The sequence below is a fragment of the Bos javanicus genome, chromosome 7 (genome assembly GCF_032452875.1).
Source record: "Bos javanicus breed banteng chromosome 7, ARS-OSU_banteng_1.0, whole genome shotgun sequence".
Taxonomy (NCBI): domain Eukaryota; kingdom Metazoa; phylum Chordata; class Mammalia; order Artiodactyla; family Bovidae; genus Bos; species Bos javanicus.
The window spans coordinates 108,606,051-108,883,017 of record NC_083874.1 but is presented as its reverse complement, the minus strand read 5'-3'; the positions used below and the strand labels follow the sequence as shown (position 1 = coordinate 108,883,017).

At 45.1% G+C, this 276,967-nt stretch overlaps 1 long non-coding RNA gene across 5 annotated transcripts; it reads right to left on the bottom strand.

The window, feature by feature from the left end:
- Nucleotides 1-34,529: 34,529 nt before the first annotated feature.
- On the bottom strand, nucleotides 34,530-176,635 carry LOC133251748 (uncharacterized). 5 transcript variants are annotated; one of them, XR_009737775.1, is made up of 9 exons: nucleotides 176,531-176,619; nucleotides 129,679-129,769; nucleotides 94,207-94,266; nucleotides 88,707-88,779; nucleotides 41,058-41,219; nucleotides 39,510-39,676; nucleotides 37,877-37,949; nucleotides 35,555-36,052; nucleotides 34,530-34,834 (listed from the first exon to the last, which is right to left on the bottom strand). It is a non-coding gene; the product is annotated as an uncharacterized LOC133251748 (long non-coding RNA). The 5 variants fall into 5 exon arrangements; XR_009737772.1 differs by lacking the exon at nucleotides 34,530-34,834 and having other exon boundaries at nucleotides 35,507-36,052; nucleotides 176,531-176,635; XR_009737773.1 differs by lacking the exons at nucleotides 34,530-34,834; nucleotides 176,531-176,619 and adding an exon at nucleotides 173,796-174,091 and having other exon boundaries at nucleotides 35,507-36,052.
- Nucleotides 176,636-276,967: the final 100,332 nt, after the last annotated feature.

Here is a 276,967-nt window from a genome sequence, read left to right as displayed (position 1 = left end):
CAGATCCCACGACATCCACCACGGGAGCACTGCCCTGCCCCTCTCCTCGGTGCCTGCAGAGGAGTCCTCGTGGCCAGTTTAGAAAGGGGCTGGGCTGGGGAGTCCAGGTAAGACTGATTGATTGATTCATGGATAGGCTGGCTGCACGTGTTGGCACAAGCCAGAAATGAATTGTGGCTGCACGATTACTCTAGTGTGATAAGCTGCTAAAAGACAGCAGTGAGAGGAGACCCTCCCGAGGGGCAGGGCGTTAAACAGTGGCCTTGCCATCTGCCTTACATATAGGTGGGGAAGTAGACTGACGTAGTGACAGTGAAAGTGAGAAGCGCTCAGGCGTGTCCGACTCTTTGTGACCCCATGGACTGTCCACGGGATTCTGCAGGCCAGAATGCTGGAGTGGGTAGCCTTTCCCTTCTCCAGCGGATCTTCCCAACCCAGGGATCAGACCCAGGTCTCCCACACTGCAGGCAGATTCTTTATCAGCTGAGCCACCAGGGAAGCCCAAGAATCCTGGAATAGGTAGCCTATCCCTTCTCCAGCGGATCTTCCTGACCCAGGAATCGAACCAGGGTCTCCTACATTGCAGGCAGATTCTTTACCGACCAAGCTATCAGGGAAGCCAGCCTGACATAATAATACATATTAATTTACAGACAGAGAGGTGAATGGCTTTATTAATTTGGGGGTGGGATGGAAAAGATGACTGTAACAAGGAAAGTGGAAAAGAGGCACCCTATGGAAACGGGCACGAAGGTGGAAGCCTTGCTGTCATGTGTGAATGTCCGCCTCACCTTATCCACTGGGGGAGAGACTGAACGACTTCGCCAGTGGATTTTCACCTGTATTCATTACCAGCTTCTTCACTACCTGTAACAGATTTTGTTAACACAGTCACGTTGGTGACAGGAATGTAGGCTAGGCATGTAACTCCCACTCTCGAAGGCCAATCTAGTTTCTATCACTGCCGAATGTCCAACCTGACAGAAACGGAGACTGCTGCCGTCTCCCTGATGCGGCTCTGCACCCGTGCTGCATCCCTGTCTCTCAAGGAGCCAGTCACCAGTGGCAAGTTCACTGCATCAAACCTCTTTCATTCTGATGGAACCACTTGAAGAGTCAGCATTTCATCTTGATGAAAATTGACACATATTCTGGGTATAGGGCTGCTGTTTATGTTCTCTGTATCTCAGCTAGCTGCCTTATCTGAGGATTTGCAGATTTTTGATTCACTGAAGCAGGATCTTGTTTAACATGGCATCTGTCTAAGGATCCTGCTTTACAGCAGAAGAAGTTTGTCAGTGGGCATATAACTCTGATAGCCACTAATTCTAACAGGTATTATATATCAGCCCTCAGAAACCATCAGGATGATGGAGAAATCAAATGGTCTTTTGAAGACACAACTGAAGTGCCACATTGGTTATGATACTGCAATTCCCATCCATCCGAACAGAATCTATGCCTTCAATCAACCACCATTATAAAGCACTGTGATTATAAAGTTATCAAGTTCACTCAATATGTCAAAGGCATAGGTCCTGGAACCAAAAGATACAAATAATGGAACTGCTTGGCATCATTCCAGTGACCTACCTGGAAATGTCTGGTATTTTTCCCCACTCGTCTAAGCTTTGTGTCGTGGGTCTTAGTTCCCAAGAGGAAATACATTTACAAGGAAACACAGAAAGTGTGAAGTTAAACTTTGAGCCATGTCTGCCACCCAGTATGTCAGGTTCCTCGTGCTGAGAGACAAGCAAGCAAGGAGGAGCTAACAGCCCGTCAGGAAAAACCAGCCCCCGTCGTCAGGATGATGCAGGTGAGCTGCTTCCAGCTGGGGGAGGGAGAACACCTGGGCATCCAGGTCATACACTGGAGCATCTCTTTCTTACTCTCTGCCCAGTTTGGTCAGGAAATGGACAGCCACAGCAAACGTGTCCTGAAAAAGGCAAGGCTGACTAGGGGCTCGACCCTTTCAGTGATGAGGATTTGAGTCATTTTACCAAATAAACAGCATATTAAAAAGCAGAGACATTACTTTGCCAACAAAGGTCCATCTAGTCAAAGCTATGGTTTTTCCAGTGGTCATGGATGGATGTGAGAGTTGGACCATAAAGAAAGCTGAGCACCAAAGAATTGATGCTTTTGAACTGTGGTGTTGGAGAAGACTCTTGAGAGTCCCTTGGACTGCAAGGAGATCAAACTAGTCCAATCTAAAGGAAATCGGTCCTGAATACTCATTGGAAGGACTGATGTTGAAGCTGAAACTCCAATACTTTGGCCACCTGATGGGGAGGGCTGACTCATTTGAAAAGACCCCAATGCTGGGAAAGATTGAGGGCAGGAGGCGAAGGGGACAATAGAGGATGAGATGGTTGGATGGCATCACCGACTCGATGGACATGGGTCTGGGTGAACTCTGGGAGTTGGTGATGGACAGGGAGGCCTGGCATGCTGCGGTCCATCGGGTCTCAGAGAATCAGACACAACTGAGCGACTGAACTGAACTGAACCAAATAAACACTCTAGACCAGCTGAGATGCTAGCTGAAGGTGAGGAGGATCTACATTGAGCAATATGGGACAAAAATCAGTGCGAATTGCATCCTGAAATGAGTATCAGCCACAGGAGGCTGCAGTTCATGCCACTCAATTTCCTCTCTTCAGTTCCGCAGAAGTGAAACCAACCGGAAGCCTGGAACCGCTGTTCGCTGGCGGAGTGGAGCGTTTCTATGGAACAAGTAGGTCTGAGGAGCACAGGAAGCGGACACTAAGAGCTCTCGTTGGTTGCCAGCTCTGACCCCTCGAGACACCCCTTCCCCAGCGGCCCGAGGCCCATAGATGAGTCCCTCCCTGGAAACCGGCCTCGGCTGATGGTCTGGCATTTGCCTCCTCCCCAGGAGCCGGCTACACCCAGTGATTAGTGGATGACATGGTATAAAAGTGCCTTCTCTTGGCTCAGTTCGGGTCCCCTCTACACGGTCACCAGGGTTCCAGAGCTTGTTGGGGAGCAGGTGCAGGCGCCCGCTGCACCCACGCTGCGAAACCGCATATCCTCTGCCTAGCCGCTTCCCCCGGGACCCGGCCCCTGCTGTTTCTGGGCGCACCCACAATTAAACACCTTACAAGCGAAACTCTTAAGTCATGGTCTGTTTCCCAGGGCCCCTAACTTTAAACTTTATCACATTCTTAGTTAGCTGCTCCATACCCAAATTAGAGAGGTGATGAAAGCCTAGGATCCGAACTCATAAGACCACAGCTTGGACAATGTTCTGGGTCTCCAGTTTTAAGAGTGTCTGACAAATCCAAGCACCTGAGTTGGTGAAATATCTGGAAAAGTATCAGATAAGGGCAGTCCAGGAGTCTGAGTTTGTAAACAGAGTACATTAGATCTAGTTAGATGAAGCTGTCATTCTTAAGGTAATTGAAACACTAACATATGATGGAAGACTTGGGGATTTTTCTTTTTTTTTTTTTTTATGGCACTGCATGGACCCGAGATCAAAGAATAGAAATCACAGAGTGGATTTCAACCCTCTATGAAAAAGATCATAATGTGTAATAATTAAAAGCTTTTCTAGCAGATGAATGAGCTGCTTTGAAAGAGAACGACCCCCTTGAACTGAAGGTGAGTAAGGAGAAGCTGGGTGATCACCTTCATGGAGATTATCAGTGTAGTTTTTACATCATAAACCAAATGCACTTTGAGGCATATATTAGTTTTCTGCTACTCTATAATAAGTTACCACAAAACTAGCAGCTTAAAACAATACAAATTTATCATTGAACAGTTTTCACAGGTCAGGAGCCTGGGTATGAGTTAGGTAGGTCTCACCAGGTTAAAAGAAGGGCATCAGCTGTCCTGGGGTCTTGTCTGATGCCTGGGGGCTCTCTTCCGAATGCACTCAGGCTGTTCAGCTCCTGGCAGCTCTTGGACCAGGCGCCCGTTTTCTTGCTGGTTACGGGCCAGGAGCCACTCTAGGTTATTAGAGGCTCTCCTTCCCTTGCCCTGTGGCCACGGTAGCCCCTCACACTCTCCCGCTTCAAATCCCCTGTCAGGCAGGGCCGAGGGCCTTTGAAGGCTAATTTGATTAGGTCAGCCCCGTCTAGATAATTTCATTTTTGATCATCTCAAAGTCAGCCGGCTCATAACCTCATCTTGGGAATGATGTGCCACGATGTCCACGGTTTCTGTGGACGCCCTGGGGAGAGAATTACGCAAGGCACGTAGCCCAGGGGGCGGAGTTTGGGGGCCGGCTCAGCCAGCTGCCCACTGCGGTGTGCTTTCCAACCGAAGGCCCAGGACTCAGGTCCCAGGACCACGCATGGATTCTCACTAGATTAAATGTCTCCTGGGTTAACAGCGGGTACCTCCTTGGGCTGCTTTTACAGTCCGGCGTTAGCCTCAGCACAGGCTGGGACAACCTGGCCATCTGGATCCCATTGGCGGGGCTTCAGAGGTTCCTGCAGAGGCTGGAGCAGGCTCTGAACAGGTAAAGCAGCTCCCATCGCCCTGCAAACTTACACAAATGCCTCAGAAACGTCTCTGATCTGGAGATACCTGAGAATGGCCGATATTTCTGAGCACCAACATGAACAATTACTGAGCACCCAGAAGTATCTGGCGCTACTAGACATACATTTCTGGGAACAGACCAGGAATTTTCAGGGGTGAGACACGAAAATGTCCAAATCTCCTTATTTGTTTCTTTCTCTCAGTTCTCAGCTTTTCATCTGGGCACGAAGCAGGTTCGGATTTTGTGCAGAATCATGCAAGAAGCTCAACTGAGACGCTGCTGAAGACAGGAAGGCTGGAGTCCAGGACAAGTCTGGAGACAGAAGGCCACGCTCACCAGGAATCTGGCTGAAAGCGCCGCCAGGCCCTGAAGGAGCCGTGAGGGGCACATGGCCATCCCGAAGGAGGGCCAGCCCCAACTGCTCGCTCTGTGTGGCTGCCACCCCCATGACCGCGCCCTCCAGATCAAACGGGAAAAACCTCATTTGGCCTCAGCACGGTGAGGAACCGGAAGAGCGGCTGGCCCTCCTGACGCTTTGGCCTCCAGTGGGGGTCCCGCTGGCCCAGGCGCCCTGAGCTGAGCAGGGAGTCTTTCTCTTTGCTCAGTGAGCTGCTCTTTCCACCCTCAAGCACGAACCAAGCAGCCTTTGTAAAGACGGGTGTGCTGTTGCGCAGACCCAAAACAATGAGCTTTGCTTTGTATAGAAATAAACGCTCTGTACAGAATTACGGCCAGATGAACACAGATCTACACTGATATTCAAGTGGAATCACAGTGTTATTTTCTCAGATAAGCAGTGAACATATTTGAGCTATGCTTTTTGATCTTGTCTTGAAACTTACACCCACAGAATTTGAAATATACTTCACCCTTCTTTTTTATGCCTTGGGCACGTATGTTTGTGTGTAGAAGTTCACATACATGTGATTATTCTGATTAAAAAAAAAAGATCATTATAGAAAACACAGAAGAGTTTCAAGAAAAACCAATAAAAGTTACCCACGCTTTCTCCATTTACAGATGAGCATTCTTAATGTTTTGTTATATCCATCATACCACTTATATATATATTTTTTCATACAGATCATGCACGCTGCTTGGTAGACTGAATTTTTTTAATGTAAAAATATATCGTGCATGAGATTGAGAGACAGCAGGGACCACAACCTCCCCAAACCTCAAAGCAGATACTCTCATTATTACTATCAGGCCTTGGCTTTATGCTTCTTTGTAGAACCCCATCTCTGGGGAATTTGACCATATCTGATAGGTGACAAGGGGCTATGTCAGGCTCTCTGGTTTAGGATTAGACTAGGAGATTTGTTTTTCTCTTTCTCCTGGACCGCTATACTCACCATGTACTTTTAAGAGAGAGAATCTAGAGAGAAAAAAGTTCCAAGAGCAAGTGTGAAAATCCAGGGAAGCCTTTGATTACTGCCTTTTTCTTCAGCCATACCCAAGACTTCACCCTCCAGCAGAATGGCCAGGGGACTGACCATCCTTCTGTGTGAAAACTCTTTTCCACAAGAGTAGAGAGGAATCTTTGAACACATACCTCCCTTCACCTGAGGAGTCAACGTACATCATTTGGGGTGAACATTTTCTCAATTAATGAATCTTTGAAGGCTGTTTTTTTTCATGGAACAGCATCCCATTGTTTGAATGTACCACAATTTAATCTACTGTGTTGGAATATTCATGTTTACCATTTTTTTCTTTATAGATAAGGCTATGATAAATGTCTTTGTACACGAATCTTTAAAAATGTTTCCCCCATCATTTCAGAGGACGAGCAAACAATTTTGTTGCATTCTGACAACTGAAAACCATTTTTTTTCTTATATAAACTGTTAAAAATAGAATATATCATTCTAAATGACCTAAACAGAATTATTTCTGGTCTTAAGAGTTTAGAAAATTCAAAATGAGTATAGTACATAGAGAACCAATGTTTGGGAACCTCTTGGTGGCAATTCTATACAAGTCTTTTACAGAGAGGATATGAACTACTGATTATTCAAAGTTGTTGGAAAAAAAGAAGCATTACATTCAGACCAGTAAATTATCAGTGACAATGAATACAATGATGGATACCAAATGAGAACAGATCAGTGACATTAGTATGTCAGTAAGATAGACTCTGTGATCTATTCAAACTTTTCATAATCATAAAACAACTTGAAACACCTAGTGGCTTTAACTGCCTAAAAAGTACCAGCAATTAGAGAAATCTGTACTTGCCATTTTTTTGTGATCTTCCTTTGCTCCTTTTCAGAGTTCAGCAGCATTCTTTGATGCAAAGAAGGAGTTTAGAAACTCAAAGTCTTCATCCCTTCTCAAGTGAAATAGATACAGATTACACTTGGGGGAAAGAGGAAGGAGGCGAAGCACCAGTGATGGGGAAGGAATGAGAAAAGGCGTATGTGGCTTTAGGGAGGAGGTTCCAACCAGTCAAAGGCAAGAGTGACGGACTTAAGGATGCAGCAGGAACCCAAGTTTCCTATCTATCCACGGCTTATCTGCTTATCTAGCCGACTACTCACCTACCTATCCAAGCATATAGCCCAAACAATTTACAGTGGTTCGTTTGCCAGATGTTAAGAAAAGTGTCTGGTGAGAATTCATGAATACCAATCTTTCTACTAGAGCATTGACCCTCACCAATATTTTTGAATTAAGTTTGAGAATAACAACAATATTTTCATGTAGTCCTTCTGTTTTTTAAATAATTTATTTTTTAAAAAGGTCTTTCTAGTAGTCATGTACAGATGTGAGAGTTGGACCATGAAGAAGGCTGAGCACTGAAGAATTGATGCTTCTGAACTGTGGTGTTGGAGAAGACTCTTGAGAGGCCCCTTGGACTGCAAGGAGATCAAACAAGTCCATCTTAAAGGAAATCAACCCTGAATATTCATTGGAAGCACTGATGCTGAAGCTGAAATTCCAATACTTTGCCTACCTGATGTGGAGAGCTGACTCACTGGAAAAGATCCTGATGCTGGGAAATATTGAGAGCAGGAGGAGAAGGGGACAACAGAGGATGAAATGGTTGGATGGCATCACCAATGCAATGGATGTGAATTTGAGCAAGCTCCAGAAGATAGCAGAGGTCAGAGGAGACTGGTGTGCTGCATTCCGTGGTGTTGCAAAGAATTAGACATGACTTAGCAACTGAACAATGACAACATTTTTTAAAATACTATTTGAAGAGAAGAGGGTAAAAAGATAGTGGAGAACACCTACTACATCCTCTAACACTATAAACAATTATCTTTGACTTCTGTATCTCAGATGTTCTCTTTTTCCAGCAGACAAGATGCCAAACATTTTGCTCCTCTCTAGTTCATCTTAAGGACCATGCATTTAAGAAGTATCAGGAGGGCAGGGTCTGGTGTAAAGCACTGAATCTTTGGCATTGCTGCTTAAGGTATTTGAGTCTTCAGACACATCCTTCATTTCTTGTGCCCGATTTCCCCATCTTTAGAGTGAGATGACTATGTCTCATCTTCCCTTAGGACGTACCCATCCTGAGTCACTTGCTAGTATCAGTAAATTGCCCCTCAATAAATGGCTGTTTAGAAGAGTTATCCTAATTTTTAAAGGCCAAATGTATAAAGAATTGGCTGAAACTATATAAAGAATTGGCTGAACTAAGAGAAGACTTTTTTTGGTATCAGGAATAGCAAACGAGCAACATAGAGGTTTGGGAGGAAGCTAGAAGGTAGAGACAGTAGAACCTTGGAGAAGAAAAGTTCTGGCTCGGAGACTTCTCCAAGGCAGCTTTCCCCTGAGCTCTTCTCCTCATCACCGCAAGGCAGGCTGCCCCAAGCTCCTCCTCTAATCTCGTTCCAAGGGCCTCATTTCTATGGGAAACCAGTCAAAACACTGTCAAGCCACAGTGTGAATGTCACCCTAGGGAAAAACTTTGGAATTAGACTTGCCTGCTTCTTAAACAGGTGAGGCAAATATACTCCCAAGAGCATGGTGTCAATGTCAAACAACCTCTCAGGGCTTTTGAGAGTGGGAGAGCAGACAAGGAGAAAGTTTCATATGTAGATATTGCTACAGCCAAATGCTGGAAATAGAAAGTACATATCCAAGTGTTTATTAGTACAGTTAAACCTCATCATAACAGACTCCACAGACATGAAGTTTTCTTAAAATAAGCATTACTTGCTAGCTCTTCTCTTCCTGCAGCTTTTCAATATTACACCCACAGTGCTATAGGGTCCTGTCTAAAAATACTGCAACATATGTTTATGTAAAAATACTGCACCATGAGGATAATAAGGGAGGACTCCCTTGAAAGGCACCACAGGATGGTGGAAAGAGAGCTGGGCTCAAAACCAAGAGATTCTGGCTTCTACTTTTGATTCTACCTGTGACTGAGCCTGAAGATGTGACCGCATCAAATGACCTTTCTAAACCTTGCCTTTTTTATTCGTAAATAAGAATTTTTTGAACAACATTGAATCTAAAGCTCTTCTAGTTCTGCTGCCATAAAATAGCAAAGGTTACAGGAAGTGCTGTAACCGGTACTGCTGCATGAAGTTTTGTTTATATTTTTTATTTTTTTAATTTCTTTCTTAAAATTATTAAATTCAAAAGTCACTTATTGGGGTCACCAAAAATAGCACTGGCATTAAAATGCTTAAAAAATAAGCAAACACATCCATTTTTATAGTTCTTGAAACTATAAATTTAAATTTTAAATTCAAGAAGCCTTTTTTTTTTTTTTTCATTTAAATGGAAGACAAATCTAGGTCATGAAGATACCTTCCACTATGAAAGGGCAGAGACAAGAACACTATGGGGACAAAGTTGCCTTAGAGAAACTTTTTCTAATTACCAATTTCTTAAAAGCTGGTAGTTCTCAACTGGGGGCAATTTTACCCTGGGGGACATCAGGCAATGTCTGGAGACAGTTTTTGGTTCTCAAAACTGGTAAGAACTATTGGCATCTAGTGAGAAGAGGTCAGGGATGCTGCTAATCATCCTACAAGGCACAGAAGAGCCTCTGTAACATAAAATTAGCCAGCCTAAAATGTCAATACTGCCAAGGTTGAAAAACCCAGATATGATGCTCTCAAGACTACTAACCGTATTATGTTAAGCTTGAAATACCCAAGTTGACATTGAGAGCAGTTGCCTCACCACAGAATGGTTATTTTAGTTTTGCCTAGAGAGAAACCATCCTCTCAGACGAAATTCTCTAAAGGAGTTAGGCAAAATTATTACTTTTGTGAATACAGGCATTTATTCTTATACTCTGAGTTAAGATCCAGCAAACTCAGCTTTTTTGTGTTTCCTATATTGCTATTTCATATCTTGATTTCTAAATATTCTTTTTCAATCTCAAGCAAAAAAAGACAGCTAATATTAGTTAAAGTCATATTGAAAAATATGACAATCCAGGAAGCTAGTCAGATTTTCAGGCGTTCCTGAGGACTATCAAATCAGAAAACATTAATGCAGAGCCATGCTGTAGTTTCAAGTACCCCCACATTCAAACTACTTGTGTTCTCTGTGTCTCATAGGCTTTTATGTTGGACGTCAGTCTTCTCTCTCTCTCAAGTAAACACTGGTAGCTGACATTCGGGCTTCCCATGTGGTGAGAGCGGTGAAGGGCCCATCAGCCAAGGCAGGAGACATAAAAGACACGGGTTCAACCCCTGGGTCAGGAAGGTCCCCTGGAGGAGGGCATGGCAGCCCACTCCATTATTCTTGCCTGGAGAATCCCCTGGGCAGAGGAGCCTGGAGGGCTATGGTTCATGGGGTCACAAAGAGTCGGACACAACTAAAGCAAATTAGCATGCAGCTGACATTTACAAAGGAGAAAATGATTAGTCAGTGATTGAAAAAGAGTTTCAAAAATCTCCTGAAATGAAGACAGGAGACTCTACTGACCAGAAACCAAAGGTCTAATGCTACTCAGTCCTAGTTTCAAACCTACCGTCCTATATTAATCACAGTGTGAGGGCTTGTATGCAAAGATGGACACAATCAATTTGTTCCTTCCCTATACATGCAAGTCCCTAATGATGAGAAATATTGAGAGCAGAAGAAGAGGGCATCAGAAGATGAGATGGCTGGATGGCATCATTGATGCATGGACATGAGCTTGACCAGGGCATCAGAAGATGAGATGGCTGGATGGCATCACTGATGCATGGACATGAGCTTGACCAAACTTCAGGAGACGGTGAGGGACAGGGAGACCTGGCATTCTGCAGCCCAAAGGGTCACAAAGTGTCGGACACGACTGGGTGACGGAGCAACAACAATTCACGTATGCCAGTTTCTTGTCAAATGCAGTCTATTCCTTCACCCTCTTGAATTTTAGCTGGCCTGGGATTTCTTTGACTGTTAAAATACAGTAGAAATGATGTTATGCCAGGTTGAGGCCAAATAGTTAGGAAGACTGATGTTTTCTGCTTTCTCCCTCTTAGAACCAGCCCCCATGCTCTGAGATGCCCAAGCAACTGCACAGACAAGTCCATGTGAACAAGAATCAAGGATTTCAGACCACAGGCTTAGTTGACCTGCCAGCTGATAGCAATAAACAATTTGCTCCTCCTGTGGGTAAGCCAGCTTATAAATGAATCTATCAGCCTCATTTGGGCCAACTGATACCACACAGAACAGAAGCAAACTGACCACACATGATCCAGGCCAATTACAAAGTCATAGGATAATAATTGTTGTTTTTTATTTTTACTTTTTTGAACTTTATTGAAGTATAATTTTCAAAACTTGCATATATTTATGGATGTTTTAATATATGTATACATTGTGAAATGATTACCATAAACAAGATAATTAACACATCATCACCTTATATGGTTATGTGTTTTCCCTCTTCCCCTTTGTGAGAACAATAAAGATCTACTCTGCTGGAGAAAAACAAAAAAATCCATTTAAAATGATGCCCCTCCCCCCCCCCCCCAAAAATCCTAGGAATAAACTTAAGCAAGGAGGTCAAAGACCTATATGCTGAAAAAAAGAAAACACTGATAAAGGAAGGTTAAGATGATGTGAAGAGGTGGGAAGCTACTCTATACTCTTGGACAGGAAGAATTAATATTGTTAAAATGGTCACGCTACCCAAAGCAACCTACAAATGTAATGTTATCCCTATCAAAATGTCCATGGCATCTTTCATAGAACTAGGACAAATAATCCTAAAATTTATCTGCAACCACAGAAGATCTAGAATTGCCAAAGCAATCCTGAGGAAAAGGAACAAAGTTGGAGGAATAACCCTTCTAGATGTCAGAGTATACTACAAAGCTACAGTAGTCAGAACAGTGCAGTACTGGCACAAAAAGAGACATACAGATCAGTGGAACAGGGTGGAGAAACCAGATATAAACCTACATACCCACAGTCAGTTAATCTATGACAAAGGGGGCAAGAATAGTGGTAGAGAAATCACAGTCTCTTTAGGAAGTGGTGCTGGGAAAGCTGGGCAGTAAATCAGTGAAATCAGAATACTCACTCAAACCACATGTGAAAACAAACTCAAAATGGCTTAAAGACATATATAAGACATTACACCATAAAACTTCTAGAAGAGTACATAGGCAAGCATTCTCAGATGTAAACTATAGCAATATTTTTAGATAAGTCTCCCAAAGCAAAAGAAATAAAAGCAAAAAATAAACAAATGGGACCTAATCACACTTAAAAGCTTTTACACAGCAAAGGAAACCAACAAAATGAACAAAAAACCTATAGAATGGGAAAAAATATTTCCAGATGATGCAACCAACAAGGAGTTAATATCCAAAATATACAAACAGTTCAAACAACTCAAAGAAAAAGCAACCTAATAAAACAAATGGGCAGAAGACCTACATTGACATTTCTCCAAAGAAGACATCCAGGTGGCCAATGGGAACACGAAAAATGCTCAACACCACCAATTAGAGAAATGCAAATCCAAACCACAGTGAGGTATCTCCTCATACCTGTGAAAATGACCATGATCATAAAGTCTGCACATAATAAATGCAGGAGAGGGTGTGGAGGAAATGGAAGCTTCCTACACGGTTGGCAGGAATGTGCACTGGTGCAGCCACTAGACAAAACAGTATGGCGGGTCCTCAAAAGACCAGAAGTAGAGCTACCGTATGACACAGCAATGCCACTCAGTCTTTTCACCTGCTTGACCTAGGTGAAAAGCCAAGTGAAAACACTACAGTTTGTAGACGAAAACACTACTTCAAATAGATACATGCATCCCAATGATAAGAGCAGCACTATGTACAATAGCAAGACACAGGAACGCCCAAATGCTCATCAAAAGACGACTGGCTTAAGAAGAAGTGCATATACAATGGAATAGTATTCAGCCATAAAAAAGAATGGAATGTTGGCATTTGCAGCAACATGAATGCTCACAGAGAATATTTGTTTTCTTGCTGTTGTTACTTGAGTACCTTATGTATTTTGTATATTAACCACCTATCGGCTACACAGTTTGTAAATATTTTCTATTTTGCTTTTAAATGGCTGTTTTGGAATAGGTTTTATACAGTAATCCAGTACCAAAACATACATAGAAGTTTGATTTTTTTAAAAAAAATTCAAATTAATGGCCCTTGCTAACATCATATAAAGTATGATTTTATTTCTATGAATAGCAGATGTCCTATAATTTACTGTCTTTCTTAGAAACTGGACTCTCCAGGAGCTTTGAGATATTCAAATATACAAACAAAACCAACCTTATTTTCTATCGATGAGATAAGGACATGATTCTACTATGAAGCACGTACGTGTAGTTTTTGGTAGTGTTCTAGGACCAAGATGGTCCACACTAGGTCCTTTTTGTGCTGGAACAGGCAAAACAAGGCCATGGCACTGTGTGACAGAAAGGAATCCTCTACCTTTACCACGACCCTCACTTTACTTAGACAGGAATAAAGCTGAATCCACATCCTGTCAAAATGCACAGCTAGAAAAAAGTTGGTGTTGGATGTAACATAAAACCACTTGAATTTCTCTTGGTAATAGGTATTCATCATTGCTATTATCTCTTGTCTTTTAACTTCATGCTTACCATCCCTAAGCTAGTAAGCATTTAATCAAATGTCTTCAAATATCAGTCAATGCCTTATATGTTAAGTACAACTTAAGGACCTTATGTTAGGGTGAAAGCACCAAGAAATTTTGGAAGATATTTCTTTTTCTTGCTTTGTAAGAACATTCAGAACATTAATAATTTTTACAAAGTCTACCTGGCTGTCCTGAAGTCCTTTAAAATAGGATTTAAACTGATAAAGGCTAACTTTATCAGGAACTACAATCAACCCTGACTGCTACAGATCTGACGACTCTAATTTCTATCAAATGCAATAATAGCAAGTGTAGAGACAGGAGGTCGCAGACTAGAGCTCTATTTATCTGTATCTGAAACTCATACACTTCAGAGAAGATAAAATATTCAATGAGAATATCTGGAGCAGACTTTTAATATAAACATGGAAATTACATTTATTTTTTGAATCACAGCTTCTTGAATATGGAAAGGCACAGGGAAATTTAAAAAGTAGCTGGCTTATGTCAGGAAAAGGCATTCTATTCACTTTCTAATGGCAATGGCTGAAACCACCAAAGTGCTGAGCAGCAAGTATTTCTGTTGATTCCTTTGCGGCCTCTGTGTGACTAGGAAGTTATTTGAACAAATGAAAACCGAAGAACTTCAATTCCACCTAGCTGAAGGAAGGTATCCACTAGGCTTCTATTTCAGGGACAAGAACTTAATGTTACATAAAGCTTTGTGAAGTATGGTTGCCACAAGAAATGAAATGGTTTGAAGGAGAATGTAGGGCAATTTAGAGAGAAGTTATCAGAATGCATCATTGGCATGGTTTGGACGAATGAAAATCTCTGCTAAACCAGCCAACTTGGATGGGGGCCTGAAATGAAATGGGGCTTTTGAACGCACCTCCCTCCACATGAACTAACCTCACTCCATGTGCCTTCCATAGATTTGCTGTGTGCACGTCACTGGAACGTCTTTAATCCATGAATAAGATGACCACTCAATGTCAGGTTGGAAATCAAAATAATGCACATTATAAGTAATTAGAATAAATATTGTATCTATTCAGTACTCAACAGAGCAGGTAATCTATGACAATATGCATATGTACATTTATATATCTCTGCACATTTTGTGAGAAAACCAATTTCTCACTGTTTTTTGCTTTTTATTGTAGTAAGAGCATTTATGGAGAAGGCGATGGCACCCCACTCCAGTACTCTTGCCTGGAAAATCCCATGGATGGAGGAGCCTGGTGGGCTTCAGTCCATGGGGTCACCAAGAGTCGGACATGACTGAGCGACTTCATTTTCACTTTTCACTTTCATGCATTGGAGAAGGAAATGGCAGCCTACTCCAGTGTTCTTGCCTGGAGAATCCCAGGGACAGGGGAGCCTGGCGGGCTGCTGTCTATGGGGTCGCACAGAGTCGGACACGACTGAAAGCGACATAGCAGCAGCAGCAGCAACAGCATTTAACATGAGATCTACTCTTTCACCATAACAGTACAGTATTTTTAACTATAAGTTGATTGTATTTCTAATCAGTTTTTGCACATCATTGTAACCAGTGGAATATATAAAAGTTCCATAAAATCAGGAAAACCACCTCTTCTCTGGTTAAATTTGGCATTTTACCCTCTGGGATGAGGAGCATGTTTTTTTTATGACCTAGCTAAGAAAGAAAAAAGGAAAACTTGCTAGGCTGGTGTACAACCGGTACTAGGCCGACCTTGGAGGATTGCGACCTTGGGGCAGAAAGAGTTCCGTGCTTCCCGGGGAGTGAGTGATGGTAGACCACTCGGCATCCGCCCAGCAGGCAGCGGAGTGAGCACTCTCGGACCTGAGCGAGGACTCTGCCCGATTCTTAGGCCCCGCCCTGCCCCCTGAAGGGCTGTGCTCTGAGCCCTTCTCTGAGCCACTGTCTCCGAGTCTATCAAACAGACTTAAAAGAAGCGCTTCACTCCGCATGAAAAACGTCTCATTTTATGTGCCTTCCACAGATTCGTTATGTGTACATCACGGGAACGTATTTAACCAACCGATAGGATTGCTTTGATGATTAAATGAGAAGACGTACACGTGAAAAATATTAACATATAAATATTTACAGTCTCACCCACTCCGTTACCCATCAAAGACAGTGTACGAGTCAAGACAGCTTAGGTTTGGGGTGATTAAAAAAAAAAAAAAAAACAACCCTCCAACTCTCACGCAGCCCCTTCATGAAGATCTCTGCAGACAAGTTTCTGAGGAGCAGTCCCCCAGGTGTCAGCTGAGCGCATCAGCTCCTTTGATTTTATACCTTTCTGTCAACACTTGCTTCCACAACCCCCAGCAGGAGAACAGAAGGCCAGAGTGTCAGGTAACAGTGGAGGTGGGAAGATGGAGGTGGGGTTGGAGGGACATGTGTGCCACCCAAGAAATGCTAAAGATTGCCCTGAGTGACCGGAAGCTGAAGTAGGAAGGAAGGACACCCTGTAAAGCCTTCAGCAGGAACACAGCTCTGCTGACAGACTCATCTCAGGCTGGTGCCCTTTGGAACTGCGAGAGAGTAAATGCTGTTGTTGCAAGTCGCCCAGTTCGTGGTGACTGTGTTCCAGCAACTTTAAGAAACTCATAGATTTGAAAGCCAGTGTCTCTGGCAACCTCTCAGTCTTTCCCTCTTTCTGTCAAGATGGCTGTCCCACCTCCAAGCATCACGTCTATGTCCCAGAAAAACTAACAGAGAAAGAATGTTGCAGATGCCATTTGTCCCTTTGATTGAGAAAGTTTAGGCTCTCCACGAAGTGAACCTCTCTAGCAGGCTTTCCTTATTTCTTCCGTAGCTGGGTCCCTAAAAATGAGGTGTTCCTAGTTCAACCAAACCCAGAGAAAGTGAAGGACGCACTCCCTATGACTGGCTTAGCTCCAGCAAGTCTCGCTGCTTGGTAACAGCATAATGCTTCCCAAACAACATCTGTGTGCTATGAAGCAGGAAAGCAGAGGATAATGGATATTGAGTAGGAATAAAGTGTCATCCAAATCAGTGTTAGCTGTTCAGTTCAGTTCAGTTCAGTCACTCAGTCATGTCTGACTCTTTGCGACCCCATGAATCACAGCACACCAGGCCTCCCTGTCCATCACCAACTCCCGGAGTTCACTCAGACTCACGTCCATTGAGTCAGTGATGCCATCCAGCCATCCCATCCTCTGTCGTCCCCTTCTCCTCCTGCCCCCAGTCCCTCCCAGCATCAGAGTCTTTTCCAATGAGTCAACTCTTTGCATGAGGTGGCCAAAGTACCGGAGTTTCAGCTTTAGCATCATTCCTTCCAAAGAAATCCCAGGACTGACCTCCTTTAGGATGGACTGGTTGGATCTCCTTGCAGTCCAAGGGACTCTCAAGAGTCTTCTCCAACACCACAGTTCAAAAGCATCAGTTCTTCGGCTGTTACACTGTCTCAAAATGGTGGCTCTTAAGTAAGATATTAGAAGAAGAGTTTGGGGTTCAGGACTTCCCAAGTAGCAAACCAGAGTTAGTGAGTGTGCCACACACGGGCTGTAGGCTGTCATCGCGCTCCCCGAGACCAGAGCTGATTACCTCTGTCATCCAACAGTTCATCTCATTACCCTGGCGGTACGTTTAAGCATGACCACATTTTGTGTGTGGAGTTACGTAGGAAGGGTTGGGATCATTTCTAATTGCCAGAGGGTGGTGGCAGGAACTTCATCTAAACTCCGGGCAAAAGCAAAATGCCGTCCAGAGAACAAACGATGAGGAAAAGCAGAATGGAAGATTCAGGACACAGAAGGAGTACAGCCGCCTGAGCCACCTCGCCTCCCGAGGCGCGTTCACACTCCTGACCCCCAGTGAGTCCTGCCTCCGGCTATCCTAAGCCCTGCGCTTCCTCCTTCCACCTTGACCCTGGGCCCGACCTTGTGATTTGCTTTGGTCCTTGGGACATCGAAAACAAGATGCAAGCAGAGGCTGGTGAGGCTGTTGGGAACTGAGACTCATATTCTGGGAATGTTGTCACCATCTTGTCAAGAAACTTTAGTGGGCAGCACGTAACTCAGCCGGGAGCCAGCACTGATCTTCAGATACGTGAGTGAGACCACTTCAGACCAGCAGACACAGGGAGCAGAACGACTCACCTGAACCAGCCCGGACTGAAGAATTGTGACCAAACATTTGGCTACTGTTTCAGGAGACAAGGTGCGTATAAGAGACAGCATTAGAGAATGGACACAGCTCTCCGTGCCGATCTGCCATTTTCTCTTCCGTCTTGCCATCTTGGCCTGAGGTCTTCTTTCTCTTCCTTGAATAGGACAGGCTTATTTCTGTCTCAGGCCCTTTGACGGGGTGCTGGCTCCACCTGGGAAGCTTCGGTTGCTTCCTGCCTCACATGCTCATTGCCTTCAAGACTAGGATCAACCACAACTCCTCGAGGAGGCCTCTGTTCACCACCACGTCTAACAGACCAGTCCCATCCCTGTGCGTTCCGTCGCCATTTCTTTTTTCTACTTTTTCTTGAGATCTTTTTTTTGAAAATATAGGATGCATTTCTTGGATTATGAGGTTATTTTCCGTCTCCTCCATAAGAATGCAAACTCCAGGAGGACAGAAACCATGTCTACTTGTTAATAGCTCTATCAGCTGCAGCTAGAATAGTGTGGCATATGGTAGACACCTCAGGAATGTCTTTTGAATGAACTGAAAAATAAAATGAAATTTATAAAGTGTGGACTTGGGTAGGACTAGAGGGAAGCAGAGGGATCCCCAGGTGGCTCAGTGGTAAAGAACCCACCTACCAGTGTTCCAGGGCAGGAGACACGGGTTCCGTCCTTGGGTCTGGAAGATCCCCTGGAGGAGGAAATGGCAACCCGCTCCAGTACTCTTGCCTGGAAAATCCCATGGATGGAGGAGCCTGGTAGGGGTCTCCATGGGGTCGCAAAGAGTTAGACACAACTGAGTAACTCAGCACACCACAAGATGGAATAAGATGATATTCAGAGCAAGGACTCAAAGACTCCTTAATTAGAAATACACTCCTAATAATTTTCATATAAACGCAATTTTTTACCCTTTGATTTTTTAAGTTGACATGTCAAATTTTAAACCCTTGTTTAGGGCAGAGCTCTTACAGTGTATGTATAATACTTTAATTCTAATTATATATTTAGTCACGTTTCCTATAATTTATAAATAAAATTCTTAATAAAGGCTACCATTTTAAATGTACCATTTCTTCATGGGATTATATATATTCTTCCTAATGAAAGACCATATTACCATTATTTTACAACTTCTTGAACATAAAGTTTCCAAGCAATTATGAAATTATACTTTACTTGTTTTGAAAAGCTTCATAATTCTTCACACTCCTTAGTCCTGTTCAACAAACATTTTTAATAATAATATATAATAAAATTCACTATTTTTATATATGAGTGACATACTTTAAAATCCTTACTCTCTTGGAATAACATAGAATCCACTATATGTATCAAACCATCTGTGGATTAAATCCTACGCAATCCACAATCTCATTCACAATTTTTGTATCTTTAATGTGAATAGTAGTCTGATAATTTTCTTATCTAGATCTCTAATCCCTAGCAGACTATAAGCAGAAAGCTGTACGGAAAGGGAATTTGAGGGTCTTCTGGAAAAGGCAAATCGGCACACACCCTGATCCATCCTCAGCTCAGATCAGATCAGTCGCTCAGTCGTGTCCGACGCTTTGCAACCCCAGGAATCGCAGCACGCCAGGCCTCCCTGTCCATCACCAACTCCCGGAGTTCACTCAGACTCGCGTCCATCGAGTCAGTGATGCCATCCAGCCATCTCATGCTCTGTCATCCCCTTCTCCTCCTGCCCCCAATCCCTCCCAGCATCAGAGTCTTTTCCAATGAGTCAACTCTTCGCATGAGGTGGCCAAAGTACTGGAGTTTCAGCTTCAGCATCATTCCTTCCAAAGAAATCCCAGGACTGATCTCCTTTAGGATGGACTGGTTGGATCTCCTTGCAGTCCAAGAGACTCTCAAGAGTCTTCTCCAACACCACAGTTCAAAAGCATCAGTTCTTCGGCTGTTACACTATCTCAAAATGGTGGCTCTTAAGTAAGATATTAGAAGAAGAGTTTGGGGTTCAGGACTTCCCAAGTAGCAAACCAGAGTTAGTGAGTGTGCCACACACGGGCTGTAGGCTGTCATCGCGCTCCCCGAGACCAGAGCTGATTACCTCTGTCATCCAACAGTTCATCTCATTACCCTGGCGGTACGTTTAAGCATGACCACATTTTGTGTGTGGAGTTACGTAGGAAGGGTTGGGATCATTTCTAATTGCCAGAGGGTGGTGGCAGGAACTTCATCTAAACTCCGGGCAAAAGCAAAATGCCGTCCAGAGAACAAACGATGAGGAAAAGCAGAATGGAAGATTCAGGACACAGAAGGAGTACAGCCGCCTGAGCCACCTCGCCTCCCGAGGCGCGTTCACACTCCTGACCCCAGTGAGTCCTGCCTCCGGCTATCCTAAGCCCTGCGCTTCCTCCTTCCACCTTGACCCTGGGCCCGACCTTGTGATTTGCTTTGGTCCTTGGGACATCGAAAACAAGATGCAAGCAGAGGCTGGTGAGGCTGTTGGGAACTGAGACTCATATTCTGGGAATGTTGTCACCATCTTGTCAAGAAACTTTAGTGGGCAGCACGTAACTCAGCCGGGAGCCAGCACTGATCTTCAGATACGTGAGTGAGACCACTTCAGACCAGCAGAGACAGGGAGCAGAACGACTCACCTGAACCAGCCCGGACTGAAGAATTGTGACCAAACATTTGGCTACTGTTTCAGGAGACAAGGTGCGTATAAGAGACAGCATTAGAGAATGGACACAGCTCTCCGTGCAGATCTGCCATTTTCTCTTCCGTCTTGCCATCTTGGCCTGAGGTCTTCTTTCTCTTCCTTGAATAGGACAGGCTTATTTCTGTCTCAGGCCCTTTGACGGGGTGCTGGCTCCACCTGGGAAGCTTCGGTTGCTTCCTGCCTCACATGCTCATTGCCTTCAAGACTAGGATCAACCACAACTCCTCGAGGAGGCCTCTGTTCACCACCACGTCTAACAGACCAGTCCCATCCCTGTGCGTTCCGTCGCCATTTCTTTTTTCTACTTTTTCTTGAGATCTTTTTTTTGAAAATATAGGATGCATTTCTTGGATTATGAGGTTATTTTCCGTCTCCTCCATAAGAATGCAAACTCCAGGAGGACAGAAACCATGTCTACTTGTTAATAGCTCTATCAGCTGCAGCTAGAATAGTGTGGCATATGGTAGACACCTCAGGAATGTCTTTTGAATGAACTGAAAAATAAAATGAAATTTATAAAGTGTGGACTTGGGTAGGACTAGAGGGAAGCAGAGGGATCCCCAGGTGGCTCAGTGGTAAAGAACCCACCTACCAGTGTTCCAGGGCAGGAGACACGGGTTCCGTCCTTGGGTCTGGAAGATCCCCTGGAGGAGGAAATGGCAACCCGCTCCAGTACTCTTGCCTGGAAAATCCCATGGATGGAGGAGCCTGGTAGGGGTCTCCATGGGGTCGCAAAGAGTTAGACACAACTGAGTAACTCAGCACACCACAAGATGGAATAAGATGATATTCAGAGCAAGGACTCAAAGACTCCTTAATTAGAAATACACTCCTAATAATTTTCATATAAATGCAATTTTTTACCCTTTGATTTTTTAAGTTGACATGTCAAATTTTAAACCCTTGTTTAGGGCAGAGCTCTTACAGTGTATGTATAATACTTTAATTCTAATTATATATTTAGTCACGTTTCCTATAATTTATAAATAAAATTCTTAATAAAGGCTACCATTTTAAATGTACCATTTCTTCATGGGATTATATATATTCTTCCTAATGAAAGACCATATTACCATTATTTTACAACTTCTTGAACATAAAGTTTCCAAGCAATTATGAAATTATACTTTACTTGTTTTGAAAAGCTTCATAATTCTTCACACTCCTAACTCAGTCCTGTTCAACAAACATTTTTAATAATAATATATAATAAAATTCACTATTTTTATATATGAGTGACATACTTTAAAATCCTTACTCTCTTGGAATAACATAGAATCCACTATATGTATCAAACCATCTGTGGATTAAATCCTACGCAATCCACAATCTCATTCACAATTTTTGTATCTTTAATGTGAATAGTAGTCTGATAATTTTCTTATCTAGATCTCTAATCCCTAGCAGACTGCTATAAGCAGAAAGCTGTACGGAAAGGGAATTTGAGGGTCTTCTGGAAAAGGCAAATCGGCACACACCCTGATCCATCCTCAGCTCAGATCAGATCAGTCGCTCAGTCGTGTCCGACGCTTTGCAACCCCAGGAATCGCAGCACGCCAGGCCTCCCTGTCCATCACCAACTCCCGGAGTTCCCTCAGACTCACGTCCATCGAGTCAGTGATGCCATCCAGCCATCTCATCCTCTGTCGTCCCCTTCTCCTTCTGCCCCCAATCCCTCCCAGCATCAGAGTCTTTTCCAATGAGTCAACTCTTCGCATGAGGTGGCCAAAGTACTGGAGTTTCAGCTTTAACATCATTCCTTCCAAAGAAATCCCAAGGCTGATCTCCTTCAGAATGGACTGGTTGGATCTCCTTGCAGTCCAAGGGACTCAGGTCCTCTGAATTGCTTGTGTCCATGAACATAAAGTTATCCTTTGTACAAATGTCCAGTCAGAGTCATCAAGAGTCACTCACATTTAACCAGGAGGCCTTCAGTTCACTGAGGCCTCTCCGTCCTCACACCCGTCTCTATCACCCTGCTACCTCTAACAACCTATGACTTGACCGTTCCATCTGCCTCTCTCTGTGTGTCTTTCTCTCAATCACACACACACACACACACACACACACACACACACACACACACACAATTTTGGCGCTTCCTTTTGGCACTAGGACTTCAGATTAGAAGAAGCCCCATCTTTGGTTTTGGTCTTCCCTGGTGGCTCAGTGATAAAGAAACTGCCCTCAACGCAGGAAGCAGGTGTTTGATCTCTGGGTCGGGAAGATCCCCTGGAAAAGGGAATGGCTACCCACTCCCATATTCTGGCCTGTAGAATCCCATGAACAGAGGAGCCCGGTGGACCACAGTCCATGGGATCACAATGAATCGGAGGTGACTCGGCGACTAAGCAACAGCAATAACCTTTGTGGCTTGAGCGTCTTAGGACTCACAGCAGTCAGCACAGTTTTTTCCTTCCCTTTCCAGTGGGGGACAGCCAATTAATACAGAGAGAAGGGGTTGACGGGCAAATAGGGAGAAGGGAGACCATGAACACTTAAAAACAGCAGAAAAGCGTGAAGAAAATGTGTGATACACACACACATATTTTGATTCTACCAAGTGTATGTGCATATACATACATAGATCCATATGTACTACATAAATCAACCTGAGTTGTGCTTTATTTTACAGTTTTTTGTGTCTGTTCCTCACCACTGACCTTATGTTCATAGCTCACAGCCACCTGGGCCCACTCAGTGTAGGAACAAAGAAATCTGCATAGCGTTCATGTTGACCAGCGCTAATGGTGTGCATGTGTCTGCTGGAGGAAGCACGGTGACTTAACAAGACAGAGCAACTGCTGCAGATCCACTCAAGTTAGTCTCACCCTTACTGACTTGTTGGTCGAAGACAACACGCGCTGTATGGTTTGGTTCATATGAGGCCTCCTCTGAAGACAAGAGATGCTGTTGTCAAACATACCAGCCTGCTCTGCAAGGGCAGAGACTAATTTATACCTGGCATCCAGCATAACACACACATAGTAGAAAACACACCAGGGAAAAGATCACGTGTCATGAGCTCAGCCCAGTTGCCGGTGCGTGAACCTGTTTGCAGATCGCGGCCTGTCATTCCACAAAAGTGAGATGATTCCAAGCATCAGCTTGAGCAGATGAGAGTTTTATGCCTTCACAGTATGATTTAAGGATGTGACAGAATTGTTACAAGATCCACGTCTAAGGACATGGACTCTTAAATTCAACGGGAAGAAAAGGGAGCAGTTTCAGAAAGAGATAAGCAGAAATGTTTGACATGTTATCAAGGTTGGAAGCAACATTTCTCTAGCAAAGTATAAGTCAAAGAAAAGAATGAAAGAGGGTGATGAAATATGTAATCTCCTTTAGAAAGGATTCCAACATAGACAGTTATATTTGAAAAAAAAATTTTTTTGATGTTCAGAAATTCAGTTATCTTAAGCTGAGTAAATTAAACATCACTGTGACTTGTCATAGATTTTTAAATGGACAAAGGACAAAATGAAGCACACTCTAGACCCTTTGCTATAAGATGACAGATTTTTCTAAAAACCAGCCCAGGTGGCTTCACACACTCACTCACTCACTCTCCCTATATGACCGCCTTCTCCCCGCCCTTCCCAATGCCCACTCTGCTCTCTTTTGTCTTCCTGTGTCCCTTTTATTCCCTTCTTTCGCCATCCCACAAGCCTCTACACTTTGCAAGGTCACTTTTCTTCTTCTGAATTTCACCTTCTTTTGTTGTTAAACAGTGGTAATAACTCTCATGTACTAAACACTTGCTAGTTGCTCAGAATTTTGCATTCAGTGGCCCATTTGATGTTCATTAACAACAGCTATGGAGAAGGCGATGGCACCCCACTCCAGTATTCTTGCCTGGAAAATCCCATGGATGGAGGAGCCTGTTGGGCTGCAGTCCATGGGGTCGCTAAGAGTCTGACACGACTGAGAGACTTCACTTTCACTTTTCACTTTCATGCATTGGAGAAGGAAATGGCAACCCACTCCAGTGTTCTTGCCTGGAGAATCCCAGGGACGGGGGAGCCTGGTGGGCTGCTGTCTATGGGGTCGCACAGAGTTGGACACGACTGAAGCGACTTAGCAGCAGCAGCAGCAGCAACAATAGCATAAGGTGGACACTTTATTACAGACAGGTCACATACGAGAATTATAAGGCTAGGAAGAATGCACTGATTCACTTAAAATAAAACAGCTACTAAACAGAAGAACCAAAAATTTGAACCTGACTATGAAATTTCCAATCTCCTGGTCCTCACCACGCTGTTTTAATGGCAAACCTCTTGCCATATTATGGCAATGATTTAAGTCAAACCAAGGCACAGTCACGACGCATATAAGTGTGAGACATCCCTCTAGACATCAGGGGCCAAAGCAGGGAAGCAAGAGCAATTCCCATGGTGCTGGAGAGGATTCTGTCAGGAGACAGAAACCGCACCCGTTACTTTATCAGAGAGAGTGTCATGTAAAGAATGTATAGAATAGCATCTAGCTCTTAAAGAACCGAAAGATCATGATGAAATAAATGTTCAACTCTCACAAATGTAGTAGGACACATATTCGGCCCCTAGAACTGAAGGATCAGAGGAAAAAGTTTAGAACTTCTGAAACTTAGACTTTGAAGGTGGGGACCCACAGATTCACCCCTCAGACCTCTGAGGAGGAGTCAGCCAGTAGGGGTGGGGGTCTCACTCAGAAAGGCTTGGTGAAGCTGGGGGGCAGACGCCACAGAGGGAAGCCGAGCTGGCGGGAGCCAGGTCTCAGGGGACACAGCGTCCCTGGCCCTGGGAAACTGAAGGTGCAAAATCAAGTGCTCCTTCTAGAACGGCCTGCCACGAAGATGTGAGTGGTGCTCCTGGGGGACACGACAAGGACGTGAAGCCAGCAGGAGGCAGGTGCGCCTTCCTCCTCCGCCAGCTTCTTGCCTCCAGTTTCCCTCCTGGCAGAGCCAGCAGAGAGCTGCTGGGCGCAGCAGGCACACGACTGGCGAGTTTCAGCAAAAAGTAGACCTTGGAGGGAGACGTTTGAAGCGGAGACAGAGGCTCACTCATTCTATACCCTTGCAGCTACAGTCTAGCAGACAGACTTGTGCAAACTATTATGCAGGGGCCACAGGGGCTGGGGCACACACAGATGAGGCGGCGTGAAGCTACAGTCTAACAGAACAACTTGTACAAACTATTATGCAGGGGCCACAGGGGCTGGGGCACACACAGATGAGGCGGCGTGAAGCTCAGCCCATAAACCCTGTGCACAGGCAATGGTCAGAAGGCATGTTTCAAATATATATATATTTCAAAGTACATATTTAATATGTATTTCCAAATATATTCTATAGTATATATTATAATATAAATATACTTTAATATATCCAATATGACATATATTTAATTCAAAGTATGTATTTAATATGTATTTCCAAATATATTCTATCATATATATTATAAATATAATTTAATATATCCAATATGACATATATTTAATTCAAAGTACGCATTTAATATATATTTCAAAATATGTATTTAATATTTTTTAAAATATATTCTACAGTATATATTATAATATAATATAATATATCCAATATAACATATATTTAACGCAAAGTGTGTATTTAAACCGCTCTGAGCCCTGCCACAGGCAGGACTCTCCCCTCCCCTTGGGTTTTGCTGTGGGCGCTGCGGCACGTTTGCACTGGTTTCTCCTGAGAAGCCCATGTTCTCCTTCTTCCCTCTGAGATACAACCATCATTCCTTCAAAGAACTTACAGCATTGCAAAAGGGGCAGAAACAGCCTCTGACTTCTGCTCTGGGGTCTTCAAAGACATCCTAAAGTGGGAAAATCCTAAGAGGCTGTCTATCTGATGGGAAACAACTTTGGAAAAATCAAACAAGATTATTTAGCAAACTGTCCTGTTACACACATACAATGCCTACGGGTCTAGAACAACAACAATATTCGAAGAGACAAAACTGGAAACTGGCAGATGTGCCTGCTTTAAAGCATGCGAGCTACTTTTTCCTACTGAGTTGTCCTGAGTTTATCAGCCTTGAGGGACAGGGGCCGAATCTAGAATGTTCCTCCTGCTGTGCTATGTAAAAAGAGCATGTGATCAAACGCTGTTCAGGATCTAAGTTCCATTAATATGATTTACCTGCCCAACTGTGAATTTTCTGAAAAGGGAATAACAGTTTGGTTGTAATCCTCGTTACTATTTTCAACATGTGTACAGCACTAGTTTCCCTGGGGGAACGTTCCTTTATGACAGTATTACCGGTGTCCACAAAACATTTCCAATTCCCTGCTGTTTTCCTCAAAGCAGAACAGAGGTGGCCTGAAACTCAACTTAATTTCCAGTGCTAATTTCCAGGACCTTGGAGATAACGAACATGTTATTTGATTTATAAATTAAATGTAACCTGCCAACGTGACTCATGCTCTGGAGATGCTGGTTGCATTCCAGAGCATGCCAGAGTTAGAGTGTTGCCTCAAGAGCCTCTCCTTAGGAGGGGCCTTGTGAGAGCAAGCTGCTGATCTGCAAGCCAGCGCCAGGGACGCCTGTTACGGGCAGGTGTGAGGGCTTCAGCGCACCGTGAACGCTGAGAAATCACTTTCCAGGAACTTCCCGCGGCTTCAGATGTCTGACACTACCGTCTCAAGTGTAGAACGAGAAGAGATGTTAAAGTGTCTGCTTCGGGTTTGCTTCCTGCCAGAGACGACTGATGTTGCACCCCAAAGATACCCAGGAGTAATAATATGAATAAGAAGGTACCACCCACAGCGCTGGGGATTGCGAGCCGACAGCACTGTCAGAAATGAAACCACAGTCCAGATGCCTCGGGCCCTTTTTTTAGCACGTTGCAAACAAGGGTGAGGGCAGAGTCCTAAGAGGTGGTACTTTGCTACACAATTTTCAAATGTTAAAACTTCTCCCCTTGGAGTCGTGACGAGCTCCAAAACAGAAAGGAGCGTACGTGATCCGCCTCCGCCCATTTCCTCCCTCACACTCACGACATCAAGAGACGCTTCCCCAAAATGGGTTCTCATGAAACAATAAACCCATGAAAATGATTTTCTTTGGTTTATCCTGATATAACAAGACACATAACCATTCAAAACAGCAGCCCACTGCTTCAGTGTGTACGTGCAGTTCAAAAGGAAGTGGATGACGCTCTAAGACTTCTCAGACAATTACGCTCAAGGACTCTACAACAGTTAGTCCCCTTGATCACAAGCAAGTGCGTGCTGATAGCCAGCCCCGAGGCCTCCCTCACATCCTTTCTTTCTTCCAATAGAAGAACAGCGCTCCTTGTAATAAGGCTTCCTCTTCCTACTGCCCCTCAGTGGCACCAGGAAAAATAGTAAATTAAAGTCTGTGCCCATGAATCACTACGATTCTTCAGCCTTGCCGAGGCACAGTGATTTATGCGACGGGAGCAATCGCCTTCTGCAGCCTGTCTCACCCTGTGCACTCTCCGCTCAGTAAGATGTGTCTGTCTCTCATCCTCCACGTTAGCTGGCCGCTAAAGGTCACAAAAGCTAAACCTACACATAATGACATCAGCGACACTTCTATTACCAGGAGACTCCTAGCTGACTTTAACGTGATGCCTTCGTTAATGCAGAGTAGCACGTCTCTGAGCATTTATGATATGCCTGTGCATAGACCCAAATCGTTTATGTTTGCTCTGAAGAATAAAGCTATTCTGAACTGAAAGGAAAATGAAGGTGTTAATGACCATCACCACCAGGCTGATTTGGATTTTGCTGCTGTTTCCATTTCGGCAAGAAATTTCAGAAGAAATTACCCAACTGATGACTTAAACCAAGAGCTAAATCCTATGTGTAGATAAAAACTGTGCCTTCCCATGGAAGTGGATATTACCTTACATAAAATTCTAAACTGAATTCTCAACAGAGGTATTAGTCTAGGTGTTCATTAACCTGTTGGAGCTCAGCAGTCCCGAGAACTGGAAATCTGTTTCAGTCATCCCACTGGCACTAGGAATAACTTAAGAACGATGTTGGAGTTCTCACCCAAAGCACTCAGAAAAAAGGGAGGGCTTGTCTTCCTGCTGTTGTGACTCTCCCCTCATCTGAACCCAGTGATTTCTCTTGCTCTCTCCACAGATGCAATCCAACATCTTTAGAGAGACCGAGCCCTGGTGGCTGAGTTCTCAAAAGACTCAATGAGCTGTAATCACCGTTGTGCAGTATGTTATTTGCAATCCCATAATAGTGTAATGTAAGTGGAGAACCTTCTTCTCTCCTTCACAGGACCACAGCTCCAGTAAACATGAAAAACCACGCATTTCCTTTCCCAAAGAGGGCCCTTAATAGTAAAATGAAAAGGCTCCATCCCTCCTCTGCTGCGGTGGTTCCCACGCCTACCTAATTGAACAACACTGTAAAGCTCTGGTCGTTGCACCCTGCAGAAGCCACGTTAAAGTGTGGCTCTGGGTGAGAAATAACTAGACATCAAAGTCTCTCGAGAAACACGCATTCATTAGGCAGGAAAACAACACGAGAGGCAAGCTCAAGCTTGCCCTTGAAAGAAACACAAAGAGTCAAGATTCTGAGGTCAGCGTGGATCCTAGAAAGCCAAGGAAAACCTGTGTTTGATAATGTTGCTTTGGTGTGAAGAGGCTATTTATGGCATTGTATCACATTAAACCTGAATCGGAGGGTGTGGTCCCCACAGAGTGTGTGCATGCTCAGTCACGTCTGCCGCTTTGCAACCCCATGGACTGTAGCCTTCTGTTCATGGAATTTTCCAGGCGAAAATACTGGAGTGGGTTGCCATTTTCCTCCTCCTGGGGATCTTCCCCACCCAGGGATCAAGCAGCTGTCTCCTGCATCTCCTACATCAGCAGGCAGACTCTTCACCACTGAGTCACCTGGGGAGCTGCATGGTCTCCACTGAACACTCATACTTAAGGTCCAACTCAATCACGGCCCCCGAGGAGAAATGAAAATGATGCTATCGGCAACTCTGAGTCCTGCCCGGAAGGAAATAGGTGATGCAACAAGCCTTCCTCTGAGGAGAAAAAGGAGCCATTTAAAGAATTCTGAACCTCTCAGTGGTCTATGAAATAAGGCATAGTGAGATGAATGAATTTTCTGTTTCCTCAACTTGGTTTAGAGGAGGGAGGTAGACTCAGAGCCAAGGATCCTAGCTGTCATTTCCATTTATACTTCTGGCTCATTAAAACCTCGAACTCGTTTTCCTTGTCTTGGCTTCCATTTATTAAATTCTAAAATGTGTCTTGCTGAAGATGTTCCCAAGTTACTTAGACCTTCTGAAAGGCCTATATAGCCCTATATAGCCCATTATTAAGCCCCTAAATAGTAAGGATTAAACTCAAATAGAAAGCTGGTATTTGGGCATCTAATTACAACATATGAGATATAAAATTTTAAATATATTTGTGTAGGACCTAAGATTAGTATAAATTAATATAAATAGAAATCTATTATATTTAAATGATTAAAGACATCATTCAAGATGCTCCTATTCTTATTTTTTCTGCACTTGATGAAATATTCTCAGAGAAATGTCAGTATGTCTCACTATGAGTATATATTTTTTCTTTTCCCTTATACTTCTGACTTTTGCTTTATGTATCTTCGTTTCTTTATTGTTGTGTGTCTAATGATTTATGATGTTTATCTTCTTTGTCAATTGTACCTTTTATCATTAAAAATATTCCTCTTCGTTTCATTTAAAAAAGAATAAAACTGGCGTTTTCCCTAAGTTGGAACTACGTCCCCAGGTCTCCCTTTGTCTCGTGGCTCACATAGGCATTGCCACAGAAGAATCTGCATGAGACGCAGCAGTGGGGCATCATGGCGCCATCCAGCTCAGGAGGAGTCTCTCAGACTCCCGTCCTGTCCTCTGCCACTGGCTTGCCGGCTCACCTCCCGCATTGGGCAGCAGCAGGCACTGTGGCCCTTCAACCGTCACCACGTCTTTCATTTTTCCCAGGTACATGTGCAACTGCAGCAAAGGGCCCCTGGTTTGCACATCTCCTCCATCATCTAGGTCGGTCATAACTGTTCTTCCAAGGAGCAAGCATCTTTTAACTCCATAGCTGCAGTCACCATCTGCAGTGATTTGGGGGCCCAAGAAAATGAAGTCTGTCACTGTTTCCACTGTTTCCCCATCTATTTGCCATGAAGTGATGGGACCGGATGCCACGATCTTAGCTTTCTGAATGTTGAGTTTTAATCTAGCTTCTTCACTCTTGTCTTTGACTTTCATCAAGAGTCTCCTTAGCTCTTCTTAGCTTTCTGCCATAAGGGTGGTGTCATCTGCATATCTGAGGTTATTGATATTTCTCCCAACAATCTTGATTCCAGTTTGTGCTTCTTCCAGCCCAGCGTTTCTCATGATGTACTCTGCATAGAAGTTAAATAAGCAGGGTGACAATATACAGCCTGGACGTACTCCTTTCCTGATTTGGAACCAGTCTGTTGTTCCATGTCCAGTTCTAACTGTTGCTTCCTGACTTGCATACAGATTTCTCAGGAAGCAGGTCAGGTGGTCTGGTATTCCCATCTCTTTAAGAATTTTCCACAGTTTGCTGTGATCCACACAGTCAAAGGCTTTGCTTAGTCAATAAAGCAGAAATAGATGTTTTTCTAGAACTCTCTTGCTTTTTTGATGATCCAACAGATGTTGGCAATTTGATCTCTGGTTCCTCTGCCTTTTCTAAATCCAGCTTGAACATCTGGAATTACATGGTTCACGTACTGTTGAAGCCTGGCTTGGAGAATTTTGAGCATTACTTTGTTAGTGTGTTCCCATCGCATCTCTAATTTTCTCAAAGAGATCTCTAGTCTTTCCCATTCTGTTGTTTTCCTCTATTTCTTTGCATTGATCACTGAGGAAGGCTTTCTTATCTCTCCTTGCTATTCTTTGGAACTTTGCATTCAGATGCTTATATCATTCCTTTTCTCCTTTGCTTTTCACTTCTCTTCTTTTCACAGCTTATTTGTAAGGCCCCCTCAGATAGCCATTTTGCTTTTTTGCATTTCTTTTCCATGGGGATGGTCTTGATCCCTGTCTCTGTACAATGTCACGAACCTCCATCCATAGTTCATCAGGCACTATATCTATCAGATCTAGGCCCTTAAATCTATTTCTCACTTCCACTGTATAATCATAAGGGATTTGATTTAGGTCATACCTGAATGGTCTAGTGGTTTTCCCTACTTTCTTGCAAAGATGGGCTTGATAAAGGACAGAAATGGTATGGACCTAACAGAAGCAGAAGATATTAAGAGGAGGAGGCAAGAATACACAGAAGAACTCTACAAAAAAGATCTTCATGACCCAGATAATCACGATGGTGTGATCATTCACCTAGAGCCAGACATTCTGGAACGTGAAGTCAAGTGGCCCTTAGAAAGCATCACTATGAACAAAGCTAGTGGAGGTGATGGAATTCCAGTTGAGCTATTTAAAAAACTAAAAGATGCTGCTGCGAAAGTGCTGCACTCAATATGTCAGCAAATTTGAAAAACTCAGCAGTGGCCACAAGACTGGAAAAGGTCAGTTTTCATTCCAATCTCAAAGAAAGGCAATGCCAAAGAATGCTCAAACTACCACACAATTGCACTCATCTCACATGCTAGTAAAGTAATGCTCAAAATTCTCCAAGCCAGGCTTCAGCAGTATGTAAACCATGAACTTCCAGATGTTCAAGCTGGTTTTAGAAAAGGCAGAGGAACCAGAGATCAAATTGCCAACATCTGCTGGATCATTGAAAAAGCAAGAGAGTTCCAGAAAAACATCTATTTCTGCTTTATTGACTATGCCAAAGCCTTTGACTGCATGGATGACAATAAACTGTGGAAAACTTTGAAAGAGATGGGAATAGCAGACCACCTGACCTGCCTCTTGAGAAATCTGTATGCAGGTCAGGAAGCAACTGTTAGAACTGGACATGGGACAACAGACTGGTTCCAAATAGGAAAAAGAGTACGTCAAAGCTGTATATTGTCACCTTGCTTATTTAACTTATATACAGAGTACATCATGAGAAATGCTGGGCTGGAAGAAGCACAAACTGGAATCAAGATTGCCGGGAGAAATATCAATAACCTCGGATATGTAGATGACACCACCCTTATTGCAGAAAGTGAAGAGGAACTAAAAAGTCTCTTGATGAAAGTGAAAGAGGAGAGTGAAAAAGTTGGCTTAAAGCTCAACATTCAGAAAACTAAGATTATGGTATCTGGTCCCATCATTTCATGGGAAATAGACGGGGAAACAGTGGAAACAGTGTCAGACTTTATTTTTGGGGGCTCCAAAATCACTGCTGATGGTGACTGCACCCATGAAATTAAAAGATGCTTACTCCTCAGAAGGAAAGTTATGACCAACCTAGATAGCAGAGACATTACTTTGCCAACAAAGGTCCGTCTAGTCAAGGCTATGGTTTTTCCAGTGGTCATGTATGGATGTGAGAGTTGGACTATAAAGAAAGCTGAGTGCCGAAGAACTGAAGCTTTTGAACTGTGGTGTTGGAGAAGACTCTTGAGAGTCCCTTGGACTGCAAGGAGATCCAACCAGTCCATCCTAAAGGAGATCAGTCCTGGATGTTCATTGAAAGGACTGATGCTGAAGCTGAAACTCCAATATTTTGGCCACCTGATGAGAATAGTTGATTCACTGGAAAAGACCCTAATGCCGGGAAGGACTGGGGGCAGGAGGAGAAGGGGACGACAGAGGATGAGATGGTTGGATGGCATCACTGATTCAATGGACTTAAGTTTGGGTAAACTCCAATTGTTGGTGACAGACAGGGAGGCCTGGCGTGCTGTGCTTCATGGCATTGCAAAGAGTTGGACACAACTGAGCGACTGAGGTGAACTTGCTAGCGTATGAGATGAGTGCAATTGTGCGGTAGTTTGAGCATTCTCTGGCATTGCCTTTCTTTGGGATCGGAATGAAAACTGACCTTTTCCAGTCCTGTGGCCACTGCTGAGTTTTCCAAATTTGCTGACATATTGAGTGCAGCACTTTCACAGCATCATCTTTCAGGATTTGAAATAGCTCAACTGGAATTCCATCACCTCCACTAGCTTTGTTCATAGTGATGCTTCCTCAGGCCCACTTGACTTCACATTCCAGGATGTCTGGCTCTAGGTGAGTGATCACACCATTGTGATTATCTGGGTCGTGAAGATCTTTTTTGTACAGTTCTTCTATGTATTCTTGCCACCTCTTCTTAATATCTTCTGCTTCTGTTAGGTCCATACCATTTCTGTCCTTTATTGAGCCCATCTTTGCGTGAAATGTTCCCTTGGTATCTCTAATTTTCTTCAAGCCATCTCTAGTCTTTCTCATTCTATTGTTTTCCTCTATCTCTTTGCGTTGATCACTGAGGAAGGCTTTCTTATCTCTCCTTGCTATTCTTTGGAACTCTGCATTCAGATGGGTGTATCTTTCCTTTTCTCCTTTGTCTTTCGCTTCTCTTCTTTTCACAGCTATTTGTATGGCCTCCTCAGACGACCACTTTGCCTCTTTGCATTTCTTTTGCTTGGTGATGGCCTTGATCACTGCCTTCTGTACAATGTCATGAACCTCTGTCCATAGTTCTTCAGGCGCTCTGTCTATCAGATTTAATCCCTTGAATCTCTTTGTCACTTCCACTGTATAACCATAAGGGATTTGATTTAGGTCATACCTGAATGGTCTAGTGGTTTTCCCTACTTTCTTCAATTTCAGTCTGAATTTGGCAATAAGGAGTTCATGGTCTGAGCCACAGTCAGCTCCTGGTCTTGTTTTTGCTGACTGTATAGAGCTTCTCCATCTTTGGCTGCAAAGAATATAATCAATCTGATTTTGGTGTTGACCATCTGGTGATGTCCATGTGTAGAATCTTCTCTTGTGTTGTTGGAAGAGGGTGTTTGCTATGCCCATGCGTTCTCTTGGCAAAACTCTATTAGCCTTTGCCCTGCTTCATTCCGTATTCCAAGGCCAAATTTCCCTGTTACTGCAGGTATTTCTTGACTTCCTACTTTTGCATTCCAGTCCCGTATAATGAAAAGAGATTACTAACCTCAAGAATATAGTTCAGAAAAAAAACTGGTAATACCATAATTTTAAAACTGGTGAGTTGTCAGTATTTATTTTTAAAGTAGTAATTAACATTTAAATAGCAGGTTTAAACATTTTAAAATACTAGGCTGGTATAATTTAGTTTTTAATAATGGCTGTGTTTAAGAACCAGTTTTCAAAATTCCTGAAAATTTGGCAATTGTCTCTTCTGATATGGAACTAGTCCTCCCCGCACAGCTGCTGGAGGATGGTCTGAGTGGTGGGAAGTGGCCTAGAGCAGCCATGCCGCACGGCAGCTCGCTGGGGCCCCTCCTGGGAACGGGGGTCCTGCAGTGCTCTCGCCTCCGGACGTGGTCGTGTGCACCGAGTCCTGCTAGCAGAGGACGAGTGGGAGGGATGTGATCACTTTCAGGCGTAACTGGTGGCCCTCCCCACCCGTCTCCTCCATGACACATCAGCTCTCTTCCCATCTGCCAGCTTAATGGAGAGGACTCAGCGGTCCCAAAACACAGAGGCACAAGAAGCAGGAACCTGGCTCCTAAATAATACGTCCTGAAGAGCAGAATCTCCCCTCGCTTGACTCAGACTTACCTGTCACAGCGACTAGTTTTTTTTTAAGCTCGACAAACACAAAATCAATGCAGTTTCCTTTTGTTTGCTCTGTTTTGTTTCTGCATCAGAATCTCAGCTGTGTTTCCTGTCTCTATTCATTGCTTTTCTAGCACATCTTAAGCAGAGGCTTCAGGCTGGAGACTCTGTTGAAGATCAGGGGCCAGGGAAATGGATCTTTCCAAACAGGCCCCACAGAGTGAGAATTATATTGGAAAACAAATTATATTGTCAAACCCACCTGAGGTTTGACAGCCTTTTTTTTCTTTTTTTAGGAGAAACAGCTTCTAAGCCTAGGGTTATGAAATTCTTTATGAATGAGGGAGTGGGAAATCTTAGATACCCCAAGAAGGAAAGCATGTCCTTCAACAACAGCATGTACATTTCTTATACTTGAATAATGACACTAAAAGAAGTACCAAATCAGGCCAGATTAAAGAAATTAATTTTAGAAAATCAGGCTTCCACAAAAAACACTGACCAGTCCTCCAGAGGACAGCTGTCCCTACAGGACAGCCTGTAGACACCGACTCAAACTCAGATGATTTCTCCTCCTTCCTCTCTCGCCGCTCCAAGCGGATGTAGCTCAGCCACCTGAGCTTTGAGTGATGTGTGCAATATTACTGCTCTCTCCTGGGGTTTCCTTACTGCTTGTTTCTTTTCCCCTTTGACTGGAATGCTTCCACATGCCTTGAACAATACTGTTTCACAGTGCGGGGTCTCCTTCTTTATCTTTTAGTAGGATCCTTTAAAATGCTTCCCGGCTTGAGTTCTTTCTCTGTGCTTGCTGACCCTCTGCTGCAGGGAAAGACAGACACACCTCTCCCAGTCTCACCTTGTTAGTGATCCCCAAACACACACACACTTCTTTTTCTTCACCTGCGGTGTCAGGCCCTCCAGCATCAAAACATCTCCTGTGTCTGCCAAGCTCACTCTTGTTTTTTTATCAAGAATAAGAGGTAGGTTCTTTGAAAGTAATCTGAAATTGAAATGAGTTCAAAGATTGTTTTATGATATATTCAGATCAAAATTAATGGAAAAATATGAAATATTTAAAGTCCTGCTTTCAAAATATAACCCTCCTTTCATAGGTGCATAAAATGCTAAATAAATGTCCTGTTCTATAATACATTGCTCGGCAAAATTTACAATAATAATGCCATCTAATCACATCCTGAAGGGTGTCTTCTTAAAACTTGCTATCAGGGTTCCTACTTGCAACATTTTTCTACCATCAATGCTCTGAGTCTGTGCTTTTTCATGTGTAGTATTTAAATACAATAAAAATCAGAAGCCCATCACTCAGTATCATAGGAGAATCATATAAAGAATTCCTAATACGTAAGGCCCAGATGCTGTCATTTGGATGCAAACTTCTATGGAATTTAAGAAAGAGAGACCATGAAGACGGTCAGCTGTTCGCAGCATCTATCATCTGCTCATCACTGTTGGTAACTGTGCCTCAGCTCCCCTCTGAGCTGCCTCTCCCCATCAGCTCCCACGCTCTGGGGAAGTTCTGGCTGCTGACTGGAGCGTTAGTATGTGCTCCCAGTCACATGCAATCAGAGGATTTCCCTGAGTGATTGCTGCAGAGAAAGGCAAGGAACCCCATCAGAGATGGTGAGAGTCGAGGAGGCTGCTCCTGGGCCTGGGACTGGTTTCTGGACGGCTGTTTCTTTCACTCTGGCCTCTCCCTCGGGCTCCTTGGCTCCCCCTCACATGGCAATCACCTTCCATCACTACGTGGGCCTTCTAGCCCTAGTCCCTCCTTTGGGGGGCACAGGGGCCCCGGAGGGCCAGCTAACGCGGCTACCACAGTCCATCTTCTTCAGCACAGCCACATTCAGCTTTCTAAGGCTGATTCACGTCGCTTCCTCCCTGGCTACACTCGCTCCTGCGGCTTTAGTTCACAGCCCCTTTCTGGGGTGCTCTGCAGGGATGCTCTGCAGGGATCAGCAGCACATGCCCCGCCGCCTCTCCCCTAACTCTTCCAGCCCCTCGTCTGCAGTCCCAGCCCCTCCAGCCTTCCGTGTGCCCCGAGAATATGCCAAGCTCCCCTGTCTCAGGACATTTGCAAGTGCTCTTGATTTTGCTTCAAACAATCGTTCTCGGGATGTTTTCAGGTCTGTTTTCTCATTCAAGCCAGACTTCAAAAAACAGCTTCCGGAAGTCCTTACCCCACCGTCCTGGCTAAAGAACGCACCCTGGCACCCATGCTCCCTCACACTTCTACGCTTAGTGATGCTTGTAAAAATCTAAATTTGTTTCACTGAGATTCTGTTTCCCCCTGGACTGCAGGCTGAGAATAGAGTGCAAACCGATGTAGGATATTATGGAAGTGGAGAGAGAACCTGGAGAGCGGTGCCAGGAGGAGGGTAGCCCAGTGAGGCAGAGGAGAAGCCAGCCTGGGGAGGCTCATGGCTGAGATGACACACAGAGCCACCCGACTTCTGCTCGTCTAGTGAAATTATATAGTAAATCTCTTAGTAGGTTTCAACTGGGTTTTCTGTCACTTGAGTTTACAGATAGCAAGAACTCTAAGGAAAAATCAGTGGGGATATTATTTAAAGACCAAAAATAAACAAAAAAACCCAGGGTACTCCTTAGAGAAACTGTCTTAAATATCTCAAGGAAATGTCTTAAACATCAAAGGAAATAAGAATCATACTAGAGCAAAGAGTTGCAGAGCTAATCAGACTTGAAGATACTTGTCAAACGAAAATTTTATTTGGTACTTTGACAGAAGTTACAAAGGCTGAGGTGCACTGCCCTCCCCTGGAGATGCTGTTAAAGAGTGTCTCACCTGCTTGAGGTGACTGAGTTGGCATCAGTCTCATGATAGGGAGAATCTGAATGATATCAGACTTCTTTTGACCCTGGATACAAGCAAACCAAAGAAAATGAAAGTTGTCAATAAAAAAGCAGGCATTTGTAGGACAACACACAGTAACCAGACTAAGCAAGGACACATGCTTACAGCATGAAGGAAAAAAAAAATAAGCAATAAGGATAACCAAGATAAGATGCACAAACTGCAAATTATAAAACAGAATGAAGAATATAACAGCCAGTAAATTTACCAGGGCTTCCCTGGTGGCTCAGATGGTAAAGCATCTGCCTGCAATGCAGGAGACCTGGGTTCGATTCCTGGGTCGGGAAGATCCCCTGGAGAAGGAAATGGCAATCCACTCCAGCACTCTTGCCTGGAAAAATCCCATGGATGGAGGAACCTGATAGGCTACAGTCCATGGGGTTGCAAAGAGTTGAACACGACTGAGCAACTTCACTTCACTAAATTTGCCAAATTTAGATCTGACTATATTTTGGACCTCAGCTACTGAAAGCATGTTCTTGAAGTTTAATACTGTGAGCAAACCAGATAAAATCTGAAACTCTGGTTTTCCATAGTGCTAGAACGTGGTAATTTACATTCAGCAAGAGGCAAAAACTCTGGATGTCAGAGAGGGGGCTGATGACGCTGGGCTACTTGAGGAGACAAACAGGAAGGAACGCAATAAGGCTAGACTGTGACCGACCGAGGAAGTGGCAACGTGCCAGTGAGGGGGTGAGAACAGGGAAGTCCAGAGAGCTTAGTGCGTGCAAAGGCTTTTTGTTTTTTGTTTTTGGCCCTGCAAAATGAGTCGATTTGAAAAGCTTCGGGGAAAATAAAATTTCTGTGTTGAGATGAAGTTTTAGATGAATGAAGAGCTTAAAATACTTTCAACTTGACATGGCTTGGCTTCATTATGGAGTATAGACTATGCTACTGAAAGGACATCTCTTATCATGAACCAAGAGAGACCCAAAATGGTGAAGAACAAGGTTTGATTGCCAACATGCATGCTGTGCTTGCTAGCCTCATGTATTTTAAAGGGAAAACGCTTTTCCTCTAAAACTTTTTATATTCCTTCACATACATGACATCTTTCCTAACAATGGCATAATCCTTCAGGGACAACTCTGTACTCAAGGGCCAAATTATGGGTGAGAACTTGGAGCAGAAGATCCCAAGGAACAGAACAGGATCTCCCAGGGTGCACACCAATGAGACTCTGGCTGGAAGGATAATTCATGGAAGCTCCTTTCATCCACTTCTTTCAGCTTTTAGCAAGTATATGCCCCAGTGCACAACAGGAGGTAGTGGGAAATAAGGTTTGACTTAAAAAGAAAAAAACTAATTTCTAGGAGACATTTTCAAAATAAAACAGTGAATCTTTCTGGGTGGCTGGGGTGCATCAGTGTTCTGAAAACAATGGGGGTGAGGGCTTTTGCGATGTTGCTTTGCTTTCCTCTCTTACTAGATTCAAAACAGTGACAATTTCTGGAATATCTCTGCGCTGAGTCATTCTCTTACAGGCGTAAGGCTCTGGGAAAACAGGTTGGGTTCTTTCAGACAGGTAAGGGTGTAGAGGTCTGCAGAAAGTAAGGGATCTTACAAAAGCCTCAGTAGGTAGGACAGTCTGAAGCAGAGGCTGTTGGAATCTTGAATTCCCTAGCTCTCAGCTTGCGGCCTCAGGAACATAAGATCCACCCCTTTCACTGGGGCTGTTTGAATCCTCTCTTCTTATATTTTCAGTTTATTGTGATGAACAGCAATAACCACCTATGAAATACCAAAGCACAGTGAACCCATTTGAAATGCCGTGATGTGATTCCAGTCTGTCTGCCTCCTCTCCTTGCCGGCTGCTGCTCACACACCTGGCGAGACTCAGAAGGTACAGCTGGAGTCCTGCTTTTTAGTCTTTTTTTAAACATCAATTGGAAGCTGAAACTCAAAGCAATGTGACCCCTGCACAACCTGAAGCCTAGAAGTTTCCCAAGGCTCTTCTGTGAATTAAATGGCCAGGTTTCAAAAACACGCACACAGCATTTGAATGAGGTTCAGGCCAGCCGGCCAGAAAAAGGAATTGAACAAAAGAAGGGCAAACTTAAGCTCACTAAAAGAGCAGGCAGACCAACAACAAAAGCAGGCAGACAATGGCGGCGAGGCCAGGCAGAGATTCCCGGCCTCCAGCAGAGGGAGGGCTCCTGAGAGTTGGGCAACAGTGTAACTAATTAGGGAGCCCAGGACACTGGGAGTCCAAGCCCTGTTTGGCCTCCCAGATGTGACCTGGACAGCTTCATAGCTGTCATCTTTTCCGGGGACCCCTAGAAGCTTTCTGGGTCAACCTCCTTCAGCAATTCAATGGTGCTGCTAGGGGTGGCTAGCATGACCCTTTTCTTGAAATGTGCCCTGAGATTAGAACAGAAATTCTTCCCCATCTACCATTCCTTTCAATTAATAAAAAGAGCAGCCTAGATCAACATCTGTAGTGTTCCATAATGTTCAAGGGGCTTCCCTAGTGGCTCAGACAGTAAAGAATCTGCCTTCAGTGCAGGAGACCTGGGTTTGATCCCTGGGTGGGGGAGATCCCCTGGAGAAGGGCCCAGCAACCCACTCCAGCAAACTCTGGGAGATAGTGAAGGACAGAGAAGCCTGGTGTGTTGCAGTCCATGGGTCTCAAAGAGCTGGCCACGACTGAGTGACCAAACAACACTCAAACTGCCACTTTTCCCGTGAGGGTCTACTTTGTATCCAGAACTGTGCAAATAGCAGTCAAAAATCTAGTCTTCAAAGTATTCCTGTAATTTACAATTGCTTTTTGGACACAAGATTTATAAACCTGAACCAGTGTGGTAACAATACAATACTGTGCTGAAAACCAACTTAGCCTTAATCAGTATACTGTGTGTTCAATGGAGTTGCTGTCACAGCTCCTCTCAGAATGTGAAATCTCAGAGTGCAAGTCCTTGTCGTCTGTATCCCCTAGAGCTTTGGCACTGAAGCTGAGCGCGGCAGGTCTGCAATGAATAATCCACTGGGAGCCTAAAATGCCTGTGTCTTCATGGGGTAGGTCCCACGGTAGCACAAGAGATGGAGGCGGCTGGAAAATGGCAGTAGCTGAATCAAAGAACTTCACTCCGGGCTGCAGAAGAGAGTTTACCTTATTTTTGCCTTCCTGTTTTAAAGTCTGAGGGTGGCCTCCCCTCAGGCCTGGGTGGTGTCTGGTGAGGAAGTGTTCCAGTAGGGAGCTTCCTGGCAATGTCCCTGGCCCACCGAGACCAGCATCTGGCTCACGTCACAGGCATTCTCCTACTGGATCGATCTGTCAGGAGGGCAGATACAAAAACACCTTCTAGCATGGAGAGCATGTTAGCTGTCTCCACACGTGTGTGTGTGTGCACGTGTGCACACATACTATCGACACATAGAAAGTACAAGACAGTTGTTGAAAGCAGAGCAACTAGCTCAAAACGAGATTGCGGTTCTTCCTCCGGCAGAATGGGGAGAGCAGGAGCGGGGGGAAGCCACAGCCCCCTCCCAGGACTCTGGAGGAAGCAGGTTGGCCACACCCCCAGCACGCGCTTTCCTCAGCTGCAGGAGAGAGGCTCCCATTCCTGAACTTTGTTGCAAAGGGAGCTGTGTGTCAAAACCACCTGCAGCTTTTGTCATCTAGTTGCATTTTACAGACTGTTTTTGCCAGTGCTGTCCAAAGAAAACGATGGCACTCGATCGTTCACCCATCTAACCAACATTTATCAACCACCTCCTGTATGCCAGGCACAGACTCCAGCACTGAGGATATACTGTTGAACAAAAGACCCCTGTTCTCAGGAGACTATAACTAGTTGCTCATTAGCTACATCATTATATACCACTAGTCATATCATTATAACCAGTGGTGTAACCAGTATATATCATTATAGCTAGTGATGTACCATTGCAACTAGTGATTATCACTAGTGATTTCATAGAATAAAAATGCTTTCTTTGAAGGAAATTAAACATGATGTGCTGGTATCAGAGGGAAACATCTAAGGTGGCTGCCCAGAGCAATCCTGGATGAGGAGGTAACACTTGGACTGAGAGCTGAACGCTAAGAAGAGGACGTTCCTGGCAGAGAGAAGAGCAAACACAAAGGCCATCGCGTTTCTTGATTTACTTGTGAGTACAATCAGCCTGACCCCCGGCCCAGACAGTCGTCCGTGGCGGTGAAAGCCGTATGTTAGTGTGGCCTCCAGTCACAGGGTCATTCTTTCAGCTGGCCCAAAGGCGTGAGAGCTGAGGACAGGGGCCCAGCAGAGTGCCTGCTGCTCACTGTCCCAGGAAAGGAGAAAACATCAGAAGAGGCAGGGCCTATCTCCCTCCCCTCCTGCAGTAATGGTCCCTGAAGCCCTGAGGTATGGGAGTCGCCTGAAAGCATCCAGAGGGCAGAGGCTGGTCAGGGACGGAGCGCCCGGAGCCTTTACTGGTGATGGAGCACAGCCTGCCACGCGGACCACAGACCTGGCCAAGGTTGACTCAGAGATGGCCTCTCATCTCTGCTCTCACTTGAAATTAACGTGTCTTCCAGTTTCCTCTCTGCAACATTTTAACCTCCCATATTGGTATGATGTGAGGAAGAAGGTGGAGAGGCAGCCTGCCCCTGGAGCGCTAAGTCTCCCATCTGACAAGGTTCTGATCCTTCCATGTGTGATCTGGAATCATTTTATAAACTTCCGTGTCGTGGTTAAAAGCAGAGCTCTGGAGTCACGCTGCTTGGACCAAACCCTGGCCACACTTCTGGTGGAGGGACCTAGAAAAGGTTCCTTCACGTCTCCAAGCTTCAGTTTCCTCATCTGTAAAGCAGTGGTTACGTTATCTCACGGAGTGGCTGAGAGGATTAAGAGCTCACTCGTGTAATGCGAGAAGGCCTGCAGCCCCTAGCACACAGAACTTGATTAAACCGGCAGCCAGAGCAGAAGTAGACGAGGAAGAAGGAGAAGCCAGCGCCGCAGAGACACTCCTAGGCTCAGCACCTGGTGCCCATGCGTGGCATCAGTAACACTTGGCTTCAGACACGGACGCAACCCCAGCACCCACTGATGAAAAGAAAGAACGTGTGGGGCACACATACAATGGACACTGCTTGTCCACAAGGAGAATGAAACGAGCCCGTTCGCAGCAACATGGATGAACCGAGAGAGCATCACGTGAGTGAGGTCAGACAGAGACAAATATGACGCCACCCATGTGAGTCCACAGCAGCAATACCAATGCACCTGTGCAGAAAACGGAAACAAACTCGTGGGCCTAGGAGACAAACCTGTGATCACCAAAGGGAGAAGGGGCAAGGGGGAGCAATGCATCAGGAGTGCGGGAGAACAGACACACAGCGCTGTGCACAAAACAGATGAACAAGGACCTACTGTGCAGCGCAGGAAGTGTATTCAATGTCTTATGTAATGTATATAGTATATAATACACTATGTATCACATACAATGGGAAAGAATCTGAAAAATATACATGTATAACAGGGACTTTGCTGTACATGCCTGGAACTAACACAATATTATAAATAACCTACACTTCAATAAAAAAAACAGAATGCTTGGCTTTACTGGACATGTTAGCCCTTAAAAAAAAAGTCTCAAAAGCCTTAAATTAGAGAAAGTGGAAGAACTAATTCCCCCTGTTCTACTCTCACTCGTGTTTTCAGAACCCTCTAACGGGACTCAAGGGCTGAAAGCACCTTTGTTTGAAGTAAATATTAAAACAACTGCAAAGAGAAAAGGAAAGCTGTTTTGCAGCTGTCTGGCTATCCATAGTCATCTTTCCCTGGTGCCTCAAAAGGCAAAGAATCTGCCTGCAATGTGGGACACCCAGGCTCGATCCCTGGGTCGGGAAGATTCCCTGGCGGAGGGCACGGCAACCCCCTCCAGTATTCTTCCTTGGAGAATTCCACGGACAGAGGAGCCTGGTGGGCTACAGTCCAAGGGGTCACAGAGAACCAGACACAGCTGAGTGACTAACACTTGCACTTTTCTCTTGGATTGCACCCAGCCAGTGAAGGGAAGAGAAAGTCCAATCTGAAAGTTGCTGGGCTCCTTATGAGGTCACTGCTGATTCTATTGTAACAGTGGACTTCCAGAAGCTTATTAATTTTTCAACAAGAAGCCTGAAAGGAAAAGAAGCACAAATCTAGCTCTGCCTGGATGCTTGTGAGCGTTAATCATTTTATGCCTTTCTGTCCTCCTTTCCTACTAGGCTGAATTTTTTCCCAAAGCCAGAGACCAGGCCCACTCTTTTCATATGCCAAGAGCAAGGCTGACTTGTATTGTAATCACCTGAAGTCACTCACTGCACTTCTTTAGAAGGGGGTGGACTAGTGAATGTCTCACACCCATGACATGTTACTAATACATCACTAATCTTTGTTTTCTAGTTGCCTGGCATAGTTCCTGGAACACTGGTTTCCACTGAAGTTTATCTGAGGGAAAATTTGAAATAGGAGAAGGTGTATAAAGATGTTAGCAGCTACCATAGAAATTTAGCACAGAATAACAAGAAGAGAAAAGTACACCCAGCATGTTAGCACAGACTGACATACTATAGTTAGTATAAGATTGAAGATTATATTACAACTGGACTTGAAAGGGCTGGCAAATATTTACTTCTCGTACATAAGCCAAAAAGCATGGACGTCATTAAGCCTGGGCTAGAATGACAATTCCTTGGTCACCACAGACTCAGACTCTTTTTGTGATTACTACGATGTGGCCCTCATCATCAGGGTCCCAAAAGGATGCTGGAGCTCCAGCCGTCACAGCCATAATTTGAATCAGTATAAGAGTAGAAGGGAAGAAAGAGACTTCCCAGAATTTCTACACATGTGGTTACTTTTCACTGGCAAGACTTAATCATCTGGATCAAACACAAAGAAGGCTACTGCCCAGTTTCTGGCCTCAGAACGGTAGTGGCCAATAGGCTTGGCAACGGAGTCATAAGGGTAATAACTCCAAGTAGAAAAATACTTAGCGTCTTGCAGAGGATTTCACGTGTGCCTGTGCTATGACACAGGAGGAAGGAGGGCAGAAGGGAGAACTGGCTCTTGGAAACATAGCTAAAAGTAGCAGGAAGAGCGTCTCACCTGGGGCCTGTCCTGACGAAAATAGATGCAGTTACAGACAGGGTCAGGGAGGATGCACGGAACGTAAACAGACCGCCTTCAGCGGACGCCCTTGGTGCTGTCCAATCCAGCTTATCACAGAGACGCGGGAAGAGATTCGGGCAGAAAGCTCAGGTCCGGATGAAGACTCAGTTCTCAGCCTGTGTTCTGAATCTCTCAGAACTTGAGTATCACCTTGGGGGTGAAAAGACAAAGACCCTAACTGACCCTGAGAGACCCCGAGAAGGGCGGGGGCCCACTGATCCCGAGAGATCTCAAGAAGGGCGGGGGGCCCAGTGCTGTCCCTCACCCCTGCCCACGTGTGGGGTCTGCCAGGCATTGTCTTGGCCTCTCATTCTAGAGTCCTTTGCCAAACCTTCTTTGGCTCCAAATATTGTTATACTGTGATTTTTGCAAGGATAATTATCAGCCAATACTAGCGTTGAATGAGCATTCAACCCATCACGGTAAATACACCACCACCTGCCCTGACACACTCCACCACCACACTCTCATACACTTCTTATCTCAGAGCAAGCAGGCTTCTGGGAATTAATCTATCAAATAATTTGAAGGAAGACCCCACAGTCTGGAAACAACACTTATGTTTCCCCAATGAATAATCATTCCATCATTAGCTGTAACTGGGAGAAGAGCATCACCTTGACCCTCCTGATTCCTGGCAGAGACAGGAGCGGGGTCCAAGACAACTTACAGCCATGGGAGATTCTGCCACGCTGAGGCTGCCCCAGAAAGGTTTGTCCTGGGGGAAACCTCCCTGAGGCAGAGGTATCATAGGCGACTGGAAGGTAAAAGTAGGAAGTCAAGAGATATCTGGAGTAACAGGCAAGTTTGGCCCTGGAGAAGAAAATGAAGCACAGCAAAGGCTAACAGAGTTCTGTAAAGACAACACACTGGTCATAGCAAACACCCTCTTCCAACAACACAAGAGAAGATTCTACACGTGGACATCACCAGATGGTCAACACCGAAATCAGATTGATTATATTCTTTGCAGCCAAAGATGGAGAAGCTCTATACAGTCAGCAAAAACAAGACTGGGAGCTGACTGTGGCTCAGACCATGAACTCCTTATTGCCAAATTCAGACTGAAATTGAAGAAAGGAGGGAAAACCACTAGACCATCCAGGTATGACCTAAATGAAATCCTTTATAGTTATACAGTAGAAGTGACAAAGAGATTCAAGGGATTAAATCTGATAGACAGAGTGCCTGAAGAACTCTGTGGAGGTTGGTAACATTATAGAGGAGGCGGTGATCAAAAACATTCCCAAGAAAAAGAAATGCAAAAAGGCAAAGTGGTTGTCTGAGGAGGCCTTACAAATAGCTGAGAAAAGAAGAGAAGTAAAAGGCAAAGAGAAAGGGAAAAGTGAAAGTGAAAGCCATTCAGTCGTGTCTGACTCTACAACCCCATGGACTATACAGTCCATGGAATTCTCCAGGCCAGAATACTGGAGTAGGTAGCCTTTCCCTTCTCCAGGGGATCTTCCCAACCCAGGGATCGAACCCACATCTCCCACACTGCAGGAGGATTCTTTACCAACTGAGCTATCTGAATGCAGAGTTTCAAAGAATAGTAAAGAGAGACAAGAAAACCTTCCTAAGTGAACATTGCAAAGAAATAGAGGAAAAGAGTAGAATGGGAAACACTAGAAATACCTTCAAGAAAATCAGAGATACAGGGGAACATTTCATGCAAAGATGAGTATGGACCTAAGAGAATCAGAAGATATTAAGAGAGGTGGCAAGAATACACAGAAGAACTACGCAAAAAGATCTTCATGACCCAGATAACCACCATGGTGTGATCACTCATCTAGAGCCAGACATCCTGGAGTGCAAAGTCAAGTGGACCTTAGGAAGCATCACTACAAACAAAGCTAGTGGAGTTGATGGAATTCTTGCTGAGCTATTTCAGATTCTAAAACATGAAGCTGTTAAAATGTCGCACTCAATATGTCAGCAAATTTGGAAAACTCAGCAGTGGCCACAGGACTGGAAAAGGTCAGTTTTCATTCCAATCCCAAAGAAGGGCAATGTCAAAGAATGCTCAAACTACTGCACAATTGTACTCATTTCACATGCTAGCAAGGTCATGCTCAAAATCCTTCGAGCTAGGCTTCAACAGTACATGAACTGAGAACTTCCAGATGTACAAGCTAGATTTAGAAAAGGCAGAGGAACCAGAGATCAAATTGCCAACATCCGTTGGATCATAGAAAAAGCAAGAGAATTCCAGAAAAACATCTAGTTCTGCTTCATTAACTACACTAAAGCCTTAGACTCTGTGGAGTACAACAAACTGGAAAATTCTTAAAGAGATGGGAATAGCAGACCACCTGACCTGCCTCCAGGCTTCCCTGGTGGCTCAGCTGGTAAAGACTCCGCCTGCACTGTGGGAGACCTGGGTTTGTTCCCTGGGTTGTGAAGATCCCCTGGAGAAGGGCAAGGCTGCCCACTCCAGTATTCTGGCCTGGAGAATTCCATGGACTGTATGGTCCTTAGGGTGGCATAGAGTCAGACATGACTGAGCAACTTTCACTTTACCTCCTTCCTGAGAGACCTGTATATGGGTTAAGAAGCAATAGTTAGAACTGGACATGAAACAACAGACTGGTTCCAGATTGGTAAAGGAGCATGTCAAAGCCGTATATTGTCACACTGTGTATTTAACTTATATGCAGAGTACATCATGAGAAATGCTGGGCTGGATGAAGCACAAGCTGGAGTCAAGATTGCTGGGAGAAATCTCAATAACCTCAGATATGGAGGTGATGGAAAGTGAAGAGGAACTAAAGAACCTCTTGATGAAAGTGAAAGAGGAAAGTGAAAAACTGGCTTAAAACTCAGCATTCAAAAAACTAAGATTGTGGCAACTATTCCCAAGACTTCACACCAAATAGATGGGGAAACAATGGAAACAGTGAGAGACTTTACTTTGTTGGGCTCCAAAATCACTGCAGATGATGACTATAGCTGTGAAATTAAAAGATACTTGCTCTTCGGAAGAAAAGATATGACCAACCTAGACAGCGTATTAAAGAGCAGAAACATTACTTTGCCAAGCAAGTTCTGTATAGTCAAAGCTATGTTTTTCCAGTAGTCACATACAGGTGTGAATGTTGGACTGTAAAGAAGACTGAGCACCAAAGAATGGATACTTTCAAACTGTGGTGTTAGAGAAGACTCTTGAGAGTCCCTTGGACTGCAAGGAGATCAAACCAGTCTATCCTAAAGGTATTCATTGGAAGGACTGATGCCGAAGCTGAAGCTCCAAGCCTTTGGCCACTAGATGCGAAGAGCTGACTCACTGGATCTTGATGATGGGAAAGATTGAAGGTGGGAGGAGAAGGGGACAACAGAGGATGAGATGGTTGGATGTCGTCACCGACTCAATGGACATGGGTTTGGGTGGACTCCTGGAGCTGGTGATGGACAGGGAGGCATGGTGTGCTGCAGTCCGTGGGGTCGCAGAGAGTCACACACGACTGAGCGACTGAGCAACGACGAGAGAGCAGCAGTGCTGTTGTGAGGTCAGTCCTGCTGGACCCTGGGCCCTGCTCCAGACCCAAGTAAGAGTAGATAAAAATCGAGATTGCTGAGCTGGGGACTTTGTGCTTTGTTTATTTAGTTTGGTTTTGGTAGCTCAGATGGTAAAGCGTCTGCCTACAATGTGGGAGACCCAGGTTTGATCCCTGGGTCGGAAAGATCCCCTGGAGAAGGAAATGGCAACCCACTCCAGTATTCTTGCCCAGAAAATCCCATGGACCAAGGAGCCTGGTAGGCTACAGTCCATGGGGTCGTGAAGAGTCGGACACGACTAAGCGACTTCACTTTTCACCTTGGTATGACAGAAGACAGAAGTGAAGGAAAGCATTAGTTATGACTGTGAATTTGATCTCCAATCTCCTCTTTTCTGCTCTATGGACTGGGAATTATGCAAGGCATCAAGGGATATGAACCAATAACCTTAAAGGAATTCTATAAAATTGATCTACTCTCAGAAATTAAAAATGAAACAAAACGCCCAGAGACCTGTGTCCCCCCTACCCTTCAGCAGGTTTCTGAGGCCTCTGCCCCTAGCAGGCATTCTGGCTTGGGAAGTGGGTAATCTTGGTGTATTTTACTTTACTGTCCACCTCAAGATTTACAATATACTGCCTGAGTTTTGGTTAGCTCAAAGTTTTGAATAAGACCTATCCCTTCCCTCACCACCAACTTTTCCTATTGGCGAAAATCAAGAATTCTCTGAACGTTTTCTGTTCTGACTTTGTATTCCTGGGAGGATCATAATGATCACAGGAGGAATTCATGGCACAGTAGTATTTTCACAATTTTTTCAGAACTCAATCTGAGCTTATCTCCAATGACTTAAAGGGAGAGAGAGTTTTTAAGAGGTGGGATGGTGGGAAATCATGGGTTATATGGATTCTGTAAGGACCTGGGTGAGAGCGAAGTTGGGCCAAGGGGCAGAAAGCAGGCTTTCTAAACTCCAGCCAAGCCAAGAGAAACCTGAAGGTCATCCTGGTCACTCCTTGCCATAACACCATGGAGTCATGAGTTAATATGCTCATTTTAGGGCAGATTAAGCGTTTCTAAATACACATTGTGAATAGCCATTTCTCCAAATACTATATGCAGATGGCCAACGTGAACATGGAATGATACTTGACATTTCTAATTATTAGAAAAATGCAAACCAAAACTACAACGAGGTATCATCTCACACTGGTCAGGATGGTCTCATCAAAAAGCCTACAAATAATTAATGCTGGAGAGGGTGTAGAGAAAGAGGAATCCTGTTACAGTGTTGGTGGGAATGTAAATTGGTGCAGTCACTATATAAAACAGTATGGAGGTTCCCAAAAAACACTAAAAATTGAGCTACCACATGATCCAGCAACGCCACTTCTAGAGAAGACAAAAACTAATTTGAAAAGATGCATGCACCCTAATGTTCATAAAAGCACTATTTACAATAGACAAGACGTGGAACAACCCAGGTAGCCACTGACAGACAACTGGCTTAAAATAGAGTAGTCTATATGTATACAGTGGAATGTTACTCAGCCATAAACAGCATGAGACCTTTACAGCAGCTTGGATGGACCCAAAGACAATCACACTAAGTGGAGTCAGACAGAGAAGGATAAATGTTATACCATATCACTTACACATGGATTCAAGATGAGTACAAATGAATCTGTATACAAAACAGAAAAAGACTGACATAGAAATGAAGCTTATTGTTACCAGAGGAGACAGGGAGGCGGGTAGGGATAAAGTAGGAGTATGGGATTAACAGATAAGAACTCCTATATATAAAACTCCTATATATAAAAAAACAAGGACTCACTATAACTATAATTCAATGTCTTATAATAAATAATGGAAACTAATCTGAAAGTGTGTACATATGTGTAACTGAAAGACTTGCTGCTTACCTGAAACTAACACAATATTGTAAACCAACCATATTTCAATGTAAAAAATGAATCTTTTACAATGCTGATTTCACAGATTAGGAAACTGAGCTACAGAAAGGCCAGGACCTGCTCCGTCTCAGGACGCCTCACGCTTTCTGAGCCGTTCTCCAGCGTACACCCCCCCACAGCACTCGATTTCCACCTAGTGAACCACGTTTTTCTCCATGTGCTTTGGAGCCAGGAGCTGCCTTGGACAGCACCTTCAGAGACCGGGCCAGAGACAGTCTGGGGAGACGGGGAGGGGAGAGGGTGGACGAGGTGTGGGTGAGGGGGAGGACAGTCAGCCTCATCCCCTCAGCCTCAGCCGGCACGCAGACGCAGTCTCCAGCAGCAGCTTCAGAGCTGGCGTGGCGGGAGCCTAGGAGTAATATCCCGGATGAACTCAGTGGGAACAGGAATACGACGGATGCGCAAATTTCGGGGACACATCAGAAGAGAGGCAGGAGCGCAAAACAGAGAGGCTGGACGGAACTCTGTCCAGTACGCCATTAGTCCTGAAAAGCCAGGACTGAAATGGCTTGGGAGAGGGAACAAAACTTTCGGGGAAAGATATGAATAAAGAATTATAGCATGTTGTCTTTAAGGTAGACTGACACGCCTATTACTTTGGAAATATTAGACCTATACTATACTATAAGATCAATGCTGTGGACTTCTGTTTTCAAAGTGTTCATCTTCACAGCAATGTTACAGATACAAAAATAAATGACCTCAGTCAAAGAGGAACTTCCAAAGCGATACAAGCGAAGGGTAAGATCGGGAATCTTAAAGAACTATCATCTTCGAGGATCAGTCAAGGAGAGGCAAGAGAGAAAAAAAACAAGAGAAATATAAGAGTCCAGAAAGGATCACATCACAGAAATTAAGGCAATGAGAAGTTTATGAAACATATTCCAAAGAGGCAAATGGTGCAGTGAAGGAGGACTGCATTTTATAAGACACAGGACTATACTGGTGACTTTCAAGAAAGAAGTCTCAATATAGTTATGAGGGTGAAAACCAGACTCCAGCGGTTAAAGGAAGTGGTAAAGGATAAGAACCAGAAGCACGGGGTCACAGCTAAACACTAAAAGGAAGGAAGCTTGGATGCTAGTTGGAAAAACAAAGATCTTTTTCAATAGTAAGGGAAAATGCATTAAGAACCTGAAGCATTAACCCTAGATCCAATGTGTTCATCGGGGCTCCTGTACAGACTGCTGTTGTGTTCACAAAAAGCGTATGGCTCCATAAAAATGGCCTGTTTCTCTACCATATGGTGGCCCCGTCTCGGACAAGCAGCGTTCATAATGGGGGCGCTCTAGCCCAGGGACCTCCAGCCTCTGACGAGTGGAGAAGGCCGTTGCTCTCACCCTGGTTGCCAGTCCAAGGCCCTGTGGCTTGTAACCATTTGGAGAGACTCTACTCTGGGCCTAGAGATCCCTACAGAGGACTCGCTCATCTTGGTGTCAATCACTATAGGCTCTTAAAACAAGATATCACAACTGCGTGGCCTCAACAGCAATGCATTTCTCACGGTTGTGGAGGCTGGGGTGTCGGAGATCAAGGTGCCCAGTGAGAGCCTGCTTCCTGACCGGAGGGAGCCAGCTTCTCACTGTACCCCTGCTTGGCAGAGAGAGCAGAAAGGAAGCAGGCCAGCTTTCCTGGGCCTCTTCTTACAGAAGCCCTACTCCCGTTGATGAGAACCTACCCCCGATGTAATTCCCGCCCAAAGGCCCCACCTCCTAATACTACCATACCGGAAGGAAAGACTTCCGCATGTCAGCTTTGGGAGGTCCACGGCGCCTGGTGAGATGAGCCAGCGTTTCTGGGGATGCAGGGAAGGGTGCTGGTGCTCTTAAAACGGCTCAGGACACGGCAGCAGTGGTCACACTCACAGGCGACGCAGAGAATTACGAGAGCTGTCGCTCTGTCTGATGTGTCCCTACCGTAGGGAGCTGTTTCCAAATGGTGATCGTTTGCTCGCTCTCGACAATCCCCAGCTATTTGCTCTGAGGCTACCGGGCATATATCTTCGTCTTAGCAACTTTTGTTGAGTGTACATATATCTTTTTTCCAGCTATGGCCAGCAAACGCACTTGGAATAAGGTAACGTATCTTTCCTTCCCTGCCTTTCCACAGCCCTTAAAGCTCTCTGCTTCTGTAGAGCCCGTCCCCACCTGATCGATAGCTCAGGAGATTTATTCCAGGTCCTGCCTCTGATCGTTTCCTGCCCTTAACTTCCGTGTCCGTTTCTCCCCTGTGGGTCTCCCGAGAGCAGGCCTCTTCACGCCTTCCCCTCTCTCACCTGGCAGATTCAGCTCTGTGTTGCTCCATTTTATGCTTCCCCTTCATCTCTCCCAGTAGCCGTCCTAAATCTGCTCGCCCTGGAAACACTCTCAATGATATCTCTGTCCTCCAGAGCCCGGACAGAATAGACTGAGGGGCAAGGAGCAATTAAAAGCAGAAACCAAGTGCTTTCAATTACATGCTCGCTTTCGGCGATAATGGAGACAGCCAGCATATCAGTTCGGCACGTGCACACGGGGAATTTTTTCACCAAATGAGCCACAACACGAGTTACACTCCAAATGCTATAAACTGGCTTTGAAAATAAGTGACAATAATTAAGTACAAAGTGTATGCCTGATTCAGACTTGAATAAACCCTGTGATTTCTTCAAACGTGCTATCTTTAGGAAAGAAGGCGTTGCCCCATCAGGGAGCAGGTCGAGGAAGCTGTGACGTGAGTAGCACAGATGTTTCTAAATGTCCAGATGGTATTTGAAAAGTTCAAAGCTTTCCAGTATCTGTTAAAGTCATGGGTCAGAACCGAGTATGCTGTTTGAGGCCATGCTCAGACACTGCTCAGGATATTAAATGTCTACCCAAATTATCCATGCCATGTAATTAATACAGGGCACCAGTTTATCCTGGAAGGGCGATGGGAAGTGGAGGGGGTACTGCACAGGCCACTGCTGCCCTGACCACACGGCATCAGGGAAAGGCTGGTCCCTCGGCCCAGCCAAAGAGCGAAATGCAGGTTCATAGTTCTTTTTGTTCACACATACGCATTCTCGAAAGTTCCATTGCTAGCACATGTGTCTACTCCCCTTTTGAAAAGCCACAGAATGAAAAAAGGTTTATCCGTTTTAAAATGCCGTCTTTGCACAAACCGGAACCTGTGGGCACCCTCTGGCTTATAACCTTGCTGTCTCTCTGAACCTCGTAAAGCCTACGTGAGCCAGGTCGCTTGCCGTTTGCCCTCAGACGCTCAGGCCCTGGCTGGTAGGGGAGCCAATGCGTGCGGTTGGTTAGCTTTTCCTCGGCCTAATGAAGCTGAAGAATAGCAGTTTCCCATGTGAATTTTCTTCTCCTCTGCAGCACTGAGGAGGTGTTTGCAGGTTCTGGCGGGTCCAGGGGACTGTTGTGTGCGCCTGCCGAGTTCCTCCAGCTGCAGGAGCGACCTGCAGGAGGCGATTGTGCTGAGAGCCTGGCACCCCTTAGACCGCTGTGTGAGGTCTGTGCTCCTTCCCAGGGCCTTCAGAATCACCCAGCTAGAGTGACTGCCTCCACAGCTGAACTCAGCACATCATGGGTGACTCCCAGGGAGCTGATGCCCACTGAGAGAGAGAGACAAAGAGAAAGTGTTGGTCTGAGAAGCGGGGACTCAAAGGGAATGAACCAGGGAGCAAGACAGAGACATCACTAGGGGCTGCTCTCCCCGGGCCTTCAGAGGGAGGTTCATAGCTAAGACTGAAGGTTCAGGGGGCTGTGCTTGTGCAGAATGTGTGCAGACCAGCTAGTGCAAAAGCAGAGACGAGAGCTGGACCGGGGAGTAGCCCCCACGGCTGCCACCAAAACACTCGCAGGCCAACGTCAGCTGCACCCAAGCATAATGGAAAGGGTGGAGCTGATGGTGTCCCCATTTCCATTAACATACATGAATACTAGGCTTTAAGATAGGGTAGGGACACCAAGTCGGAGAAGGCAATGGCAACCCACTCCAGTACTCTTGCCTGGAAAGTCCCATGGATGGAGGAGCCTGGTGGGCTGCAGTCCATGAGGTCTCGAAGAGTCAGACATGACTGAGCGACTTCACTTTCACTTTTCACATTTATGCATTGGAGAAGGAAATGGCAATCCACTCCAGTGGTCTTGCCTGGAGAATCCCAGGGGTGGGGGAGCCTGGTGGGCTGCTGTCTATGGGGTCGCACAGAGTCGGACACAACTGAAGTGACTTAGCAGCAGCAGCAGCAGCAGGGGTACCAAGTATGAATCATCTCGTGTCTCTAACGTGACGGCTTGTGGCATGGCTGTGTGCGTGCGTGTGTGTTTTCTTGGGTGCAGCAACTAACAGTTACTGCATTCTTCAGGGAAGCATTAATAAATTAAACAGTTTGGAGCAGAAAAATATTACCAGTGGGCAGAGAGTCCAGAAAAAGTATTAAAATGATGAAGGAGCTGGTGGCCGCAGGGAACCATGCTGGAGCTATAAATACAGAGAGCACAGGCAATGAGTGAGGACTGGGTGCTCAAGCCACCCCTAAACACATGTCCCCAAGCAGGCAGCCCGAGCCCCCCACACTGCTCCCAGCGGGCCAGCACGTGGCCTCCGTCTCCAGGGCTGCGGACGCTCTCACAGGGTCGATTGCTCAGACAGAGATGCTGAAATTGGAGTATGCAAAGGATCACACAGGACTTACACAAACTTGCACAGCCTGAGTCCCACCCACCTCTCTCCCTACGCCCAAGAGAGAACTGACTTGATGCCTGTGTGATGGGACTCAGAAACGTGAAGTCTTCAAGCTCCTCAAATCTTCAAGAGACACTCTTCTCACCAATGCAAAGACGGACCCTGGATGAAACTCCAAGACGGAGCTGCCTTCAGAGACCTCACTGTTTTCTCTCTCGGGCGCTGTACTTACCGTCAGCTCTCATGGACCATCCACAGATAAACAAGTGTTTCAGGAAATTAGCAGCTGGTAGACATTTATGCCTTAGGTTAAATTTGAGTCCATGTATTTCCTACCTTTGGATCATTGCTGGGCACATAAATCCCAAAAAGTGTTCGTGGATAAAATGAAACTGTTTAAAGAAAATAACATACATCAAGGAGTCCATTAAAGATGCTCAGTTTCCTCTACATGCAATTGTTGGTACATCTGCCTCCTTGTTGGGCTGGGACTTCTTGGCAAATGGAGAAACCAGACTCCATAAAAGCCTACCACAAGGACGGTCCACCTACCCAGCTCTGGGCCACATGGGAAGACTGTGTTTTTCCAGAAGAGCATATTTTTATGCCTGAAGCCACCAAAGGAAAGCAATAAATATTAATTTCCATTCTGTGCTTATTTGTTAGAAATCTAACTGAATTTAAGAAGACGGGGAGCCTTGCTACTGTGGTCATTCTCACTGTGCGTTAGAACACCCTGCTGGTCAGACCAGATAAGGAGGCTAGCAAGATGAAGTGACCTTCCATTTATTTTACCCAAGTGTAAAAAAGAAAATACTTGTTGAGAAAATAGTGGTTACTGGCTCAAATAAAGATGTCCTCAGTAACACTGAGATGGTGAGAATTATGCTTCTTTTGTTGTTTATAAGAAAGTAAATGGGAATCGGATTATCATATAAGTTAATGTTTATTGAGCACATAATATGTATGCACGGGTCACTGTATTAATAGTTGTACATGAATTTTCTTTTAATTTTCCTAAATATTCAATGAGTACATTACTTTTAGCATTCTCATTTCACAGATGAGAAAAATAATTGGTGGATATTTGTTTGGTGGAGGAGAGGGTCATTCCACTGATTTGTAAGAAGTTGTATGTAGTAGTGATAGAGCTCACCAGGGCCCAAATTCCCCTTATAAAATAAGCAAGGCAAAACAAGATTTGAGAAGAGATAAGTTAGATTATAACTAATGCAAAGCAGAGCAAAGATTCAAACATTGCTATGGTGATGCCAAAGCTCATGTTCGTAACAACTGCCCTGTACTCTTTCCTATTGCTTCACTGCTTGGGTAAATCAACAGCCGGGAATGCTACAGTCCGGATGTTAAGTACATACATAGATCATCATTTGAAAGGTCTCAGTGTGTATATCTAGGACAACTACCATCAAATAAATAGGTAATTGCTATACTTCTTTGAAGTAGAAATTTTCTTAAAGTCGGGCGTATGAGGGGGTCAATAAACTGTAATTTGCTTTGCTACTAAAATTGCGCACTGTGGGCTCAGGGAATTAGAAGCCACAGTAGCCACCTTCTTGTAGGACCCTGGATCCAACCAGGAATTCCACTCACAACATCCCCAGTGGAAAATCCTAGTAGCTCAGGCAACAGGCACTTGAGTCTGTTTTTACTAATGCTTCCAGATCCGAATTAAAGGATAGTTCCTATATGAGGATCTCCCTGATGGATGAGTCGGAATTTCTTTTAATGTTTTTAATCATAGTGTAGGTTTCATGAGACGATCATATATTTTTTTCTCTCTCTCATTTTCTTTCCAGCTTTAGTGAGCTATAACTGACATATATATGCTTAAGTATAAAATACTGCTCCTTCAGGGATCACAGCCTTGTCATGGCAAAGGGGCTTGCATAACTCAGTCACGCTAGGAGCCATGACGTGCAGGGAATGCCAGAGAAACTTGTATGCAGGTCAAGAAGGAACAGTTAGAACCGGACATAGGATAAAAGACTGGTTCAAAATTGGGAAACGAGCACGTCAAGACTATACTGTCACCCTGCTTATTTAACTTATATGCAGAGTCCATCATGCAAAACGCTGGGCTGGATGAAGCACAAGCTGCAATCAAGATTGCTGGGAGAAATGTCAACAACCTCAAATATGCAGACGACAGCACTCTAATGGCAGAAAGTGAAGAGGAACTAAAGAGCCTCTTGATGAAAGCAAAAGAGGAGAGTGAAAAAGCTGCCTTAAAGCTCCACATTCAACAAACTACGATCACAGCATCTGGTCCCATCACTGCATGGCTGTAGCCATGAAATTAAAAGACACCTGCTCCTTGAAAGAGAAGCTATGACAAACCTAGTAAGGTTTTTAAAAAGCAGGGACGTCTATAGGCCAACAAAGGTCCATACGCACAGTGAAAGCTATGCTTTCCCAGTAGTCATGTATGAAGTGAGAACTGGGCCATAAAGAAGGCAGAGAACCAAGGAACTGATGCTTTTGAACTGTGGTGCTGGAGATTTCCAGTAGTCACGTATGAACGTGAGAACTGGGCCATAAAGAAGGCAGAGAACCAAGAACTGATGCTTTTGAACTGTGGTGCTGGAGAAACTTGAGAGTCCCTTGGACTGCAGGGAGATCCAGCCAGTCCATCCTAAAGGAAGTCAACCCTGAATATTTATTGCAAGGACTGATGCTGAAGGTGAAGCTCCAATACTTTGGCCACCTGATGGGAAGAGCTGATTCATTGGAAAAGTCTCTGATGCTGGAAAAGATTGAAGGCAGGAGGAGAAGGGAACGACAGAGGATGAGATGATTGGATGCATCACTGCCTCAATGGACGTGAGTTTGAGTAAACTGTAGGAGTTAGTGAAGGACAAGGAAGACTGGTGTCCTACAGTCTATGAGGTCGCAGAGTCGGACATGACTGAGCAACTTTCCAACAAGTAGTTAGTTGCAATTTCTTGTAATAGTTGGGTTCATATCTAACATCCTGTGATTCATTTTCCATTTTCTCCATTTGTTCATTGTTCCTCTATTCTTGACTTCTTTTAGGTCATACTCAACATTTTCTATTAACTTTCATCATGCATTCTTATACTCTTCTGTTAAGAGTAGCCATCAGTTCAGTTCAGTTCAGTTCAGTCACTCAGTCGTGTCCAACTCTTTGCAACCCCATGAATCGCAGCACGCCAGGCCTCCCTGTCCATCACCAACTCCCAGAGTTCACTCAGACTCACGTCCATAGACTCACTGATGCCATCCAGCCATCTCATCCTCTGTCGTCCCCTTCTCCTCCTGCCCCCAATCCCTCCCAGCATCAGAGTCTTTTCCAATGAGTCAACTCCTCGCATGAGGTGGCCAAAGTACTGGAGTTTCAGCTTTAGCATCATTCCTTCCAAAGAAATCCCAGGACTGATCTCCTTCAGAATGGACTGGTTGGATCTCCTTGCAGTCCAAGGGACTCTCAAGAGTCTTCTCCAACATCACAGTTCAAAAGTAGCCATGCTGCTGCTGCTAAGTCGCTTCAGTCATGTCCGACTCTGTGCGACTCCATAGATGGCAGCCTGCTAGGCTGCCCCGTCCCTGGGATTCTCCAGGCAAGAACACTGGAGTGGGCTGCCATTTCCTTCTCCAATGCATGAAAGTGAAAAGTGAGAGTGAAATTGCTCAGTCGTGTCCGACTCTTAGCAACCCCATGGACTGCAGCCTACCAGGCTCCTCCGTCCATGGGATTTTCCAGGCAAGAGTACTGGAGTGGGGTGCCATTGCCTTCTCCGAAAAGTAGCCATAGATACTACAAAAAATACTCTTGAATTATATAGTTCAATTCCATTTCTTACACTTACCACTCTGTAGCACTGTTGTTACTTCAAGACCTTTAAACTCCTTTTATTGTTGTGATACATTTTAGTTCTACATGTAAATGAAACTCCATAATGTCCATGTATGATGAACATGCATATATTCATGTATCTATCAATATGTTTACCTTTTATTCTTTCTGCCTTTTTATTCCTTCCTACACTTCTGTTTTTGATAATCTTTCTGCTTGATAAATTCTAAGTTTTTTGCTTTTTATTTTTACTAAAAGCTGATTGAAGAAAATTTCTCTCAGTCTTTGTCTGAAAACATTCATGCTATTCTAAAGGATATTCTTCCAGAATACATAATTCTTGTGTGGCAGTTATTTTCATTTAGCACTTTAAAGATATCATTCTACTGTTTCTGACTTCTGTTGTGTTTGCAAAGAAGTCATTTAATGATCTAACTTTATTTCCCTTGAAAGCAATGTGGCTTTCTTCTCTGAATGCTTGTAAGATTATTTTCCTTTTTAGTTTAGTTTTTTTTTTTTTTTAACAGATTAATTGTATATGCTTATAACTATTTTTTTTTCTACTTTGGACTTGCTAAATTCTTGAATCTTTGGATTGGGTTCATATCTAACATCTTGTTATTAAAAATTATTATTTTTTTAATTTTGAAAGTTTTAAATCATTATCTTATTAAATACTGCTGCTGTGCTATTATGCATTCTCCCTTTAGGATTCCTTTTATGCGTATGGTACATACTATATATTGGTGTTTTAAAGTGTGTTTCGTACGTCTTTTGCACTCTGTTCTGTTCTTTCTGTGTCTTTTCATCTGTGTCTCAGTGTGCATCTTCTCTTCTGACCTGCTTTAACTAAATCTGTGTTCCATTGTATCCAGACAAATTTCAGGTTTGATTTTGTTGCTATTGTCTAGTTCTAGGATGGTTATTTTATTTTTTGAGATAGGCTTTATGTATTTGGCCCTTTCCTCTAATTTCTTTGATATATTGCTTGTAGTTATTCTAAACACCTTGTACACTAACTCTGTCACCTTGATCATCAGAGGATTGCATATATGTTATGTCTCTTCATCACTGGCCCTATTACCTTGTCTCTTCATGGTGCTATTAATGTTTAATTGTATCCCAGATATAATGAATAGAATGATCATAGATTGTTCAAGATACACAAATCAATGTTATATACCACATTAATAATGAAAAGATGAAACCATAGGATCATCTCAATAAATGTAAAAAAGCATTTGATAAAATTCAACATTCATTCATGATAAAAACTCTAACCAATGTAGGTACAGAGGGAACATATCTCTACATAATAAAAGTCATTTATGACAAACTCACAGCCAACATAATACTCAGTGCTAAAAGCTGAAAGCCTTCCTGCTAAATTCAGGAAGAAGACAAGGATGCTCACGCTCACCCCTTCTGCTCAACACAGTGTTGGAAGTTCCAGCCACAGCAATGAAATGGGAGGTAAAAGGTACCCAAACAGGAAGAGAAGAGGTAAAATCACCATTAACTGCAGATGACATGATACTCCATATAGAGAACTCTGAAGACTCCACACAAAATCTATTATAACTAATTAAGAAACTCAGCAAGGCAGCAGAATACAAGATTCATATACAGAATATGTTGCATTTCTTTACACAAGCAATGAAATATTAGAAATATAAAGTTAAAAAACAATACTCCCTTTAAAATCATGTCAAAAAAATGACCTAGGAATAAACTTAACCAAGGCAGTAAAGTCCTATATGAAATCTATAAAACATTGATAACATAAACTGAAGATGAGTCAGAGAAATGGAAAGATATTCCATGCTCTTGGATTGGAAGAATTAATACCATTAAAATGGGCATACTACTTCCCAAGCTATCTGTAGATTTAATGTGATCTCTATCAAAACAGGCAGACATTTTTTTCCACAGAACTAGAAGATATAACCCTAAAGTTTGTACAGAACCACAAAGACCCAGCATTGCCAAAGCAATCCTGAGAGAAAAGAACAAAGCTAGAGGCATAACCCTTCCGGATTTCAGACACTATTACAAAGCTACAGTAATCAAAACAGCATGGTATTGGCACAAACAGCATATAGATAAGTGGTACAGAATAGAGAACCCAGAATAAACCCACACACCTATGGTCAATTAACCCATGAGGTTAACTGAGGAGGCATGAATGGAGAAAAGACAATCTCCTCAACAAATAGTGTTGGGAAAGCTGGACAGCTACTTGTAAAATGATGAAGTTAGAACACTCCCTCACATCATATGCAAAAATAAGCTCAAAATGGTTCAAAGACATAAATATAAAACATGACACCATAAAACCCCTAGAAAAGAACACAGGCGAAACATTCTTGGACATAAATAATAGCTATATTTTCTTAGATCAGACTTTAAAGGCAAAAGAAATAAAAGCAAAAATAAATAAGTGGGACAGAACCATACTTCAAAGCTTTTACACAGCAAAGGGAACCATCAGCAAAATGAACAAATGACCTATGGAATAAGAGAAAATATTTGCAAATGCTGTGACTGACAAGTGGTTAATATCCAAAATACACAAACATCTCATACAACTCAATACCAAAAAAACATATAATCCAATTTTGGGCAGAAGACCTTAATAGACATTTCTCCAAAGAAGATATTCAGATGGCTAGTAGGCACATGAAAGGATGCTGAACTCAAGAGTACTGGAGTGGGGTGCCATTACCTTCTCCGAGCTAATTATTAGAGAAATGCAAATCAAAACCACAATGAGGTATCACCTCATACTGGTCAGAAAGACCATCATCAAAAAGTCCACAAACAGTAAATGTTGGAGAGGGTGTGGAGAGAAAGCACTATGCTGTTGGTGGGGATGTAAAGTGGAACAACCAACATGGAAAAGAGCGTGGAAGTTCCTTTTTTAACTAAAAACACAACGACCATAAGAACAAGCAATTCCACTCCTGGATATACATATATAGGAAAGACAAAAACTCTAATCCAAAAAGATACATTCACTCCAATGTTCATAGCACTATTTAAAACAGCAAAGACACAGGGACACTCCAAGTGTCCGTTGACACATGGTTGGTTTAAGAAATGATATGTGTGTATGTATGTGTGTATATATATATTATACATATAATATAATATATTACATATATACATTTTATATATAATATATATTATACATATAATATAATACATATATACATTTTATATATTATATATATATAATATATTACATATATACACACATACATACACGCATATCATTTGTTAAACCGTCCCATTATATATATATAATTGTATGTACACAATGGAATACCACTGGGCCATAAAAAAGAATGAAACATTACCTTTTGCAGCAACACAGACGGACTTAGAGGATATCATGTGAAGTGAAGTGAAGTCAGAGAAAGACAAATATTATACGAGATCACTTACATGGGGAATCTAAATAAAATACAAATGAATCTATATACAAAGCATAACTAGACTCACAGGCATAGAAACCAAATCTGTGGATAACTAAGGGAAGTATGGAGAGGGGGCAAATTAGGACTAAGGAATTAGCAGATACCAACCTCTATACATAAAATAGATAAGCAACAAGGGTTTATGCTACAGCACAGGGAACTATATTCAATATCTTATAATAACTTATAATGGAAAATAATATGAGTATATATAACTGAATGACTTTGCTGTATACCTGAAACTAACACAATATTGTAAATCAACTATATTTCAATTAAAAAAAATCATAGAAGGTCCAGATCATTTTCTTTTTCACCATAGGGTGCTCTCTCCCCAATTAAGCAAATGCAGTGAAATATCATCTTAAGCCATCTAGAAATTCATTATGGACAGAACTAGATTGCAATACTTATAGTATTCAGACCATTTCTAATTTTTACTGCTTGAAGGGCATAAATCTCCCAGATTTTTTTTAATAGAACCCTGATAGGATTCTGTCTACTGAACCCCAGAGCAGTAAATGGTTTCCATCTCTCCTCTTTACAAGTTTCAGGCAATATATCCATCCCCTGGAGCAAATGCCTTGAATTCCTGACACATATTGTTGAAGAATGCTCTCTCACTGGCAGATCTTAGTTCCTAACCATCAGGAAACTCTAGATACTTTACTCTGCATTTTAAAATGAAGCTTTTAGCTTAGCTCGCCCGCAGCTCCAGAACTTGTGTGGAAAAAACATGAGTTTGAGTTCCTTCAAGTTTCTGAATTGCCACATCGGTCACATTAAGCTGCTGAAAGCTTAGGTGGTTACTCTCACCCCAGCAGAGTCCTGCTGAGTCAGCAAGACTAGCGCTCGGGTCGTGCCCCGAGCCAGGAGATGACTCAGGTTGAAACCTGACTGCAAGGGGCCAGCGTACTTCTCCCCTCTCAAGCGTGAATCTCACCTCTGCTACCTCCATAGCTCTCTCGTGCATTCAGAAATATGAACTTCACAGCTTATCTTTTTACGTCAAGTTGTTGCCTTGGGAGCATCCACTGCATTCTACCTAGAAGCACAAGTCTACCATACTCTATCTAGAAGTAGAAAAGGCCAAGTTAGGAATCTTTTGGTTGCAAGCAGCGAGCCACCAGACGCAAACTGGCTTAGGAAACATGAATCTGTTTCACCCAACTGAATAGTTCACGTGTCAGGCTGGCTTCAGCTACAGGCAATCCACAATTTCTTTCTCTCTAAGTTTCATTGACTATAGTCAGTTACGTGGCCATTCCTGTCTTAGTCATCACCCAAACTAAATGGCCTTAGAGAAGGGGGAATGCATGATTCCTGGGAGCAAAATCTGCATTGTGTTATTAGAAAAAAATAAGCAGATTGCGGGCAGTCAGAGCAACTGTGCACTATACCCAACCCGTCTAGCTGTCGTTCACCTACTTGTCTTCTCAAACGCCATCGTTTCTACAAGCCACTTAAGCCCCGAAATGAATTCCTTTCACTTGTGTATTGCACAGATTAAGCTGAAACCTTGTTCTCAGTACTTGTTTTGATATCCAAAGCACAAAACCCACGCTGGACCGGCTGCTAGATGCTTAATACCCTGTGTCTTGGTTGGTTCTGGGAAAGTTGTGTGTTTGTGTCTGCGGTCACTACAGTTGTGTCTGGCTCTTTGCGACGCTATGGAATGTAACTCTCTGTCCATGGGATTCTCCAGTCGAGAGTACTGGAGTGGGTTGCCATTTCCTTCTCCAGGGGATATTCCCGACCCAGGGATTGAACCCTGGTCTCTGGCATCTCCCGAATTGGCAGGCGGGGATTTTACCACCAGCGCCACCCGGGAGGCCTCCTCGGTAGGTCACCTGATTGCATTTTATGCTGCAGGTCAGCGAGTGAAGAAGGATTCGCTTCTCTGTTTTCAACTCTAATCATGTGCTAATAAGCTGTCAGAAGAAAGCACTTTAAAATAAGCTGTGGGCTACTGTTGTACATTTTATACAGTGCTCTATTAAGAAAAGCCAAACAGCACAGCGGCTGCCTCGCTAACCCCTGAGCCTCTTCCCTGGCGTGGAGGCTGACCTCGGAGGCCCACTCTGGGTGTGATGCGGCCCATCCCATTTCCCGCCCTCCAGGCGGCAATTACGGGGGCACGGCGGTGCTGCTCTGCAAGCGAGGAGACTGTGGGCTGCACGGAACTGTGTCAGAGAGGCAGCCCGTTTCCTCCCACCTGCTTGATGTGTCTCTCCCAACAAAGGAAATGGTTGGGCATCCTTTCTTTCACCTGCCTGCCGCCAGAAATTGCATAAAAGAGTCTCCACTTTGAGCCTGAGCTTGAAACGAGGAACTGACTTCAGTCAGTGGAGGGCTGGGATTACCCGATCACTCTCGTTTCAGTAGGTGTGCAGCTCCCACAGTGGCTGTGTAAACTAAAGGCATCTGAGAGAGACCCAGAGGAAGTAACCAGTGAGAACAGAGGCGTGGTGTGACAACGTGGAGCAGAGTCTCTGGGGTCAGAACCCTGGCTCTGCCACTGGGTGGCCCTGGGCCTCCGTGCCTAGATACAGCCCTTGTGACTAATCGGGCTAACGCGAGTGAAGGGCTTAGCATGGTGTCAGGCGTAACTGATAAAAATAGTCATTATTGATATTTTTATTGAATTACACAGGGAACTTTAGGGATAGCTATTTATCACCATGGTAATGAGCTAGCGTGGCAACAGCCACAGATGAGTGCTGTAGATAAGCAGAAAAGGCTTAAGGATTAGGCTTTTTGAAGTGTGTCCATATATATTTTTTCTGCACATTAAAATGCCCAAAGTATTTTGAATGCCTGCAGACCCAAGAGCAGAGGTTATCATTAAAAGTTAACAGCATTAATTAAAGCAGGAAAAACTAGAGGTACTTTCCTCAGGACTAATACGGATGCCAAAATCTCCTTAGACTGCAACATACAAACTCGTATGTTAAATGCATTTTTTTCCCCAAGAAACAAATTAGGAAGAAGCTAGGTGGAATGACTGGTATTTTATTTACTTCTTATATACCCTGCATCTACGGTTATCCAGAACCACCCTGGATTGAAAGCAATTAGTATCCAAGCTTGATCCATTTTCTCTGTTCGAAGTTTTGACTTCTTTCTTCTTCCCTGTTGTGAATCTCATCCATAAGAACATTCTGCTCACCTAGTCATCACAGATACTTATTGATTTGTAATTGATTTGAAAAACACGAATAGTGTATGCCAGGCCTTGTGCTATTGACATGCTTTCCTGATGGCCTGGCAGAAAGAATCTACCTGCAAATGCAGGAGACATGAGTTTGATCCCTGGGTTGGAAGATCCCCTGGAAGAGGAAATGGCAACCCACTCCAGTATTCCTGCCTGGAGAATCCCATGGACAGAGGAACCGGGCAGGCCACAGTCCCTCGGGCTGCAAAGAGCTGGACCTGACTTAGCAGTGAACGACAGCAGCAGCGGCACAGACGTTAAGAGTGGAGGTCCTGCTCCCAGCGCCTTGGAGGTGAAGGCAAGGAAACAGTGTTCTAGCACAATGAGAGAGACGTGCACACTGTGAGAAGCCAGGAGGCTCTGACTCTTAAATGATGATGGGAGTCAGGCGGACAAGCCCAGAAGTGAGGATCTTGGCACGAACAAATGTATAGAGGCGAGAAACAGCTCAGCATGGGAAGAAACTAAAAATCATTGGATGTTGCTCTCATAGGAGTTTCAAAGTAGTCAGTGGCAAAGGAATTCTGGAGAAGTGGACAGAAGCAAAGTAGCGAGGTGCCTCTTTCGCTTGAAGAACTTTGAGTTCTTTTCTGTACATAGTGAGGAGCCACTGAAAACCCAGAAGCAAGAAGTGACCAGGTCAGATTTGACCAATGAGACAGATTACAGAGCCGAGGAGGTCATCCAAGGCTCTAGCTGGAGGCAGCAAGCCCCGCAGTGAACCTGCTGCAGTTCTCCAGGCCAGAAACCCGAGGGCCGGGATGCAGGCCAGGGCTGTCGACACCACCGCTGAGAGAAGACTAGGAAAACATCTGTCTAGGGAAGATGAAATGAAGCTTTCCCAGAAGAATCTTTAAAAGAAAACACAAGGAAAACACTTAGAAGCAAAGAAAGATAAAGTATAAAAATACAGTGACCAGTGAATCTACACAACACGCATCCAAGGTACTTAAGTCACACTGACCTCATATACTACCAAATGCTTAAGCCCCGTAAGTTTCCCCGGCCTCCGTCCGGCCTCATCCTGGGGCCGACTGTGATGGCACTGCAGCCAGCAGGGGAGGCGCCCTCAGCGGCCTCCGTGTTTCTCCTTCTGAGAACCGTGGAGCAGGTCTTCAGGCCTTAGATCACGAGGCCGTTGCTGTGTGTCTCCCATTTCCTACAGCTGACAGTCCTGGTCCCAGGCTCTGAGGCCTCAAAGGGGAAAGCTGCCTCTCTCCCTGCTTCCCAACACTTTTCTCATGGACTTTAGGCCTCTCTTCTTCTTTTTTATACTGACTTCCAGCACCTGGCCTGATACCTTTCTTCAGAGCAGAACTTCTGGGAATTCTAATCAGAGAAGCTCTTCTGTGAACCCTGACCAGTATCTTTTTATTCGGCAGTCTTTAAGAGAGTCACAGTCAATGGCAGGGAGACAAGCTATGCTCTTCAGTAGCAAACGTTTTGTTCATTTATGGTCCTAAGCGGAGGTCCCAAACCTATGGCCCTCAGGTCAAATCTGGCCCACTGTTTGTTTTAATAAAGTTTTATTGGAACACGGCCACTCATTCACTCAAGCATTTCCTCAGTTGCATGTGCTCTACTGGGGCAGAGTTGCCCCCACAAGTTGAGGACATGTGTTCCAGAACATTAAAATATTTACCACCTGGCCCTCCACAGAGGATGTGGGCTGACACTTTCTCTAAACCATTCACAAGACTGACTTTTCTCAGTAGTGATATTTATGCAGCAGTAAATGCCCATACGCTTAGCATCTTTGGAACACTCCCCAGCTCCCCACTGCAACTACTATGTCCCAACCTCAGTGCCGGATTCTCACGTGGGGACAAGCTTCAGCTTCACCAACTCCTCCCCACCCCATAATCCACCCTAGTGACCATCAGAATTCCATGAGTAAATTCTACAAATTATCTGCACAAAATTGCTTTTTTACACATGGTATCAGCTTTTGAAATTTTCCAGGCGACAGGAAATGGAAGAGTACTCCGTGGTTAGTGAAAGTCGCTCAGTCGTGTCTGACTCTTTGTGACCCCATGGACTCTACAGTCCATGGGATTCTCCAGGCCAGAATACTGAGGTGGGGAGCCTCTCCCTTCTCCAGGGGATCTTCCCCACCCAGGGATGGAACCCAGAGCTCCAACACTGCAGGCGGTTTCTTTGCCTGCTAAGCCACCAGGAAAGCCCAAGAATATTGGAGTGGGCAGCCTCTCCCTTCTCCAGGGGATCTTCCTGACCCGGGGATGGAGCCTAGGGCTCCCACACTGCGGGTGGCTTCTTTGCCTGCTGAGCCACGGGGATGCCCAAGAATACTGGAGTGGGCAGCCTCTCCCTTCTCCAGGGGATCTTCCTGACCCGGGGATGGAGCCCAGGGCTCCCACACTTCGGGCAGCTTCTTTGCCTGCTGAGCCACGGGGATGCCCACTGTGTGGCTGAGCCTCTATGAAATCGTGCAGTTAGTTTTCCTCCTTTGTTCTCTTTCTTACAAGACACATCAGCAGAGCAAAAGACCGAGGAAGCAAAGTGGAAATCTTTCAGCAATACATATTCCAGAAAATCAACTCATAACCAGAATTTAGCTGAACCACATATAAAGTGTCCTTGATTTTCCTGTAATACAGTAAGATAATTTACATCTGCTTTTACTTAAAGAAGTGTTTTGTTAAGAGACTATGTAATTTAATATTGCCTTGGCCAAAAATTTCAGTTGGGTTTTTCCGTAAGATGATATCAGTTCAGTTCAGGTCAGTCGCTCAGTTGTGTCTGACTCTTTGTAACCCCATGGACTGCAGCACGCCAGGCCTCCCTGTCCATCACCAACTCCCGGAGTTCACCCAAACTCATGTCCATCAAGTTGGTGATGCCATCCAACCATCTCATCCTCTGCTGTCCCCTTCTTCTCCTGCCTTCAATCTTTCCCAGCATCAGGGTCTTTTCAAATGAGTCAGTTCTTTTCATCAGGTGGCAAAAGTATTGGAGTTTCAGCTTCAGCATCAGTCCTTCCAATGAATATTCAGGACTGATTTACTTTAGGATGGACTGGCTGGATCTCCTTGCAGTCCAAGGGACTCTGAAGAGTCTTCTCCAACACCACACTTCAAAAGCATCAATTCTTCAGTGCTCAACTTTCTTTACAGTCCGATTCTCACATCCATACATGACTACTGGAAAAACCATAGCTTTGACTAGACTGACCTTAGTTGGCAAAGCAATGCCTTTGCTTTTTAGCATGCTGTCTAGGTTGGTCATAGCTTTTTTTTCTTTAATTTCATGGCTGCAGTCACCATCTGCAGTGATTTGGGAGTGCAAGAAAATAAAGTCTGTCACTGTTTCCATTGTTTCCCCATCTATTTGCCATGAAGTGATGGGACTGGATGCCATGATGTTAGTTTTCTAAATGCTGATTTTTAAGCCAGCTTTTTCACTTTCATCAAGATGCTTTTTAATTCTTCACTTTCTGCCATAAGGGTGGTGTCATCTGCATATCTGAGGTTATTTCTCCTGGCAATCGTAATTCCAGCTTGTGTTTCATCCAGCCCAGCATTTAGCATGATGTACTCTGCATAGAAGTTAAATAAGCAGGGTGACAATATACCGCCTTGACGTACTCCTTTCCCTATTTGGAACCAGTCTGTTGTTTCATGTCCAATTCTAATTGTTGCTTCTTGACCTGCATACAGATTTCTCAGGAGGCAGGTCAGGTGGTTTGGTATTCCTGTCTCTTGAAGAATTTTCCACAGTTTGTTGTGTTCCACACAGTCAAAGGGTTGGTGTAGTCAATAAAGCAAATATATATGTATTTCTGGAACTCTCTTGCTTTTTCAATGACCCAACGGATGTTGGCAATTTGATCTCGTTCCTCTGCCTTTTCTAAAACCAGCTTGAACATCTGGAAGTTCACGGTTCACGTATTGCTGAAGCCTGGCTTGGAGAATTTTTAGCATTACTTTGCTAGTATGTGTGGTCTCCCCATCGTGTCCAACTCTATTGTGACCCCCTGGACTGTACCCCACCAGGCTCCTCTGTCCATGGGATTCTCCAGGAAAGAACACTGGAGTGGGTTGCCATTTCCTTCTCCAATGCATGAAAGTGAAAAGTGAAAGTGAAGTCGCTCAGTCGTGTCCGACTCTTAGTGACCACATGGACTGCAGCCTACCAGGCTCCTCGGTCCATGGGACTTTCCAAGCAAGAGTACTGGAGTGGCTTGCCATTGCCTTCAAGATATATATATATATACACACACACACACATATGTATATACATGTATAGTAATTATATCTATACAAAGTTTCTTTATATATAAAGTAATTATATATATAAAATATTTATTGTAAGGACTGATGCTGAAGCTCCAATAATTTGGCCACCCAATATAAAGAGCCAACTCATTGGAAAGGACCCAGATAGGGGGATGGATTGAGGGCAGGAGGAGAAGGGGGCGACAGAGAACGAGATGGTTAGATAGCATCATCGACTCAATGGACTTGAGTTTGAGCAAACTTCAGGAGATAGTGGGGGACAGCCCATGGGGCCACAAAGAGTTGAACACAACGGAGCAACTGAACCACAAACCAAAGTAATTAGATGAGAATCACAATATTACCTCACGTAGTAGAGTTGGTCACTCAGTTGGGGTCTTTTGGACCCCACGGATTGTAGTCCACCAGGCTCGTCTGTCCATGGAACTTTCCAGGCAAGAATACTGAAGTGGATTGCCATACCCCTTCTCCAAGGGATCTTCCCAACCCAGGGATCAAACCTGGGTCTCCTGCATTGCAGGCAGTTCTTTGCCATCTGAGCTACAGGGAAGACTGATATTATCTGTAAGTAAATAACCATGATTTGTCCCTAATTTGTATGATAATGTTTCCACTCTTCCAGTGTTTGGTAATCTATTTATGCTGCTAACCATTTATTTGCTATTATTAACTCAGCATAAGCCTATAAAGTACATATTTGAATCCCACATTCTTCCTCAGGTGGAGGCTCTTTTGAAAAATGAGTAGCACATTGTTCTCGCTCCTGTTCTGAAGGAATGCCACTTAAAATTAAAAATGACAAATAATACAACATGTTAGGTGTTAATCACAGCAACGAAGAAAGGCTATTGGAGAACGGAGGAGAGAAAAATTATTCTCTTCTACAAAGGAGACATCCAGGGCCACTTTGGAAATTGGAGATATTTCAGAGGAACTTTGAAGTTGAAACTTGCCAAGCAGTGAAGGAATGAAGGAATACGTCAGATAGACGTGGATATGGTAAGACAAAACAAATTTTGAAAATGGCACAGCATCTGAGTGCCTAGAATAGAGAGGATGCATTGGGGAGCAACAGGGGTTGAGACAGAAGATGCTTGAAGCCAGACTGGTAAAGCCGACACGTGCCCTGGAAGTCATCAGCGAGGTTTTTAAGGAAAAGGTGGTTGTGCCTCATCCCAGAAACTTCCACTTTGTGACTTGGGAAGATTCCTTGAGTTCTACCTATGAGCTAGTTTCCTCACCTTCAGGATATCCTGATCGAGGCTCTCTTTGGGGTTGTTGTGAGAACTAATGAGTTAATATATGCAAAGTACTTAAAACAGTGCCAGACTCAGGCTAATTCACATGTCAAAAGATTTCCTATTATTGTCTTCGAGAGTGAACTTCTCATCCCTGAGCCGTTGCTCAGGCACTTTGGAAGATCTACCACGTCTCTCCTCCTCGGTCCCCCAGAATGGTCCATCAACGGAATATATGCCCGTCTCGGGTACTATCCCGCCAAGGCCCAGGGCCACGGTGAGGTCTGTGTTGGCTGCACATACATCAGCGTGCCAAAAGCCCAGCGTGCGGATGACAAATTATGGGCTGAACCGGCTATTAATCACTCATGCCAAAGAAAAGGGAAGGATGTCCACAAGTTTCTGCAAGGTGAACCCTAACTTTGTTACCTGGACCAACATTATTTTTTGCTGTGTTTTGCTTCCTTCAAGATTTCCTTCTGGAATACTTTTTCAAAGAAATCTTGCTTATCAGATTAGTTGTAACTTTTAAGAAGCTTCCCCCTCTGGTGCTTTTCATCACACAGCTCCCTCTGAACGTGCTGAGTGCTGAAGTTCTAGGGATTGTCAGCAGAACAAATTGCTTTCCTTTATTATATGAAACTTGACCTTTATTTCCCCCTATATTATATTGGTATTTGATGTGGTTTTCCATTTTTAAAAGCACCAATATGGTAAAAAGAAACTATCAGTGTCTGATATGCTCAATGCCAATGCTAGGAATTGGCTGCCCAGGGGCTAACTTGGAAACAGCTCTGTTTACCCACTGCAGCTCCTTCAGCTGAGAAATGAGCTCATCATATATTGCTCATCCAGGTTGTAGTCCAGAGAGCAGACTCCTAAGATGACTAAGCTTCACAACGGTTCTATTTAGCGCAGAACATCTGCCTTGGCCCATTGACACACCGTGGGGCCGCCCTCCTGCTCTTCCTGCAGGCACTCTGCTCCTCCCAGGAAGACCACCGACCTGGTGGTCGGGGGCCCTCGGTATCACCCCTTGTCTGGACTCACTGAGCTTAAAGGGCTTTGTTCCTAAATTAAAATGAGTGGTGAAGTGATGGCCTTGGGTGGACTCTGTACTTGATAGTGATAATATGTACTGGACTTTGATCAACCTTTTATGCAAGAGAAGCTTCAAAATCAATAGTAGGTTCAGGATAGAGTAAGACTAACTGTGACGATATAAGTGACACGTGCTGGTAGCGAGCACTTTTCTAAGCCCAGCATCTGCTTTATTTATGCGCCATGTGAGAAGTGGATTTACAACAGGCCTGCTTTGCTCATTCATTAGCCCACTTGTTTATTATTTACAAAATCAATATTGGAGGAAAGTCACACTCTACCGATGACTTCTTTGCATTCTCCTCTGAATTCTAGTAGCTCTCTGCACATCACTTATAACGGTATTCATGTTTAATAGATAACCCCTAAATATCTTTAATCCTAAAGAAATAATATGCTGATATTTCTTTGTGAAGATTTTTGGGCTATTATTTTTGTTGCAGCATTATTTATAGTAAAAAGTTCTAGAAACAACCTAGACATTCAGGAATAGAGGAACTGTTCAGTGACGCCACATGTGTACAATAAAGTGCTACAAAGCCATCTCACCGTGTATGTGAAATTTTTAACAACAGCAAAATGTTTCATAATGTTCCTAGAAAAAAATGATACACAACACTTTATTCCTAAATGCTCATAAATAAAATGATTCTTATTAACTGGTATGTTACTAGTGATTCTTTCTGAATTAGAAATTTAAGAACAGCATCTGCTGTTTAGTCAACAGCATCTGATGACCGCGTGCAAAGCCACTCCTCCGCTTGGAACCTGACCGGGTCCCCGGGCCCGGAGGAACCACGCCGGGCAGGCAGGAGGCCAGGGTCTGGGACCTCAGAGCCGACCCGCTGGGGTCAGCCCCAGACCGGATCTGCAGCACCAGGAAGGGAACTCTTGAGCAGTAACTGGGTGGAGTGGAGTGAGGGCCGGATCCTCTAGTGATGCCCACCCCCCGCGACAGGCGCGGTCCCCTCCGCGGGCCTGGGGCTGGCGTCCGGCGCACGCCTGCTAAGTGCCTGTTTGCAGACTCCTCCTTCCTCCGCTTTTCCCCTGGGCTTGGGGGCCAGCTCGGGGGTCAGGGAGCTGTGGGTGCTGCGACACCGCGCCACCCGCAGACCAGGCCAGGCAGCCGGCGGGGAAGGCCCCGGAAGCCCCGGCCAGAGAACACTCTGCCCCTGCCACCCACAGCAAGTGTCTGGTGGAGGCGGCCCCAGAGCCAGGCTGGGGAGAGCTCAGGGGAAACTGCTGCCCAGGAGGCCGCGGGCCGCAGCCCATGGGGAAAGTGCCGCGTAGGGGCCCACGGTCCGGAGCCCAGAGCCCCGGGGAGGGGCCGCCCAGGAGGCCGCAGGCCACAGCCCCCAGGCCATTATAGAATGGCCTGGACAGAGTCGGGCACTCAGGCCCAGAGGTTAAGAATGTGCAGAACCAATAACGCTTCACAGTTTCTCTACACACCAATAGCAGGTGAGAAGTAAATGAAAAAGAGATCACTACCCCCAGCTCTGTAAAGCACAAAGTCTAGAGTTAGAGAAGGAATAAAGTAGCTGCTGCCTCTTTCTTTCTTAATCTTGTATAAGTGTTTCTACTTGGCAAAAGGTCAATCTATCTAGAACACAGGAGTCAAAGTGCTCTAGAAAATGTAGTTGCAAGGCTTGTAGCCTCCGACACAAAGGATGAAGCAGAAAGGCGTAAAAATGAGTGCTGAGTACCTGACTGCTTCCCCAGACATTTACCACAGACAGTCCCGTATACCCTTGAAAGCCAGGGTGAGAGCTTAGCCGTAAACACCAGAAGGTTTTTTTTTAAGCAGATAGGAAAAAAAGAAAAAAAAACAGACCATGTTGGAAAAGTAAATTGGTTAAGAAAAACTATCTCACTGCGGTAAATGTATTTCAAGTTGCTTCATTAACACAGAGTTCCAGGAACAACACAAACGAGCTCACAGAACTAAAGGGAAATCAAAAGGGCAGTAAAAATTACGTGGGGTCAAGTTAAGGGCCGTGTGCCCAAACCTCACTACGGGTCTGGAGTTGTTTTACATGAACCACTCAACCACCTTGACCCTTTTACAAGTCTACTTACTGAAACGATAAATTCGGTGGGAAAAGTATTAAATCCAACTGGGTTTTAAACTGTTGTTCTGGTTGTACCATGTAAACCCAACTTAATAGCTTCTACAGTCAACTCTGGTCAAGTGAGAAATGTCAGACTCATGCATACGAATCCTCTACTGGGATCTTTTATTCACATACTATTTTCATGTCATCCAATGCCTGGTTTTCAGTTTCTCCCAATGTGATTTAAGAGCATGATATTTTAGATTTCTAATGCATTATGAATAGAATGAATTTAATATAAACTCCCACTTGCTGAAAGATAATTTCTGTTTAGAAACAAAGGAATTTCAAATAGACAAAAAGAAATGAAACTCTTAAACTCTCCTCTCTTTTGGGTATTCCTGCAATGGCACCCCACTCCAGTACTCTTGCCTGGAAAATCCCATGGACAGAGGAGCCTGGTGGGCTGCAGTCCATGGGGTCACTAGGAGTCGGACACAACTGAGCAACGTCACTTTCACTTTTTACTTTCATGCACTGGGGAAGGAACTGGCAACCTACTCCAGTGTTCTTGCCTGGAGAATCCCAGGGACGGGGAGCCTGGTGGGCTGCCGTCTTGGGGTCACACAGAGTCGGACACGACTGAAGTGACTTAGCAGCAGCAGCAGCAGCAGTGAGATAACTATAAGGGAGAAAGTCATGGAGGGTTTTTAACAATTTACCCTACTCTCCCACTTTTCCGTCTTTACAACCTTGTCGTTCAGTCACTAAGTTGTGTCTGATTCTTTGTGAGCCCATGGACAGCAGCATGCCAGGCCTCCCTGTCCATCACCAACTCCTTCCTGGAGTCTACCCAAACCCATGTCCATTGAGGCAGTGATGCCACCCAACCATTTATCCTCTTTTGCCCCCTCCTCCTCTTGCCCTCAATCTTTGCCAGCATCAGGATCTTTTCCAATGAGATGACTTTTCACATCAGGTGGAGCTTCAGCTATAGCATCAGTCCTTCCAATGAATGTTAAGGATTGATTTCCCTTAGGACTGACTGGTTTGATTGCCTTCCAATCCAAAGGACTCTCAAGAGTCTTCTCCAGCACCACAATTTGGAAGCATCATTTCTTCAGCACTTAACCCTCTTTATGGTCCAGCTCTCACATCCATCCATGACTACTGGAAAAACCTTTGTCGGCAAAGTGATATCTACTTTTTATTATGCTATCTAGGTTGGTCATAGCTTTCCTTCCAAGGAGCAAGTGTCTTTTAATTTCACGGCTGTAGTCACCATCTGCAGTGATTTTGGAGCCCCCCAAAATAAAGTCTGCCACTGTTTCCACTTTTTCCCCCATCTATTTGCCATGAAGGGAAAGGACCATATGCCATGATCTTAGGTTTTTGAATGCTGAGTTTTAAGCCAGCTTTATCACTCTCCTCTTTCACCCTCATCAAGAGGCTCTTTAATTCCTCTGCACTTTCTGCCATTAGAGTGGTATCATCTGCATATCTAGGTTGTTTATATTTCTCCCAGCAATCTTGATTCCAGCTTGTCATTCATCAGCCTGGCTTTTCACAAGATGTACTCCTCATATAAGTTAAATAAGCAAGGTGACAATACATAGCCTTAATATACTCCATTCCTACTTTTGAACCAGGATGTTGTTCCTTGTCCAGTTGTAACTGTTGCTTCTCAATCTGCATACAGCCTCAGATCAGATCAGATCAGTCGCTCAGTCGTGTCTGACTCTTTGCAACCCCATGAATAGCAGCACGCCAGGCCTCCCTGTCCATCACCAACTCCTGGAGTTCACTCAGACTCACGTCCATTGAGTCAGTGATGCCATACAGCCATCCCATCCTCTGTCGTCCCCTTCTCCTCCTGCCCCCAGTCCCTCCCAGCATCAGAGTCTTTTCCAATGAGTCAACTCTTCGCATGAGGTGGCCAAAGTACCGGAGTTTCAGCTTTAGCATCATTCCTTCCAAAGAAATCCCAGGACTGACCTCCTTTAGGATGGACTGGTTGGATCTCCTTGCAGTCCAAGGGACTCTCAAGAGTCTTCTCCAACACCACAGTTCAAAAGCATCAATTCTTCGGCACTCAGCCTTCTTCACAGTCCAACTCTCACATCCATACATGACCACAGGAAAAACCATAGCCTTGACTAGACGAACCTTTGTTGGCAAAGTAATGTCTCTGCTTTTCAATATGCTATCTAGGTTGGTCTTAACTTTCCTTCCAAGGAGTAAGCGTCTTTTAATTTCATGGCTGCAGTCACCATCTGCAGTGATTTTGGAGCCCAGAAAAATAAAGCCTGACACTGTTTCCACTGTTTCCCCATCTATTTCCCATGAAGTGATGGGACCGGATGCCATGATCTTCGTTTTCTGAATGTTGAGCTTTAAGCCAACTTTTTCACTCTCCACTTTCACTTTCATCAGGAGGCTTTTTAGTTCCTCTTAACTTTCTGCAATAAGGGTGGTGTCATCTGCATATCTGAGATTATTGATATTTCTCCCGGCAATCTTGATTCCAGCTTGTGTTTCTTCCAGTCCAGCGTTTCTCATGATGTACTCTGTGTATAAGTTAAATAAACAGGGTGACAATATACAGCCTTGATGTACTCGTTTTCCTATTTGGAACCAGTCTGTTGTTCCATGTCCAGTTCTAACTGTTGCTTCCTGACCTGCATACAAATTTCTCAAGAGGCAGATCAGGTAGTCTGGTATTCCCATCTCTTTCAGAATTTTCCACAGTTTATTGTGATCCACACAGTCTACTGGTCTGTAAATTCTTTGGATACAGATGGTGTGCTTTATATTTCCCAACACAGCTGACCTCAGACACTTGCCTACAAGCTTGTTTGATGAATAAATCTATTCTAATAGCCTCCATATCACTGATGCTATATCACAGTCCACAGTGACACTTAAAAAGATGGAAATTTCTTAGTCTGGAATTTTCTTATGTTAGAAGGTCCTCAGTAGCAGCATTAAATGCAGTGGATGGAGAAGAGGAGTAGGAAGAGATCAAAGAAAGAATGAAGGATGATGAAAGGAAAGGAAGCACGATGCAAAACTTTTCCAAGAGCTGGAACAGTATGTGACCCAAAGGAATTATAGGAAGAGCTGAGATGAAACAGGGATCGGGCAAAATGAAGTTACTTAGAGTCCTGACCAGACTCAATTGAAAAAGATCTGTGTTTCACCTGCCCATGTGTGGAAAGCAAGGCTGAGACTATGGAAAACTTATAGATCGTCTCCTAAAGTATGTTTTTGAAGACAGTTTGAATGATGATAATTCTCTCCAGTGGAGGTAAACAGAAAATTCTATGCAAAAAAATCATGATAAATGGAGAGTGTTCTCTGTGATCTATAATTCCTAAATTGATTTTTTAATAAAAGTGTTCATATTATTGTCATTAATATATGTCTTATGATCTTATCTACTCAGCTCATCTACCAGAAACTACAATTAATGTGAGCACTTCTGTTCCTTTTGAAGACATTCTTTCAAGTCAATTTTCCTTGGATCCACCTTCAACATAAATTTTGACCCTTGTAGTGAAATTCAGTACAATGTATGCAGACCCATAAAGCAGGAAAGCCTACCTTCATCAAGGAAGTGGGGCACATTTATGTACAACGCCCCACATAAATCAGGAAACAACACAACTAAAGGCATTAACAGCTCCAGGTCTTTCTACAGAATACTGTGGTTGGTGCATTTTTATGTGAAACAAAGTTAAAGCTGAGTCTCAAATTCTTCTGTGTTGCTGCAGCGCTTTTGCCTTAATAAAGATCTGGGGCCAGAAAGAATTGCCATCCATTCTCAACACATTTTTCTTTCCAAAATTACATTTCTCTTATAAATATCCCTGGGAAACAACGTTAAGGGTCCAATCAAGCCTGAGTCCTGTTCCAGTGGCCTTATTTCTGGCTGAATGTTCTCGTCAGGAACCTGGAGGCAAGGCTGAAATCTGTGAGCTCTGGTGAGCCATGCAGACGGGACCTGCGATTTAGAATCGAAGGTCTGGGGAGCCTTCTAAACAGACACCAGAGCTCTTGTGTCCCAGATCCTCTACAATGTCTCCCTGAGTGGTCTTGTCCCTCCGTTCCTTTTGGTCACATGCACTTGAAAGGGTTTTGTGGCAATACTGTAATTAAACATCAGGTTTAGGTTTAAATATACCCGTAGGGATTTTTCTCCCGTTTCTCTGACCCTCCTCTCCTCAATTTTTCACCGCACTGGCGGTAGCTTTGCAAGGCACGCCTTTATTCTCCACTGGGTTTGTATTTTTATCTGGTTGGGAATGACATACCTGCAGAGGCTTTGCTTTCTTCCCTCTCCTATATTTCAAAGCTTGTTTCTCCCTCAGTCCTGACATCAGCAATGCTTTGTGGCTTTTCTTGGCCCTCAAAGGCTTAATGGTGCAGCACAGAAGCTGAATCTTTGGAAACAGGTCCCAACCACCTCTAACGGCAGCTTCAGATAAGTTCAGAGAGCAGCCACTCAGAAAAGCGAAAGTGGTGCCCATGGTTAAAAGTTCCAGGGAGATTTTTGTCTTCAAAATCAAGCGAATATATTCAAAGATGGCTTTAAAGCCTGCAGCACTCACCCAGATAGCACAGAGAGGTTTCTACATTCACTGTGGGTAAGAAGATGAAACCAAGCTTAAAGCTAATTAGTTAGCTCTCTTCTGAATGTTGGGCAGCCCCTTCCCTGGGGAAGGGGGAAGAACGAGCACAATTGGGGAGGGGGACTCGCATGAAACCAGTTATTTGGAAGTCGGGTAATATTAAAAGCCTAGTTACCTTACAGGGCCGCAGACGTAACTGCAATCAACGCAGCTAAACAGGTATGATGAAAGCAGGCCATCTAGTATTCTCATTAAGGCCCTCATTTGATACATTTTAAGACTTCAAAATTAAGCTACATTTAACATCCTTGGAGGTTAATATTTTGCTCATTTCTTTGTCATGGATTATCTCTTAGGGAAGGCCTGACATGGGAAGGGCGTGGTGAGAAAGAGAGAGAACTAACATCCATGTGTTATCTGTGTGCCAAAAGCTGCCTTACCACTTGACAAATGTTGACTTGTTTACTCCTCAGCAGCGCTATGCAGAAAACTATTCTTCCTCCCATTTAAGTATAATTTGTTTTGCTTCCACGTAAGGAAATTCGGGTACAGAAAGACAATTAACTTGCCCAGGACTGCATAGGTGGTCGGTGGCCGGTGGTGTTCCAGCCCAGGAAACCTGACCTCAGAGTCTGGGCCCTGCAGCAGCTAGACTCCTGAGAGCAACCTGAGGCTGTGTTTTCAAGGCCTGATGAAGTCACACTCACACTCACACACACACACACACATGCCCCCGTGCCCCTCCCGACTCTAAGGTAACAGACATCACTCTCTCAGTCCCCCTGCATCCTGCACAGGCTGGGAGGGAAGCCCTGTCCTGGGACTCGGGCTCAGGCAGAGCCAGGCTTCATCTCTGCTCCCACGAAAACCACCCCGGTGGGAAGGTGGCCAGTGACACCATGGCCCTTAAAGTCACACGTATCACCCCCGCTCACACTGCGTGTGTCAGCGTAAGTCCTCAGGCTGTATCCGGCTCTGATGGCCCCAGCGCGCCTCTTCAGGACCCCCCAGGCCTCTGGCCTCAACAGTTCCCCTCCAGACCTTCCTTCCCTTTCACTGGGGATTTGCCTTTAAATCTTCAGGAGGGGACCCACTTTCCTTAAACTTCTGGCTCCCTAGTGCACATTTACTGAGAATACTTTTGTCCACGCTGCCTTAAAGCCCGAGGATTTTTGAACCCAGGATTCAGAAAGAGACTTAACATTGATGGGCCTTCTGCTCTACATTCTTCCCGGTGGCAATGTGTCCAGGTTACTATCTGCCTGAAAGGGAGGAGGAATGCATGGTAACATTTTGAAAATATGGCTCTATCACACTGCTACTAGATGGTACTGAAACCTCAGAGCTTCGAGCTTCGTGCAAAACTTTTACTTTTCAGTCAGATTTCTTCTCCGCCATTAAATTCAATCTCAGCTGGAAATTTATGAATCGCTGCTCCTTCCTAGTCTTGCTCCCTCTTCAGAAGTTATATGCACTTGCTGCTCCCCACCCTCCACTGGCATCACTGCCAGGATCCGAGCTTTAACATCCAGTTCTCAGGGGCACGGGCGGACCCTGCAGACCCTAGGCAAAACTGATGGAGCCTTTAGCAACTTCAAAGCGAAATTTTCTATGGCAGAAAATCAGCATTTCTCATGGTGATGCTTTTCTTCAGAATGTCCTTACGTTGTTATATTGGGTTAGCCAAAAAGTTCATTCGGTTAGTGAATACGTTGTTCAATAAATTTCTTTGTAAAATGAAAAGCATGTACTTTATTTGTACTTAAAACCAAACGAACTTTTTGGCCAACCCAACCCAAGCAGGATTTGTATCCCTTCCCTCCATGTGGCCGAGAGACTCCCTGCCAGGAGGACTGAGGTAACAGTAAGCCTGCAGCCCACAGCTGTGGGAAAGGACTGTGGGACCCATGGCTGTGGGAAAGGACTTGGCGTGTCCCGGTTACATGATCAATCGTCCGCCACATGCACCCTCTCATCTGTTTAACACTGGCACCTTCCTGACCCATAAATTAAGTAACTGAGACATGGGCAATGTTTCTAATTCTAATATCTCTGTGGTATTATCTAGCTCAGTAGTTTTAAATTTGCCTAGGTCAACAGTTTTAAAATATAAGGATTCCTTTCAAGACAACAACATAGTTACAAAAAGATGGGAAGCAAGCCTATAAAAGATGTTCTGTGTCACATGTCATCAGGGAAATGCAAATTAAAATGAGATATAATCATATGCCTACTAGAAGAGTCAAAATCCAGAACACTGCTGCTGCTGCTGCTGCCGCTAAGTCGCTTCAGTCGTGTCCGACTCTGTGCGACCCCATGGACTGCAGCCTACCAGGCTTCTCTGTCCACTGGGCAACCCCAAATTCCGATGAGGATGTGGAACAACAGAGCTCTCGTTCACTGCTGATGAGAATGGAAAATGGTACAGCATACTCTTACAAAGCAAAACACACCCTTACCATAAGATCCTGCAACTACATTTTTTGGCCTTTATCCAGAGAAATTGAAAATTCATGCCCAGAAAAACCTGCACACAGATGTTTATAGCAGCTTATTCATAATTGCAAAAACTTGGAAGCAACCAAGATGTCCTTCTGTAGGTGGACAGATAAATAAACTGTGCTGCACCCAGACAACGGAATATTATTATTCCATGCTAAAAAGAAACGAGCCATCAAGCCATAAAAAGGGATGGGAGGAACATAAATGCACATTACTAAAGTGAAAGAAGGCGATATGGAAAAGGTCTCATGATTTACATCATGTCCGGATGCAGACCTTTGGATGCAACTATTCTTAATCTAGAGATCTGTGAACTAAGAAACACACGCTAGCTGACACCTACACATCTCAACACAGAGCTAATACCATCTTTATACGGCGTCAATAATGCTCCGACTCCCAGAGTCCACTTCATTTGAAGCTGAGCATCCTTCGTGCAATAGTATGAAAATAAAATAAGCAAGCAAAGCTCCATGACACTCTCCCAGCTTCTTTCATTCTGCTCTGCCTACATCTGAACTTGCCCCGGTTGTACTGTTCATTGCTACGTGACCTGACAGAACTACATGTATTTGATAATGCCTGACGCCGAGCCAGAAGGGGCCTGGGTCATACGTGAGAGTGGCTACATTCCGGCTACCGCTTGCCCTGAGGCCCCCAAACAGACTTTCTTGGAGAGTAATAAAGGTCATGAGAGCAGCTGCAGGGGTGGCTTTTGGTACTAAGCTAGGGAAGAAAAACTAAAACCTCAAACACGGACATGGATTCTAAATTTCTGGAGAGTAGTTGTGTTTGTAAGGACTCTGTTGGACTTCTCAAACTCTGTTTTAACATGAATTTCTTTTAAGAGGAAAGAAAGTATATAGCACAACAGCACCATGGCATGGTTGTTATGTTTAATAGAGGTGCTGTTGTTTGATGTTAGGTGTGGGTTTATTGATCCTTCTCAGTTACTGGTGGTAGCTCTCTGTAAGAATTTTAGAGTTATTTCCCAATGAAGCTTTGTTCATCCTTTTTTTTTTTTTTTTTTTACTGCTTCTCAATACAATATACTTTCTAGCAACAAGAATGGGAAATTCTCTTGGAAAAAGAAGACAAAAGCAAGCAGAACTAATTTATCTTCAATAATTATTGGCAAGCAATTGGGTAACAGAGTCAATACTTCTGCTGAAATTTCTGGTCTTAACCTGGAATTATTTTCTTGCAAACCTGAAATTCACAAGAATGTTCTTGAACCCCAGCTCCACAGTAGTGCACAGGAGAGAAAACCAGTCCTTCTTCTGCAACAGTCATTCATTCTCTGATGCATATCTTAGACTTAAATAATCTCTATGAATCTCTTTTGTTCCAGAATCACAAGGACCTCTGCTAATAAGAATGAAATATTCTAATTACAGGGAGAGTTGATGACACTCTCAGTGAAAATTAAAATAATGCCCACCCCCCCCACACACACACACAAAAAAAAACCTCACCAATCTCTGGACTTTAAAATAATCTAGGCTAATCAACAAAAACATATCTCAAAATCACATTGAACAAAAAATGAATTACAGGAAGTTCCCTGGAAGTCCAATGGTTAGGACTCCATGCTTCCACTGTGGAGGGCCCACGTTCCACCCCTGACCGGGAACTAAGATCTCCCAAGCTGCATAGTGGAGCCAAAAAAAAAAAAAAAATTAGAAAAATATATACCATATATGTATTTGTTAAAACACGTGAAGCTACACACCATTTGTGAACACATGTGTCTGGAGATCACATACACCACTTCTGGCCCGGTAGCTATCTCTGAGCAGAGCGCACAGCAGTTCTGAGAAGCATTAAGAAATGGCTTCAACAGAATTGGTGGGTATAATGGATGTTTGCAATATCATTCTCGATGTGCCTCATATATTTCATAAGTTTAAAAACTTATAAAGATTCAGAATCTTTCCAAATAACCTGTCAGTCCTGGTATGAAGGTCTGGCATTGGATATAAACTAGCTCAGACCCCAACGGAAGAGTCCACAGAAAGCAATGAGAGAAGAACGACGGGGCGAAAATGGGCAAGAATGGAGAGAGCGACTCCTCTCAGCCTGGCCCTCTCAGCCTCACCAATCTCTAGGAGTCTTTGCGCATGCTCACCCAAAAGCCAGAGCGCAAAGCAAGCGCTTAAGTGCCGTCGTTTTACTTCGCTCTTTCACTACTCGTTCCGGATTGTCTTGCCCTTAAGCAGCCCTCGATTGGATCAGCAGTTGCTCTAATTTGCTTGCCTGGCAAGGTGACCCAGACCGTCAATCCCGAGGCTTCAGAGTCCTCAAGTGCTTTTCCCTGGTGTTACGATTGCTATGATTTTCAACGTGTGATTATCACTGGGTTTGAAGGCATCAAAAGATGACTTGGTGAGTTTCTTGCATTTTAGACCTACTTCTTTATATCCCTATTGGGGTAGTGATAATTCCAGATCCTCACTGGGACATAATGATAAAGCTCACCGAAATTAGGATGAATTTCCCCCACCAGTTGGGCATTTCCTTTCTTTACTGGTGCAACACCACGAGGATTCCAAAGTGTCCAAGCAGGAGTCACAGCTTCAAGTCTACTGGGCCCACTGCTGCAGCCCTTTACAAAGCGTTACTTCATCAGCCCTGGAAACGAGGGCCTTCAACCCAGCAGATCGTAAGACTGCAGAGGTGAGAAGCAGTGATGGTTCAGGCTTGTCGAGCGGTTCCATACTGAACTCTGTTGGCTGAGGAAGGAAACCACACTGAAACCATGACTGCTTCTTGACACAGGTGACAGGGAAATTCGAACAACCTGTTCACGCAACTAACATGTCCTGACTCTGCTTGAACATTTCCATCACTAAACAGGGATTCTTGTTCATGGGTACATTGGGCCATGCTCTTAGGAAAAGGGGCGTGATGGTGAAAGATGCATTTAGCTCTTAACTCCACTGCGTCAGACCTTATTTGGAAATAAGGTCTCTGCAAATGTAGTCGAGATGAGACTATTAAACTCTCACGCACTATGACCCATGTCCTTATAAAATAGGGAAATTAGGCACAGAGAGAATGGCATGTGAAGATTAAGGCAGAGATCAGGTGATTCATGTACAAACCAAAACCTACCAAAGAATGCAGCAAGCCAACAGAAGCTAGGAGAGAGACAAGGAATGGATTCTTAACAACCTTTAGAAGGAACCAACGCTTCTAACCACCTTATCTCAGGTTCCTACCACCAGAACCACAAGACAATACATTCTATTGTTTAAGCCACCCAGCTTGTAGTGCTTTGCTATGAAAATCCTAGCAAATTCACAGGGAGCCTGAGGGAAATGGAGGGTGTGGTACAAACATTCCTTAATTAGTATGCGGACCCATTGAGTTAAAAACTCATTGAACTCCATACTTAAAACGGTTTCATTTTGTTGAGTATATTATTCTTCAATAAAGTTGATTTTAGCAGGTAACATTAATGGATGAATCAATATTGCAAACATGATTACCATTAGTCATTTTTTGCTTTCCATGCCTGTATAGGACTTCATGCCAATCACTACTCTGATTACTAATTGCAAATGAACTCTATCACCGATGATGACAGACCACACAGTGAGGGCAGGGAGGAGTTTGTCTGGAACTCAAGTGATTCTGAGTGCCTGTTGGTGTTTCCATGTAAAGTGGCAATTCTAGCAAAACAGATACAAGCAAAACAGATCCACTCCCCATCAGCTCTTCATAGAAAAATATTTCAGATACACAGAATTCTGGGTAACTACATTTAATTTTTTTTTTAATTTCCAGGAGCCAGATTGTTGTTCCTAAGGTCTAGGATGAGGTTTGAAGGAGGTGATATGGAAAGGTTAGGACAAAGGAGGAATTAGAAATGCTATTTCTTAACTAAAGGCTGGGGATTTATATCTATTCGAAGTCAGGAGTCATAGGGTTTCTTTGAATACAGTAGGAAATCAGGTCTAGTCTCTTATTAAACCAGGAAGAGGGATAACATTGTCTTGCCCCTGAACTTAAAATGTATCTTTCTACCCCTCAGATGTGAGGCAATTACTAAATCACTCTTTATAAATCTTGGTTCTTTTGAATTTCTAAAGAAATACTGGTAGAATAGTGAGTGTAAATCCTAGCTGGCAGGATTAACAAGCTTCATTTGGGATACACTGAGTCCAATGAGTGTTTGGGACACCTAACTGCCCCAAATGTCCAGCAGGCTTACCTCAGTTCAGTTCAGTTCCGTTCAGTCGCTCAGTCGTGACCCACTCTGCAACCCCATGAATCGCAGCACGCCAGGCCTCCCCGTCCATCACCAGCTCCCGGAGTTCACTCAAACTCACATCCATCGAGTTGGTAATGCCATCCAGCCATCTCATCCTCTGTCGTCCCCTTCTCCTCCTGCCCCCAATCCCTCCCAGCATCAGAGTCTTTTCCAATGAGTCAACTCTTCACATGAGGTGGCCAAAGTATTGGAGTTTCAGCTTTAGCATCAGTCCTTCCAATGAACACCGAGGACTCATCTCCTTCAGAATGCACTGGTTGGATCTCCTTGCAGTCCAAGGGACTCTCAAGAGTCTTCTTCAACACCACAGTTTAAAAGCATCAATTCTTTGGCACTCAGCTTTCTTCACAGTCCAACTCTCACATCCATACATGACCACAGGAAAAACCATAGCCTTGACTAGACGGAGCTTTGTTAGCCAAGTAATGTCTCTGCTTTGGAATATGCTATTTAGGTTGCTCATATCTTTCCTTCCAAGGAGTAAGCATCTTTTAATTTCATGGCTGCAGTCACCATCTGCAGTGATTTTGGAGCCCCAAAAAATAAAGTCTGACACTGTTTCCACTGTTTCCCCATCTATTTCCCATGAAATGATGGGACCAGATGCCATGATTTTCATTTTCTGAATGTTGAGCTTTAAGCCAACTTTTTCGCTCTCCTCTTTCACCTTCATCGAGAGGCCCTCTACCTCGTGTGTGACTATTTGACACGTTGCTGTTGTTGTTGTTCAGTCCCTCAGTCGTGTCCAACTCTCTGTGACCCTGTGGACTGTAGCACGCCAGGCCTCCCTGTCCATCACCAACTCGGAGCTTGCTCAAACTCATGTCCATTGAGTTGGTGATGCCATCCAACCATCTCATCCTCTGTCGTCCCCTTCTACTCCTGCCCTCAATCTTTCCCAGCATCAGGAGCTTTTCCAATGAGTCAGCTCTTTGGATCAGGTGGCCAAAGTATTGGATCATCTCAATAAATCAGACAGTTTACTGACCTGATTATGATGTTGAGCCCATCAATTTTACTATTAAGCCCTTTACACAGATGGATTGTATATGATGGGGAAAGTGTTAACAGCTAATGTAAAATCAATGCTTGGACAGGTTAAATACTCGGTCTTTCAGCAAAACTCCCATTCCTGCTGTGATGAGGGTCTGTAACAATCAACAGTTTAGGTGGGGGTTTGGGGAGACTCTCATCACCTAATAAGGATGGTACCCAGCTGGTCAAGTCACACACTGAGTCCCAGCCTGTACGTCTGGGGTTTTCTAGAGTACAGCCTCATATCACTTTCTGTACCTCCACACGCCCAGCAGCAGAAGTTACTCTGGACACCATTTCACACAACTCACTGTGGTGAAGGAACCAGGTCTGAAGCCAGTCTCCTGGCGGAGAGTAAAGGCCCCAGCTGCCCACAGAGGGCAGTGAGTCTGCAGCCTGGCGCCCGACCAGAGGCGGCAGAGTGACCGGCCTTCTCAGAAACCGCCCCCGCATGGGCTGGACCCGGCCTCCCCGGCGCACCCCGCGGGCCAGCCTCGGCGCCTGTGGCCTGGTGATATCCCCACGAAGGCCAGCTCGAGAGGACTCAGCAATATGCAGGAGTCAGATTCCGAGCTCTGAAACGTCCAGGGGTTAGCGAAGGCTCCTTTTTCCCTGCTCTGGAGCATTTCTGATCATGGTTTTCTCACCTACATGCTGAAGGAGGTGAACCCAACGGAAACTCTAAAAGTAGTATCCTTGGGCCTACTTCTGTCTTGTGGGGTTCCCGAAGGAGAGTTACTGAGTGATTTGCTCACCGCAACCAGATTCTCCACACATGGGGAACTGAAAAAAAAACAATCCTGGAAGATGCAGATGGACAATGTCTGTGGCTGGGGTCTTTGGAGGTGGGCTGCAATGGCAGCGAGTCATTCGGCCTCTGCCTTGCACAGAGCATTGGAGAAGCGTTTTCTCAATTTAAGCTGAGAAGGGTAGTGTTCACATTTGTGATCTGGCCCCCTTCCTGGGGGCCAAACGGACTCACCAGCTGAGACAGTTAGGGCGGAGCCAACATCTCTGCCCCCTGGAGAGCAAACCCTCGGAAGGTTTAGCCAAAACTGAGAAGCTAGTCATCAGTTCTACGGTGCTTCCTCTATGTCACCATTCGTAAAACGGAACCATTTTACTCTTCCTGGCCTATAATTTATGGGCTATTTATTTCAGAAATAACTTATGGGGGCATTAAAGGAGAGGAGAAGAATCTTGTTTCCTTCCCTGTCCTAACAGATTAGCTCTTGGCTTTCCCAGTCCTAAAACAAATGAGCATGAGAAATACTTACATCACATTCACTGTTCTTTCTTTCCACTGCTCACAGGAACCAGCAAACTGTTAATTGCATAGCAGTCAGAAGGGCATGAACAGAATTTCTAGAGAGTGAGGTGATGTCCTAGCAGCTTCTGGGGAGGTGGCTAATTACTTTTTAGAGATGGTTTTAAGAATAACCCTGCTATTAACATTAAGACTGGGTGGGAAATCAACTTCAACAAGGAGAAAACAGTACTTGTGAAACTTTTAATTAAGAAATCTCCTTATATCAAGAAAGTTAAAAAACGAATATTCTCCGACTGATAGGAATGCAACTTCTCAGAGCATGTGAATGCTTCCTGTAGAACCAGCTTAGGGAGGCTGTCGCTCTACATGCAACTGGCTGTGCTGAGCTGTCTTCAGGCACCATGGATACGGCACCATGGATACCTCCTCCTCCTCACCCCACTAGTTCAGAAACAAAAAAAATGAAATAAACAATGCTTCCCTCATCCACCCTACTATCCACTACATTTCCCTTCATAGGATATCAACATTTCATTTTCCCAATTAAAAGGATACCCGATCCAATACCTTTGCAAGGTAGACATCAGGACCTTACCTGAGATCTGGTTTCAAAAGGGCAGAGGACCAGATGACATAAGGATGACTGTTTGGGAAGCACAGATGCCAGACTGGGGGGAAAATGAGAAATAAACAGGAAGTTAAAGAATATATAAGACAGAGTTTGAGTATCCCTTAAAGTAACCCAAGGCCAGATTTCATGAAAGGGTAGCTTGTTAGAGAAGTTCTTGGAGCTAGGCATTTTAGGACTTCAAGGAGATCAAAACAATCAATCCTAAAGGAAATAAACCCTGAATATTCATTGGAAGGACTGATGCTGAAGCTGAAGCTCCAGTACTTTGGCCACCTGATGCGAAGAACTGACTCATTTGAAAAGACCCTGATGCTGGGAAAGACTGAAGGTGGGAAGAGAAGGGGACGACAGAGGATGAGATGGTTGGATGGTGTCACTGACTTGATGGATGTAAGTTTGAGTGAACTCTGTGAAATTTGTGAAAGACAGGGAAGCCTGGCATGCTGCAGTCCATGAGGTCAGAGTTGGACATGACTTAGTGACTGAAGAATAGCAAGACATTTGTAGTCAGACACATTTTGGTCTAAATGTCATCTTTGTTGTACAGATCTCTAAAACTTGAAGCAATTCATCTAATGTCTCTAATTTTCCTCTTCCAGAATGCTGTATCAGCTACCTGGCCTTCCTGGGCATTTGAGTAAATGCTACTCACTACAGATACATCACTGTGTCAGAGATGCACAGTAGGGACCTAGAGAAACATTCAGGTGACATTGACTATTCATTCCTAGAAACACAGCTTTTTCCCTAAAATTCCTAAAATTTTTTGGAATAGTTATTAAAATACCAAACTGTTTAAAGTATCCTTCTCTCTGATAGTCGTTATGTTAGGAAGATGCCTAGCTCAGGCAGCCATGCGCAGAGGTGGCTACCAGGGTGCTTTGCTTCTGGACAGCTTGATCGAGGTGGTCTTAACCACCCCCTTAGCCTGACTAAACTTCAGTCGTCTTCCTCCCTCTAGGCGTCTGACTTTTCTTAGAGCGTTTATTTTCCAAAACTTGCCATTGTAAGTCCTTTCTCGTCCACTTTGAATTGTATGTAAATCTTTTTCCAGCCTCTTGCCAGTTTTACAACCCAGGAAATGCTTTTTTCAAGGACTTATGAAGCATTTTGGAAAAGTCAACATTGAAGGATAAAGAGACCTACTCTCACAGTTTCTATGAAGGGTAGCAGTCAACTTTCAATACCTGTGGGTGCCAGTTGGCAAACACAGGTGGCCTCGTCACAGAAAAAACCTTGCAGACTCAGGAGTAACTAAGTGTGCTCCGGTACTTTTCCATGAGCTCAGCCCAGGATTAAAAACCCTCTGCCGTTTGTGTCCGTGAGTCTGTGTCCAGACTTGCTCCGGGCACTCTGCCCTGCTCCTGGCAATAGTATCAGAATGAAATCAACTTCTGTCTGCTCATCTCATCCTGTGCCCATTTTTTTCTTATTAAGCTCCACTCTTGCTTTGGAGCCCCACTCTTGGCTATGAGTTCCTCTGTCAACATCTGGTCTTGGTATAGTTTCTAAAGGTTCAAAGAGTGAGGAATTGCAGAATGAAGAGACTTGCAGTGGAGGTGAGCTTCAAGGAAATCCATCCACATTGGGCGCCCTTTAAGGTACAAGAGGCAATGTACCGCTGTAATGCTCAAAGCCCTTCAAGAGAGGCTTCAGCAATACGTGAACCGAGAACTTCCAGATGTTCAAGCTGAATTTAGAAAAGGCAGAGGAATTAGGGATCAAATTGCCAACATCTGTTGGATCATAGAGAAAGCAAAGGGGTTCCAGAAAAACATCGACTTCTGCTTCATTGACTACGGTGAAGACTTTGACTGTGTGGATCACAATAAATTGTGGAAAATTCTGAAAGAGATGGGGATACCAGCCCACCTGACCTGACACCTGAGAAATCTGTGTGCAGGTCAAGAAGCAGCAGTTAGAACCAGACTTGGAACAATGGACTGGCTCCAAATTGGGGAAGAGTACATCAAGGCTGTATATTGTCATCTGCTTATTTAACTTATATGCAGAGTACTTTATGAGAAATGCCGGGCTGGACGAAGTACAAGCTGGAATCAAGATTTCCGGGAGAAATATCAATAACCTCAGATATGCAAATGACACCACCCTTATGGCAGAAAGTGAAGAGGAACTAAAGAGGCTCTTTATGTAAGTGAAAGAAGAGAGTGAAAAAGCTGTCTAATACTCAACATTCAACAAACTAAGATCATGGCATCTGGTCCCATCACTTCATGGGAAATAGATGGGCAAAAGTAGAAACAGTGGCAGATTTTATTTTTCTGGACTCCAAAATCACTGGAGATGGTGACTGCAGCCATGAAATTAAAGGATGCTTGCTCTTTGAAAGGAAAGCTATGACCAACCTAGACAGCATATTCAAAAGCAGAGACATTACTTTGCCAACAAATGTCCATCTAGTCAAAGTTGTGGTTTTTCCAGTAGTCATGTATGGATGTGAGAGTTTGTGAGAGTTGGATCGTAAAGAAGTCTGAGCACTGAAGAACTGATGCTTTCAAATTGTGGCACTGGAAAAGACCCTTGAGAGTCCCTTGGACTGCAAGGAGATCAAACCAGTCAATGCTAAAGGATATCAACCCTGAATATTCATTGGAAGGACTGATGCTGTAGCTGAAGCTCCAATACTTTGGCCACCTGATGTGAAAAGTCATCTCATTGGAAAAGATCTGGAGCTGGCAAAGATTGAGGGCAAGAGGAGAAGGGGGCAGAAGAGGATAAAATGGTTGGATGGCATCATCGACACGAGGGACATGAGTGTGGGAAACTCCAGGAGATCGTGAGAGGCAGGGAAAGCTGGTGTGCTGCAGTCTGTGGGGTCGCAATGAGCTGGACACGACTTCGTGATGGAATAACAGCAACAACAAGGAACAAGAACGTCGCTCCCCTGACAGCGTCCTCTGTGAGACGCCCTCCTGCTGACCTCTGGGTTAACTGGTAAAGCGGAGTACAGTGGGCCCATCCTCCTTCCCTGTGCACACGGCCATTTGCAATGTGACTGCCGTCTCTTCTGCCAAGCGGTGCCATCTTTTTCTCCAACTCTGGAATCTGAATATGGTCTTTTGCCTTGCTTCAGTTAATGGGACACCAGCCAATGAGCTGGGAGGAGAATCTTGATAAGTGTGCATTCAGGATTGCCCTTTCTTGCACGCTATGGGACCCAAAACTGCCTCCAAAACATGAGAAGCCACAGGGAGAGACCCCAGCCCTCTCAGCTCCCCAGCAGAGTTCCCAAGCATCTGAATGAGGCCAGTTTAGCCCCAGAAGATCAATTATACGCCAGAATGTGTAGCCAGCCTACAGAATCATGATACATACTTACGGTTTTAAGCATCTGAGTCACACTTAAAAAATATATATATATAGCAAAAGTTGATAACAGTAGAATGTTACATTTACCAAGAAAGCATGAATGAGTTCCCAACCAAGAGAAATGATGAGAAATTAGTGGGAATGGAGGGGTATCCAAGGAAACATTCCTTCATATGGTGAGTTGCAAACTTGAAATGTTAGCTGGAGTTTAAAAGAAGTTGTTTTTTTTTTTTTTTAAGTCAATTCAGGATCTCATAGAAAATCAATCTCTCTGTTGGACTAAAAATATCTCCAGCTTTGAACACTTTTCCTTCATTCTTATTAGACTTGAAAGCATGCCCATTGATCTAGCTAGAGCAATTTGCTGATAATTAGACTGGCAAGGCAGGTTCAGGATTGTTACCAACAGGATGCGTGAGGGGCCCCTTCAGTCCACAAAAGTCATGGTCCTGATGAGAGAAAGGACGAAGCAGCCGTAGCCACCACAAATGCCTGCTTCCCAAAATTCAGGTGAGATTAAACTCTAATGCAGGAAAAAGTCAGCTCCTCACCAGCAGTGCTGTCTGCAGAGGAGAGCCAGTCGGGCTCCCCTCCCAGGGGTCCCCCAGCTCTCGCGCACGCCGTTCACCGCCTCCCCTCTCCTCCCCTCCCTCGCCCTCATCTGCCTTCTCCTCTTCCTCCTTCCTCTCTGCTCCTCTGAGGATAGACAGTGCCCGGGTCCAGATCCCCCATGGACCTCAAGTTCACTGAGGGCAGGGTCTGTGCTCAATGCATGTTTTCGTCTTCCACAGCACAAGGTACACAGAAGGCGCTCATCACATGCACTACAGAAGTGAACGGAAGAGGCCAAGCTCTGTGGAACACAGGGAGTCGTGACTGGATAACCCTGTTCCATCCCAAAGCCTGCACAGGGAGCTTGGCAAAGACTGGCCACCTTCTTCACATGAAATAAGCTCATATTACAGAAAGCAGCATGAGGGCTTCCCTGGAGGCTCAGGGGGTAAAGGGTCTGCCTGCAATGCAGGAGACCCGGATTTGATCCCTGGGTAGGGAAGATCCCCTGGAGAAGGCAGTGGCACCCCACTCCAGTACTCTTGCCTCGAGAATCCCATGGACGGAGGAGCCTGGTGAGCTGCAGTCCACAGGGTTGCAAAGAGTTGGATGTGACTGAGCAACCTCACTTTCACTTTCACAGAAAGCTGCATAATGCATGAAATGTGTCATTTTTCTCCAGAGAAGGGCACCTGGTTTCCACAAGAAATCATGACACGGTACATCTGTGATTTGTCCACTTGAACGAATCCCTTTGAGTGCATTCCAGACCCTCTGCGTTGCTTGGCCCTCCTCTTGGGGAGGCCTGAGCAGGGGACAGACTTTGCGGTGTGCAGGGCAAAACCTCCTGAGACAGCACCTCCAAACAGGTTACATCCTGAGCTAAATATTTTTTGGAAGCTCAGACTAAAAACAGCATTGTTTGCTTTCAACTGGTTAATAGGGTGAGATTATTTTTACCGCTTCAGTTTGCTTATACCCCCAAAAAGAGAAAAAATCTATCCCTTCCCTTATAAAATATTTATTGTTTTATATTTTAAAAGAAAGAGCCAAATCAATTCTATTTTGAAAGGCACATTAAAAATGTAAGCACAAAGCACAGGGCACATTTCACAGAAGATTGGAACTGCTAACAGTTTTTTTTTTTTTTTTCATTTACAAGAAGAAATCAAATGAAGCTAGCTTGCCTCTGGGGTTTTAAACATCATTACGATTCATCTTAATAATGAAGTTAAAATTAACTGAAAAAAGACAAAATGGAAAAAAAAAACTCTCATATCACTTATATGAGCTTATTCATGGGAAAATGAATAAAAGGAATATCCTTTGGGTACAGTTAAGAAAACAACCAAAATTACCAGTACATAGGTGACCCATGATTGAAACACACCTCATTTTGTATTTATGGAAACATAAACTAATTCATAACACACACACTTTATACCCACATAAAACCATATGTTCAGAAACACACATACACACCCAACAAAACCAACAGCTCTTTAAATTATATTCAAAAATGTTATACTCATTATAATCTACTGACCATGGAATTCTGTTTCTGATATCACATATAACTAACCTGGAAACTCAAGTCAACTCTGCTTTGTGTAATCTTCCCAGCTGCCTTAGTGGAATCTTTCTGTTGAAGAACAAAAGAGGGGTAGAAAGGTCAGAGGGGACACCTCCACTCCATCAGTTCAGTCAGTTCAGTCGCTCAGTCATGTCCGACTCTTTGTGACCCCATGGACTGCAGCATGCCAGGTTTCCTGTCTATCACCAACCCCCAGAGCTTGCTCAAACTCATGTCCATTGAGTCATGGGGTCCATTGAGTCACCGATGCCATCCAACCATCTCATCCTCTATTGTCCCCTTCTCCTCCCGCCTTCAATCTTTCCCAGCATCAGGTTCTTTTCAAATAAGTCCGCTCTTCGCATCAGGTGGCCAAAGTATTAGTCTCAGCTTCAGCATCAGTCCTTCCAATGAACACCAAGGACTCATCTTCTTTAGGATGGACTGGATGGATCTCCTTGCAGTCCAAGGGGCTCTCAAGAGTCTTCTCCAACACCACAGTTCAAAAGCATCAACTCTTTGGCGCTCAGCTTTCTTTATAGTCCAACTCTCACATCCATACATGACCACTGGAAAAACCATAGCTTTGACTAGACCAACCTTTGCTGGCAAAGTAATGTCTCTGCTTTTTAATATGCTATGTAGGTTGGTCATAACTTTCCTTGCAAGGAGCAAGAGTCTTTAATTTCATGGCTGCAGTCACCATCCACAGTGATTTCGGAGCCCCCAAAAATAAAGTCTGACACTGTTTCCCCTGTTTCCCCATCTACTTGCCATGAAGTGATGGGACCAGATGCCATGATCTTCATTTTCTGAATGTTGAGTTTTAAGCCAACTTTTTCACTCTCTTCTTTCACCTTCATCAAGAGACTCTTTAGTTCTTCGCTTTCTGCCATTAGGGTGGTATCATCTGCATATCTGAGGTTATTGATACTTCTCCCAGCAATCTTGATTCCAGTTTGTGCTTCAAACAGCCCAGCATTTCTCATGATGTACTCTGCATATAAGTTAAATAAGCAGGGTGACAATTTACAGCCTTGACATATTCCTTTTCCTATCTGGAACCAGTCTGTTGTTCCATGTCCAGTTCTAACTGCTGCTTCCTGACCTGCATACAGATTTCTCAGGAGGCAGTTCAGGTGGTGTGGTATTCCCATCTCTTTCAGAATTTTCCAGAGTTTGATGTGATCCACACAGTCAAAGGCTTTGGCATGGTCAATAAGGCAGAAGTACATGTGTTTCTGGATGTTTTACTCTCTTGCTTTTTCAATGATCCAGCAGATGTTGGCAATTTGATCTCTGGTTCCTCTGCCTTTTCTAAATCCAGCTTGAACATCTGGAAGTCCACTTCATAGGGCCCTTAAAGTCTTCAAGCGCACTCCTGCTTTGACTCCCATCCTCCTTCTCTGAGAGGAAGAACAAAATACGTACCTGCTTCTTGGAATGGACAGGGGATTCGTTTTAACAAATGAAACCCTTTTCAGAATCTGCAGCTGCCACGTTGGGGGTATAATGACGGCAACAATGAGGAAAGGCAGAGGCAGTTTACACACTAGAAGATACAGGGTCCCCGTGGCCCTCAGGTGGGAGCTCTGCCAACTCATTCATTCTCTTCTGCGGTCGAGTTCGGAATTCAGTCATTTCTTTTCAAGCTAGTAAGTTATTTTGATTTAATTGAAAAAAAACAACCCTGTAATTTTCCTGAGTAGGTATGCTGCTGCTGCTGCTGCTAAGTCACTTCAGTCATGTCCGACTCTGTGCAACCCCAGAGACGGCAGCCCACCAGGCTCCCCCGTCCCTGGGATTCTCCAGGCAAGAACACTGGAGTGGGTTGCCATTTCCTTCTCCAATGTATGAAAGTGAAAAGTGAAAGTGAAGTCGCTCAGTCATGTCCGACTCTTGGTGACCCCATGGACTGCAGCCTACCAGGCTCCTCCATCCATGGGATTTTCCAGGCAAGAGTACTGGAGTGGGGCGTCATTGCCTTCTCCTACATAATAGGCTACTCCTGCTGCTGCTGCTAAGTCGCTTCAGTCATGTCCGACTCTGTGCGACCCCATAGACGGCAGCCAACCAGGCTTCCCTGTCCCTGGGATTCTCCAGGCAAGAACACTGGAGTGGGTTGCCATTTCCTTCTCCAATGCAATATATATGTGGAAAATAATACATGCACAGAAAAATTTTCCACAAAGTACTTATTTACATAATAAAACCAGAGATGACTTAGGCAGAGAAATTAACATGATTAGGGGGCTTGATATCTAAGTCAAGATTTTAAATGACTTAATAATACCTTTCCACTGAAAAGATAAAGAATCATAGCAAGTAAGCAATTCAGAATATATGTGATGAAAAGCTATGGAATCATAGAATTCTAACATATATACATAATGGCTTAGATGTCAACCCCAAGTTGAAAAGTGAAAGCATTAGTCACCAGGTAATATCCAACTCTTTGCAACTCCATGGACTGTAGCCCTCCAGGCTCCTCTGTCCAGGGAATTCTCCAGGCAAGAATATTGGAGTGGATTACCATTCCCTTTACCAGGGGATCTTCCCAACCCAGGGATCAAACCTGTGTCTCCTGCATTGTAGGCAAATTCTTTACCATCTCCACCCCAACTTAAGAACAGATTAAAACAGTGCTTCATATTGCTCAATTGGTTACTTCATAGAACACAATATATTCATTATATTCTCCTGTGGAAGGCAGTTTGCAGGTGGTTATATGCATAGACTCTGAATTCGCACTGCTTATATCCAGATCCCAGTTGCCTGCTAGCTGTCTGATCCTGCACAAATTAATCCTGCTTCCTGACATGGGTTTCATTTGTAAATTGGAGAGAATTCTCTCAGTTAGTGTCCAATCAGGAGACAGGAATTACATAATAATTTGAATGGGAAATGTTTCAAAAAAAGAATGGACCATCGCAGGGTACTGGAGTAAGGAAGGAATGACTAATAAAAAGCATAAGGACTCCAAAGGACAGAGGAAGAGCACAAATGAGAGACAGACTTCAGGCTGAGGATGAACACCCAAGGAAGCAGTTGCCCTTGGGCTGAGATCCAGACCTCGGGAGAGGACACATCCACAGCTCACGGGATGAAAGAGAAGCCGCCGCGGTTTCTTACTAGTGTGACTTGCTGAAAATCCACCATCTGCAACCTATCAAAAACTTAACCTTCTCGGGTTCCAAGGAAAGCTGTTTGTGAGGAGGTGTCTCCATGAAAATGATCCACTAGAAATTTTATTTTATTAATACATTTTGACCCCACCCCTGCACTGAAGTTTCTTTAGTTGTAGTCAGAATAACTGCATCTTGACAAATCCAGTGATGCTTCTGCCTTGATTTTTCTGCTCCGTCAGTACCATTGTTTTTCAGCTGCTAAGTCAGGTCTGACTCTCTGTGACCCCATGGACTGCAGCACACCAGGCTTCCCTGTCCTTCACTATCTCCCTATCCTTCCTGGGAGGATATTTTCCCTATTCTCCCTGTCCTTCGCTGTCTTCTCTATCTCACTATCTCTCAGAGTTTGCTCAAACTCATGTCCACTGAATCAGTGATGCTATCCAACATCTCATCCTCTGCCACCCTTTTCTCCTTTTGCCTTCAATCTTTCCCAGCATCAGGGTCTTTTCCAATGAGTCAGCTCTTTGCATCAGCTGGCCAAAGTATTGGAGCTTCAGTATCAGTTCTTCCAATGAATATTCAGGGTTGATCTCCTTTAGGATTGAGTGATTTGATCTCCTTGCAGTCCAAGGGATGCTCAAGAGGCTTTTCCCAGCAACACAGTTTGAAGGCATCAGTTCAATACAATGATATTTAACAAAGTGAACATATTTTCTTTCTTGAAAAATGTTCTTCAATCAGCTTCAAAAATATCAGATTTATATGGACATTTCCCTATTCACTGATTATATGTGATGACTCCTCTTTCTCGTAATGTCACAGTGCCCTAACCCTTAATCTTAAAATGGTTATTTCCTACCTGAATAATCTGATCCAACTTCACTATATATACTGATGACCTCCACATGGATATCACCATCATTTACTTCTTCTTTTACTTTCAGGCCCATTTTTACACCCCTCTTCTTAGTATTTAAATATTTGGTAGGAAATTCAGAAGGGATTCTTGATTTCTCATACCAAAAACACAAATCTCTGCCTAGACCTGTGTCTCTCTCATCTCAAAAACTGGCACTACCCTTTAATGACCTGCTGATGTCAAAACTCAGTCATCTTCAAGTGTTCTATTTTCTTATAATCCCATATCTAATCAGCAAGACAAGGTCCTCTGGACCCTGAACCCACAGCTTCTCTCTGCCTCTGCTCCGAGCTCTCTGGCCCCAGAGCCACCATTCTCTGGCTCTCTTACTTTCTACCAGCTTCTACTTTTTCCTTCCACAATTTCTGGTCCTCATGAAGGCTAACAGAAACTTTTCAAAGTCACCTCAGGTTCCATAGTGGAGAACAGCTAGTTTGAAAATCTAGCTTTTTCTTCTCCCTGCCTTCACAACTGGAGTAGACTGACAGCCTCCCTTGCAATTAGGTTTAGTCACTAAGGCCCTTCTAGCCAGTGACATAGAAAGAGAAGTGACGCTTACCACTGCCAAGTCTGAACCCCAAACACTTCTCTGTATGATCCCCCATGCCTGTTTTCCTTCTTCCGGCTTGATACAATAAGCATTCAACTTGCCTCCTTATGAATGTTACAGGGAACAGCTAAGAATAGACTCTTCTGTCCTATCTTCTCAGCACCCTGGATGCAGGGCACGGGACCGTCGGAACAGACCGTCAGAACCACACCTAACCACATTCTCCCTCTATCCGCACCGCTGCATCTCTAGGAACACAAGCATTAAGGCTCTTCCTCTTTGCTCTCATTGCTTCCCAGGTGTGTAAGGAAGCTTTAGGGGGAGACGTCGTGTGGAAATCTCAGGTTTTGTTTCAAATATATTGATAATGTGTGGTCTGGTTGTGCACTTTCAAAGCACTTTGTACCATTTAATAATATTTGAGAGGTACAAGTAAAAATTCTCGATTCAAAATGTTTTATTCTATGTCAGAATATTCCAAAGATGAAAATGAATCTCTACTCTAGGAAGAGAATGATATCAAAAGTTGAATTAAATAGGAAAGTAGTGACACATTTTCACTCTGAAATAAATGTGTGAGACGAGCTGACAACAGGAAAGCCAGTTCAGATTCTCACGCCTCCAGCGTTACGGCTTAAACTCAGAGTCTGAAATAGGCATTTAGCTGGCTGATGGGGCAGGAAGGAGGGTCCGCAGCCCCTAACGCCTGCATCTGAGAACCCACTGACATCACTAAAATTAACACTGAAGACGAGGTTACCACCAAATTTGGGGATTTTTCTTTCTTTAAAGGTGAGTAGGCCAGACAAGCAGAAAATTTTGTCTCAGTGGCACAAAGGCTAAGTGTTGAAAAGTTAAAATTATCTCTGATAACATGAATATGGGCTTCCCTGATAGCTCAGTTGGTAAAGAATCTGCCTACAGGGCAGGAGATCCCAGTTCAATTCCTGGGTCAGGAAGATCCCCTGGAGAAGGCATAGGCTACCTACTCCAGTATTCTTGGGCTTCCTGGTGGCTGAGCTGGTAAAGAATCTGCCTACAATGTTGGGAGACTTGAGTTCGATCCTAGGGTTGGGAAGATCCCCTGGAGAAAGGAAAGGCTCCCCACTCCAGTATTCTGGCCCGGAGAACTCCACGGGCTGTATAGTCCATGGGGTCGCAAAGAGTTGGACATGACTGAGCAACTTTCACAACATGAATATAAATTATCAAAATTGCTATGTGGAAATTCTCATTTCTCACAATCAAGTGTCCACTGGAGATTGTAAAGCATTTTTATTTGACTATTAGAAGAAAAATGCAGTCTAACACCTGTCTTCAAGGAAGCCACGAGCCAGTGACTGCGGTCTAGAAAGCGTCAGGCCACATCAGCGCTCGGCAGGGGTGACACCACTGCTTCGGGGTCTGCAGGAGACGAGCACTACAGCAAAAAGAAGCGTAGGTTACTTCTGATTTTGATCTGGTTGAGTACTCGGATTTTTACTCTCTCCACAGTTCACTGCACACGCAGCTGAAGGGGGAGAGGCATCGGCTAAGTGGGTGCTTCAGCTGTGCTATAGCATTTGTGTAGGGGAAAGGAATTGCCAATTAATCAGACAATAAAGGTTAAACTTTCTCCTCAAGAAAAGGAAAACTATGGACATCAAGTCATGATCCAGATCCATGAAAATGAAAAGAAGGAAAGTTGGGCATTAGGGTCTATTTAAACACATTCTGTCTGCAGGGCGAAAGCAAGGCTAGAAAGGGTATTCCATCTAATAAAAGATTAATGTGCGAACTCTTCTGACTGATAACCACATTAGTTCCTCTCAGGGCTAATTATGCCTTTGAATCACATCCAAAAAGGAAGACAAAAGTTATCTTCAGCAAATGCTTATTTTAACTGTTTAATAGTGAATACTTTTTTGAGCTAATGGACTTATTTTTCTGAGAGGTATAAAAATCCATCTGTCCTCAGTAGAATATTGAGGATGAACAATGTTATTCCTTTAGAATAAAGATTTAGAATATTGTAAATACTGACATCCGATTGTTTCTGTCAAGAGATCATTTTAAATTGAATTTATTTTGGCCATGAAATTATTCTGTGGAGTTTGTGAATGTACCAAAGCTCAGGAACTAGCCTGCTGTTGGGGTCTGTATCTTCACATGAAAAGAAATGAGGTCTTCTGTAACCTGACTTCTGTGCATCCATACAGATCAATGGAAAGCTAGGGCTGAGACTGTCTTATCATCTGATCTTTCTTGGACCATCAGGAAAATATATACACATGTTAATATCGTTTGTAAGAGGCTGACATTGTCTAACTACTCAGTGGTACACCAGGGTGGACCTGGCAGTGGGGTACCTGGCAGGATGGAGTCCTTCACTACTGAAATGGCCTAGAATGTATGCACGGTGATATTAGACTATAATCCTGCCTTTAGTAGGCATTATTACTTTTACATTCTCCTCAGGCACTGCACCCCCACAAGTGTGCACGGCGACCCACGACCCCCATCTGGGTGTACCATTTAGTGTGACCTGATGCGCAGGATCACTGAATTCTCTCAGCCACAGAAAGGAAACTCAGAGGCAGCAAATGGCCTTACATAGTTACTCAGCTAGTAAACAAATTATTACAGCTACTCAACGATTCAGTCAAGTTACTTGACTAGTAATGGAGAGTCAGGATTAACATGAATTAAAACCCAGAGCTTCCTGTTGCCAAAGCCTTTACGTTAACCATAGCTGGGCTGCTCAAATCTGCATCTCCGATCATCTCCTTCATTCCTTACATGTCGCTTTTTCAGTAGAGAAGTACTCAGTCTGACGCAATACTAACCAAAATGACATTTGCACCCCAACGTTCCTAGTGATGAGGGAAATGTTTTCTCCTGTGAATCCTGTTGCAGGAAACGCTTGCTAGACAGGGCGTGCACTGCCCTTTGCCCCTCTGCCGAGGTCAGAGCAGTGAGGCAGCGAGCCTGCAGGAACACTGTGTATGCTCAGCTGTGACCCTCCAGGAAGAGCGCATCCTCCCTTAACTTGAAGACAGCATAGACCCCTCCTTACTGAACTATCTCAGGCTCAGTCTACTCTCCCTGAAGTCAACAAAACACTGTAGGGAGGAAAATACCAGATAAAAGGATACAGTGAATTTTCTCCTTCCCTTACTGTTTACTGGGTTCAAAATTCATTAAAAGATTTTCATACCACAACGAGGATGAGATTCAGTAACCACATTTTAAGAAATACACTTCTGAAGACCTCTATAAATTCTTTATCAGGCTATTGACTAACCAGACCATTCCCAAGTGGGTGGTTTACCTAAAAGGGAATGGGTATGTCTTCGCAGCCTACGTGGTGGGAAGGATACGAGGGCTGAAGTCTTAGACGGAGGTGGAGAGAAAGCTGCTTCTTTCTCCGGGAGGGGGTGGATTCAGTCTGCACCCTCGCTGTGAACGCGCACGGCGTGCTCACCGCGCTGGTTAGCGAGCTGCCCCCGGCCCTGCGGCTGAGTCAGGAAAGCAGCTCTCCGAGGCCCCTCGCCGAGGCGTGGGCCGCAGTCTGTGCGGGCGCCGGAGTCAGTTGACACACCGCACAGCTAATTAGGCCAAGACACTGCCCGCAGGCGCGCTCCTCTGCAGCCTGTGTCCTTATCACGGATACAGGACCCGGGAGGCGGCTTCCTCCTGTCTTCTCTTCAGTTAGAGTTCCCTGGTGCCTTCGGTGGAGCCCTTCCCCGCACAGCACAACTCGGTGATAACTGGCTTTAACACCTGCGTTTCTGACCCCGAGACAAGCCTTCATGCACAGCCTTTCTTTGGGTCTCCATTTTCTCTGCCATAAGCTGCAGAAGATTCCCTTTCAAACACTAGGGAGCTAAACAACGTCCTGGAGAGACGGCTGACAGTATCATCATTATAACAAGCACAGCCTATGGTCCAAAGGTCTCACTCCTCGCCGTCAACTCTAGAGAAATGTGCACTTAGGCTCCCCAAAAGGCCTTCACGATAATGTTCATAGCAACACCATTTGTAATTGTCAAAAGCTACAGGAAACAATCCAAAGAGAATGGATATATAGAAAATGTCATATAAAGTAGCAGATTGCCATATAGAAAGAAGAAGGAACAACTCCAGCGTGCAGTAACATGGGTGGATCCCATGAACATAAACAGCAAAAGTAATAAAGGCAGGAACAAAAGCATGCATGTTGCCTGATTTCGTTCTTGTAACACATAATAAGTACAGCAAAACCATTTCATGATGTTAGAGATCATGAAGATAGTGGTTGCCTCCATGGAGAGGGATAAACATTGACTAGAAAGGGGATTAAAAGGATTTCCTGGTATGCCTGTAACACTCTGTTAAGAGAGAGGTCTTTTCACATGGGTTTGTTCAGTTTGTGAATATGTTGTTTTTGTTGCTCAGCCGCTCAGTCATGTCCAACTCTTTGTGACCTCGTGGACTCCAGGCTTCCCTGTCCTTCACCATCTCCAGAGTTTGCCCACTCTCATGTCTATTCAGCTGATGATGCCATCCAACCATCATCCTCTGTAATCCCCTTCTCCTCCTGACCTCAATCTTTCCCAGCATCAGGGTATTTTCCAATGAGTTGGCTCTTTGCATCAGGTGAATTGTGAACATTCATGAAACTATATGCTTAAGACATGTACACTTTTCTTAATGTTACTATATGGTGCTAAAATACCTGAATTTAAAAGGTATACTTAAAACTAATACAACATTATAAGTCAACCATATATCAACAAAAATTAAAAATAAATTAAAAGTACACTTAAGAAAGGCAAGATTGGAACTTACTTACTCTTACCAATATTGCCTTACTCTTGCTAACATCCTTGTCCCCATCCCAGACCTCACCACCTTTTCTGTGGTTTGTTTTCTTCTTTTTTTCAGAGTCATAAAATCCCATGAATAGAGGAGCCTGGTGGACTGCAGTCTGTGGTCTTGCAAGATAACTTGGCATCTAAGCTGCCACCCCCAAGAGGCTGAAGGACAGATCCTCGGGAGTGCGGCTTGCTAACTTCCCTGCACGCATAAATCCTGCCCTTTAGCAAACTCAGATCAACAGCTGGAATCAGGATATGTCTCACTTCTACTGTAGTGAAACCTCAGATTCCATGGAGACCACATCTTGCTTTCACAGCTGCAAGTCTAAAGTCAGCTCGACACACCTCCATCCTTAGTCTTCATTTATTCACAAGGTTCGTATTAAATTACCCTTTAATTACTTCCGCTATGTTGGGCCTTACGCACCACCATGGAGACGGCATCGGCAAGCGCGGCCCACGTAACCGTCCTCTGCCTCCCTCTGCCCCTGACGCCTCGCCGTGCAGGACGGAGCTGCCCTCGTTGACCCCGGCGTGGCGGGCATCGCTCCCTCCTCCGCGGCCCCCGGCAGGAGGCACAGAGGTGCAGGTGGGCCACGGCGGCCCCTGGGCCTGCATCCGGCAGTGAAACCCACTTGGAAAGACGTAAGACAAGCATGTGAATTGCGTGAGTCCATTACGTGATTCTAGGGTGTGTAAATAAAATTTCCTTTAAAAAAGTTAGAACCAGAGACATACTTTTAGTGTCCGCTTGTGATTTATTTTTTCTTATTCACGAACCATTGATATCTTAAATGCCCAAGCAGATTTTAAATGTTTTTTATCTCATTTCCATGAAGTAGGGAGTCCATTTAAGTAGAATGTGGACTCAAGGAAGCATTTTTTTAAGACCTAAAAAAAAAAAAGGAGTCCATAACATTTTTCTGTAACTTTATCAGCTTCATTAATTAAAAATTTACTCACTGAGTTCAATAATGTCAAGTAATAATACAGCCCATTAACTATGATTTCAGCTTTCCAGAATAACATGCGTAGCTACATATGTACCAATCTTTTGGGTAGAACTCATAAAAATAGCATAATATTACTATGTTGCCAGCTTCAGTTTCATTTCCAACAAATCTAACAACTGAAAACTTTAAAGATATTTTATATTGGTTGAAAATTTGGACAATAGTTGGCATATCAACACACAATACAAATTATAAACATCCTTTTGAACCTATCACTTTTCAGGCCAGTCTTGGTGATGTCTCTCACTTACATTATAAATAATGTTAGCACAAAAGAATAACCAGACTCTTAAGACTACAAATTATCTACATTTTTTCCTCCAAGATACTTTGACATTTCCAGTTAAACATATATTAACTGATGCACCTCTGCCCTTTGCTCAGAAAAGATGCATTTCCAGACATACAAGCCCAGAGGACAAAGATTTTACCATACCTCCAACCTGATCTTTATTTTAAATTCTCTTTATTTAATTAGTGTGAGGAATTTTTAGGCAACCTTACCAAAAATGGGCCCCTCCCCCATAGGTTTCCTTTCCACCAACTCTGAGTGCTTCCCGTGGCTCACGCATAAGTGATACAAAGACAAATATGACACTCTCTGGCTTCTACCTCTAGAAGATTTCCACCCATCTGCCGATTTCAGAACACATGCGTTCCCTTAGCGCTCTGGAACCTGGTTGATCAGTTTCTAATAAGGAATCGAAGCTTCTTTTAGAATGCAGCTTTGTGACAGATCTTGCGTATTCTTACACGCCGCTGTGAAGCAATGGGTGAGCGTCCCTCCATCATCTCCTTTCTTTGACCTCCATCCTCTCATCCACTCGCCCAAGGACTTTAAAGGTCAGGTTAGTAAGGCGATTTCAGTAGGAATCCCAAACTGCTGCAAAAAGCTATACACCCTCCTGGAATCCACAGGGTAATTTTTGTGCCAAGGTTCTGCAGACAGTTTTCCATCGATGAAGACTGGGGATGAGGTGCAAAAAGCCCAGAAAACTGATGTTGACATGCGATGAGCCATGCATCCTACTTGGGCACTCCTCTGCTTAGCCCGAGACTATTTCGGGGGGTCTGTCGTTTTAGAGATACAGTGATGAGAGAAACGGCCTCTAATTTCTTCTGAACGATAAAATCATGAATATGTTATAACTATCCCATCTGATTTTTCCCCAATCAATTTTCAACTTGATTTCCTCTCAGGGTCAATACTAAGGGTCATTTTATATTCAGGAAATGTCCCTGCACTGAATTTATTGCTCTCAGTCTCTCAGCCAGCTTACTACTCCTGGATCAGAATGTTAATTGCACTAACATTAAGGGCTATTTTTTTTTTTTTTCTGGTTAGGTGGCTGGCAATTAACACTAATACTATGTGAGTTGTGGCATAGCTTTAAATTCTTTGAGTAGCTTGATAGCTACCTTAAGGAAAACACAGTAATTCTTTTTCCTTTTTTTGGCTTAAACAAAAGACATTAATTTTGTCACAGTTCTGTCGGATACAAGTCTAAGATCAAGGCGTCTGCAGTAATGGTTCCTCCTGAGGCTGCTCTCCTTGGCCTGCAGATGACCATCTCCTCCCACGGTTTTTCCTTCACACAGTCTTCCCTCCGGGGAAGTCTAAGTCCTAATCCCTCCTTTTTTTTTTTTTTTCAATTGAGAGTTAATTGACATGTAATATTGTATTGGTTTCAGGTGTACAACACGCTTCAATATTTGTGTACACTGCGAGATCATCACCACAATAAATCTAGCTAACATTCGTCACCATTCAGAATTATACAAAAATTTACTTCTTGTGATGAGAACTTTTAAGATGTACGCTCTTCGCAACTTTCAAATGCGCGATACCGTGTCGTTAGCTGTCACCACCATGCCGCGTCTGATGCCGCAGGACTCGCTCACATTTTAACTGGCTGTCGGTACCTCTGATCACCCTCACGCGTGTCACGAGCTCTCCTCATCCTCCACCCCATACTTCTGGTAACCACCAGTTTGTTTATCATTTTCCATAAGTTCATTTTTGGGTGTAGTTTTTGGTTCAGTAAATCATATTTGTCTTTCTCTGCCTGACGTGTTTCACTTAGTGTAATACCCTCAATGGCTATCCATGCTGTCACCAATGGTGAGGTTTCCTTCTGTTTTATAACTGAATAGTATTCCATTTTATACACACACACCCCCCACATCTTCTTTATCCAGTCGTCCATCAGAGGACACAGGTTGTATCTATATCTTGGCTATTCTGAGTAATGCTGTAGTGAACACAGGGGGTGCATGTATCTTTTGGGTTTCCCCTTTCTTCAGATAAATACCCAGAGTGGTATTTATTACCCAGTACAGGGTAATATGGTAGTTTTATTTTTTAATTTTTGCAGGAAACCCCATATTCTTTTCCACAGTGCTTGCACCAATTTACATTCCCACCATCAATGCACAAGAGTTCCCTTTTCTCCCCATCCTCATCAATATTTGTGATCTCTCATCTGTTTAAGAGCAGCCATTGAACAGACATGAGCAGATAGCGCACTGTGGGCTGGACGGACCTTTCTCTGATGATTAGTGATGCTGAACACCTTTTCATGTAATGTCAGCCACGTGTGTGTCTTCTTTGGAAAAATGTCCACTCAGGTCCTTGGCCCTCTTTTTAATCAGACCATTTGGGTTTTTTTTGATATGAAGCTACATAAGCTCCTTGTGTATTTTGGGTATTAACCCCTCGTCAGATACATGGTTTGCAATGGTTATGCTAACTATTCTGTGGTAATCAGTTCTCAATAGTTAAATACATCAAATCACAATGTCGTCCACCTTAAACTTATATAATGTTATATGTTAATTATATCTCAATAAAGCTGTAGGAAAGAAGAAAGAAATAGGGACACAGGACAAACAGGTGAAGTGAAGGCACTTGAGAAGTGGTCGTCATTGTTGCTCAGTCGCTCAGTCATGTCTGACTCTTTGTGACCCCATGAACCGCAGCATGCCAGGCCTCCCTGTCCATCACCAACTCCTGGAGTTTACTCAAACTCATGTCCATTGAGTCAGTGATGCCATCCAGCCATCTCATCCTCTGTTGTCCCCTTCTCCTCCCACCTTCAATCTTTCCCAGCATCAGGATCTTTTCTAATTAGTTGGCTCTTAGCATCAGGTGGCCAAAATATTGTAGCTTCAGCATCAGTCCTTCTGGTGAATATTCAGGGCTGATTTCCTTTAGGATGGACTGGTTGGATCTCCTTGCTCTCCAAGGGACTCTTAAGAGTCTTCTCCAACACCACAGTTCAAAAGCATCAATTCTTTGGTGCTCAGCCTTCTTTATGGTCCAGCTCTCACATCCATACATGACTACTGGAAAAAACATAGCTTTGGCTATGAGGACTTTTGTCAGTAAAGTAATGTCTCTGCTTTTTACTATGCTGGCTAGGTTTGCAATAACTTCCAAGGAGCAAGCATCTTTTAGTTTCATGGCTTCAGTCACCAACTGCAGTGATTTTGGAGAAAAGAAAGTCTATCAGTGTTCCATTGGTTCCCCATATGTTTGCCATGAAATCATAGGACTGGATGCCATAATCTTAGTTTGTTGACTGTTGAGTTTTAAGCCAGCTTTTTCACTCTCCTCTTTCACTTTCATCAAGAGGCTCTTTAATTCCTCTTCGCTTTCTGCCATAAGTGTGGCATCATCTACATATCTGAGGTTATTGATATTTCTCCCGGCAATCTTGATTCCAGCTTGTGCTTCATCCAGCCCAGTGTTTCTCATGATGTACTCTGCATATAAGTTAAATAAGCAGGGTGACAATATACAGCCTTGGCATACTCCTTTCCCAATTTTGAACCCTCTGTTATTCCATGTCTGGTTCCAACTATTGCTTCCTGACCTGCATACAGATTTCTCAGGAGGCAGTTCAGGTGGTCTGGTATTCCCATCTCTTTAAGAATTTTCTAGTTTTTTTTGATCCACACAGTCAAAGGCTTTAGTGTAGTCAATGAAACAGAAGTAGATATTTTTCTGGAACTCTCTTGCTTTCTCTGTGATCTAATGTATGTTGGCAATTTGATCTCTGGTTCCTCTGCCTTTTCTAAATCCAAATTGAACACCTGAAAGTTCTCAGTTCACATACTGTTGAAGCCTGGCTTGGAGAATTTTGAGCATTACTTTGCTAGCATGTGAGATGAGTGCAATTGTGCCGTAGTTTGATCATTCTTTGGCATTGCCTTTCTTTGGGGTTTCAATGAAAACTGACCTTTTCCAGTCCTGTGGCCGCTGCTGAGATTTCCAAATTTGAGGGCATATTGAGTGCAGCACTTTCACAGCATCATCTTTTAGAATTTGAACTAGCTCAACTGAAATTCCGTCACCTCCACTGGCGTTGTTCATAGTGATGCTTCCAAGGTCCACTCATCTTCACGCTCTAGGATGTCTGGCTCTAGGTGAGTCATCACACCATTGTGGTTATCTGGGTCATTAGATCTTTTTTTACAGTTCTTCTGTGTATTCTTGCCACCTCTTCTTAATATCTTCTGCTTCTGTTAAGTCCATACCGTTTCTGTCCTTTATTGTGCTCATCTTTGCATGAAATGTTCCCTTGGTATCTCTAATTTTCTTGACAAGATCTCTAGTCTTTCCTATTCTGTTGTTTTCCTCTATTTCTTTGCATTGTTCACTTAGGAAGGTTTTCTTACCTTTCCTTGCTGTTCTTTGAAAAATGGTAGATTTCAATATAAATAGCAATTATATTACATATAAATGGACTAAGTGCTTCAAACTATAATTTTCAAATTATAAGAAAAATATGACCAGATTACATAAAGAAAATTATAACCCCATGCTATTACAAGAGATATCTAAAACATACAGAAAATTGGAAAGAAAAAAATAAGACCCTATAAATACTAATTGAAGGAAAACTGATATAGCTAGATTTATATCAGAGAAATTAGACTATTAAGGGTAAGCATTATTAGGCATACAGATAAAGATTTCAAAATAATACATTCAACTCACCAGGGAACTATTTATCTAAAATTATGTCTCCAAAATATACAAGCAAGAATTAACAGTATACTAATAAAATGTTTTCTAAAGAAATGGAGAGAGAAAATGTTTTATAGATTGAAGTTCTCAGTATTGTAAAGCTGATGATTTTTTTCCAAGCTGATTTTAAGAATTTATGCATTTATAATCAAACTCCCAACAAGTATTTTCTGGAACTTTACAAGTGGATTTTAAATTTTATGTAGAAATGCATCAATTATCTATAAATGATAAATTTTTTTCAACCCCATCTTTTATTTATGCACCCATGTCTTAATTTACTGATTTTAATCTTCAAAATGATATTGAATAGAGTTCTACTGTACTTCCTTGTTTTGAAACTGACCTCAAGATCAATAACATTAAACAGATGCTTAAAAAATTTTTTTTAAATCAGAGTTAAGGGAGTTATTTTGTGGTGATTGTTTCCCACATTTCCCCATAAGTGTATAAACTCTTTTTCGTAAGTGTTTCCTCTATCTCTTTAGATTATATATGATCTCTCTTTTTATCCTGTTACTGTAATTAATTACATTGATTGGGTTTCTTATATTATACCAAGGACTTCCCTGGTGGCTTAGCGGTAAAGAATCCATCTGCCAGTGCAGGAGATGTGGGATTCATCCCTGGGTCAAGAAGATCCCCCGGAGAAGGAAATGGCAACCCACTCCAGTAATCTTGCCTGGGAAATCCCATGGACAGGGGCGCCTGGCCAACTATAGTTCATGGGGTCACAAAAGAGTCAAACATGACTTAGCAACGAAACAACATATTGTATCAACCTTGTTTTCCTAATCTAAAGCCAAATCAGTCATGGCATGTCATCATTTTATGTATTGCTTGATGTGATTTGATAACACATCATTTTAAAACCTTTACATCCATTTCTAAGGGTGAAATTGATCTATAATTTTTCTTTTAATATCCCTGTCAGGCGTTGATACCAAGATTTACTAGCTTCATAGACTGAATTGGCACGTATTTTCCCCCCTTCCCTCCCTTGCTTTGTCTCAGAGGGATTTTTGTTGTTGTTTTTGGTGGGGGTGGGAAGGCTGCTGCTGTTTCTTAAATATATATTAGAAAAAAAGTGTGTTTAAATATCTCACTGTGAATGTGATTTGTCTATTTTTCCTTTTAGTTTTGTCCACATTTGCTTTATGCAACATATGCATTTAGAATTATTACCCCTTACTAATGAAATTAATATAATGTCATTATGAAAGCCCCTGACTTGTGGTTGACAGTGTTCCTTGCCTCTGTCTGGCATCACTCTAGCGCGGTCAGCTCTCTTGTTGGCGTTTGTGTGACACACCCCTCCATCCTCGTTGCTTCGTGTCCCGTGTCTTGTCCTTTATGTGTCCCTTGCAAGGGCAGTATGTACTCGCTATCTCGTAATCTAGCCTCACAGTCTTTATTTCTTGGTGGCATCAGGTAGCTCATTTACATTTAGTATCATGACAGATACATTTATAATAAGTCTACATTTTATTAGGTTTTTCCTGTTTCTCTTGGCCACCCTCTGTTCCTTTGTCCTTCCTTGCCTAACTTTGGATTGGCTGATTATCTTTTAGTGTTCCATTTTTCTCTCTACTAACTCAATAGTTGTTCACTCTTTTATTCTTCTATCAGTGATTTCACTAGATTAAAAATGCCTCCTAACCTTACCAAAGCCTAATGCTCTTTGCTACTCTCCCTCGTTTCCACAATTCAGGAACCGTACAACAGCGACCGTCTTTCTTTCTTCTCTTGAATTATATGTTACCCTCGCGATGTATTTTAGCTCTGTATCTATTTTCAGTGATAGCTGACTTGATTTCTTTGCTTTATGTAGCAATATTAATTGGATAGACCCTTAAGTACTAGTGGGTAAAGAGGAACCATATCTCAATATAACAGAGGTCACACAGGATACACCCACAGCTAACTTAATACTCAGCAATGAAAAGCTGAAACACTTCCCCTAAGATAAGAAACAAGGCAAGGATGCCTACGCTTAGCACATTTACCCAGCACTGTATTGGGTATGCTAGTCACAGCAACAGGACAAGAAAAAAGAATAAAAGAGTCAAAATTGAAAAGGAAGAAGTAAGGCTGTCACCGTTTGCAGATGGCATGATGCTATCACAGAAATCCTAAAAACAGCACCACAGAAACTACTAGAATAAATGAATTCAGTGAAGTTTCAGGATAAAAAATTAATATAGAGAAATCTTACATTTTTATATACTAATAATGAATAGTCAGAAAAGAAATGAAGAAAACTATACTATTTAAAATTACAACAAAAAGAATAAAATACCTAGTCTAACTAAAGAGCTTGTACTCTAAGAACCATAAGACATTGGTGAAGGAAGCTAAAGATGACACAAATAGAAAGATACATCATGATGATGGGAAAATAACAAATACTGGAGAGGGGGTGGAGAAAAGGGAGCCCTACTGCTCTTTGGAGACAGCAACGGCACCCCACTCCAGTACTCTTGCCTGGCAAATCCCATGGATGGAGGAGCCTGGTGGGCTGCCGTCTATGGGGTCGCACAGAGTTGGACACGACTGAAGTGACTTAGCAGCAGCAGCAGCAGCTCTGCTCTTTTGGTAGGAATGTAAATTGGCACAACCGCTATGGAGAACAGTATGGAGACTTTTTAACAAACTAGGACTAAAACTGCCATACGACTCAGCAATCCCACTACTGGGTACATGCCCTGAGAAACCATAGTTCAAGAAGGCACTGCAGCACTGCTTATAAGAGTCAGGACATGGAAGCAACCTGGATGTCCATAGACAGATGAATGGATAAAGAAATCATGGTACATATATACAGCAGAATATTACACAGCCATTAAAAGGAACGAATTTTACTCAGTTGTAGTGAAGTGGGCGAAAGTGAAAGTGAAGTCACTCAGTCGCGTCCGACCCTCAGCGACCCCATGGATTGCAGCCTACCAGGCTCCTCCATCCATGGGATTTTCCAGGCAGGAGTACTGGAGTGGGGTGCCATTGCCTTCTCCGAGTGTTCTTGCCTGGAGAATCCCAGGAACGGGGAGCCTGGTGGGCTGCCGTCTATGGGGTCACACAGAGTTGGACACGACTGAAGTGACTTAGAAGCAGTGAAGTGGATGAACCTAGAGCCTCTTATCCAGAGTGAAGTAAGTCAGAAAAACGAATATCGTATCTATATGGAATGTGGAAAAATAGTACTGGTGAATCTATTTATAGAGAAGGAATGGAGACACAGATACAGAGAATAAACTTGTGGATACGGCAGGGGAAGGAGAAGCTAGGACAAACTGAGAAGAGGTAGCACTGAGATAAACACCCTGTCATGTGTGAAATAACAGGGGGAGCCCAGCCTGGCCCTCTGTGCAACCCAGAGAAATGGGGTGGAAGGCAGGCTTATGAGGGAGGGGGGATAGATATACACACATATACATATACACACATATATATAGTTATACTGATTTGCGTTGATGTTCAGCAGAGAAGGGGGTGACAGAGGATGAGATGGTTGGATGGCATCACCAACTCAATGGACATGAGTCTGAGTAAGCTTCAGGAAATAGTGAAAGACAGGGAACTCTGACATGATGCAGTCCATGGGGCCACAAAGAGTCGGATGTGACTGGGAGACTGAACAACAGCAGAGACCACCACAACATTGTAAAGCAATTGTCCTCCAATAAAAAAAATTCATAATGTGAAAATGACCACAGTATTCAAGGTAATCTACAGATTCAATGCAATCTCAATGGTATTTTTCACAGAACTAGAAAAATTAATTCTAAGATTGTATGAAAACACAAAATATCTCAAGTAGCCACAAGCATCTGGAGTGAAAAGAATTAAGCCGCAGGTATCACATTCCCTGATAAGTATGTGCATGCTAAGTCTCTTTAGTCGTGTCCAGCTCTTTGTGACCCCATGGACTGTAGCTCACCAGGCTCCTCTATCCATGGGATCCTTCAGGCAAGAATAGTGGAGTGGGTTGCCAAGCCTTTCTCCAGGGGGTCTTGCTGACCCAGGGATCAAACCCATGTCTCTTGTGTCTCCTGCACTGGCAGGAAGGTTCTTCACTTTCCCACCTGGGAAGCCGAAGGAGTATGGTGCTGGCACAAAAACAGACAGGAACGTCACTGGGATGGAACAGAGTCCAGAAATGAAGCCACACTTAAACGGTCCACTTGGCTATGACAGATGAAGCAGGAACACACAATGGGGAGAAGACAAGCTTTTCAACGAATGGTGTTGGAAACACTGGGCAACTGCATGCAATGTAATCCATTTAGACCACTTTCTCACACCATGCACAAAAATAAAGGCACAATGGAAAAGAAAATGAGACCTGAAACCATAAAGCTTGTAGAAGAAAACATAGGCTGTATTTTCTATGACATCGGTTTAGCAGTTATTTCTTTGAATCTGTCTCCTCAGGTAAGGCAAACAAAAGCAAAAATAAGCAAATGGCACTCTGTCAAACTAAAAAGCTTTTCCGCAGTGAAGGAAACTATCAACAAACCATAAAGGCCACCTACTTAATGGGAGAAGATATTTGCAAATGATATATCTAATAAGGAATTAATGTCAAAAATATATATGGTGGGTTGAAAAAATATACAAAGAACTTATATGATTAAACATCAGAAAAGCAAACAATCTGTTTTTAAAAATGGGCTGAGGATCTAAATAGACATTTTTCCAAAGAATACATTCATATGGCCAATGCTGCTGCTGCTAAGTCGCTTCAGTCGTGTCCGACTCTGTGCGATCCCATAGACGGCAGCCCACCAGGCTCCCCCGTTCCTGGGATTCTCCAGGCAAGAACACTGGAGTGGGTTGCCATTTCCTTCTCCAATGCATGAAAGTGAGAAGTGAAAGTGAAGTCACTCAGTCGTGTCCGACTCTTCTCGACCCCATGGACTGCAGCCTACCAGGCTCCTCCGTCCATGGGATTTTCCAGGCAAGAGTGCTGGGGTGGGGTGCCATTGCCTTCTCCACATATGGCCAATAGACACATGAAAAAATGCTCAGTATCACTAAGTATTAGGGAAATGCTCATCAAAACCACAGTAATATTACCTCACAGCTCTCAGAAAGGCTGTTAGCAAAATGATAACAAATTACTAGTATTGGCAAGGATGTGGAGAAAAGGACCCCTCATGCACTGTTGGTGGGATTATAAGTTGATGAAGCCACTATGCAAAACAGCAGGGAAGTTCCTCAAAGAGTTAAGAAACAGAGCTCCCTCCGCATGGCCCAGCAATTTCACTGCTGGCTCTTCACTGAAAGGAAAAGAACCCACCACTCCTATTTCCTTAAGCGTATTGAACAGTCCTTTAGTCTGCACCCTATCTTTCTATCATGTGTATCGCCTGTGTTTCTGTGCATCACCTAGGGTACAGCATGTTGCTACTCTTGGGTTTGGGCCACATTTTTTCTCTCCTCCCGTATGCTAGGACATTTTCTATTGAGTGTCACCCACTATATATCCAGAAGTGTAGGCACAATTTGAGGCTTAGGAAAATGCTGTTCTTTTTCATGGAGAAAATAATTCTCCCTGTGGCACAGTGGTAGCGGCACTAGCAAATCAAAGAAACTGAAAAAAGTAAAGACTAGAAGGAGTCACAGCAAGCGTCCGCCCCGCGAGGACAGGACTGTTTACAGCTCACCGGTACCCTCAAGGCGTAAAGGTTCAGAGCTCCAACCTACAGAGCTCACCAAGACCCAGCCATCCTGGAAGGCCTCGGAGCCTCACGAGCCTTTCAAAAAGTCTGCCTAAATGAAAGAGAAATAAGGATACAATGAGGAAAGGAAGAAATAAAAACGCCCCTACTCAAGGACTGCAAGCTGTGCATTAATAGAAAAGCCCGAGGAATCTATAAGAGACCTCTTAACAGAATCATAAGATAACAGGTAAGCACATAAAAATCAATCATATACACTAGCCATGTACAAGTGGAAAGGTAAATGTGATACTAATAACAGTTGTAACAAAAATTAAATATTAATATTGTAAACCTAAAAAAACATGTATAGGAGCTCTACGTGGAAATCTTTAAATTCCCCAATTCATCTATAGACTTAATGAATATCTATAAAAATCTTAGAATAAGGTTTTATAGATATGAATGGATTCTAAAATTTTATGGATTTTATGGATTCTAAAATTTATATGAAAGGGCAAAGAAAATAGAATAACTAAAACAATTTTGAAAATGGAAACAGTTGGAGGAAGTGAATCTAACCACTTACCAAAGACGGTATCGTATTGATAAGGGACAGTACACAAATCAATGGAATAGAAGAGAAAGCCCAGAAATATTTCTACTCAAATATGGCAATACAATTTTTACAAAGATACAAAAAAATAATGATTAAGTATAGTCTTTTCAATAAATGGTATGGGAGCAACTGCATATCAATGTGCTTGAAAACCTGTAAACTTCGACGGGAACATCTCATTTTATACAAAAACTAATTCAAAATAGGTTGCTGCTGCTGCTAAGTCGCTTCAGTCGTGTCCGACTCTTAGCGGCCCCATGGACTGCAGCCCACCAGGCTCCTCCGTCCACAGGATTTTCCAGGCCAGAGTACTGGAGTGGGGTGCCATCGCCTTCTCTGCAAAATAGGTTACAAATCTAAATATAGATATAAAATTATAAAACTTTTAGAAGAAAACAGGAAATACATGTATGACCTAGAGTTTGGCTAACAGCCCATAGACAATACACTAAAAACAAGACTCGTAAAGGAAAAAAAATTTTAATTAGACTTCGTCAAAATTAAAAGCCTTGCCATGAGCAACTGTTGAGAGACTGGGAAGACAAACCTCCCTGGGAGGAAACAAGCAAATCCGGGATGAGACAGAGGGCTTGTCTCTAAAGCACACAGCAAACTCTGCCTTCTCTGCCATGAGGTGGAGTAAGCAAAGGAGAAAGCCTATCAATAGCCCTATTTGGGTTTCCTCCTCGAGGAAGAAGTATCTGCTGCTGACTTTCTCCAGCTTTTTCTTCTCTTGACCACTGAGCTTAATCATGAAGCCTGGGGCCAAACGGGGCTGGGACTTTCCCTTTCGGGGAGAAAAGCAACCTCTCAGGTCAGAGCCCTGCTCGCACCTGCACAGAATCTCTCTCCTCAGACCAGCGCTGAGGTTTTGTGTCTCATCCCAGGACAATCCGCAGACAGTTTAGACCTGACTCCGGCATATCCTGAAATTGACCAGAAAGGGGCATTAAATAAATCAGTTCCCCTCTGCATTCAAGAACGAAAATAAAACGCACTCTCTTCTCTGTTTTGGTTCCCGAGCTACATCCAGCAACAGTACCCCAGACAGAACATCACAAATCCTGCAATGAGATTAAGTGACAAGACGAAGATACTCCACTAATAAAACGCCAACATAGAGATGCACCAACATTGAACACAAACTCCTGCCTATTATCAAATTCCCAGAGAGAAGAGATCAGAGATTAAATTTCCTTGCAAGCTTAAGTCCCCAACATTCAAGTCCAAAGGAATTGAACTTCACAATGAAGTTCTCTTGCTCTTGACAATTAACAGCTCAAAGTCTGAAGAGCTTCTTCCCTGCTTTCCATTCGGCTCAGTCTCAGTCAGAGGCATCTCAATGCCTGGGTGCAACTACAGGTCATCTTGCATATTCCAGGCAAGATTAGGGGCGCAAAACAGCCCTCAGTTCGCCAGACCACACAGAGACACAAGGTTATGTAAAAAAAGGAGGAGGAGGACACACAAACTCAGCTGAGAAAAGTCTTGCATCAGATGGTGAATACTGTCACTTTTCCTTTACTGGGCTCCCTGGTGACTCCGTGCTAAGAACCCGCAAGAGACACGGCTTCCATCCCTGGATCAGGAAGACCCCCTGGAGAAGGAAATGGCAACCCACTCCAGTATTCTTGCCTGGGAAATCTTGTGGACAGAGGAGCCTTGCGGGCTACAGTCCATGGGGTCGCAAAGAGTTGGAGACGACTGAGCGACTAAACAATGACAACGCCTTTACCAGTGTCTGCGGGAGGGGAAGCATCTATCTATGCCTGCATACTGCCTCACTTCCCAAAGAGTGGCATTTGAGATATGCTCGCCTTCTGTGAATTTTAGAATTTGCAATACCGAGGTATGTATATTTGGTAAAACCCAAGCACTGTCACTGCAGCGCGGAGTGGAAGGTTCTCACCAGATGGAGCATCGGGCTTCCAGAGACAGCGCGCTTGTGTTACTCACGATAGGCTGCTCCCATCAAGAGACGACCAAGTCAGTGGGAGATAAAACGGGGTTTACAGGCACACACAGGTTCCTAAGCTCATGGGCTGAGAACAACCTTATTTAAAACAAAACCTAAATGTCCTTTCTCCTTTGTTAGATCCCCTGAAGCTGCACAAAATTTCCTAAACTCTCCAAGCCGTTGTCTCCAAGATGAAGCTCCTATAGGACAAGTTGATTTGCTGTGAATTAACATGAAATTAAAAGATGCTTCTTAGAAGGAAAGTTATGACCAAACTAGACAGCATATTAAAAAGTAGAGACATTACTTTGCCAACAAAGGTCCATCTAGTCAAGGCTATGGTTTTTCCAGTAGTCATGTATGGATGTGACAGTTGGACTATACAGAAAGCTGAGTGCAGAAGAATTGATGCTTTTGAACTGTAGTGTTGGAGAAGACTCTTGAGGGTCTCTTGGACTGCAAGGAGATCCAACAAGTCCATCCTAAAGGAGGTTAGTCTTGAGTGTTCATTGGAAGGACTGATGCTGAAGCTGAAACTCCAATACTTTGGCCACCTGATTCGAAGAACTGACTCATTGGAAAAGACCTTGATGCTGGGAAAGATTGAGGGCAGGAGGAGAAGGGGATGACAGAGGATGAGATGGTTGGATGTCATCACCAACTCAATGGACATGGGTTTGGGTGGACTCCGGGAGCTGGTGATGGACAGGGAGGCCTGGCGTGCTGCAGTCCATGGGGGTCACAAAGTCACATGACCCAGCGACTGAACTGAACTGATATATTTTCAGTACTTTTCTTATAATTCAAAAATTTGGTGACTAATTTGTTTTTCAAAATTGTATTCGTGTCTATGTTAAGTTGTAATAAGCCAGTTAAAGAAATCCATAGAATCTGGCTGCAAACATTTTGACATAATTTTATAAGTCTTTTACAATGTATTATCCTAATGCAATTTTATCAAAAGAGAATTCCAGGTATCTCAATAAAAAATTTATTTTGGTTCTGGATGCCTCTTTACAAACATCTCTTACATATACAAATTCTCTTCAGCCTTATAGCAAAACTACGAGCTAGTCTATTATTGTTCCCATTTTATAAATGAGTCAACTGGGATTCAGGGGTAGATTTTCCACACTCTAATTATTTAATATATGATCAATTTTGGACCTAAAAGTTAGTCAGAGGACTCAGTTCTTTTAGGACTAAAACCACTTTTAGTGCTTTTCCTGCAGCAGTAGTAAAACTTAGAGAATTTTAGGGAATCATCATTATCAGTATATTATTCAGTTCAGTCGCTCAGTCGTGTCTGACTCTTTGTGACCCCATGGACTGCAGCATGCCAGGCCTCCCTGTCCATCACCAACTCCTGGAGCTTGCTCAAATGCATGTCCATGGAGTCAGTGATGCCATCCAACCATCTCATCCTCTGTTGTCCCCTTCTCCTCCCACCTTCAATCTTTCCCAGCATCAGGGTCTTTTCCAGTGAGTCAGCTCTTCATAGCAGGTGGCCAAAGTACTGGAGTTTCAGCTTCAACATCAGTCCCTCCAATGAACACCCAGGACTGATCTCCTTTAGGATGGACTGGTTGGATCTCTTTGCAGTTCAAAGGACTCTCAAGAGTCTTCTGTGAAAAGACTGTGAAAAGAAGTGAAAAGAAAAAGCTGTGAAAGGAAGGGAAGTGAAAAGCAAAGGAGAAAAGGAAAGATATAAGCATCTGAATGCAGAGTTCCAAAGAATAGCAAGGAGAGATAAGAAAGCCTTCCTCAGTGATCAATGCAAAGAGATAGAGGAAAACAATAGAATGGGAAAGACTAGAGATCTCTTCAAGAAAATTAGAGATACCAAGGGAACATTTCATGCAAAGATGGGCTCGATAAAGGACAGAAATGGTATGGACCTAACAGAAGCAGAAGATGTTAAGAAGAGGTGGCAAGAATACACAGAAGAACTGTACAAAAAGATCTTCACGACCCAGATAATCACGATGGTGTGATCACTCACCTAGAGCCAGACATCCTGGAATGTGAAGTCAAGTGGGCCTTGGGAAGCATCACTATGAACAAAGCTAGTAGAGGTGATGAAATTCCAGTTGAGCTATTTCAAATCCTGAAAGATGATGCTGTGAAAGTGCTGCACTCAATATGCCAGCAAATTTGGAGAACTCAGCAAGGGCCACAGGACTGGAAAAGGTCAGTTTTCACTCCAATCCCAAAGTATATTATTCAACTAATGCCTTAATAATGCCAAATAACAAATCACCGGCCGAGGCCTCCTCAGACTCCACACTGCTGACTTCTTTGTTGTGGTGCCTGCTCTCCTTCTGGTACGACGTTCAGCAGCACCCAAGGCTTCCATGCCCTGGGGCCATCTGAGGTGGGCAGAAAAATAGCTGCCCAAACATGTCCACCTCCTAATCCCCAGAATTATAAGCATGTTACCTTTGCAGATATTACAAACATGTTGGAATGTCACTCTCAGGATCATCATGCATTTTATAATATTCATCTTAACAGACCGAGGGACAGATTCTCCTACTGGCCTTGAAAAGTCATTAGCCAAATGTTGAACCACCATAGAGTAGGTCACAAAGGAAGGAACCTCATGTGACTTCTAGGGCCTGAGATCACTCTCCGGATGACGGCCAGTAATAAGCCAAATGAGTTTGGAAGCAGATTCCTCCCTAACCGAGCCTCCAGATGAGAACATTGCCTGATGATACTTTGCAGCATTGTTGAGATGGCGGAGAACTAAGATAAGCAATGCCTACAGTCTTGCTTCATGGAAATTGTGAGATAAATGTGTGCTGTTTAGTCAAAAAAATTTGTGGCAATTTGTTCCACAACATTAAAAACTAAGGCCCCACAACCATGAATGAGGCGAGACTTGGGGCTATTAACGGTAGCTCTGTCGGGGAAAGGAAATCAGAGTCAGGTGGTTAGAACAGAAAAAGGAGTCCAAAGTGGAGGCGGCTAGAAGACAGACAAAGAAGGGAAAAGTCCTTGGAAAGGGCACAAAGGGAAAATCTGCAGACCAGGCGTGGGAGCCTCAAGTGAAACAAACACACGCCCTTCCTGACTGATGATAGGTGCTACCCTGATTTGCTAGGGCAGGCTCAGGGGAGGAGACAAAAAACATAAAAAGAGGGACCCACGAGGGTGGAGGCCACTCCTTCAGGGTCGGCCAGACCTCATGCCTTGGGGGTGTACCACCCTTTGCTTATCAAATACACTATGCTGTGTAACCGACCTGTAAGACTGGCACCTCGTTTCAAATCCTCATGGCAGCGAGACTGAACCGTGGCAATCATGCACTCTCCCACCATGGCATCATGCACTGCTGGACGACAGAAAGGGCCCTGTGCAACCAGCTGACCGGCTCCCCTGGAGAACAGTGCCCTAACAGGGGCTTCCTGGTAGCTCAGTCGATAAAGAGACCGCCTGCAATGCAGGAGACCCAGGTTCGATCCCTGGAGGAGGGCGTGGCGGCCCACACCAGTATCCTTGCCTGGAGAATCTCCGTGGACAGAGGAGCCTGGCGGGCTACAGTCCATGGGGTCGCAAAGGGTCAGACACGACTCTTGCATCGTCCCATACATAGAAGAGAAAGGCACTCAATTCCTTAACTGGAGAACCTGGTTTTCTTGAAGAGTAACCTTCTCAGGTTCTGAGTACCTGGTCTTTGCTGCAGAAAGTACTGTGCATCCTGATTCCTCCCTCACCTCTTTGGAGCACTCTCTCAGAGTTATCTGAGATGCTACGTCCCGGGCTTAAGATCACACTTTCGTCTGCCAAATAAAATCTAATTCTTAGCTTTTAGGCTGTGCATTTATTTTTTCCATCAACAGTCTCATCTCCCACTTGTGTAGAAGCCCCCTGAGGTGGTGACTGTGTCTTTAATATTCTCCACAGTGCCCAGCACAGCATGCTTTTACTAATACGTGTTCAAAATTTTATTTTGCATATTAGACTTTACTTCAAGAATTAATTCACATCTTTGCAGTAAACTGACATTCATCTTCAGTGTGAAAATCATAACAATGCTAAATATTTGTATTCCCTTGAAAGTAAACATCAAGTGAGAAAGTCTTTCTTTTTTTCCTCTTTCACTCGTCTTTGGAAACTTTTTTTTTTTCCTTTCTTGTGTTAGAAACAAGAATGCATATTTAGCTTTCTGACGCTATTTAATGCCTGAAGCATTTTAGTTGAATTACAATAGTCCTGGAAGGAACTTTAAAGGGTGAAGTAAAGCACAGCTCTAAATAAGACTGTAATTAACTCTCCCTGGAAAAGTGAATACATTTAGTCTCTTAAGAATTTGCTTTAGAAAAGAACTGGATTAGAAAGGGAAGGTAGAGTAGAAAAACTCAATCTTTTCATCCCTGATTACTCCCTCCTGTTCCAATAGTTCCAACCGGCTTTACAGTGATCATCTCTGTAAGACCTTTTGTTGTTCTCAAGGCGAATATGCTTGAGGAGAATACAATTTTTTTGTTAATCATTTTGGTTGCTGTCTGCCACCCCCCCCCAAAAAAAATGGAGAGAATGACATTCTCTTTATATTCTTTAAAAAAGTCCCCTGGACCAATACATTTATCTCTAATAAGCATCAATGATTAGGTGGCAGCAATTTTTCATTTGGAGTAAAGTCACTTTATAGACCCACCATTGAAGTAAAGCAACGTATTAGAAATGCCTTAGGGCTCTAAGAGGTCTTCTAATTCATTCCTCTGACTTCAGGTATGAACACACAATCCATCACAAGGGAGACTCTCCCATGTTTCAAGATTTCAGGGGGAAAAATCCAATCTCCATTACTAACTGATTTCTAACTTCATTGGGTTTTATGCCTCAAGTCACTGTGCTATTTTCTGATGGTGACGGTGCTGGTATGGTTTAATCTGGCTTCAAACTAGATTCAGATGCTATGATCCCAAGTGAATGATGACCACTGTCTCTTCTGTGTTCCCACTGCTCTTCTTATTTACCTCTGTTCAGTCAGTTCAGTTCAGTCGCTCAGTCGTGTCTGACTCCTTGTGACCCCATGAATCGCAGCACGCCAGGCCTCCCTGTCCATCACCAACTCCCAGAGTTCACCCAAACTCATGTCCATCGAGTCGGTGATGCCATCCAACCATCTTATCCTCTGTCATCCCCTTCTCCTCCTGCCTTCAATCTTTCCCAGCATCAGGGTCTTTTCAAATGAGTCAGTTCTTCACATTAGGTGGCCAAAGTACTGGAGTTTCAGCATCAGTCCTTCCAATGAACACCCAGGACTGATCTCCTTTAGGATGGACTGGTTGGATCTCCTTGCAGTCCAAAGGACTGTCAAGAATTTTCTCCAACACCACAGTTCAAAAGCATCAATTCTTCCGTGCTCAGCTTTCTTTATGGTCCAACTGTCATATCCATACATGACTATTGGAAAAACCATAGCCTTTACTAGACGGACCTTTTTTAGATTACATATATACTTCAGACACATATGTTTCTTATACATATTAAAATACAGTCAAAGTTGAAACTAGGAGAATACCTGTTTAGGTTAAATGATAAATGTGAAAAAGAAAAGGATGCAAGGAAGAAAGAAAAGGATGCAAGGAAGAAAGAAAATTCATTTAGAACTGGAAGAGATCACAGATATTATCAAGTTTAACCATACTTCACAAAGGAAGACTGTAAGAATTCAGGTGAGCCAGCACCAGATGCCTCGTGAAAGGCTGATGGCAGACATTGTGAATTTGGAGTCATCAAGAGCTTGTTTCCCCATTTATTTGATCAGAGCACCCTGGTTTTAGATCCATGCCCTTCCAGAACTTCCACATGAACTCTTAAGAGAAGAGGAGCCACCCTATCTGCTAGTGTTGAGCCTGGGAGGATTCGCTATGGGAGCTGTTGGTGGCCAGTGTGCCACCATCTGGAGCGTGAGGAGGAAGTCTGCACAGGGCAGAAAGAGCAAGCCTGGGAGGTGGAGAGAGCCCACCTGTGCTTCTGAAACCCTGCAGAACAGCCCCTCTCCTGTTTAACAAAGTATGACTTGGGTTTTCTGACTTGGTCCTGACAAAAGCCCTGCAGAACTCGAACTCAAGGACACGCTGTCCAACTCTTCACCCATGTTTTTTCACTGCCTCAGTATTGCCTGCTGCCCTCCCCGATACCGCTTTCCTTTGCCCTCGTCAGTCAAACGACAAATCTTCTCTAGCAATGAGGCCCTGAGGCAGGGAGCCTCAGCTCTTAAAGGCCACCTCGGCGGCTCTGCATGACCCTGCACCTGATGGTCAAGGCTGACCTCACCATCGCTACGTGGCTAGATCCCTCTGTATCCACTCCCCAAGCACATCTGCCATTTAAGAAATAAAAGCACCTTCAATATTACCAGAGCCTTCAAGCTCATCTCAAATGCGCTCCAGTTTCTATTTATTCAGAGCTGGAAACCAGGGCCCTGGGGAACTCTGAGTTCTGGTACATACATATGTATGACCTTATCAATGCAGAGGCAGAAATTCCATGCACTGAGAAAGCCCTGAGTCAGAGGTGGTTCCTCAACATCGCTGGAATTCATTTCCTTAGGCCTTTAAGCTGACCACACCACCGCAGCAGAAAGGGTCATATTTGCTCAGTGACAAATCTAGGGGCCATATGGAAACACAGCTCAAACTTTTGTCTTCCCTGGCAAGGCTGGTAACAGCTAAACTAAACCACAGAGAAATCCCACAGTCAGGAAGCAGCACTGCACTCTGACATACAGTTAATATTTCAAAAATAAAATATAATTAAGTCTGCCAAAGTTTTCTGCTGAGCCAAGGAGAAATTTTGCAACCATAGGAGAGGAGAGATGTGAGAAGCAATTCACATAATGGCAGTTTAAGCTCTAAGAATACTTTCCACAATAAGAGATACGTGCAATGTTCATTCCAACATTTCAGGAGCCAGTGAGGCAAAAGGGACTAAATCCCCACCCGCAGGAAGCTGGTTACAATTATGATACACACCTCAGTGTTCTTCTACACAGCTATTAAATGAAGAAGACTGGTCTCTATGCCCTAATATGAAATTGTCTCTACGACATCTTTTTAAGTAAAGAAAAGCAAGCAGCAGGAGAATGTGTATAGAACACAACTATTTATGTTAAAAAAAAGGAAGTCAGAGCTCGGTGAAGATGCCCGTGTATAAACACACACATCCAGGAACACACACACGCTTAGATATGCAGAGGATATCATCTATGGAAGGATCCACGAAACTGACATCAGGAGTATCTTCAGAAGCTCAGGGAAGGGGAACTGGAGTCCTGGTGGGCAGGGTTGGAAGGGAGAATCACTTTTCAATATATTTCCTTTTGTGCTGTTTGAATCTGTATTACCATGTCTCCACATTGCCTATTAAAAATAAAAACAAAGAACAATATTCCAAGGCCTGGCTTTGGTTTAGAGTTTAAAAATGAAAACATTAAGATTTTCTATTCTGTTTTTCCCTTTAGGCAATAGCAGGCCCCTTCCATCTTTGCTACTTGCTTTTGAACAAATAGGCCGCAGTATTTTTAGACTTTCTCCCTGGAGTCCAAAGCTCACAGTGTTAAAGTAACCAGGGAAATAGAGAAGGGCTGGAGTCCAGGTTCTGTGTCCTGAATGTTTTTCAGTCATGGAGAAACAAGCTTTTTTTTCCCGCCTAATACTGCTATTTATACCAGCAGGAACACGCACTGAGGTAATTTCTTCTTTCTGGTAGATTAAAGAAAGGGGCCTTTTTCTTTTCCTTCTTTCTCTTGCAGAAGGTTCTGCCGTTCCTTTCCTCAAGGTGCACACACATCTGCAAACAGCTCTAGCGCGGTTCTGCTGGAGAAGTAAGACACCATTAGCAGCAGCGCTCGAGGCTGTCGTGCGGGTCCATTACCTCAGAAATAGACGAAGGCCAGTCTGCAGAAGCGCCTTCCCCAGGCCGTGTCACTCTTACCTGAGAGAACGCAGCTCCTACTTAGCAGGAGACAGATGTTCTGATCTCATTTCACTGACAAATTAGAGGGAAAGAAAGACAAATAAAAAGTTCACCTCCTGAGAATTTACATTGCCTCTTTCATTTTGAGTCGCAGATTTTGGTTAGTGGTGTTTTCTTTTTTTCTCCCCGAGCCCGCACCTCCTCTGAGGTTCTCAAAGGCGTCAGCTTGGGGCAACGGTTCTGAAACAGCCGGCCTGAGTTCATTCCCTGACACGAGGGCGGGATCAGAGGGACCGAGACTGAGCCCAAGACCTGTGGCTTCTGAAGCCACTGGCGTCAACCCCAGATTCTCATCCCAAAGCTGTTCATTAGGGTTACAAACCCACTGTCCGTTCCAGACAGACTCTCAGAGGTAACATGGTGGTCCAGGCAGACTCTCAGAGGTAACATGGTGGTCCAGGCAGAAATGGGCTCGCTCTGCTCCTCTCTACTCTTCCTGCCTTCCCTCCTCCTTTCTCTCTCGCCTCCTAACACCGCAGGCCTTCAAAGGGCAACAGGGGAAGCCCACTGCGCCCAGCTCAGCACTCTAAAGAGGGTTTAGAGAGGGTGAAGAGCGTTAAGGCTGATCTCTTTCGCCAAGGATATACAGTTCTCAGGAAGTTCACTTCTAACAGTGGTGCCGGAGGTGGTTCCCATCTAATATGTGGGAAGAGAAAACGGCATCAGGACTAGGAGGCATGTGTGTCGAGCTGAATAAGAAGGTGACACGGACAGCCCCTGCAGACCCGATCCTTGCAGCAGGGTTAGGGGGACGTCCTGGCAAGCACAAGGGGTATTACGACTTGAGATCAAGAATACCGTGAGGTTTCATTGTCCTCAGATCACCAGTTCTCAACTCTGCCTTCACGTCCATTTCAAATGCCCAGTCCTTCCCCTAGAAGCTCTGCTTGGGTGATACTGAGGCTGGCCCAGGAATCGGATCGCTATAGGAGTTTACACTGAAGCTGTGACCGAGCACATGTGGGGCCTAGGACCAGCTTGATGTCAGCTCCCTGGCCAAAAGGACAGATCAGAAAACCTGGTAATTAATCAGCCTTGTATTGATTAGTTCTGGAAGTGAAGTGAAAGTTGCTCAGGCGTGTCCAACTCTTTGCGACCCCATAGACTGTGGCCCACCAGGCTCCCCCATCCCTGGGATTCTCCAAGCAAGAAGTATGGAGTGGGTTGTCATTGCCTTCTCCAGGGGCTCTTCCCCAGCCAAGGATGGAACCTGGGTCCCCTGCCTTGCAGGCAGATTCTTGTCCTGCAGTATACTCTCATCACAGCCCTGCAGGATTAGCAAGACAGGATCTTCATTACCATTTTCCAGATGAGGAAACTGAAGATCTAAGAGATTTGCCAAAGGCCAGATGCCTCTTCAAGAGGTAGATCCGGGACCCCTAACAACCCCTCTAAGCCCATTACAGTTCTCATGACGGCCTGGCAGCCAAAGGCTTCAGGTCCAAGACGAGCAGCCTGGGTGCTGGCGACCAGTTTACTTCCTAGAACCAAAGGAAAAAGCATGAAACCCACATTAGAGCGAAACAGTACAGCCACCTAATTGTATACGTAAGGAAACTGAAGCACAGTGACTCGCCCAAAATCACACAGCCCATCTGCGGCAAGAAAAACGCACAGCAGAGGAACTGCAATTACCATGGACCCAAAACAGAGCAAGGTGCAGGGGAGCTCTGCATCTCCTGCTTGGGGTTTCAAAGAAAGTTAAGTGATTACTGCAGAAAGAGCTGCTGTGTATCTGGAAGACTGCCCAAGGCATTGAGAAATGGACCGTGGCCAGGGGTAGCCATACAAATCACCGAGGTCACCTTGCAAGGTCTTTATGAGCGTACCAGCCAGCCTGTGCCCCCGCGAGCGTGTGTGTGTGTGTGATTGTTGGTTAGTTGCCAAGGGGATGCTCAAACAAGCAGGAACCTATATACATTTGGCAAAGCTAAAGAACAAAAAAATTCTCCCTGGGAAATGCTAGCCTAATTATATAGCCAGTCTGCTTCTTACCTGGAGGTAATTGCAGCCTCCACTATCCCTGTCGGCCGTGATAATCATTCATGATACAGGAGTGTGTGGGGGAGAGGTGCCCCCTCTCTGATTTCATCTAATTTCTCTAGCCCTCTAGCATAGCTGGAGATTAACCCAACTCCTATAAAGCAGAAACAAACTTCAAATCCATGTCGGAGCCCGCCGGAGAGAATGATTTACAAACTGCCAGAGAACGCTGGTGTAAACAAGATAATGCACGTTCATTCCCAGCAAGTCAATTAACATTCAGTTATTCCGGACAGACCTGACCTTGCTGCTGGAGGATCTGAGCAGAAGGGAACCTGCTGCTTAAAGGAAAATGCCACCTCTCCCACTCCAACTGGCAGGTCTCGAGGGTTCAAAGGCTCAAGAAGCGCTCCCTCTCGAAAGGATGCACAGAGGGACCACAGCCACCTGAGCACAGCCCCTGTGTTTCAGAGCCGATGTCTCTCTGCCTTTGAGCCTGCCAACACTTTGACGACTCTCACCTTTGATCTAAGTGTCTGAAGGATCTAAGTGGAAAGTCGCCTTCCTGAGGCAGCTCTCCCTTCAAAACCTTGGAGGGTTAAAAAGACTCACAGCGCAGAATCGCCCATGTTTATTTGTCTATTTCTTCAATTGCTAACTCAGAGAAGGGGGTTGACTTGTAATGGCTATGCTGATTAGCATCATCTGTGCTTTCTGAGGATGCGTTGCCTTGAATTTTGGGAGATGACCAACTAGTCTTTGACGGTGTTCCCCAACTCCCAGCATCCAGAAAAGGGGCGTGACCCATTTGAGTCCAGGGAAGAGAGTTGTTCAAATTCTCTTGCGCCCCTGAGACTCCTGGGACCTTGGAGAGGGAGACTCGGATTCGGTCGGTCTGGAAGGAAACCTGAGCGTCCGCCTGTCTCGTGAGCGCCCAGGTGGCACTGACCCTGTGGTGCAGGTCTGCCCGAAGGACCTGTCCGAGGGGCTCCTCCTACAGAACGAGGGGCTCTTTAAACAGGGCCCTTCTACAATTACCAGACCTAGCTGTCGGTAACAAGACATGTGCCTAAACAGTATTTCAGGTCAGGGGCCTCGGGCTTGTCCACCACGCGCCCTAGACATGCAGGTTTAGAAGAAGCCCCCAGCACCAGCTCTGTGGTCCCCACAGTCCCTTAGGGAAACGGGCGTTCCACAGCTTCTTGGTGCATTGTTTGCAGGCTTCATAGTTGTCCACACTGGAGGTGAATTTGACAGAGACCACCCAATCCCTGTGGCGTTAGTGGCCCGTACTTGGGTCGGACAAGCAAGTGGCACAGAGAACACAGCTAAGGCCAGCAGAGGGGCACGCTTCCCCGGCTTGGTGGCTGCAGGATCAGCTGGCTAGGTCCTGGGTGTGTGCAAAACAGATTCTTCATTAGACACAAACAAAGCTGTTAGTTTCTAGGGAGAAATGTTTGGTACCAAACAGTGTTCTCCATAGAGGCCTTCTCGAGTGTGCTCACAGACCCGGCCCAGCCAGCACTTAACCAATTTCTAGTCTCTCCTTCCCTGCCCCCACCCACACACACTGTCCTAGGGTAATCACTCGGAAGTCTGGGGCGCACGTGTCTCTTCCATCCACTGCCATCCCTTCCCAGGATTTCAGGCCAATAGTGACAGTAAATAACAATAACAATCACTGTGTTAATCCTCATTACAACCATTTGAGATAGGTACTGTTATTATTCTCATTTTATGGATGAGGACTCTGGGGCATAGAGAGCAATTTTCCCGAGGTCACACACCTGATAAGCAGGGATCCAAACACACAGTCTGGCAGCAGAATCCAGGATCTTCACTCCACACGACACTTATCCATAGCTGCTAAATCACTTTCTTAAAAAAAGAGAGAGAGAGAGAAAGCCTTATTATCCTCTTTATATTTTACAGTGGATGGCTCATTAAAACCAAAATAATTAGCAACCAAATAAATTGGTTTTCTTTCCAAGAGAGTGTTTTCAAACACTCCCCTGAGGTGAGGGAAAATATTTGCATTCAGCCCCTGTTGGTGGGGTGTGTGCAGTGAAGTACATTCTTCTAGAATGGGGGGCATCCGTATAAGGAAGCAAATGAGAAGAAAAACAGGCAATTGCTTCTAGGGTAAAATCTATTGATTCTTCTCATTCCCTTACATTTGAGAAAGTTTTAGCCTCTCTCAGGGCCTTCAGGTTGTACCGCCTTTGGGAAACTTCCTTCATTTACACCAACCCCTGACCTCTCTCATTTTTTAAAAAGAACTGTGGCCAGTATTATTAGAATCTCTCTGCATGCCAATTGAGCATATGCATTACATGTTCTTCTTTGTCTTACAGATATTATCCTGGTCTCTTCCACTTGATTCTAAGCATTTTGGTGTAAACACTTATTCCTAGAACACTGTATGATCATTTTGGCTCTTGTATTGAGTACTGAACATGTTCTTGCTTTACTGGGTAGATGCTGCTACTGTCCTTTTGTAACGCAAGCTAACATAGTTATCCATAGTTAGTTCAGGCGGTTAGTGCATCCGTTTAGCTGCGCTCTCCTCTAGACAACCTGTACCCCGAGAGAGTTACCCATGATCCCTCGAAACCCAGCTAAACATTTCATGCCAGTGCATGATGGTCATAAGGAGACTGGGCAAGTGGTATACGCTAGAACAGAGCAAGCTTGGGAATTGCAGTCCTGAGGAAATGAACTCAGCGTTCAGGCCACATGGATAGAGACCCAGCTGTGCTTCAGAGCAAGTTCGTCAGATCCCAGGGATAGGGCCTTAGCAGCAGCACCTGCAAGAAGTCCTTGTGATTTCACATGCAGCTGAGCTTAAGTACTTGTGCTTCATAATTTACCCAGAATGGCTACATACAAGTTTCTACCTCCACCTGTTTGTACATGTTATTCCCCACTATTGAGAATATTCCATCTCCATTCAAATTTAAGTATTATTTTTCTACTTCTGTGAAAAACAGCATTGGAACTTTAATAGGAATTGCACTGAATCTGCAGATAGCTTTGGGTCATACGGACATTCTAATAATGTTAATTTTTGTAATCCATGAACATGGGATAATATTCCATTTAATTGAGTCAATGGGAGAAGGATATTCTCTTTAGTGAATGGTGTTGGGAAACCAGGGTATGCACATGCAAAAGAATGAAACTGGACCCTCATCACACACACAAGAGTTAATTCAAAACAAACTGAAAGCTTAAACATAAGGATTAAAACCGAAAAACTGCTACAAGAAAACAGAGGAACAGCTTCCTAACACTGGTCTTGGCAATGATTTTTTGGATATAACCCTGGATAGGTAACAAAAGCAAAAATAAACAAATGAGGCTACATCACACTAAAAAGTTTCTGCACAGTAAAGGAAACCATCAACAAAATGTAAAGGCAACTTATGCAACAGCAGAAAATATCTGCAAACCACATATCAATAGAGGGCTAAGCTCTAAAATATAAGAACCTCATACAACTCAAGAGCAAAAACCACAAATGAGCTTATTTTAAATTGGGCAAAGAACTTGAATAGACATTTTTTCAGAGAAGGCATACAATCTGAAATCCAAAAAAATGTTACAAATGAACTTATTTACAAAACAGAAATAGACTAACAGATACAGAAAATAAACTTATGGTTTCCAAAGAAGAAGGGGTGGGGGACGGAGGGATAAACTATGAGTTTGGGACTAACAGATACACACTAAGATAAGATAAACAATAACGATCTGCTGTGTAGCACAGGGAACTGTATTCAGCACCTTGTATGAACAGTAACCTCCAATGGAAAAGACTCTGAAAGGAGTGTGTGTATATACAGATATGACTGAGTCACTTTGCTGCACACTTGAAACTAATATGAAATTGCAAATCAATTATAGTTCAGTTTAAAAAGTGAATGAGTGCATTCATAAATTAATAAATAAACGAAGGCATACAAATGGCCAAGATGAAAAGGTGTTCAGCATGACTAATAATCAGAGACATGGAAATCAAAAGCACAGTGAGGGGTTTCTCCGGTGGTCCAGTGGTTAAGAATCCGCCTACCAACGCAGGGCAGCTGGGTTTGATCCCTGGCTAAAGAAGACCCCACCTGCCCCGGAGCTACTACGTCCACTCAGCACAATTGCTAAGCCAGAGCTCTGGAGCCCATGAGCTGCAGCCTCCAAAGCCGGCGCACCTGAGCCCACACTCCACAACAGGAGAACCCACCACAGTGGGAGGCCTGCAACCACAACGAGCAAGCAGCCATGGCTTACAGCACCTGGAGAAAGCCCACGACAGCCATGAAGACCCAGTGAAGACACAAACATGCACAAGTAATCAACAAATAAATCTTTAAAAAAAAAACCCACAATGAGATATCTCTTTAGACCTGTTCATATGGCTATCATCAAAAAGTCAAAAATTAGCAAGTGATGGTCAGGATGTGGAGAAACTGGAATACCACTGGTGGGACCGTAAATTGGTATCATGACTAGGAAGAAACAGAGCTTCCTCAAAAATTAAGAATATAACTACCATATGATTCAGCAATCTCACTTGACATCCAAAGAAAATGAAATCAACATCTTGAAGAGCTATCTGTGCCCCCATTTTCCTGCAGTACTGCTCACAACAGCCAATATACAGCAATAACCTAAGAGTCCATCCATGGGCGAACGGATAAGGAAAATGTGGTGTACTATACAGGCAACAATTCGGCCATAAGAAGAAGGAAATCCCGCCATTTGCAACAACAGGAACTAGACTAGAGGACGTGGTGCCAAGAGAAATATGCCAGACAGAGAAAAGCAAACACCGTAGGGTCTCGACTGCATCTGGAATCTAGAAAAGTCAAACCCATAGAAACACCACAGAGAGCTCCGGGAGCTGGAGACATGAGGGAACGGGAGGACACTGGTTGAAGGGTGCAAGCTTTCAGTTATAAGAGGAATACGCTCTGGAGTCACATGGAGACCACTGTTTATAAGGTACGGTGTACTTGAGATTCGCTAAGAGAGGAGATCTTAGGTGTTCTCACTACAAAACAGAAGGTAAATAGGCTAATTATCTTGACCGGGGGAATCATTTCACAGTGTATACATATATTAAACACCACATTGAACACCTTAAATAGATATAACATTTACTTTTCAATCATACCTCATTAATGCTGGAGGGGAACAAAGCAACCTGTGGTCTTGCTCCTTAGCAAAACGAAACTCTTCGGAGGGCTTAAAGCAATGGTGTGACGTGGGTTAGCACTGTACTTTGTTAGGACGATGAGGCTGGGGTGTGGGACAAGAGTTTGCGAACAAGTCAGAGCAGAAGCAGAAGGCCAAATGGGATATTATGACAGAGTGCACGGAAGAGGGGTGCTTCCATGGGTCCCCAAAGTCGCCGTGGGACAGAAACCAGACAGAAGCATTGACGAATATTCACACGGAAGAGTCGGGAAAGGATGATGGGATGGCGTTTGATCTAGTTTAATGTGGAACTGCCAAGAGACATACTGTGAAGCACATTCGCCCTTGTTTTACAGTTCCCGGAGTAAGACAGACCCCACAACTCAGTCATCAATTGAGTTTGCCTTTGTAGGCGAGTTGGAAGACGTGTAGACTGAATATGAAGCTACCCTGCCCATTTTATCAATAAAAACAGTCCACGCTTCTAAAATTCAAGAAGATAAAGTAAAAAAGAAAAGTATTATTCTCCCTCAAGTGAAAAAGCAAACCTCACTTAGTTGTAGATTTAAAACCTTTTATTTTTCCATTGAAAGGTGCTGCTTTTGAAAATGTGATTTTGGTTACCTGAAAGTATCATTGCCAAAATATATCAAACGAGGTTCTCCTTGGGAATAAAAAAAGCAAAGGCAAATAAGCGACTTCCTGAAGAGATGTAAAATGGAGTTTGCTTCCCGTCTCTCCCCCAGTGTCAACACCCTGTTGAACTGGGGGTACTGATTAGTCTTCAAATGTATCAGAGAGAGAGAGGAATTCATAACGCCCCAAGTCTTTGATGCTTAAAGGAGTTTGAAGATGAGGACGCGCTGCACTTTTAAGAGCAGAGTACTTAAATGCCACGTTTTCAATAGCACCCAGAGGTGTGGGGAATCAACAAGCTCCAAAAAATATATTATGTGCTCTCTGAAGGAAAATTAAAGCATAAGTCAAAATTGTTGGGAGGAACATTAGTACCTTCCAGAACTGCACACACGTGCTGTGTTCACGGTCCCCACAGGCCTGAGGCCAATAACCCAGAAACTACTTTCAACAGTTCAGTTCAGTTCAGTCGCTCAGTCGTGTCCGACTCTTTGCGACCCCATGAACCACAGCACGCCAGGCCTCCCGGTCCCTCACCAGCTCCAGGAGTTCACTCAGACTCATGTCCATCGAGTCAGTGATGCCATCCAGCCATCTCATCCTCTGTTGTCCCCTTCTCCTCCTGCCCCCAATCCCTCCCAGCATCAGAGTCTTTTCCAATGAGTCTTCGCATGAGGTGGCCAAAGTACCGGAGTTTCAGCTTTAGCATCATTCCTTCCAAAGAAATCCCAGGGCTGATCTCCTTCAGAATGGACTGGTTGGATCTCCTTGCAGTCCAAGGGACTCTCAAGAGTCTTCTCCAACACCACAGTTCAAAAGCATCAATTCTTCAGCACTCAGCCTTCTTCACAGTCCAACTCTCACATCCATATACGACCACAGGAAAAACCATAGCCTTGACTAGACGAACCTTTGTTGGCAAGGTAATGTCTCTGCTTTTGAATATGCTATCTAGGTTGGTCATAACTTTCCTTCCAAGGAGTAAGCGTCTTTTAATTTCATGGCTGCAATCACCATCTGCAGTGACTTTGGAGCCAAGAAAAATAAAGTCTGACACTGTTTCCACTGTTTCCCCGTCTATTTCCCATGAAGTGATGGGACCGGATGCCATGATCTTCGTTTTCTGAATGTTGAGCTTTAAGCCAACTTTTTCACTCTCCACTTTCACTTTCATCAGGAGGCTTTTTAGTTCCTCTTCACTTTCTGCCATAAGGGTGGTGTCATCTGCATATCTGAGGTTATTGATATTTCTCCCAGCAATCTTGATTCCAGCTTGTGCTTCTTCCAGTCCAGCGTTTCTCATGATGTACTCTGCATAGAAGTTAAATAAACAGGGTGACAATATACAGCCTTGATGTACTCCTTTTCCTATTTGGAACCAGTCTGTTGTTCCATGTCCAGATCTAACTGTTGCTTTCTAACCTGCATACAAATTTCTCAAGAGGCAGATCAGGTGGTCGGGTAGTCCCATCTCTCTCAGAATTTTCCACAGTTTATTGTGATCCACACAGTCAAAGGCTTTGGCATAGTCAATAAAGCAGAAATAGAGGTTTTTCTGAAATTCTCTTGCTTTTTCCATGATCCAGCAGATGCTGGCAGTTTGGTCTCTGTTTCCTCTGCCTTTTCTAAAACCAGCTTGAACATCAGGAAGTTCACGGTTCACATATTGCTGAAGCCTGGCTGGGGAATTCTGAGTGTTACTTTACTACTTTCAACACAAGCCAGTGAACCGGGGCAGGTCAGAGGGGCATCTCCCGGGGCACTGCGATCCCCTCCCTGCAAGCCTCTCGCGCAGCAGCCCCTGGCCCCCGCTGGCACAGAGACGTCAGTGCTCCTGGCTGCTCCGGAAGCTCCCTTCCCCCTCCTCTCCCACTTGCCCGCTTGGCAGCTTTGCTGTTCGTTACAGCTGCCGGTCATACACCTAAGACGGTGTTGGGAGTGAGTGTGATTTGGTTCAAAGGGAGATTTACACACGGCCTTTTGTAAATAATTTAAGCTCCAAAGGTGATGCAGAAGGAGAGCCAGGTACGTACCCTCTTTAGAGTTGTAGAACGCACAGTAACGTAACTGCTGTGTAATACACTATATTTTAGAGTTGTAGAACGCACAGTAACGTAACTGCTGTGTAATACACTATATTTTAGAGCTGTAGAACGCACAGTAACGTAGCAGCCGTGTAATACACATTATAGTCAATTCTCATCAGAGCATGATGCTCATATAAGCAACTCCTCGCTCTACACTTTACAATCACAACTGTCCATTTTTATCTTCAGAGTCAGCATTTACGGATCCATCCATTCAGCTCACACGCATTACAGCCATACTGTGTACAACGCACTGTACTGGACTCACTGAGAAAATTCAAGATGAATAAGGCCCCAGTTTTTCATAGAAGAGCTGCCAGTACAGTGTAAAGGCTAAATCCCTTGACTTCTGGAGGGAAAACAGCCTAAGTATCAAGTCTGGTTGTCAACCTTGGGCAAGTCTGTAGGTCTCGCAGAACTCTGCTTTCCTCGCCTGTAACATGAATACAATAATAATATAAACCACACAGGCCAGGCATGTAGATGAGCAGACGCAGAGCCACAGAGTCCAGCACAGAAAATGGAAAACCCAATTCAGTCTGCCTCAGGGTCACCAGGGGAGCACCAGCCGCGAGAAGTCTGGAAATGCGACTGGGCTAAGGCTACGCATGGCCTTGAATACCCGGCAGACGCGGGCCTCTGGTGTACCCTGGGAGCCTTTTTTGTGCAGGAAGAGACATGGATAAACCCATGCTTCAGATGAATAACCTCAGGTGCAATATGACAAGAAAGAACACAGAAACGAAGTCAGTCAAAGGGTAAGAAAAACACACAAGCTCAGGCCAAACCACAAAGGATACCCTCAACATGACCCCGCAAACAGTCAGAGAAACTGGCATGAACGGATAGTCCACAAAAGAATGGGCTCATACTCTCCAATAGTGTCAAGGTCATGAAAAATAAGGAAAGACTGAGGAAGTGCCACGTATTATTGAGAATCAAGGATTCATGGTAACTCAATGCAATGCAGATCATGGAACACGTCAAGGACATTCATGGGAAAACTGGTGAAATTCAAATAAAGACTATAGCTCAGTCAGTGATACTGTACAGATGTTAATTTGCTGATAAATGTGTCATGGCAGGTGAGATGTCAATGTTGGGGAAGCTAAGTGAAGGGAATAAGAACTTTCTGTATTATTTATGTAGACTTTTTCAAACAAAAGGGTGTTAAGTCTAGGCAAGAGAAGATACGGGTCTGAACCACAGTAGAGGTTCTAAGAACTGGAAGATGATAAAGCAGAACTGCTGAGTTGGATACTGACTGGTATTTGTAGGGTGATGGGGGAATCACTGAAAATCTGACTCAAGTCTCAGTGACTGAACTGAGTTATTATTTTAAGGAAGTCTTGGGAAGAGACAGGTTTTAAAGGAGAGGTAATGAGTTCTCTCTTGCACATGCTGAGTTGTGGATGTTGAAAGGTTTACTGCAGATGTTGATAGGAAATAATATGAAAGACAAAGGGAAAGGTGAGATGGAGTTTAGACGTGGTCTGTAACATCCATATACAATACAACATCCATATCCAGCCAACGCACAGGTAGGTAACAGCTGGATCTACAGGACTGAATACACTTAACAAAATGCTAAATATGGGCAGTGAAGGCGTGAAGAAAAAATATGTAAATAGACACTTTATTTTTAGGAAATATCCACATTTAAGAAGAAGATAAAAAGAGACTAACCACATTATAGCTCCATTTCTTTCATTAGGAAAAAGCTAATTTTCAGAAATTAACAGATTTAGGGTAAAATTAGGTTTCAGAAGGCATCACTCTGCACTGCCATGCTGCTGCTGCTGCTAAGTCGCTTCAGTCGTGTCCGACTCTGTGCGACCCCATAGACGGCAGCCCACCAGCTCCCCTGCCCCTGAGACTCTCCAGGCAAGAACACTGGAGTGGGTTGCCATTTCCTTCTCCAGTGTGTGAAAGTGAAGTTGCTCAGTCATGTCCGACTCTTCGCAACCCCATGGACTGCAGCCCACCAGAGCTCCTCTGTCCATGGGATTTTCCAGGCAAGAGTACTGGAGTGGGGTGCCGTAATGGAGGCAGTTAGTGATGGGAGTTAAATAAAAAATAAAAGAGAAGACTGAGAGTCATATGCCAGTTCTTTCAAATAAATAGAAACATTTCAAGAACTATGTTAATGGAGAAATCCAGCTTGGGATCTGAAGTCTCAATAGCACATTTTAAAAGAATTTGACTGTGTTTTGTACCGTTAGCCTTAAAAGGTAAAACCCTAACTCTGCAAACATACTTTTTCCCTATAGAATTCTATTATTCATTTAGGAGAATAACAGATTGAAAATGAGATGAGCTTGGATTGTCAGGCATTTTAGGAAAATTTGCTCAAGAAGAGTATGATGTTTTAAGTTTTCCACAAAAGAGTTTCTTCACCGATATTTTAAACGTGTTTGCTTACGTCTAAGGCCCACAAATCATAGGTTAACACTTTGGTGAGCCGGTTCTGAAAATGGATGGGCTCTGGTTTGGCAGCTTCCTGGTGCAGCTGGAGAGTGGCCTATCTACAGACCCTTCATCTCAGACAGCCACTCCCCCTCCAGCTCTACGGGATTCTTAAGGGTTCTGTCATGCTCCCACACCCTTGACCCCTGGGCCTCTCCCTTGGGATTTGAACTGGTAACTGAGAAAATTATTTAGACTCTGTGGCAATGAAAACTAGAAGCTGAAACACTTGAAAGTGTCAGCAGCCATGTTTTTTGCAAGTCTATATTTAAAAATAATTGTAAACCAAAATTAGATTATTTTGTGATTGGAAATGACCCAAAGGCATCGTGGTTCCAGCTGTTGCTGATGCGCAGAAGCATCCCTGCCCCTTTCCAGCTCTAGCAGGCGCGTATTAGCTACTCCAGGGAACCTTGCAACAGATTCCCCCTTTTTTGCCCAAGTAGTGACAGAAGACCATTTCTGTCGGATGCAGCTGTAACAGTTGAGACTAACACTCCTAAGGAATGCCTGGCTAAGAGGACTCTTAGTCTTCTTATGAACTTAGTCCACTATGAACAAAGCCAGGGGATGTGATGAAATTCTAGCTGAGATATTTCAAAACTATTTCAAATCCTAAAAGATGATGCTGTTGAAGTGCAGCACTCAATATGCCAGCAAATTTGGAAAACTCAGCAGTGGCCACAGGACTGGAAAAGGTCAGTTTTCATTCCAATCCCAAAGAAAGGCAATGCCAAAGAATGCTCAAACTACCACACAATTGCACTCATCTCACATGCTAGTAAAGTAATGCTCAAAATTCTCCAAGCCAAGCTTGAACAGTACATGAACCAAGAACTTCCAGATGTACAAGCTGGATTTAGAAAAGGCAGAGGAACCAGAGATCAAATTGCCAACATCTGTTGGATCATCGAAAAAGCAACAGTGTTCCAGAAAATCATCTACTTCTGCTTCATTGACTATGCCAAAGCCTTTGGCTGTGTGGATCACAACAAATTGTGGAAAATTCTTAATGAGATGGGAATACCAGACCACCTGACCTGCCTCCTGAGAAATCTGCATGCAGGTCAGAAAGCAACAGTTAGAACTGGACATGGAACAACAGACTGGTTCCAAATTGGGAAAAGAGTACACCAAGGCTGTATATTGTCACCCTGCTTATTTAACTTATATGTAGACTACATCATGCGAAACCCTGGGCTGGAAGAAGCACAAGCTTGAATCAAGATTGCTGAGAGAAATATCAATAACTTCAGATACATAGATGACAGCATCCTTATGGCAGAAAGTGAAGAACTAAACACCCTCTTGATGAAAGTGAAAGATGAGAGTGAAAAAGTTGGCTTAAAACTCAACATTCAAGGAAACGAAGATCATGGCATCTGGTCCCATCATTTCATGGCAAATGGGGAAACAATGGAAACATGTGGAAAACAATGTGGAAACAATGGAAAATGTGAGAGAATTTTTATTTTCTTTGGCTCCAAAATCACTGCAGATAGTGACCACAGCCACAAAATTAAAAGATGCTTGCTCCTTGGAAGAAAAGCTATGACAAACTTAGACAGCATATTAAAAAGCAGACACATCACTTTGCCAACAAAGGTCCATCTAGTCAAGGCTATGGTTTTCCAGTGGTCTTGTATGAATGTGAGAATTGGACCATAAAGAAGGCTGAGCACCAAAAAATTGACAATTTTGAACTGTTGTGCTGGAGAAAATTCTTGAGAGTCCCTTGGACTGCAAGGAGATCCAACCAGTCCATTCTAAAGGAGATCAGTCCTGAATATTCATTGCAAGGACTGATGCTGAAGGGGAAGCTCCAATACTTTGGCCACCTGATGTAAAGAGCTTAGTAATTAGAAAAGACCTTCATGCTGGGAAAGATTGAGGGCAGGAGAAGAAGGGGATGACAGAGGATGAGATGGTTGGATGGCATCACCGACTCCATGGACATGAGTTTGAGCAAGCTCCGGGAGTTGGGGATGGACAGGGAGGCCTAGCGTGCTGCAGTCCATGGGGTCGCAGAGTCGGACACGACTGAGCAACTGAACAACAACAAAGAGGACTCTCCTCTGGTTATTCTTTTAAACCATTTCTAATGAGTGCTTGTGCCCGAGGATAGGATTTGTTTGTTAAATCTGAACTCCTCAAGACAGGGGCTTCATTCCTCTTTCCTGTCTTTCTTGGTTGGTGTTGGGGTTAAATACATCATCTGATATCTAATCTGGACCATGGAAGCATTCTTCTGTCTCTAACATGACTCTGCACGTGGGGTTTGGTTTTTCTGAAGAAACAGTCTTATTTTTAAAGACAAAGAAAAAAAACATATAATTTGTGATCAGATCAGATCAGTTGCTCAGTCGTGTCCGACTCTTTGCGACCCCATGAATCACAGCACACCAGGCCTCCCTGTCCATCACCAACTCCTGGAGTTCACTCAGACTCACGTCCATCGAGTCGGTGATGCCATCGAGCCATCTCATCCTCTGTCGTCCCCTTCTCCTCCTGCCCACAATCCCTCCCAGCATCAGTGTCTTTTCCAATGAGTCAACTCTTCGCATGAGGTGGCCAAACTACTGGAGTTTCAGCTTCAGCATCATTCCCGCCAAAGAAATCCCAGGGCTGATCTTCAGAATGGACTGGTTGGATCTCCTTGCAGTCAAAGGGACTCTCAAGGGTCTTCTTCAAACCACACTTCAAAAGCATCAATTCTTCAGCACTCAGCCTTCTTCATAGTCCAACTCTCACATCCATACATGCCCACTGGAAAAACCATAGCCTTGACTAGACGAACCTTTGTTGGCAAAGTAATGTCTCTGCTTTTCAGTATGCTATCTAGGTTGGTCATAACTTTCCTTCCAAGGAGTAAGCGTCTTTTAATTTCATGGCTGCAGTCACCATCTGTAGTGATTTTGGAGCCCAGAAAAATAAAGTCTGACACTGTTTCCACTGTTTCCCCGTCTATTTCCCATGAAGTGGTGGGACCGGATGCCATGATCTTCGTTTTCTGAACGTTGAGCTTTAAGCCAACTTTTTCACTCTCCGCTTTCACTTTCATCAAGAGGCTTTTGAGTTCCTCTTAACTTTCTGCCATAAGGGTGGTGTCATCTGCATATCTGAGATTATTGATATTTCTCCCGGCAATCTTGATTCCAGCTTGTGTTTCTTCCAGTCCAGCGTTTCTCATGATATACTCTGCATATAAGTTAAATAAACAGGGTGACAATATACAGCCTTGACAAACTCCTAGGAAAAAAAAAAAGAGAGTTTTTGGGCCAACCAAAATTGTATGTGAATCTCTCCTCTGCCACACACTAACTTGGTGACCTTGAATACAGCTTAACCATTCTGAGCTTGTAAAAATAACTGGCACTGAACCGTTTTCAATGTTTACAAGGCAGCTAGTATTTACCCCCATGTTATAGATGAGGAAACTGAGGTTTAGAAACGTTTCCACTTGCCAGTGGACACTGCATGGTGGAGTCCAAATCTTATACTTAACCACCAGCTGACATTACATGACAATGCCTATCTCATAGGAATTGTAAAAATTAAGAAGATATTGCAGGTACTGTGCCTGGCATTCTAAATATGACGGTAGTAATTATGATTTATTCTGAAGAACAAAGTCTATGTTTTTCTCTTTTCTTGTTTATATGTCCAACTCTAGGCTGCAGGAATCAAATGTTGATCATTTTGAAAAACAGAGATGCCTGCGACGAAACCGGGTGCTACTCGGGCATGGTGTCTTTGCTGTTGTTTTGTTTTAATGTTCACGTCAAGAAGGAACAGTCAGATTAACTCTTCTATAGGCAGTGTCTATCGGGTAAGTGTGGGTTAAGCAACAGGGTCACTAGCTAACCACCAGTGGATAGGATAGCCCGCGGGTTGGGTTCTGACCTTCTCGACTCAGAAAGACCACAGAAGCCAGAAAGCAGGATGGACGAGGCCTGTTTTGGTGGCTCGAGAGATTTATCCTCAGAGTCCCTGAGTGGCCCTCACACTGCCCCCATCTTATCTTTTCATCTGCTGGGTTTGTTACTCCAGCCCCTGTTCCTTTGAGCCCAGAGAATCCTGGGCTTGCCTTGGAAACAGACATCTTGCCACAGCTAACCAAACGAGCAAAGCAAAGATATGGTACGTGATCATGTAACCAGGCAATTGGTCTCTCTGATGACATGAGCAAATTTAATGACAAAATCCACTTGTTCCTTATAGACTAAATTGTACCTTCTTTTTTCCTATCTTGCTCAGCACTTTCCCCTCAGCCATACTCTTGGTATAAGTGAGAATTAAAAAAATCTTCTTTCCAACACTCAACATCAAATACTTCCTCTCTGTGCTCAGATCTTTGGGACAAAGTTTCCCTCTGTTACCTGATTTCACACCCAAAAGTTGTCCATATTTTCCTTCCCTGAGACATGAAATGTAATTATCCGTCTGTCACAGCACCTGCAGCACGTCAGCTCACCGTTACTGTCACGGCGGCAGCATCACGTTTTAGCGGCGACCACGGCGATGACAGGGCAAGAATGTCCCTCATTCTTCCTGCCCTTTTCAAAAACAACTTGTCATGTAGAGGTTATGTTTTTATTAAAAGAATTCATCTCTTTTTCGACTTTCTATGTCAAATGAATCATTGTAATTGGACAATGACGTTTTCTGTCCAATCCACTATGGACTCAGACAAGCTAGTTAAATAAAAATTAACTGAAGAAACAGAAATTACTTTTATTATATACCACTACTCCAGGAGATAGTGAAGGACAGGGAAGCCTGGTGTGCTGCAGTCAACGGGGTCGCAAACAGTCAGACACTGACTTAGCAACTGGACAACAATACGGCAGCTGCTCATTCCACATGAATTCTACTGGAAGCCTGAAACATTAATTCAGACGTTTTGGCCGTGCCTGACCTTATTCATATTGAAAAGCAGAGACATTACTTTGCCAACAAAGGTCCATCTAGTCAAGGCTATGGTTTCTCCTGTGGTCATGTATAGATGTGAGAGTTGGACTGTGAAGAAGGCTGAGCGCCGAAGAATTGATGCTTTTGAACTGTGGTGTTGGAGAAGACTCTTGAAAGTCCCTTGGACTGCAAGGAGATCCAACCAGTCCATTCTGAAGGAGAACAGCCCTGGGATTTCTTTGGAAGGAATGATGCTAAAGCTGAAACTCCAGTACTTTGGCCACCTCATGCAAAGAGTTGACTCATTGGAAAAGACTCTGATGCTGGGAGGGATGGGGGCAGGAGGAGAAGGGGACGACAGAGGATGAGATGGCTGGATGGCATCACCGACTCGATGGACACGAGTTTGAGTGAACTCTGGGAGTTGGTGATGGACAGGGAGGCCTGGCGTGCTGTGATTCATGGGGTCGCAAAGAGTCGGACATGACTGAGCGACTGAACTGAACTGAACTGACCTTATTCATAACTGTGCTTACATGAATGTATCTGTGTTTGCATCAGACAATGAATGCATCCAGTGTCTGAAGCAGAACCATAGACCAAAATACTACAGTTGGTCTACGGGATGAGAGACAGATTCTCCATTTATGAAACTGGGTGATAATAGCTCCATAGATTTAACATCAAGATTAGAGTTCATAGATATAATATACCGCAAGGCATTCAGTACTTAGGGAATGTTAGCTCTTGACATATGGCATATGTCTATGTTAAAACTACCTACACACACTCTTACTAAATCATCTAGAGGACATCCTCAGAGATTTAAATGTGGAATTACTGACTCAACCAAACCTCAGAAAATTATTCAAGGTCATTTAAGAGATGCTTCAGGGTCACCACTTCTGCAAACAGCCATTCTCTTAGAAGGTAGTGGAAAATTCAGCGAGGCTTCAATGATTTGGGGCTGATGACTTGGAGAAGCAAAGAACAGTAGCAGAGACACTCGCCCACTTTGCGCTGCCTGTGTTCAGGCAGAACTAATGGCGCTGTTAATTTTGAGTGACCCTACACAGTTCTCTGCGTTTGGGTCGTGCTTGTGCAGGCATCAAACCGACCCTCTGGGAACAAATGGGAAGGCAAATCAGCAACAGGCAATGCTTCTATCAGTTTCTATCAGTTTCAGCGACTGTTGCCTTTCCATCACTGGTCTCCAAGAGAACATGTGACTCGGTGGGCAGATGACTAATTTGAGAGTCAGAGCAGTTAACTTCACTTTTAAGGATTTCCTTCAAATTTGCTCCAAGAAGAGCGTCGCGGGTAACAGGGTGAGTTTTTAAATCAAAGACACTTAAACTGGATTCCCAGGTGGACATCTCACGGACTGAGTAAATCCAGAAAAGTTGCACAGCTTTCTGAACGCCAATTTCCTCATCAGAAATATTTCCTACCACAAAGGCTTGTTTTTACAAGTTCATGTTCACGTGTGCAAAGCACCCCTGTAGGCCTGGCAAATGGGAGCCAGTTGATAACAGCTTATTTTCTGTAAAATACTATTAGCACTTCCATCTACTCTCTGGCACTGTTCTAGGTAACTGGTGAATCTAGTAAACATCTGATCCAACAGAACAAAGGCGTGAAAAGGACGGCAAACTTATGAGTCAAAGATGGTGTTCACACAGCTGTTAAAAGCTCATGATTTTTGCGTGCTCTAAAGTCACCTATATCTACTTATATTACACAGAACATTCAGCAAATGCTTTATTTAGATTTTACTAATAAGAGGACATTTTACATATCTGCTTTGCTTACATGATAGTCAAATATAGCTAATACTTTCAAAAAAGGTAGCTTGCAATTAAAGATCAATTTTCATGTCTTTAATACAGCGACAGTACTGGTTATCTAATAGGGTTGTTTTGAAACTTAAGAGAATGCCCCAAAAGGGCAAAATAAAACTTATAGAATACTGTAAGTTGTGAGTTTTTTAGGTTTTTTTTTTTTTTTACTATTAAGTCAACAATGGTCATTCTTTGCAAAGCAAATTACCCAATTAGTAATTTGCTAATTATTCTTCCAAATGATTACATTGACTATTTATGCATGACATTTTAAGTAGTTAAAACAAGTCACAACAATAAACATCCCTAAAATGATAAAATGCAGCAAAACACTCTCCCATATTTCAGAGGACATCCTAGCTTCTAAAAAGTCAAAATAAATTATACAATGAACAAAAATAGCTAGATTTGTAAAAAGTGGACCAATGGCTGGTGGTGAATCAAATTCTTTTGTTTTGCAGTATTTATATGTGCAATGCATTGTGCAATCACTTCTTACACAAAGCCCCAGATGCCTGATGAACTGTGGAAACAAGCTTCCCTCTGCTCTGCTGAAGTTAGAAACTCTTGCACAACCATTTGTTGTGTCCTTGACTTCACCTTCACTTTTCACTTTCATGCACTGGAGAAGGAAATGGCACCCCACTCCCGTGTTCTTGCCTGGAGAATCCCAGGGACGCGGGAGCCTGGTGGGCTGCCATCTATTGGGTCACACAGAGTTGGACACAACTGAAGCGACTTAGCAGCAACAGTTTGGTCCTAAAGTTTGTCAGCTTTTGGCTTGTGGGTATAATCTGATGTCTAAAATTTGCCAGTTTAATCAAATACATCCCCATATTTACTCAAATTAACAGGAGTGACTTTTAATTATACAAGGCTTACTCCCTGGACCTATTTGAAAATGCGATGAAAGCTGTGGGTTTTCTCTGCATATTACACGCACACACACAAGAATGTGAAGGCTGCTTTGGGAATCATCCAGTCACACAGCAGAGATAAGCGCCCTCGATGCAGACAAAACCGGTGTGTCCTTGAGAGTTCAGGGAGGGCAAGTGGTGAGCCGCGTCCGTGTGTACCACATTCATCTCTGTATACCTGTGACTGGCACGGGGTCTTGATAACAGGTTCTCAGCAAATGTTGAATCGAAGAAAGAAGGCGTGAAAAATGAAGCACAAAGAACAGGCAGAGAACAGTAGAGGAGCCTTGATGTTGTATTTTATGAACGCGTAACCAAACTCTCCCTTCCAAATGTCCACTCCCTTGGAGACAGGCATTCTGTTCGGCTCTACCAGCACGGCCGCCTTCCTCTGGGGACCCGGAAGAGTTGACGGTTTCACACAGTGGCTGATTCACAGCCAGGAAGGAAAGCGTGTCTGGGACGTGTGGGTCTCACGAGACCGCAGGTTTTCCTCGCTGAGCTCAGCAACGTGTGACTCTCACCTCCTTCACAGGTAACACTCTAGCTTGCTGGCCGCTGACATCACCACAATTTACTGCAAACCACAGAGGACGAACCCTCCCCGAGCACCAGGGCTGCCTGACAGCTTCTGCAGGTGTGTGAGGAAGCCACTCACTGACTCAGCGTCCCCTCTTTGGTGCAGGGACATTTCCTGAGAGGAAATTCTAACCGCGTCGGTTGTTACACATACCTAATTGTTTGTTATTAGGTATCAAGATTTCAGGGAGAAATATCAATAACCTCAGATATGCAGATGACACCACCCTTATGGCAGAAAGTGAAAAGGAACTCAAAAGCCTCTTGATGAAGGTGAAAGTGGAGAGTGAAAAAGTTGGCTTAAAGCTCAACATTCAGAAAATGAAGATCATGGCATCTGGAACTTCATGGCAAATAGATGGGGAAACAGTGGAAACAGTGTCAGACTTTATTTTTGGGGGCTCCAAAATCACTGCGGATGGTGACTGCAACCATGAAGTTAAAAGATGCTTACTCCTTGGAAGGAAGGTTATGACCAACCTAGATAGCATACTGAAAAGCAGAGACATTACTTTGCCAACAAAGGTCCATCTAGTCAAGGCTATGGTTTTCCCAGTGGTCATGTATGGATATGAGACTTGGACTGTGAAGAAAGCTGAGTGCAGAAGAATTGATGCTTTTGAAGTGTGGTGTTGGAGAAGACTCTTGAGAAGCCCTTGGACTGCAAGGAGATCCAAACAGTCTATCCTAAAGGAAATCAGTCCTGAGTGTTCATTGGAAGGACTGATGCTAAAGCTGAAACTCCAATACTTTGGCCACCTGATGCGAAGAGCTGACTCATTTGAAAAGACCTTGATGCTGGGAAAGATTGAAGGAGGGAGGAGAAGGGGATGACAGAGGATGAGATAGTTGGATGGCATCACCGACTCAATGGACATGAGTTTGAGTAAACTTCAGAAGTTGGTGATGGACAGGGAGGCCTGGCATACTGCAAAGAGTCAGACATGACTGAGCAACCGATCTGAACTGAACTGAATTGTTTGTTGACCACACCCAGCCCTAGAATCTATCAGCTCTTTCAATTGGTCCTCCAAGGGCACCCTGAACCCCTAGAGAAGACATGGACAGGCTCTTGTTCACAAATTTCTACTGTGCAGAGCTGTGAACTTGAGGAGAAAGTAAAAAATGAAGAAGCCTCCGGAAAGTAGAAGAGAAAGTAAAATTTCCCAGCGATCCATCATGGAAGCTTCCCTTCACCACCCTGCATCTTTCTCCTTTCCAACACACAAGTGCTCCTATTTCTAAGTCTCCCAATAGTTTTGGCTGCCAGAAACTACCATGACACATGAAGCAAACAGTAGTGGTGGAAATAAGGCAGCCATTGGGCTGATTATTTGAAATGAAATGGCACCCCACTCCAGTACTCTTGCCTGGAAAATTCCATGGACGGAGGAGCTGGTAGGCTACAGTCCATGGGGTCGCAAAGAGTCAGACACGACTGAGCGCCTTCACTTCACTATCAATTCTATGCAAGAGCAGCAGCATTCCTTTCATACCCTCAAAATTCCATGAGAAGGGCTTCCAAAAGCCTAACCAATATAACCGCAAGTTGACAACTTTTGTGATGAAATATTAAAAGCAGAAACAACTTCTCCTTCGTTGATTTTTCATATTCCTTTTTTTTTCCCTTTTGAAAATACCCAGAGTCATTAAGTTTTCTCCGGGTATTAATGCCTACCCATCTAACAGTATTTAAAATGGAATAGGACTAAAAATGTGTGTCTTTCCCTGTCTCTACAGAATCTCTACCACCAAACTGGCACAAGGCAAAGAAAAGAAGCAAGACAAAGGACTGTGCCACTTCTTAGCAACTGTCACTGTCCCTTTCATTTAAGATGCAATGTAACAGCTGAAAGTGAAAACTAAGAAGAATGAGAACTTCACTTATTCAGGACTCTGTAGCAACAATACATTAGGTAGCTGCCTTGAGGAGACACAGCGAGCCTTTTTACTGTGAGAGGCGGTGCCAAGACTGCTGGGGAAGAAACTGCAAAAGCTGTGTGCTCCTCCAGCCTTAGACTGTCCTGATTTTAGTGTGATGGTATTCCCTTCCCTCCAAGTGTTCACACACACACACCCGCGTGGACTCCGCACACGATGCCACTAAGAGGATCTGCGTCTGGTAGCCCAATTCACAGGTCTAGAGGGTTAGTTTGATTCCCCTTCATTTAAAAACAGAACGGAGCTCTGACTACAAGGTCAATATGAAGTGGTCTGAGCTGTGTCAGCGATCACATTGCTATTCTAACGATGACAGTTCCAAGGCGCCTCGGACTCGGGCGTCACCACCAGGCCACGGGGACAGGCCGCAGGTGACCTTGGCTTGGGTCAGCGTCCAGAACAGGCATCTTCAAGGTGCGCCCTTGGGTTTGTCTGCCCTTATTCCCTAGGGTCCTTCACATGAACCCTGGCTGCATAACCCTGACCTGCTGTGGAGACAGAGGGGATTCTGTCAATAAATCTCATACATGAATACCTGAGGATGTCCCAGCAGACCAGCTGAAGAGCAAGTTCTGAATTCCAAAGACACGCTTCCTGATTCTATAATTACAGTGATGATGGTGAAGTCACAAAAGGCTTCTGGGGAGCAGAGAGAAATTTAAGTAAAAGAGTATGCTCCTGGTTATAAAACAAGGCTGACTGCAGCTGTGTGATCTCAATTCTGAAGATGAAAAAAAATACACTTTATAAAAGCACAGTTTCCCAGCTTCATATTTGGCATGTCCAGAGAAACAAATTTATAGTAGACCAATCAAAGATATTCAGAGAAAGCAGACTATTCAAACACAGCTTCTCTAACCTCACCCAGCTGGCGATGACCACTTTATTAGACAAGCCCATTACACTGCATGGATACTAACTGACACGCACTGTACTAGACACCAAGATACAGAAAGAAAGACCAAAATCCAGACCGCAACAGACCTATAAAAAAAAGGATAGTGGTTTAGTGTTTAGTGGTTGCCTAGAATTAGGGGGAGCAGCAGGGACTCCCCTGGTGGCTCAGACGGTAAAGCATCTACCTATAACGTGAGATACCCAGGTTCAATCCCTGGGTCAGGAAGATCTCCTGGAGAAGGCAATGGCACCCCACTCCAGTACTCTTGCCTGGAGAATCCCATGGACGGAGGAGCCTGGTGGGCTGCAGTCCATGGGTCGCAAAGAGCGTGACATGACTGAGCGACTTCACTTTCAGGGAGTGAAAATAGTGACTATTAAGCAAAGTGGTGTAAGGTTTCCCTGGAGCAGAATCAAAGTGCTCTAAAATTAAGGTTGACAGCGCACACCTCTATATATAAACTAAAACCCACTGAATTGTTCACCCTAAACACGTGACCATTATAGTGTATAAATTATGTCTCAAAAAGGCTGTTTCTAGTCACTAAAAAATCCAGACATCAAAAGTTCAGTATATAATTTGAAAGACAAACAAATACAAACTTGCAATCTAAAATGCACCAAATTTGTCAATGCTTCTATGAAATCATCTCCATTGACTGAATAAATATATTATACTCTATACTTAAGATATATTGAGCTAAACGATTTATGGAAAAGACTTGCTAATGAGGAAAAATGAGTACAGCAAGCTTCTGATATCATATTACAAGCCAAAGAATAGAGGATATTCTGAGAAAAGTGCAAGATTCCAATCACATTGCCAGTACTTCTTCAACATTTTGGCCATGTCTTTTAATACTTCTGGCTTTTTTCAGCACTTACACTGTCATAAAATATTCCTAAAGGGTTGAAAAATGAAAATGAAATGAAAGTCGCTCAGTCATGTCCAACTCTTTGCGACCCCATGGACTGTCCATGGAATTCTCCAGGCCAGACTACTGGAGTGGGTAGCTGTTCCCTTCTCCAGGGGACCTTCCCACCCAGGGATCAAACCCAGGTCTCCCGCATTGCAGGAGGATTCCTTACCTGCTGAGCCACAAGGGAAGCGAGTACTAAAATAATATATTAATATTGTGTTCTGAAAAAACGTTTCACGTCTTGGGACTTCCCTGGCAGTGCCGTGGTTAAGCCTCCTTGCAGTCACTGCAGAGGAACTAAACCAGGACAGGAGCCAAGACTCCGCGTGCTGTGTGGCATGGCCAAAATATATATACATATACACTTCAAAGTTCACATCTGAAAACTCTACCTTATGAAATTTAATCCTTTAATGGTTCAAATGGTTAGTTATCACCGTAATGTCAATCTATAGACGAATGGGTTCAGTGCACGCTGAGGCTGTGGTTTATTCCGTCTGTTTCCGTGTTGTGGTGCTAAGCAATGGTACTGGCCAGGGACTCAGGAAACAAGCAGCACATTCACAGTGGGATGTGCCAAGGAAGGGCCAAAGGCTGTTCACGAAGCTGCTGGTCAGTGTGGAAGAACCACAACGGATAGTGCAGTAACGAGGAGAAAGAGGGCTTACCAGCCCACAAGAACAGAGGTTATTAAAGGAGGCCTCTCCCAGTCAAGGGACACAACAGCCTGAGCCAACCCTGCAGGGACTCCCACTGGCCGAACCTGACTGGAATGCATCGCATCTGAGGCAGAGGCGGGCATGGAGAATGAGGAAGATCTGGAATGCAATCGGAAGGTATGCAGCACGGCCACCCAGGCCTTAAACTCCAGGACCGCCTCTTCCTTTATCCAGACATACAGTGTGTCAGCTCTGGAAAAGTGGGGTGGCTTTAAAAACGGTGGAGACCTAGGAGATGCTGAGGAGATCAAGAAAAGATGGGAAAAATACATGGGAAGAACTGGATAAAAAAGATCTTAATGAACCAAATCACTATGATGGTGTGGTCAGCCACCCAGAGCCAGATATTCTGGAATGCCAAGTCAAGGGGGCCTCAAGAAGCACTGCTGTTAATAAAGCTAGTGGATGTGATGAAATTCCAGCAGAACTATTCAAACCCCTAAAGGAGGAGGCCATCAAGGTTTTGCATTCATATGTCAGCAAATCTGAACACTCAGCATTGGCCACAGGACTATAAAAAGTCAATCCTCATCCCAATTCCTAAGAAGGACAGTACCAAAGTCTGTGCTAACCATTGGACAGTTGCACTCACCTGCCATGCTAGGAGGGTCATGCCTAAAATCTTGCATGTTAGTCTTCAGCATTATGCGAACCAAGAACTTCAGATGTCTAAGCTGGGTTTAGAAAAGGAAGAGGAACTAGAGATCAAACTGCCAACATTTGCTGGATTATAGAGAAAGCAAGGGAACTTCAGAAAAACATCTCTCTCTGTTTCATCAGCTGTGTTAAAGCCTTTGACTGTGTGGGCCACGACAAACTGTAGAAAGCTCTTCAAGAGATGGGAGTACCAGACCATCCTAGCTGTCTCCCAAGAAACCTGTATGCAGGTCAAGAAGCAGCAGCTAGAACCCTGTATGGACAAACTGATTGGTTCAAAATAGAGAAAGGAGTACGACAGGCTGTCTGCTGTCACCCTGTCTGTTTAATCTATATGCTAAGCACATCATGAGAAATGTCGGGCTGGATGAGTTACAAGCTGACATAAAGATAGGCAGGAGACCCATCAACGACCTCAGATACGCAGGTGATAACACTCTAATGGCAGAAAGCAAAGAGGAACTAAAGAGCCTCTCTATGAGGGTGAAGGAGGAGAGTGAAAGAGCTGGCTTAAGACTAAATATAAAAATCTAAGATCATGGCACCCAGCCCCATTACTGCATGGCAAATAGAAGGGGAAAAGGGGGAAATAGTGACAGACTTCCTCTTCTTGGGCTCCAAATGCACTGCAGACGGTAACTGCAGCCATGAAATCAGAAGGCGATTGCTTCCTGGCAAGAAAGCAATGACAAACCTAGCCAGTATGTTGGAAAGCAGAGACATTATTCGGCCAACAAAGGGCTACGTAGTCAAGGCTACAGTCTTCCCAGTGGTCGACTACGGCTGTGAAAGCTGGACCATAAAGAAGGCAGAGCACCAAAGACTTGACGCCTTTGAACTGTGGTGCAGGAGAAGACTCCTGAGAGTCCCTTGGACAGCAAGGAGAGCCAACCCGTCCATCCTAAGGGAGATCCGCCCTGAATACTCACTGGAAGGACGGATGCTGAAGCTCCAGTATTTTGGTCATCTAATGCAAATAGACGACTCATTGGAAATGTCCCTGAGGCTGGGAAAGATTGAGAGCAGAAGGAGAAGAGGGCATCAGAGGATGAAATGGCTGGACAGCATCACCAACGCAATAGATTTGAACTTGGGCAAACTCCGGAGATGGTGAGGGACAGGGAGGCCTGGCATGGTACAGTCCTTGGGGTCACAAAGAGCTGGACACGACTGGGAAACTGAACAACAGCAGCAGCTACCTTATCCTTTATCCAGATATAAAGTGTCAGCTACGGAAAAGCAGGACGGTCCTGCAAAGGTTAAGAATAGAGCTCCCGTAGGATCCAGCAATTTCGCTTCTGGTTTTACAGCTGAAGGAATTGAAATCAGTTATCTCAAAGGGATATCTGCACACCCATGTTCATTGAAGCATTAGTCACAACATCCAAGATATGAAAATAACATAAATGTCCTTTTACGGATGAATGGATAAGGAAATTCCATAATAAAGGAATATTAAGACTATAAAAAAAAGTCTACCTCAACATGGATAAAGCCGGAGAGCACTACGCTAAGTAAAATAAGCTACACAGAGAGAGAGAAATACCATATGGCAGTGCATCTATGTGGACTCTTAAAAAAACAAAAACAAAAATGAGGTCAAAGGGTATGAATTTCCCATTATAGGAAGAATAAGTTCTGGGGTCCTGATATGCAAATGGTGACTATACTTAATAATATTTATATACTTGAAATTGCTAAGAGTAGGTATTAAACATTCTCACCACACATAATAAAGGAATTAATTATGCGAAGTGATAGATGTGTTAATTACCTGGATTTCAGTAATCAATCAATGTATATGCATATTGGATCACCACATTGAGAATTCAAATATACATATAAGTACTTGTCAATTATTCCTTAGTGACGTTTAAATTTTTAAAAAGTCTTCTTAAAAGAGGAACGTGTCCCCAGTATAGAGGCCACACAATGGTCACTAGCTAACACATTAGAACAGTCAATTTAACCAGCTCTCACATCTCCATTTGTGTCCACCGTGAGAAAGAAGAGAAAACTTTTGAATAAAATTATAGAACGAAACATAACCGCTGCAGCTAGTCATCCTAATCGTCTACCACCCTGGCCCGTGCTCCTCACACCTCCACCAAGACCTCAGCCACACAAATACGTCACCCAGCAGTGTGGTCCAGACTTTCTGCCAAACGTAAGACTGCAGTGGACTAATCGTAATTGCATTTCTGTGGTTTTCCATAGAGCAGAACTACTGAGAACAGCCTATTCAGCACACAAGTAAGAAATCCTCTATTAAATCCTCTGGTCTCCTGCTACTCTGCTCCCACTGAGCAGCATAAATTATATTCCTTCCTGGTAACTGGGGTAATCACCCCGTACAAAGCAGTGACCCCCTTCTCTGCCACAAGGAGCCCAAAATGACCAGAGTACCGAGCAGAATAATGACTGCTCTCTGATACAGTAATTCCTCCTTTTATCCCTAAGTCCTCCCAAACCACCAAAGCCAAAACTGTAGATATGAGAAGCAATTGCTTCCCAAGTGGGCTGTGAAGGGGAATAGCGAGAGAGGTCACTCACATTCTTGTAGCAGAAGGCACGGACTCTGGCTAGCAGAGAAATGAACATACATGAGAGACTAGCTCAGAGAAACGTTTGTTCAGGACATCCCACATCCTGCCACGCAATACCTCGGTCTCCCAAGGTGTCTTCTAAGCAGGAAACAGAACCCAGCCGTCAGAAGTCTGCCCCAGCAGGCTGCTGAGCCGCACTTCCCAGCGACGAAACACACGCCGAGGCCGCGGATGGTGCCCGCGCTTCCACACTTCCGCGGCTGTGACACGCGCCCTGGGCGGAGGGGGCGCCATGCCGGGTGCCCCGGGACTGAAGAGGATGCTCCGCAGACACACGCGCGGAGGGTAGCATTTCTGGAGTGGGGACCGCAGCCCTGTGGGGACCGAGCTCCGCCTCCCTCTCTGGAGGCTGTGGCACAGCCAGCACAGCGCCAGCTCGCTCACTGGCCCCCCGTTGAAACGGGAGCCCTGTCGGGAGCTGGTCTGCGTTTTTGGAAGTTCGCACAGTTAGGAGTGGCAGTGGCCACCGGAGTGAAAGCCCACGAGTGTGAACCCACGAACCACGTAGAGCTTCTGTCCCAGCTACTCCGGATGCTTTGCAGTTGGACTCACTGGACTAGAAGCAAGTGGGTTGGGGGAAACTGCATCCACAGAACGGACATCTTCATTTCCACGTTGAGTGTCCTCTGACGGCTAGATGTGGAACAATGAGGGTCTCACACGCTGTCCCCACCCTCAGGGACCCACGCACACGCCTCACTTTCAGTCACACTTACAACCGGCTTTTCAACTGTGTTACTTCCAAGTCCCCACCAGTCGGCCAGCCCTTTAGCTGCTGCCTCTGAGTCACTGTGGGTCTGATTTTCCACACCACATATCCGACCAGATGGTCTACGAGGAGCTCTGCTCACACGGAGGACTCCTGTTAACCAGCGTTTTCATCCTGAGTAGACAGCAGTGCAGCAGGCAGTCTGTTCTTGCTGGTACCAACACACCACACAGAAAACCTACGAACCGGGCTGGTGCCTTTCTCTCCTGCATCCACGAGTCAGGAAGCCCATACAGAAGTTCTATTTCCAATTACTGAGCGCACCATTGGAAATGAGACTTCCATACAGGCGCACTCTAGGGGCTTCCCAGCTGGCACTAGTGGTAAAGAACCCACCTGTCAAGGCAGGAATCAGAAGAAACATGGGTTCAATCCCCGGGTCAGGAAGACCCCTGGAGGAGGAAATGGCAACCCACTCCAGTATTCTTGCCAGGAGAACTCCATGGACAGAGGATCTTGGCAGGCTACAGCCCATGGAGTCACAAAGAGTCGGACATGACTGAAGTGACTTAACAAATTTTACAACTGGGGGAAAAAAGACCCTGATACTGGGAAAGATTGAAGGCGGGAGGAGAAGGGGATGACAGAGGATGAGATGGTTGGATGGCATCACCAACTCAATGGACATGTGCTGAGTAAATTCCAAGAGATGGTGGAGGAGGGGGAAGCCTGGCGTGTGGCAGTCCATGGAGTGGCAAAGAGTCGGACGCGACTGAATGACTGAACGACATGGGTTTGTGTTCTTACTGGACACACCGTGAGACAGACACTCTCTAGGACTCCGTATGATCTGAGCTCTATAAGGTCTCACAAAGACTAGCAAACAACAGTATTTTATTTTAACTTTCTGGGGATCATTTTAAGTTCAGAGCCGGTACTCAATAAACCCCAGAAAAGCTGAGTTTCATTCTCTACCATGCACGGTCACCTGGTAAATGACTTCTGGAAGAGCAGGAGAATGCGTGTGGGTTTGTTGCAGTCACTCCTCAGAGAGACCTTCCCTCCCCTTAACTCAAAGGAACCTGGGGCTGTGCCCTGTAAGGAAACGGATAGATCCCACTTATAGTAATCCAATATTGTTTTCAACCCAGCCAAACTAAAATTTGTGTTTGCCTATGTATTTCAAGAAGGATTTTATTAGGCTGCCACCTATTGCATTTCTAAGGAGCCACTGCCAGCAATTCCTGCAGGTCAGACATCTTCCAACAACCATTTTAAACATGATTTTAATTATAGTAATTGCATCACCACCTGTTCTCTACAACTCCATGTGATATTATTCCTGTTGACACAAAAAGAATTTCACTGAAGTTTCCCTATGTTATTATATATGGACTACAGAGACTTAGAAACTCACAGGCCTTCAAGGATGGTGTGTGCTCCTTACCAACGATTTCTTAATGCCTCAGTGAAGAGGGTGCCTGCCACGTCATTGCAGAGTGTGTGAGTGGGAGAGGCTGAGCAGGTTACACAAGAAATCCATTCCAACAGCCCCATTTCCTTCAGCTTCAGACTCCCACATCTTCTGAATGCTGGAAAGAGGAGAGCTAGCATTTTAACATTTCTCAGTGTAAGCCAGCCTTGGGGACAGCTTCAGATCAGCCAGTTCATTAAACTAGACATGTCTGCACCTAGTGTTTTACCCAAAACATTAGATTCTGAATTCCAAATGAGTACACTCACTTCCGTGAATTCAGTCTTCTCTGATTATATTTCATCAGAGTTGCTCAAACACCTCAAGAATCCACTCCTTGCTTGCTCTCCAAGTTTACTTCCCAGGCTACCAATGCCAGACAATGACAAGGTCATTTGTCCTTTTTCTGGAAGTATGCTTCTTTTTTATGTAACTTTTAGATTTCGACTTAACTTTTAAAAAAATGGATGAAGTCTACATGAATGGCGTAAAGAATTCTAATGTAACTTTCAACCATAATCAACGAGTGTTAACCTTTTATGTTATTTATGATTTTGTTTTTGTCTGTGAACACATCCTTGTGCATTTTTCTTCTGAATCATTTGCCCTTTGAGCGGAAACTGCACAAGTCATGCATGTTACCTCAAAGTACTTCAATATGCGATTTTCAAGGACCAAGGACATTCTCTTACATAAGCGCCATATAATAAATAAAGTCGGGAAATCTAATTTGGATACAATATTGTTATATAATTCACTATCTGTATTTGAGATTGCCACTTATCCCAATAATGTCCTCTACAGGTGTTTTTTCCTCAGATAATGAAATATATTTATTTTTCATAGCAAACTTTTCTTTATGTTCACAGTAAGAGCACTTATAAACTACTCTTCTAAAATCGCAAGTGCCTGGTAAGCACTGACAAGTGCAGATGCCGTGTTACACAGCAGAGCTCTAGCAACCACTGGGTTTGCAAAGCTGAAGTTTCACTGTCTTTCGGTCCTTGGCCCTCACAGTTCTGCAGCGTCTCCGTGAGTTTGACCGTTTTAGGTAACTCACACACGGGGACCACACAACGTCTGTCCTTAAGTGACCAGTGTGCTTCGCTAAGTGTAGTGTCTTCCATGTCCATGCACGTTGTATAGATCTTTTACCTCCTTGTTCAGTTTTATTCATGAGTATTTTATTCTTTTGGGTGTGATTGTAAATGAGGCCGCTTTCTTCGTCTCTCTGTGGACAGCTCACTGTTAGAGAAGTTCGGGGAAGCACAGAAGTAGAAATTCCCCAGCCTCATTCCTGCCTGATCCCTTTCAACTTCTCAGGGTCTTGCCCGTCTCTACCAGTCCCCTCGCTGCAGTATTCACAGGGTCGTGTGTGATCAGCCTGGCAGCTGCCCAGCTCCGACAAGCAGAGATGCAGCAGCCAAGGCTGACTTCCCCTGAGAACGGACCAAGACACGGGACCTCACTCTCCTCCTGCCTCGGGTCGCCAGCGGCGACTCCCCTCTGCTGAAACACAGGCAGGAGGCAGGGAAGCCTGCCGCTATCATTGACTCAGGCCAGCTCACAGACAGGGCAGAGGGGAGAGGGTCGGACACAGTCTGAAACGGGAAACCACAGACGCCCACACAGCTCCAAAGCCCAACTCACCCAACCGACCAAAGGGGAGGATTCTGAAGAATAACCTCAGGGAGGTTAGAGAACTAGGCTCAGAAATGAAAGGGGGTCATGGCCAGAGACAGACTCTAGTGACAATCTAGTGAGACGAACCCCGTCACGTTGCTTTAAACCCAAATTCTAGAGAGGGCCCAGTGGAGAAGAAGTGGCCACCGCTCCAGGATCCTTCCTGGGAAATCCCCAGAGAGGGGAGCCTGGCGGGTTAAGTCCACAGAGTCACAAGAGTCAGACACGACCCAGCAGCCAAACAACAACAGAAGTTTAGCTTGTGCCGAATTTAGTTAAGAGGACAGACAGGACCTCTGATTCAGTTCAGTTCAGTCACTGTCGTGTCTGACTCTTTGCGACCCCATGGACCGCAGCACACCAGGCCTCCCTGTCCATCACCAACTCCCAGAGTTTACTCAAATTCATGTCCATTGAGTCGGTGATGCCGTCCAGCCATCTCATCCTCTGTCCTCCCCTTCTCCTCCCACCCCCAGTCCCTCCCAGCATCAGGGTCTTTTCAGTTGAGTCAGTTCTTCACACCAGGTGGCCAAAGTATTGGAGTTTCAGCTTCAACAGCAGTCCTTCCAATGCACACTCAGAAGTGATCTCCTTTAGGATGGACTGGTTGGATCTCCTTGCAGTCCAAGGGACTCTCAGGAGTCTTCTCCAACACCACAGTTCAAAAGCATCACTTCTTCGGTGCTCAGCTTTCTTTATAGTCCAACTCTCACATCCATACATGACTACTAGAAAAAACAGGCTTGACTAGACGGACCTTTGTTGGCAAAGTAATGTCTCTGCTTTTTAATATGCTATCTAGGTTGGTCATAGCTTTTCTTCCAAGGAGCAAGCATCTTTAATTTCATGGCTGCAGTCACCACGTGCCAAATTTAGTTAAGAGGACATACAAGACCTCTAATGGAGTGCTGTCAGCTCCTACTCAACAGGTTAGAAATGGTATCCCAATGGAAAGTGGAAAAAGTATGCTGGGCCACCTGCAAACAGTTTGTGCCGCTTTAGACATGGAGGGGTCCCCTGCAGGGGCAGAGCCTGGCTGCCCACCAGGGAAGGCCTGCTGTGGGCAGGGCAGCCGCTGCGGCTGCCCCAGCGTGTGGAAATGTGAGCGTCACTTGAACGCCTGGTCTAGCCAGGGCTACCTGACCACCCTCCCCACGCCGGACACCTGGGGCCCTCCAGCAAACTTGTGCGTATTTCTCGCTTGCCCCTCGGATCGTGTCCGTTGAAGAAGGCGTCACGTCATTCCCACTCAACCACACTGCTTGGGAGGCAGAGTCCACAGCGGTTCGTTTTTATATCCCCCATACCCAGCTTAATGCCTTAAGCATGCAGCTCAATAAATACCAACTGAACAGATGAATAACTGAATGAAAAAAGCCACCTCTTGAACCATCCAGAAAACACTAAGCTCGATTTAGTTGGAAAGGCAAATACATTTATGACGACCTCCCATCCTTCACTCATGATATATATGCTATTCTTTTAAAGTGAGAACTTGCTTAGAAATAACTCAGTCCAGAAAATAAGGAAAAGAAGGCTTCAGTGTTCCGTAGCAGCGGGGACTCTGACTGGCATGGCCACTTCGTTTCTAGGCGTCTCTGGGAACTAAGTGAAAATCTTCACACACACTTCCTCCTCTCTTCGCATCTCTCTGTGATTTCTCAAAGGAGCAGAAACTCTTTGATACTTTCCTTCTGTTAGGAAAATCACTGTGAGTCTCATATGAGTCTCAAATCAGCATTTATATTTTTTAAAGATAGATTTGGCTGATTTGAAAACATGTTAGAATTAGCTACAGTTAAGATTCAACTCATGACCGACAGCATCTTCTGGTTGAATTTTAAGTGACCAGAGTTTAAAAATAGTCTTTCAATGGGGCAAAATCAGCTTTATTCCCATGCTAACTCACTTAACCACTGCAAGATCTCAAACAAAATGTTGAAAAATAAAAAGGAAAAGAGAATGCGTGGGTGACATACAAAGCAATCTCACGGAGTTTAAAACCCTGCCCTGGCTGCTTCTTACACACACACACTAGCTGTGGCCTTCGGTGCCTCGGCATTTTGTACATCTTGCTGTGTGTGACATGGTATGCACACACGTTAGCTGTGCCACTGGTATCTTAAAGGAGGGCTTACCTAACCAAAATGCTAAAAATCTAACACATATACGAGCACAAGCCTTGAACAAGCTTAAAAGGAGAACACAAGGCAATGGACCGTTTGAATCACTAATAACAGTAAAAATAAAACAGTAAGGCAGTATTTTGGCTGGTAGGCAGAGAACTTTTTAAATAATAAGAAAAAATAATTGCCAACACTGGAAAAGATTCAATAAAGTAGGAACTCTCCTCACTTCTGGAAGTAGTGCAGATTACAGTTTGACATTAGGCATCAAGTGCCTTAAAATATTAATATCCTCTGACTGATCTAATCTCGCTTTGAAGATCCAGCCTAAGAAATGATTCCAAATGCCTGTGGTACAGTTCGCAAGCAGCTATTCATTTTGCCAAGACACTCCTCAATTAAAATTATATAAAAGGCCAAGATGGTTGACATCGCCCTTCCATGCTGTTCGCCTTCTTGCTGACGCCCCCCGCCTTCTCAAGTTCTCCGTGCCTCCTGTTCCTTGTTCCTTGGCTGTTCCCCTGTCTCCTAAGCTTTAGACAAGGAGAGGCATCAGGCTGGGATGAGAAGAGACTCAGCCAGCTTCTCTGAAATTACACTCGACCCTCTAATTCCACGACAGCTACTCTGTCTAACTCAAAGTCTTGCTCATTTGGGGCCTTGCCAGGCCCACACTTACCATAGAGAAAGAAAATAAATCATTGATGGGAAACAGGGGTTCTTAAAGCTTTTTCTGAGAAAGAAGGGATAAAGTAGACTGGGCGGGGGGCAGGGAGAAGCAATCAGGTACACACACACATGCCCTGAACGTAATTTCACCTGGAGCATTAGAACCATGCCCACTGGCATCTAATGCCTTGTCCACTCACGCAGACCATCATTTCCAAGGTCACTTTCACAACTGGGCATACGTGGGCTGCCTTTGGCATTCTTTGCCCCTACACAGGTTTGAGAAGATTGAAAAAGTACGATGTTTTCTGAGGCTGGCCTTTGGGTTTGAACAAAAAAGCAGAAGGGCAGTGCTTTGTAGAAGTCAAGAAAAAGAAAAACTTTATTCCCAGAGCCAGAAGCTTGGCATTCACTACGGGGAGGCACTGGTACAAACAGCGGTGGTGATGATACCATCTGGCACGTGTCTACACAGACCCACACCTGGTCTTTGCAGGGTGCAGGTCAGTGCTAGCAGCTCAGTGCTAGAGAGAGCCCCCCAGCTCACAGGGCACCCCCTCATTCTCCCACTCATCACACGGTGAGGGACGAAGAAGCAGACCCAGGGCACGGAACCCGAGATCTAAGCCCCATCCACACACCCCTGAAGCAGCTGTGCCTTGTCTTCAGACTTAGAGAAATCCGGTAAAAGTGCACACGAAATCGTTGGCAGTGGCTTTGGGGCCAATCGGCATCAGGCTGTCAGTAGCTCTATTATTAGAGGAGAGTGGGTTTAAGTGGACACATCCCCTTGGCCCCGTGCGCTCCTCTCCCTACAGGGAGTGAAGCAAGCGGAACACTGCAGGGGCTTCCACTAAAACCCTGGAGCTCAGGCAGGAGTTGCAGCAGCCAGCATCTCTCCGTCCACAGGCTTGGACCCATCGTATCCTCACTCGCTCTGAGTGTGGAAGGAAGGGAGCTGGAACGTCCCTACGTTTATCTCGATGACCCAAAGATGCTCATGTCTCCCCTTCCCTCTGATGGTGATGACAATACATTGGCAAGTTATTAATACGGTAATCAGTATCCCAACTGGGTTTGATCGTGAAGATTTTGTTGGAGTCTCTCACATATGAAAGTAAGAAGATTATCATTCTACCTATAAATAACAGGCCAGGCTGATGACAGAAGAGAAGGAATCACTGCCTTAGCTCATGTACCAGAAAGTCAAGAGGAAGGGCAGATAGGAGCTCCTGTTTTCAATGCCATTAGTCTGTTATAAATAGCTATCTAAATGGAGACATTACTGCTATGTGGAAATCATGGGCACGTTTTTTTCTGAGTTCAGAGGACCCCATACTTCAGAGTACACTCAGGGGAAACATCAATATTCACATCCAGAAAATACACTGAGAAAGACCGAATATACATCCCTTTGATATAGAGGTATAGTCCCCTGCCCTCAATAAATGTGTTAAATCTCTCCACTGGGAGGTCTGCCAGTTCCCAAATAGCCTGGACGTGTCTGATGCTCCCTGGACCACAGATTTCTCCAACTCTGTTACGGCTTTCTCACACAAGCAGAGATGTGGTATGACAAAGATTTAAAGACACATCGTTCTCGTACTGTGTCGTGATGAGTCACCGACACACAGGAGATGCATGGTGGTCAGACGGGGTCAATGGTTCAGACCATCTTTCTCTTGGTAACTGGTCTCTTACTTTATTTCTTAATAAGGATCAATAATGCCTAGTCATTTTAAAAAATATTATCAGCAAACAGTCGGACACGACTGAGCGACTGAACTGAACTGAACTGATGACTACTCTGTTACTGAACCGAGTTTTACACCTAAGGGTGCCCTGGAGACAGAGCCCTTTTCCGGCCAGCCCAGGCCTCTTTGCCCCTAATTCATCAGGCAGCCTTACACTTGGAGTCAAATGCAGGGGTGAATTTCCAAGCGCCGCTGTGTTTCCCCACGCAAAGTACGCAGCGACGGCGGGATCTGCACAGCGGTCGCCCGGTCGCTGCAGGGGCCTGAGAAACCGATCAGGGAGCAGTGTTGCGTGTCGGCCCTGTGAGGTCCCTGGGGCCGGGTGCTACACGAATACAAGGTGTTCGAGTCCCGTGACCCGTGGGGCTGGATGGTGCGTTTGCAACACTGTGCCAGGCGTCTGCACAGAAGCACGGGACAGTCAGCGGCTAAGTATCTCTGGCTGCGTAAACTCCAGCGGGAGACAGTCTTACCTGTACTGCAAGATGCCTTTCATGGAAGCTGTGATTATCTCCATCTCTTATTAATTTCCTTTCACACAACTGAAATATGCAGCTCCAGCTGCCTCTCTTTATTCAACAGATCGTGATAAGCATCAAATGACCCGAAAACTCTCTGCTGTGCTTTTTTTGAATAAATGAACATTTAGAAAGAAGAAACAATTGCAGTCAGATTCTTCTGCAGATCTGATCTCATTAGTTCAAAAGACAATTCTTGACTGTGTTCACTTTCTATGCTGGAACATTAAGAGATCTCCTTACAGACAGAATATGGAAAGCAGAGCGTCTGTCTACAGAGAATCACAGTCCTCACCTACACAGCAGCTAGAGGATACGGACCTATTGAATCTGCAGTAACAGAAAGACCATATACATAGACCATATACAATAACACAAAGACTCTCTTCTATAAATGAAATTTCAGGTAACAGTGGGACACAACAGAGTTATTTTTATATATCTATTCATCTTAAAGCCTTGTGAATTTTTAAAGGACACATGCCCTGGCTCATCCATGTTTGCAGAAAGTACTAAACCAGTCTTTTGATACTCATTGACTAGCAGCCACAGAAACAGCTTCAGTCCACCACGGTCCTCATCAAACCCCTTGGTGATGGAAGAGAGGGTAAGTGAACGCTTTACCCAGCATTCCGTAACTACCGGTGTAGAGCAGCAGTGGGACCAGAATTACAACAGTCTATCAGACGGAGGGAAAGACAGGAGTGGGAGCTCCAGCAAGCTCGGTCCTGCATTCCTTTACCCTTTCTGGCTCTCACCCATGGGTGACAAGCACACTTTTAGCTACGGGTGCATATCCAGTCTGGAGACTAGAATGCAAGGGAAGTCTTACCTTAAACTAGAACTTTAGGAAAAGTTACTCAGTCAACTGATAGCAGAGTTAAAAGTTACTCTAATTCAAAGGTCAGTGTGACCATGTGAACCCAGAGACTCATTCAACATCAACAGCAGGATAGTCCAGCTGGCAAGAAGAGGTAGAAATGTGGGCATTAACATGGACAGAGGACTTCCAGGGATTGGAAGCATGCCAGGAGGTTTAGTGACAGCAGGTTTTTTTCCTTTGGGACTCTGTGGTCACCCCCATATAAATGCGTCCTTCCAAAAGTCCCTTAATTTAAAATGTTAGTTCCCACAAGACAGCAAAGCTTTGAGTTGAAATCTAATTACCTGCACCTTCCTTTAAACGAATGGATTTCATAATAAATGACTGCAATAGCAGATGCAACATGACAGAAAAGCTACATTTCCGAGAATGTTGTCCTGACGAAAAGTTCAATGCTCCTTCTTTAATCAGAAAGCTGACCCATCAGATAAATGTGTTAGCTTTCAACATGACCCTGCATTGATTAAATTTTGCCCAAACTCACAGAATTAAATGGAAAGAAAAGGAAGAATAGATTGGCTTTACTTTGTTTTCAGCTGAAGTGATTCATTTGTCAGACTGCTTTGAATAAAAATTTACATGGTATAAATAAATTTATCTGAAATACAGAGGTTTATTTGTAATCAAAATGGATTTTAGCTCTTGGGTTGCCAGTGGCTTACACTCATTAGATCAGTAATTTCTATTTGCTGTGCAGTTTATCAGAGAATGCTTGCTAAAAAAGATAACAACGGTGAAATAGAACTGTTTGAGTATTTAATCACAGACAGTTTCAAGCATTAAAAATACGCCTTACATTTACATGCACATTAGATTCTAAAAATCTTGTATATGCCTAGGGAGAAGAAGATATATATTTCTAACCATTAAAATAGAAGCGTAGAAACAGCCCTCAGTGTTAAAGATGAAGTAACTGAGCCATATAAAGATGAAATGACTCTTTTGCAATCATATCACAAATTAATAATCCAAGCAGGACTAGGATCTAGTCTTCCAAGTGCTGTGTTGAGTCATGCAGTCGTGTCCGACTCTTTGTGACCCCGTGGACCGCAGCCCGCCAGGCTCCTCTGTCCACGGGGTTCTCCAGCAGGAACACTGGAGTGGGGTGCCACGCCCTCCTCCTTCTAGATACGAGACTAGGTCAACGGGTTTATCCACACACTATACATTCAATAAACATTCTTTGAATGAATGAATGACATGCAATGCTTTTCAAATAAATCTTTGCCCTGCCATTAGGGATTTAAATTTCAGTCTCCTAAATAAAAGAGCAGAAATTATTGTCTATACTAAAGATTAGATAGATAGTGAAAAGAGGGGTTCAGGGAAAGAGAAAGAGAGTGAAAGAGAAAGAGAACAAGCAAACGATTTCCCAATCCCTAAACTGGGAGTATAGATTATGTTTCCCATTTAGGAAACATTTTTTCTATCTCTTTTGAGTATTTCTAGGTGTTCAGAGACAAACACTCTACTACTCTCAGTTCAGTCACTCAGTCGTGTCCGACTCTGTGATCCCATGGACTGCAGCACGCCAGGCCTCCCTGTCCATCACCAACTCCTGGAGTTTGTTCAAACTCATGTCCATCGAGTAGTGATGCCATTCAACCATCTATCCTCTGCAGTCCCCTTCTCCTCCTGCCCTCAATCTTTCCCAACATCAGGGCCTTTTCAAATGAGTCAGCTCTTTGCATCAGGTGGCCAAAGTATTGGAGGTTCAGCTTCAACATCAGTCCTTCCAATGAATATTCAGGACTGATTTCCTTTAGGATGGACTGGATGGATCTCCTTGCAGTCAAGGGACTCTCAAGAGTCTTCTCCAACACCACAGTTCAAAAGTATCAATTCTTTGGCGCTCAGCTTTCTTTATGGCTCTACTCTCACATCCATACATGACTACTGGGAAAACCGCAGCCTTGACTAGACGGACCTTTGTTGGCAAAGTAATGTTTCTGCTTTTTAATATGTTGTCTAGGTTGGTCTTAGCTTTTCTTCCAAGGAGCAAGCAGCTTTTAATTTTATGGCTGCAGTCACCATCTACAGCAATTTTGGAGCCTGAGAAAAATACAGTCTCACTGTTTCCATTGTTTCCCCATCTATTTGCTATGAAGTGATGGGACCTGATGCCATGATCTTAGTTTTCTGAATGCTGAGTTGTAAGCCAGCTTTTTCACTCTCCTCTTTCACTTTCATCAAGAGGCTCTTTAGTTCTTCTTTGCTTTCTGCCATAAGAGTGGTGTCATCTGTGTATGTGAGGTTATTGAAATCTCTCTCAGCAATCTTGATTCCAGCTTGTGCTGCACCTGGCCCAGCATTTCTCTGCACCTGGCCCAGCATTTCTCATGCTGTACTCTGCATGAAAGTTAAACAAGCAGGGTGACAATATGTAGCCTTGACGGACTCCTTTCCTGATTTGGAACAAGTCTGTTGTTCTATGTCCAGTTCTAACTGTTGCTTCTTGACCTGCATACAGATTTCTCAGGAGGTAGGTCAGGTGGTCTGGTATTCCCATCTCTTTCAGAATTTTCCACAGTTTATTGTGATCCACACAGTCAAAGTCTTTGGCATAGTCAATAGAGCAGAAATAGATGTTTTTCTGGAAGTCTCTTGCTTTTTCAATAATCCAATGGATATTGACAATTTGATCTGACAGAGATCAGAGACCTTTTCTAAAGCCATCTTCAACATCTGTAAGTTCTTAGTCCACATATTGCTGAAGCCTGGCTTGGAGAATTTTGAACATTACTTTACTAGCGTGTGAGATGAGTACAATTGTGTGGTAGTTTGAGCATTCTTTGGCATTGCCTTTCTTTGGGATTGGAATGAAAAGTGACCTTTTCCAGTCCTGTGGCCACTGCTGAGTTTTCCAAATTTGCTCACATATTGAGTGCTGGTATTCTAGACTGGCATAATAAGTGAATAGCATTTAGCCAAATGTCCATGTAAAATATTTCCAGTTATCCAACCCTGTTTTCCTGTTGACATGAATCTAAAAGGAGACAACTGCTTGTGGATATCCTTGCTTCCTTGTGTGAACTGCAGAGGCCGTTCTTCCCCCGGCCCCTGTAGGGCGATATTACACAGGAGCACACCAGGTGTGGACAGTGCCCAGGCCTTCTCACGTTCAGATCGCCTTACGGTGGAAGAAGAAGAATCGAGAATGCCAGCCCAGGGCTTTTTCCCTTCTCTACTCTTCCCTCCCTGCTTCCCATCCTTCCTTCCTCCTTTCTTTCCTTCTCTTATTTTTAAGCAGCAGATCACATTTTTAAAGCACACTGAAATTATAACTATTAATCCTGAAACCCACTACCTACTGAATCCGTGGCATTCCACATCATTAGAGGAAGCCAGACACCACTGGGTTACAAAGAAGTCAATTCTTATACTTAGGGTTTTGAAATTCATAGCAGAGTCATTAGCTTAAATGACAATTTTTCTATTTTAAGAGAAAAGACTTTGAAAGAAAAAAAGCATTTACTGAAATGGCAGTTTTGATAAAAATAAGAGCATTAATTTTATACTATATACAGTAAGGTTAGAAAAACAATGCCAGATTACGTAGATATCATTTTCTGCTCTCAAAAGGAGATAAATTTCAACCAGCTGGGAGGAGGCGTGGCTAGTCCAGGGGACAACAGTAGAGTGAGTTGCTGGTGGGAGTCTTTGCCCAAAAAAAGTCTAGGGAGGTTTAGGGGCGTGGCCTCAGGGCCAGAGAGAATTGTACCCCCTTCTCAGACCCCCCTTAGGAGAGGCAAAAAGCCTTACAGAAAGGCCTCCCCCCCCCACAGTGGGGCCACAACTGTGAACAGAACTGCCGGCAGGGCAGGTGTAGGTAGAGAGCGTGTCAGAGTCCCAGCCTGAGGCTCCATAGCCCAGAGGGGTTAGGAAGCAAGTGCAAAATTTCCAGTGAACCTCAAAAGGGAACACAAGTGGCTGAGAAAGTGAACCGAAGTGTGAGTTCAGTTACGACTAGAGCACGCCTCTGCGGACGCTGCAAGGCCTCGGGGTTACGGCAGGTCAGGGAGGGCAGCAGTTAAACAGTAATGACTAGAGTTCACGCGGAAACCAGCACACGGATGCACACAGCAACCTTACAGCTGCCAGCTTGGAAGCAATCAAGATATCCTCCAGGATATCCTCCAAGATATCCTCCAAGATACCCTCCAGGAGATGACTAGATAGATACAGATGCGCCCACCTCTTTGCGACCCTATGAACCGTAGCCCACCAGGCTCTTCTGTCCATGGGATTCTCCAGGCCAGAATACTGCAGTGGGTTGCCGTGCCCTCCTCCAGGGGATCTTCCTGACCCAGGACCAAACCCGCATCTCTTACGCCTCCTGCAATGGCAGGCGGGTTCTTCACCATTCAGTACTAAAAAGAACTGAGCTATCAGGCCATGAAAAGACATGGAGAAGGCTTGTAAATGCATGTTACTTAGTGAAAGCAGCCGATCTGAGAAGGTCACACACTGTGTGACATTCTGGAAAAGGAGACCTCCAGTGACAATGTGAAGATGAGCAGCTACAGGTCACAGGGAAGGAGGAATGAGCAGGTGGGACACGGGGCCTGGTGCGGAAACAGTCTGCATGGCACCATGATTGTAGATCCACGTCACGATGCACTTGCCCAAACCCACATATGCACCAAGAGCAAACCCTAAGGTAAACTACAGACTTTGGGTGACGAAGCTGTGTCAGTGAGGGCTCATCAGGTTTAAGAAATGCCTGACTCTGGTGGAGGACGTTTGTAAGAGCAGCGGCTATGCATGCAGGAGGCAGGCAGTGTAAGGAACTCTCTGTGCCCCCCTCTCAACTTAACTGTGAACGTCTCTAAACAAACTAAATCTTAAACACTGCCATCTGCAGCAACGTGGATGGATCTAGAGAATGTTACGCTCAGTGAAATAAGTCAGATAGAGAAAGACAAATACTATCTGATATCACTCATATGTGGAATCTAAAAAGTGGGGGCAGACAAGAGTGTAGGATCAGCAAGGGTAATGAACTAGACATCCACTTCCAATTCCAGGATGCTTTTCAAGCCCAGAGGTGGATTCGGAGTGGAAGAGAAGGACAGAAAAGAGCAGAACCTTGAAATACCTTAGTGAAAACTCTGAATCAACTGAGAACCAGTGTGGGCGAAAGAAGATACAATCTAAGCTCAATTATAGGAAATAAGAAAATCAAAGTTTGCACATTTCCTTATCGCCTGTCAAACTTATATCTGCTACATCCAGTAAAAATGGTATTATTGGGCACCAGTAAAAACAGTTCTTTGGTGTTACTGGGTTAGAGGTTCAGGCTCCCACATGGCAAGGCTCTCAGCCTGGGTGCTGTCGGCCTTGTAGGCACGTGATTCTTGGTCATGGGCACTGCCTCCTACACAGTAGAACGTTTAGTGGCACCTAGGTCTCTACCCAGCAGACAGATGCCAGTAGCAAACACATTTCTCAGACAAAACCAAAACGTCCTCTGGGAATGAGGGGAGGAAACTGCCCCTTGTTGAGAGCCACTCTTCCAGAATACCGCCCCCGCCCCCCCCCCCCCCCCCGCTACCCCGAGGAAGAAATTGCAGACCTCCCGGGAGCAGCTTATGAACCACAGGTGTAGCCAGTTCCTCATTCACAAATGAGAAGTTGGAGCCAAGGAAAGTAAGTTGACTTTTACTCTGCCTCAGTATAAACTAAGGAGAGAGCTGGTATTGTAAACTCAGATTTCCCTACACCAAGTTCTGTGCTTTGCCTTCCGAGAATCTGAAATGTCTTTAGAAAGCTAGCAGAGAGCCTGACACAGAACAGTCATGTCTGTTTCCACACTGAATGAGCCTTCAGGCCCACGCTTTGTCCCTGGACATTTCAGGGCCGGTGAAGAGCGAAGACCCGAACCTCCCAGCACGTGACACTTGCAGAGGTCACCCTGCACCTTTCAGCACTGATTCAGTCCTCACCTCTCACCTGTGAATCAACAGTCAACGCAGAACAGTGTCACTGGCCAATTTCTAACTCCGGGCTGAGAGCCATGCAGTATTTCAGGGCTGTGGAGATGGTAAATGCAGGATGGCACTTTCTATTTCCCAGGGCTCGTGGGTGAGCGAGCTGTTGAAGCAGCCGTGGTTTCCCTTGTGTGAGGCCCACTCTCCTTTGTGCAGTATAAAGCCCCCCTAATACTTGTTATCTGAACAGCGCACCTTGAGCTGTGCTCACATGTGCCCACGGCCTGTGACTGCCAGCGTGCTGTCGAAGCTCCCCAACAAAACTGCAGGTAGCGCTGCAACGGATAATAGTCCTTTTCTGCTTCTTTTATGTTTTCTATTCTGTCTGCCTAGCACAGTACTGGGCACGAAAGAGCACATGCTTGGATTTGAAAACTGCTAGCCACGGTTCTACAGAAACGCCTTTCATTTGTTCAGAAGCTGGGTGCCCTCCAGTCCGTCGTCTGTCTGCCGCAGACAGGCCAAAAGCTGCGGTTCTGTCTCCTATCCTCATCTATTAATGTGTCTCTGCACGCCACACTATCTGACATCAGAAGCCGGTGGCAACTCTCCAATCTGGGTTTCTAATAGAGATAAATGTTGAGCAGAGGTGGCGAGCTGGCCGATGGCCCGCTGAAGGCAGCCCCAGGCTAAGCGCTCAGGCCAATCATTAAAGGCGACTCGGCCAGGCACCGGCTGTGCTCGACACATCCAGGCAACTTGGCCCCGAGCCCGTCTTATCAGTCAGCGTCTCTGTGCCTCTGTCTCCTCATGCGCAGGATGCAAATCGGAGTTTCTGCTAATGAGGTCATATGGATACTAACACACACAAAGTTCCCAAAGACACCTAGCACACATCAGCTTCTCCATACAGATCAGCTATCATCATCATCATGAAAGTTACTGGGAGGACTCTTACCATGAAACAGTGGCCTGTCCGCCTTTCCAATGACCATAGAATCCTTGAAACCATTCAGCAACCAAATAACCAAACATATGAGCTTGACGTATAAATTAAAATGCTAAACTCTTATACATGAAGAGAGTCACAGATGTATTTATCACTCAAAATATTAAAAAATTATATTTTAGCATTAAATGATATGAAAAGACTTTGTTTTTTCTAAATGTCTTTGTTAACCTCAACTCTGCAAGGTCTGGGGAGACACATTTCCATTACAAAATACTTGAAACTAACTCCAGGCCTCCACCACCCCTGACACCCTGGAGCTCTTCTGAGAGGCAGAAAACAGGATGATTTTCTTACGGGTTTGCAGAATGAGATCATGTCTACCTACAGACAAGACTATTGCCATTAAAAACTTATTGAAATATGTGTATCCCCCAGCCTTTCTTTTCTCCTGCTAAAGAAAGTTTTGTGGCTTCTCCCTCTCCTCTGCCCTCCAAGCAGAGGAATAGGATAGCTTCTACAGAATTCCAGCAGTGGTTAAAAGGCAGAACTGGCAAAAATTTCAAAAAAAAAAGATTTTGCATCAAAAATACATATGTCCAGTTTTCTTTAAAGTATTGAATGGCAGCGTAACAAAGAGGGGGAAATGGTTTAGAAGAATTAAAAACTAGCGGCTGGTGTGTGCCGGCCACTGGGGTACGATTCAGCTGGAAGATGAGATTAATGATGACCAGTTTGGGGGGAAACAGCAGCCCTTGGTGCAGAGGCCGCTAGAATGAGGACCGTTAGGAAGGATTTCTAATGCGCTTCTGTGCATATTACCACACGGCTCCCTATCCTTCCTTCCCAGACGATGTTTCCTGAGAAGAGCAAATTTCTCATTTTTTTAAATCAACACCTACGAAATACCTAGGCCACGTAAAAACCTTGCATGATGGTTATACCACATATCACACAGGGATGGGGGAGCAAGTCACAAATGAATGGTACAAATATCTAGAAGGACAGGTGTAATCAAATTTCAAAGATGGTGGCATTGTGGCTGGTTGTCAAACTGTTGGGAACGAATGAATCTTTTGGAAATGGTGGCTTGGTTGCTACCCTGAAGTTGCTGGCAAAGCACAGCAGGAACGCTTGGAACCACGAACGGACTGACAGCTCCCACCCAAACCCCGGAGGGGAGTGACCCGAAGTCCCCGTGCCCTGCGGTTCGGTTCACGCTTTCACAGGAGGCGGCGGCAGCAGTGAGTTTATCAGCAGACAGAGCCCAGCAGCTCCACGGGCTGGAGCCCAGCTGCTCGCTCCCTTCTCGGAAGTGCAATACAAATTAATTTGCCAGAACATCCCAGAGTCATCTTTGTACTAAATGATGCATGATTAAACAAACACACACTGGCTAGGCTTGCCCTGGCCACATCCGCGATCGTGGTTTGCTGAACGCTGATGAGCCCACCACTATTTTGGGTGGCAACAGCTCAGTAGGCGGCAGGAGGACCCTGGAAACGCACCACGCTGCCGCTTCTGGAAGGCAGAGCTTCGGGTTTCTCTGTTGCCATTTTCAAGCCAGACATTTCAAGGCAGTTGAGAGGCTTGGGAGAGCAGCTCTCCCAACAACCCCATCAGTCCTGAGCCCCACAGTGTGCCACGGTCTCAAGTGATTTTTTAAAAATAATAGTACCGTAAAGTAGCAACTAAATATCAGCCAATAGAAACAATTCTGAAGAGAGAGCCTGAGACTATGTAAGAAATTAGTCACAGTTTATAAAACATTGATGACTTTTGGTTACTGTGCTTTATTCCTGCAAATGGGAGAAATTCATGCATAACCTATATAGTCGGGTGTCTTCAGAGTAAATGAAAGCAGCTGAATAATGCAGTTCCTTTCGACTTTGAGATGCCTTACATCTTACATAACCACCAGGCAAAGCATTTTGCTGCTTGGAGCGATTAAGTTGTAAAAAGAACGTTGTCCAGGCCCTGTGCGTCCTCAAAAATTCTCACGACAGGGACTCGCTGTCTCTTCTGCCTCCCGAAAAGCTAAACCCTGGATGGGAATAGACAGCGCTCGAGCAGCTCCTCCTGGGGTAGCATCGCAGGCTCCGTCTCTGGGAAGGCGGAGACGCCCGTGTGTTCTCGCCTACACCCTTGCCTGCTTTCTGAAAGGCCAGAGCTGGCTTTGGCTTGGGAGGCCGTGTAAGTCTCCACTGTAATTAAAAAGTACAATGTCAAAAATTAGCTCTGCCTCCAGCAAGACAGAAGCTGTGCTCGTCAAAGGTCTTTGCCTCCTTCCTCACAGATCATCAAATCCAATCTTTTTTAAAAATGCAAATAAGAAAAACCCCTCCCAGGCAGAACAAGAACTATGTTGAAACTAAGTCAATGAAACAATTTGCTCTTCCAGGTAGCAGCAGAGGTAATTTCCACTCTGATCATCCCTATGTACACCCCAGTTCAGACCGGATTATTCACCTTCCGGGAGGAAGCTCCGCATCCAACTTTTTGATTAAAGCCTGTTTTGTTGGTTGGGGGCAAAAGCTTTCAATTATCCTCATGGCCTTATTGTGTCTGAAAAAAAAAAGAAGGTGCCCCTAAGCCCTGGGACAGGAAGACTATAAGGGTGTATTAAGTCATAGGGATGACATGGAATTCCTTATAAATCACCTAAACCTGTGAGTCAGGAAGTACATTGGAAGTCAAAATGGAAGCTTTGCAGAAGCTTTTGGCTTCTAAAAGCCAAAAATGCAAGGCTTCATGCAAAGTTATTCACAGAGTGCAGAGCATGTTTCTTGCCAATTAGACAGCTCTATATTTACAGACTCTTATAATCAATTCAACTTACCATTTATAAAAGAAGAAACTGAGGCCCCCACGAATTAATTTCCCAAGATTAAATTACCCGGTTTACCCAAACGTGCCTGCTTAGTCCCAACTGCCGCCATGCCTTCACTCACCACGAGGCGGCAGCAGAGAGCCCCCCTCGCTGCGGAGAGCACGGGCCACGCGACGCGTGGAGCCTCGGGACGGGGCGGCCCAGTGCTTTAAAAGGCTATCGCCTGTGTGTTTATGCGGCATGATGCCGAACAACCAACTGTCTGCATGCTTAAAACCTGGCCGCTGTCTGTCTCTGCACACCGTCAGGGTGGATGGAACACACTGCACTCTCCCTGTATTAAACGGGGCTCCCCTTGTCCTGGGATTCTGCCTTCCCATTAGCCCAAAAGAGACTGTCTCCCAAAAGTGGAAAATCACTGCCTTCTTCTTCATTAATGACGAGATTAATTACCAACATCTTGGGCTGAAACTAGGAGAACATGGTTGGATGTTTTAGGGTTTCTTGAGGAAGGAGGCAAGTGCTGACTTACAGTATCATTACCTCTAGGTGACTCTTACTCTAAACACAGGTACAAGTAAAACGCATACAATGTGTGCGTGGCTGTGACACAGATGTGTGATGGAGAGCCGGCGAGACAAACTCAGACGAGTCCTGTCAGAGTGGACCCTGAGCAGCAAAGGAATAGCAGCTGGGGAAGCGAAAAAGATGCTGGTGGCCACAAGCGATGAGGAGCAAGCTCCGGCTCCTGATGACCCCAGTGGTGCCGTGGTGCATGCCTACCTACCGGCACCAGAGATTTGGAAAAACAAACCCAAAGATCAGGAAGGCAAGTCTTTGTTTGGTGGGGGTAGATTAAAAAGAGGCCTCACTTTTTCAGCCATTATACATCACAGGTATGTGGCGTCTGGTCCCATCACTTCATGGCAAATAAATGGGGAAACAGTGGAAACAGTAAAAGACCCTTTTTTGCGGGGGCTCCAAAATCACTGCAGATGGTGACTGCAGCCATGAAATTAAAAGATGCTTACTCCTTGGAAGAAAAGTTATGACCAACCTAGACAGCATATTAAAAAGCAGAGACATTACTTTGCCAACAAAGGTCTATCTAGTCAAAGCTACTGTTTTTCCAGTAGTCGTGTATGGATGTGAGAGTTGGACTATAAAGAAAGCTGAGCACAGAAGAATTCATGCTTTTGAATTGCGGTGTTGGAGAAGACTCTTGAGAGTCCCATGGATTGCAAGGAGATCCAACCAGTCCATCCTAAAGGAGATCAGTCCTGAATATTCATTGGAAGGACTGATGCTAAAGCTGAAACTCCAGTCCTTTGGCCACCTGATGAGAAGAGCTGACTCATTTGAAAAGATCCTGATTCTGGGAAAGATTGAAGGCAGGAGGAGAGGGGGACAACAGAGGATGAGATGGTTGGATGGCATCACCAACTCAATGGACATGAGTCTGGGTGAACTCCGGGAGCTGGTGATGGACAGGGAGGCCTAATGTGCTGCAGTCCATGGGGTCACAAAGAGTCAGACACGACTGAGTGACTGAATTGAACTGATGTAGCAGAAGTTCTAGAATTTGGCAGAATATCGGAAGGAAGCTTTGCCATATTAATTATTATTACTTTACATTCATTAAACTTAAGTCCGTGTTAAAAGTGCTTTTCAGATATTCCTAAGAGGGCTTGCAGAGATGAGAGGGAAATGCTGAGACATTGATATCAGTGTGATTAATTATCTGGGGAATCTTCAGAGGCAGCCACTGACCCTGATATGACGCTCATCTCTCTCTACATACAGCCAGGGTGCTTCTGTCTCTACAACTCTTCATCAAGATGTAGGTGTACAGAGCACCTACATGTCCGGGGACTTCCAAACTGCTGAGACTAAAATGCTGAAACATTATCAAGTTACAGTGTGATTCTGACCACCCTCAGCTGTTTGGCCCGTCCTTGAGGCCAAAGTCCAGACAAGGTTCAGGTCCAGGAGCACCCACCCTTTCTAGCCCTTTCTGCTTTCACAGTGAGTTTTCAGACTTGGCCCATTTCCATCAAATGAAGTCTCACTGCGGCTCCCCCAGCCCCCGAACGCAAGGAATGCTAGTATTCAGGTGCAGTAAACATGCCGTGAAATCAGAAGGCAAAAGAAATGCAATTGACGTTTGAACAACAAGGACAGTTAGGAACACCGACCCCAAGTGCAGCTGAAAACCTGCCTGTAACTTTTGATTCCCCCAAACTTAACTACTAACAGCCTTACTGATAACACAGTCAATTAACACATACATTTTAAGTTATATGTATTCTTAGACTAAACTAGATAAAAAATGTTCAGAAAACCATAAGAGAAAAGATATTTACAGGACTGAAGTGTGTTCTTTGATAACGTAAGTTTATATTGTCAGCTCACAAGATGATTATCTATCAGTTCCTACGTCAATATTGTCTTATATGATACAAAATACTCTCAATGTTACTCACACTAGACATCAAAACTGAAAAGATAATGTGAACCAGAAACTCATATGCATTTGCAGGTTAAATGATTCGTGTGTTGATAACAAAGAAGCAGCAACATAATTGCTTTATAGTTGCCTGGTATAATCAATATGATTGCTTCACATTCGCCAAGCTTATACACTAATGAACAAATGGTTATAAAATTGTATGTCATACAATGTTACAGTCATGTCCATAATACATTATTAAAAACAGTGTTGCTTTTCAAAATAAACCACTTACCTGTGACAAGCTGATAGGCAGATTCTCCCATGATGAGAAAGGCATACTGTACAGTAACGTATTTCTCTGAAAGTAAAGTTAGAAAACAGTAAGAAAATGAACATATTTTCAATTTTCCATTAAATATTACTCACTTAATGCCAATGTAAAAATAGACTATCCACTTTAATACAAATCACCCACATGATGTTCTACATGCATATTTTTGTATATACTGATTGAAAAAAATCTACATGGACCCACATAGTTCAAATCTGTGTTGTTCAAGGGCCAACTGTACTATGGATACATATGTGCAGGGTATGAGATAAATATTGTCTCCCAGTCTGAGTGAGCACTCACAAACCAATGAGACAGAAGAAGCTGTGGGGCAGTCTTTCTGAGGTGAACATGTTTCCACCTTTGGAATTCTTAGTTGTCTGTGTATAGGGCACATAAAAATTTTAAATACAAGGTTTAACCCTCCCTGTTGAAAATAAAGGATGAGATTACGTCTTCTCTTTTTCTTATTCACTTTGACAATGTAATTTTAAGTGGTTTCTCCTCCCTTTTCAATGGATATAAAACCTTCTGAAAACTAGATAGACTTTTTGTCACCTTAATAACCCAGAAACATCTTTGTCAAGAACCTGGGAGTCAGGCCTTTGAAATGCAGACCTTAGGAGAGCTCCCTGGGTCCAGTTTCCACGGGAGGGCAGGAACAGGACTTTGGTGGGCACTTTCTTCCAAGCTGTCCTAAAGGTATGAGGAGTTTGCTCTTCTGAATAAAGCTAGTGAACTAACATAGACGGTTACCCCAATTACCAGGTAAAGTTAGGGTGAAGTGTGTGCATGTGACCAATGCTGCTGCCAGTCCTCTTATTTGAGGACTGGCTGTTGCTTTTCTTGAGGAATCTGTAACGAGCATAATTCAGTAACAGGATATGGCAAAGTGGACAGTTTAATTGCCACTGTAAATCTGGAAAGGAGGTAAGATGTACAGCAATAAAATAATAGCAACAATAACAAGTCCTCACACACGGGACAAACGTGCTAACAATTTGCAGTAGATTTTACAGCCCTCATTCGATTTTAGAAATGATTGTAGGCAGTGAGGACAGGTGTGATCATCCCACACCAGACACAGAAACCAAAGCTCTTAGGACTGACAGCTTGCGCACCATCAGGCATGGAATCAGAAAGCAACAGACACCACGACCCCGATCTTGTGATCGCATCCGGCCCCTGCGTTTGCTCACGTGGCCTCCTACCCAGGAGTGAAGCGCCAAGCGATGCCTGCAGGGCCTCTGTCCCACGCCCGCCCCGCCCTCCGCGCCGCCCCCAGGGCGCCTCCTCCGCTCCGCCCACCCGCCCCGCGCGGGCCCCTGATGAAGGCTCAGGAGCAGGAGCGGACAGCATCTTCTGCTCCTGCTGTCTCCTTTTCCGAGTGAAGAAAGAAGGCGGGAGCTCATAACAGGGATTCTTAAAGGGCCCGAGAGTAGGCTCCAAAGAGAGCGGGAAAGAGTAGATTCCGGTGCCTTTCCAAGGAGGTGAGGGGTGAGTTGGGAAAGCAGAATATGATACGTGTTTGCATTCATTCAGGAAACCTGCCCTGAGCACCTCGTGTGTGCCAGGCGTCGACTCTGCCATGATGAATAGGATGTGGATACAACAGAGTGATATAGAGAAGTGAATGAATAATTAAAAGAATTCCCTTTTATAAGTGCTTCAATAGCAACATCAACTATTAATAATCATCCAGTTAGAAATAGCACGTTCATCCAAAAATAAATGAATGGAAAATTTCACCAAATTGTACGATCAAATAACAAATGGGTCTAATGTAAATACTTATAAAAAAGTTTAAAAAAAAAGTAAATAAAGCAAGGGTTTACTTTGGACTTAGCAGAGGGGACTGAAAAGTATTGAGAGTTAAATTCTTTGAAGCTGAGCTTATGGTACCAAGTCCGTACCATAGGGCAGACCCTGCGCTGGACTGTGAACATAAAAATTGGATAAAACAAAAGGAAGCAGACATATAAACTCACCATTGTAGAAGGAGTGAAACGTGCTATAACAGAGGCAACTGAAGAGCGCTGTAGGAGCAGAGAAAGTGGAAAAGGCGGACGTGGTAGTCGGCATGTCCTGCTCTGCGACCCCCTGGACTGCAGCCCAACAGGCTCCTCTGTCCATGGGCTCTCCAGGCCAGAATACCGGAGTGGGTTGCTGTTCCCTTCTCCAGGGGATCTTCAGGAGGAAAATTTAAATAAAACAGAGAGAGTTCCTGGGATATATGATTCTTAAACTGAGTAATGGGTGAAAAGGAGTTTCCTAGTTGTTAGAGATTGAATGTTTTGTGTCTCTTCAGTGTATGCTGAAGCCCTAATCCCCAAGGTGACGGCATCAGGAGGTGAGGCTTTGGGGCAGTAATTACGTTTAATGAAGGCGTGAGGGTGGAGCACGTATAATAGGGTTGCTGCTGCTGCTGCTAAGTCACGTCAGTCATGTCCGACTCTGTGTGACCCCACAGACAGCAGCCCACCAGGCTTCCCCGTCCCTGGGATTCTCCAGGCAAGAACACTGGAGTGGGTTGCCATTTCCTTCTCCAAAGCAGGAAAGTTAAAAGTGAAGTCGCTCAGTCGCTCAGTCGTGTCCAACCTCAGCGACCCCATGGACTGCAGCCTACCAGGCTCCTCCGTCCATGGGATTTTCCAGGCAAGAGTACTGGAGTGAGGTGCCATTGCTTTATAAGAACAGGAGACAGAGACCAAACTTTGTTCTCTTTTTCAGTTCAGTCTCTCAGTCATGTCCAACTCTTTGCTGCCCCATGGACTGCAGCACACCAGGCCTCCCTGTCTATCACCAACTCCCAGAGTTTACTCAAACTCATGTCCATGGAGATGATGATGCCATCCAACCATCTCATCCTCTGTTGTCCCCTTCTCCTCCTGCCTTCAATCTTTCCCAGCATCAGGGTCTTTTCTAATGAATCGGTTCTTTGCATCAGGTGGCCAAAGTATTTGAGCTTCAGCTTCATCATCAGTTCTTCCAGTGAACATTCAGGACTGATCTCCTTGCAGTCCAAGGGACTCTCAAGAGTCTTCTCCAACCACAGTTCAAAAGCATCAATTCTTCTGTGCTCAGCTTTCTTTATACTCTAACTCTCACATCCATATATGACTAGTGGAAAAACAATAGGTTTGACTATAAGGACTTCTGTCGGCAAAATAATGTCTCTGCTTTTTAATACATTGTCTAGGTTGATCATAGCTTTTCTTCCAAGGAGCTAGTGTCTTTTAATTTCATGGCTGCAGTCAATGTCCACAGTGATTTTGGAGCCCAAGAAAATAAATTCTGCCACTGTTTTCATTGTTTCTCCATCTGTTTGCCATGAAGTGATGGGACCAGATGCTATGATCTTTGTTTTTTGAGTGTTGAGTTTTAAGCCAGATTTCTCACTCTCCTCTTTCACTTTCATCAAGAGGCTCTTTAGTTCCTCTTCAGTTTCTGCCGTTAATGTCGTATCGTCTGCATATCTGAGGTTATTCATATTTCTCCCTCCAATCTTGATTCCAGCTTGTGCTTCATCCAGTCCAACATTTCTCATGATGTACTCTGCGTGTAAGTTAACTAAGCAGGGTGACAATATACAGCCCTGACGTACTCCTTTCCCGATTTGGAACCCGTCTGTTGGTCCATGTCCAGTTCTAACTGTTGCTTCTTGACCTGGATACCGATTTTGCAGGAAGCAGGTTAGGTGGTCTGGTATTCCCATCTCTTGAAGAATTTTCCAGTTTGTGGTGATCCACACAGTCAAAGGCTTTAGCATAGTCAGAGAAGTCAAAGTAGATTTTTTCCTGGAACTCTCTTGCTTTCTTTAAGTGCACACATAGAAGAGGTCATGTGAGCATCCAGGGAGATGGCTGCTCTGTGCAAGCTGGGAAGAAAGTTCTCACCAAGAACGGAATCTGTCTCCACCTTGATCTTGGACTTTCCAGATTTTAGAACTGTGAGAAATAGATGTCTGTGGTTGAAGCCACTCAATCTGTGGTATTTTGATAGGACAGCCCAAGCTGATTAAGAAATCAGGTGAAAATGAAGAAAAGAAAACCATATGGAAAGAAAAAAAATAAGAAGTGAAGAAATCACAGATGCTCAAGATAGCGCGCCAGGCTTGAGAACTAAAAGAAGGTCGCCACGATTAAGGGGTGGGCATGTGCAAGAAGATGGAGCTTCAGGAACAGGAAACTCAGGAAAGCCTGAGATGCTCAAGTGGGCCCTTCATACTGACAACTGTGGAGGGATTTTCAACAAAATAGGGTTTCTTCAGAATTGCAATGTAGCCTACTCTAAGGAGGCCACAGGATGGAGGTGAGGCAGAAGTTAAGTGGGAAATAGAGTGGACACATGTTCTTCTTCTTTCCTGATTTTATAATCCTGGTCAAGCTACATGGCTCAGGGGAGCAGATGGGGCCTCCCCCAGCCCTAGAGATGGACAGTAGCTTCATTTGGGGTCAGCTGGAATACTGCTTCATCAACATCTAGGAAAGGGCTCAATATATAAGAAATGCCTTAAATTGTTGTTGAATATTATTATTAGAAAATAAACTGTGGAAGTGATCTGAGGAGTTTCTGCAATTGTTGAGGATGAGGGGTTGTAGTTTATGGTATGCAAATAAGCAGCACTGTAATGGGAAATGATAAGGAGGCAAGTGTCATCATTCAGTCTTCAAATTAGCATTTATTACATACTCTACATGCCAAGTGCAAAAGGAGATACTGGAATAGGGTTGATAGAAATAGAAGCATGACTAAAACACAGTTCCTGGCCTTAAATACCATACTTTTAACAAGGGGAACCTTTATTATTCAAAATCAAAAAATTTAAAGACATCAAATGGTACAAATAAAGGAACATGGTTATCCAGAGGGAAAAAAATAGTTGTTGTTGTAGGGATCAGGAAAGCTGTGAAGAAGGGATAGTTTTTGAGCTGAGCCTGGGATGGATGAAATGTGAATGGAGACGGGGAAAAAATCAACTGAGTCAAGAAGGATGAGAGTGAGGGTCATTAACTTGAATCCCAAGATGGCAGAAGAGAAAGAATTGCACAAGACATTGAAATTACTTAGAAAAAGGAAACCAGCAGAGGCAGTGGGAGACCACACGGTCACCACTGGAAGCGTTCAAATGGCAAGAATCGGAATCAGCCAAGGGCGTGGAAGGAGCTCTGGAAAGCAAGGAGCCTGGTACCCGGAGGGAGGGAGGGAAGCGGAGTTTCTACTTAAGGAGGAAAAGGAGGGGGAGGCACCGGATGAAGGACAGCCTCTCCACAGAACAAGCCAAGGCGCACGGGCCACGGGGCACGAGCCGCAGGGGACGAGACGAGCCTCGGGGCATGAGCCGCAGTGGACAGGCCTCGGGGGACGAGCCAAGGGGCACGAGCCACAGTGGACGAGCTGCAGGGCATGAGCCAAGGGGCACAAGCCAAGGGGCACGAGCCCTGGCAGAAGAGCAGGTGCAGCAGAGAGTAAGTGGAAGAGCCTCCATGCTGGTCACACCAGGCTCTACTAAGCCCCAGGCTGGGGATGGCAGGAGTGAGCGCGTTGCTGGAGACCGAGAGCGTGGAGCGAAGGCCCCTCGACCAGCAGGAGAGTCTGACGTCCAGAAGGACAGTCGTTCCTCCTCTCATCTGGATCCCTCCACCACTCTGGTTGTTCACTCCCCAATTCCTCTTCACACTCGTAAGCAGTCACACACACAGCGGGGTAGGATTTATACGTGTACCCTGATGCTAGCTGTAATATATCAGAATCCAATGGAGATACGCTTACCGCCAGGTTCCAACTCTTGATGGAGAAGGTGCTCGGCCCGGCGAGCTTCTGTGGGTAGCAGGCTCCCATCATCCCTGGGTTCCTCTGGCTCGTAAGTCACGTTGGAGCTGCCCGCCCTCACCACCCTCATCATTCCCACACGATTCTCATCGTCCATAAAGCACAACACCTGGTTTCCAGCCCAAGACTCCCTGCTTAAAATCCCACCTGGTTGGTATTTTGCAACACCGAGAAACACCTGCGGAAGAGAAGGAACGAGGCAGCAAAGGCAGGCAGGTCACACCCTAGCGTTCCCTGTAAGCACATGGATACAGCACTGTCTCTGTCGTGTCTGAATCTTACTAAATGCGGTAGCAGGAATTACGGAATAAAACGAGGGCAGGAACTGGATGGGGAAAGAAAGAGGGAGTTCAGGTCAAACCTGACCCCATTTAGGAGAAGCAAGTGAAAAGGAGGGGAAGAGAGGGATGAGACCCAACTCCGCACCCTTTCTTCCCCGGGGGCAGTGGAACGTGGTGCCCCGGGCGTGTCTGAAGACGGGGCCCCAGGCAGGTGTGTGAGGAGACCGACTAGTTGGCCCAAGCCCCGGAGCCCCTAGTAGCTTTTTCTCAAAGGGCGTGAGAGCAGGCAGTCCTGGGTGACCCAGGGGCGCCGCCAAAGAGGCACCGATGGTGGCAGGTGTAGAGGCGGCAGTGACCCTGCAGAGCAGGCCCCGAGGAAGCTGTGCACAAAAGCAGAGGGGACGAGGGAAAAGGCACCCTGCTACTGCTGCTTTCTGGGGCATTCGTGACTGGACGCTCCTTACTCTCTTACGAAACACACCCAGGGACTCACTGGGTCCCGAAAGCAGGGCAGGGAGGAGACCTGCTCCCGTTCTTGCTGCATGTGGCCGAGTGACTCACTGGGTCCTGAAAGCAGGGCAGAGAGGAGACCTGCTCCGTTCTTGCTGCATGTGGCCGAGTGCTGTGCTCAGTCGCTCACTGTGGCCGAGTGCTGTGCTCAGTCGCTCACTCGTGTCTGGCCCTCTCTGACCCCGTGGACTGCAGCCTGCCGGGCTCCTCCGTCCATGGATTCTCCAGGCAAGAGCACTGGAGTGGGGTGCCATGCCCTCCTCCATGGGATCTTCCCAACCCAGGGATCAAACCCGGTCTTCCACATTGCAGGGGGATTCTTTCCCTTCGTCTTCACAGCTGGATGAAAGGTGATGTCACAGCAGCTGAGTAAATCCAGCCTTCTTTAAAAGGCATATTTATGATTCAATAGCGCTACATTAATAGCCTCATCAAAATATGTCTAAATCCGCCTGCATTTATTTTTGCCATCATAACTGATTTATTTGCATTTGTCTTCTCCAGTTACTTTAGAGTATTCTGTGGTTTTTAAAATTCTTGATATATTCATTACTGTGCCAAAAACCTTAATTTGGGAATTATTCCCAATAATCTCTACTCATTACAGGATATTGGTGAGCAGGGCAGGATGAAAAGCTTTCATCTATTTTCCTCACATAAATGAGGACAGAAACAAACATGAACAGTTCAAGTCAAGCAATTGCCTAGGGAGCCAATCCAATTTCTTTCATAATTTTAATTACACAAGTAATACAAGAAATACTCTCCTCATAAAAGTTTCAGTAATGCAGACCAAAAGTCTCCCCTTCCCTCAATACCCAGCCCCACTCCCCTCTTTAGAAGTAGTCACTATGATTAGTTTGCTGTTTACCCTCCGGAAGTTTTTCTGTGTGTTTGTACACACACACGCATATATAAATTGTATTTAATATACATGATATTATATGCTTTCTTCATCAATATATCTTTGAGATATGGTTACGTCAAAATATACTAATCTACTTCCTCCTTTTTAACAGGTACAGATCATTTGTACTAGGGTAACACTAGCTACTTTAACAAAAAAATCCCAAGATGTCAGTGGCTTGACATGGTAGAAGTTGATGTTTTATTCACCAACCAGTCCAATGGCAGTGATGGAAATGGAGAGGTAGCTTTCCTCCATTTGGGAACCCAACTCCTTTCCATCTGGTTGCTAGCCATCTCTTGGGTCTTCTGATTATACTCATCCTGTAAGTGGAAGAGCGTGGAGAACACAAGCACTGGTTAAAGCACACGGCCTGGAAGTGACCCACACTCCTCTCACCAGTGTCGTCCCACTGACCGCAAGGCGGACTGGGAAACTGCCACCGTAACTTGTCTGCCGTTGACATGCTGTCTCATTCTTGTCCTCACAAGCAATGCTGCGATGCACGTCTTTGGCCGCCTTTGTAAGTACACGGGCAAATATTTCTCTCGGCTAGCAAAAAATGGTGTAGAAATAACAGCTCAAGAACACGCCCATTTCTTATCTTAATGGAGACTGACAGAGTGCTTTCCAGAAAAGACTATGCCGATGGATGCTCCACCAACAGAGTATGATCTCCCTACGGAAATGATACGAATGATGCCACGAACACTATTTATTATCAATCATTTACATTCCACCAATATGATAAACCCAATATCTAGTTGCTCTATTTCCAAGATTTCATAATTATGTTGAGCATCTTTTAAGACATGACTGTATCTGTGAAGTGATCAGTCATAACCTTTGCCAATATTGTGTTTCATTGTAGGTAAAACAAAATGTTCAAATGGAATTACTGCAGTGCAGTTTAGACTGGGGCCTTAAACCAAGGATCAGGCTTATTTACATTATAAAGTGAGATGGGAGGAAGCAAAAGCAAGGACTTCCAAAATAGGTACCTGAGAACTAATTTGGGGATTGTGTTCAAACAGTAAATAATCTGCCTGTAATGCAGGAGACCCAGGTTCATCCCTGGGTCGGGCAGATCCCCTTGAGAAGGGAATGGCAGCCTACTGCAGTATCCTTGCCTGGAGAATCCCATGGACAGAGGAGTCTGGCGGGCTACATCCAGGGGTCACAAAGAGTCCGACATGACTGAGTGACTAACACTTTCACTTTTCGCTTTCTACCTCCAATCCATTAAAGAACTTGGAGAAGCTGAGAACGAGTGAATATTCTAGAAGGAATAGAAGTGAAATTTGAGGAATGGTTAAGAGAAGTATATTTCTCTTGCTGAAAAACAGTTAAATGGGCTTTAAACATGCCCTCCTCTAACCAAAACCAAAACTTAATCCTTGTTTCTTAGAACTTGGGGCAAGGAGCCTGCAGTCTCAAGCCCTCCTGACAAATATAAATGGAAGCTGTTGGAAGGAGCCAGCCACTCTGCAGACAGAAGAGAAGGTCCTTCCTTAGAGTCTCATGGAACAAAGAAATACGTGATCTCCCTGGACCAGGGATAGGCCATGCAGAGAGGAGAGCTGGCTTGAAGCTACGTTCAGTCCTGTTCCAAAGGCTGCTTGGAGGAGCCAAGGGACCCTAGAGTAGAGAAGCTAGAAGTGCATTACTTCATGGCTAGAGGCTGAGGAAGGAATAAGAAGCAACTTGTCCAAGGGACTCATTTAGCATTATCAAGGCGAGTGTCCACAGCACACACCTCAGTGATGCAGAGGCAGTGTGCCCTACACCGTGCCCACACCAGCACATGACGTCAGTCAGCAGGAATGCGTGTACGCACCCTTTCCCTCCCAATCTTTCCCGAATTTCAACCCAGGAAGAGCCACAGGGACCCAGGAAATGGAAGGAGCAGAAAGCTTAGACTGAGCACATTGGAACTATTGGAGCTTGCCTACACACTCCTGTGTGACTGACAACTGTGTCGCTTACACTTTCTACACCATCCAGGTTAAAGACCTCAAGGTCAGGGCAAGGAGACAACACAAGAGCAAAGCAGGAGACGCTTCCAAATTTGCCAGATCAAGGTTTAGCACTCAATGGGGTATTGAACTGCATGTGTTCATGAAGACAGGGGGTGCTAAGGAGACCATGTGTCAGTGCAGCGATGGTGGGAGAGATGACGAGAAGCAAGAGCAGACGGCGAGAGGCTGCCTGCTGGGGACCCTCATCTCTGTTCAGTCTGCCTCCAGCTGCCCTGGGAAGAGAGAAGGAATTTACCAAAAATGACCGAAGGGACGTGAGTCTACAAGACAGTCCAGTATCAATAATTCTCTGCATTCAATGGGCACACAGCGTCTGCATACATTAGATATCCCCTCAGCTGGGTTTAGTGTGTTTTCAGAAGAGCCAATACATTTAAACTGCTTAGAAACTGGTCCAGCATATAGTGAATGCTACATAAATGGTACTGTTACCATTGCTACTATTATTAAAAATATTCAGATTTGGTATGAACAAAAACCACTTGGCAGATGATTTGGGTCGATGTTTGTATAGTCACTGAAATGCAAGTTCTTATGTCATTGAAAATGGCCGTTGTGGTTGTCTCCTGGAAAAGTGTGTATAGGTATGTGTTTGTATGAAATTTCAAATGATTAGACGAACCCATGTTATCAAAACAGAACCTCTACTTCTGCAAGGTAGAGGCTGCCACATTACCGTGGGGCTAGGTGTTGATGTTGACATTGTACCTCAAAGCCAGATATTCTTCCCTAGTAATTGTGTGTTTAAAACAGCCATGAAAGAGTGGATATAAAGTAAAGCAAGCTGAAAAGAGCTTTACTATGGGCCGTGAATAACCAGGGCATGATGACCTCAGGCAGGGAGGAGCGATCCCAGACAAGAAGATGGTCTGGTGGGGCAAAACAGACCTGGGTGCAGGTCCAGCTAATCATGAGCTGTTGGCAATTGACGACAGCAAAGCCCAACTCTGTGCAGAGTCACACTTCCCCAGGGAGGGGGGTCTGGACAAGGAGGCCTGGAAAGGCTGCCTGCCCCTGAGAGGGCAGCGCAGAGTGGATGATGGGCACGGCACAATCTGTGTGCCATCTCACACACGGAGATTTGCCCTTTCACTTTGTTGGCCGAAACTGCTCAGAAACCCACCCAGGGATTCTCAAAGCCTTCCTGGTAGTCGAGAGCAGTTTATCTAAATGAAGAGGGGAAATGGCACAGATTTGTTTAGTACTATCCATTTTAAGAAAAGAAGTAATAATCAGGACAGTCACCTCTTCTTGGCAATTCAGAAAAGTTTCTAAGATTCCAGAAACTCAAGTTCTTAGGAACAGGACTCCCTAGAAACCTCAGCCACAGGAAACTGCTCCCCACTTGTGTCTAGAAGGTGAGTATTCTGGGAGGAGAGAAGGAGCTGAGATGCCAGAGAAAGGAGTCTAGCTGACTTCAGCAGGCATATAGCAGGTACTTTCTTAATTGTAACATTAACCATTGGATCCATAGAGGCTTTGTTTTCTTAATATTTGATATTTGTCAGCATAAACATGCTATCAAATAATTGTTTTTGTTGTTGTTTAGTTGCTAAATCATGTCCAACTCTTTGCGACCCCATGAACTGTTACCCACCAGGCTCCTCTGTTCATGGGATTCTCCAGCAAGAATACTGGAGTGGGTTGCCGTGCCCTCCTCCAGAGGATCTTTCTGACCCAGAGATTGAATCCACATCTCCTGCATTGGCTGGCAGATTCTTACTGCTGGACCACCAGGGAGCCTCAACTAACTGGTAAGTGGAGGTCGCTTTCTCCGAGTTGGCAAATATACAAATCAACTATTCTGATTTGGTGAACAGGCAGGCCATCACAAGCGATCCTGTGTCTTCCAATCTATAATCTTGACATGTGCAGAAAGGTTCACTTGCCTTCTTCATGGGCTAGAATAGAGTTCTGCCCAGTGCGAGGCCCAGCCAAAGCAAGACTGAGGAGTAGGAAGTCTGGTCGACGGAGGGAAAGGGCCTGGCGAACTCTGGACATGGACAAGAAGTGATCAGACTGGGCAACACAATCTCCTGGGCCTTTCTACAGGTTCATCTGCGCTGCGTTAGGAGGGACAGATGAGAAGATGAGATGTGCCAGACCATCACAACGTCCATCTCATAAGGTCCAGCAGAGGGCTTGTGAGTGTTCAATATTTTTGGGGAAAAAAAGAAAGGAAGGAGAGAAGGGCAGAAAAGAGGTGGTGAAGAATGGAAGGGACTGCGGGGAGAAAGAAGACAGGGTCACACGGCCTTGGGAATCCTCCAAGGGCCGAGTCTAGACCCCACTCGCTCATTCTGCAGAGGAGGCAACTGAGACCCAAGAAGCAACGGAAGAGAGAGCAGAGCGCCGGGTCCCTGCGCATCACTCCCGCTGGGACTCACCCTCCCGCTCTGCCAGCGTGAGCGCAGAGCTCGAGGAGGCCATCCGCAAGCTGTGAAGTGAGCGCTCATCACGGCCCCACACGACGGCACCGGTTTGTTGTCCAGGCCCAGGGCTTCGGGAGAACACGTTTCTGTCTCCTCGGCCCTCAGGTAGGACATTTCAGTGGCACCGCACACTGACCCGGACACACGCGTATGCGGAATTCAACCCGACGCAAACCTCAGCGGTCTGCTTTCTTCTGGAATTCCCATCTGGAATCCCTTTTCTCATCTCCATCCTCCTCCGGACCTCGCGCTCAGAAACACACTGTGTCACACTCATCCACCTTCTCCCGGCCCCGTTCCCCTTTCTTCACCTCCTAACACTCCCCGGATCCTGTCCGCTCCAAGTGAGTCTTCCACACCTCGGCCTCCCCAGAACCCAAGGGCTGAGAGGATGCCGCCTCCTGCCAGCTCTCCAGGCCACTCCCCGCGCGTCTGGGTCCCTTCACCTTTCAGGCCTTGCTTTGCTTAGCATCGTGTCTGACGCCAAGCAACTTCTCAACGAGTATCTGCTGAATCCAATGGAGCAGCGCCTGGGCACTCACACAGCCCCCAGGGGAGCCCCTCCAGCCAGAAAAGAGGCTGGCAGGGCTCAGGGGGGCGCATGCCGCCTCTCCTCTGAGGTTTCAGAAACTGCCTGCAGCCTGCGCCGGCCTTCCGAGCGGCGGAAACCCATGACAACAAGCGCAGTCGTCCGGGGGCCGGTCACGGGCGCACGCACACCCCGCAGGCCCTGGGGCAGGCCCACCGCTGCCGCGGCCCCCGGAAGCCAGCAAGGCCGCCTCCCCGTGGCCCCTGCGTGCAGCCAGGTCGCGGGGCAGAGGGTCCCCGCCGGGTCCCGTCCTCACTCCCGGAGGGATGTCTGGGTCTCAACACCGGGAGGACGGGAGAGGTGTCTCAGTGCTGAGCTGCAAGGCACGGAGGGGAACGCACGGCCACTTGTTCTCCTGCAAGACAGGGAGGAAGGGGGATGGGAAAAAAAAGACGCGCAAGGATGCGCGGAGGAGCCGGGCTCCTAGCACGCAGAGAAGGAAGATGGAAAAGACGCGCTGCACGTGGAATGCGTTGTCCACTTTAATTCTCAGGGGCAGGAGGAACCATCCAGTACTAAAATGTGAGGTGGGTAACATCCCTAGTATCGCAATATGTGCTTGCACATGCTAGCTGAGACTGAAAATCGCAGAGACTGGCGCGGGGCTGTGACACACGATGTATCTTTCTGTCGGGACGCTGCTCTGTCTTCTTTCTCCGGGCCCTGCCTCCACCCGTCCAACTCCACCATCCTTCCAGCTTTCCCTCCCGTGAGGGCTACCCTTCCTCCCAGAACAGCCAGCCCAGTTAGCGTAGCACAATAGATGAAGCGCCTTGACAGAGATGCTGGGAACCCCGGGGTAGAAAGATTGAACCGCAAAGGAGAGAAACAGGAGAGAAACAAGCAAAGTCGATTGAAGGCCTGAGAAGGCGCCTTTGACATTCCCATTCCCGCATTATCTTTGCCTGGCAGCTGCAGCTGTTCACCGACTTTCATCCCTGACATGAACCCTCCGTATCTGCAGTTACCCAGGCCGGGGAGCAAGCATTAGCATGCTGCATACGCTCTGGGGAAAGTGTGATGCTGGCTTCCGCCTGCCTTGGAAGTCTGTAGCAGACAGTCTCAGGAACAAAGGGAAACAAGATACAGAAAAAAACCAAGTGTCTGCTGGAAGCCAGAGCCCATAGCTGATGCATGGGGTCAGAGGGTTGAGTCAGAATCAAAGTGGAGGTGGAGAGAGAAGGAGACAAAACGCAGCTGGTGGCTGAGGCTGATTTCTTTTTGATCTGTCTCAAAGAATTAACTTTGGGCTAATTTTAGGGGTAAGTAAAATGGTAATAATGGGGAAGGGAAGCCAGGTATATGGAGACAAAAGGGGGAAGTTGCAAAAGAAAAACTACTGAATAATCTCTCCCTTTCACTCTCACATTATCTGAGTTGATATCTTATCATCACTTCTTGGCCTAGTTAAAATCACAGGCCACTACACTGAGCTTAGAGCAATCCAGTGTATCCCACCCAGGCTGACGTCAGTCTGAACAAGTTCTCTCTCTAAATGTCTCATCTCTATGCAGTAACTAAGTCTCATAGGACTGTGGGAAACTTTTAAAGCCATCCAATTAAAAGATATATGAAAGAAAATTGATATGGAATATTGATATATCAGAACTTAAGTGTTCGATAACAGGGGCTGACTAAAATCTATCACACATCATACATCTGTCGGCACAGGGAACTCTGCACAGCGTTACGTCACAGCCTGGATGGGAGGGGAGCTTGGGTGAGAATGGATACATGCATATGGGTGGTTGAGTCCCCTTCCCTGTTCATCTGAAACTATCACAAGTTAATCAGCTGTTCAGCTCAGTTCAGTTCAGTCGCTCAGTCGTGTCCAACTCTCTGTGATCCCATGGACTGCCGCACTCCAGGCCTCCCTGTCCATCACCAACTCCCGGAGTTTACTCAAATTCATGTCCATTGAGTCAGTGATGCCATCCAACCTCCTCAACTATATCCCAATACAATATAAAAAGTATAGAAAATAAGAAAATAAAATATGCATTTACTAGAATTCTATGCAAAAGTACTTTAGCGCTGTAGTTTTGAGCTAGAGATATATTTTCACAAAATGCAAGCCTCATAAGGAAGCTGTTAGAGCCTGAGAGTTGCTGGAGCTTATAAACAAGGTTTTGTCTGACAGCAGGTAGAAACATTCTGGCCAGGAGTGAAAAGTCAGTCCTCAGGTCTACATCACGCACCCGTGCAAACCCACAGACACCGACTGGCCGGTAAAACAACCCGAGTTCCTCCCTGAGGACCAGGGTCACAGCTCTGATAGATTTGGGGAGATTCTGCAGACAGTCCCAGCTGGCTCTTGCAATATCTGTTTTCCCTCTTTCCTTACAAAATGAAACTGTATTTGTTCCAGTGCAGTAATATGTCCTGCTAAAAACAAAGAAAGCAACCCACTCCAGTGTTTGTGCCTGGAGAATCCCAGGGACGGCGGAGCCTGGTGGGCTGCCGTCTAAGGGGTCGCACAGAGTTGGACACGACAGAAGCGACTTAGCAGCAGCAGCAAATACAAAGAGACAAGCAAAAACTAAAAAGAAATAAAAAATCTACCCCCCATCCCTGGCACATAAGCTGTTTCCAGACAACAAGACCTAGGCAGAAGGCTCGGGATAGGACTGGAGGGAGAGCTCAGTCAGAAGGAGCCGCCAGCTTGCGTGGACCTTGGGCCAAGTGTGACGCTGAAGTCATCATCTTGTGTCCTTGAAGCAGCAAGCTCAAGGTCAAAATCCATGTTTCAAGGGCGACAGAGCTGGAAGCCGAGGAGCAATGGCTCCCAGCTGGCACTGGGAACCACAGTACCCTCCTCGGCCATCTGTCTCCAGACTCCTTGCCACGTGCAAAGAGGGAGAATGAGGGAAAAAAATGTTCTTCGGGTTTTCTCTGACTTGCATCCAAGTCTGTTCCTGTATGAGATATCCATCCCAAACTGGGAGAAGTAAAATCTCCCTCCCCCCAACCCCTAAGAAGAGAAGTCAAGTGAAAGTGTCCTGCTTGGTTAGCACTCTGGATTGAATATCGTTCCCTCAAAACTCACAAACAAGTGTTAGTCGCTCAATCCTGTCCCACTCCTTGCGACCCCATGGACTGCAGCCCACCAGGCTCCTCTGTCCATGGGATTCTCCAGGCAAGAACACTGGAGTGGGTTGCCATTTCCTTCTCCAGGGGAACTTCCTAACCCAGGGATCAAACCCACGTCTCCCACACTGCAGCAGATGCTTTTCCATCTGAGCTACCAAGGAAGCCTTAAAACTTGTGTTCACCCAAAACCTGTGAATATGACCTCAGTAGGAAATAGGGGGTTTGCAGATGTCATCAAGTGAAGAGGAAGTCACACAGGATTAAGGTAAACCCTAAATGCAATTTGACCAGTGTCCTTATAAGAAGAGGGAACTTTGGACACAGAGACACAGAGGAGAATGCCATGTGAAGACGGAGGGAGAGGATGTAACAATAATGTGCAAGAAATGCCACAAGAACGGCCAGTAAGAACCAGAAGCCTGGAGAGAGGCTCCTTAGAGCCTCCAGTAGGAACCACCCGACCAACAAGCTGATTCTGGACCTCACCCCAGAACTGTTAGAGAGTAAATTCCTATTGTTTTAAGCTGCTAAGTCTGTGCTGCTAGGAAACTAAGACAATGGATGTATCCCCTATTTGCACAGATATTTATTTTATACACCATGTTTCTAGAATGGAAAACTGAGGAATTAAAAAAAAAAAAAAAAAAAAAACACCCTATATTATCATCCTGATCCTATGAGATAGGTCAGAACTCAGACTCCTTGGAAATCTTTAACTATTTATAGACTTCTCTCTTATGGAGGTGACCAAGTCACTGCAGATGGAGACTGCAGCCATGAAATTAAAAGACGCTTTCTCCTTGGAAGAAAAGTTATGACCAACTTAGACAGCATATTAAAAAGCAGAGCCATTACTTTGCCAACAAAGGTCCGTCTAGTCAAGGGTATAGTTTTTCCAGTGGTCACGTATGGATGTAAGAGTTGGACTGTGAAGAAAGCTGAGCACCGAAGAACTGATGCTTTTGAACGGCGGTGTTGAAGAAGACTCTTGAGAGTCCCTTGGACTGCAAGGAGACCCAACCTGTCCCTTCTAAAGGAGATCAGTCCTGGTTGTTCATTGGAAGGACTGATGCTGAAGCTGAAACTCCAGTACTTTGGCCACCTCATGCAAAGAGTTGACTCATTGGAAAAGACCCTGATGCTGGGAGGGATTGAGGGTGAGAGGAGAAGGGGACGACAGAGGATGAGATGGCTGGATGGTATCACTGACTCAATGGACATGAGTTTGGGTAAACTCCTAGAGCTGGTGATGGACAGGGAGGCCTGGCATGCTGCAGTTCATGGGGTCGCAAAGAGTCGGACACGACTGAGCAACTGAACTGAAGAACAGAAAAGAATTCCAGTTCTGTATTTAAAAGTAGAGGCGCTAGAGGACTTCCCCAGTGGTCAAGTGGACTCTGCGTTCCAATGCAGGGACGTGGGTTCAAACCCTCGCCAAGGAACTAAGATCCCACATGCTGCAAGGTGAAACTAATAAATAAATAAACAGTCGAGGCTCTTGAGTGGTTCTGAATGAAATAGCTGTTAATTTTTGATAAGAGGTTAAGCAAACACAGAAATCAAATAATATGGTAATCTAAACCAGCAACTATAGAGTAGTACTCATTGGGCACTCAAATTACATGTATGAACAGTGCTAATATTTAAATGATCAACAATCAGAAACTTTAGAAACAAACATGGAAATCACATGGAATACTATGATAACTGACACAAAATTGTTGGAAGGACATGATATCTATGTGAAAATCCAAGCTGGTTACAATACAGTATTGATATCATGTTTTCATTTATTGTAAAGAAAAATGTTAGATGATAGAAAGTCAAAAATAAAGAAATGGATAAAAATAAAGTACCAATATATCTCCCATCAGAGGGAAGCTTAAAATTAACACGATTTAACTAGAGCCAACTGTGAGACTTGGCTGAGGCCTCCAGATCCAAGATGGTCTATGTAACAACCCAATCCTTCACTGAACAATAACCAGAGAACACAGTTTCTCAAGAACAGGGCTGGTGAGAATGAAAATATCCCTTCTCCAGCGTGAACTATAAATAACATTTATCTTCAGATGCAGGGACTGAATAAGTCTCCTGATCCCTGGTTGAGCAGTGGGTTGAACTGGAATAGGAAGAACCACAGGCCTGTCATGGGACTAGACTCCCCGACGAGGCCTGGGAACCTCAGTGTTAAGAAACATGAATGTTCCTCTTCATGAAACTCCAGACTGCAAGACTCGGGGAAGGACCAGTGAAGGAGAGTCTGCTACTAGGTGGGATTTTCCCGAGGGTAGGTGGCAAGCTTGCTGGCCTCCGAGAACAAAAAAAGAAGCTAATTAAGGCAGTCACAAGGATTTTTGTGGACTAAACCGGAGCAAGCATTATCCAAACTGAGCCTGCAAAGTTCAGATGCACGAGAAGAGAGAAATCCAGGTGTAGCTGCAAAGTCAGGGATCATAAACTGATCAAGAAACATCAAAGGAGAAAAGCAGTCTTCACAGGTGGCTCGGTGGTAAAGAATCCACCTGCCTAGCAGGAGATGCCAGTTCAGTCCCCAGGCTGGCAAGATCCCCTGGAGAAGGGAATGGCAGCCCACGCCAGTATTCTTGCCTGGAGAATCCCAGAGCCACAGGAGCCTGGTGGGCTACAGTCCACAGGGTCACAATAGAGTTGGACACAACGGGGAGACCACACGGCAGCAGAGGAGGAAAGGCCAGTGACAGAGGGAAAGAAGGGGTGCAGAGAATTGGGTTGAACACGATTTTTTCTTGCAGGCAGAAGGAGGAGGAGAGGACCACAAGGTAACCTTTTCCTGGACCCCATGGCCCTGGAGCAGTTCTCTGGCCCTGGGACACAGCCTTCTCTTCCGCCTGCCGATGCACAACAAGTCTTTCCCACCCTGTGTGTGTGCGCTGGGGTAGGGTGTGTGTGCGTTGAGTTATAGCAATGTCTTCCCCAACCAACCTTCCAAAACTGGGTACTGGTCTACTCTCACTTAATAATGTTCTGTTCATCACCTTAATTGCAGGGAGAAAACATGGGAGCTCCAGGGAGTCAGCAGCAGATCCAGAAACAGAGTCAAGCTCCCCTTACATGCGATGTGGGGCTCGCCCATCCGTCCAGGCTGCCTCTCCTGCATCTAATCAGGTATTAGCATCTTTGTTTAAAGGATGTAGACATAGTCACTGGAAACTGAAGTTGGCTCAGAGGTTAAAGTGTCTGTCTGCGATGCAGGAGACCTGGGTTCAATCCCTGGGTCAGGAAGATCCCCTGGAGAATGAAATGGCACCCTACTCCAGTATTCTTGCCTGGAGAATCCCATGGACGGAGGAGCCTGGTAGGCTACAGTCCTCGGGGTCGCAAAGAGTCGGACACAACTGAGCGACTTCACTTTCACTTTTCACTTTTCACTTTCATGCAAAGGAAAGTCTACAGACGTCAGGCTCCTCATAGATCATAAAGACTGATTACAGAGTAATTAAAGGTTTAAGAAAAGTAGGTGGAATGTGAAGAAATTATACAAAATATAACCAAGTTCAGGCAAAAGGGTTGAAGCAATAAATGCTCTCCCAGATTAGCATATTCATTTGGCAATATAAACTCACTTAATGAAGACCTAGAGGCCGTCTCATGTAACATGAAATATTAACAATGGTCATATGTATCACCAAAGGCTGAAAACTGAGAGGATCACGAAAACAGAATACGGAAGAGAAGTAATTAACATCAATAATTCGTAGCACTGCCAGATGGTCAAGCTAAAGGGCTCTTTTTACAAGTCAGACTATAAACTATATAAATTGGCCAGTAAAACACATCACCAAAGATTGAGACTGGAGATTATACCCAGGGTAAAACTTTAAATAGTTCAGAAGCGGGTTCTTACCTGGAAACACTGAGAACTACAGCGACACATCTTGACTTTTCCAGGCGATAGAAAGGGACCCAAATAAAGAATTGTTTAAACCTCCCCGTTTCACTGCTCTGTAGCCCTTATGCCGACAGCAGGGTTCCTAGGGTTCCCCAGTTATTCTGACCTCATGCTGTCTCAGGGGAGTGGACACACTTTTTTTCACCCACGCTCCTCTGTATTCTGGATGCCTGCCTCCAGAAAACACCCCACAAGCGGTGCTGGCTGTCTACACTGCCTCTGCGTCAGAGAGGGACTCCCAAGCCAATCCTCACTCGGTCACCTTGCACCAAAAGCACCGTGCTGGATGCTGCAGGGGCGGGCGATTCCTAACTCCAGTGCATTTGGGGGCGATCCGCCAAGCAGGCCACCATGCAGTTCTCTTACACAACTGAGCTTCCTTCGTGGAAAGGAGGGCTTCAGTCTGCGCCTGTAAACCTTCCCTCCTCCAGACTCAGGGAGAGCTCCGTGAGCCAGGAGGGCAGCGTGGTGACTGAGAAGCACCACACTGAGTCCCCACCTCCATCCCTCAGGTGCCAGGGTGTGCAGGGCGGCCCCTACAAGTCCACTCCTGGCCCCTGAATCAGCGGTGCCGATGGCTCAGGCGTTCATTAGCACTGAGTCCCCACCTCCATCCCTCAGGTGCCAGGGTGTGCAGGGCGGCCCCTACAAGTCCACTCCTGGCCCCTGAATCAGCGGTGCCGATGGCTCAGGCGTTCATTAGTCAGTCAGTCAGCAAAGGTTTATTCAGAGTCGACAGGATGCCATCCAGCAGGAGAGCCGTCATGGACAGAAGCAGACCCGCTCCCTGTATGTCTGGAGCTAACGGTCTGGCTGCAGAAGCCAGCGCTAGTCAAGGCGTGAAACAGACGGACACAAATGCATATCCACAGTCAGGGTGGTACCTGGTGCCGTGAAGGGGCACACGAGCGGGAAAGCCGTCCATTCAGAGAGAGCAGAGGAGATTCCTCAGGAAGTCAAGGGTTAACTCGGGGAGGTGAGCGGGAGCAGCACCCAGCCCTGGGGAAGAACAGCAGGGCAAAGGGTGAGGCGTGAAGGAATTCAGACTCAGAATATTACCTTCCCCATGCATATTGATTCCATTAACATTACTGACAAGTACAGCTCAGCTGGTAAAGAATCCGCCTGCAATGCAGGAGACCCTGGATCAGGAAGATCCCCTGGAGAGGGGATAGGCTACCCACTCCAGTATTCTTGGGCTTCCCTGGTGGCTCAGCTGGTAAAGAATCTGCCTGCAATGCAGGAGTGAAAGTGAAAGTCTCTCAGTCGTGTCCAACTCTTAACCCCATGGACTATACCATCCATGGAATTCTCCAGGCCAGAATACTGGAGTGGGTAGCCTTTCCTTTCTCCAGGGGATCGTCCCAACTCAGGGAGCAAACCCAGGTCTCCCACATTGCAGGTGGATTCTTTACCAGCTGAGCCACAAGGGAAGCCCAAGAATACTGGAGTGGGTAGCCTATCCCTTCTCCAGCAGATCTTCCCGACCCAGGAATCAAACTGCAGTCTCCCACGTGGCAGGCAGATTCTTTACCAACTGAGCTATCAGGGAAGCCCACGGTGCAGGAGACCTGGATTTGATCCCTGGGTTGGGAAGACCCCTGGAGGAGGGCATGACAACCCACTCCAATGTTCCTGCCCGGAGAATCCCGTGAACAGAGGAGCCTGGTGGGCTGCAGTCCAGGGGGTTGCAAAGAGTCGTACACAACTGAGCAACAAAGCACACACTCTGGATAGCTGTGGTATAATTAATAAAAGAAAGGATATAATCTTTGATCTCAAAGAGCTGAAGGTCTAATAGGAAAGATAAGATTAACTTCTGTGGGAGTGTGAGAGAGACACTGGAGAGGTATACAGTAGGAGACTAAGGGATGCCTCACACTAAAGCGTGGAGCACGGCTTCCTAGTGAGGGGTCGGTGGGAAAGATGGAACGGACTGATATCCAGGAGGCGCAGCCAGGCTCGCAGAGGCACGGTGGCGTGAGGCAGGCCCCGCTCCGGGCTGGGAAGCTGAGTTTGCTTTCCAGGGAGACCAGGAACAGGCAGAAGGCGGGCTGGACGGGCAGAGACACCGGAGACCTTGAGAGAAGAGAACCCAGGGTAAAGCCTAAAGCACAGAGGGACAGGGAGGTAACGCGTTGAACCACCTCCTCTTTTATTTCATTCTGCTCTTTTCCCCTCTACCTCCAACAGTGAATGGTACTAAGATTTCAAAAGAAAACCAAAAACCCATAATGACTGACCCTGACTCTGCTTTGTCATTTTCACAGGTTTATTTCCCCTGCTGGATGTTAGCACATTAAATCCCCGGGTGCTTTTCAGTGAGTGTTACATTTCTCCCAGTTTGGTAAATCAGATATTTTTTTCTGATTTATTTGCTTTCAGTACGCTGCTTTCTATTTTGGTGGGCAGTAAGCCATTCTGGCATTGAGGTAAAATGAATATTTTTAACAACTGGATGGCCACATGGAGGGTATAGATAGATGACAGTAGCTAGGAAGCAGCTTTTTTAAATATCATGATGCATTTGTTAAACGTCAAGAATGAAATAAATATTAAAAGATAGTCCCACTCTTAAAACAAGCTGACCAGCTTAGACTACAGATCTTTTTTTTTAATTTAATATAATGCCTGACACAAAAGAATTTAACTATTTATGTTGCAAACACAATACATGTAACGTTTTGAGTATATTATTCAATGAACACATCACGAATAAGTTGCGTTTGCCCTGGTGTTTCTCCTCCACCGCATCTCACCCCTTTCTCAATAAACCAGAGACAAGGCACTGTTTTGAATTTTGTGTTTATCTTTTCTTTACCTTTAAAAAACAGCTTTATTAAATGTTTATATCTTAAAATGTTGCTTACTTTGTGTGCTTGAGCATAATCTTAATGGTGTCATACTGTTAGGGTCTTTTAGAACTTCTCTTTTACTCAATACCAGATTTCTAAGATTCATGGGTGACTGAGAATAGCCGTGGATATATAAAGACAGCCTGTATATCCACCTCTTGATAATGGGCCTATACAGCCTCTAGCTCTCGGCTCTTACAGACTGTTTCTTAGGAGCCCTGCCTTCTGGGTACGTATACAAAAATCGCTAAAAATTAAAATAAGCTGAACATCTTAGAATACAGGTCATTTTACATTTTAGATGTAGATTAGATGTGGATTCAGTTAGAGTGTGTTTCCATGTTCAGATTTCCAAAATAATCCCAACTTGTTTTCCAAAGTGATTTTCTAATTTACCTCTCAAAAACCACTATATAAGAATTCCTTTGATCCATATCTTCTCCAAGACCTTGTGAACTAAAAAAATGAAAGTGAAAAGGAAAAAAAAAAAAAAAGATTTAGGCTGTATTTAGGAGATAAAAGCAGAGACATTACTTTGTCAACAAAGGTTCATCTAGTCAAGCCTATGGTTTTTCCAGTGGTCATGTATGGATGTGAGAATTGCACTATAAAGAAAGCTGAGTGTCAAAGAATTGATGCTTTTGAACTGTGCTGTTGGAGAAGACTCTTGAGAGTCCCTTGGACTGCAAGGAGATCCAACCAGCCCATCCTAAAGAAAATCAGTCCTGGGTGTTCATTGGAAGGACTGATGCTGAAGCTGAACCTCCAATACTTTGGCCACCTGATGCGAAGAGTTGACTCATTGGAAAAGGCCCTGATGCTGGGAAAAATTGAGGGCAGGAGGAGAAGGGGACAATAGAGGATGAGATGGTTGGATGGCATCACTGACTCGATGGACATGGGTTTGGGTGGACTCCAGGAGTTGGTGTTGTACAGAGAGGCCTGGTATGCTGCGGTTCATGGGGTCGCAAAGAATCAGACATGACTGAGCGACTGAACTGAACTGAACTGAGGAGAAAAAACACACAGAGATGTCTTGGATAAGAAGGAAAAGTCAAGATGACAATATTTACTTGTTAATATGTACCAATACAGTAATATTTCAATTTGATTATAACTTGCATTTCCTTGATGGCTGAAGAGACTGAACACCTTTTCATGGTTACTGGCCATACACTTACACGTTATTTGCTCATTTTCCTGTTTTGTTTGCATATATGCTGTTCCCATTGGTAATGTTAGTGGTAGAGAACTGGCCTGACCATGCCAGCGACGTAAGAGACACAGGTCTGATCCCTGGGTTCATCCCTAGGTGGGGAAGATCCCCTGGAGAAGGAAAGGGCAACCCATTCCAGTATTCTTGCCTGGGAAATCCCATGGACAGGGGAACCTGGCAGGCTACACAAAGTTGGACATGACTAAAGAGACTTAGCATACATCGATTGGTAAAAGTTTTTTTATTTAAATAATCTGGATATTAAACTTATGTTGCTTACACATTTGATAAATATGTTCTGCTACTTTGTCATCTTTTCATTTTCTTTATGATATTTTTGGGTAAACAGAAGTTATTAATTTAATATGTCCTCTGTCCATGAAATTCTCCAGGCAAGAATACTGGAGTGGGTTGCCATTTTCTCTCCAGGGGATCTTCCCAACCCAAGGATCAAACCCAGGTCTCCTGCATTGTAGATAGATGCTTTACTGTCTGAGCTACTAGGAAAGCCATATTAAAGTTAATCAATCATTTATTTATGGTTAGAACTTTTTGTACCTTGTTTATCAAAACTTTCTCTACCCCAAAACCAGAAAAAAATATTCTTCTGTATTTTCTTCCTTAAGTTCTTGTCTCCTTAAGTCGACTCTAGTGTGTAGTATGAGGCAGGAATGCTGTTTCAGTCTCTGGAGCAGATGTCCATCTCAGCACTGTTTATCGAGCAGTTCTTTTTCTCCATTGATCTTCAATGCACCCCAGGCTAGATGTTTCCTGTGGCCCGTGGCACTCATTGATTTCCCCTTCTTGCTCTCCCCTTTATCACAGAAGTTAGAAACCTAGGAATTGAATTTCCCAAACTTCTTTGCCAGCAAGGTTTGAGATGTGGTTTAGAGGCAGTCAGAGAAATGGACTTTTAAAAAAAAAACTTGGAGAACAGTAGGGGGGTCGAAGCCATTCATGCCCAGCAACAACAGCAGAGGAACCACAGACGTAGGGAGGCAGGAAGTTCAATTTTATTTTACTTTAGGAGCAGATGGGCTCAGAATTTCTATGCTAGTCGCCTGTCTTGGGGATACAGTTTGGAGGGGTTGAAGGTGTGTCCCAGTTTGCTGACCTCTGGGCAGCAGCCAAATATTTCTGCCCCTCTGGATGGCTGTAGCACTGAACATAAAGGTGATGTACTCGGTGTCCAAATCCTTTGTACTTCTGGCCCTTCAATAATTCACATAACTCTTCTTTCTGTTTTAAATTCCTCCTACTTAAAATACTGAGTAATTTCTGTTTCCCCTATTTTGCCCTAAGAGACAGCCCTCTGTCAAATATCATAGTTCCATTTACAAGTGGGTCTCCTGGCTTTTCCATTACGTGTTGTTGATCGGTCTGTCTGCCCGTGAGGCAGTAGCATATTGCCTTGATTAAAGCTTTCAAACCAACCTTGGCATCATTAAAGCAAGTCTTTCCCCCTGCTCTTCACATGTCCCAGCTGTTCTTGGCTCTTTGCTATTCTATATCTACTCTAGAAAAATATTTTTAAATGTATGTGTTTTAGAAAAAGACATAATTTTTATTAGAGCTTCATCAAATCTATAGACAAGTTTTAGTGAACTCAGCATGGATCCACGTTTTAGAAGCATCATTCTAGTAACGTTAAGCGTATTTGGTTTATCCAGGTCAAACCGAGGAAATTTGAGAAGAAGACCTGGAAAGCCAATATGGGCAGCTGGTGAAATAAAATAATGACAGAGAGAAGGAAGAGATTTCTGCTGTGTTCAGGAGATAAAACAGGTAAGGATGTACTGGCTAAGATGGAAGACGCAGAATGGGTTAGGTTTTCTTCTGGGCCTCGGGGCACTACTCTTTACGAGCAGAAGCTGTCTGCTTAGAACAAGGACCATGAGACACGTTTGGAGCATACTGACTTCCGGTGGCTAAGAGAGGTTCAAGTGAATGAGAGCCTGCAGCTCTGCAGAGGGAACTGAGCTGTCTCTTTAGAGGTACGAGGGGTTGCGGAGCTCAGTGCAGAAGCACGCACACACACCTGGGAAGAACCCTCCGGGAATCCTGGCATTTTAGAGGGATCACGAGAAAAGAGAGCCAACCAGGGAGACCTAGAGAAGGAGCTGGAGACATAAGAGGAAAATGCCAGAGAAGAAGATTGTGAGGAAAGCCAAAAGGAAAGAGCTTTAAGACATAAGAGGAAAACGCCAGAGAAGAAGATTGTGAGGAAAGCCAAAAGGAAACAGCTTTAAGAAAGAGGGAGTTGTCACGTCCTGAGGTAATTGCAAGGAAGAAGAAACAGATCCACTGGATTTATTAACATGAAGTTAATTGGTAGAAATAATTTCATTGCTGTTTTGGGGACAGGAGACAAATTGTTGTCAGATGAGCCGTAAACGGCCAGTGAGGAAGGGAACTGGGAATGTAAATGGCTCTTCAAGAAGTTTGGTTGCAAAGGTTAAGAGACATCCAACAGTAGCTAGAGGCAGATACAGGGTCAGAGGACTTTTTTTTAAAGGACATGTGTGTATCTGAAGGGAGCACACAGAATACCTGGTAGATGACGGATGGCCCAGGGTCTGGGTCAAGTCACAAGGCAAACTCCAGGGCAGGTGACCGGACAGATGAATCCGACTTTGGCAGTGAGCAAGAAAGACTGGGAAAGCGTGAGTCTTGGTGGAAATCCATTGTGTGGGTGGTTTGGATTGTGGAGGGAATGATTCCTTATCTTTCTTAATGAATAAAAAGGTGGGTATACATGCTGAGAGCAGGAGACAATGGGGCAGAGTCTGGACAGTCACGAAAGTTCAGAATAGCCATGGAGATGAGAGGGAGAAGCAGCTGACTGGCTGCAAGGAGAACGGCTCCGGCAAAGCGCAGCCGTAGTCGCAGGGTTTGTGCAAGCTGCTGGTCTCCTCCCACGGAGCGCGGCAGCCGGGGACTGCCTGCTTAGTTTTATCCCAAGCCTCTCATACAGAACCCGCCATGTTAGACCTAAAGTGAATAAACGTCGTGGGCTCTCCCTTGACTTCTGTCGCAAAGCAGGCTAAGCAGCAGCTAGTCGCTATTATTGTTCAGTCACTAAGGCATGTCTGACTCTTTGCAGCCCCATGGACTCCAGCACACCAGCCTCTGTCCTGCACTGTCTCCCAGAGCTCGTTCAAATCCACGTCCACTGAGTCAGTGGTGCCACCCGGCCATCTCATCCTCTGCCCCTCCCTTCTCTTTTTGCCTTCCATCTTTCCCTGCATCAGGGTCTTTTCCAATAAGATGACTCTTCACATCAGGTGGCCAAAATATTGGAGTTTCAGCAATCCTTCCAATGAGTGTTCAGGGCTGCTTTCCTTTAGGATTGACTAGCCTGAGATCAAACCAGTAAATCCTAAAGTGGGAGCTAAGATTGCCACAATTAGACCCACAGGAAACAGAAGAGAGATTGAACGATAGCACGTGGCAGACAAAAAAGACAGAATATTTGTGTAGGAAAATGTTCTTTATCTTTGGCGGCTTAGAGCTACACTAAGAGGCATTGCTATGTAGCCAGGAGCAACAATTATTCTTTAAATGGGGTTTTCAAGTTAGACAACACTATTACTAACCTCAACTGAAAAACGAGCAGGAAAAACCACCATCCCAAAATGGATTCATACAGGATGGCGATTAACCAACTCCAGCCAACAGATCAGATTTCCTGCTCTTTGAGAAACTTAATAAAACTCTAGGACTTATTGATTTTGCTCTTCCTCTAGACAGAAATATGCCAAGAATATACACAGAGAAAATAAATAATCTCGAGCTTTTGTAAGCAAGCTAAAGCAAACGTGGAGTTACAGGCTCTCAGAGTGAACCCAGGGACAGGCTGGTTCAGCACGCAGCGAACAGGATAAAGATTCATGGCCAGGTGCTTGTCTTAACAAAGATGAAACACCTATCATATGACCTGGAGGCTTTTTCCCTCTAAAATGTACCCAGGAGAGTGGAGACAGAAGAGCAAGTTATTACTTGATGTCCTGATAAACCATCTGTGAAGCAGAGATCCATCAGATGTCTCCTGAGAGGCAGGTCTAGAAGGTTCCTGGGGAATGGCTAGATACTTTGTTAATCACGGAGACTCTAATGGCACAGCTGCTCTTAGAAAATTCGAGGGGCTGGGACACAGAGTCCAGAGGGGTGTGGTGAACACCAGAGCGTATCTCGCTGCCCTGGACACGAGGTCAAAGGGCATGGGCTGCAGGGGCCCATGGGACAGGACTGGCTCAGCTGGTCGCCGGTCACCACCCAGCAAGTTAGAAGTGATCTTCTGACCAGCAGGGACAGTGAATAGACTAGAAGAGTGCTTCTCAATTCATTTTATCCGGGGCACATAGGAACTGCCACCTATAGTGAAAATTAGGGAGAAAAAAGATACAAGAATGTTGGGAGGGGTCAGACCAGTTGAGAGGCTGATGAAAGGAGAAATGTGACTGAGGAAAGGAAAAGAAAGAGGAGGAATTCCTTTGTCGATGCCTGCGTAGGCCTCTCTCCTGTTTTCTCTGCTTGTTTGTTATGGGCAAACCCCCTGTTCCCCTGTTGCTGCGGTTCTGAAATAGCATCTCCAGAACTTGTTGCCAACTTTTCATCTGCTCCTCCCAGAAGAAAGGGTGAGTCATCTGCCTAGTAGACACTCTACCCTTATCGAGCTGGAGACAGAAAGCAGCCTCTTTAATCTGATTATGGCTTAGGGAAGCCTTCCACAATAAATGCCAGGTGTCATGGGAGGTTTCTGTAGTGGCATGTGAAAAACTCTTCCTGCCTAAAATCAGGGGCAAAACAAGGATGTCAGTTACTCCTGACTCTGCCATTCACTGGAGGCGCTAGGCAGTGAAACAGGGAATAGCAATAGAACATGTAAGTCTTGCAGGATCTCAGTCTCTGGGCTGCAATAATGGATCACCACAGGCTGGGTGGCTTATAAACAGTAAACTATTCGTCACGGTTCTGGAGGCTGAAAGTCCAAACCTTAAACTGGGAGACTTGGGGTCTGGTGAGGGCCTGCAGCCTGGTCATCCCAGGTCAGAAGGTAGACGGCACTCCCTGGGGTCTCTTTCACAAGGGCACTAACCCCATTCACAGAGGCCCACCCTCGTGACCTCATCACCTCCTCAAGGCCCCTCTTCCCACTATTAATACTATGCCATTAAGGGTTAGGCTTCAGTGTATGAATTTTTAGAGGGAGAGATACAAACATCCAGTCTACAGCAGGAAGAAAGGAAACTGTTCTTATTCACTGATGATGTAGTTATGTGCATTGTAAACTTCTGAAACTAAAGCCAACAAAGTAATAAATTTAACAACGTTTCCCAATATAAACTCAATATTAACAATCAGTAAATTATGTATAATAGTAGCATGTAATTAGGAAGGATTTTTAAGTCAGAACTTGTACGATAGCATAAAAAAATCATCAAATGCTTAGAAATAAATTAAAGGAAAAATGTGTGAAACTGCCATACAGAAAAGCAAAAAGCATACTGAAAGAAATTTAATACTTAAATACATAGAAGGATGTTTCACATTTATGGATTGGAATAATCATTGTTATAAAACTTCAGTTTTCCTCAACCTGGTTCAGTATAATCCCAATTAAAATTCCAGCTTTATTTATAGAAATGGCAAGAGCCAAGAACAGGACTATCTTGAAGAAGAACAGAATGAGAAGCTTCATAGTACTAGATATTAAGGCATTAGAAATACTCAGTCATTGAAGAGCATTGTCTTAGCACACAGATAGACAATTAGATATCAATGAAACAGAGTGGAGAACGGAGAGTCAGAATCATGCTTGCATGATCTCCTGATTTTTGACTAAAGTACTACTATAATAGAGTAGGAAAAAGATGGCCTTTTCAGTAAATTAGCACCAGATCTATTGCACACACATGGCAGGAAAATACAGCTTCACCCTAGTACACATCATACACAAAACTCCACTCCAGATGGATTGTAGATGTAAATGTGAAAGAGAACAATTCTAGAAAAATATACCAAGAATATATTCATCTTTTCTTGGGGCAAGCTGCTGCTGCTGCTGCTGCTGCTAAGTCGCTTCAGTCGTGTCCGACTGTGCGACCCCAGAGACGGCAGCCCACCAGGCTTCCCCGTCCCTGGGATTCTCCAGGCAAGAACACTGGAGTGGGTTGCCATTTCCTTCTCCAGTGCGTGAAAGCGAAAAGTGAAGGTGAAGTCGCTCAGTTGTGCCCAAATCTTAGCGACCCCATGGACTGCAGCCCACCTGGCTCCTCCGTCCATGGGATTTTCCAGGCAAGAGTACTGGAGTGGGGTGCCAGTGCCTTCTTGGGGCAAGCAAAGATGTACTAAACAAGACTCAAGCAAATTGCTAGTCATAAAAAAGATAACACAAACTTGGACGGTATTGAAAACCACGTAGCAGTAACTGTCGAAGCTGGATGCATATTCTGCGAACAAGAAATTCTTCTCCTAGGGGTATACCTGACAGAAATATGCAGACATGTGTACCAAATGTGTACCTAAGTCATGTGTTCAATGTTCCTAAAAGCTTTATTTCATAAGAGACCCAAACTGAAAGCAACCCAAACATTCATAGATAAGAGAATAAATAAATGTGGTATATTCCTACGATGGCATATTATTAGCACAGTAATAAATAAAATTACTACCACAAGCTGTGACTTGGGTGAATTTCACAGACATAATGTTGAGGGAAAAGCCAGAGACAAAAGAGCATATATCATGTGAGTCTATTTTTATAAAACTAAAGAACATGTTAAACTAACTTGTTTGCAGAGAAGAGAGAATAGTGGTTAATTTGTAGGTTGTATAGTTTCTAACAGATGACTTCAGGAAGACTGTGGAGAGGCTTATATAGTGCTCTAATCCTTGATTATGGATATGTCCACTTTGTAAAAATTCATCAAGTTACGCACTTAAGATTGAGACATTATTATATGCGGTTTATATATCAGTCAAAATACAAAGTAAAAACTACAAATACAAGTTGAACTTCTCTCTCTCTCCCTAAGACTTTGAATTCCTTCTCTTACTCAAGCAAGAAGAACATATATGCCTCTTGCTTTTACACAATTAGGAAGACTTGAAAGATTCAATTGTGTTGTTGCTTGAGGTCGTGGGGTTTAGTGGAAAAAGAATGAAACCTCTTAGTCCAGGTACCTGAAATCTTATCTGGCAGGCTTGTGACCTTGAGAAGTGTTTTAGTGTTAACCTCAGCTTCTTCATCTGTAGAACAGTGGTAATAATACTCCAATATTCTCCTTCACCACTGCGGAAAACACTGTTCTTTTCACATCTTAAATTCTTGCTCATTTTTAAAACTTTTCCTATTCTTGTTAAAGTGCAAGCAGACGTCACCACCCTTCCCTGCCTCCCCATCTATGCTTTGTACACATTCACTTTGCAGTATTAGGTTTTGCAAGCTTCCACCAGAAGGGAACATGCAGAAGCTTCTAGAAGACAAGGATGGTGCTTTTTCATATGTTTTATGCCTGGAACCCAGCCCAAGGCCTGACACATCACTGCTCAATAAATTCTGGATTAAATGAAAGAATTAATGAATGAATTACTAGGTCTGCCTTACCCTTCTAACCAAGTGACTGTAACCTGTGGATTGATACTAATGAGAAAAGTGAAGTTGCTAAGTCATGTCCAATTCTTTGTGACCCCATGGACTGTAGCCCACCAGGCTCCTCTGTCCATGGGATTCTCCAGGCAGGAATACTGGGGTGGATTGCCATTCCCTTCTCCAGGAGACTTCCTGACCCAGGGACTGAACCCGGGTCTCCCGCACTGCAGGCAGACGCTTTACCCCCTGGTGATGCACACAGAGGTGAATCAGTGGGATGCAGCGCACAGGAGCAAGTCACAAAACTGCATCCAGTTCGTCTTGTTCACTCATGAAGGAACATAGAGCATAACCAGTTGATTTTTGAAGACCTATTTTAACTGAAGGGTTTAAAAACATTCTCAGAATCTTCACTGAAACTTGTGAACTCTGCAAAGACAGACAACTGACTGAACAAAATAGGAATCCAGACAGAAGTGACAATAAAACCCTTGTGGTGGAGGCAGAAGCAGTGCTGAAGTCAAGAAGCCCTCCGGTGTGAAACGCAGTCTCACTGTCTGCTCCAGAACTCAAGGGATGGGTAAACACTGTGGATGGGAGCCAGCGTATCCCATCACTACAGAGGAGGCAACCAGACCATCCGTGGAACACACATTGACAAAGTGCGGCGCTGACAAGCCTCTGCAGAAAAACGTGCCTGTTTCTTCTGCAGAAGTTATAGCCACACGGTCTCCTCTTGTGTAGACTGTGCCCACCTGTTTGCTTTTGGTGTATGGTGTGCTGGGGGATTTACACTTTTTATTTTGAATGCACAGGATAACTTTGGACAGACTATATTCCATCAATATTGCCATCGCTGCCACCAGTAGCAACATCACCATATTTTTCCTCCAGAACATTTACCATCACTCTTTTGAACCCAGCACAATTTTTAAAAATGCATGAGAAGGAGCTTACCTGACTCCAGGGATTTGGATCTAGGCTGTAGAACACTTCACCTCTAAGTCAGTAGTTCAAGTCCAGCCTGGGGTGAAGAGGACAAAAATATTTCCAGGTGTTATGTGCTTAAATCAAGTTTAAGCCTTGATGCAGCTCCCTGAGGCAAAGGATCAGCAATATGTTTTAGCATCTTGTTCACAGCCCTGGAGTGAGAACAAGGCCTACAGACCCATCCCAACACCCAGCAGCATCATTCAGGCCTCACTCAGGCTCCTACTGGGCCCACTCCAGACGTGCCAAGAAGACTTTCACTTCCCACGGCTTCCAAACACTTAAACCATTACGGCCCTCCACTGGGATGCTGGGAAACAAAGCTGAGAATTTATAAAGAAAAAGCCATTCAGTGTTTTGCTTCTCAAAAGACTTAGATGCTTCAGAAAGAACAAGTGCAGGGGGAGAAATTTAAACTCAGAATTACATACCTTCATATACGTGGTATGAATGCATAATAATTTCCCTGGTAAACTTTTAGCTGTTGCCCAGGGAAAATATTCACCCAATCATGAACATAACGGAGTTCCTATAAATATGACACATGCCCTCCTTGCATACTGAATTAGATGCTGGAGACACTGCTGAATCCCAATCATCTGTTTCTGAATTTCTGTAAAGACATCAGCTAACGAATCAAAGTGATCACCAGCAGTAGTAAATCACGACAAAATCAAGCCAGATATACCTCATGTGTGAACAGATCCATCACCAAGCAAATTAAAATCTCGATGTATCACCACTGCTAAAATTTGCCAAGCACAATTACATAGATCCTTCAGTTCAGTCCAGTTCAGTCGCTCAGTCATGTCCGACTCTTTGCGACCCCATGAATCGCAGCATGCCAGGCCTCCCTGTCCAACACCAACTCCCAGAGTTCACTCAAACTCATCTCCATTGAGTCAGTGATGCCATCCAACCATCTCATCCTCTGTCGTCCCCTTCTCCTCCTGCCCCCAATCCCTCCCAGCATCAGAGTCTTTTCCAATGAGTCAACTCTTCGCATGAGGTGGCCAAAGTACTGGAGTTTCAGCTTTAGCATCATTCCTTCCAAAGAAATCTCAGGGCTGAACTCCTTCAGAATGGACTGGTTGGATCTCCTTGCAGTCCAAGGGACTCTCAAGACTCTCTTCCAACACCACAGTTCAAAAGCATCAATTCTTCGGTGCTCAGCCTTCTTCACAGTCCAACTCTCACATCCATACATGACCACTGGAAAAACCATAGCCTTGACTAGACGGATCTTTGTTGGCAAAGTAATATCTCTGCTTTTCAATATGCTATCTAGGTTGGTCATAACTTTCCTTCCAAGGAGTAAGTGTCTCTTAATTCTATGGCTGCAGTCACCATCTGCAGTGATTTTGGAGCCCCCAAAAACAAAGTCTGACATTGTTTCCACTGTTTCCCCATCCATTTCCCATGAAGTGATGGGACCAGATGCCATGATCTTAGTTTTCTGAATGTTGAGCTTTAAGCCAACTTTTTCACGCTCCTCTTTCACTTTCATCAAGAGGCTTTACCTTTCAACTATTGCCTCAAGCAATTCCTAATGTTTTATTCAGGTCTATGTCTGACAGAGGATGAGATGGCTGGATGGCATCACTGACTATATGGATGTGAGTCTGAGTGAACTCCGGGAGTTGGTGATGGACAGGGAGGGCTGGCGTGCTGCAATTCACGGGGTCAAAAAGAGTCGGACACGATTGAGCGACTGAACTGATGTCTGAGATAACCTTATCACTTGACCAAAGGGGTATAAAGGAATGCTGTTCTGGCTACAGTTTGATCAAAGGGAACAATCTCTAGCCTGAAAATTCGTAATTACTCAGAACTGAAGTGAGAGTCACACAGTCATGTCCAACTCTTTGCGACCCGATGGACTATGCAGGCCATGGAATTCACCAGATCAGAATACTGGAGTGGGCAGCCTTTCCCTCCCCCAGGGATCTTCCCAACCCAGGGATTGAACCCAGGTCTCCCGCGTTGCAGGTGGATTCTTTACCCGCTGAGCCACAAGGGAAGCCCAGTTACTCAGAGCTCCCCCTAAACTTTGCCATCACCACGTCGCAAAAGCTTGAACGAGAAATATCTACTTTCTTCTCTGTCTCTTCATCTGCAGAACAAAGGTGGGAAAGGGAAATTATGAGGAATTCTGGGAGTGTCCTTCCAATTCCACATTCTAGAAAATGTGAAACAACCTTTAAAAGCCTCTTTAAAAAGTTTAGCTATTGTAAATTAGCTCTACATCTTTTTAAACTGAGATATTAAAGTGTTTCTTATATGCATTAAATTTTTATTTTAAAAGAGTGAGTAGTACATATTAATTGCCAAGTGATGTGTAGGAATATTTTTTATTCAATTCAGAAGCCTATCTTTATTCCAGTTATAATACTATAAATTAAAATACAGTAGAGTCCAAGAATGCCGTTTAGTCACAGTGAAAACAAAAACATTAAAAATCCAAGCAAAACCTTTACTGCTTGCCCCAACTTGGCAGAGCACCTAATGCACGTTCCCTAATTCCCTCATTTACTCAGCCAACCAGCCAGGGTTTACTCAGCACCCAGCATGTGCCGCACACTCCTTAAAGCCACAGTTACAAAGAAAACAAGCTGCTGTCCCAAGGAGCTCCAGTCTCCTGAACAGTTTGACAGAAAGCAGAAAATAATCTGTCAACTCAGTTATCCCTGAGGAGGACCTCAGCTCAGTAAATCAGGAAGAGATGGTAATCACACACATGTTTTTTCTAAGCCAATTATCATTTACCCTCTGCTACCTCAATGTCGGTAATAGACCCGAGAACTTACTGATAGGTGTGTGGCGTCTCCCTCGCATCTGCCTCTGGGCTTATTCTAAAACCACTTTGTGGTTACCCCGTTTTTATTTCTTATCCATGTTATTTTGGAGTATTTCGTGTATCATTTTAGTCTGCTTAAAATCATTTCTAGAAAAACGCAACGTATAAATAAACAAACCCAGACACTGCCAAATTTATACAAATGCTTAATTCCGGAAAGCTTTACACAAATTGAATTTTTCATGAGCCAAACATATCTTCCTTTCTTTAAAAATCTTAAGTTTCCATTTTAAATCAACCTTTTTATGCTAAGGAACTATCTCTGTGTTCTGGATGCACTTGGTCTCTCCTCTGTCGAGATTAAACTGAGAAGAATGAGGGGAAGTGAACACCCAGACAAAACTCTGCTGTTGTGTTTTTGAGTCGCTCAGTCGTGGCTGGCTCTGTGAGACCCCATGGACTGAGCACTCCGGGCTTCTCTGTCCTTCACCGTCTCCCGGAGTTGGCTCAGACTCACGTCCATTGAGTTGCTGATGCCATCCACCCATCGCATCTTCTGTCACCAAAACTGCGGCGGTAGGAGCTAATTCAGAGAGGCTGCTGAGACAGAGACAACAGGAGACCCTGAGCAAAGACCAAACAAGCTGCCGTCAACTTAGTGCATTCACTTGGAGTTAGTCCTCATGCCTGCGTTTCCAATTATCAACCAAAATTTTCTCATCTCTTAAATTGCCATAACACCCTTTAGAGGGACCCAGCGACGTGCTGCGAGGAGCTTTGCCCTCTGTGACCTCATGTCGCAGTCCCATGACCTGCGCTCACAAGGATTACTCTAAGTGCGTTGGGTAGATTACAAACAGTGAGCTCCTGGAGCAAGGAATGTGTCTATACGCTTTGCAATCTTTCAGGACCTAGAATGATGCCTGGTATACAGTCAATGCTTGATCAACACTCAGGGTTAGAAAACAGTATGAGCTTCAGATGACAGTTCAGTCCATCAGAAGGCTCCAGTGCCTGTAACAAGTTCAGAAATATAAGAGTGTACAAGACATTTTGTTTAATGCTTTTTACATCTCTTCTGTCTCCTGTACTGCCAGGCAGGTTCTTTACCACTAGCACCAACTGGGAAGCCCTTTATGATTTATACATGAGTTTTATTTCTAATGAGAGTTTTGCTGATAAACAAATTCTTGTCTGAAAGTGTATTTTCTTAGGCTGAAAAGATTCTAACTTCTCTGAGCAAGTTGAATAGATGCAGCAAAGATGATGAGGTTATCATAAACTAGTTCCAGACCTCACTCTTTCTGTAGCCATGAACACTAAAATAAGCTTGGACGGAGAAGAGGAGGCAGGGGGTGGGGACGAAAAAGGAGGTTTACTATTTTTATAAATTTTCACACCATCCAAGTAAGTTATTAAAATGCATATCCTCAATTAGATCAAAGCATTGCTGCTGCTGCTGCTGCTAAGTCACTTCAGTCGTGTCTGACTCTGTGTGACCCCATAGATGGCAGCCCACCAGGCTCCACTGTCCCTGGGATTCTCCAGGCAAATACACTGGAGTGGGTTGCCATTTCCTTCTCCAATGCATGTGCACATGCTAAATCGCCGCAGTCTTGTCCGACTCTGTGCGACCGCATGGACAGCAGCCCACCAGGCTCCTCCATCCACGGGATTCTCCAGGCAAGAGTGCTGGAGTGGGGAGCCATTATTGCCTATGTATATTTTCAAAGGTATAACTTTCCATTAGAAAGTGTCATCTGCTTCAGTGTGACCACCATCTGTGGAGATTTAAGGCTACATATATAGACTACATGCTTCAAAAACATTTTAAAAGAGAAAATATCGATAAAATAATGTTTAAATGCTGATTAGAATGCAAGAAATTTAGTGGTTCAAAATAAAACTGCATTAATAATGCAAAGGTCGGATGGAGTTGAGAGTATAGAGCAAAGACTTTGGGAAGAACTGAGCTTAAATCAAGAGTAAAATGAGCCCTTTTGCAGCTGGGATAACCTTTATCCAGAAAAAGGGAAGTCTCGATTCCAAGGGATGAAGAGGGTGCTTGCTGCTGGGGACGAGGTCTAGGTAAGCTGCTCGCCCAGCAGACCTGCAGGCCCCCCTGGGTGCCAGCGTCTCCCTTCCTGCGTCCCAGGAGTTGATGCAGAGGGTTTACTTGAATCTGACTGGTTTATACTGTGGACTTCATGTGGGAGTCTGGAGCCATTCACTGTGACGGAATCATAGGGACTAAGAATTCTGCTCTCAGTCTAAGCTTCACCGTCAAGCCAATCAAAACCTCGGGACGGCTATATCCGGATCTGCCCAAACATCCTGGAGGCTAAGGGCAGCGGGGACACCAGGGGGATAAGGTCAGTGTTTCCCGCACAGCCCAGACTGAAGGGCCGTCGCAAAGCCAAAGCCCAGTTTTGAAATATCTTATTCTTAGGCTCACGATTATGGCCTTAGAAGTTACAACTAGGAAGCACCATGAGCAATCAGGAGATTCTTCCTGAAAGACAATGGAGCCTATTTTCAGGTAATTACACTGAAAATGACACCATGGTTTTTAATTTGTTGTATCTGCTCGCCTTTCTTGCCGCCTAACTCTCACACATAAATGATGCAGAATCCTACGTGTGCGTCTTTTTTTTTTAAGGAAACAGAACAAAAGACTTTTCACTAAAAATTTTACATAAATGATCTTGTCATAGGCAAGTTGTTTTTCCAACAAACATTTATTGACCATCATGTGCCAAGTCTAGTGCTGATAGCTGCAAAGAAGAAAAAAGAAAAAACATATGTATAGTGCCTGCCCTCATGAAGTGTGTGTTCTAATGACAAAAACAATGCAGAAATAAACTATACTTATACTCCTGTAAGTATAGGAGGAGGGTCAAAAGGTGGACAGAGTATTAACGGCGTAAGTGACAAAGGAACCAGCCTCTTCTGTTGGACTCAAGTTCAGGATCTGAAGTTCAAGGTGAAGTGTGAAAGGCGAGCAGAGGTTTATTAGATGAACGGTGGCGGTCGGCGCTTCCAGGCTGGGCAGACAGCACAGGAGGATTCCCAGAAGCAGGAGGAAGCAGGACCGTAGATGCTAAGAGACGGCACAGTGGTTGGAATGAGAAGCAGGAAGAGCCCGCCAGTTGCGCAGCGCCCAGCACACATGGTAAGTTATTTCAAGACTTGATCCTTACGTGCCTTAGAAGTTCCCAAGGAATAGGGAAGGGTGGCATATCGACGCCTATTATCATTTCCAGAGGAAACAAAAATTACTACTGATGGCAACCTGCATCTGGAGACACTTCATGCATAATGTTTCATTTAAAGTTTTGCAACATATTCACATTTTGTCGGACAACTTATAACAAAGGAAACGTTAAATGGACATTTTCCTAGAAGCCGAAGTCCAGCGCAAATGTTCCCCCTAGTTTCTTTTCCTCTTTAATGTCCATAACAGGGTATGCGCCCTCATGAGGAAACTGAAATCACAGGTAGAAACGGACGCGCCAGTAGGATCCGACGCTCACACTGTAGTATCGGTCCTGAGGTGCTGAGATGGGACTTCAGTGTTATTTAGCCTCCTTGCTGTTGGCGCCTTTCATGCTCCAGGGGCAAAGCGGGCAGTGAAGAGAGAGTTCCTCCCATCAGCCAGGGCGGCTCTTCCCTCAGAAGTCATTCAGGCAGGTGCAAAGTGAGGTGTTTTCGCCCCTAACCCCAGAGCCTCCCCAAAGCCCTGGAGCAGGCGCCTGGAAACCCCAGCTCTGCTTGTTATGCTCATGTTATTCATTCTTCGGGTCTCTTCCCCTGGGAAAAGGACTCCCAGCACACAAACAGCTCCCCCTTCTTGCTCAAAGAGAATCCATTTCACTGGGGACAAAAATTTCCAGCCACAGCCAAAGCTTTTAAGGCAAGAGCTCCCAAAGAGCTAAGAGTTCTCAGTTCATTCCAGTCTCTCAGTCGTGTCCGACTCTTTGCAACTCTATGAACCGCAGCACACCAGGCTTCCCTGTCCATCACCAACTCCTAGAGTTTACCCAAACTCATGTCCATCGAGTTGGTGATGCCATCCAGCCATCTCATCCTCTGTCGTCCCCTTCTCCTCCTGCCCCCAATCCCTTGCAGCATCAGGGTCTTTTTCAATGAGTCAGCTCTTTGCATCAGGTGGCCAAAGTATTGGAGTTTCATCTTCAGCATCAGTCCTTCCAATGAACACCCAGGACTGATCTCCTTTAGGATGGACTGGTTGCATCTCCTTGCATCCAAGGAACTCTCAAGAGTCTTCTCCAGCACCACAGTTCCAAAGCATCCATTAAGAGTCCTAGCTCAACTCTTTCAAGGACTCTCCCCTAAAGCCTTCTCAGGTGCCTCACAGACCTCTCTTGACTCTGAAAGCCCTTTCTTACAGCATCTTTTTCTTGAACAGGAAGAGATTGCAAATTGAGGGGAGAGGGAGTCACAGTCACTGAGTGGGGTGGGCAAGAAGAGACAGAGACACTTGTCTGGAGCCTGGCTGGGCAGGGACCCCTCACTTTCCAGGCAGCCCTCTAAGGAAACCACGGGTTTGGTTCTTTCCAAGAAAATCCTCCAAAACAACAAGAAGTACCCAGAGAGGTGGTGTTTCACCCACCGGGCAAAATTTATGCCGAGACCATTATGATCACTGAATGGGGAATAAAGGCATAAAATCATGTCTTACCAGGAAGGAAAAGCAAGAGGGAAAAAAAGAGTCCCCCACCCCCGAAACTGCATCACTGCACGCAGGTGTTTGTTATTTCAAATCAGGTTTCCCACACAGTTTTGTTCTCTTCTTGAAAGTGCTAATTATACCGATGTTGCCCAAGAAACACGTGGTTGTTACAGTCGTTTTATTAGCATGTTTTCCAGAGAGCTGCTGTGAATTAAAAGCGTGGCCAGTTTCATTCAAATAATATTTGGTTGTTTTATTTTCAAACTCTGCAAGTAAGAGCATTCACATTTATAGATCCCTGTGTACACATAGAGATTGCAGAGAAGCAGCCAATGTCTGCCTTTGGCTCTCCTTCCAAGGAAACTGGAGGAATTACTCATGCACAAATAAGTACAGATCGCTGCCTTTGCAATAGTATGGAGCAAACGTATGAAAATACAGAGATTTCAAGTGGTGTCAGTGTGCAAAGGCATGTATTTGCTTAGCTGTTTATTAGATCTGAGAAACTGTGCTTTCTTGGTGCTAGAGACTCTTCAGGGAGGCGGTGCAGCATCGTGTTTAATTTAAATAGATTGCAAACCACCTTGACTGCCATAGATTAGCATCAGAAGCTCACCATAATAAAGAGAAGGTTTTTCCTCACTGCGGCTTTGCAGTCAGGGCAGGCAGGGAAAATTCTACAAATAAGGACCGGCCGAGGGAAGTGTCTGCTCCTCTTTCCCTAAAGACTGAATTTCTAAACTTCCACTGGAGCACTTCAAGGCATTTTAACTGTGATGGTGGCCCAAGGGGAGAGGTGCAATTTCCAAGGCTGGGTTGGGGTCTTTAGGGACTTGAAGGCCAGTGTCTTCCACAGAATTACACTAGGAATGGGAAGAAAGCCTGGGCACTTGGGACTTAGCATCCCTGTGGCTTACCCCACTTAGCAGTCGCCTGGGAAATGCTATACTCCTGGAGACTCTCAAACATACAATAGCTCAAATGACAGCGCAGCACTGACACACCCAGGGAAAATTGCTGGCAATGTAAAATCCCCTAAAATGCAACCTGTCTTCCCAGTCCATTCTGCAGTTTAGATGCTCATTTAGAAAATGAGTTTATGCTCCTAAACATCTCAATCTTCGGTTGAAAGAAAAGAGTGGGAGATGAGCAGGCACGCAGGAGCAAAGGGCAGAGGGCGAGGGTGGCCTGGACCTCTCCAGTGGGGAGCTGTTCTGTCGTGCACCCTGGACTGGCCCAGATCTTTTAAGGCACAGGACTGCCTTCTCTGAAGTGTTCAGTTCTTCCGAGGTTACGCCGATTTTCAGAAATAAGGAGGGCTTCTGGCGTCTGTGCCTCCCCAGTGAACACTCCTCTTTTCTCGGTGTTCCTGTGGACACAACTTCTCTCACACTCAACCCCACCGTAGTAAGCGCTGAGGACTGGCCCACTGTGCGGTCCAAGAAGTGGGCACTGATGCCTTCCTGGGCAGTCAGAGCATTTGTGTCATTTGGCTACAGCGACTGGTCCAAAAACTTGCACGCTGGACGAAGAAGAGCATGAGAGTGAGTGGCTGGAGTTTTGTCCTAACAGGAAGAAGGAGCTTTTCCTGGAAAGGTGTTGGGAGATGCTAAGCTGAGAAGATACACATTAGTAGGTTTGGGATGAGCAAGGTTCTATATAATCTTCCTCCCCTTATGCCAGTTTGGATAATTTCTTGTCACTTGTCGTCTGTGGAATAACGATGACTGCAGGGAAAGAACAAGGGTGTCCAAAGCTGGTAAAGGTCGGGGGCTGGGGGGGACAGAGCACATATGAAGAGTCAGGGGCTCCGAGATCTCAGTCTCCTACTAACTCTGTGATTATGACTGAATCGCAGCTTCCCCCTTTGTGAAATTATGGGAAGAACTGCAAAGTGTAAGTCCTAAACTTTTTATAAAAATCTCATTCTCAAATCAAGTTTTATCCAACCAGTCCATCCTAAAGGAAATCAGTCCTGAATATTCATTGGAAGGACTGATGCTGAAGCTGAAACTCCAATACTTTGGCCACCTGATGCGAAGAATTGACTCATTGGAAAAGACCCTAATGCTGGGAAAGATTGAAGGCGGGAGGAGAAGGGAACGACAGAGGATGAGATGGTTGGATGGCATCACTGACTCCATGGACATGCGTTTGAGCAAGCTCCAGGAGTTGGTGATGGACAGGGAGGCCTGGCATGCTGCAGTCCATGGGGTCACAAAGAGTCAGACACGACTGAGCAACTGAACAGAACAGAACAGATACCCTGTTATCTGAAATAAATCATAATGACAACAGCAACAAGAGTGTTCACTGAGCATGTACTCTAAGGATATCTTGGTTCTAAACCCATATTTTACTTCACGTGTATTTTACTCATGTTAATCCTCACAAAATCCTATGAGGTGAAGTCTGGTTACAAATTTCCTTTTACAGGGACATAAACTTAAGTACAGAGAGATTAAGAAATTTCCACACAGTCAGAAATAAATATTATTTATTTATTTATCCACCATGCATGGTGGATCAGGGGCAGGACCCAGCTCCAGGGTCTGTCCTCTGAAGCACCCTGCTTTTTTTTTTTTTTACTATATAATTTTGTTTATTTATTTTTGGCTGTGCCGGGTCTCTGTTGCCGCATGGACTTCTCTCCCGTTGTGGTTGGTAGGCTTCTCACTGCAGGGGCTTCTCTGGCTGCAGACACAGGTCTGGGGCTGCAGGGCTCAGGAGTGCAGCTCAGCAGGGTGGAGCTCAGTCGCTGTGGTGCACGGGCTTAGTTACTCTACAGCATGTGGGGTCGTCCTGGCTCAGGAATCGAACCCGTGTCTCCTGCACTGGCAGGCTGATTCTTTACCACCAGGGGAGCCTGCTGCTTGTTTGTTTGTTTTAATCATCTGTAGTAAGAAAGAGACGCACTCTGCTTTTAACCAAAGCGAGGTAGGCAGGCTAGAAGCCCATTCCTGAAGCTTCCCTTGGAAGGGAAGGGCTCTGAAGAGTCTGATAACCATAAAATTCTTTGACAGCTAATATTTATTTCAACCTGAAATGTTTGTACGTATAGCTTGAGCCCACTGCACCACGTATGTCATAACAAACCAGCCCAAAGACAGTCTGACAACACCCTGAGCACACCTCTTCAAAGCCCCACTGGGCCATTTCCAGCAGTTCATTTGGAGCAGCAGGAAGTCTCAGCCAGTTGTTAGGAAAACCATGACACGGAGGATGCTTGACCTCTGTCGGAACTGTACCTTCTTCTGCCTCGTATCATTTTGCCTAAAGGTACCACATCTGAGATGGTTGGATGGCATCACTGACTCGATGGACATGAGTTTGAGTAAACTCCAGGAATTGGTGATGGACAGTGAGGCCTGGCATGCTGGAGTCCCTGGGGTCACAAAGAGTCAGACACCACTGAGCGGCTGGACTGAGCTGAACCACATCTGAAACTACAGACAAGTTTAGAAGCTTGGAAACCAAAACAGGCTTCTGGCCACCATGTCTGTAGACCTGTTCTCTGCAAGCTCAGACACTTGGAGCTGGGCTCGCTGCCCTTGGAGACCAAGGGCGGGGGAAACTGGCCCACGTGCGTTACAAAACCAGAGGTGCAGAAACAGGAGAGAGCAGGGCACGCTGCCCGGGCGACAGGTTATGGCCGACACCCTGGCTGTGGGGGAACGCTTGCCAAGCCAGTACAGAAAAGAGTTGACGACGAGAACGTCAGTGTGTGAGCGCTGCTGAAAGGAAAAGGAACCAGGCAGAGGCCCAGGAAGGTTCAGTCAGAGAGGCAGAAGAGAGGTGGAGAGCTGAGTTCCTCTTCTTAATTGTTCACCCCTTTGCGGAATCCCTATTCTCATTTCCAGCAACTGCCCAATAGGTGATCGTGTAATCTGTTTGATATATATTGCTATATCTACTTATTTTCTTACGTCTTGTCTTAGGAATTTGTGCACTTTTAGTTGACGTAAATATTTTTGTATTAAAATCTTTTTAATTTCTGACTTTTTCCACTTAATTCTTTTCTTTCCATGAGAATCAAATTGGTACTTTACATCAGATTTATGGCTCCCTGCCCGCGATTGGCATTCTTGATCACACTTAACTTTCCCGTTCCCATACCGACATGCACCGAGGTTTCTATAAGCAAAGATGCTTGTTCCTGCTTCACAGCGCAGTATCTTCTCTTATCTCCTTAAAGGTAATTATCACGTGTATTTTATATTCTTAAGCTCTGTTCCATTCATTCTGCTCCCATACCGGCTATTCTGTCTTTTTTTCTTGAATATGCTGTCCCTACTTGGTTACTTGGCCTGTGACTTTTTCCCTGGACGTTTGGCCATCTTGATGGTTATGTGTGGGCTCCCCTGGTGGCTCAGAGAGTTAAGAATCTGCCTGCCATGCAAGAGACCTGGGTTCGATCCCTGGGTCAGGAAGATCCCCTGGAGGATGGAATGGCCACTTGCCCCAGTACTCTGGCCTGGAGAACCCCGTGGATGGAGGAGTCTGGTGGGCTGCCGCCCACGGGGTCACCGAGATTCGGACACGCCTGAGCGACTGACGCTCCCCCTCTCAGTGTGTTCACAGGCCGTGTCTGATCAGCCCTCAGGCTTTCTGCTTGTCAGAGCGGTTCTGTGCCTGAGAAAGCTACCCCACGCCTCAGGCCCACACACTGCTCTTCTCTGAAAGCTTTTGCCTTTTGGATGTAACTCCCCAGACCTGAGGGTGTGAGGAGGCCCAAGAAGAAAGTGTTTAGAGTGGGCCGGTCGGCCTGCCTCTAGGGTCACCCGCTCCTAAACCCAGCCCTCTCCCAGGCGATCAGCCCTCAGCCTCCTCCACCGCCAAACTGGGGCTGGTGGGGAGATGTTTTTCCATCCCTCTACTGAGGGGGAAGCACCACTTAGCCTCTGCAGGCAGTATTACAGCAGATGCACAAGGGGACTCGTCCTGACTGTGAACCCGGCCTTTCGCCACCTTTGCCCGTCATCTCCTGTTCTCTCTCTCACAGTCACACTCCCTCTCCCAGGATTTCTCAGTCCTTTGCTTTCACTCTTGGGAATCTCCAGGGCTGGGCTGTGGATCCATCCAGCAGGTTGTGCTAACTCCCCACCTTGTCGGGCCCAAGACACAGTCAAGGGCTGGGCTGGTCCACCCAACTGGACTCTGAGTCCTTCCAAAGGTGGGCATTGGGTACTTTCATATCTAAACTCCCAGCTCCTAGGTCAGGGCCAGGGGAATGACAGGAACTAGAACAGATGTGCTGAGTGCTCTGGGCTGAACTACATCTCTCCAGAAAAGGACATGCTGCAGCCCTAATGGCAGTGCCCCAGAGTGGGGCCTCGTTTAGAGACAGGTTCTTTACAGGGGCGTTCAAGTTAGAGTGTGGTCAGCCCAATCCCATATGGCTGTAGTCCTCATAAAAAGGGGAAACGTGGACACAGGGCAAGAGACACGTAGAGACGACACTACATGGAGGGACACAGAGCCAAAGCTGCCGCCCACGAGCCGAGGAGAGCAGATTCTCCCCTCCGCTCTCAGGAGGAGCCGGCCCGGGGTCGTGGGCGCCTTGGTGTGGGCTTCCAGCAACCAGAGCAGTGAGACAGTTCACTTCTGGGCTTTAGGCTGCCCCGCGGGTGGCACCTGGTTACAGCAGCCCTAGTGAAAAAGTGCAGAAGAGGGGAAGGGAGAGAGTATGACAGCAGCGTCTGCGGTGGGAGGGATCCTCAGGGCCAAACGCCACAGACGGCTCAGGGCACCGGCAGGAACATGTTCTTGGACAAGACAGCTGGCAGTTTTCTTGCACTCTGTCTCCTAATGTTCCCAGTGAAACCAGCCTAGTGTCATGGGGAAGGCAGAAGCCCCGTCCCAAGGGGCTGAGAAGTCCAAAGAGAAGAAAGGAGAGGGACAAGGACCCAGATTCCTGGGACGTTTCAGAATTACAGAAAAGGGAAATAAATCTATAGCTTACAGAGGATTTTTCTGAAAGTTGGAGAACTAAGTCTATTGATGGGGTGGGTGAGAAAAGAAGCTAAAACAAGGAAATGTTGACAAGACAACGATACCTAATTAGACGGCCTTTTCCAAACTGCCTCTCTGCTGCGGCTTAAACCTCAGCAGTCGTGACAGATGCCACTTTCATCCCTGCAAGCCGGGTGACCTTTCTTCCCAATGCATCTGTAAAACTTTCCGATTTCTTTCAGGCCTCAGAATACCGTGGTGACCATCTGCATCAAAGATAAGTTAACAGCAGGGAGGGGCCTCCTGCAGAGCACACGTTACCACGATCCCTGCACACCCTTCACTGCACCCACCTCTCGCCCTAGAAGGTGAGTCCCTCTGTGTTCTGTTTCTTCGGCACTGGTTCAAAAATCCATTCCTGCTCACGTGGAAGCTGACTGGCTGGAAATGGCTGAAGGCATGATGGTCTTCCATATAAACACACACACAAATACGCATGAAAATCTGAACTCTTGGAATCCAAAGCTTTTTGGCCCCAAAGAATATAATCCTAAGAGATTTCTTGGGAAGGTAAGAGTTTGGGGCCAGTGATATTTAAGGTAGGGTGCTGTCTTAGCATAGGCTGCTGTAACAAGATAGAGCAGCTTACATAGTAAACATGTATTTCTATAAATATTTCTGGAGGCTGGGACGCCTAAGATCGAGGCGCCTGGGGGAGGTCTGCTTCCCGGCCTGCTTCCCTTCTCCCTGTACCCTCACACGGAGAGCACGCAGCACTCGAGTCTCTGCCTCTACTTTTCAGGGCTTTAATCCTATCACGGGGGCTTCTTTCTATGACCTCATCTAGACCAAAGCACCTTCAAAAGGCTCCACCTCCTAATGCCATCGCACAGACAATTAGGATTTTAACATGCAAATTGGGAGTGAGGCGGTGGGGGAGGGCACATTTACTCCATAACTAATGGGCACATATCCGACCTCCTGTCAGTAAGATTCCATACCTCTTGCGCTCCATCCACAGTCATCCGCTGGGACATGCACTCGTTTCTGGAGGCGGTGTTCTAACGTGTCATTGAGATCTCAAAGGCAAGCTTGAAAGGAGTCTGCAGCCAACTGGAGAGCATTTTACAAGCAGAAACTCCTGGGTCAAATTTCTAGTCCTGCCACTTATTAACCAAGTAAACCGGGAAGAGTCACTTAGCACTGCAAACCCTCATGGCCTCACCTGTGAAACTGCTTAATAATAATATCTACATCTGAGAGCTGTTACTGTGATTCTAAATGAGGTCATACAGGCAAAGCATCAGTCCTTGCCTACTTTGGAAGGAAGTTTTCTGTGAATGTTAGCGATCATCATTTGACCAACATAAGCTTCACTTTTAGAAAATCAACCCGTAAGCTAGTCAGCTCCATGCAAGTTAAAATTTTGTTAATGAAGAAAAAAAAATTTTCCCATAATGCAAGAAAAATTTCTCAGAATACAAACACACTCCCAGTAAAATTTAGCTGAACTGATGGAAGGTGTGAATAGCTGATGGTAGCATTTGGCCTCCTAACACAGGCTCCTGAGCCTTCTGCAAATCAAGCCCCCAGGGCAAAGTTTGCTCAAAGGAGACTTTTAAAAGTCTGCATTCCACGGCATCTACACACACATACTTACATTTACACTTTTCCTGACTTGCAGAGCACGCAAGAAGCCTCCGATTCATGTTTATAATGCAGTTGATTATCTGTTTTCAGTATAAAAAAGAAGTAATTCCGCCTGGGGAATTTAGTGGGAACATTCAGTGTCGGGTTGCAAGCAGTCAACGGGTAGCAGTTTGGAGTCAAACTACCAGCTCCCTTCAAACAGTGAGGCCAGGAGGAGAGTTTGAATTTTAGAGTGCGAGCCCCAGTTTTATTACTTAGCAACGGTACAATCCTGGGTAAGTTCAGTTATTTCAACCAGTGTCTATTATCTGCAGATATACTACTTAATCTCTCAGAGCCTCAGCTTCTCCATCTGAAAATGGGGGTAATAATCCCTATTCCAAGGTTGTAAGAGTTCAATTGGAAAAGCACGTATGACTCAGCACTTCTTGAGATGGTACCTTTCCTTGTCCGCTCCCCGCACTCCAGGGGTTCGGTGTGTACGTAGCATCACTTAAAGGAAGACAGATGAGGGCCTGTCCTATCCCAAAACTTTCAGTTCCCCACACACAGGCAGGAGCAGGTTCCGTGAATACTGGCCAGGAGGAAAGACATAGTGTGGCGGAAACCATTTTATTTCCTTGTAAAACATTTGCCTTCATGGCTTTTGTGTCCACAATTTAATCCCCACAGTTGAGGGTGGAAGAAAGAAAGATTTGGGGCTGTGGAGAAAGGTGAAGGGAAGAAGATTTGCCTCGGGACTAAAGGAAGCTAGATCCTAGGCTGGTGGGCAAGGTGAACTGAGACCCAACCCCACGCTGGGGTCAAAGAGGAGCAGGGGAGCGTACGGTTGCACGGTGCCCCTGAGCAGACGGAGCCCTGCAGCTCCCCACCAAGAGGGGAGTGGCCTGTACACACACTGGCCATGTGGACAAAGCTGCTGGCTGCCTTAGCAGCGGACCATTCAGGGAGCAGTCAGCTCTGTTCCTGACCCACCAACACCCAGGTCCTGGGTGAGTCTCCCAGGATCCTGACGTGACCTCAGGTAGAAAACACCAGCACTCACTGACTTCAAGCCTAGCAGGAGGGAAGCTTAAAATAGAAAGTAAGCTGACTTGCAGATGAAAAGAGACAAAGCATCACCACAGTGAGAAATCGCATTTCACACCCATTAGGATAGTTATAATATGAGAGGTAATAATGTGCTGCTGAGAACACGGAAAAATTGGAACCTTCACATATTGTTGATGAGAAAGTAAATGCTGCTTTGGAAAACAGTTTGGCAGTTTCTTGAAAAGTTATAACGTAGTTACCATATGGCCCGGAAATTCCATTTCACCCAAGAGAAATGAAAGCATATGTAGCATGAATGCTGGAAAAATCGTACGCACATTTTTATAGCAGCATTATCTGTAATAGCCAAAATGCAGAAACCATCCAAATGTCCATTAACCAGGGAATGAATTAAATGTGATATATCCATACAATGGAATATTATTTGGCCATAAAAATGAAGTACATAAATGATTCATGAGTATAAACATAAATGACTCATGTTATAAACATAAGCTAATTGAAGGAAGCCAGACACAAGATTTCGTATATTGTTTGATCAATTTATGTAAAGTACCTAAACCCGGCAAATCCAGAGACAGAAAGTAGAACAGCGGACACCAGGGTCTGGGGAGTGGGGGAAACAAGGGGTGGCTGCCAATGGGCATCTGACTTGCAGGGGGAATGAAGAAACTTTCTGGAATTAAATCGTGGTGAAGGTTGCACAACTTTGTGAATATGTTAAAACCCACCACCTTGAACCCTTCCAAAGGGTGGATTTTGTGATATGTGAATTGTCACCTCAGTAAAAAAGGAAATATGTTTGTGTATTTGCGTTATAGACCGGAATTCACTTTTATATATAAACCTGGACCAAAACAGGAGTTCGATGAACGCGAGCCGCCGTGCGGTCATTATAAAGGCATCGAGACTGTGACTCCCAGCAGGGACAGGCCGTTAGCCGTCCCGAGACAAGTGAAAACCCCCTTGGTCTCCACCCTCCAAAACCACAGAAATGTATTTCACTCGATACGGACCACTCATCTATACTACCGAGGAAGGCAATTTCCCACCTCCGGCGGTTCTTGAAGACCCTGCCCAAATGGCCGTGGTAAAGGAAGTTTCACCCACTCCTCCCCACTTTATACATTATCATGACTGAAGCCCTTTCTGGGCTGATACCCAAAGACCACCCTGGAAAGGAAAACGCTTCTGCCACAAGCTTTCTGACCCTATCACATGAGCGTAAGGGTAGGAGGCTTGGGGCAGAACTGTGTGACTTGAAGGACAGACGCTTCAAGGGGACTGAGAGGACAAGAGCGGACACACGAACGCAGCAAAGACTCAGGACAGCAAAACCGACAGAGGCAGCTCCTGTAGAGACGAGGGAAGAAAGATTTTCTTTTTGAAAAAAATAAAATAATAATAATAATAATTATCCTTGAAAATGCCTTTCTGGTTTCAAAACCAGCTTCAGTTCTCCTGAAAGAAGGAAAGACTTAAAATAAAAAGACTGTAGAACAGCTCTGACATGAAGTATGGGCCCTTTTCTCATGACCATTAAACGCACAATCCCCTTTATGACGGAAGCAATGCTCTTACCCTGGAGGGGCTCCATTAGGATGCACACCAGCTCATACTTCCATTTAGACCAAAAGTTCTTTATAGTGTGACATTTCTAAAGAATAAAGAGGACTTTGCAAAGAACAGAAGTAGTCAACATGATTATGGGGCATTGACATAGAAATTTGCTTGCAAATGATTTTTAAAACGACTGCTAATAATATACCTTTTTGTACATAGTACTCTCAACAAAGCCACCTTGGGTAATCAAATTAATGCGGGGGAACGGTAAGGGAGAGGGAGAGGAGATCCCACAGCGTTACCAGCAATGACTACAATTAACAAGTACACAAAATAACCCAACGGGGCCACTGGACAGCCCTGGGCAATGACACAGCCACTTAGTTACTTATTGTGGTGTGTAGCAGAGCAAAGTAATAGTACTACTAAGGAAATACTCACCTGAAAACTCTGAATGACTGAAAACTCAACAATGGAGGTGCATCTATGTGGTCAACTTGGGAGTAATGTTCTTTTCTTTACCTCTGATCAAACCACAGCTCAGTCACATGCAGACCCAAGTTCAGAATGATAGTCAATGGAACCCCAGGGTCACTGTGTCTAAGCTACTGAAAAGCTTACCTGAATAAGGAAATCACAGGGATTGCTATCAAAGAACACGAAAGTAATACAGAAAAATGCCAACAATAAGTTGAAAAAAATCATGACGCACACATATATAGAAACACATCTCTCAATTTAAATGCTGCCAAGGATAAAGTTTGGGGCTTCCCTCACAGCTCAGTAAGTAAAGAATCCGCCTGCAATGCAGGAGACCCAGGTTTGATTCCTGGGTTGGGAAGATCCTCTGGAGAAGGAAATGGCAACCACTCCAGTATTCTTGCTGGGAGAATCCCATGGACAGAGGAGTCTGGGAGGCTATGGTCCATGCGGTCACAAGAGTCAGACATGACTCAGCAACTAAACCACCACCATGGATAAAGGGTGAAGGAGGCAGAGCCACTGTACATTCCCAATCAGGAATGTTAGTTCCGACCAATGAGCAAGAGGCCAGATTCTGTGTATCTATGAAGCTGAGTATCTATCTTTTGAACTGTGGTGTTGGAGAAGACTCTTGAGAGTCCCTTGGACTGCAAGGAGGTCCAACCAGTCCATTCTGAAGGAGATCAGCCCTGGGTGTTCATCGGAAGGACTGATGCTAAAGCTTCTGAAGCTCCAATACTTTGGCCACCTGATGTGAAGAGCTGATTCATTTGAAAAGACCCTGATGCTGGGGAGATTGAAGGCAGGAGGAGAAGGGGACAACAGAGGGTGAGATGTCTGGATGGCATCACTGACTCGATGGACGTGAGTCTGAGTGAACTCCGGGAGTTGGTGATGGACAGGGAGGCCCGGCGTGCTGCGATTCATGGGGTTGCAAAGAGTCGGACACGACTGAGCGACTGAACTGAATGAAGTTGAGAGAATCAGGCCCTCAGGTCTACTTACTTGCTTTGAGGAGACAAGAACACAGGAAGTGTTGCAGAACAAACCCCACTAGGAGCCCAGTAGCCACCTGATGCAATCCCTCTCATGCTCCCAGCACCGCCCAGGTCACGACAGTGACAGCCTTCCTGGCTGAGTCCCTCTATTCACGTAGCCTCTCCCACTGAGCAGTCATGGAGCGAATCCTCTGAGCTAGTCGAATCTATCACAAACTCCCTGCAACAGGCCCTTGACCTGACCCTCAGCCTCTCCCGGTCGTCTTGTAAATAATACATAAACCCAAGTTCGGTCCATTCAGTCTAAAGCGGAGAAGAAGACCAGGTGGTGACAAGGGCAAGGGCTAAAGGACTGGTTTGGGGACAATTCTTTCCAGAAGGTGCTTGACCACATCCAGGCATTCCACGAGGAAAACGTGAAGAGGTGCTGTCTGAAATCTGCCTGTGACAGTCTCCCGAAAGCACTGAGGCTTTAAAACCATGCCCACCGACCCAGGCATCAGGCCCGCTCACACGGGCGGTCCTCCAATGCCAGCCAGGCGAAGCCGTCACTCGGGCTGTCCGCTGCAACGGTGACTCCAAGCGCTACCGCTGTAATAACGTCCTTCAGCTCTAAATCATCGGCTCCACTCTCCAGTTATAACCCTTCCTTCACGTGCTCCAGGTTGGCCACCTGCCTTAGAGAGTGACCTTCCAGGCCTGATAAGAGCGCCCATCTCCAAGCCCCCGTCAGCCGTGAACACATCAGCCTCGTCCATCCTGGCTGTGTTCTGGTTACCCACTCAGTCTTCAGCTCAGCCTTCATTTATTCCTTCCTGAGGTCGGGGAAGGGTCAGCCACTGCAGAAACCAACGGAAAAGAGTTCCAGAGACAGAGTGAATAGCAACAAAATGACAAAAAGGAAAGGCAACGTGGGCTACTAGATGAGATAACTGAGCGCCCTGCAGATGGCTGCGGGGTGAAGGCGTCAGGGCTCAGGGAGGAAGCAGACATCCTAAGCACACACCGAATTTTCCAGAAGCAAAGATACAGACAGAGGAAAGTCTTGAGACAGGTTCTGGATTAAAAGAGAGGGGGTTGAGGATTGCAAAGACGAGCCTTATAGGGAGGGCTTATTTTGAAAACAAGAAGGGCCATTACCACAGCCATGCAGAGAGACCAGAAAATGGAAAACAACAAAGAAAATTTCACAAAGGAAAAGGGAAGCTGGGGGAGTTTATGTTTGTTTATCTTGATATCTTTAAAGTGAGAAGATGGGGAACACATGTACACCCATGGCTGATTCATGTCAATGTATGGCAAAAACCACTACAATATTGTACAATATTTAGCCTCCAATTAAAATAAATAAATTTAAAAAAATAATGAAGTGAGTGATAAGTCATCTTCTGGAAAGGAGGGCATCTGTGGCAAGGTATATGGTGGCAGTTGCCAGTCAAAAAGATGGGTAACTGGTCTACCAAACAGCGGTGAGGATCCGGTTCCAACTGGGGAGTCTAGGACGCAGCGGAGATCTTCCTCACTGACCTTCAGAAGACTGACCAGACATAAGAAAACCAGGCAGCTCTGAAGATGGACCCGGCCAGGACGGAGGGGTCTGAAGGCAGATCTGTTAACAGCGGCAGGTCAGGAGTCCACATAGGAAGGGCTACAACGGGGTGGGCTCTGCGGGTGGGCAAGGAGCTCGTGGAGAAGCCCATGGTAAGGTCAGAATGATTAAGTGAAGGAGGAAGAGATGAGAGAACAGGGGTTTCCACCAAAGAAAAGTGAGACAAGGACATCCGAGTTTGTAGATGAAAGGGCTATGAAGCCAAGGTGATACGGACGTCTCAGGGCAGTAAGAAAGAGCCTTGAAAAGCTGTTGCCACAAGGGAAAGGGGAGAAAGGAAGACCAAGAGGCTTGTACTGAGGAAGACAGGACAGGATCCCCATGAAACCACCACTTAGCTCCAACAATTACCAACATTTTGTCAGTTTAAGAAGCATCTTCAATCCTTAGTCTCAGTAAGATAGGAAGCCCCTGGCAGGGCTGGGGGGGAAATAGTGAAGAGAGGAAAATACTCAACAGCCTTAAAGTCAGCCAGATAATCAGGAACAGCTGTTGACAGGCTTCTGTGCATACAGGTATATCCGCATTTAATTACACGAGGGCTCTACACTTATCTAGAAAAACCCAGGCTCTTGCTTCACGTCTATCTCTTCTTTCTCTACTTCAGGGTGTGAGGAAATAGGTAAATGCTCTCTGGATGACTAATCCAATTTATTTAATAGTATGTTTGTTTTTGTAAATGGCACGTTAACTACAATGTGTCACATCAGATAGAAAAGATATGGAGACCAGATTTTATTTTACATTCAATATTACTGTGATTTAGAGAGCATGATTGGCATTCCTGAAACTTGACAAAAACATTCACCAAGGATTTTAAAAATTATTTCTAAATTCCGCTTATTGATTCCATCTGTTCTCTGGGTTGTACATGTATATTTTTAACAGGCTTCTAGTTTTGTCAATTCTTTGATAGTTTTCTCAGGAAAATGCTTAGTGAGTTCAATCGATAACCATTCTATTGCTAAAAATTGATCGACTGTGAAAAAAGTTTTTCCTGTCATTCACTGGAGAGAGATTCCTATTTTGTGTGTCCTTTAAGTTTTTAGATGCAAGGAATCATTATTAAGGAGTTTGGCCTTTATGTTATATAAAACTGCATACATTATTGTATCAAATTTGGAATGCATTCTAAGTATCCTTGAAGAATATAACAGAATAACAGAATTCCTCTCCTGAATTCAAGGGAAAGTTAATGCTTAGTTAATTTTTACCTATATTGCCTAATGCTTCTGCTTCCATCCATGACAGAGAAATTGACCTCAGCCTTGCCTCTCTCCATAAACTCAGGAACTGAACAAAACATATGAAGTAATTACATGCAGATAATCATGATGGTGTGATCACTCACCTAGAGCGAGACATCCTGGAATGTGAAGTCAAGTGGGTCTTAGGAAGCATCACCATGAACAAAGCTAGTGGAGGTGATAGAATTCCAGTTGAGCTATTTCACATCCAGAAAGATACTGCTGTGAAAGTGCTGCACTCAATATGCCAGCAAATTTGGAAAACTCAGCAGTGGCCACAGGACTGGAAAAGGTCAGTTTTCATTCCAATCCCAAAGAAAGGCAATGCCAAAGAATGCTCAAACTACCACACAATTGCACTCATCTCACACGCTAGCAAAGTAATGCTTAAAATTCTCCAAGCCAGGCTTCAGCAATACATGAACCATGAAATTCCAGATGTTCAAGCTGGTTTTAGAAAAGGGAGAGGAACCAGAGATCAAATTGCCAACATCCGCTGGATCATCGAAAAAGCAAGAGAGTTCCAGAAAAATATCTATTTCTGCTTTATTGACTATACCAAAGCCTTTGACTGTGTGGATCACAATAAACTGTAGAAAATTCTGAAAGAGATGGGAATACCAGACCACCTGATCTGCCTCTTGAGAAATCTGTATGCAGGTCAAGAAGCAACAGTTAGAACTGGACATGGAACAACAGACTGGTTCCAAATTGGAAAAGGAGTACGTCAAGGCTGTATATTGTCACCCTGCTTATTTAACTTATATGCAGAGAACATCATGAGAAATGCTGGGCTGGAAGAAGCACAAGCTGGAATCAAGATTGCCAGGAGAAATATCAATAACCTCAGATATGCAGATGACACCACCCTTCTGGCAGAAAGTGAAGAAGAACTAAAGAGCCTCTTGATGAAAGTGAAAGTGAAGAGTGAAAAAGTTGGCTTAAAGCTCAACATTCAGAAAACTAAGATCATGGAATCTGGTCCCATCACTTCATGGGAAGTAGATAGGGAAACAGTGGCTGACTTTATTTTTGGGGGCTCCAAAATCACTGCAGATGGTGATTGCAGCCATGAAATTAAAAGATGCTTACTCCTTGGAAGGAAAGTTATGACCACCTAATAACATATTCAAAAGCAGAGACATTACTTTGTCAACAAAAGTCTGTCTAGTCAAGGCTATGGTTTTTCCAGTGGTCATGTATGGATGTGAGAGTTGGACTATAAAGAAAGCTGAGCACCGAAGAATTGATGCTTTTGAGCTGTGGTGTTGGAGAAGACTGTTTAGAGTCCCTTGGACTGCAAGGAGATCCAACCAGTCCATCCTAAAGGAGATCAGTCCTGGGTGTTCATTGGTAGGACTAATGTTGAAGCTGAAACTCCAATAGTTTGGCCACCTGGTGCGAAGAGCTGACTGATTTCAAAAGACCCTGATGCTGGGAAAGATTGAGGGCAGGAGGAGAAGGGGACGACAGAGGATGAGATGGTTGGATGGCATCACTGGCTCAATGGACATGGATTTGGGTGGACTCTGGGAGTTGGTGATAGACAGGGAGGCCTGGTGTGCTGTGGTTCATGGGGTCACAAAGAGTCAGACACGACTGAGTGACTGAAGTGAAACTAAGAAACATACAATTATGTGTAAACAGAGGCCAAAAAAGCATTTGACAAGAATTCAATATCTATTTATTATCTTTTAAAAACTGTTAGCAAATTAGCAAGAGAAGAAAACTTCCCTCATCTACACTGTCTCCAGCAGTCTGATAGCATCCATAGAGAACACTTTCTCCCTGCAGTGAGCAAAGAGCCAGAAGACTCCCAGCACTGTTTTTATCCAACACTGATTGGAGGGTCCAAGCAATGCAGCAAGGCAAGAAGATGAAATCAAAGATTCAGAGATTGGAAACAAAAATAAAACCGCCATTATTCACAGAAGACATGACTGTGTACATAGAAAACTCAATTAATTAGCTAACTGAAAGTCCAAAACAATTCTGAACAATTCTGAAGTAAATTTATGTAGGTTTGAAGAAAATCTTCCTTTTATATTTTCATTTCTGCAATGTCTAGGCTTTCTAAGACAGGAGGCAAGTTTGAATATCAAAGGCCTCAGAAGCAAGAGAGAACGAGTGGTTCAGGAGAGATTCAGAGACTTCCCTCTCTGGAGCCATCTGCTGACATTCCTGGCTAATAAACCCTCTCTTGAGGGGAGAGTGGGCAGGTTTGCAGCAGCCTCTTACGAGATTAGGAGTTTCTAATACTCAGTGCCACTCAGCTGCCACACAGACCTGTGTGGGCAACAGCCCCAGGCCTCCTCCCACGGAACTTCGGAGGCGAAGCTGAGAGAACTGATGTAACATGTTCAGTTCAGCTCAATCACAGTCGTGTCCGACTCTTTGCAACCCCATGAACTGCAGCGCGCCAGGCCCTCCTGTACCAAGTAATAATCCTTCTACATCCATTCTGGCCCGTTCCCTGATCAGATTTGTGAAAGTGTGGCAAGCAAATCTTAGGAACTGCTGACCATTCAAATGAACATATGACAGCAAGCAAACTTCATGGTGAAACTAAAATAATTATCCAACGCCTAGAATTGTATCTAACAAAAATGCAGGAAGACATCCGCACTAAAACATACGCATGACGCTAACGAGTTAAAGTTCTAGATAAACGAACATCAGTGTGTTGTGTGCGTGTTTGGCGACTTCAACACTGTGAATTTGTCAATTATCTCAAGAGTAGCCTATAGATTAAATGCATTCTCCTCCCCAAAATCCCCAAAAGTTGCACAAACTAACAGGCTTTTAAAATTCTACATTTCATATGCATCCTAAACTTATATGAAAATGCAAAAAACCTGCAGTATAAAGACAATCCTGAAGGATATGAGCACTGGGGGACTCAAAGATGTTAAAAACACACAATTAGGAAAACATATAAATCAAACAGACTAGCAGAATACAATAGGCTTCTGAAGATGACACTGTAGTGCGAGGAGAAAGAATTACCTTTCAAAATGTGACGCTAAGTCAATTAATTCATCTAAAATATAAATCTAGAACCCTATGTCCTACCTTAACACACACAGAAAAAAATAATTTCAGATGGATTACAGACCTAAATGAGAAGAAAAAAGCAGAAGATTTTCAAGGAAACATAGAAGAATATATATTCATGATTTATGACTAATCAAAGATTTCCTAAAATAGGATACAAAATGCATTAATTCCAGAGGAAAAAATGATAAAATTTGACCATATTGAAATTAAATACTTCTCCTAAATATTTAAGACAATGCAGACAACACACAGAATGGGAAAAGATCACTGGGATGGATACATACATGTATTCATGAAACTCACATACATACACGAGTCCAAAAAGCACCGATACCCAGAATATACAAAAGGCTTTTACGAATTATCTCCCCTACAGAGGGAGATAGAGAGAGAGGAACTCAACAAAAGGAGATACCTAAAAATGTAAACTCAACAAAAGGAGATACCTAAATATGTAAAACAATCTCCTTTTTATTCACCATCAGGGAGGATAAATTACCACCAGCGACGTGATATCACGTGAACCCAGCGCAGCTGCTAGAAGGCACCAAGCCGCAGAACGTAGGCACAGTGCTGGTCTTCTCGTGTCTATGGGTGGGAGCTTAAGCGTCCCAAGCCTTTGGAGATTAGTTCTAGTGCCTATTAAAGCTAAATAGCAACATACCCACCAACTGCACCACTAAGTACATGCCCAACAGGAACGGCACAACTCCACTAACAGATAAGAACAAGGATACTCTCAACAGCACTGCATATAACAGCCAAAAGTGGAAACAGTCTGAATGCTTCCCAATGATGGAATAGATAGACATGTTGATGTTGTCACAGAAAAAAAGATGAGATGGCAACAATAAACTTCAACTACTAGCAACTACGTGGGTAAATCTCAATAAGAAGAAAAAGGAGTGTTTCCTAGAACCGTCTGCTGCCGTGATACAGAAGCGACCGCCACGCTGCAGTCCTGCCTCTGCTGCCCAGACTGTGGCCTCAAGCACTGACTTCAGCCGAAAGGACCCAGAACTTCTCAGAGAAATGTGGGAGTTCAGGCCTGGGACAGAAACGCTCAAGAGGAACCTGGAACATCTCGTCATTACAGATGCCGAGGAAGCTGTCGGCGGCACCTAGGGTTCTGCCCAAATCACTCAGAAGCCATCATGAGTGTCTAAAGGCAGAACCGGGACCACGTATATAACTTACAGGCAAAATGAAGCGGAGAGGCCCTTGTTCAAAGGGGAGGAGTTGGCACTGAAGAAACTAAAATACAACCTTTCTTTCTTATACATTCTCTTGACTTGTTATGACATTTTGTTTTCCATTTTATTAAATGTTAAAAATTCAACTTATTGGATGGATTTTGCCATTCATCTTTGTGTTTTCTAGTTTTAAATGCAGGAGAATTTCAGAAATACACCTACTTCTGCTTCATTGACTACACTAAAGCCTTTGACTGTGTGGATCACAACAAACAGTGGAAAATTCTGAAAGAGATGGGAATACCAGACCACCTTACCTGCCTCCTGAGAAACCTGTATGCAGGTCAAGAAGCAACAGTTGGAACTGGACATGGAGCAATGAACTGGTTCAAAACTGGGAAAGGATTACCTCAAGGCTGTATATTGTCACCCTGCTTATTTAACTTCTAAGCAGAGTATATCATGCAAAATGCCAGGCTCAGAGAATCACAAGCTGGAATCAAGATTGCTGGGAGAAATATCAACAACCTCAAATGTGCACATTATACCACTGTAATGGCAGAAAGTGAAGAACTAAAGAGTTTCTTGATGAAGGTGAAAGAGGAGAGTGAAAAGTTGGCTTAAAACTCAACATTCAAAAAACTAAGATCAAGGTATCTGGTTCCATCACTTCATGGCAAATAGATGGGGAAACAATGGAAACAGTGACAGACTTTATTTTCTTGGGCTCCAAAATCACTGTGGTTGGTGACTGCAGCCATGAAATTAAAAGACACTTGTTCCTTGGAAGAAAAGCTAAGACAAACATAGACGGTGTATTAAAAGCAGAGATACCACTTTTCTGACAAAGGATCATACAATTAAAGTTAGGATTTTTCCTACTCGTGTACAGATGTGAGAGTTGGACCATAAAGAAGGCTGAGCACCAAAGAAGTGATGCTTTCGAACTGTGGTGTTGGAGAAGACTCTTGAGAGTCCCTTGGACTGCAAGGAGATCACACCTGTCAATCCAAAAGGAAATCAACCCTGAATATTCAATGAAAGGACTGGTGTTGAAGCTGAAGCTCCAGTACTTTGGCCACCTGCTGTGAAGAGCTGACTCATGTGAAAAGACCCTGATGCTGGGAGGGATTGAGGGCAGGAGGAGAAGGGGACGACAGAGGATGAGATGGTTGGATGGCATCACTGACTCAATGGACATGGGTTTGAGCAAACTCTGGGAGTTGGTGATGGACAGGGAAGCCTGGCGTGCTGCAGTCCATGGGGTCACAAAGAGTCAGACACGACTGAGTGACTGAAAACAATTGATTGAACTTGGAAAAACTAAGGGAGAGGCCGTGTTGTCCACATGAGAAGTGGATCTGCATTGTGATGGGGGAGTGCAAAGAAAATAAAATTTATTTTGTCTTCTTTTTCAGTCTTATAAGGAAGTAAAAATATGAGAAGATATTTGAATGCAGATCATTGTTCCTGTGGATATAAGGTTCTTATGCATAGATTTTAAAAGACTGGTGCCAAATGGGAGCAATATCTGAGAAAAAAAGAAATATCGTGGTAATAGGGAAGCAATGGGGGAAATTAAAGAGAAAACTAAGACACAAGCATTTGAAAAATTTTGACAGAAAAGGGGAAATTAAGGCAGAATGAACTATAAATGTGAGATGAAATTTGTGTGAAAGAAAAGCAAAAGGAGGATCTAGTTAATCAAACTTAAGAATAGTGGCTAGGCACTGCTTTAGTTTAATGGGTGGGGTCAAACTTTCAGAGGTGGTAGTTTTCCAGGGCTTCTCAGTTAACAGAGGTCTGTACCCAGGTTAGGTGTTCTCTGCTCAGAGAACCCATAAGGTGCATATCAGGAAAGGAGGACCTCGCACTGTCTCATTAAGGGAGACCCGCTCCCGCTCGACTTTAAGCAACTCTCAAAGTTGAAGCCAGATGCCGTCTCTGGAATTCTGCTTACCGTTAGTAGCTCAGTTAAGACACGCCTATCTTCTTTCAACTTCTTTCAACAGCGGTGGTGGTGGTTTAGTCACCAAGTCGTGCCCGACTCTTGTAAGATGTACCAAAAGACGATCGCATCAACATTTTTTTCTAATTTTTAAAAGCTCTTGGCCAAGCTTTATTTTCTAAGGATTTATACACATCTACCTTCTCTATAAAGGCTCCTCTAGTTTTACTGAAAGAAAAGTAATTAAGACTTTCTGCCTCCCAACTTGACCTCCATCCCTGCCCAGCTTCCACACAGTGGCCTTGGAGCCCGTAAGTTGCACTAAACATAGATCGGGGCGGTCCTTTCTACCACGGGAGCAGAGTTCTGTGTCACCGTCCACGCTTGTTTCATGCTTCGGGAAGGAAAGCGGCCACGCTTCCAGGTCTGAACATGACGTATTTAACAACGAGACCGAGACTGCTGTCGTTTCTCACCCTGTGACGTTACAGTAGCTTACAAAAATGGAGTGATTTCTGGACAACCTGTGTCCATTTTTTTTTTTTTACCTTGAATACACTCCAAATAAGCCAGATGCTACTAGTATCTCTGTCACCTCCTGAGATCATTTGTTTAACGCCCTAACGGATTTTAGGGTTTAAGAGGTGGGCAGCACAGCCGGAAGTGTGTACCAGCCAATCCTCAAGCGTCAGCACACACTGTGCTGACAGAGAGATGCCCCAAGGCCCTCCCGAAGCCGCGTGTCCTCGGGGGCAGTCATGTGAGCCCCGTGGGCTGAGCACTCGGGATGGAGTTTCAGCAGACGGCTGGCTCACACATCCTGGGCTAGAGGGAGAAAGCGCAGAGAGTATGGTCTCTAGGTATGGACAGAGGAAAAGTTCAGCGGAATGTGTTCAGTAAAGCTTGGCACCTGGCATGAGGCTATTCAACAAACAGCACAGGCCTGTGGGCCCAGATGAAATGTCCGCAGTAATCAACTTTCCCTCTCCCCTGACTCCACACAGAGACCTCTGTGAGCCGGCTGAAGTCCACCCAGCCCTTCTCTGCAGCATTAAGGACCCTGCATGTAAGCGCAGGATTGGAAGTTTCATGAGAAGAGGGTGGCGGGATCTTGTTTGACTTTCTATTCACTTATTTTTTTATTGTTCCTGAATAAACTCAGACAATTGCTCATGCTTTTCATTAGAAAATCAACTTAGGGTGAGTAAGAGGGAAGATTCTAAAGAAAAACCCAGGGAAGTAATTTCCTTTGAGTTCCTTTGCTGGGTGCTTTCATATATTCCTCCCATTCAAACGACACGTTTCTTAAGAGGTAGCTGTGGGTTTCCTCGTTTTCTCAGACCCAGAACCTCAGACTCAGGTAGGTTAAGTGCTCTTCTGAGCTCGCCTGCCGGGGACGTAGGAGTAAGACCTCGGGTCTCCCGGACCCCACTGTCTCACGCTGCCTCCAGCACGGTGCACTGCGGATGATGGTGTACGAAGGGTCCTGACTGGACTTGGGAATCAGAAGACTTGGACACAATGCCTCTCAGAGTCCGTCCCGCCGTGAGGATAGTGTGCATTCGTCGACCCACACCTCGTGAGCAAGGCTTGCATGGCGCGAAGGACGAGAGTTAGTGACGCCTGACCCAGAAGTCGTGAGCTCTCATCTGGGCTCTCACCTGCAACCAAGGTCGCTACTTACTCATTCCTTGTGTCACCTCTTTGCTTGTTTTCAGATGTCGCAACAAGGTGCTGTGAGAGCCAAATTCGATTTAGAGACCATTTCTGTTTGAACCTCCCGCTCCCTCAACTCTGCACAGCGCTTTACATGTTTTTAGCTGAAAGGAAAGTCAGTGATTCTTTAAAACTTGTGCACAATGTGAAATCAATGTTAAAACAATTCATGGGACTCTATAATTACACAATTCCAGGAGTTTGATTAAAGGAGAAAAGTTTAGAATGAATTAGTAAAAGCTTCTTTCTACTTAGAAAGAAAACATCAGAGGGATGTGTTTCAAGCAAAAGTCGGGTGACCATAACCTTTCCTTTTCAATAAGATTGCCTCAGCTCATGCTAAAATCAAGTTTCAAATGCAATTTAAGGATAAAAAACACCAGAATCCATCTGAGTTAAGCATAAAGGTTAAGGCACTAGGTATCCTGAGTTAAGCAGATGGCAGTTTTTGAACCAAAGTGTCAACTTCTAGGACCTCTAAAAAACCACAGTAAACAAGTCAGGCTATACAAATTTAGTTTTCTGATAGTAGATCACAGCACCAAATTTTAGCTGGTGACCCAGCTAAAAAGGTCACCCGACTTTGGCTTTGCTGGCCATTTCTGAGGTTCAGAGAAGTCACGAACATATCTGAGATCACACGGTCAGTATGCAGCGTCAGCATGGTTTGACTCCAGGGATCTATTGTATGATCTTTAACTGGTTTTGCAATTGCATGGAATGAATTAGACTCAGTGCAGTGCTTCTGTTTATACTCGTGTGGAAACAGACTTTCTCTTTCAAGATTGCTGCCTTAATATGAGCCTCCAGTTCCAGGGTGTGCCGAGTAAGCCTAAGAAAGATGGGGGCTGAGCAGAAAGAGTAGGGAGAGCCGCACATCTCCAGGGAGCGCTTCTGCCCAGTTTTCTTTGGAGGAGGGGTTACGTGACCCAAGGGGTCAGACTCAGAGATGGGGCCAGATGACCTCTCTAGAGCACCCCATCAAGGCCCTCCTAGCAACACGGCTCAGCCTGGACCTAGTCGATGATGGCAGTCAGTACAGAATGGCCAGAAGGAACACGGAATGTATGTATACAACTGCTTTAAAAAGACTCTCATAGACGCTGCTGCTGCTGCTGCTGAGTTGCTGCAGTCGTGTCCGACTCTGTGCGACCCCATAGACGGCAGCCCACCAGGCTCCTCCGTCCCAGGGATTCTCCAGGCAAGAACACTGGAGTGGGTTGCCATTTCCTTCTCCAATGCATGTATGCATGCTAAGCTGTTTCAGTCGTGTCCAACTCTGTGCAACCCCATGGACAGCAGCCCACCAGGCTCCTCTGTCCACGGAATCCTCTAGGCAAGAATCCTGGAGTGGGTTGCCATGTCCTTCTCCACTCACAGGTACTAGAAAAGGTAACGGAGACAAAGCGTCTCCCCCATGCTGAGGATGTAAGGAGCGCAGTTTCCGATTGGCTGTCTTCCTCTCCCAACTGTTTTGACTACATTAAATCCTTACTTAAATTGGACCCTAAATAGGCAGTGATTCCAGTAAATGTGATTAATTCAGTTAATTACCATTCCTGATTCTTCATCCACGTCTACCCTCTTTATGCTCAATTTTAGGCAAAGAGAGAGGGCAGGCGGGCAGGGAAGGGAAGGTGGTGGGGACGGCCGTGGGGGGAGGGGGACGGTAAAAGAAACAACCATCGCGGAGACCTCTAGCCACACGCCCCGCCTCTCCCCCACCTGCCTGCTTGCGAATGTTGGAAACACGGACCACAACTTTTAGAAAAGGGGGCGTTTCCCCATGCTAGTCTATTTTATATGGCTTACAATGAAAGAAACCAAACTCAAAGGAAACTTCAATTTAAAATGCTAGCTGTATTTTTGTAAAGGTCGATCTTGAGTGCCCAGGCGTGCAGGAGCGGAGTGGCCCAGGAACACAGCGATTACGCCGGGCAAAGCCTACCCTCTCTCTGCCGTACCTTACGTCTCCCTTCTCCGCCACTCCACGTCCGCTCATTTCTCATCTTGGCTTCTGTCCTTATCGACTCCATTCTCTCAGCAGTACTCCACATTCTGGGGGCCCTGGCAGCTTGGAAGTCGTGTATTTGCAGCTCATGGTCCAAGGCGAAATAGAGAATTCTCCCTCCCAGCTTCAGGGAAGAGTCCTGATTGTATAAGCTCGGTTCACAGGCCCACCAGTTGGGCCAGAGGCACAGAGTCTGTGAATGCCATTTCTTACAAAATCACTTTGCGCGGAGGAGGACCACTCTTCCCAGGAACTGGGTCTCGAGCACGCAGAGTAAAGGAGAGACCCCGTATGGAGACAGACAAGGGCCGTGTGCTCCCTCGCCCTCCCTCCCTGTGGGCCTGGGGCAGGCCTTGGCTGGCCAGCACCACGATGTCCGTCTCTGCAGCGGCCCGCTGTGCTCCAAGCCTGCAAAGCCAAAGTCCCGCCTAAGCATCGTGCGGAGACACAGCGAGGCCCCTAAGTCTCAGGCCCCAGAACCACTAAGAAGAGGCATTTGGACTCCTCCTCCTGCCCAAGTTCACTCCTCATCTTCTTCCTGGAGCGTTCAGGAAACGGAATGATTGCTCAGAAAGGACGTTTCCCAAACCTGTACTCCAATACGGAAGATGACCCCTCACACTGCAGTCTCAGTGGTCCCTATCAAACTTCTGTTCCCGTTTGCTTTAAGGACTGGCCCAGACTCCCCCACCCTGTGTGCCCAAGCTTCTCCGTGGAGACTGAGCTGAGCAGGTCACTGAGCCCGAGCGCTGGCCTTGGGTCAGGCTGAGTGTGGGAGGACGAGGCAGCCCTCTTCCTCACGCCCGCCGGCAGCTCCCTGAACAGTCGGCACAGACATAAGGAAAGTATGTGGAATCCAGAAAAGCGGTGCAGATGAACCTACATGCAAGGCAGGGACAGGATGCAGACACAGAGAATGAACACGCGGACACAGGGCAGGGAAGGGAGGGTGGGAGGGATCGGAGACTTGGGTTTCAGTACAGACTCCCCAGTGTGCAAAGCAGACAGCTAGTGGGCCTGCTGCATACCGCAGGGAGCTCAGCCCAAGTGGGTCTACTGTATACCACAGGGAGCTCAGCCCAAGTGGGCCTGCTGTATACCACAGGGAGCTCAGCCTTAGTGGGGCCTGCTGTATACCAAAGGGGGCTCAGCCCGAGTGGGCCTGCTGTTACTGCAGGGAGCTCAGCCCAACGCTCTGTGATGACCTGGGGGGCTGGGATCTGGGTGAGTGTGGAAGGAGGTCCGGGAGGGAGGGGATATATCTATACATATAGCTGGTTCACTTCATTGTGCAGCAGAAGCTAACACAAAATTGTAAGCAATTATACTGCTGCTGCTGCTAAGTCGCTTCAGTCGTGTCCAACTCTGTGCGACCCCAGAGACGGCAGCCCACCAAGCTCCCCCATCCCTGGGATTCTCCAGTCATGAACACCGGAATGGGTTGCCATTTCCTTCTCCAATGAATGAAAGTGAAAGTCAAGTCACTCAGTAGTGTCCGACTCTTTGCAACCCCATGGACTGCAGCCCACCAGGCTCCTCTGTCCATGGGATTTTCCAGGCAAGAGTACTGGAGTGGGGTGCCATTGCCTTCTCCTAAAGCAATTGTACTGCAAGGCAAAAAACTGCTCGTAGCACAAGCATACGGTATGCTAACTTCATGATGTGCTCAAAACAAGGATGTTTTAAAAATCAAATGTTTCCACACCCTGTATCAATTCAATATAGCACTAACTATGACTATGGTTCTTTCCCGTATATTTTTGAATGACAAAAACACTGGGAAAAAAGAAAACGCCTACTGTCTACCACCTCAGCAAGAAAACGCCTACTGTCTACCACCCCAGCAAGAAAACGCCTACTGTCTGCCACCCCAGCAAGAAAACGCCTACTGTCTGCCACCTCAGCAAGAAAACGCCTACTGTCTACCACCCCAGCACAATTATTTTAGTTCTCACTGGTGTTCACGCTAGCCTTAGGCATTGATTTTAAACTGCCTTAACATTTCTTCCTGATACCCCTAAATTTCTTTTCCAGGTTTTGAAAGACATTGTTCTGAAAATTCACGGGACTGTTTATCAAATCACTGACAATTGTGCATGGTGGCAAGAGAACGTCTCATCTCTGTTAGCACTGTGGTGAGGAAAAAGCTTCACATGCACAGTGTCGAGCTTCCGGCCAAAAAAATTAGGCAAAAGTGTACAGAGCAAAAAGATGAGGGACCGGGATGTCAGCAAAAGGGCTTGATTTCACCTGAAACTATCTTTTTCAAAGAGGTATACAATCACAGAGCCAGCGAAGCGTGGTTTTCAAGTGTGCACAGGGCCGGGGCGTCCCTTCCAGTCTCACCACTCATGCTGTTCAGGAAAGGTTGTCATCGAACGGGTGTGAAACTGATTGTGCCTGGTCTCGAGACTGAGTGAGTGCATGCCAGTTCGGGTCATACAGAGGGCTGCTTATTTTTATCCCTGGAAAGTTCTCAGTGAGAACAGCAGTTTCTTCAGCCGAGGCTGGTCCCTTCTACTGTGGGCACCTGTCTTCCTGCCCGTTGCCCTCATAAGAAGAAAGAACCTTTCAGCCATGATGGCCGTCCAGCATCCAGCCCATCACCTCCTTCCCAGCCCCGGGAGCACAGTGTGGTCCGCCTCCTGGTTGGCTTCCTTCAAACCCATCCCTTTCCCGCCGCCTCAACATCCCTGCCAAACGGGATTCTTCCCAGTGGGTACCATCATACCATGTCAGCATACAGCAGGTCCACCGTTCAGATTCCTCAGGCCAAATCTGATCTGCATCCTTAATTTCACTCTTTTCTTCCTACGAAGCCAATTGATGTGACTCAGCTCTCAAAACATCTCAGAATTTACCACTTCTCACCACCTGACTCCTATGAACCAAGCCTGTATGATAGTCCCGGCTTTTTACTAATCTCTTTACTAGTCTCCTTACTAGTCTCACCACCTGACTCCTACAAGCCCAGCCCAGACGATCGCACAGCCTCTTTACTAGTCTCTTTACTAGTCTTACAGCCTTACTCCTATGAGCCAAGCCCAGATGATGGCCCCACCTCTTTACTAGTCTCTTTACTAGTCTCACCACCAGACTCCTACTAGCCCGGCCCAGGTGATGGCCCTGCCTCTTCACCAGTCTCTTTACTAGTCTCACCACCACACTCCTAAGAGCCTGGCCCAGATGATGGCCCCACCTCTTTACTAGTCTCTTTACTAGTCTCACCACCAGACTCCTACTAGCCCGGCCCAGGTGATGGCTCCGCCTCTTTACCAGTCTCTTTACTAGTCTCACCACCACACTCCTAAGAGCCTGGCCCAGATGATGGCCCCACCTCTTTACTAGTCTCACCACCTGACTCCTACAAGCCCAGCCCAGATGATCACACTGCCTCTTTACTACTCTCTTTACTAGTCTCACAGCCTTACTCCTACGAGCCTAGCCCTGATGATGGCCCTGCCTCTTTACTAGTCTCCTTACTAGTCTCACCACCACACTCCTAAGATCCTGGCCCAGATGATGGCCCCACCTCTTTACTAGTCTCTTTACTAGTCTCACCACCTGACTCCTATGGGCCGAGCCCAGATGATGGCCCTGCCTCTTTACTAGTCTCCTTACTAGTCCCATCATCACTCCTACAAGCCTGGCCCAAACGACCGTACTGCCTCTTTACTAGTCTCTTTACTAGTCTCACCACCTGACTCCTACAATCCTGGCCCAGATAATGGCCCTGTCTCTACTAGTCTCTCTTTCTACCCTTCCTGCTGTGTCCTTTCTACCCCAAGGCAGCTTCCTTTCAACACAGAATCCAAAACCCAAGTCAGATCGTTTGACTCCTCTGCCCCCAAGTTTTCTTGGTGAGCACGGCACCCTGACGGAAAGCCAGCCCCTCCCGGCGCAGCCCCCGTGTTTGCTCGCTGCCGCTCCGTGGTCTCTGACCTGACCTTCCACGCCCTGCCCCTCCTCAGGATGCTCCGCCACACTGGCTTCTGGTTTCCCCTTGACTGAGCAGGCTCATTCCTGGCTCAGGGGTTTTCTACCTGCTCTTTTCTTGGCTGAAACACCTTTCCCCCAGCTTCCTGCATGACTCCCTCTCCCGCCTCCTTGAGGACTTTGCTCAAATATCACCTCCTCTGTGAAGGCTTCTTTGTTCACTCAGTTTCCAACCACGGCTGCCTCCCCACCTAGCTCTTCTCCATGACACCTATGATCACCTGACCTGCTATATGGCTTAGTTATTATAACCTATTTATTTTTCCCTGCTAGAAATTAAGCTTTATGAGGACAGACATTTTCTGCTTTATTTGCTGCCTTATTCACACTTCCTGGTATAGGTTTGTAACATATATTTTTCAAAAGAACGGATTATTGGTTGGATAGATAGAGGAGTAGGGAGATAATTGAATGACTGAATTAATGAATTATTTAATCTTTTGAAACAAGTTTATTGGTTGTTTTTTAACAGATTATTAGTTTTAAGACAGACAGATCAATGAAACAGAATACAGAGCCCAGAAATACACCCGCACACTTATGGTCAATTACTCTGTGGCAAAGGAGGCAAGAGTAATCAATGCAGAAAAGATAGTCTCTTCAGTAAGTGATGCTGGGAAAACTAGACAGCTACATGCAAAACAATTAGAGTATTTCCTCACACCATAAATAAAAATAAGCTCAAAATAGATTAGAGATCTAAATATAAGACTTGAAACCATAAAACTCCTAGAAGAGAAGTAAGCAGAAAACTCTGACCTAAATGGCAGCAATATTTGGGCAGGGGGGAAGCCTGTCTCCTAAGGCCAAAGAAAAGCATAAACAAATGGGACTTAAATAGAAAAGCTCTTGCGCAACAAAGGAAACCATCGACATGAAAGGCAGCCTCCTGCATGGTTCAGACAACATGACCAATAGAGGGTTAATATCCAAAATATACAAGCAGCTCAACATCGAAAAACAAAGAAACTACTTAAAAAACAAGCAGAAGACCTGAAGAGGCAGTTTTCCAAAGAAAATATACAGACGGTCACCAAGCCCATGAAAAAATGTTCAACACCACGAGTCATCACAGAAATGCAAATCAAAACCTCAAGATACCACCGCATACCTGTCAGAATAGCTATCATCAAAGAGTCCACAAGTAGCAGGCACGGGAGGGCACAGAGAAAAGACAGCCCTCGTGCATTGTCGGTGGGAATGCAAACTGGTGCAGCCGCTGCGGAAAACAATACGCAGGGTCTTCAAAAAATCAAAAACAGAGCTACCGTATGATCCGGCAACTCTTCTGGTGGGTATATATTCAAAGGAAACAAAAACACTAATTTGAAAAGACACACACCTCCATGTTAGCATCATTATTTACAACAGCCAAGATATGGAAGCAATCTAAGTGCCAATCAACGGATAAATGGATAAAGAAGATGTGGTATTTATATACAGCAGAATATTACTCATCCATGGAATTCTGCCATTTGCAATAACGTTGACGGACCTAGAGAATATTATGCTCTGTGAAATAAGCCAGACGGAAAAAGACAAGTAACATTCTGTGTTATCACTTTTCTGTGGAATCTAAAACATTTTTTAAAATAATTGGTAAAAACAAAAATGAAACAGACTCACAGATACAGAGAACAAACTAGTAGTTGTCAGCAGGGAGAGTGAAGGAAGCAGAGGCGAGATATGGTTAGGGAATTAAGAGACACGAACAAACGTGTAAAATAAATCAGAAACAAGGGTATGCCGCACAGCGCAGGGCACTATAGCCATCATTTTGTAGTGATTTTAAATGGAGTATAATTTATAAAAATACTGAATCAGTATGTTGTACACCTGAAGCTAATAATGCAAACCAACTAGAGTTCAATAAAAAAAAGACAGTGTTATCTCTAAGTTATATCTAACAAAGTAAATCATGTCAAATAAGCTATCCAAACTTCAGATCTAGAGTCCTGGCATTAGGATGTCTGACAAATGAACCAGTGCTCTTTCTATGCTGCTAATTCTAAAACTCCACTTGGATTTAAACTGAAATTTGGAAAAACATTAGGATTGAATGGTTTGGGTGAATAATTGCCTCTTTATGCATATCAGTCATGACACGCAAGCAAAGAAGAAAAATTAGGACAAAAAAATTTACCCTAATCAGTTTCAGGACACAAAACAAATTAAATTCCAACCAACTAACAAAACCAAAAAAAAAAAAAAAGGAGGAGACAGAAAAAAAAGAAAAATACACATTGAGGGATGAATGTTCTTGCTTGACTTTCTATCCTGATAAAAATTAAATTTTCAGGGCTTTATTTTGCACTGTAAGGATGCAGACTATGGGCAACAAAACGTCACCCTTTCCAATTTCTGATCAATACTATTTCATGGCCTTTCAGGATCAGCAGATACTACAGTTGGTTTCTCAGGGACGTGACTAACAAGCAAGAGGAGTGGGCAGATGGCTTGAATGCAGATGGCTGCTTGAAAAGAGACGGTCTCAGAGAATGTGTCAGATCGTATCATTTGCGGATATCATGACATTCTTTGTTGGAGTGAAGGGAAGGAGGGAATATATTAGTCTGCATCCTTCACTTTGTCACTTTGAGGTCACAGGCAGGAAGCACATGGCTAGTCGTTGGTGGCTGAGGCTTGGCTGTGGCCCCCTTCCCCATAGACCCAGGCCATTTAGTCATCCTTTGCTCTGTGCGCAGCGGGTGGCCCTCCTCTCTAGAAAGCTGCTCTTAGAGGCATGTGATGCTGAGACTCGGAACTAGTGAGTTTACCCTGACAGGGACAAAGGATGAAAATAAGGGTGGTGGGAGAAGAACATGAAATAATTGTCTCTCTCCTTATCTACCATCATGTAAGTATGCATTATTTTGTGAAGCAATCTCCTGTAAAAGGCAATTGGGAGGAACAGAACAGGCATATGGAAATGATGATTGCTTCAAAGCCAGGGATGGAGAGAAGTGTGACCAAATGACCACAAGGAGTTTAATATATTTTATTCTTTTTCTCATCCTATAAACCACTCTAATGGCAGAAAGTGAAGATGAGGAAGAGGAACCAAAGAGCCTCTTGATGAGAGTAAAAGAGGAAAGTGAAAAAGCTGGCTTAAAACTCAACATTCAAAAAATTAAGATCATGGCATTTGGTACCACCACTTCACGGCAAATAGATGGGGAACCATGGAAACAGTGACAGACTTTATTTCTGGGGCTCCAAAATCCCTGCAGATGGTGACTGAAGCCATGAAATTTAAAGATTCTAACTCCTTGGAAGAAAAGCTATGACAAACCAAGATACTGTACTAAAAAGCAGAGACATCATTTTGCTGAGAAAGGTCCATATAGACAAAGCTAGGATTTTTTCAATAGTTATGTATGGATGTAAAAGTTGGACCACAAAGAAGGCTGAGTGGCAAAGAATTGATGTTTTTGAACTGTGGTGTTGGAGAAGACTCTTGAGAGTCCCTTGGACTGCAAGGAGATTGAACCAGTCCATCCTAAAGGAAATCAGTCCTGGGCGTTCATTGGAAGGATGGATGCTGAAGCTGAAGCTCCAGTCCTTTGGCCACCTGATGCAAAGAGCTGACTCACTGGAAAAGACCCTGATGCTGGGAAAGATTGAGGGCAGGAGGAGAAGGGGATGACAGAGGATGAGATGGTTGAATGGCATCACCGACTCAATGGAGATGAATTTGAGCAAGCTCCAGATGATAGAGAAGGACAGGAAATCCTGGTGTGCTGCAGTCCATGGGGTCGCAAAGAGTTGGACATGACAGTGGCTGAACAACAAGAGCAATTTTGTATTGGAAATGACACAACTGGGGAGAAATAAGCAAGTATATGAGTAAATGTAATTTTCAGAAACATTCAAATAGCCAAAGGCGAAAAGATACAAACTATCTCTCAAAACTACTCTCTAGGAAACTAGCTTAAGTTAGTCCAAATGTTCATAGAAGTCCTTTCAGCTATTACATTGATCTATTCATATATAAATACTACTGTTTTGTAGTTTTTCAAAATAACTGGTAAAAATCCATTTCTCCCTCACTCCTCTATCTCCACTGAACTCATTCACCTACATACACCCTGTTGCATGTCTTTGGGTTTATTTTATATATTCTCCATATTTCCACTTTTTCCCATAATCTATACCTCTCCACAAATTGCATTCATAGATATTGTTTTATTCAGTTTTGTTCTCACTCATGTAAAAGCATCTATTTTCAGCAGACAAGTGCTCTTAGAATTGTAATAAAAGGCTCACATCTTAGGGCTAATTATTCAGGCATAAGTCCTTATCATTCTCTAAAAATTCTCCATCACATTGGTGTAGACAGGACTTCACTGTAATCTACCATTTTTCCTGTTACACTTCTGGGTGGGTTTTGCCAAACTAATGAATGAGAAGACGCTCTGTTTATTTACCTGAGGGCTTTCTACTAGGAAGTCACTATCTTACTAAAGCTATCAAAACCCTCTTTGATTAGTTCTTAAGACTTCCTGGTCCTTTCCTACATCACTTACAAATTCCTTATTTATCACTGGTCATTGAGAGGAAACAGACTTGTTTTATAAATAACAATGTAATTTCTCATAAGTGAAAACAGAGAAAATATTGTATACATATCGTCATTATGCATATTACAATATTTTGGATTTGAATGAGAAATTGTGCAGTGAAGTGGCAGCAAGAAGAATGGATTTAAAGTCAGATCTGAGTTCTGGGGCCACATATACTACTACCAAGCTCTGTGACCCTGACTGAGTCATCTATCCTGCAGGCCTGGGGTTTTGTAACATAAAACTGAAAGGCTTATATCAGGTGAAGTTTTTTCACGTTGTATATCTCACAGAAAGCTAGTCTCATATAGTAAGAACTTTTCTTAAGTTCAATATTTCATTTCATTCAACTAAGATTCACTGAATGCCTACTTTATATTTGGGAAATAAGACAGGATAAATGATTCTGAATTCAGCATCGAGGGGAAAAAAAGGCAGAAAATACAGGGGGGGTAAAGGATGGAAGAAATACAATCAGATCAGATCAGATCAGTCGCTCAGTCGTGTCTGACTCTTTGCGACCCCATGAACTGCAGCACACCAGGCCTCCCTGTCTATCACCAACTCCCGGAGTTCACCCAGACTCACGTTCATCGAGTCAGCGATGCCATCCAGCCATCTCATCCTCTGTCGTCCCCTTCTCCTCCTGCCCACAATCCCTCCCAGCATCAGAGTGTTTTCCAATGAGTCAACTCTTCACATGAGGTGGCCAAAGTACTAGAGTTTCAGCTTTAGCATCATTCCTTCCAAAGAAATCCCAGGGCTGATCTCCTTCAGAATGGACTGGTTGGATCTCCTTGCAGTCCAAGGGACTCTCAAGAGTCTTCTCCAACACCACAGCTCAAAAGCATCAATTCTTCGGCGCTCAGCCTTCTTCACAGTCCAACTCTAAATACTGAAGAACTAAAATGAAAGAAGAGACAGCATGGGTTAGAGCAACATTTGAAAGGATTATATAGGCATACCTAGGAGATATTGTGGGTTAAGTTCCAGACCAACACAATAAAGCAAATATTGCAATAAAGCAAGTAACACAAATTGTGTGGTTTCCCAGTGCCTGTGAAAGTTATGTTTATATTATACTGTAGTCTTTTAAGTATGCAACATGTCTTTAAAAAAAAAGTGACATGCTCCGTTGCTCAGTCATGTCTGACTCTTTGTGGCCCCTTGGACTGTCAGGTTCCTCTGCCTATGGGATTTTCCATGCAAGAAGACTGGAGTAGAGTGCCATTTCCTACTCCAGGGGATCTTCTTGACCCAGGGATCAAACCAATGTATCTTGTGTCTCCTGCATTGGCAGGCAGATTCTTTACCACTGAATACAGGCCTGAACTAAAAAAAATTTTTTTGCTAAAAAAATGCTAACCATTATCTAAGACTTCAGTGAATCATAGTAGTAACAAAGTTCACTGATCACAGATCACCATAACAAATACAACAATAATGAAAAAGTTTGAAATACTGTAAGAACTGCCAAAATGTAGCAGAGACACAAAGTGAGCAGATGCTATCGGGAAAATGGCTCCAATCAACTTGCTAAATGTAGGGTCACCATGTATCTTCAAGCTGTAAAAATGCAATATCTGCAAAGTAAAATAAAGCAAAGCTCAGTAACATGAAGTATGCTTGTGTCTGAAATTTTTCAGGGGCCAATAAGAGATAGTAATCCAGATATTCAAGAAACCTACTGCATCTCAAGTAGAATAAAATTAAATAAACTTTAAAATGTACATTATATTAAAATTGTTGAAAATTGGCAAAGATAAAAAAATTTAAGCCAGAAAAAAAGTCAGGTCATAAGCAAAGGAATAAGCTAGACAGCTGATTTCTCAAAACATCAACTGAATCCTGATAATAGTGGAATAAAGCCTTCAAAGTACTAAAAAAAACCACTTGCCAACCTGAAAGTCTATACCCTATGAAATATCTTTCAAGAATGAAGTAACTAGCATGGTGATCATTTCGTAATGTATATTGAATTGTGACATTGTATACTTGCAACTGGGTCACAAAGAGCCGGACTGGGCCATTGAACAACAACAAATTCTTGAAACTGATACAATTTTCTAAGTCAATTACACTTCAATTAAAAAAATGAAGTAAAAATAAAGCCATTTGTATACCTAAAACAAACTAAAGGAAAGTAATTCTAGATGTAAGATCTGAAATGCAGGATGGAATAAAGTGAAGTACTATTAATCAATATAATAGCATAAGACAATAATAATAATGTTTTTGTTTTTAAGCAGACTTAAAAATATACCATAATAACAAAAGTCAAGAGGGGATAAATGGAATCAAACTTTGAAAGGAACTTGTACTACGGGGAAGAGGGTCAAGCTGTTGGTTCACTTTAGACTTGAATAATTTAAATGTATTTGGTGAAATTTCTAGGATAACCACCAAAAGAAACAGAATGTGCTACTCTCCAATAAGTATAGGAGAAAACGGAAGACAAAAATCATTCATTCAAGAATAAAAGGCCAAAAAAATGAGGAACAACACTCCCTGAGCAGTCCTGGCACACAGCAGATAGTCTGAAAATACCGGCAGGATAAATGGCTGCATTCACGAGGGCGAGCGAATGAAGGCGCACGTCGACCTCTCTGCACGGCGGAGAGCAGGTCAGAGGAAATCAGGTCCCAGACGCCGCATCGTTTGGCGGTCGTGACTTCGAGATAAACGGATAAGCGAGGTCGCTAGAGACCCAAGCATCAGTATTGGTCCTGACATTCACGCCGCGCCCTGAAGTCCTGCACGCGACTTCGCATCCCTGCATCCCCTAGCGCCATCGCCTTGAGGCGAGACGGCGGAAAAGACAGAAGCGTGTGCCTCCCACAGCCCCGCTGTCTGTCTGGTGGCGCCCCAGGGTTTCCCCCTTCCCCGTGTGTTTAGGCAAAAGCCATTTTCATTTTTCACTTCATTTCAGCATTTCTGAATGCTGCTCACCACGCAGGACTGCATTTTCAGGCTGCCTTGATCAGCACAGGATTTTCATGCTGCCCTCTTTACTAGATCCCCGGGCGCAGCAGCTGCAAAACCTAATCTAGCTGTTGGTAATGAATTCATTCTCCCGATTAGTATGCAACTCAGGCAGACTAACCCCAACTTTAAAGGAAAATGAGTGCCGATCTTTTTAAAGAGAGTGAATATGGAGCAGCCTGATCCCTGAGAGGCTCCAAGAGATTGAAGTTGTTCAAGTCTCACCCCCGAGCCTTACGAGAGGAAAGTCACACAATCAGGCGGTGATTTGACTGCCCTGTCAATCAAAGACGCTGCAGCAAACCTCACTCATTCAAACTGATTAGCCAGAGGGACTCATCATAGGCTGGTTAAAAGAACACTGCACTGAAAATCAGCAGCTCCGCTCAGCCTCTTAATCTTTCTGGGCCTCAATGTACTCGTCTACAAATTAGAATGAGTTCAAATACAATCATCCACAGCCTTGGTTCTCCAACTTTAGAGTGCATCAGAAGTATCCAGCAAGCTATTAAAACACAGACTTCTGGGCTCAGCTCCCAGGTTCCAGCTGTGGCGCTTCTCAGGAGGGGCCTCAGAAGGTACTTTTATATCAAGGTCCTAAGTGATGCTAATGCTTCTGATACAGGAACCACACTTCGAAACATGGATCTACACAGCCCTTTTTAGCCTTATTGTTAATCTCCAGAGTACTGTAAAATTCAAATTATGGAATTGTGCATTTAATATTAAGTTTACACATAAAATAAGTTTTACTTATCTTTATAAGCACATGTATTATCAGACCATACTGATACACTGTAGTTAAAAACCATTTATAATTGCTCTGTTTGCTTTTAAAAGTTAACAAAAGACTTGGCACATAGTTTATTATTCTCAGCGAGTGAACATTTAATAGGCAAGGTAAGCCTCCAATAAGCAGTAAAAGTGGCCATTTACGTGTTCACGGGTACCAGAAAGAAATACTCAATTTCAAAACTATGCTTGCTTGACCAGTTCCTTACTTCTAGAGTGCATTTAGTCCTTTGGATAAAGACTTTAGTTCTATTAAAAGGCAAGTGTCCCAGAATATAATGAAAAAATAATGAACTCTTACCAATCAACTGAATATCACTGCAAGTGATTTTATTAAAATATTTCACAAGCGCCAAATGTGAGGGGAGGAGGAAGGTGGAGGCATAGACTTGATTCCAGAGAGAGGTGGCATCGCTGTAGGAAAGGGTGGCATGGGCCGGGAAGGTGCAACGCTAAGAAGTCAGCGACACCACCCTTTTGCCGAAGTCTTGACTTGTCTCTACATTTAGCAAGGCCTTCTCCCCAGTGAGGAAAGTCGGGCCCAGCGGCCTTAAGTTCACGATGTGTGATCCAAATGAATGAAGCGCCATGATTCAGATTTGCCTAATAACAGATGGTGTGCAGCAAATTCCGTGCAAACGAACCTTCAAGCTGCAGACTTTCAAAGATGTGGACGTGGATCCGCATGTCCGACCACGTAAGCTGGTCCGTGTGTCTGGTGTACACGTCACACGCGTGCCCTCTGCCCGTGGCTGTGCTTGTGTATACTTGCTGTACAGTGCTGTTCAGAGGACAGAAGTGCCGTGTCCTCACTTCAAGCCCAGGATGTCCGGAAGCAAGCAGAAAAGCAGCGGTGATACAACCCGTACTGCCGAGAAGTGCTGGGAACTGAGCCCCAGAGAAGGGACAAAGAGGAAGAAGTAACAAAGACCCGAAGAGACTCAGCAGGAAACGGCCGGGGCGGTTTCTTTACGTGAAGAGGCACTGTTAGATCTGGGGACCCAGGCCCCGAATGTACACTGGTACACAAAGGCTGCAGCGGGCATTCAGGATGCAGCCCAGGGCTACCACGGCATCTGAGATGAGAACAAAAGGAGCCAATGCCCATCAGGATGTAGCCCAGTGCTACCACGGCATCTAAGATGAGAAAAAAAGGAGCCAATGCCCAGACATCACCTGATCCTGGTTTCAAGAGGGTAGATGATTGTAACAAGCAGAATGAAACTTAGTATCTGTGTGTCCTCCTGAGTACTTATTCCCTTGCTACTTGTTTCTTTCTAACTGGAAAGAATTAGAACATTTCAGAACTCCCAGGGCCTGCGAAGTCTTAAGCTACCTACCCATTTGAACCAAAATATACTCTCCGTTACAAGCAAGGAAAATTTATGAAAGGAAAACAAGCAACGTGTAGAGCATAAAGGAAATCAGAGCCTAAATCAGACACTGAAAAAGACTAGTTCCCATAAAATAACATCACAAAGGCAGGCCTACGTGTAGCCAATGAAGATGGTGAACTGTGTGATCCTGCCACGACGTTGCATCCACTGAGCATATCCTTAAGGCAGGGTATATTCCAAGACAACAAAATGAGCAGACATTTAATTTGATTTCAGTAAATACGGATTAGAAGCCCTGCTGCTACCTAACTGCTCTGAAATTAGATACCAGTGACACAGTCCTGAGAAGGATGACTTTAACTCTGGTCGCAAAGCCTTTGAGCCGCTGAGTTAGAGGGGCTCTTTCTGCCAGCTGCCGTTTTGCTTTGTACACAACTCTCACCAAGATATGAAGCCTGCGGGGCTGTAAATACCGATTATTGCCTCCAGCTGTGTAAGACCTTGGGCGCTGGACTGCCAGAGTTTAAATCCAAGCTCGGCCACTCAAGGACTCTGACTTTGGGCAACAAGTCTAAATACTCGGTGCTAGCTTCTTCAGCCATAAACAGATAACACCAGTATCAGCCCGTGATATTACAGAAATTAAATCGTTTAAAGACTGCTCCATGTAAGGCATTTAAAACAGTGCCTGGTACAAAGTAACTGCTAAATATACGCTAGCTATTAAAACTGATCATTTCTGCTGTCTTTCTTCTCTAAGTCTTATCCACATTATTAAGTGTATGTATGAACTTTCCTTGGGAATGAAAATTCTCATTCAAAGAGGAGCAAACCATTCATTCAGAGAGAAAATTCTGTCCTTAAAATACGCCAGCATGTGTATTTAAAATAGATCACTAACAGGGACCCCCTGTAGAGCACAGGGAACTCTGCTCAGTGTTACGTGGCCGCCTAGATGGGAGGGGCGTTTGGCTGAGGCCCCTCGATGTCCACCTGAAACTCACAGCAGTGTGAACCAACTGTACCCCAGCACAAGACAAAGCGTTCTTTACAACATAAAGTTAGTAACTACTCTCCAATTGTGTATATTTTTCCTGCACATGGTATGAAATGTCTGCTGCTGCTGCTGCTAAGTCGCTTCAGTCGTGTCCAACCCTGTGTGACCCCAGAGATGGCAGCCCACCAGGCTCCCCCGTCCCTGGGATTCTCCAGGCAAGAACACTGGAGTGGGTTGCCATTTCCTTCTCCAGTGCATGAAAGTGAAAAGTGCAAATGAAGTCGCTCAGTCGTGTCCGACTCTTAGTGACCCCATGGACTGCAGCCCACCAGGCTCCTTCGTCCATGGGATTTTCCAGGCAAGAGTACTGGAGTGGGTTGCGATTGCCTTCTCCAATGAAATGTCTACTATTTTTGTATTCATAAATAGTATTGCTGAACATTAAAAAAAAAAAAACCATGCCAGCACACGAGGGGATGGGCCCCTTTGGCACACACATGAGAGATGGGACCAAAATGGAGAGCTGTCCGCAGGCTGCCGGCAGCCCAGAGCCAGAGCACCATCCCTGCAGCGGCCCGCCAGCCTGTCCAAGCCCCATCCGGGGTCCTGGGGGTGCCCCATGTCATCAGATGCAGCGGAGGCGGCTGGAGTCCACCCCGGGGTCTTACCGCCCCGTCCATAGCAGAGGGGAGCCCGTGTCCACAGGCTGGCCCTGTGCTGGCCGGGAGCCATGCAGTCACACTGTTCTCAGTGTTTTGTCCCTCTACCAGACCGCTCACGGTGCGTTGTTTTCTGTCTGGGTTCAACGTCCAGCAGACTGTGTAACTCACATTGTCAGTGATGGCTGCTGCCCGCAGCTTAGGACTGTCCCGCGCTGCTTGTCTCCAGTACGAACACCAGCTCTGGGCTTCCCAAGTGGCTCAGTGGTAAAGCATCCGCCTGCCAATGCAGGAGACGCGGGTCCCAGCCCAGGGTCGGGAAGATCCCCTGGAGGAGGGAATGGTAATCCACTCCAGGGTTCCTGCCTGGAGAATCCCATGGACAGAGGAGCCTGGTGGGGACACTCCATGGGGTTGCAAAAGAGTGGGCCACGACTCAGTGATGAAACATAGCACTAAGTCTGCGAGGCAGACACGGCTCTCACCCATCGTTCTAGAACTCCAGAAAGAGGGTGGGGGAGGGGAAGTAAGTTTCCCAAGCCTGCGAAGCTGCGCAGCAGCAGGTGTGGGATTTGACCGTGTGTCCACAGACTTTAGGCCCAGGCTCCTTCCCCACGTTCTGCCGTCCTCTACCCGGCGCAGAGCTGACCCCCTAGCGCGCTCTGTGGCCTCTGGAGAGTGGTCTGGGAGCGTCTCTGTGGTCGGTGCATGTCGGACGGTCCTCACAGCTGCTGGGGGGTCATCTTCATGGAACCTGCTTCTTGTAGTCCAAGCTGCCCCCAGGCTTTCACTGGAGAGGAAGCTCCTCCTGTCTGCTGCTGAGTATGATCAGAAGCAGCCTCCTCTCTGGGGATGGTAAAGCAGGCACTGGGCCCACCAGAGCCAGGTTCAAACCCCGCTCTGCCACTTATCAGCTACAGCCCCTGAGCAAAGCTGCTTGGTCTACACTGTTCTGAAAACGAGGATGTTGGTGCCCAGCAGGTCTCCGTGTAAGGGTTAGGCGAGCAGAGCTTCACAAGTGCCTGGCACAGCGCCTCACACACAGCAGTGAAGCCTTAAGCTGAGAATAACAGCCACGCCTCCCACCAGCAGGAGAGGAGAGAGCATGCTGCTGACCGTAGGACCCCACCCCCAAACATGGGAGGCTTATTTCCTGTCTTTCCCCTTCAACCCCAAAATGCCCAGCTGGCCCAGCTGGTACTGTTCATCCTGAAACTTCAGTGCAGCTCAGGAAGGTCAACAAATCTCCATCAAGAATAAGATCTTTAAGAGTAAAATCTTGCTTTTTCCCTATTCAGTTTGCTCACTCAGTTCACTAAACATTGATCCTAGCTACTGATTTGTTGGCATCTATATTGAACTGTGGTGTTGGAGAAGACCCTTGAGAGTCCCTTGGACTGCAAGGAGATCCAACCAGTCCATCCTAAAGGAGATCAGTCCTGAATATTCACTGGAAGGACTGATGTTGAGGCTGAAACTCCAGTACTTTGGCCACCTGATGCAAAGAGCTGACTCGTTTGAAAAGACCCTGATACTGGGAAAGATTGAAGGCAGGAGGAGAAGGGGACGACAGAGGATGAGGTGGTTGGATGGCATCACCGATTCAATGGACATGGGTTTGGGTGAACTCCGGGAGTTGGTGATGGACGGGGAGGCCTGGTATACTACAGTCCATGGGGTCGCAAAGAGTCGGACACGACTGAGCGACTGAACAATAAGAACGGCATACATACACCCTATTGTTTATATATATATAAGGTTTATTTGTATATTATCATGATATGTGTATACAAATCACTCACCTATGTTTGGGTCTATATGCTTATGTGTACATATATGCATACCTGTGTGTTTCTTTACGTAGGTACATACACATGTACATAATTTCAAAGGATTCTAAAATGTCTATCCCAAGACCTCTTCTTAGGAACCTAAGGCAGACCAGGGATTTCAAAAGGAGCTTCCCTGTGAGTTAGTATTAAAACAGCCGGGCTGTCCTTTGCAGAATCAACTGTCTCTTTATCACCTCCTCAGGCTGAACTTGGTGGGAAGGCCGCACAACCCCGTTAAATCAGCTCAGTGTGCTCCTTTACAGTTTTCCACTGATGTGGGCGTGATTTGGATCCTGTGCATTGGCTGTGTCCCGTCCCCATCTCCAGGTCACTGCTGGCCCCCAGCCTTTACGGGGATGTTAACCATCAGCCCCTCATGCTGTCTACCTGTTTACACCTCTCCTGAGTCAGTACTGACCTTAGAGTGGCAAGAGCCCAGGCATTAAAAATCAAGCCCATATAGTCCACCTGCTGGCATAACTAACGTCCATTAACCTCACCTGAAACCATTCAGTTCGGACAAGGCGGAAACCAAGCTTCAGTTCATTTACGAGAGTTAGCCAAAGCCTTCCAGGGCAGTGCATGAAGCCTGCAGTGAACCAAAGACCATGCAAAGGCCACAGAATTTATTTCTACTAGAATTGTCTCCTGATCTACAAGGAGCTATAATGGCAAATAGCAGGGCCTTGAATATTTTACAAGAAAAGTTTTCCACTCGCAGTAACTGAGCTGTTCAAGCTCTCTCTCCATCATTCTTGTCTCCTTTGCTCCTAAATGTTCTGGCTCTTGAACACACACACAACTTCTGTGTGTGCACGTGTGTTTAGATGTTTGAGAAAAAAATTTCAAGAAGACAAAAATAAAAGGAATACAGCAAACAATCAATAACTGTTAGAACAACAACACTGACTATTGCTAAGCATTTTATCTCATACACTTTGGATTTTTTATTTTGTACAATAAAAATAGACCACATTGCGATTTTCTTTGACCATCTTCTCCCAATGCAGAGACATCCATTAGCATAAATTGCTTTTATGCTATAAGTGTATACGTATGTATGTTATGTATACATGTACATGCCACAAGTGTATACTTCTGGTCCATTTATTCTTTAACATACACACAAATGCCTATTAAAATGTATTAGTATATGTGTGTATATATATACATATTAAAGTTACATGAACAGCATCATGCTATACTCTTCTGGAAGTTGCTCTTTCTACTGTATAGTCTGTTTTGGAGACATATACGTGATATGCACAGATCTAATTAATTTTTCTTGATTTCCAGGATAAGGTCCAGGACAAGTTTGTGTAAAAGAAATAAAAATTGCCCATTTTATTACCAAGTGGTACAAGATACTAGGGACTCCAAATTACAATCAGCACACAGCAGTGGCCTTGAAACAAGTGTCCAGCTAATATTTATCAAATTACTGTACTCACCAAGAGTGCTCATCACGCCGTACCCTAAGCTTGACAAACTAAAACCACAAAGGGGCAGCTACCATTACCAAATTCACAAATGAGTAGGAAATGCCAATCTAGCACCTGGAGGAAATGAAAGATAGCGTAATTATATTTTTAAGGGTGTTGCTTTGAAGGACAAAATCAATTCAGAGCTGGGAAAGGTCTCTGAACAGGTGTAAAGAGGTCTTCTTGGAAGAGGCAGTCGTGGAGACAGGTAGTGAAAAGTCAGAAAAAGTTCAAACACCATGAGAGGCTAGGAAAGGCAGAAAGGACTGGGGCCTGTGAAAATAGGGTTCACAGGTTGGAATAAGTACGGAGTGAGCAGGATAACCCCGAAAGGAGGGCGGAGGCTAGAGCAGGAGGGGTGCAGAGGAGGAGGGGTGTGGTGAGTGTGGAGAAGCCTGAGCTGGATGACAGAGCCCTGCCTGTCCGTGGGGCACCCTCTCAGCACCTCACTTGGCCTGGCTCTGTGTGCAGCTCCGGAGCCTTCCGCGCCCTCCAGCACCCTGGCAGCTCTGACACACTGCTTCCTCCGCAGGGTACCACTTCTGACCACACTCTTTCTGCAGCTTCCATCTCAGCAGGACACCCACAAAGCTTCCTGCACACCCCTAGTCAGCTCCAGGCGTCCCTTCTCACTCGCTACTTCAAGACCTTGGGCTTCCTTCCAGCACAGAATTTGTCAAACTGGTTTGTAATTACGTTATCTTTCCCACTGAATTATGAACTCATTAGGAAAAAGGACTTTGACTTATTTATCTTTTGGGTCCAGACTGTAGCCCAGTACGCGTTTCACAGAGGTACTCAGTGTTTGCATGAAACCTTAATTAATGATTAAATCAAAGAATTATGGGTATTCACTTAATTTTATGTATTTTAAAATATTTATATGCAAATATTACTCACATAGGCTAGAAAGAAATCAATATTTTGATGCCTCTTAACTTTTAGAATACTTCCTATGAGAAAAGACAAATTGCAACTGGTAGCAATATAAAATACTATGAAAGATAAGTCAGAGTTGTCTTTCTCCTGCAAGTCTTCGAAACTCAAAACCTTTTCATCTACAGAAAAGAAAAACGAAGAGCACTTTGATATAACTGACTGACACTTCAATCATGCCATCGCTAAATGGATGTGACATCAGCAAAGCCCAGTAACAAAGTCCACAAAATGAAAATGGAACCGGGGTAATAAAGTCTAGCCTTTTTTTCCTTGGAGTTTGGTCGGGTTTCACTGGCTCACGCGGTGCTGGGCGTGGAAGCCAGGCACACCCAGCGTTTCAGGACAGAGGCTCTGGTGCCAAAGGGCTGTGCCTACACCTCCCCGGTGGCTCAGCTGGTACAGAATCCACGTGCAATGCGGGAGACCCTGGTTCAATCCCCCGGTTGGGAAGATCCCCTGGAGAAGGGAAAGGCTACAGTTCACGGCATCGCAAAGAGTCAGACACAACTGAGCCACACACACCCCCGCTAAAGGAGGCTAAAACACACACACACACACCCCACCCCCGCTGCTGCTGCTGCTGCTGCTAAGTCCCTGGGATTCTCCAGGCAAGAACACTGGAGGGGGTTGCCATTTCTTTCTCCAATGCGTGAAAGTGAAGTCGCTCAGTCGTGTCCGGCTCTTCGAGACCCCATGGACTGCAGCCCACTGGGCTCCTCCGTCCATGGGATTTTCCAGGCAAGAGTACTGGAGTGGGGTGCCATCGCCTTCTCTGCCCACCCCCGCTAAAGAAGGCTAAAAGGTCAACGTTGGCCAGCCAGTCACTATATAGTCTCCACACCTGGTTCAGGCTTTAGTGCGTTCTTAGGGAAGGGAATGTCTATCCCTTCAAAAGTCGATTCAAGTTCAAGCTATGCGTTTAGACAGTGGCTGCCGTAAAAACCTATGAGGTGCTAAAGCCTAGTGAAATGGGCCCCTGAAGCATTACCGCACAGAAAGCATTGCTGTTTAGTCTCCAAGTCGTGTTCGACTCTGTGGCCCCATGGACTGTTCCCCACCAGGCTCCTCTGTCCATGGGATTCTCCAGGCAAGAACACCGGAGTGGGTTGTCACTTCCTTCTCCGGGGGAACTTCCTGACCCAGAAATGGAACCCAAGTCTCCTGCATTGGCGGGTGGATTGTTTACTACTGAGCCACCTGGGAAGCTCGTATAGAAGCCATGTCACAATCTGTTCCAGGCACCTGACCTAGGAAGTGAACCTCAACATCAGGGCACACTTGCACCGACGGCGAAAGGCCCAGACACCCTCATGTTTAGGAAACTTTGACACATGACCGTTTCCCCCTCCTAACATTGGGCCACACATCCTAAACTATCTGGGGTCCTTTGTGTCCAAGTGTTAGCCACTCAGTCGTGTCCAGCTCTTTGCGTCCTGTGCACTGCAGCCCACCAGGCTCCTCTGTCCATGGGATTTTCCAGGCAAGAACACTGGAGCAGGTTACCATTTCCTTCTCCGGGGGATCTTCCCAACACAGGGATTGAACCCAGGTCTCCGGCATCTCCTGCATTGCTGGCAGATTTTCTTATGACAGACTCTTTACCATCTAAGCCACCCGAGAAGCCTAGAAGGCTAGACAAATGGTGGTCGCTCAGGGGCGTGAACCGCCGGCCCTGCGGCCCGGTGACGTCACCCACACTGACAGGCAGCCGGGAGAAGTCCTGCTCCTCCGCCCGGCTCAGGAAGGCTCCCAGACTCAGCAGGAAAGAGTTTCAGAAGAGGAAGCTCACCCCTTGGAGCCACTCAGAATGAGGAACGGGACAAAAGACGGGAGAGGGATTTGTCACCATTAACAATTCTCAGGAAATAAAAGTAGAGCTTGGGTAATAAAATAAGGCGCAAGTGTTTCTCTCCTTTTCTGTCGGGCTTCACCAGCTGCACATGGTCATCGGTGCAGAGGCCTCGCGCCTGGCTTTTCCGTCTGGGAGACGGTGTGCAGAGATGGCGCTGCCCTCAGCGCTCCTGTTTGAGCCACACAGCCGGGCCTTGGAGGAGGCTACTCAGAGGGCCCTCAGGACGCCTTCCCCACCGCTCCATCCGAAGCTGCTCTTCCAGCATCCCGTCTGCCCTCTCTGCTTCGTTTGGCTTCCGCCGCTGCTAGGAGCTGACGGTGTTAGAGTCCTACGTTGAGTCGTTCCTTGTGTGTCCTCCGTGGAGGCAGAGACTTCATTTCTATACCCATATCCTCACGACCCAGAAAACAAACAGACGGGTGAATAAATGAACACAGGCACGGCCTCATGTAATGCTTGCAAATGCATAAGCGTATCGCCACGTCCTGGGGAAGAAAATTATGACCTCGTGAGGAACACTGACTGCTGGGATCGGCTGGTTCCTCTCCTGTGCTCTCAGTCACGACAGCAGTCCATTTGCTCTCGGCTCCACACTCAGCCAGCGGCCCTGGCCACACCGACGCCTGCATCCCGCCCCCGGTGATGCTACTAGAGGGAGCACCGTCCCTGGGACCCCTGCCACCCCTGCCACCAGAGTGACATTGTCAGAGCGGTACCCGCAGCTCGGTTCAGCAGATGCTCGTGGCGTCTCTCCATCTCACGGGGCCGACTGAGCCGCGCTGTCCCCCCTCCCAGCTCTTTCCTCCTTGATCTTTTCTGGGCGGACTCAAAGACGAAGGCCCCGTCGGAAGAGGGAATTGTAAACAGATCATCTCCTTTGATGTCTTTCCCCAGCTGCCTACGTGCTTCCACAGAAAGGCTCCCTCCTTCTGGCAGAGGCCTCTTGGTGGCGCCTGACCTTCTGTGGTTTGATCTTCTCTCAGCCTGTCTCTGCGTTCCCTCATACCGCCTGGTCCCTTTCAGTGTTCGGAATACTGATTTATTTTGAAAAAGCCCTATCGGCCGTGTCTGCTGTGCTCCGTAAGGTAATCAATAACCGAGACCAGCCCAGCAGCAGATCAACTGACATTCCCCTTCTGCTCAGACCACCCTTCCAGCTCTGCCTCGCCCCGGGTTAGGAGGTCGTCGAGTTCCAGAGCCTGGGAGGGGCAGGGCATACCAGGAAGCAGAAATGCAAGTGCAGATCAATCGATCTGCAGAAAGTAGGGTAAACTCAACCTCCTTTTGAGGAGAGACCTTTCCTCTGTTAGCTTTTTCAAAGGGAAACACAGAAAGAAACATTCATGCTGCTTCCACGCCCCTATTTCCACGGAGCCCTGAACATCCAGTGAAGAGACGGGCTAGTTAGACACTTCCACCCCAGCAGAAGGGACTCTTTCAGGCTCCGTCTCCCCTTGACTTCTCCAAGCCTGCAAGCTGTAGGCTCACCAGGCTTGTCACCACACTGTCTTCAAAACCTAGACTTTCCCTCTGTGCCTCGCCCCTTCAGGCTCAGGACTGAAGCAGCTACATCACGTGTGGGGGTGTTAAGTCAGCTTCCCCCCTGCGCTTTCCCCGTTCCCTCCCTCATCAGAGCCCTAGCTGGCTCTCTGGTTCATGGTCGCAGGGCAGGTGCACGACTCAGCACAGACCAGGAAGCCTGCCAGACTCTGGCTTTGTGTTTCCTTAACCCCCAACCCCTGTGGAGGAGAGGGCTGCGCGAGAAGTGGAGGGGCTCACAGAAGTCGGGAGGACAGCGGGCTCCCCTGGGCTGGGGAGGGGAGACAGTTCAAGGGCCCGGGGAACGGGAGAGCCCCCTGGTCCCGCTCCACAGAGGTGCCGGGGGGCCCAGAGACCCCGGAGTGAGAGAGGACCCCAGCACCCATGGGTGGGACTCTCACCCCAGATGGTCTTGGCTTCATCAGAGCTGCCCGCAGCCCTGTGTGTGGGAACAGGAAACCACCACATGTCAGAGACAGCGAGAGTGTGGGGTGATGAGGCCAGCAGTGGACACGGCGGACTCACAGAGACTCTGGGGGTTTTGCAGACGTCCTGTCTCTACCCCAGGCGCTGGTTCAGTCCCAAGAGAAAGGAGGAATCCCAGTGACAGAGAAGGGATGTGCCCCCAGTTGAGCAGGAAATGGGCACTCGGTGTCAAATCAACTTGGCCTTCAAAAAAGTGGTATTTTTCTTCCCAGGAGTCTACTGGAATGGGGTTCACACATGGCTTTAGACCACCCTCCTGGCTTTTCAACATGCTTTTCCCCAGACTCTCTCCCGTGAACCTACTTGGACGCAGGTCAGTTCCAGGCAAACACTAGGGTATCACAGCCAATCTGGCTGCAGGCTCCTGCTCATCTGTGGGGAGAGGAGGCTTCTTCAAACAGACACCCTAATTCACTGGCCTTGCTGGGTTAAGTGGTCCATTTTCCTTTTATTCATGTCATGTAGATACCTTGAATCAAGCATCCCCAGAACTCGGCTAATGTCTCCCCAAAGCAAAAGCCCACAGTCAGCCAACTCCTTTCTCCTCCTCTACATAGAATCACTTTCCCGGGGATTCTCCATCAGAAATGTCCTTCAGATCTTCCCCCTCCTCTTTGTCTTCACACCCTTATTTGGACTTTATAATCCTTGCTAATAACTATCGTAATTAATACAGCATGGCACACATCTCATGAGTATTTAAATGAACACATAGGAACAGTGAAGTAAAGAACCACACAGCCATGGGTTTTATTACCCCTCGCTTATAACCAATAAGTCCCAATATTACTGGAATTTATTCTATAGAAAGAGCTTTATATTTAATAAATATCTTCATTTTACCATTTTCTAACAAACATCTGTTATCTTTGCATGTAAGGGCCCTTTAAACTTTGTTTTATCCAAATGCTAACATTACTTGTAAACCAGCATGGTTGGGGCATTTGTCACAATACCCAGTCTGCCAACTAGTCATCAGCCTTAATTCAGCTTGGGAAGCCAACCAAGGTCAATGGTTACTACCTAATAAAGTCAATGCTCCAACAACTGCAGATTTGCAAAAGCACTCTCAAAAAAAAACAAAAAAAAAAGTCGATACTAGAACTAGGATGGTTACTCTTTCTTGGTGGAACTGCGTTTGAACAGACAACTTGCCAGAAATACACATTCCCTTTCCAGCACCACAGCAGCCAGGAAAAGGGGTCTGTTTTGTGGATGTAAATTCATTAGGGCATATTTCATAAATGTGAAGATGGCAGGCTCGGTGAGTAATGGCAGGGAACTTGAACACAGTAAGCTGTGAGAACGCATGAAATACGGCACGGCCATCAAGCGGACATGGCGTTGCAGCGTGCGTTGGCAAGCCTCGACACACAGACCTCCACCCAGGAGAGACCAGCCTCCTCCTGCCAGAAGAGAGCAGTGAGGAAAACAGATGCCTCGCGGAGCGCCCCAGGCCTCCACTCTTCCACATTTATGTGACAAGAGACATTTTCAACATCCACGAGGGAGGAGGTAACCACTGCCTTCCAAATGATTCTTTACCTTCAATTTATTTGCTATCTATCGTATTGCGAGAAAGTGGAAAAACTGATTTTTTTTTTAATTTTGCATAGATTTCTACTGCGTATGTATTTGGAATCAATTTTCCGTTGATTCTTCATAGTTACAATAAGTTAGCTCTTGTCAGTATATCCTTTTCCTCTGGTTTGTGCCCACACTCTCACTATCCTAGCAAAGCACATGTTTACCTAACGTTTTGAGTAACTCTAGAGCTACAGATACCCACTCCAGTGTTCTTGCCTGGAGAATCCCAGGGACAGGGGATCCTGGTGGGCTGCCATCTATGCGGTCGCACAGTTGGACACGACTGAACTGACTTAGCAGCAGCAGAGCTACAGATGACTCGTGGGCCTCACTTAGGATGTGCTGTGGATGGGCTGGCTGGCCGCCTTCACGGACCTCTCACCAGGCGTCCAGCAGTCATGTTGACCCAATTCCCACCCGTGCAATTAAACCCTGGACTTTCGGTCGCTGTTTGAGAATCATCTTCTGTGGTTTTATTTCGGCCTGTGCCACCTGAAGCAGAGCTCAGTATCTTAAAGTTCCATCATCTAAACTTGCGACACATGTTGGTTGTGTGTTTGTTTAGACCCAGGGTTTTAGGAAAAGGGGCATTCACTCAGTAACTGCTGTCATGGGGAGAAGCCCTTTGTCCCTCACCCACTCCTTTCCCTTAACAAAAATGCGCCTGTGGAAGATGAAAAACTCCAGTCTTGGTAACTAAAAGATAGAAACTCTGGGCTTTCTAAGAATCAGAGATCTTAATATCACTGAAGAGGGAAATGATGTCACCTCTCCCCACTCGCTCTTCCACAATCCTCTGTCTTCCAGGCTTTCTTAATTTATACCTCTTAAACTCCAACACCTTCTAATACTATGTCAGAGTATCTTAGGCCTCTGAGAACAGGAGAATAATGACCCTGGTCAGAAACTTCACAGAGTTTGGAAAAGTATATATAAATCAAGCCAAACATTCTTTATAAACTATATAAAGATAAATTGATTGGGAGAAAAATGATGGCTAGATATAGATTTATTAGCCCAGGCAAAACTGCAAGGATATAGATCAAAATGGTAGTGGTCTTTATCACTAAGAAGCATATTAGTGATTTTTATTACCATATTTGGTTTTCAAGATAATTTTTAGGTGAAGTTTTAGGTTCACAGCAAAACTGGAAGGAAGGTACAGAGGCGTTGCCTACAACCCCTGGCACACCCATTCCCAGCTCCCCATCATCAACACCCCTCAGCAGAGGGCCGCATCTGTTATCACTGATGTCCCTGCATCGACAAGTCACAGCCACCCTAAGCCCATGCTTTCCCTTAGGGTTCACTCTCGTTGTGCGTTCTATGTGTTTGGACAAGTGCATGATGAAACATTTCCATCAGTGTGGTTTTGATGAGAAAAAAAGCGTTTCATAGCACAGTAAAATCAGACTGGTCTGAAAAACTTTGAAATGCTGGATAAGATTATAACCACCACTTGGGTTTCTTACATTAATCATTTGAGAGAACGCAGAACTTGCTAAAGTCGAGGTCCAAAAGCAGGCAGCTTCACTTCTGCTGTGTTGTGTTGGACAAAGTAGCCGCAAGTTGGCCCAGATTCAAGTAGATGGAGGTGGTGAAGCAATGGTGCACGCGTACCGCCTGGGAAGGGATTGAAGGCAGCTGGTTCTCAAGACAAGTGACCTTATTCTACCACAGGGGTGTGATCAGAAGGGGAAGAAGGCAGAAGTCCCAGGTAGTGTTGACTTCTATCTGATTCTGCAGAGGAGCTCAAGGGAGAGTCATGTCTCAAGGTACCTCAATGTAAGGGACACAGCTTCCATGTTCTCACACCAAAAACCACTGGTCCACAGGGTGGGTGAACCCAATTCAAAGATAAACAAAGGATATGAGGACGTTTATTCAAGGAAGACGGAGAAGGCAATGGCATCCCACTCCAGTACTCTTGCCTGGAAAATCCCATGGACGGAGGAGCCTGGTAGGCTGCAATCCATGGGGTCGCTGAGGGTTGGACATGACTGAGCGACTTCACTTTCACTTTTTACTCTCATGCATTGGAGAAGGAAATGGCAACCCACTCCAGTGTTCTTGCCTGGAGAATCCCAGGGACGGGGAAGCCTGGTGGGCTGCCGTCTATGGGGTCACACAGAGTCGGACATGACTGAAGTGACTTGGCAGCATTCAAGGAAGATATGCAAATCGCCAATAAGCACATACAAAATGTTCCACATCATTCAGTTCAGTCGCTCAGTCGTGTCCGACTCTGTGACCCCACGGACTGCAGCGCGCCAGGCCGCCCTGTCCATCACCAACTCTTGGAGCTTGCTCAAACTCACATCCATAGAGTTGGTGATGCCATCCAACCATCTCATTCTCTGTCATCCCTTTCTCCTCCTGCCTTCAATCTTTCCCAGCATCAGGGTCTTTTCAAATGAGTCAGCTCTTCACATCAGGTGGCCAAAGTACTGGAGTTTCAGCCTTAGCATCACTCCTTCCAATGAACACCCAGGACTGACCTCCTTTAGGATGGACTGGTTGGATCTCCTTGCAGTCCAAGGGACTCTAAATAGTCTTCTCCAACACCACAGTTCAAAAGCATCAATTCTTCGGCACTCAGCTTTCTTTATAGTCCAACTCTCACATCCATACATGACCACAGAAAAAACCATAGCTTTGACTAGATGGACCTTTGTTGGCAAAGTAATGTCTCTGTTTTTTAATATGTTCTCTAGGTTGGTCATATGTTTTCTTCCAAGGAGCAAGCGTCTTTTAATTTCATGGCTGCAATCACCATCTGCAGTGATTTTGGAGCCCAAGAAAATAAGGTCTGTCACTGTTTCCACTGTTTCCCCATCGATTTGCCATCAAATGATGGGACCAGGTGTCCACTGGCATCTAGTGCACATCATTAATCATCAAGAAAATGTAAGTTAAAGCCATAGAAGATACCATTTCACATTGACTAGAATGGCTAGAGTCAAAAAGTGTGATGATAACAAGTATTGGTGAAGATGTAGAGAAATCAGATCCCTCCTACACTGTGGTGTTGAAGAAGACTCTTGAGAGTCCCTTGGACTGCAAGGAGATCCAACCAGTCCATTCTAAAGGAGATCAGCCCTGGGATTTCTTTGGAAGGAATGATGCTAAAGCTGAAACTCCATACTTTGCCCACCTCATGTGAAGAGTTGACTCATTGGAAAAGACTCTGATGCTGGGATGGATTGGGGGCAGGAAGAGAAGGGGACGATAGAGGATGAGATGGCTGGATGGCATCACTGACTCAATGGACGTGAGTCTGAGTCAACTCCGGGAGTTGGTGATGGACAGGGAGGCATGGTGTGTTGCAATTCATGGGGTCGCAGAGTCGGACACGCCTGAGCAACTGAACTGAACTGAACTGAACACTAATGGTGGGAATATACAGTGGACTATACAGCCACTTTGGAAATATGTTTCCAAACGTATTTCTTTTGTTTGGAAAAGAAAAGAAATTGCCATTCTTCAAACAGTTAAGAGTTACCTGTGATCCAGTCAATTCTGATCCTAGGTATATACTTGAAATGAAAATATGTCAACAAAAACACACATGTGGATTATTGTAACAGCACTATTCATTGTCACAAAATGTGGAAACAACGCAATGCCCACCACTTGATGAGCGAATGGTCAACACGATGGACGGCTACTGTTGCACAGAAATGAGCGAAGCACGGGTAAATGGCACAGCATGGATGAGCCGTGAGAGCTTCATGCTGAGTGACGGCATCTGGTCACCAGATACCATATATGACCCCACTCATATGAAAAGTCCAGAATAGGAAAACTTAGACAGAAAGCTGGTTAGCAATTGCTCAGGGATGGGGAGGGGATTCGTGGGATAGAGAGGAACAGCCAAAGGATACAGGGTTTGCACCTCAGGTGTGCAGATATTCTAACAGTGACGGAGGACAGTTGCACACACCTGTGAGCACACTAGAAACCCCCGAGTTGAACGTGTGAGTAGACGATGTGAAGTCATATCTCAATACTAACTTTCTAGAACTGCCATAACAGCTCACCATAAACAACAAAAACAACAGAAATGTACCCTCCATAATTCTGGAGGGCGGGAAGTCCAAAATTAAGGTGTCAGTAGGACTGACTCCCCTTGGAGTCTCTGGAATAGAACCCTCCCCGGGGCCGCTTCTAGCTGCTGCCACGGCCCTTGGCTTGCTGGGCTTACAGCTTTAGCACTGCAGCCTCTGCACCTATCTTGTTGTCTTTTTTTATCTGTTAAATCTCATCCACCTCTCTAATGTAAGTACGCCAACGGGGGCATACCTCGGAGATAGTGCAGCTTTGGTTCCAAACCACTGTAATACAGCAAATGTCACATTAAAGGAAGCACATAATTTTTTGGCATCCCAATGCATATAAAGTTATGTTTATACCATACTGTAGACTATTAAGTGTGCACTGGTGTTATGTCTAAAATCAACGTACATACCTCAATTTTAAAATACTTGATTATTAAAAAATGCTAACCATCAAAAAAAAGTTTTTTTTAACAGGTCAAAAACAAAAATAGGAGGAATATAAACTCCTGGGCACCTCCAGTTCCCTGTGGTTGAGGTAGAGTGTCTGGGGCAGCCAGAGAAGGGTCCTCAGAAGAATCATTATGAACAGCCCTTGAAATCACATTGAAGTTTTAAGGGTAGAGAGGGGAGAAGGTTCACAGGAATGGTAAAGAGAGATCTCAGGGTCAGCTTAACGCCTATCCCCTTTCCTTAACCAATTACGAGAGAATATTCTGGCCAGAGTTCTGGATCCTGTGCCCCCTTCAAAGCTAGACTGAAGGTAAAGGAAGAGGGAGCCTCCAATGGGCAAGTGCCAGAACACAGAGGGAAGCTGGGAAGCTGCAGGCAAAACACGCTCCTGTAAGAGCTCGAGTCCTAAGGCTCACTCTAAGGAATTCTAGAAGTGGAGCAGGAAGGGCTGCCACAGAAGAGAGGAAGCCTCCTGAGCAAGAGGTCGTCAAGCAGAGCAGAGCCGGGGTTGGACGGGCCCGCTTCTCAGGAGACAGTTTTAGAAGGCCCTTCGGTGACTCCTGCTCCCTAGTACTTGTGCCCCGTGTGACCCCCTCCCCTGACTGTGGGCTGGAGGGAGCGACCCCCTTCTGGAGGAGAGGATGCGGTGGAGGCGACGGGAGGTCCCTTCTGAGCTTAGGTGGCCCCACCTTGGATGTCCTCCTCTTGACCTCCTGGGCTCCTGCTCACTTACTCCGAGGGCCACCGCCGGCCTTACTGGAAGCGTCTGTGTGGGGCCCTGCAGAAAGCTGTCTCTGGAGCAGCCCGCGAGGAGACTGGCCACCAGGTCACGAGTGAGCCGAGGGGCACATGTCCCCGGGTTGGGGATGATGAGGATTGCAGATGGCACGAGCTGAGGATGAGGACTCCCTGCCCTTCGTCTGGTTTGGGAGCAGGCACAGGATCCAAAGTCCTGCTCAAAGTTTTCCCTCTCGGTAATTGGCTGAGGAAAGCGTGGAGGCCTCAAGCTGGCCCTGACTTGAGATGCTGGCGGCCTCGGCGGACACCGTGGTTGCAGCTCCGTGAGACGTGCTGAGTCAGAGGCCCTGGGCCAGGCTGGTTCCCTGACCTGCAGATGGTTCGATAATCAATGCTCTTTTCAGCTGCTATGCTTGGGGGCAATGTGTAATGCAGAAATAGATGACGCTCAGACCTGAAAGCTCCTTCTCATCCTAACACCAGCTGCAGATGCGTTTCCTCACAGGGACTGCCGCAGTGGTATGTGTGTACGATCAATGAACACGACTGCGTGTCTGTGTCTGCCTGAATGTGTTTTGAAAGGGAGGCCAGGAAGGTGAAGCACAGAGAAGGAAAGATGACAATAATGCCAAGGACCCCGCCCTCCCGATGTCGACATGCCCTGGCTCTCCCTGGCAGCACACTGGCCTCTGCCAACAGATCTGGTGCCATCCTTCAGAAGGAGGGAAAGCGTCGCTGTGACAGTGGCCACTGAAGAACTGGAGCTCTGCGTCTTCGCCAGGCATCCTGCCCTAGGAGAGACGGCTGCCAGCCCTGAACCTTAGCCGCCAACTTAGGTCCCAGAGAAAACATTTAAAGTACAATCAGTAGCATTTAGACCATTTCAGATCCGTATGGGCATGGCAGGAGCTTCTCAAGCACCATTTATCCCACTAATTGTGCTCATGGCTTCACAAGAACACGTTAGCTTTTTTTTCCCCCTCTGCCCAGAAATGTATGACTGCCCACTCTGAAGCCGTCAATTATACAGGAAGCTCTGATGTGCAGAGATCACACCTGGACCACTACCCAGCGTTCATTCGTGCCAAGAGCCTGCCCGTCCTGGAGAGAGGGGTCCTCCCGCAGCAGGGGCAACACAAAACTGCAGACACGATCAGAAGCTCAGCCTCCCTCCCGTGTCCCTCCTGCCCCCGCAATTAGCCCCGCTCAGAGTGGCAGCTCAGCCCTGGCCTAGGGGCGCACGGTAGCCAAACAGGGGCTGGCCTCTGAGAGCAGCGAGGGAGGGCCTGTCTGGGGCTCTTCCCCTCCAGTGACTCTGCAGAGACCCTTCCGGAGGAGCCCCAGGCACCATCCGCACCCCTGGAGGCCTCTCAGGAGGGGGCACCCCCGGGGCTGACCCTCAGACGCTCAGAGGGCCTGCGGGGGTCAGGAAGGCCAAGGTGTCTCAGACATGCGGCTCGGACGGCTCGTGCAGAGGGCCCAGCACCGCCTTCTGCTCCAGCCTGCCGAGGATGAGCCTGGGCGCCAGCACACCAGCCAGTCTGGGCCAAAGGGCTGCAGGGCAGGCCCCTCAGGCCCTGCTCCCACCAGGACAGAGGGGACCCGCCAAAGGAGAGCGAGCCTGCCTCTGCAGCCGGCAGCACGGCTCACAGGTCTAGTAACGCAGGCAAGACGCTTACCTGTGGACAGGAGGCCTGGACTCCAGTTTCAAACCTTTCGTTAATCAGGTTGTTTTGGTCAAGGCTTTTCAAAAATGTATAATTAAGTACAATCTACTCCAGGACTTTCCTGTAGCTCAGACGGCAAAGTATCTGCTTGCAATGCAGGAGACCCGGGTTCTATCCCTGGGTCGGGAAGATCCCCTGGAGAAGGAAATGGCTACCTACTCCAGTGTTCTTGCCTGGAGAATCCCGTGGACAGAGGAGCCTGGCGAGCTACGGTCCCAGGGGTCACAAAGAGCCGGACACGACTGAGTGACCGACACACTACTAAAGTCTACTCTAGGCCAAACGGGTCTTGTGCTCGGGTCGTGCATAGAAGTTCCAGAAGGAACTGGAACTGGGAAGCCAGCAAGACTCAGGACGCTTCTCTCTCCCTCTCTAGGGCTTCTCCTCTAGCGTTGCTGTGCGGCTGTGTCTGGTCTGCCTCTGCTTTCGCATGCCCACAGAAGTCAGGCCTCCAAATCTAAAGGCCCCAAGTTCAAACAGCCAGCTGAACTGACCAGCATTGCTGAATTCCCTTTCCAAGTTCTCAGGTGAGAGCACGTGGGGTCAGGGGCCCCCTGGTGCAATCAGCTGTGGTCCGGATGGGACTGAGGGATAGGAAGAGACCCTACAGCACGCAGAGAGCCGTCAGCAGCACCTCTGAGAACCGGGGGAGGAGGGTGGAGAGAGGGCAGGCACAGGAGGTGCTTCTTGGACAGGCACACATCCCCGGACACAGGAGCCTGGAGGCTGCAGGCTCTGGGGCTGCAAAGAGTGGGACACGGCTGAGCGGCTAGGCGCAGCCCACATCGGCATTCATCCTTGCTAGTGCAAAGCCTGCTTGAATTCCGGTTCCTTCAGGAGCTTAACCTTCTCACCCCTCAAGTCCTCCCCTCCCTGTGAGCCTTAACTTCTGTTCAACAAAGTCTCAGCCTTGCAGTAAGGTAGCATCATCTAAGGTTCGCCCTCAGGAAGGGCAGACAGTCCAGGCGCCAAGTGCAGTAAGCCCTGAGGTCACAGAGGTGACACGGCATCGCGAGGACTAGTCTGAAAAACCAGGGAGACAGGTTATGTGACCACATGACCTCTGCGCCCTCCTCCCCCAGTGCCTAGAGCAAGGGGCAGGAGGCTGAGGGCAGAGCTTTAGCTGAACCGCTACAGCCCAATGCATTAGGCGGATCAGAACTCCCACTCCCTGAAAGGGCCCATGCACATTAGCACAAAGTGCCTGGGTCCCAAAGGCCTAGGAAGAGGCAGCAGGCCGCCCTAAGCACCCTGCTCTCGCTTCTCCACCAGAGCGATCTGAGCCTGCAGAGGTCCCTTCACAGGGGCGCAGCCGCATCGCGGTTTCCATGGAGACACGCACCCCACGTTGCATACGCGGGCCTGTTTAGGGATTTCTTGCTACAGTGCATTCAGCTGGTTTGCTTCCCATTTTAGCCCACAAATCATCTCTTTTTCACTTTCCCGTCTTCCTACAAATGGTTGAGAAATTACACGACCCAAAGACATCATCCTTGGTCTGGGGTTTCCTTCCCTGTCAGTCACATTTGGATCAAGGATTTTTCAGTCGTCGTCTTGCTATTTTTCTAAATTACTGTCTTCCGTAAATGCTTCAGTAAAACGGTCCTTTTATTATTCTGATGAAATTTGGCAAACAGGGTCTATGGGACTTTTGTTTTTGTGAAGTGCTCTGTTGCCAGGATACCCAGGGTGAAGGTGTCAAAGGAAGACACGTTGAAAGGACAAGCTATGGTGAACATCCCAGAATCGGCCCCTTGCATACTAATCGTTCCGATTTACCCTACGCTGTTCCTGTCTGCTATAGGAAAGATAGGAGAGCCCAGTGTCTAAATAATAAACTATGGGGAGAACAGAAAACATGTATTATTCAACCGGGCAATGCACACTTCACTCTCTTCTTTTTCCTTTCCTTTAAAATGTAGCACTAAGACCATTAGAGAGAAATTCTGGTATTCATTAAGGCGAGTAAGGAGATGAAATAGATTTCCACACTGACAACTTCAGGAAACTTACAACAGAGTGAAAAGGAAAATAAAAGGGTGAGAAGAATTAAAGCCACTTCCAACCATAGCAGAAAGACTCCGTGACCACCTCATTATTTAAAAAGCGTATACTAAGCACTTTGTTAACAAGCATCTTGTAAGCACCTTCCGGGGACATCGTATACTAAATAAAGCCCTCCTTAGACTTAAACTAGATTCATTTGAAGTAGTAGAGATGTATGGTTCTATACTCAAATAAATATAAAAAAAAGACAAGGCAATGCTACAAGTTGAGAGTAAAGAGCTGAGATTGTCTTGGCAGTAACTCCCAAGGTCGCAGCAGACAACAGATTTATTATAAGCAAATAATATGGTGTGCCAGGCTCCCAAGGTGGCTTGGTGGTAAAAAATCCACCTGCCAACGCATGAGACGTGAGTTCAATCCCTGGGTCAGGAGGATCCCCTGGTGCAGGAAATGGCAACCCACTCCAGAATTGCTGTCTGGAAATTCTATGGACAGAGGAGCCTGGTGGGCGACAGTCTATGGGGTCACAAAGAGTTGGACACGACTGAGTAACTGAGCACGCATGCAGGACTTGTCAGGGGTCAGGGGGAATTTGACCCTGGACTCTCTCAGTAATATCATCCTGGCCTCGTGAGTTCACTGTACTGTTAGAAGGTGGGCTGGCCATGCCAGATGACACCCAGACTATCACGCTAATGCAGACACCGCATGTCAATAAAAATGTTGGCTCGCTACCTACATTCCAGATGAGACCAACAGGCCTGAGGACGTGCAGGAGGGCTAACCAGAGGGAAAACTCTAGAAGTTACTCTACTGGAATAATCAAGAAACTGAGGGTGTTTAAACCAGAGAAGTTCACAGTGTTGGTGAAAATGCTATTGACACGGCAGAAATCGCCAAAATCAACTCTAAACGTGTCCGTCTTGGCCAAAAATTGTCCGAGCTCAAAACTGGCTTTGTTCTCTCACTGTCTGACAGAGTAAGAGCTTGAATGGCACATTTCCCAAAGGAAATGAGAAAATTCGGCCAGGCACCGCTGGGTCCTCGCGTGGAACCTGGGCTTTAGGGCAGCTTGTTCTCAGAGGTGCCTCCCTGTCTGCGCACAGAGCTCGCTTCTGGGGTAGCCTACTCTCCTGCCCGGGTGCTTTTCCACTCGGCAGAGGAGGAGGAAGACTATTCGGAAGGCGGTTCCCGGCAGGAGCAAGGTTTCTCTCCCCCCATGACTAGTTCAGAGAGAACCACAGAGCCTGGGAGCCTTCACGGCAGGCCAGAGCTCTTCCCACTGAGGCACAGAGCACCAGGCTCCTCAAGACCCACTCACGGAAACCCACCCCGAGATTTCTGCCCAGTCTTACAACGCTCTTCCTAAGAAGCTGATGGGATATAAAAATCATTCTTCTTAAAAGGAAACCATCTTCTCCACGACTGGTGTAGAAACACGCTGCGGATACCAGAATGTAGCCCACCCGAGACCACTCACGGAGTTTCTAAAGGAAGAAATTTCCTCCCTGCCTGCTGCCCACCTAGACTTTAAAATAATTTGAGTACAATGATGGACAAGGAAAGGGACTATCGAGACTCTCAGGAAAACATCAGACCATGAGAAATCTGAAGTGTAACAGAGTCAGCCTATACCAACAGTATGGAGTATGGAAGAAAGCAGGAGTTCTATACTGAAAAATACAGATTAATTTATATACTGGCTAGACCAGCATATCTTACAGAGTAAGGCACGGATCACTGTGCTGTTTATATTTACTGAGTGTTTACTAATTATTAAAATCATCATGGAAAGAAACAACAGTTGTGAACTGCAGCATTTTAAAATAGCTTCTTAGCTCTTCAATCTGCATAACTTTAAAAACTCCATGCCTTTGACCCTATAATTCTGCTCTTCCTTAATTTTCATACAGAAGAACTAGTCCCAGATGCATACAAAGATTAATATTTCATAAATTTGAAGCAAGTGAATTCTAATATTTGGAGAGTAATCATGTTAGGTTTCAGAAAAATTCATCCAATGGAATCTTAACATGATACAGTTACGAGCCAAAAAGGGTGGGGCGGGTAGAAAGCTGGAGAAATACGACCGAATGAACATGCCAGAACAGGGGGTGCACTTGCATGGTAGAGACACGGAT